At 46.4% G+C, this 239,988-nt stretch overlaps 23 protein-coding genes and 3 long non-coding RNA genes across 52 annotated transcripts; 17 read left to right on the forward strand and 9 right to left on the reverse strand.

Annotated features, from left to right (window-relative positions):
* Nucleotides 1-9,948: 9,948 nt before the first annotated feature.
* Nucleotides 9,949-95,935, reverse strand: LOC144092989 (RNA binding protein fox-1 homolog 3-like). Of its 7 annotated transcripts, none has more exons than XM_077626203.1 (18): nucleotides 95,785-95,935; nucleotides 88,770-88,837; nucleotides 79,549-79,676; nucleotides 77,452-77,505; nucleotides 72,215-72,295; nucleotides 62,925-62,975; nucleotides 48,231-48,349; nucleotides 24,196-24,465; nucleotides 22,319-22,462; nucleotides 19,002-19,055; nucleotides 18,301-18,393; nucleotides 17,339-17,399; nucleotides 16,700-16,753; nucleotides 15,522-15,654; nucleotides 15,052-15,091; nucleotides 14,870-14,934; nucleotides 13,013-13,100; nucleotides 9,949-10,762 (listed from the first exon to the last, which is right to left on the reverse strand). In XM_077626203.1, exons 6-18 carry the CDS (start codon nucleotides 62,944-62,946, stop codon nucleotides 10,760-10,762), a joined length of 1,146 nt encoding a protein of 381 aa, XP_077482329.1. In that variant the 5' UTR covers nucleotides 62,947-62,975; nucleotides 72,215-72,295; nucleotides 77,452-77,505; nucleotides 79,549-79,676; nucleotides 88,770-88,837; nucleotides 95,785-95,935; the 3' UTR covers nucleotides 9,949-10,759. The 7 variants fall into 7 exon arrangements, with proteins under 7 accessions (XP_077482329.1, XP_077482331.1, XP_077482328.1 ...); XM_077626205.1 differs by lacking the exon at nucleotides 95,785-95,935 and adding an exon at nucleotides 88,977-89,298; XM_077626202.1 differs by lacking the exon at nucleotides 88,770-88,837.
* Nucleotides 87,598-102,587, forward strand: LOC144093154 (ectonucleotide pyrophosphatase/phosphodiesterase family member 7-like). Its single transcript, XM_077626471.1, has 10 exons — nucleotides 87,598-87,672; nucleotides 93,266-93,477; nucleotides 93,945-94,073; nucleotides 95,482-95,584; nucleotides 100,494-100,806; nucleotides 100,899-101,044; nucleotides 101,135-101,767; nucleotides 101,854-102,091; nucleotides 102,290-102,439; nucleotides 102,502-102,587. The coding sequence occupies exons 1-10, from the start codon at nucleotides 87,598-87,600 to the stop codon at nucleotides 102,585-102,587; spliced, it is 2,085 nt and encodes a 694-aa protein (XP_077482597.1).
* Nucleotides 102,588-103,371: 784 nt separating this feature from the next.
* LOC144093155 (ectonucleotide pyrophosphatase/phosphodiesterase family member 7-like) lies at nucleotides 103,372-105,641 on the forward strand. The gene is made up of 5 exons (XM_077626473.1): nucleotides 103,372-103,672; nucleotides 103,868-104,013; nucleotides 104,092-104,724; nucleotides 105,095-105,332; nucleotides 105,497-105,641. The coding sequence occupies exons 1-5, from the start codon at nucleotides 103,372-103,374 to the stop codon at nucleotides 105,613-105,615; spliced, it is 1,437 nt and encodes a 478-aa protein (XP_077482599.1). The 3' UTR covers nucleotides 105,616-105,641.
* A 447-nt stretch (nucleotides 105,642-106,088) lies between these two features.
* Nucleotides 106,089-109,640, forward strand: LOC144092996 (uncharacterized). Of its 2 annotated transcripts, none has more exons than XR_013306184.1 (4): nucleotides 106,089-106,443; nucleotides 108,005-108,126; nucleotides 108,209-108,815; nucleotides 109,009-109,640. It is a non-coding gene; the product is annotated as an uncharacterized LOC144092996 (long non-coding RNA). The 2 variants fall into 2 exon arrangements; XR_013306183.1 differs by lacking the exon at nucleotides 106,089-106,443 and adding an exon at nucleotides 106,475-107,515.
* A 157-nt stretch (nucleotides 109,641-109,797) lies between these two features.
* sap30bp (SAP30 binding protein) lies at nucleotides 109,798-118,179 on the forward strand. 2 transcript variants are annotated; one of them, XM_077626211.1, is made up of 11 exons: nucleotides 109,798-109,976; nucleotides 110,554-110,675; nucleotides 110,792-110,842; nucleotides 112,354-112,393; nucleotides 114,885-114,973; nucleotides 116,422-116,513; nucleotides 116,596-116,708; nucleotides 116,785-116,843; nucleotides 117,468-117,564; nucleotides 117,639-117,784; nucleotides 117,869-118,179. In XM_077626211.1, exons 1-11 carry the CDS (start codon nucleotides 109,826-109,828, stop codon nucleotides 117,884-117,886), a joined length of 978 nt encoding a protein of 325 aa, XP_077482337.1. In that variant the 5' UTR covers nucleotides 109,798-109,825; the 3' UTR covers nucleotides 117,887-118,179. The 2 variants fall into 2 exon arrangements, with proteins under 2 accessions (XP_077482337.1, XP_077482336.1); XM_077626210.1 differs by having other exon boundaries at nucleotides 109,799-109,976; nucleotides 117,639-118,179.
* An 85-nt stretch (nucleotides 118,180-118,264) lies between these two features.
* On the forward strand, nucleotides 118,265-135,018 carry itgb4 (integrin, beta 4). 5 transcript variants are annotated; one of them, XM_077626172.1, is made up of 44 exons: nucleotides 118,265-119,002; nucleotides 120,903-120,981; nucleotides 121,641-121,758; nucleotides 123,091-123,176; nucleotides 123,371-123,453; nucleotides 123,575-123,676; nucleotides 123,758-123,962; nucleotides 124,035-124,131; nucleotides 124,204-124,375; nucleotides 124,621-124,884; nucleotides 124,974-125,063; nucleotides 125,235-125,357; nucleotides 125,499-125,666; nucleotides 125,737-125,813; nucleotides 125,920-126,128; nucleotides 126,217-126,320; nucleotides 126,451-126,546; nucleotides 126,734-126,869; nucleotides 126,952-127,077; nucleotides 127,167-127,285; nucleotides 127,444-127,477; nucleotides 127,552-127,746; nucleotides 127,883-127,986; nucleotides 128,076-128,134; nucleotides 128,277-128,300; nucleotides 128,374-128,522; nucleotides 128,658-128,837; nucleotides 128,923-129,071; nucleotides 129,185-129,392; nucleotides 129,479-129,793; nucleotides 129,890-130,065; nucleotides 130,205-130,385; nucleotides 130,481-130,618; nucleotides 130,881-131,063; nucleotides 131,141-131,269; nucleotides 131,394-131,552; nucleotides 131,614-131,766; nucleotides 132,027-132,161; nucleotides 132,543-132,701; nucleotides 132,782-132,970; nucleotides 133,048-133,203; nucleotides 133,288-133,452; nucleotides 133,580-133,699; nucleotides 133,871-135,018. In XM_077626172.1, the coding sequence occupies exons 4-44, from the start codon at nucleotides 123,104-123,106 to the stop codon at nucleotides 134,002-134,004; spliced, it is 5,838 nt and encodes a 1,945-aa protein (XP_077482298.1). In that variant the 5' UTR covers nucleotides 118,265-119,002; nucleotides 120,903-120,981; nucleotides 121,641-121,758; nucleotides 123,091-123,103; the 3' UTR covers nucleotides 134,005-135,018. The 5 variants fall into 5 exon arrangements, with proteins under 5 accessions (XP_077482298.1, XP_077482302.1, XP_077482299.1 ...); XM_077626176.1 differs by lacking the exon at nucleotides 132,027-132,161 and having other exon boundaries at nucleotides 118,325-119,002; XM_077626173.1 differs by lacking the exon at nucleotides 121,641-121,758 and having other exon boundaries at nucleotides 118,325-119,002.
* Nucleotides 134,899-138,446, reverse strand: LOC144092985 (butyrophilin subfamily 3 member A1). The gene is made up of 10 exons (XM_077626198.1): nucleotides 138,258-138,446; nucleotides 137,651-137,776; nucleotides 137,482-137,580; nucleotides 137,283-137,390; nucleotides 137,052-137,204; nucleotides 136,792-136,932; nucleotides 136,512-136,563; nucleotides 136,407-136,433; nucleotides 136,218-136,244; nucleotides 134,899-136,062 (listed from the first exon to the last, which is right to left on the reverse strand). The coding sequence occupies exons 2-10, from the start codon at nucleotides 137,711-137,713 to the stop codon at nucleotides 135,494-135,496; spliced, it is 1,239 nt and encodes a 412-aa protein (XP_077482324.1). The 5' UTR covers nucleotides 137,714-137,776; nucleotides 138,258-138,446; the 3' UTR covers nucleotides 134,899-135,493.
* On the forward strand, nucleotides 137,607-141,646 carry LOC144092984 (uncharacterized). 3 transcript variants are annotated; one of them, XM_077626197.1, is made up of 18 exons: nucleotides 137,607-137,799; nucleotides 138,016-138,088; nucleotides 138,903-139,006; nucleotides 139,136-139,240; nucleotides 139,370-139,445; nucleotides 139,508-139,664; nucleotides 139,722-139,767; nucleotides 139,840-139,898; nucleotides 139,999-140,034; nucleotides 140,129-140,181; nucleotides 140,262-140,394; nucleotides 140,533-140,741; nucleotides 140,806-140,851; nucleotides 140,921-140,986; nucleotides 141,052-141,111; nucleotides 141,262-141,347; nucleotides 141,418-141,506; nucleotides 141,580-141,646. In XM_077626197.1, the coding sequence occupies exons 3-18, from the start codon at nucleotides 138,970-138,972 to the stop codon at nucleotides 141,612-141,614; spliced, it is 1,293 nt and encodes a 430-aa protein (XP_077482323.1). In that variant the 5' UTR covers nucleotides 137,607-137,799; nucleotides 138,016-138,088; nucleotides 138,903-138,969; the 3' UTR covers nucleotides 141,615-141,646. The 3 variants fall into 3 exon arrangements, with proteins under 3 accessions (XP_077482323.1, XP_077482322.1, XP_077482321.1); XM_077626196.1 differs by lacking the exons at nucleotides 137,607-137,799; nucleotides 138,016-138,088 and adding an exon at nucleotides 138,209-138,774; XM_077626195.1 differs by lacking the exons at nucleotides 137,607-137,799; nucleotides 138,016-138,088 and adding an exon at nucleotides 138,210-138,774 and having other exon boundaries at nucleotides 138,865-139,006.
* A 35-nt stretch (nucleotides 141,647-141,681) lies between these two features.
* On the reverse strand, nucleotides 141,682-143,590 carry LOC144092995 (histone H3.3A). Of its 2 annotated transcripts, none has more exons than XM_077626216.1 (4): nucleotides 143,428-143,590; nucleotides 142,621-142,758; nucleotides 142,298-142,451; nucleotides 141,682-142,213 (listed from the first exon to the last, which is right to left on the reverse strand). In XM_077626216.1, the coding sequence occupies exons 2-4, from the start codon at nucleotides 142,746-142,748 to the stop codon at nucleotides 142,085-142,087; spliced, it is 411 nt and encodes a 136-aa protein (XP_077482342.1). In that variant the 5' UTR covers nucleotides 142,749-142,758; nucleotides 143,428-143,590; the 3' UTR covers nucleotides 141,682-142,084. The 2 variants fall into 2 exon arrangements, with proteins under 2 accessions (XP_077482342.1, XP_077482343.1); XM_077626217.1 differs by lacking the exon at nucleotides 143,428-143,590 and adding an exon at nucleotides 143,225-143,367.
* A 22-nt stretch (nucleotides 143,591-143,612) lies between these two features.
* unk (unk zinc finger) lies at nucleotides 143,613-149,689 on the forward strand. 2 transcript variants are annotated; one of them, XM_077626181.1, is made up of 15 exons: nucleotides 143,613-143,750; nucleotides 144,748-144,957; nucleotides 145,226-145,402; nucleotides 145,479-145,609; nucleotides 145,836-145,971; nucleotides 146,052-146,169; nucleotides 146,256-146,340; nucleotides 146,777-146,991; nucleotides 147,074-147,145; nucleotides 147,255-147,438; nucleotides 147,519-147,608; nucleotides 147,690-147,875; nucleotides 147,942-148,123; nucleotides 148,389-148,649; nucleotides 148,723-149,689. In XM_077626181.1, exons 1-15 carry the CDS (start codon nucleotides 143,683-143,685, stop codon nucleotides 148,912-148,914), a joined length of 2,307 nt encoding a protein of 768 aa, XP_077482307.1. In that variant the 5' UTR covers nucleotides 143,613-143,682; the 3' UTR covers nucleotides 148,915-149,689. The 2 variants fall into 2 exon arrangements, with proteins under 2 accessions (XP_077482307.1, XP_077482306.1); XM_077626180.1 differs by lacking the exon at nucleotides 143,613-143,750 and adding an exon at nucleotides 143,800-144,224.
* Nucleotides 149,565-157,841, reverse strand: unc13d (unc-13 homolog D (C. elegans)). 2 transcript variants are annotated; one of them, XM_077626179.1, is made up of 34 exons: nucleotides 157,263-157,841; nucleotides 156,248-156,274; nucleotides 156,037-156,093; nucleotides 155,897-155,953; nucleotides 155,702-155,809; nucleotides 155,582-155,641; nucleotides 155,429-155,495; nucleotides 155,132-155,312; nucleotides 155,012-155,056; nucleotides 154,856-154,924; nucleotides 154,633-154,702; nucleotides 154,461-154,565; nucleotides 154,299-154,391; nucleotides 154,127-154,227; nucleotides 153,927-154,044; nucleotides 153,662-153,783; nucleotides 153,506-153,596; nucleotides 153,378-153,434; nucleotides 153,046-153,143; nucleotides 152,934-152,985; nucleotides 152,738-152,868; nucleotides 152,328-152,445; nucleotides 152,104-152,256; nucleotides 151,891-151,986; nucleotides 151,603-151,809; nucleotides 151,287-151,361; nucleotides 151,140-151,219; nucleotides 150,924-151,038; nucleotides 150,787-150,858; nucleotides 150,633-150,716; nucleotides 150,442-150,562; nucleotides 150,242-150,365; nucleotides 149,946-150,169; nucleotides 149,565-149,808 (listed from the first exon to the last, which is right to left on the reverse strand). In XM_077626179.1, the coding sequence occupies exons 1-34, from the start codon at nucleotides 157,320-157,322 to the stop codon at nucleotides 149,693-149,695; spliced, it is 3,354 nt and encodes a 1,117-aa protein (XP_077482305.1). In that variant the 5' UTR covers nucleotides 157,323-157,841; the 3' UTR covers nucleotides 149,565-149,692. The 2 variants fall into 2 exon arrangements, with proteins under 2 accessions (XP_077482305.1, XP_077482303.1); XM_077626177.1 differs by having other exon boundaries at nucleotides 154,299-154,565.
* Nucleotides 152,511-156,089, forward strand: LOC144092998 (uncharacterized). The gene is made up of 3 exons (XR_013306186.1): nucleotides 152,511-152,784; nucleotides 152,865-153,309; nucleotides 153,582-156,089. It is a non-coding gene; the product is annotated as an uncharacterized LOC144092998 (long non-coding RNA).
* Nucleotides 157,842-158,160: 319 nt separating the features above from the next.
* wbp2 (WW domain binding protein 2) lies at nucleotides 158,161-160,798 on the forward strand. The gene is made up of 8 exons (XM_077626212.1): nucleotides 158,161-158,405; nucleotides 158,927-159,038; nucleotides 159,129-159,264; nucleotides 159,353-159,445; nucleotides 159,548-159,697; nucleotides 159,791-159,898; nucleotides 159,965-160,032; nucleotides 160,161-160,798. The coding sequence occupies exons 1-8, from the start codon at nucleotides 158,347-158,349 to the stop codon at nucleotides 160,206-160,208; spliced, it is 774 nt and encodes a 257-aa protein (XP_077482338.1). The 5' UTR covers nucleotides 158,161-158,346; the 3' UTR covers nucleotides 160,209-160,798.
* A 587-nt stretch (nucleotides 160,799-161,385) lies between these two features.
* Nucleotides 161,386-169,870, forward strand: LOC144092997 (uncharacterized). The gene is made up of 6 exons (XR_013306185.1): nucleotides 161,386-161,519; nucleotides 161,633-161,798; nucleotides 161,878-162,394; nucleotides 162,497-162,870; nucleotides 169,278-169,404; nucleotides 169,479-169,870. It is a non-coding gene; the product is annotated as an uncharacterized LOC144092997 (long non-coding RNA).
* trim65 (tripartite motif containing 65) lies at nucleotides 161,392-187,706 on the reverse strand. Of its 4 annotated transcripts, none has more exons than XM_077626188.1 (8): nucleotides 187,479-187,706; nucleotides 186,441-186,862; nucleotides 186,061-186,156; nucleotides 162,606-162,836; nucleotides 162,286-162,454; nucleotides 162,122-162,211; nucleotides 161,793-162,010; nucleotides 161,392-161,713 (listed from the first exon to the last, which is right to left on the reverse strand). In XM_077626188.1, exons 1-8 carry the CDS (start codon nucleotides 187,498-187,500, stop codon nucleotides 161,405-161,407), a joined length of 1,557 nt encoding a protein of 518 aa, XP_077482314.1. In that variant the 5' UTR covers nucleotides 187,501-187,706; the 3' UTR covers nucleotides 161,392-161,404. The 4 variants fall into 4 exon arrangements, with proteins under 4 accessions (XP_077482314.1, XP_077482316.1, XP_077482318.1 ...); XM_077626190.1 differs by lacking the exon at nucleotides 187,479-187,706 and adding an exon at nucleotides 187,258-187,359; XM_077626192.1 differs by lacking the exon at nucleotides 187,479-187,706 and adding an exon at nucleotides 187,254-187,319.
* Nucleotides 187,688-190,382, forward strand: mrpl38 (mitochondrial ribosomal protein L38). The gene is made up of 9 exons (XM_077626201.1): nucleotides 187,688-187,826; nucleotides 188,506-188,694; nucleotides 188,794-188,925; nucleotides 189,033-189,235; nucleotides 189,319-189,391; nucleotides 189,463-189,508; nucleotides 189,708-189,866; nucleotides 189,935-190,071; nucleotides 190,201-190,382. Exons 1-9 carry the CDS (start codon nucleotides 187,751-187,753, stop codon nucleotides 190,335-190,337), a joined length of 1,152 nt encoding a protein of 383 aa, XP_077482327.1. The 5' UTR covers nucleotides 187,688-187,750; the 3' UTR covers nucleotides 190,338-190,382.
* Nucleotides 190,383-191,102: 720 nt separating this feature from the next.
* On the forward strand, nucleotides 191,103-192,931 carry LOC144093232 (uncharacterized). 3 transcript variants are annotated; one of them, XM_077626578.1, is made up of 5 exons: nucleotides 191,103-191,270; nucleotides 191,337-191,423; nucleotides 191,585-191,727; nucleotides 191,776-191,894; nucleotides 191,985-192,931. In XM_077626578.1, the coding sequence occupies exons 1-5, from the start codon at nucleotides 191,138-191,140 to the stop codon at nucleotides 192,862-192,864; spliced, it is 1,362 nt and encodes a 453-aa protein (XP_077482704.1). In that variant the 5' UTR covers nucleotides 191,103-191,137; the 3' UTR covers nucleotides 192,865-192,931. The 3 variants fall into 3 exon arrangements, with proteins under 3 accessions (XP_077482704.1, XP_077482702.1, XP_077482703.1); XM_077626576.1 differs by having other exon boundaries at nucleotides 191,585-191,894; XM_077626577.1 differs by having other exon boundaries at nucleotides 191,588-191,894.
* Nucleotides 192,932-193,901: 970 nt separating this feature from the next.
* LOC144092894 (uncharacterized) lies at nucleotides 193,902-195,009 on the forward strand. The gene is made up of 4 exons (XM_077626050.1): nucleotides 193,902-194,005; nucleotides 194,110-194,169; nucleotides 194,246-194,320; nucleotides 194,594-195,009. Exons 1-4 carry the CDS (start codon nucleotides 193,957-193,959, stop codon nucleotides 194,947-194,949), a joined length of 540 nt encoding a protein of 179 aa, XP_077482176.1. The 5' UTR covers nucleotides 193,902-193,956; the 3' UTR covers nucleotides 194,950-195,009.
* An 851-nt stretch (nucleotides 195,010-195,860) lies between these two features.
* On the forward strand, nucleotides 195,861-197,924 carry LOC144093323 (uncharacterized). The gene is made up of 3 exons (XM_077626724.1): nucleotides 195,861-195,954; nucleotides 196,079-196,147; nucleotides 196,258-197,924. The coding sequence occupies exons 1-3, from the start codon at nucleotides 195,906-195,908 to the stop codon at nucleotides 197,868-197,870; spliced, it is 1,731 nt and encodes a 576-aa protein (XP_077482850.1). The 5' UTR covers nucleotides 195,861-195,905; the 3' UTR covers nucleotides 197,871-197,924.
* Nucleotides 197,925-198,852: 928 nt separating this feature from the next.
* LOC144092700 (uncharacterized) lies at nucleotides 198,853-200,996 on the forward strand. 2 transcript variants are annotated; one of them, XM_077625740.1, is made up of 5 exons: nucleotides 198,853-198,970; nucleotides 199,047-199,094; nucleotides 199,161-199,244; nucleotides 199,378-200,315; nucleotides 200,580-200,996. In XM_077625740.1, exons 1-5 carry the CDS (start codon nucleotides 198,901-198,903, stop codon nucleotides 200,943-200,945), a joined length of 1,506 nt encoding a protein of 501 aa, XP_077481866.1. In that variant the 5' UTR covers nucleotides 198,853-198,900; the 3' UTR covers nucleotides 200,946-200,996. The 2 variants fall into 2 exon arrangements, with proteins under 2 accessions (XP_077481866.1, XP_077481864.1); XM_077625738.1 differs by having other exon boundaries at nucleotides 199,378-200,996.
* A 469-nt stretch (nucleotides 200,997-201,465) lies between these two features.
* On the reverse strand, nucleotides 201,466-205,110 carry fdxr (ferredoxin reductase). Its single transcript, XM_077625741.1, has 12 exons — nucleotides 204,718-205,110; nucleotides 204,549-204,628; nucleotides 204,207-204,302; nucleotides 204,006-204,128; nucleotides 203,806-203,919; nucleotides 203,626-203,727; nucleotides 203,229-203,336; nucleotides 202,911-202,995; nucleotides 202,583-202,782; nucleotides 202,334-202,505; nucleotides 201,772-201,945; nucleotides 201,466-201,696 (listed from the first exon to the last, which is right to left on the reverse strand). Exons 1-12 carry the CDS (start codon nucleotides 204,788-204,790, stop codon nucleotides 201,557-201,559), a joined length of 1,467 nt encoding a protein of 488 aa, XP_077481867.1. The 5' UTR covers nucleotides 204,791-205,110; the 3' UTR covers nucleotides 201,466-201,556.
* A 294-nt stretch (nucleotides 205,111-205,404) lies between these two features.
* narf (nuclear prelamin A recognition factor) lies at nucleotides 205,405-210,705 on the reverse strand. The gene is made up of 12 exons (XM_077625742.1): nucleotides 210,452-210,705; nucleotides 209,866-209,938; nucleotides 209,729-209,797; nucleotides 209,529-209,651; nucleotides 209,317-209,449; nucleotides 208,920-209,054; nucleotides 208,068-208,186; nucleotides 207,570-207,699; nucleotides 207,235-207,307; nucleotides 207,024-207,161; nucleotides 206,328-206,485; nucleotides 205,405-206,246 (listed from the first exon to the last, which is right to left on the reverse strand). The coding sequence occupies exons 2-12, from the start codon at nucleotides 209,920-209,922 to the stop codon at nucleotides 205,999-206,001; spliced, it is 1,383 nt and encodes a 460-aa protein (XP_077481868.1). The 5' UTR covers nucleotides 209,923-209,938; nucleotides 210,452-210,705; the 3' UTR covers nucleotides 205,405-205,998.
* Nucleotides 210,706-210,993: 288 nt separating this feature from the next.
* Nucleotides 210,994-213,249, forward strand: cybc1 (cytochrome b-245 chaperone 1). Its single transcript, XM_077626420.1, has 6 exons — nucleotides 210,994-211,150; nucleotides 211,605-211,692; nucleotides 211,777-211,818; nucleotides 211,911-212,081; nucleotides 212,175-212,319; nucleotides 212,495-213,249. The coding sequence occupies exons 2-6, from the start codon at nucleotides 211,605-211,607 to the stop codon at nucleotides 212,655-212,657; spliced, it is 609 nt and encodes a 202-aa protein (XP_077482546.1). The 5' UTR covers nucleotides 210,994-211,150; the 3' UTR covers nucleotides 212,658-213,249.
* Nucleotides 213,250-216,885, reverse strand: hexd (hexosaminidase d). 2 transcript variants are annotated; one of them, XM_077626419.1, is made up of 11 exons: nucleotides 216,659-216,885; nucleotides 216,475-216,590; nucleotides 216,084-216,171; nucleotides 215,391-215,555; nucleotides 215,145-215,328; nucleotides 214,955-215,026; nucleotides 214,617-214,815; nucleotides 214,388-214,549; nucleotides 213,696-213,803; nucleotides 213,548-213,624; nucleotides 213,250-213,470 (listed from the first exon to the last, which is right to left on the reverse strand). In XM_077626419.1, exons 1-11 carry the CDS (start codon nucleotides 216,743-216,745, stop codon nucleotides 213,421-213,423), a joined length of 1,308 nt encoding a protein of 435 aa, XP_077482545.1. In that variant the 5' UTR covers nucleotides 216,746-216,885; the 3' UTR covers nucleotides 213,250-213,420. The 2 variants fall into 2 exon arrangements, with proteins under 2 accessions (XP_077482545.1, XP_077482544.1); XM_077626418.1 differs by having other exon boundaries at nucleotides 213,535-213,624.
* Nucleotides 216,886-217,009: 124 nt separating this feature from the next.
* Nucleotides 217,010-225,675, forward strand: ogfod3 (2-oxoglutarate and iron dependent oxygenase domain containing 3). The gene is made up of 9 exons (XM_077625070.1): nucleotides 217,010-217,176; nucleotides 218,061-218,284; nucleotides 220,980-221,055; nucleotides 221,189-221,231; nucleotides 221,428-221,492; nucleotides 221,631-221,687; nucleotides 221,837-221,990; nucleotides 222,472-222,595; nucleotides 224,652-225,675. The coding sequence occupies exons 1-9, from the start codon at nucleotides 217,109-217,111 to the stop codon at nucleotides 224,786-224,788; spliced, it is 948 nt and encodes a 315-aa protein (XP_077481196.1). The 5' UTR covers nucleotides 217,010-217,108; the 3' UTR covers nucleotides 224,789-225,675.
* A 4,308-nt stretch (nucleotides 225,676-229,983) lies between these two features.
* Nucleotides 229,984-239,724, reverse strand: LOC144092771 (urotensin-2 receptor-like). 3 transcript variants are annotated; one of them, XM_077625849.1, is made up of 5 exons: nucleotides 239,427-239,724; nucleotides 239,228-239,333; nucleotides 237,758-238,495; nucleotides 236,188-236,569; nucleotides 229,984-230,771 (listed from the first exon to the last, which is right to left on the reverse strand). In XM_077625849.1, the coding sequence occupies exons 3-4, from the start codon at nucleotides 238,478-238,480 to the stop codon at nucleotides 236,192-236,194; spliced, it is 1,101 nt and encodes a 366-aa protein (XP_077481975.1). In that variant the 5' UTR covers nucleotides 238,481-238,495; nucleotides 239,228-239,333; nucleotides 239,427-239,724; the 3' UTR covers nucleotides 229,984-230,771; nucleotides 236,188-236,191. The 3 variants fall into 3 exon arrangements, with proteins under 3 accessions (XP_077481975.1, XP_077481976.1, XP_077481974.1); XM_077625850.1 differs by having other exon boundaries at nucleotides 236,188-236,371; nucleotides 236,494-236,569; nucleotides 239,228-239,724; XM_077625848.1 differs by having other exon boundaries at nucleotides 239,228-239,724.
* Between the last annotated feature and the right edge of the window lie 264 nt (nucleotides 239,725-239,988).

Below are 239,988 nucleotides of genomic sequence, written 5' to 3' on the forward strand. Positions count from 1 at the left end.
GGTCCTAGGTATGGGTATGAGATTTAGTTTTCCCATTGCCGTTTGCCACTCACGAGTACATCATGAATAAACAATGACCATTAAACTTGGGTATTGTATATGTATAGCTACATAAAAATAAGATCCTATACTCCAGTGAAAAGGCCACATGATATACTTTTATTATTTCAAAATGAAACGTACCTTCCGATGACAAAATGAATATAACATTTAATGGTAGCACAAACAACTTTAATGAAAAGACTCCGTACTCCATTTATCTGGAATAATAATGCAACAAATGCAAAAAAAAAGTCGACTAACAACACTATAAAAACAGTGTATTACTTTGCACTTGTTTTACGACAAAGTCTTCTCAGTTGTGGAAAGATCATCAACAGTAAATTCAACCAGGCCGTTGAAGTGCTTCTTTTTCAGACCGAAGCAAGCGTCGTAGTATTTGTATTTCAGATATTTGTGCGTATAATATGCAGTGTACATGTCTTCGGGAAGTGATGAAACGTTTCGGCCACAAGATGGCAGACTCGAGTGCTAAAAAAAATCCAAATAAAGGGAGGGCAAAGGGTCGCCGAGTTGGCCCCCAAGAGAATGCCAATGCGTTTACTGGCATTCGTCATCATTTTAAAACGTAACGTACAAGATCAGAGAGAAAGAGAATTGTCACTCCGATGCAAAAGCTGGACGAAATCACATGTTAGGCTTCATTTTCGGACAGCTCAATAAAAAAATAAAAAAAAGATGTTACGTCACAATGAGCTTCCTGTAACTTCGCCGGGCCGTGGCGATCACAAAGTGGGAGCATTCGCATCGGGGTGGTGTCTTTTGCCATTCATTTTTCAGACAACGGCATTTGTCATCCGTCTCTGGCGCAAATGAGCTGCCAGCCTGCCACTCCATTCCCGAGTGGCTCGCCAGTTTCCTCGGGAAAGGCGGCTATAAAGGCACGGGATACACGCGCGCACGTCTATATGGGAGGGCCACGAGCGATATCAATTTTTAATTGAGCCGGCGCGTGGAACCAACGGGCCGCTACAGACGTGGCGCCGTCGTCAATTTATTAGCACGCGTATGCCGATGGGAGGGCCGCCCGCGCTCAATGATCAGCCTATACGGGACGACGGCGGTGGTGCAAGTGCAAAGAGACATTAATATTTCATAGCACATTGTGTACCTTGGTATATGGAAACATAAATAGCCTGGCTTCATGATGCTTTATTAGGTATTAAAGATTGAACACACTTCCCCGCTTTTCGACAAGGCCGCAAACGCAAGCAAGTTCCATCATCTCGGCAAGGGCGACCGGCGCTCTTTAGCCGGTGGCCATCTTGGGTAGGGCGACCGGTGACTAGATGTCCAAACGCAACTCCTGTGAAATTGTTTTAGAGTCTAAAGCAGGGCTGGGCAAACTATTCCACTGCGGGCCGTTCGCAGTGGCTGCCGGGGTGCAGGTTTTCATTCCAAGCTCCAAAGAGGAAAGCTTTCCACAATACTAGTGTCCCACAAGTGCAATCAGTGGATTGGCATCAGGTGCTTCTCTTGCCCAACCCCCGCTCCTTCAAGTTTGTCAGTTTGTTGAAGACTTTTTTTTTGACCTATTCCAAACATGGGCCATCAAGGCGCAAACTTCTGACCATTGATGAGAGCGCGAGCGCCTCGAACAAATTGAAGCCTTGGACATATGAAGAAAAACATAGCATGCTATAAGACTGGGCATTTATTTAACAGGGCTGGGCAAACTGAAATAAGGGCCAAAGTGAGTGCTTTGGTTTGAACCTGGACAGAGCAAAGCTTTCCACAATACTAGTGTCCTGCAAGTGCAATCAGTGGATTGGCATCAGGTGCTTGTTGCAGCCCAACCCCCGTCGTTTCAAGTTTGTCAGTCAGCTCGCTCGCTGCTGGATGACTTTAGCAAAAAGCTGCCCCCACCCACCCACAGCGACTCAACCCCCGTTAATTCAATTTTGTCAGCTATGTATGTGCCTGGTATAAACTGTCAAAAGCCAGTTCAAGACAATTTTTTTTAACCTATTTCAAACATGGGCCATCAAAGCGCAAACTTTTGACCATGGATGAGTGAGTGAGCTCCTTGAACAAAAAGAAGCATTGGACATATGAAGAAAAACATAGCATGCCATAAGACTGGGCATTTATTTAACAGGGCTGGGCAAACTGAAATAAGGGCCAAAGTGAGTGCTTTGGTTTGAACCTGGACAGAGCAAAGCTTTCCACAATACTAGTGTCCTGCAAGTGCAATCAGTGGATTGGCGTCAGGTGCTCCTTTTTTCAGCCCAACCCCCGCTGGTTCAAAGTTTGTCAGCTTGGTCGCTGGTAGATGGCTTGAGCAAAAGCAAAAGCAAAAGCTGCTGGAGCACCCCCCCCTCCCACAGCGGCCCAACTCCCGTCCATTCAACTTTTTCACCTATGTATGTGCCTGTGTCACCTTTGCAAAGCCACTCCTGCATGGTATAAACTGTCAAGAGCCAATTCAAGATTTTGGGGGGGGGGAGGGGGGGACCTATTTCAAACGTGGGCCATCAAAGTGCAAACTTTTGACCATTGATAAGTGAGTGAGCTCCTCGAACAAAATGAAGCATTGGACATATGAAGGAAGACGTGGCGTCCCATGTGGCGGCCCTCGACGACCGCTTTGCCTACCCCTACTCTAAAGTCTGTCCAATCCACCTACAAAAGGGACTAAAGATGGAAACGAGCTCTCGGCTACAATCTTACATAGTATTTACATCTACCGTATATGCTCATTAATATGTCCTGTCCCTTTAAATTCAATTCATTTCACTGTCCGTGTCCGGGCAGCAGAACAGGATGGGACAGATTAAAAGAAAGGAAATAAAAAATCCAAAACATGGGCTTTTTCCCCAGGCCAAAAAGTCCCAATGCTACTTGGCACAAAATTGGCGTCCGCGTGTACGCGTGGACGCGTGTCCGTCAGTGTGACAATGGCATTTGAGCCATTCTTTGACAGGAGGTAGCCCAAAAAAGATAAAAGCCAAAACAAAGCAAAGCTGAAAATATGAAAAAATCATGCTCTTTTTCCCGGTGCCCGAGTCCTATGAAACATTAATGGCTTCTGTCAATCGGTCCCCCCGTCTCGTCTCATCTGTGACTGCATCCGGTGGGGGGGCACTGGATGTCCAGAGGGAAAAGTCATCATGAGCAGAAAAATGCAGGAATGATTAAAAGTGGCTCCTCCGCCGGACGCCGCCACGTTAAGGTTGGAGCGAGAGATTGGGGAGAGTTAGCTAAAGAAGGAGGAGGGCCAACGACGACCAAGCTGCCTTGGTAGAAAGTTGACGCGAGACGGACAGCCTCCGTCTCCGTCTCCGTCTCCGTCGCTAGTTAATATTCTAGCGGTCGGCTGGGCCCGTCCACCTCATTTCTCTGGGCAAATATTTACACTGGGAGGCCCTGTATCTATGTTTTCTTTTATGCTGACGCGCAGCATACATACACGGGCGCCATCCGCTTATCTCCACCAAAGACGGCCAGTGAAAAGGCCATGTCCGCACTGGCGCCGCAAATGAGGCTTTTCCGCGTCCTGGATTTTGCCCAAGCTGAATCAGAACGTTTTTTTTTTTCTTACAGAAAATATACACCTTTTAACTTGTAATTCAGTCGTCACTTGACTTGAACGACGTCGCTAGCAAGTACCGCGTGGAATCCGGAGGCAGAAAATGCGACGGCGAATCACAGAGCGCCCAACTCATGAGACCCGAAGCAAAAGAATATTAAGCTTGTGCGAGTAGACTTGATCCTGCTGGCAACTCCTGGGTGGGTGGCAGGCACGTTATCTGGGGGTTACGTTGATGTATTAAGCGACACCGTGGTCCTCATTTACTTTCTCTTTTTAGAATTGGGTTGGGACGCTGGCATTTGTCACCATCCAAATGTCCTATAGGAGGAGGGGAAAATAGAAAAGAGAAAAATAGAACAAATGGCGCGCAGGAAAATGCCCCAAAATACTCATTCGTTAGCTTGACGACTTTTTTCAGGTGGGCTTCAATTGGATCCTCTTGGACTGGCTCCGCCTCCTGGACACGGATCGTCGTCAATGACGATCCTTCCTGTTTGAGTTGTCCTTGTTAATTGTGGCTCACTTTCTTTTGTCATTCTAGGGCCATCACACATCGCTTGCTCTGGATTCCGCCTCATTTCCCGGACTTTTTGGGCTTTGGATCGGCTCCCGCTTCAAAAGGAGTGGACGTCTACCGCCGTCGATGGCAGCCCGCCATGGCAACGGCTATATCTTAAAGTGAGTATCTGGTCATTTCCAATGAAAATGCCGAAACAGCAATAATACTATGAGTTGACTTTGCCGTCATTGTAAAGCACCGCAAATTGCCATTTGCATTGGCGAAGCCACGTCTAAAGCCAACACTTGGCTTGTAGCTTCAGATAATTGCCTTTGTGTGTTTGGATGTATACTTGAACCACGCTGGGGCTGGGGAGGGGCTTAGGGTTTTCATATCGGAGGCACCCGCGGCTCAATTGGCGAGTGTGTGAACCAAGGAAAGTCTTTGTGAGAAGTTAATCGCTTCTGGTGGGCTGGGATAGCTCCGTGCCCTTGACACGTGTTTGACAAGAGCTCAACGTGTAAATCCATTAATTACCGCCACGGCTTCCGCTGTTAAAAGCAGCGCCGGGAACAGACGGCTCGCTCGGTCCGGGCCGAGGGGGCCCAGCCCGGCTCAGGTTAGGAGGGAGCGAGAGAGACGCTGACGTTTGGCAAAAAGCCACGTGGAAGGAACCACGTCGCCCAAATGCGCCATTCCCATGAATTATACATTGAATCAAATTGGACGATCAAATGAGCCTTTGCGCTCGCCGTCGTCGTTCGGGTACTCGTGAAGCCGTTTTCCGCGGGGGTCCAAAAAGACAACCGTTAGACGGTGTGTTGAGACAACAAAGGAGGCTTTTATTTTAAGCGGAAACCACACGCGGACGTCAGGCTTGCCTTCCCGTCCTCCCGTTTTCATTAAAAACAATGGCTTTTCTGCCCGCTGTGGCCTTTTGTAATTAAAGGTGCCGCGCGCGCGCCTTTCTTTGTCTGGGAGACGCGCCTCAAAGCCGACCGACCGAGTAAGAGAGCCGCCGCCGCCGCCGCCGCCGCCGCCGCGTACGTTTTCATTAGCCGTCTTGTCCGGGCCGAAAACTCCAATTTAATGAGAAAATAATTAGCTGCGCCGCGCTGAGGGAAATTGGCCAAAAATGGGCAAAAACAACGGCTAGCGCTCACTTCATTGGGGCGGCTCTTTGTCCACGGACTTTTGTTTCCTTGAGCCAAGGATTTTTTGGGCCAGGCCCATCAAACGCTCTTTTAGCCAAACGTCGATCTATTTGCCATCGCCAACGTGACGGGGACACCGCCCCAAGCCGTCCGGCCACCCACGGCCCGACGGACCAGGTCGCCGCGGTTTGGCCGAGGTGGGCCAGGCCGGGGCCGAGGCGTTAATACTACTCAGTGGTGCGGTAAATTAATTTTGGATTGCTTCTGTGGCTTTGAAGAAAATTGTTGTGTTGGGAAAGAGATTAAGGTTTTTAATTACCCAGGGTAATTCATTCCAGCAAATAAATCCCAGCTGAAGCGCTGCGACTTTTGTCAGGCACCTCGCTCGCTCGCTCGCTCGCTCTGGCGTGTGCTTGTGATTAAAAGATGTTCCACGCGCGCATTGACAGTGCGCCATCACTCACGCCATGGCGCCCTTCCTTCTCCCATTCCCTGGGGAAAAACACGTGTAAACGGCGGATTTAAGGCCATTTTCAAATGTCATTCATCAGCATGAAGCATTTGACAATTTGCTCATCCAAAGAAGGATTCCTCGCAAATGACGGAATCCATTGGTGGATAGTGACCCAACTACCATCTACTGCTAAAAATATCTGCCGTCAACAATGCTATGTTGAGCAAACAAAGTCACTAGCGGGGTGGGGGCGAAAAAGTGGAGGCCAGATTTAGACCCCCCCCCCCTTTTTTTCTTTCTTTCTTTCTTTGCCTAGCCCCCGTTATCGCCGCGAGGCAGCCCGATTCCTGCAAGTGTAAATATCCGGCAGCGGGACATCCCATATATTGAGGCGAATTGGTTCGGGCCGTAGCGTGACCTCCCTTGTCTTGTAAATTGACTGCCGCAACAGCGGCTAACGGTCGGAGCGCAGACGGGCGCCAATTTACAACTTGAGCGTGCAGCTTCTTTTTTTTGTTTGTTTGTTTTTTGTCCAAAACTCCTCCTTCCCGATCATTTGATCTCCCGAACTTTTGGATGAGAAAACCATGCCAACCAGATAAGATTTTTCTCCTTAGAACTATGCGCCACATTGGAATCATTTGTACGTGGCCTCCCGTATCAACGATTGGCCGATTTTGTTCGGCGCCCTAACCCTTTCTTTCACCGGTGAAAGATTGAGCATTGTATTGCTTTGAGCGTTTGTCATCTTTGAAATGTAGTAAGGCTCACTTCCTTCCTTTTTAGTCTCCCTCATTCATCGTAAATAAGTCATGTTCTTTCCAGTCCCGTCGCCTTCTCCAGCGTGTCGCAATTATTTGGATTTTTAAAAGAAATGTAGCCAAGAAGGCCGAGTCGTTAGCTAGCACGTTGGCCTCACAGTTGTGGCTTTGATCCCGGGGCGCTCCTTACGGCGTGGAGTTTGCGTCTTCTCCCCGCGCTTGCCTAGCCTAGTAGCACTTTTGCCGCCGTACCTCCGATGGCGCGGCGTCCTTTGCCCGCCAACTGAAATGACCATGGCCACCAAGCCATGTGGCGTCCCACTTGGTGGCCAACCCCATCTGAGATTGCTTTGGGACTGCTGTTTTCCATCCAAATCTTTTATTCCCTCTTTCCCGTATAAAGAATATCCATGTACATTTTTCCCGCCGGGAGACCTTTGGACGCTGGTCTTTTGCCATTGCGGAGTTGCGTAAATAGACATACTTGGCCTTCATTACGCTCCAAGAAAAAGTAGGCCATTTGAAGGAAGTCACACAAGTTTGCACGATACACAGAAAAGCAAAGTTCTCTTCTGCACATGAGAATAAAAAAAGCACATTGAAGCTTCAAATTGTACATAAAAAAACAAAAAAAAACAAGACCCCAAAACAGATGGGACACGTACAATGGCGCCGAATGATTTTTTTCTTCTTCTTTTTCTTTCTACCATTCAAACCTTTGTGCTTTGGGGATCTGCATAGGAACGGATGGACAGAGGGCGGACGGACGCTCGGCCGGGAGGGGTGCCGGAGCCGAAGCCGAAGCCGGAGAGACCACGCTACGGATACGCTACGAGTCGAAGCCGGCTCTAAACTGTGAGTTTTCGGACATTTTCTTCTTAGCCCATTCGCTTTGGCCGTAACCAAAAGTGGATCGGAGTTCGGATAGACCGGCCGAAGTCAGCGAGCCGCAAAGAAGCGTACGCATACCGTGGTCTCTCGCAGATGCCGAGGTCCGTCGGATTACCGGGGGGGAGGTAGGCGTGGTTTTGGCATATGGATTGCGGTCGCCGGCATATGAGATAGCTGCGTTATGCGTCTGAGTTATACAGTAATCCCTTGAATATCGCGGTTTCACTACATTGTGGATTTTTTTTCTGGGGGAATTTTTTTTTTGTAAATTCATAAAGATGTGAAAATCCACGCTGAAACTCACAAGCGGAAGCCACTCCCCTGTCCTCCGCTCGCTACTAGAACTCAGCACTGTAGTAAAAAAATAAATCTTTTTTTTGTTTAAATAGGGGTGATCCTACTTGGTTTATCACGGCCATGTCTGGTCTACATGAATACCCGCGATAATGGAGGGATTACCGTACGCAACATAAGCGACATAGAGGGAGAGGGGGGGGTTTACGCCGTCCCCCAAAATCTGCTAGGAAGCTCAAGGATGTGGCGGAGATCTTCCAACTATGGAAATGAATCAAAAGTTGCAACGGCTGGAGATCCGCGTAAACAAGATCAAAGTCTTTAACCCATATCAAAGAAGAGAAAAATCCAGATTAGAACAAGGCAGAGATCAGAGTCAACTTGGATCACTGATTGACATCGTTAGTTGCTTTCAGAGTTTCTATTTCGGTCAAGTCTCCAGTCTTGTTTTTTTTCTTCCTGTTTTTTTCCAGTTCAAATGCTCCGCTCGGATGACGACGACGACGATCGCTCGGAGATCCGTCCGTCCGTCCCAAGTACCATCGCCAACACATTTGGCGGCACTCTGCGACAAAGTCCTCCCACGCCACGTGCACCAACCACCAAGGTAAAAAAGTCCTTTCCTCCTGGAAATGGAACACGTGACGGCTTGGGCGTCAGGGGGGATGGGCTTGGGGGCAAGAACACAAGCGGGACGCTCCGTGTCCTCCGAGTCTCCAAAAACCAAAGGCTGCTACGTTTGTCGACGCGCAGTGCTATCGAAGAAACTTATTGGTCCGTGCGTCCGTGCGTCCGTGCGTCCGTCCGTCAACTAGCTGCGTTGGCAGTGAGGAAGCGGAGACGTAGTCAGCAATGAAAAAGGCCTTTTCCATCTGGTATTCCCACTGCTCTCCCTTCCCATCAAATTTGAGACGTTGGTCCCAGCAAAATTTGAACGGACAAAACATTGGCCCTTTCCGTAGCTCCTCCCATTTTGTTGTCGCCCCCCCCAGGCGGGCCCCCCGTCATACTTGTCGGTCCGGGTCGATAAAAGTCAAGCATGTTATCAGAAACATTTTGCTCATTTTTACATTTATATCATTTACAGACCACTGTATCTTGAAATATATATATATATATGTATATAGTGTGTGTATATATAAAAGAAGAACATCTAGCTAAAAATTTCCCAAGAGATTTTAAATTACATTCAATAGCTGAACACAAAACAAAACCAAAAAATCCCCCAAACAAATGAACTTAAAGAGAATAAAAGATGAGACCAATAGAAAGCTCATCAAACATTGACGGCGCCGGCGTGGAAGTTGAAAAGCAAAGGCCAACCAACGTATTCACAAATAGATATATATGTATATATATATACATATATATATCCGCAGTATTCATCTAGAAATCTTTTGTCTTCTTAGCAGTAATACAATAAATAGAAGATTAGTAAACGGCTACAGTTGAGTGACTCTGGGACAGCATGTGATTAGTACAACCTTGAAATGGACGACGGACGAGGAAGGATGGCAGATGCCAAATACAAATCCAGTCTCCTCCTCTTTCCAGGTGGCGCTATTGAGATCGGAGAGAAGAGGAGCTCCCTCTTGGCGGACGTACGTCAGAAGGTTTGGCCTATTTGGCAGCGGCCCAAATTGAAACGGGATTCGAATCTCAGTTGGGAACCATTTTTCCCTTCAAAACAAACAAGCGTGTGTCGTCAAGACTTTCCAATAATCACTCAGTGAAGTGTGGCCACTGCAGGGCTGTCAAAGCGGTCCTCAAAGGGCCGCAGTGGGTGCAGGTTTTCATTCCAACTCAACAAGAGGATACCTTTTGCAAGTGTAATCAGTTCATTCAAGTCAGGTGCTACTTCTTTTAGAAGTCACCTGATTGGTTAAAATGTCGGTACTGGATCGGTTGGAACAAAGAGCAGGACCCACTGCGGCCCAAAGGCCCAATCGCTTTGACACGTGGTGTAGAGGTTCGCTCACCTGACTGCTGTGTGGCCAGGTGAGGTTCCAATCAGACCGGTGTATCAACTATTTTGCCCTTAAAAAGACTAAGTCTTTCCTTAAATAAAAGCATCAAATGACCCTTTATAGGCGGGCCACCTCATGGTGTAGAGCCCACATGTGTCAAAGCAATTCCGGCGAGGGCCGCAGTGAGTCCTGATCTTTGTTCCAACCGATCCAGTGCCGACATTTTAACCAATCTTCTAATGTCTTCTAAAAGAAGTAGCACCTGACTTGAATGAACTGATTACACTTGCAAAAGGTACCCTCTTGTTGAGTTGGAATGAAAACCTGCACCCACTGTGGCCATTTGAGGACCGCTTTGACAGCCCTGGTGTAGAGGGTCAGTCACCTGCCTGCCACATCGCAGGCGAGGGTGCCCGTCCCGGTGGCGCACATGGTGTCGCCAGTCAACGACTGTATAAAAAAATGACTAAGTCTTTATTTGAATGAAAAAAAGGTTCATCCATATACTGCTATATGGCAGTCAGGTGAACAAACCTCTACGCCATGAAGTGGCCACACTTTGCTTTGTCCTTATTGGAAAGTCTTGACTACACAAGGTTGTTTCTATTGAAGGGAAAAAGGATTCCCAACTGGGATTTGAACCCCAACTGCCCACATGGCAGTCAGGTGAGTGAACCTCTACACCATGAAGTGGCCACACTTTACTTTGTCATTATTGGAAAGTGTTGAACACACATATATAGAAATAATTAAGGAAACTGTTTCCCAACCAGGATTCAAACCCCACCTGCTCACATGGCAGTCAGGTGAACAAACCTCTACACCATGAAGTGGCCACACCTTATCTTGTCATTTTTGGAAAGCCTTGAGTCCGTCCACACGGTTGCTTCTATTGAAGGGAAAATGACACCACGCCAGGAGTGGAACCGCACTTGCCCGCAACAATTAAGGAGGAAGTAGGCTGACGGCTTTCCGTCTGTCCGTCAATCTGTCGGTCCGTGCGTGCGTCCGTCTTTTTCCTCCAGGTGCTTTTCCTTTCCATTCTCCCGTAAGAGAAGCTTTTTGCTTTTTTACGACACCCCTCCGCTTCCATATTTTGCTCCTGGCTTTTGGAGGTCCACGTGTTTGCATCACCGTACACTTTTATTTACTAAAAAGAAAAAGAAAAAGAGAGAGCACAAATAAGAGTAAATGCACACATGCGCCCAAATGTCATTTCTGTGCTATCAAAAGACAATTCAGACAATATTCGGGGAACAATGAGCGAGGCTTCCAAACGCGTCGCTCGCCGGTCTCCGGCAGAAGTTCCCACTTTAGCTTTAGTCCAGATTTGGGTGAGGGCGGGCGGGCGGATGGACGAGGCGACTCGGCTACGTTCACGAGCTCTTGGGGGAAAACGGGCAAACAATGGCCCCCAACGGCAGCTAGCGGGTTAGCCGACTCGTCAACAAATGGACTTTTTCTTCCTCCGCCGCCGCGTTGCAGTATTGAGGCACTCCACGCCACGCTACGCCACGCCTTTCTATGGACAGATTGTTCGCTCTACTCTCTTTTATTTGTCTCTTTAACGGCCAGGTAGAATATGGTGGCTCCATTTCCCGCGGCGAACGTGCCGTATTTTAGAAAAAAGAGAGAGACGGAGGGGACTTCCGATGGGGAGAAGACGAGCGGGCCAGTCGGCTGGCCGGACGGCTCTATCTTCAAATGAGATCAGTGCCTATTGACTGGAGTCGGTAATCTGCCCGGGTTACTGCTGCCCTTTGCGACCCCCCCAGCCCACCCCGTCTTTACGATCCCATCAGACGCAGATGCTATTTACTGGTGAGGCGGGCGGGCGGGCGGGCGCCTCTTTTCTTCTTCTATACGAGCGAGGAAGACGCGCTGGTGGATTTGGTGCAACAGCGTGCCAACGAGGGGGGGGGGGGGGGGGTCCCGTCGCCTGCCATTTTTCCGTCGTCACAGTGCGCCAGTTTCGATAAAAGGCCCGTTTTCCGTGGGAAGCCCCTCCGTTTCAATGCATGATTCCGAGAAGGTAAAACAAAACAAATGTTTCTTCCATCGAGCGAGCGGAATTATTTTTCCCCCCGAGATCTGCCGCTGCTTTTTTTACGGGTTCGCTTTTGCCGGGAAGGAACGAGAGCCCCTCCCCCCCACTGGCCCTACCTCTTTTCTAGTAGGGAGCGAAGCGACTGCACCCTCCTCTGTAAAGGCTAGCCTGCAACATCAAAGATGAAAAAAAAGGAAGAAAAAAACAAACAAAAGAAAAAAAAGCTCCAATCAGTTAACCGTGCTGAATTCTGGCTGGTATTTTTGATGATGTGATGGTCGAAGTGAACAACAGACTTTTGGTTCCAACTCAAAGTGTTGAACCCGTTGCTACGTAAAATGTCGTGACGGCTTTGCCGGGGACAGATACGATGCTGCGCCTCATTGACTAAAAGCTGGCCAAGAACATCTGCTTAAACGTCAGCTCGGAAAAGTTTCCAAAAATGTAAAAGATACGTTTAGAAGAGGAGCGCGTTCCTTCGCCTGGCGTGGGAGGATGGGAGGATGGGAGGATGGGAGGATGGGAGGATGGGCCAAACGGGAGGAGCCGTTTGATGAAGAAAAAAAAAAAAAAGTTTCAAGTAATAGGGAGGAAAACACAGGCAGGCAGGCCGCTGTTTTAATTAAGTAAATGAAGAGGAAATAATGGTTGTAATTAATGAAGGCTTTTAGCTAGCAGCTGCACTATAGGGGAGGGAACTGGAGGAGATGGATATACATAGGGGGCTTCGCCATTGCCATGGCCACACGCGTGCGTGCCAGCACAGCAACATTAACCCACAGGGGATTTTTTTTTTGGGAGGAAGAAGCCAAAATGCCGCATGGAGAAAAAAAAAGAAATAATAAAAAAAAAACAGCGCACACCGCAGCTAATACGGACCATTCTCTGAACCAAGGAAGGTAAGCTAGGCTTTTGGAAATGACGTCATCCGCGGCCCCCAAATTGACCCAAGCCGTCTTTCGACATTGTGCAAAAAGGAAAAATAAGAAAGATATTTTCATCTTTGATGTGGGCTAAAAACAAACTGACCGAGCGACTCCCCTGACCCCCCAAAACGAATTGCCGGTCTTTGGGGCCAAGATGGCGTCCGCTTGCTTGGGCAGATTCCCTTCCTTCAATATACATTACGTATACGCTATCTCCGTATTGAAATGGGTTCCCACGTTTCATGGACATGACAATTGATCACCCGAGGCCCTCCGGATCATTTTGTGCAGTACGCCAGTGTTTCCCAAGCACGCGGGAAATGTGGACATGCAGCCCTACCTAGCCATGTCCAGGGAAACACTGGCGTACTCCATCACGTCACGGAGCGTGGCTGGCATTTGTTAAAAGGAGCGACAAGTGACTCACCATGGTGCCCACCGTGTACGCGGCGGGCGCGGGAGCCACGGCGTGGTGGTGGTGGTACGGGTCGGCCGTGGCGTAGACTCGGCCGTAACTGCGGAGGAAAAGAAAAGCAAAAAGAAAAAAGGGGGTTCTTGAATTGGCTGGTCACTCTCACACAAGGGAAAAGAATTCAAGAATGCCTTAAAAGCTACGGATCGAGGATGCTTTTGCAAAGAGAAGAGGAGCAGGAATGGGAGCTTCTTTTACTAGACGGCAAGAGTGAGCCACTACTATTCTCCGTGCGTCTCCCGAGATTTATTTCCAGTCTATCGGCCAATTCGGATGGGAACTCATCATCCCCTAACCCAGAGCCCATCTCCTTTCTCGTGGCGATGATATTGGGAGTCCTCTTTGTCCCTCTTGTTTTTGCTCTGCTATATTTCTTTCAAAAGGAAGAGCAAACGACGGCTGGCGCGCTTAACCTTGGCTTTCTTGAACCGCCTTCAAACCAAAAGAGAATGTGTATATGGCAGCAGCATTTTGTAAATAATGCCTCTTGTAATCAATAAGAAATTGAAATGGCGAAGCACAAAAAGAGCGTTGGCACGCGCTGGAGCATTTTGACGGCTCTCCGTCCAAGTCATAAGCGGGGCCCCGTCCAATCAATGTTTCATTTTCCCCATCCGATAAAATCGCGCGACCGTCGCCAAAATATGCCCACGTTGAGCAAAAAAAATGGGCCCGTAATTCCAGCATCAGCACTAATCCAACGATGATATTATTCAGCCGTTTCCTCGACTGTCCAAAGTTAAAAAGCCTCGGGGCCGCCATGTCGGTGGGGGCGATATCGCCTTCAAAGCCAGCGCGTTGACGTCAAAATGAAGTCCTAACTGAACGTGCATTCACTCTCCATAAACTTGATTTCTTTTCTCTTTTTTATAGTATTGACATAGGCGAGAAAGGTAGTAAGTATGTTGAGGTTTGTTGTAGCACGAGCCCAAGACCAGCGGGCTGCCTTATCTGCTCTATTTAAGTCCTTCCTCTCTTACCGGACGGACAATAAATTCAAGCGGCTCCTCCCGCGCTCTGACCCGTCTCCTCGGGGCTCGGGCTTCCCTCTAAATCACCAGTGCGTGGAACTCAAATACGAGAGCCGAGGAGAGAAAGAGGCCGTGCTCAAGCATCACGGAGAATAAACAATCCGCCAATGACAAAGAGGAAAGAAATACGCGCTGGAAATGAACGTACGCAGAGCGTCTTCGTCCTCCTCCTCCTCCTCCTCCTCCTTTCCCTTTCCCTTTCTCCATAACTCTTGGCTAGAGCGCCACGCTCTCCTCACCTCTATTGCACCTGACATTATCGGAGGGCCACAGATTGCCAGCGTGAACATTTCTTATCTGACCCGACGCGCGTTATCTGCGGAGGAGGGCCGGCGGAGCGGGCGCGGCAAAAAACAAGCGTCTCGGCGCCGAAACCGACGGCTTCTGGGAGGCTAGTTTATTAGGGTGAGCGTGGTTCACGGCCGTGGTGCATTTTATATGACTATCTTATCTTTTATTCCTATGTTTTATATCCCGTTTAAAACCTGCGGCGTGACTCTGGCCGATAACGACCGGGGGGAAGGCTTCTTTATGTCCCACCCACGTTTCGGCCAAACATACGGACCCGGCCGGCGGTGTGGCCAATCAAAAAGCCGGGGATTCATCACGGGAGGGAACGGCGCAAATAATGAAATGAGTTGTTCTTCCTCCGGCCTCTCCCACCGCGAGTCGACGTCCGAACCGTTTGAATGTTTGCTGCCAGCCCTCCCTCCCGCTTTACCTTGACAAGAGCACGCCGGGGGAAAAAAAAAAAAAAAAAACAAAGGCTAGCATACGGTACCTGTCACTATATGCGGCTGCAGCGGTGGCAGCTGGTTGGGCGTATCTGTAAGCCGCGTAGCCGCCCTGGAAAAAAAAAAAAAAAACAAGAGAGAGCAGGCGTTCAAGCGTGACACATTCAGGAACAATTCAAACAAATAGACACCATGAGAATATTGTTTCAAACAAAAGGCGTGCACTCACGTATATTTCCGCTCCGTAGAATCCATCCTGGTAGACCACACTGTTAACAAAAACAACACCGTCAAGATTTGGTCTGAAATTCGAAATGCAGACATTTTGGTTGGAAATTCGCCGCTTGTCAAGTATCGGAAAGACCGGAATCCGTATCGTGAGAGTGCTGCAAAAAAAAAAAAAAAAATGGACGGGCCTTCCCCCCCGAATCCGACATGTGCATTTGAGTCCAAAATGAGATGAAGCCAAGACCCCCGTCCCCACAAAGTGTGGGCCGTTCCTTCGCAGCTGAATAAAGAGTGACACGCAAGAAAAAGGAGAAAAAAGTAAATCCGGCCATTCTGGAATCAAAGAGCAATTTTCCGCTCTATTAGAAGGCGCCCCCCACAACTTTTTTGGGGAATCCGCCCGTGTTGTCCCCCGCGGCGGCGGCACTTTCAGCGAGTGTGTTTTTTGGGGGCTGATAAATGTCCACTCACGCTCCGTAGGCCGGGATGGGCGGCGGGGCTGGCGCGGCGCGGAAGGCGTTGTAGACGGCCCGGCCTCTCCCTCTCAAATGGGCGCCCCGGTAAGCCACCGCTGCTCCCGCCGTGGGGTACGGGAAGCCCGCCACTGAAAGAAAAGCGCCCGGCGACACCTTAATGAGAGCAACAGAAGCGGCACCGTTCTCGTGGCTCCACTCCGCACGGGACTTTTAGGACTTGGCATTTTCAGAAGGGGCATTCGCGGCGTTAACCCCCGAGCAACCACGAGAGGGCCATCTCGACAGGGTCACAATGACCAAATGGTGGCGCTCTCGCCGAGATACCGACAAGCGGAATCGGTGGTTTGCGGATTCATTTTCCACGACGCGCCGCTTTTGGGGACAAAGCGGCTAATAAATGAGCTCAATATTTCTCCCGGCCGGTACGGGCGAGGCGGACGGAGGGACGGACGGCTCCCTTCCGCGGGTCATCCGTCATCCTCCCGAAGGATATTTGCGCACAATAAACCCGTAGCCCGGCCTAGCGATGGAGATGGAGTGCGCCGTCGGGCGGCCGGGATTTATGGAGGCCCGTTCGGCTGATGGGAAGAAGCGTCTGATAAACGCCAGCTGATTCATCGTCCTCGCGCCCCAAACTGGATGCGATGCGCTGGCCGTCATTCCGCGCGACTACTATTTAAGACTTGTGTCGGGGTAATCCGGACATGTGGCTCTTGGCCTCCATGAGCCGGGCTGCGGCTTTGAAAGCAACGTCAAAGCCAGTAGCTTCTCAAAGGGGGCTTTTCCGTCGACGGAAATGGAACCACCACCAACACGTGACTAGCGCTACATCTGACACCTGATTTGACGGTGTTTGTCAGGGCAAATTAGACCGTTTACAGAAGGCCGGCCTTTGGAGATGGAGGAGGGAGGTGGACGCATTCCGCCAAACCCGAAATGTGTACCTATCCTCTTTCAATTGCCCCTTATTGGCCGTTGTAAATAGAAAGACTACTGGAATGGGCTAGACTGGTCTGGCTGGACTTGGCTGATAAAGTCCGGCCGCTCTTTCAAAGCGCTCTTAGACAAATAATTCTCTGTGGAATGTGGAAATCACTCATCTGCGTTACATTCTTTGTCCGGCCCGGCTACGCACGTGCCTAGGACTGCAATAAAAGCTTTTTTATTTCTTACCTGCGTAAAATTCCGGACCGTAGACGGCCCCCACCACCGGATTCAGCTTCCAGCCTGGAAAGACACAGAAAGCATGACGCACTCTGATTCCAATTGCAGTTGTGGAGGTTATTTGCGTTTGGAGTAGCCACACAAGAGGACAAATACTAAAGAGGCATTTCAAGTCAAGAAGAAAACAAACAGCAACTTTTGGCCAGACTCTCCTCACAATTGGACTGGTCTGAATGTCAGAACAAAGTAGCCTGCCTTTTTTTCTTCTCCTTCTTTTTAAACAAAGCGATTCATTTATTCTTCCATCTGGCTTATCTTGTCGCTCGCTCGCTCGCTCGCGCTTGCCATTCACTTCTGCTTGCACTTTGCTATTTGGCTGATATTTTCAACGGCATTCACCATGGCAAATATGGATTTAGCATCCTCTACGACAAATATGCATTTCATTCGACAGAGTAAAAGGATGGTGCGCGTTCAGCTTGGCTCTCCTTTTCATTTTAAAAGTCAATTTGGAAGACGTGGACTTTCGCTTTGTGGAAAAACCAAAAGGCCGTTCGCTTTACGTTTGCAATGACGTCAGCTCGTAATAACCGGAAAAGACGACGACAAGACGTGAGCAACCATGTGCAAACTTTGGTTGAAACTTACCGTTGGCGTAGGGGTTGGCCACTTTTTTGTTGGTCATCACTCTGGCGGTGGCATTATTGACCTGTCGGCGGGCGGGGAGGAAGGAGGCAGAAGGCAGAGCTTAGCGTTAGGCCGCGTCAGACGCCCCAAAAAGCATCATCCGCCACGCTCCATGCTGTCAGGCTACATGCAGTCAAGTCGGCGCTTCCGTTTGGCCTACGTTGCTACGTCCAAAATATAGTCATGGGAATAATGAGGAGGCAAAGCTGTATCTGACAAACATTTTTTCCCCTAGCGTACTCCGCATTCAAAAGCATCTTTGCCCATTAGCCACGGCTTTCATATCCTACTAAACCAGAGTCCACCAGGGCTAACTTCCTCCCTCCCTCCCTCCCATTGAAGGTAGAAGGCAGAAAAGTGCTTCCTGGACTCAAGAGATGGTATCATTTCAAGTGGCTTTTCTTTGTTCGGGCCTTCAAACTGAGCCAACGGACGATAGTTATCCCTCTCGTGCGCATGCACAAACAAACACGCATGCCGCCCTCCGTCACGAGCAAAGTGCTGTCGGTGGTTTGCGTGGAGACACGGAAAAACACTTGGACGTCGGCCGACGGCTCCTTCTTTCTCTCTCCCTCTCTCCTCCCCCCCTTTACTCTCTCTCTCTCTCTCTCTCTCTCTCTCTCCCTCTCCCTCTGTCTTTTGTCACAAACACTTACAGATCAGATCAGATCAGGCTTCGGCATGCAGCGTTCAAGGTGCAGCAGGCAGGTGGACGACACGAGATGAATGGAAGAGAGGGAAGATATTGCAGGAAACTTCAGGCAGAAGGAAAAAGGAAAGACAAGAGTCAGGGGAGGGGGTGTCGGGGGGGCTTTTGGGGGGGATGGCCAGGAAGGGTTAGGGAGGGTTGGGGGGGGGGGGGGGGGGGGGCTAGGGGGGGGGGGAATTAGAAGGCAAAAATAGAGAGGAAAAGAGACAGGCACCTCTATTTTGCGTCCCTCTACGATTGTACCATTTAGTTTCTCCCGTGCGCGATCGGCATCTGCGCTGCTTTCAAAGGTTACAAAGCCAAAGCCCTGCGCTCGCCGGGGAGTCGGGGGTTCCCCAAATAAACACAGGTCAAGGGTGCCGGGTCAGGGGTGGGGGGGAAAAAAAAGACAAGAAGAAAAAAAGACAAGCACAGATGAGAAGCTCGGATCGGAGGCTTCCAAAAGGAGCTTACCGAGTGGCCAAAGACGGACGGACGGACGGACGGACGGGAGACGCGCACCCTAACCCACTCCACTCCTCGATAAGAACCCCAAGATTGTGTGCGTTTCCCCTTCTGGGAGACCTCGCACTTCCCGCCGCAGACACGTACCACGAGGTAACTCAATGTAGCATCCATGGTGCGTCGTCATCCATGAGCTAAATGAAGCCACTAAGCGTGTCCCCGATCCGATTCATTTTAGCAGGATGGACATTTGTTTTCATTTTCAAATTTGAAGGGTCACCACGCCACCAAATATTCCACCAGTACGCGCAAGAATATGGTCAAGAGAAACAAATATTGCAACCCAGCGGCGGCTAAAAAGGGATCGTCAGGTTTAGGCGGGCCGGGGGGCAACGGGAACCGCAATTTGGAATCACTGTCAGATGGAAGGAAAGATAGAAGACAGAGTATGGGGAGGGGAGAGTGTCTTACCTTGGAGCCGCGCTCGTTGAAGATGATCTCCACGTCTAAAATCTTGCCGAATTGCTGGGAGAGCAAAAGAGAGAGAGAGAGAGAGAGAGAAAGGGGATGGTTCCGTTAGAACTCGGGTCAATTGTACATACCTCCCGCCTCAAAGGGATCGGACGCCGTCGCCATAGCGGTGACTTTACGTGACTGGGAGTGATTGGGGATTTTCTCAAAATGGGTGTAAAGTAGCATCGGGAGGCCAGAAATAGAAAGGGCAGATTTTTTTTTTCTTTTTTCCCTCCCCCAGACATAGACAAATGCAGACGCCCCCAATTTCCGGGAGCGGCACTTGGACATCCCCGTCGATTTCCTGCTGATCTTTTAATATTCGCGCGCGTGTGGTCTTCTTTTTACGGCCGCCATCATAAGCCAATGGCAATAAATCGCGGCAGAATAAAGCGGCCGATGCCGAATATAATGATGGACGAGGGGATAATGCGTCATCTTGTACTTGGAGTTGCATTGGACGACCAACGGCGCATGTTTGATGGGAAAGGGGGACGCTCCACTCCAGCTAATCTAATCCTCTTTAGTTTGTCAGCGCCACAATTGGAATGGATAGACGTCACCCGCATTTGGAAGTGCGACGCGGCATCGCTGAGCCGAGCTCCTCCGTCAATGTCGTCGTTGCTTAGACGCGTGTGTGCGTGCGTGCGTGCGTGCCAGGTGGACTTAATGAAGCCCCGCTACGCAATTAGGAGGCATTTATCTGCATCTTAAAGCGGACTCTTAATACATTGCATTTTGAAAATCAGACACTCTCTTAACTTGAGGAATCGCTTGTCTATCTAGGCCACGACGGCAATGACTTTACATTCAACGGAGCTACTCACTCAGTCTTAGAATGCCCCCCACAAAAAAGGTATGGTAGTATGGGGTCGGAATGGGTATATTCATTTGCTTTAGATGGAGAGAATGCAATTGAGGGAGGCGCTTTGAAGACCACGCACGGCAAAGAAATCCCCCACGGAGGACGCCGGCTTTCCCGTCTTTCCCGGCCCGCCCAAAGCTCCCGAGCAGGTGATTAGGCGGGTGTAGCCGTCATTAAAAGGCCATTAGCGCGGCGACGGCACCCTCTCCGACACCACAGCACACGTACGCAGCCAGTAGGCAGGCAGGCAAGGAGGCAAACCGTGACGGCCACGTTGAGTATCTAATGACTCATTTAGGATCTCTACCTCTGGGAGACTGAGAGCTAGGACCCTCTTGCGGTTGGCTCACTAAGTGCCTGTTTATTAATTAAACACAGCCCATACTCCAGGGACACTTGTCGGGTTTCAGCCCGCGTAAGGTTTAAAAAAAGGGGGGGGAAGAAAAAGGCAAGAGCCAAACCGACTTTTCAGCCCGTTATTTGTGTAGCCAGCCCATCGAAGAACTTGAATCGTTGAAATATAAAACTGGATCTGAATCACCTCATTTGAAATGTTGGTATTTTTAATTGGAATGGCCGCATGGCAAAGGGAATAGGAATGGTTGAAATTGCACGAGCGCTGGGGCGCTGGGGCCCCGGGATTGGCCCACGATTGAACTTGTTGATATCGCTTACGTTAATGTTCTCATCACGATGGGCGATTACCGCGCGGGCCGAGATGACTCACAATTCCATTTGCCGTAATGCCCAGTTATTGTCCTTTTTTTCTCTTCGCGTCGCGCCGCCGGTCGTCGTGGAAGGGAAGCGGAATAGATTGGCGCCCGCCGTTGGCGCGTCCCAATTGAAGCCAAAGAAGCCGTTTTGTGTGGTCGTGAGCCATAAAGTTAGACGGACATATTTTGCAGTCATTGCTTATGTCTTCACCTCCAGAAAAAGAAGCCATTCGGCAGCAGCAACGCGCCGGCTGGCGACTTACTCACTCGCTCACTCCGTTCGGCTTAGCTTTTACTTCCCTCGCCAAAGTGGCGCGCTTTGGTCAGGACGGACGCGTTGCCTCAAAACGCTCTCATCGGTTCTACAATTTTAAGGACGATGCATACGATGGAACGCTTGGGACGGACGGACGGACGGACGGACGGACGGAGGCGGCTTTGGAGAAGGGCCCGCTCAGAGTTTTGCCTTTCACTTGAGCGTTCGTCAATGCCGTCCGCGAACAAACGCCGGCAGGTCCTAAGCGCAAAAGTCGTGCCCGGGAAAGAACCAAGCGCTTCCTGGCACACATTCCGGCGACGGCGAGAGTTGCAGAGCGTTGAGCGGGGCCTGGGGAGAGCGCCTGTCACTTTGCGTTCCCCTTTACCGTTCTGCTCTTCCTTTCCCCCAGTACCAGATGGTTGCCTGGTTCACCGCGCTACGGCGTTGGGTGCCTGGGAGAATCCACTGAGTGACTGGAGACTTCTGGGAGAAGTCCCGGCAGAGCTCGGGAGTACGCAGATGCACGCGCAAACACATGCACACAGACGTACGTTCTCTAACTCAACAAATGCTCGCTCGCTCGCTCGCTCACTCACTCACTCTGGAGCCCCCGAAGCCGGCCGGTGCTGTCAGTCCGCATACACCTAATGAGGATAAAGTCCCTTTTAACCTGGGCCAGGAATCCTATTAGGGGCGTCTCTAGCGACAAGCCCTTCCGTCGTCCCGACGTCAAGCGAGCGCTCGGTGCCGGCGGAAGACACGGGAGGCCAGCTCCATCTAGCTCCATCCCTCAACTGCATTTGTCTAACGGGAAGGCGAGCGTGGCGGTAGCAGACGCGTGCGTGGCTGCGACCTGGCTACGTATTAAATATTCATAATTTGTTCGCCACAATAAGACGCGTCTTTGACCTGTCGGCCGTCCCGCGCCCGTGTGGCTTCACGCACGGCACGACGTCCAGGAAAACAGGCTTTCTACTTTGGTGGCGCGCGACGTGACGCGACGCGTTCACGATGCAACGGAGCTTTTGTTGTCGTGGGAAAGATTCTTGTCATCTGATGAGCCGCCGGTGCCGTGGCTCCTTTCTGCAAAATGTGGCTTTGGGCTGGCTCGCTCTGACTTTCACTTAAGGACAGACATGCAATAATAAAAAATGAATAAACCTCGTCTAATTTGGGTGAAGGGGCAAAGCAAGGTGAGGGTGTGAATGATTTAGTTTGAGGGCGAGAAGCTCACGAACAAGTCAGAGGGAGGGACACAACTCACTTTGGGCCTTTTTTCTTTCACTTTTTAAATGCCTTTTGATGGGCAAAAAAATGAGCGGGCGGTGGCCAGGAGGAGGCAAAGCTTGGCGTATTTTGGCACCCGGTCGAGACGGCCAGCGAACCGGAACGGAAGCCGGCAAAGATAGCAAAGCCGTGGATTTTGCGTCCGACTTACCCCAAACATTTGCCGCAGGTCGGGGTCCCGAAAACGAAAGGGTATGTTGGAGACGTGTAGTCTTTTGGGCTGCTGCTTCTCTGACGGGTCGCAGGGCTGCAGGTGGAGGTGCGGCGAAGCCTCCGACTGCGGAATGTCATCTACCTGCCGGGGGGGGAAAAAGAAAGCACACCAAAGGCCAGAGGTCAGCGCCCGTCGCCAATAGCAAAAGTCCCGTCGGCCCAGCCAAACATCGCGACTATTCTGCTGGCGATTTGCGAAAAATTGTCCCATTTTTGTTTTCTTCCTTTAAAAAGTAGGCCCGCCCCCCAAAAAGGGAATGCATATGTAAAGTGTAGTGATTCGTCACAGTGTCTGTCGCTTACGAGTGAAATTTTGAATGCTTATGCTTATGTGTCAACCTTCCTTCCGACTTTGAACGGATCGCACGATGATCACTTTTCCACGTCCTCCCTCTCCCTCTCCTTGGCCCCTTTCAAAAGTTGGCCTCGGAGAAAACCGAGAAATCCAAGACGGGAGGAAAAAAGAAGATTGAGAGAATCGGGGCAAAAGCTCCAGACGGGAAGATGATGTCAGCTTTTCCGGCCTCCGATCGATGGCGGACGGACGGACGGACGGACGGAGGGAAGGAGGGAGGGAGGGAGAAGTGCTGAAGGTGGCAGCAATTGGAGCAAAAAGTCCAGAGTTGGAGCCAAAGAATGACCACGCCACCATTGCTTCGGGAAGACCCGCAATGCCAACAAACGGGTGACTGGCCGCGGTAAACGCCAGTCAAAATGAAATAGAGCGAAATGATGAAGAGCGAGTTTGAGAGAGAGAGAGAGAGCGAGCAAAAATCCAAAATGCACACAAGCTTTTGCTTTTGCAAGAGAAAACAAACATCCCTACGTTCCATCTGCCGGCCATCTGAAGTCGCCGGGGTGGCAGTCGGCGTTGCCAGATCGGGAGGCTTCCGGCACACTTGGCCCGTATTCTCTGGGCGGAAGAGAAACGGGGCGCCGAGGGGTCAAACGGAAGCCACTTTGGCCCCACGTGGCGCCAGCCGCCATTTCTCTCGACTTTAGTCAAAGGCAACTAAACTGCTCGTTGAGACTCCTCTGTTGTTGAGATTTGGGTCCACCCAGGGGACGGCCTACTTTGGACTACTTTGGAACTTCAAGTTGTTCCTCAGCTGGCTCCCCGCGGGATTCTCAGCGCGCCAGCCAGACTCTCCGCGGCAATGATCTTAAAAAGCGTGCCACTTCAAAGGTGACCAAAATCTTTTGATTGTCCAAATTGCATTGAAGGCAAGCCAGCGACGGTCGTCTACCTCCACGGAGCGCCCAGGACAACTCAGTTGGCCGCGCGAGCCTCTTCCCGACAGAGCATCTTTACGAAAAACAAAGCCTGCGGGTCAAGCGCTCAAGAAGACGGGCGAAGGGGGGTCGACTCGGCGCCGCGAATGCCATCGAATAGCGCCGAGGGCGGGCCGCGTCTCCGCCGGCGAGCCGAGCCCTTTCCGGAAGACGGACGGAGATGAAAGCCACGGGGGCGCTCGGGATCTGCCCCGAGCAACGCCGCAGTCCTGTAAACAAGCGCGGCCCCAAAAGACGCTAGCGAGCGAGCCAGCGCGGATACGTACAGAGCAGCCCGCTGTTACATCGGAAGTGTATAGAAAGAAAGTCTGTCAAACGGAATGGATGTTTTGGCTCAAGAAAAGGTTTCTCGCCTTGTTGCCCGCACTTTTCCCAACTTGCGCAAGTGGGCTGGACATTTTTAGCATTGGCGCGTGGCCCTTTAGCCATCTAGCTCTCCCTCATTCTTGCAAATTCATTCCCTTGATTTAAGGGCGGCCTTGGAGCCAAACGGGACCCCTTTCTTTTTGGTCATCTACTCACCGTGACAGCGTGGCCGGTGAGCGCCGTCAGCGCCGCGAGCGCCGGCACGTTGCTTTCGTTGACGGGCGGCTCGCCCTGCGCGTACAGCGTCAGGGCGTGCTCGCCCACCGTGTTGGTAAAGTCCGCGGGCGGGTGGGCGTGGGCCGCCGCGTACTCGCCGGCCATCCCGTCGTGCGTGGCGGGAGGAGGCGGAGGAAGAGGAGGAGGGTACTGGGCCGCCGGGAACGCTTGAGCCATGGCGTCGGGGGGAGCCGGGGCTTCTTGATTACCCTGGGGTACAAAAAACAAGACAATGACATCAGACGGATCTCATGTTAGACATTTTGCTTCCGCCCGACCGCGTTTTGCGGATTGGCGCCGACAAATTCCAGCCTAATTTGAGCACGCGACGCGGACCATCGGCGACGCTCGATGCCATCCATCTCCATGCGCCACGACGGCCAACTTCAATAGCGCCATCGATTGCGGAAACCTTTGAAAACGGCGAAGGTCAAAAAAGGCCCGCTTCTTTCCTTTGTCAAAAAGTGGCCCAGATTGATTATTCCATTTTTTCAAGCCATATTCCATTAAGGTTGCAAGCAGTGCGGAAGAATGGCGGCATGCTCGCGTGTCAGATGGATTCATCATCATTGGCCGCGGGACATTATTAGCCGGCGGGCACGTCAATTAGAAGGAGCGCTCCGACGGACGGGGGTGAAAGAGCACCGTGGACGGATTAAGTGCTTACGTGAGCTGAGAAAATGGAGATTAAGGAGATAGACTTCACTTTCCGCCTTATCCTCACATGGTAACATTGCTATTTCCGCACACTCGGACCCGTGGCCATGGTTTCCAAATGAAATGGCAAAAAGGCGGGCCCATTTTCAGCCGCAAAAAGGGCAAAATCTGGTCTTGCAAATTTCTTTTTGGTCATTTTTCCCCCAAAGCGCCACATCAGTCTGAGCAATTACAGACAATCCATTTCTTTCTCCATTGATGATTATCCTAAATAACTCCAAGGTCGCAAAATATCGTCCCCGTCTGTCCGTTTGACATCACTCGATATTGAAAACTTGCAGTCGTGCTGATGGGAGTTCATTTTATCGTTGATTTCAAGGGCATTAAAATAAACGTGTCTAGCTAAAGTGCTGTCATTTACAGAGAGAGGCGTGCCATTAGCTGAAACTGAAAATACCAGTCAAAGCAAGCCCATAAGCACTTTTAATGTGAAGTGATTTAAAGGCGTAAAACAGAAGCCGTTTGACGTGACCGAATAAAAAGTGAGCGGAGAATGCAAATAGCCAACGGCGAGCTGCTCAAAGAAGCCACCGTGATGGATGTTATTGTTCCAGGAGGCCCACCGGCAACACGTCCAAGCGCTTTTGCTCAGCTGGCGTTTTGGGGCTGAAAAGACGCAGTGCGAGGGAGTGAAGGAGAGAGGGAGGGAGAGAGAGAGAGAGAGAGGGAGTGAGAGTGAGAAAGGGAGGAAAGGGGGAGCACTTCCATCAAATTGATTGATACGCCGACACATTGAGACGTTCCCAGATCCTTGTCAACAAATTGTGCTGGTAAATGATTTCTCCTATCAGCTTCATCATGCCATCCAAGCCTACGGACCCCCCCAAAAAGCCCCCCCTCACCCCAATCTATCTCTTCACATCATCCAGCCAGCCCCACATGGATTGGATTCCCGCACCCTCCCTCCCCCCTGGGCTCACTAGAGCGCAACGCACAACGTCTGCTAGGACTCCAGCGCACACATTACCGGAGACCTCGCGTGTCGTGTCACATGTGTCTCTCTCTCTCTCTAGCCGACAAGAAAGCGGCATTTCGCCGGAGCCGGTGTCAATTGGAGCGAGCGGCGAGGAAAAGAAAAAAAAACAACTGGAATCCGTTTGACTTTCAAACGGCGCTTTTCAATTGACCGAGACGGAAACGGTGTGCGCCACACCCGCATTTTTCCCATTATAAATGGCAACTCGGTCGCGGCAACCCCAAAAAGATGGCAAAAGACACCCACGGAGGTGATCAAACATTAGAAATGGCCCGAAAAAGCCAACATTTTGGGGAAAATCTCCCTCCAAATGACTGGAAAACCCCAACATTTGCATTTTTCTTTATTTTTTTGCCCACGTCAAGCGCAAGAACCCGGAGACGCGGAATGGTTTGGACAATTTTCAGCTCTACTCAGTCTCTCCCATCCATTTTCCATCCCACTTATCCCGGGAGACCGGAGTCTATTAGCGCCGATTTAGGGCCACGTGTTGCAGGTGGGGCAAATAGAGACGGACAACCGGGCTCTCTGATGAATACGACTGCTGAAAAGTTCTTTTGGCAAAGGAGTAGTCTCTCTCTCGTATCGTCCTATTCTTTGCTTTCCTGCATCATCGGAAAAAAAATATCCCCAAAACCAAGCAAAGTCAGGCGAGCAAAAGATGCAAAGCTCTGGTTGGCAAGACAACCTGCAATAAAAAACGGAGACACGGCAAGATTTTTGCGGACGGACCAGACAAAGATTAACCTTTAGCGATGTGACGGAAAGGCTAATCTGTGAAACATAGCGGAGGGAGACGAGTATTTGCACGGATTCTTTCACACTAGTGCGCTCGTTCGTCTTCATTGACGTCGTCCCCCCAACCCACCGTGGCGCTAGCACAAAAACTCATTGCAAAATAAAATGTACTTTTACATTTCATTTTGAGATTTGTTCTTTAAGGGCTGTACATAAAGCCAGAAGAGTTGAAACGCTTGGTTTTACTGCCGTCTTTAAAAAGAAAAAAAACGGAATGACGGGAATGCACAATATTTGCTTGACATGAGTTTGGGCGCAAGCAGACTCTATACTCCACGTACACTCAAGCAGACTGCGGAATTTTGCCGTATGCGGCTCCAGAAACTTGCCGCTTTAGGGGTTGATTAATATTGATATGCACTGCAGAGGGCCCGGAAAGAGGACCAAAAAAACACCCCACTCAGAGGTTGGGGTGCGTGCGGTGAAGGTAAGGAGGACGGAAGAGCCAAACGCTGTTGACAAAATGTCATGGTGGCTTCCGCGTTCCAGCTCAAATGAATGGAACGGACGTCTAGTGGCGTCCGCCCCGTGACTTGAAATACGAGCACGCGCAAAACGGTCGGGCCGCGACGTAACAAAACATTTTTCCCCTCCCCCTTCTGCACGGTAATCATAAGCGTAGCACGCGAATGAGCGACTCGGGTACGAGTCGCGTCTGCCGCGCAAAGGTGACGGAGAGGCAACGGAATCTAATTTAACGGTCCGCCGAACAGAGATTGGACGACACTCGGCGGCCGAGCGGGGACGGACGGGCGAACCTCGCTTGGGAACAAGACAAGCGGAGAAGGCGGGCAAGCCATCGGCCGCCGAGAAATCCCGTTCAAAGAGGAGGACAGCCACGGCGGCCGGTGCCTGCAGCCCCTCTTGACCTACGCCGCTAAAATGACCTCATTGGTACGTACTGGACATCAATGGCGGTCCATGAGTTGAGGGTTGCGTGTGTGGTCGGGCCACCACAGAATGACTCCCCGTTGGAAAATGGAGAGTCCTTCTGTGGTACTGTGGTGCGACGGGAGATTTGAAGAAAGATGGAGGGAGAGAGGGCGGAGCCAGGGACTTGTGGGTTAGCTTCCTTACAAGCAATCTCCACTTTTACGACAAAGAGAGAGCCGCAGAGGGGATCGGCGTCAGAGATAAGAGCCCAGAGAGATCGGCGCTTTCCCTCGGGGGACCGGCCCAGATGCGGATCTATCGGCGGCCATCCCCTCATCTCATCCGTCTCGTCTGTCAAGGAGCGGCCGGTGGCGGGCGGGCGGGCGGGCGGGCGGGTTACTGCCACCGAGCACACACCAGAAGCCACAGTTACAGAAAAGGGAACAGAGCACAAAAGGAGTACATTTTGATGGGCTTTAGAGAAGAAAAAAAAACAGTGTAGCGTATGTTCCTTTGTTGCGGTGACATTGATGCATTTGGATTCCTACACGGATGATTCATTTGAAGCAAAAAGAGGAATGCGGTGGTGTCAAATCTAACGCTAACCGGCCCGACGCACTTATGAATCATGCAACCTTGTTATCGCTCGCCTCTCCCTCCTTTTACAATAAAACAGTCCTATGGCATCAAACATTCAACAGGGCGTTGCTGAATCTCTCTCTCTCTCTCTCTCTTTCTCTCTCTTTCTCTTTTTCTCCGTTGAAGAGCACGCTTCTGCTAAGTGGGAAGAGTTACAGGCCATGTCACCATTTTGCTTGTCGGCGTAATTAGCCCCAAAACTAGAATGGGAAAGTCGCCACCGACGACGTACTACGACTCCAATCATTCGGGGACGAAACTCTCTACAAAAGTCGCCGCTTGGGCAAAACAGCGGGGAGTATTTGCAAGGAGAGGGAAAGAAAAAAAAAATGAAGATGAGATGCAATATCACAGAAAGATGGAAAAGAGATGTTTGTTTTGAAATAAAGGCAAGCCGTTTATTCCATGTGTTGTAACGTACCCAAGGGATGATCCACCCACCCCCCCTTCGACGTTCCAAGCCTCTCCTTGTCCGCGTCTCAAAAGACGGACGGACGGTCACGCAAGCCAAGCGTCCACAGATGCCCGTCGCACGCCGGGGGCGGGCGAGAGATCCAACGCGAGCGAGCGGGCAGGCTTCCCCAGCTGGGCGCCCGGAATCCGCCGTCGGCCGTTCACGACGGGATTAGCGTGCAAAAAAGTAGCTCGTGTGAACCGGCCGGCGATTGGTCCAAATAGCCACACTGCTAACCGCGCCTCGACCTTTGGATCTCCAACAAAAAGTATTGCGCGACGGATGCTAGTCCCTCCATCCCTCTCTCTCTCCACGTAATATTTATGTCGTCTTGCTCTTCTGCTGTCTGACAAGCGCCCCGACAAATGGCGTAGCGAGCGCCCCAAAGCGCCCCGGGGTGCCCTTACGCAAATCGTGCACTTGCTCAGCCGACACGCACGAGGACGGGAACTCCTTCCTCTTGGCGAGAGACGTGGCGTCGTGCGCTTTGAATAATGGAAATGTCGGAGCCGGCGGGTGTCAAATACGGCTTGTTTTCCTGTTCCGAAAAGGCCCGTTTCAGGGTTAAGTCGCTGGGAAGGTGGCATGGATTATGGGATGACGGTCCCCATGTTAGAAAAGAAAGGAAACAAGGCATTTGTTAAGAAGTGGCGAACGAGCCCGCAAAGTAAAGTTGACTGAAAATTTACTGGGGAGAAAAAAAGGAAAGGTGTGGTATTGCTGGAACAGCAGCATCTGTCTTTACAAGCTTGCGAGCAGCAGGAACAGATTGCTGTAGGTTGGCCCCCGTCGACCCCGCTCCCCAATAAATGGGCTCAAATGGCATTTCCTTCCGCCGTGGCCAAACAAGTCTATTCCTTTCAAAGTACATTTCCATTTGTAAAATGGAGCGTTTCCACTTAGAAAGTTGGCGTTTTTTCTTCTTCTGTTGACGCCCGCCCTCTTTTTAGGGCAGGCGCAAGGGCCGCCCCTTTTCCCGCCCGCCCTCTATACCATCTCGGGGTCCGCCATAATCCGTCATTCTCCAAAGATGGCGGCGACAGGCTGGGCTCCCGGCGTGGCCCGTGGGATAAGGTCAGTCGCTAGCGGGAACCACGCCGAGGGGAAAAGTGCAACAAAAAAGCCTACTTTCTTTCCTCTTTGGTCACTCTCTCTGACCTTTAAAGAATATTAACATGCCACACTATGAATTGTGCGCTGGTGACGGCCGGCGCAATAAGGTGCGGCGTGCGTCATGGCACAATTGTTTTTCTTTTTTACAAGGAACATGTGGCTTAGCAAGATGGCAGAGTGGCTTTCTAGCGCATTTGACTTTGGGTCAAGCTCAGCTTGGTCTTTGGCGGTTTAAAGAAAGTCAGCGTGGACGCCATAGCGTTCATGAAGGATCCGGCCGGGCTTTTTGAATTCCCGAGGATTGCATTCATCATACGCTGGATGTTGCCGTTGTTGGGCGACCCCCCCCATCCTCACTCCCCCCGATGACAGGAACATGACGATCATGAATAAGAGATGAAATAAAAGCAGCGGGCTGTGAAAGCAACGACATGACACCTGCAGCAAATGACAGAGCATTTTTATTAAAAGCAGATTAAACACTCCCGCTTCCCAGACAAAGCAGAAACGCAAGAGTTGAGGGAACGCACACACGGATCACTAAAAAGCGGCTTTTTTCACCAAAGGCAAAAAAAAAGCCCCATTCACTCCCAATGGCAATTTCCAAATGGATCTCGTCCTACACTTTGTATCAAATTCAATCCACTGACATCATCAAATTCAAAAAGCCAAGGCGCATCAAAGTGGTACACCTGTTTTAGGCTGGGGCCAAAAATGGACCCATTCTGTCCCCAAGACACCATGAATAAAACCCACGCGAGGGAAACACAAAGCCAAAATTAGCGCTATTCGCAAGAACAAGCATGCCAAACCGTAAGCTGCTCTCTTCTGAACGGGACGACAAGAAAACAAAAGCGGTGAAAGGGATCAAGCCCTTCCCATTCCGCAGCCCGAGCTTTCCCATCATCCAACGCCGTCGCCAATTGGCTCCACACACTTGCACGTGGAAAATGGAATGCGTGTGTAATTCAGATGAATGCGACGGTCGTACGTTTTCTCATTTTTTTTTAAATTAAATGTTAACACCATATGAATGGGATGGCGACAAAGAGAATGTTAATCACGGGTCCCCGACCGGAGCGCAAAGGCCGTAGTTTTCAAGGGAGCCGCCTTGGTGCTCTCGCTCTTGTTCTCGCTCTCGCTTGCAAATAAATCAGGGAAAAGTCCAAGCAAGTTGGAGCAGTCCTTGTAGACGCCACAATATATATGTCTTCTATTTGACTTTTGTGTTTTCCACTATGATTTTTACTGTAGGCCGTATCCGTTAAAAAGATTGAAAATCCCGTACAAAATACGGGCAAAGCGTGCCGCTTGACAGCTAAGTCAATTTGCCCAGCCGGCGGAGGTCTGTGTGTGTGCGTATGTGCGTGTGTGTGTGTGTGTGTGTGTGTGTGTGTGTATTCGCCCTCCTCTACTACAACTTCCTTCCCCATGAATCTTAATGAGCTTCACTGGGCCTTATCATGTGAACGTGTGTGTGTGTGTGTGTGTGTGTGTGAGATAGAAGTTGTAGTTCCTCCGTTCCTGAGCACAGATGTGACACTTCATCAACATGTATGAGTGCAAATGAGGCAGCCAGTGTGTGGAGGATGAGGGACAGGCAGGGACGGGGCATCATCAATTATTCAGCGCTGAACATTTTTCACTTATTGCTTAACAAAATTCCCCACATCCACACTACCTCGTGTCCAATTCATCCTCTAGCTCCTTCTCACCAGTTATTCCCACGTACGCGGGTACTTTTGCTCTAGCGTGGCGGCCACGCCGTCGAAAAAGCACTAAAATGGCGTCACGGCATATGTCCACTTTGAGATCTGCCGGCCTCCTCGAGATAGCCACCGCCCCCCTCCGCCCCCAACGGATCGGAAGAGGGAGGAGATTTTCCGACGGAGCGGACGCCACTCGCTACGCATTCATTGGGTCGGCCGCGGTCGGTTGCCCCCGTCGCTCCGCCCGAGAAAAAAAAGAAGAAAAAAAAATGAAAAGAGCCCGCAAAGTCCTCCATGTGGAAAATGGACTTTATTTCTAGGGTGGGCCGAATGAAAAGACTGGAGGCCCGACCGACGCCACCGAGCCATGTTGTGTGGCGGAGAAGGCCGAGGGTTGGAGGGAGACAATGAATGGCCAGAGAACGTAGCCACGGGCTAAACTAATACGGCTGCATTCGCAAAGCTGGAAGACCACAACATGCCTGACCTGACGCACACAGACGTGGTCAAACACAAGTACAGATAGTCATTCATTCGGCTTATCCTCACAAGGGTCGCGCTGGAGCCCATCCCAGCCAAGTACGTGCATTAGGCGGGGGACCGCCCTCAATCTGTGGCCAGCCAATCAGGAGACAATCATAGCTAGGGTTAGGAAATTTAGAGTGCTCAAGCATCTAGCCGACCCAAGTGATGAGATTCTCTCTCACCCACACAAAAACACTGTACGCTCCTCCATGTGTAAATCAGTCGATCACAACAATATCGATGAGGGGGAGGGGGGGAAAAAGCTGCAAAACAAACCGTACAACATCTCTCATTTCAACACAGATGGCTCTCTCTTTTTTTGCTCTCCTACCGATGATCAATTTCACCTCCCTTTCGTGAGAAAGATAAATAAATAATCACAGGTGGGTGTAAAAGTCCACGGAATGCATTAAAATGCCAAGGTTATCACCAGGAGGAAAGCGTGCCAGCCAGCCAGTGTGTTTCCATCATAAATGTTTGATGGCAAAAGTAGGGGAGTCAATGTACTGTATATACGTACTAGATTGTATTTTTCTCTGCTTACTGCTTACTGCTTGGCAGCCCCTCGCTCAAATGGAATTGGAGGTGGATGGCCAACGGGACTCCACTTCAAATGGATGGCTTTTGGAAGGGTTACAAACACCAGGCAAAAGCATCCCCGTCCCTCCAGACACGACAAGCGGCGCTTTCGCCTCCGCGTATTGCCATCAAACGGGAAATGGACGCCATGACGGATAAGGTCCGTTCTTTGAACGCGGCCCGCGAGGAGACGGGAGCCCAGTCAGTTTCAAGCGGGCGTCACGCTCGGGCGGGGGGGGGGCGGAGTGTTGTGTGCGCGCCAGTGGGGAAAAGGCCAAGGCCGAGTCGGAGGAATTAATTGAGCTAGTTTGTTTCACAGCGTGCAGTCTATTAAATGCCATGTCACCGCTGGGCCCCGGGGAACGCTCAAAGGCAGGAAGCTTGCACACAGACGCCGACGCCGGCCTGCTCCTTGCGCTCCCATAATGTCCAGTCCAAAAAAGACGCTCGCCGGGAGACTCCGCCACAGGCGCATTTTACATTCGGCCCATAAACAAAAGGCTTTGGCTTGATACGCCACTAAAAGCACGTCACCGGGGCGACTAGGAAATAACGTGGCCATCCATGACGATGGCAGGCCGACGATGCCCGTTAAAAAGAAAGAAAAAGAATGAACTGTTTGCTTTGTTTGTCTCGAGGCGCTCGATCTTTTTTCTTCCGCGACTTCATTGAGTCACCCTGGCCAAAGGGCGCTATCCCAATCACCATCACAATCACCATCCACAACATAACGGTAAGCCAATTCTAAGACTGCATTTTATTTTGAAAAGGCATTCGGTGGTAAAGATGCTGTAGGCAACGAGTTGGCAAAGACACGCGCCTACGCCGCACTAAAGTCGGCCTCGAGCACAAACGCGCATTCATTCCACAGCGTCAATGAGTGCGAAAACGAAACGGAGAGGGAAAATATGGCCGGTCACCGCTATATAATTAAGTAAGAGAGTCCAATTGAATGGGCCCTAACGGTGCCCCACACTCCATTCTTACCGCTGATATCAAGTCGAGGCAGCCCCGAGAGAATAAGGAATATGCTGCCTTTTGTTTATTCCACGCGCGACGCATAAAGCCACGGCAGTCGGCAGACAGTTTTAGCGTCTCCTCGTACAAGATGTTGCCTTTAAAAAGTGGGAGTCAAATTCTATTCATGGAAGTGATCATTCACGGACAACCCACCGGAATCCGAGCACTACGGACTGCGTCCCATCCAGTCCCGCCCCGTCCAATCCCGTCCGTCCTCGGCGGAACTCCAACTTGACAAGTGAGGGAAAGAAATGGGCTCCAAAGTCAAAGCGGCGTACGATGTTGTGGCGGCGGCGGTTGAAAAATATCTGATGGAGGGATGGCAAAGCGCCCCCCCCCCCTGTGGAGGAAATGAAGGCCCCTGAGCCGTGAAGCAGATACACAAAGAGAAACAAAGTTGAAAGTCAACATTTCAAGGCTGCCGCTATTAAACATTCATCATTGATGACTCTTGCTTAAGATCTTGTAAATGTTCAAGCGAGCAAATGGGTACACAGCGGAGCGCATCCCATCATCCGACATGTTCTCGGCGCACGCTTCAAACAAGAACGCTTCTTCCCTCATCAAAAGTTCTTTCACCCGTCCATAAAGCACTCCACGCAAGAAGACGGCGGTCGCGTCGGGAAGTACGGGGCAAAAAAAAAGAGGTGCCAATGCGGCGCAGTATGAACTCTTTGACATCCAATGACCGAAGCGGCGTTGACCTGGCCAAGATGGCCGCCTGCAAGAAGGAGGGCTTACCGAGACCGTGCCAGACGCCCGATGGCTCTCCAAAGAAGTCAAGTTCAAGACGACGGTAGCGCGTTATTTCCTACTCGTGGCCAATGTCTATCTGCTCCAAAATCCTGTCACACAAGTGCATTCATTCACATCAAGTCACGCGTGTGTCATACATGTGTTTACACTAGGTTGACACGACTAATCTGGTTTGAGAGCCGACCGACTTTCATACCTCGAGACGAATGCGCCGAGAGAGCGAGAGCGAGAGAGAGCGCGAAAGCAAGCGAGGCGAGGCGAGGCAACGTTCATACCACGTTGCACAGCAAGAGAAGGAGATCAATGGAGAGATACGCCCCAGTTGAAAGAGCATGTCTTACTATGCTGTAATTCACATGTATAATTCATCGGGCGCAACATGGAAAAAGAAGAAGCGGCGGTCGGAGCGCACGCGCTTGCTTCAGACCAAACGGAACGGCTTCTCCTCGTGCTCGTGCTCGTCGGTAGATGGGCCGAGGTAAAAAGAGGTGACAAAATCGGAGGGGGTGGGGGGGCTGCCAACAGGGATTCCACGTCTTCAAAGAGCGTCTGAACCCAAAGACGAGAGCAAAAGGGGGCAGAGAGAAAAAATCCAAATGAGTCGGTGGCTTCTCTCTTCCATACGTTTGGTCAAAGACACAATAGAAATATGATTGGGAGGCCTCGCTCGGGTCAACGGACGCACGGCTCTTCTGCCCAAATGACCAGAAGCTTTTTCCGCGTGGGAGTCCGGCGCGTGCCGAGGAGGAGTGTTTCTCATTTATAATAGATACGTACATAGCCGCTAGCATCATCCATGCTAGGAAGTGAGGTCAGAGATGAGAACTCGGAAGACTTGAGCATCACTTTTTTTTAAATGAAATGCACTTATTTGCAATCTCCCCGCCAAGTTTCTTTCATTTTGCAATTATAATCAACCTTTGTCGTGGTCTACTTTTGGCTTTTAGTGCGCTCTTTCTTTCCAAGCCGCCGCAGGTAGTCTGACATTTTATAGCACTGTTAAAGTCATAAAGAGAGGGATTGCTTTACAAAGCACATCAATCCCTATGCTGAGCTTTATGTGTCATTTCAAAAAGAAAAAAAGAAAAAGATGCAGGATCTCATGGCCAAATATTTCAACACGCTTGTTTGGCAACGATTGTCAACTGGCGATGTTAGTCCAATTTCATGTCCAACCGGCTCCGTCCCGGCATTGTCATGGAGCCGGCCGGCCGTCCATAAGCCGTCCGTAGGCCGTCATCCAAGTGTGAGTTTTAGCAATGTGGCATTTGACAAAGCTCTCCCCCGAAGCGTCCGCTTTTGCGCCTCTTGGAAATATGATTTGCTAGAACGCCTCGCCATCAATCTCTGCAGAGCGAGAACGGGGGATCGTGGGTAGCCCTTAGGACGTCCGCCGTTCACGTCCGTCCACCTACCCACATGAGCGCTAGTCAAGCGGTACCAGGTCCGCGCATCATTTCCAACGGGTGCCCCCGCCCCCCCCCTCCCAGCTCACCACAGAACAGGCATGCTTCCTCGATAGGCTACCTATGTTTGTAAAAGGTGGACAATCTATGCAAATGAGGGTTAATGGTGAAGCATTTGGACGACAAAAGCCTTTAAAAATGGCCAGTCAATTAGTATATTAGTCTTCCGCCGGGCGCGCCTTCCATTCCCTCCTCGTTGATGGCGGCAATTAGTGATCATTAGGAGAGGAGGTGGCAAAGGGACAAGCTCTAATAGGTTCCAACACGTGTATACACGAAGCGGTCATGCATCTAAAGGTGCGGGTGCGAGAGCTCAAATATCCCTGGGCACGCCACATTCAACTCATTGGGGAGAAGAAAAAAAAGAAAAAAAAGGAAGTACCAGGAAGGAACAAGACTAATTAAAGCTGGGCCGAGGGCGCCGATTGAAATGAACTTTTTCAAGGGACGTGACGTTGCTGCATTCATTTATTTTTTAACGTTCGGGTCAAGATGGTATGCGGTGTGGTGTGGACAGCCACAGAAATGATGGGGAGCTCATTTCAAATGCATTTGATTGCGATCACAGTCAGTGTCAGTGGCTGAGTTATTTGGACAAACGTTGCTATGGGATTTCTCTCCACACAATCCATCCATCCAACCCACAAATCGTTGACACTATATACTCGTCAAGCAGAAGAAGGAAAAAAAGCACAGTTCCTCCTAGACAACTGTAACCGTAATGAAATGACAGAATGATTTCCAGGTGGCAAACTCTGACCTTCTGACCATTTCAACTACTGTACGCTGTCATCCCAATGCTGCGCTAACCAGATAGCCTGTCTGGATAACCTTTAAGCTAGCCGCCTGTTGGGAAACCTTTAGCCGACCGATACAGTCAGTGGCGGAAAAGCTGCGGTGTCTCAAAGCGTCCCCTGGCTTGGCTCAAACACAATGTCGCACAATCGGATATTCACATTCTGAAATGTTCAACACCTCTGCTAGCACAACAAACATCTCACAAAGTACTATTCATGGAAAAACCAAACCATCCATCCTCACCGGTGTTATCTAAAACATAAAATATGCAACGGTCATCGGTTTCCCAGGAAAACCTTTGCCATGGAACGGCTCGTGCCAGGTCAACCGACGCTTTCCAACTCGACTTGGGAGTGGAAACACATTTCCCGGGTGGGCAGATGAATAGAACAGATGGTTAAAGACGCTGACAGGACGGCCAATGCGGGCGGGGGTTGAGGCCGGATGCTCTTTTCCACCTTTTGGACACCCGGACACGCGCACACCTGACGGAACGGCCCAAAATACCGAAGTAAGGTTGGCCGATTTACGACAGAGACGCAAATACCCCTCACTCGGCAGAGAGAAACAAAAAAGGGCTTGAGAAATAAGGTGCAGCTGTTGTGCCAGCGGCGGCTCGCCCCACCTAAGATGGCGGCCACTGAGAAAAATGGAGCATTCGTTGCCAAGACGAGGACGGACGTCCAAACCGTACAGAAAAAATAGCAACGTGATATCTACGCGAAAGCGCAAATGGGTACGTACGCATTTAGGCAAATGAAATAAAAGCCTGCTATTAAAGCATATTGCTAGTTAAGGACGACAATACGGCCCCATTACAATATTGCCACATCAATGGATCCCAGCGTGTTGGATAATTAAATTAGCTGATGCATATGCTGCAGTAGACCGTTGAGTAAATACAGGAAATGTTCATTAGTGTCAAGCGTTTCCACTATTTAGCCAGATTTCCAACAGAGCCAAAAAGAATGGGTTTTTTTTGGATGGAGTTAACGATTAAAAGGAAAGCAATAAATGGAACAGAAAACACTACACTGGTTATTGGTATGGGTCAATATTTTTAAACAATTTAAAAAGCAAATCGCTGTTGTTTATGAACGCCTCCCATACGATCCAGCCGTCCGAACGCGTGTAATTCCGCACCCTTGGTTTAACGACTTATTGGCCAGCCGCGCAATTATTTCCCAAGTAAAGTGACGGCGTGTCGACGTGGCGTCCGAGCCGTTCCACCTCCCCGCAATAATTAAGAAGCAAAAATAAAAAGCCCGGCGGCCGACCACATCAATTTGGAGCCAGCCGTCGAAGCCACGCCGTTTTTTTCTCGGAAAATGAGATTACAATTACGGCGGGAGACCGGAATCGGCCAAACGACCGCGCCGAAGCCCGCGGGGGCGCCGGAGCAAAGGCTCCCGTACCCCGTGAGTTCTGGCCACCGGAAAGGAAGGAAGGAAGGAAGCGCCGAGGATTCCTTCATCTTCTTCCTCCTTCTCCTCCCCGGGGGAGAGCAGGCGAGCTTGCACAAGCACATTTAACACATCGTATTGACTTACGAGGACTTTTTTTTTTCTTCCCCCCTCAAGCCGTCGCCCGGGGAAAATGCAGAGAGCCAGTCAGCCAGCCAGCCAGCCAGCCAGCGATACAAAGAGAAGGCTGGCTCCGAGAAGAGAGAGAATGGAAATTCGATACGTGGACGGACGGATGGGGAGGAGGTGAATGTTTTCCAGTGCACGGATGTTAAGCAGCGATCTAAGTTGTCTGCAAAAGGACGCACCGAGCGTGGGATCCGGCTAAAAAGGAGGGAAGCCGGGCGAGGGGCGCCGACGACGGCCGGCCCAGCCGAAGCGCGACTCTCGGCCCATAAAAATTGTACAGAAAGCGTAAAGGTAGCCAGCCAAAAAAGTGCCGCAGTGCCGTCTGTCCGGCGCTAACGCACAATTGCAATCTTCTCACGCGTTCCCACTTTTACAGAACAAGTCAGACTCCAGAGGCATGTTGGATGAATTGGCGTGGGGACCCGGATAAGATGCTACTTTTCCCCTCCGCTTTGCGGCTTAAAGGCTAGCCACGGCTGCGTCTTCCACTCGCTTATTGACCATATTTGTTTTTGGATCGGACATCAACCGGCGTAGAAATAGCATTCGCCTTTAAGAGGTGACTTTAGTGTGGTACTTTGACGAGGGGAATTCGGTTCACCGTGGCTCACCAAGTCCAAAAAGATGCGCCAGTTTGGGAGGCTCCAACCGGGCGTGCACGCTTCCCAGCTGCCGCGTGTTCCCCGAGCGATGACGCTCGCACGTCACCCAGTTAGTGGCGAGCCGGGCGTCCCGTAAAGGTGATGTGTGGGGCCTATTTGGAGGCTGGACGTGGTAGCTTAGCTCGATGCGGCCCCCTCATATTTTGATATGGCATCTCTCTCTCTCTAGGCTTATCATATTTTATATGCCCGCCATAACAAACTGTCTTGGGGGTGCGCACGTGGCGGGCGTAAAAGGCGAACAAACGCACGGGCTGGCAATTGACGGACGTGGAGTCAATTGAATACTTTTACAGTAGAGGCAAAGCGGGCGATAACTGAGGAAATGAGGCACGGTTAATGGAAACATGGCCGTTAGAGTGGGGAGGGGGGGGAGCCTAGCGGAGGGGCGGGGCCACTTCAACCAGCACGCCAGTAGTCATTTGCTTCTATTGTCTCATTCAGCCCGCAGCCGACATCTGTCACTGTCCCGCTGCCTGCACGTGCGCCCACGGCGCAGGCCACACACACGCACGCACGCACGCACGCGCACACACACACACACGCACGCACGCGCACACACACACACACGCACACACGCACACACACACACACACACACACACACACACACACACGAACAGAAGTCAAGTTGAGAGAAACCCAAAGGCAGGCAGGCCATGGAGAATCTTTCTTTCCAAACATTCCCACTGAAGACCTTTGACCTTTGAGGGACCTGACCATTTAGAGTCATGCAGAAAAAAAGCAGATATTTTGCATCACTCTTATATGAAATCCCGCAATGTAAATAACTACATCCAAAATTGAACAACGTAAATATACACTGAAACACGGCACTACTCGTTCATGGCGTTTCGCTCACGGAAGGGTCATCCCATTCATTTCAAGCGGCCGCCTACGGCGCCGGACGGCCAATTCTCGAGGACCAGGTGGGGCGGATGCGAGAAGCTTCATCCGCACCTCCCGATCAAAATGATTGGACGTCTAGGCGCCGCCCGGGGCGGCCAATAATTCACATCCTAATTGGCACACGGAATTTAAAAAGTGTTGAATCAATCGCGCACACACACGGATTAACATCCATACGTTCATTTGAAGATGAGGAGGAAAAAGGCCATCGGCTGGAGTTGAAACAAAAGTGAAAGTTGCCACGAGGAGTCGGAGGAAAGCCGCGCTGGCCATGGTACAAGTGGTACAAGGACGGGCGGACGGGCGGACGGCCGGACGGGCTCCTTACCTGGGGCAGATAGAGCAAAGCGGGTGGGCATTGCAGAGATGGGGCTAGCATCCCGCTCCCGGACAGCAGCAGGCAGCCAGAGTTTGCCACGGAGCACAGCATGTGAAGACGGGACGCCTTACTCATAGAGACGGATGGACGGATGGATGGAGGGAGGGACAGATGCTCTTTTTTGCTTCTTTTTTTTTGCCTCTCTGGTCCTTTCTATGCCTTATCCTAAATACCACCACCCGCCCTCCCTCCCTCCTGCCCGCCTTGGCCACGCGCCGGCAGACGCTCACGACTCGGGCGGACGCAGATGCGCCGATGAAGCCGCCGCCTAAAAGTCTTTTCTCGTTTTTTTTTTTTTTTTGCTGCGGAGTCAAAGTGCGGGCAAGGCGCAGTGAAGTGACCGACCGGGCTTCCGCTTGGCTTCTCCTCTTCTCTGTTTACTTTGAGAAAGAAGCCGGCCGGGGTGTGCAAATTGCGAAGGGAAGGAGAGGGAGGGCGAGGGAGGGAGAGGGAGGGAGAGGCGGGGCCAAGAAGGCTTGGGAGGTCCTTAAGGGAAGGAGATTGGAGAAGAGATGGAGGCTTAGGCTTGAGATGGAATTTCTCCCCGGTTCCAATTTTGGGGGTTACCTTCTCGTACGGCCCAACGACCCAAACTTTGAAGGCGGAGCACGCTTTCCAGTAGGAGCGCTCGGGTCAGGTCAGGTGATCGCAAGTCAAGCAGTCGATTTAGCCTAGCAATATGTATCTAGTACACAATCCACCCGTTTTCAACGCGGTTGCGAGTATGGCTATGGACGAGGCAGTCCAAGAAGGTAAGATGAGGCTCATCCGAACGGGAACTAGCATGCCGTGGGTCGCCATCAAAAAGTCCAATCATTTTCAGTATTGGGGATCAATGGCAGTCGCTAATAAGTCCAACCAAATAATGGCTTTGGCGTACGTAGATTTTTTTTCCTATGAGAGAGAGAGAATGTCTCAAATCTCAACACGGTAAGCTATCGGTGGCACACTGGTCACAACGATGGGCCACCAAGTCCACTCCATTCTACTATTTGATGACACTGTAGAAGGAGTAGAGCGTCTCCAATTTAGCCGAGCACGCTGTCTTCCCCCCCAAAAAGAGATCTAAAGAATGTTCAATAGTGTTGATCCATTTAGTTCCACAGGGATTAGCGCTCCACGCTACAAGAACCTCCGCCTCCGCCTCCGCCACCGGCCGGTCGGCCGCTTACGGGCTTTGTTGAATAGAAAAAGATGGCTGCGCCTGTTTCTTTTTTGCCGGAAACAGGTCTGAGCCTCTCTCCAAATAAAGGCATTTCTCAAGCAATTAAGAGACGCGCGCAAATCCGCGCGCTAATGCAACGGCTTAATTGAATTTATAGCTCAGCTGCATAGAGGATATTTTCCTTTAAGCGAAGCATTTCCCCAGAAAGAAAAGAGATAATGGCTGAATAATGAGATATAGTGTAATGGGATGTGCCCCTTAACACACACATGCACGTGCACATGCACACACAGACACACACGTACACACACGCACAAATACACATGCACACACACACACGTCTTCTCGGAAAATTCTGTCCACCGGTGGGACTCGGCGAAAGCAAGCAATAGTTTATCTCTAATTTGATGTTACGCGTGTTGATCGGTGCGCTAGGAAATGATTATGTTTCGCGCGGCATCTGTCTTTTACGCAGCGCCTCCGTTGAAGAGGGGGAGAGAGAGGGGGAAAGAGGGGGAGGCATGAAGGGAGGAGGACACGGGGGATCCCGTGATGGAAGGAAAAATAAGAGCAATGCAGATAAACGGATTTTCCAGCGTTCAAGCCACGGAAAACCAAAAACATTAGACAATACGTATACCACGTGCTATTCAAAAAATAAAAGCGCCAGTGGTCGGTCCCGTTGCGGTTCAAAAATCGGAACCTTAAAAATAAAGCAAAGGTTTAATACGCCTTAATAATTCATGCGGCGCGGCCTACTTTTGGGATTTGCTGAAAAGGCGCCTTTTCCCCTTTAGTGGTCCCGTCGCTTCAAATGCAAAGGCCTCCCCCCTCCCCCTTTTAATCGGGGGCAGGCTCGGCTTTCCGAGAGGACAAAAGTACTGACCGATTGTCCGATAGCGAGGCTACAACGTACTACGACGTGCTTGGGAAAACGCTGCGAGAACAGTGCATCCGTCGTAAACAAACAACGCGCTTTTCTCAGCTCATCTCTAAACTTGGCGTGCTTCTCGACAACTTTTGCCCATCGGCGGGCTTGTCGGGAGACCGGAGGCCGAGCGCTAAGTAATAATTGATGACGGACGGAATGGAGAAGAATCTCCGCCCGTCAACAAAAAAAGGGCTGAAAACAAAGCCAAGAATCCAGAATGCACCTGTTGTTTCAACGCTGGAAATGACCGAGTCAAAGCAAGAAGCAAAAAAGCAAGAAGACGTTACTGTCTAATGCGCTCTCTTCAATACAGTACAGTCATCGACTACTGACGTTCACAATGCAAACACACTAAAAGCCACACACACACACACAGAGTGGCTCTTTGGATTGGATGCCACGGGAAGGGTATGGGACGACAGGTGACCAGGGACCGACAGCTTTGGGCTTAAGCCCAGCGTGGTCCAGAAGAGCAAATGAGCGCGCACATTGCTTCCGTGTCGCTTCACCAAATTGAGTTTGAGCCCCAACGGCATCGGCGCGCACACACACACACATGCGCTACACTCGGGTTATTAGGGAATAATTGTAAATCTGATCGCAAGGCAATTAGCGGAGGGATTGCTAGCGGTGCAACACAGCCGACCGAGGTGGCTGTGTGTGTATGTGTGTGTGTGTATGTGTGTGTGTGTGTGTGTGTGTGTATGTGTGTGTGTGTATGTGTGTGTGTGTATGTGTGTGTGTCTCCAGTGTTGAATAGAATGGGTAGAGAGAGAGAGGGTGACTAAAAGTGACTAGTTATCTCGGTGACAAGTCTTGCTAACCGTGCCACAACGGCGCAAGCGTGCAAGAGTCAGTCATAGAGTAAGTATCTCCCGGAGAATCCAAGTGCCCCGCCGACGCCACGCATTTGCATTTCTATGGATGGCCCGTTGACGATTTACAGCGGCGGCGGCGGCGGCGGCGGCGGCCCCGAGCATCTCGGGAAATGAGACGGACGGAAACTACGTTTCCCAGAGGCTCGGCCTTGTTTTCATGGAGTCCATATATTTCCAAAGAGGAGGAAAAAGAGACAGCTCGCAGAGAGCCGGCTTTGAACCTCCCATCTGATTGGACCGGATAAAAGTGCGAGTGGGATATCATGTGAAATGAGAGGCCTGGGGGGGAGATGGTCCAGAGGATGGCGCAGAAGCAAGCCATCTTTTTTCTCTCATGACCTCCTCCTCCTCCATTGCCGCTTTCCTCTCAGTATAGAAGACGAGAGAGTCAGCCATTGGGGGAACGAAGCCATCGGAGCGAGGAAATTACGCAAGAGATGGATTGACCAAAGTGGGGAAATCCACAATGCAGATTTCCCTCCCTTTCTTGCCATGGCTCCTCCCATTTTCCTTCAGCACTTTCCAGAAAGGCGGGCCGACCGTTTTAGACGGACGGCTAAACGTGCCATTTCCAGCTCGCACTTTTCCGTGGGCCATTTGCGGCTTTCGTTTGAGAGGACGGGCTCTCTCTGGCTGGCGCGGGTTCGCCGCCGGGCCTCCCGCTTTGGACGGATCGCCCGTCCGTCTCCGTAAAGTCGTTGGCCGGAGGGAAGCAGGCATTGGATGGTTGGTGGCGGAGGAGAGGCGGCTGGCACTTGAATCCTCTAATTCTTCTTTTACTGCAGTCTGGGGGGGACGCTAAGTTTGCGCCGGCACCTCCGGCGGTTAAAGAGCGACGCGGGTCAGAGACGTGGCGCCGAGAGCATGTCGGCCGGCCGACCTTTCCCCGCCGGCCCCCGGCTAAACGCCTCTAATGATGGTCTGGGGTGATAATACTGGCTGTTTTTTTCTCTCGCTCAGCATTTGTGCTCTCAGACTAGGATGTTAAAAGCCGGCCGGGGTGGGTGGTAATGTCCCTCCCTCCTCCGCCTCCCTCCAAGCGTCCATCCCTCCCTCCCGACCCTCCCTCCCACCCACCTAGCGATATCCCTTTGTACTGGCGGGAGAAATCCTTGAAATCCCCTCTCCTGTTCGCCATTTAATCCCCTTATCGCGTGAAGATTACGGCGCGCGGTGAATAGAGGAACGTGGCGCGCCGGCTGGAAAGTGGCTCCGGCTACCATACAGCCAGACTAAAGATGGGCGGATGGACGGAGATCCACAACACTTGTATTGCACTCCAATTGCAGTCAAGTAGGATGAAATATTGGCCGTATTTTCTGGCCGCACGCTTTGAACTGCCATTGTAGTTCTGTAAATGAGCAACAGTTGGCCTGTCCAAAGAGATTGGACGCCTGAGTATTCGCAGTCAGTCCTTGGAGTCACTTATGGGAGCGTGGGATCATGCGAACGGCGATGGGTTCAAGAGTGGTGCAAGGAGAAGAGTTGAAAGGAGCTCATCTCTATTCAAGAGCAGGCACTGGTTTGGCTGCGTGGGGGGGGGGGGGCATGCCAGGCCTCCTTGGCCTCCGCCGTTCCTTCGCCACTCCTCTCGTCTATTCCATGCAGTCCCCTGCTCAGCACACTCAATTATTGATCAGCCCGAGGGGAGGGAAAGGGAGAAGAAGCATCTGCAGTTTTCTTCTGGGCGCATCCTGGCCGCTCTTTTATTTGGCCTCTCTTAAGCGCCGTCCGTTCCTGCGCGTCCAAGCTGAATTATTAACGCTAATGACCCCGCGGGTACAAGCCGGGCCAAAGAAAACATCACCTTTCCGCGTTCTTTTTTTTTCCCGTGGAGATCCCCGAGACGACAATCTTCTGGTCTTTTTTTGGCTGGTTTTCCGGCCGGCTCTTGATGTAGCCGCTCATTAGTTTGCGCTTTTCCCTTTCTTGTGGACCCTGTTAACTTCTTTCCACGAGGAGGTCAATGTTCCTTTCGGAAGCCTCCGAAAGGGCGAAGGCGAGCACTTTCACTCCGTGGCTGTCGTCGGAGACGGGCGAGCGAGCGAGCGAGGCACCCCGGCGAACTCGACTCCGACGGGCAACTTGGCCAGAGCAAGAGCCAGGTTTATGGCGGCCGCCATTGATTGACGCTAGACGTCTAACGCATTTCAATTGAATGAACTTTCTTTCCTGCCACATGTATATATAGATATATTTATTTGATTTCTTTGTTCATTTTTTGTTTTGTTTCCCGCCTTCTGATGCCGTGGCGCTTAATGATGGGGAGTCCGTTGCCGATGGCTGTCTGCACACAGATACGTATGAAGCACGAGAGTCTCTTTGATACCAAGGCGGCGAGCAAGTGCACTTGACATTAGCCATTCCTCTTCATCAGTGTTCCTTATTGACTCTCTCTCTCTCTCTCTCTCTCCCTAACTTTCCTTCACACTCAGACACCAGCTCCAAATAAAGCCAGCCATGTTGTACGGGATCCAGTCCGATAATGCAAATGCAGTGAGCGAGTTGGCCTTTGCCACCAAGATAATGTCATCGAAGAGTACTGAGAGATAAGGCGCCGTCATAAACACTTTGTAGATTTAGCGGTCGGTCGGTCGGTCGCATTTCCTGCCGATATTCGAGTAAAGAAGGCCGCAGATGTGTACACAAGCGCAAGAAAAGAAGACTTCTCGCCGACAAGCGGCACTTTCCGGATGGATTGGCCCGTCTGAATAAATGCTAAATAGCGTATGGCGTTGGGCGTGACATTGGACGCTTTTTGCGGCCTAATACTTTGAAAGCGCCGAGAGCTAGGCAGACTGGCAATCCAAAGCTAGCATTAAATCAATGAGCCTAAGACTCTCAAGGTTTGCTGCTGCAGTCAAATGACTGGAAATGCAAACAGTCCACTTGCGACGCTCTCAACAGCCTTGGAAAAGAAAAAAGATGAAAAAACACAAAGTCTTTCACACGAGAGGTTCCCACGTTCTTTTTTTGCGCCATTCAATAAACCCTCCGTTACACAGCTGCAGCCAAATCCTGGGACTATCGTGTCGACGCTGGGATTCCACCACACACACACACACACGACACATGCCAGTACACGACGATAAACTAAAAATGTCCGTCGGACTAACACATGCCGCCAGCCAGGCCAAAAACAAAACGTCGTCAATGTCCACACAACGGGCCAGAGGCTCACGACTGGACGTAGTGCGTTTCCAAAAAGATCGGCCGTGATTGGAGACCAGCGCCCAGAAATACATCATCATCTTGGGCGAGAGAGCGAAAGAGCGAAGGATTGCCGCCGGCCCTGCGGGGCTTTTTCCTCTCAAAGCCGCTCTATCCTTTCTTGGCTTAGTCGTTCCTTCCGCCTGGGTTTAGCCCACATCCCCCCCCCCCCCCGGGATGTCATTTTTGGCAGCACCGTCCGTCTGTTTACAAGCGGGTTAATTGCCCCCGTGTTTGTGCTCGTGTCGCCGAGTTAGAAAGCCCCTTTTATGCGTCCCCTGAAGAGGGTCGGTCGGTGAGTGTCCCGTCGCCGCTGACTGTGTTCGCGCAAGAAAATAAAAGCTAAAAACCTCATCTTCTTGGCTAGGCCAAAGGGAACCAAGGAGACTGGAGGAAAACAAAACAACAGAGAAAGAGAGAGAGAGAAAAAAAAAAGTGCTCAAGGCAAAAGTATCCCCGCAACTTTGCCCCCTCTTGTCCTGTCCTTTTTTGATTTCCTCTTCGCGAGCTGGACGCCACTTGTAGGAAATCCGCGCAGTAACTACGGGACCTCCCTCTTCTAAAATCAATTGCGCTGAAGTCGATACAAAGCCGGATTCCCGGTGGCTACGTGAACTACTTGAGTGGCAAAAATCTGCCGTTTACAAACAGAAGAAATTCTAGCCAATGCTAAAATGAGAGCCAGACGGGCGTGTCAACTTCATTTTCTGCATGACGAGCTTAGCAATACTGATGTAAAGCATTTCAATAGGCCATTCGAATGGCGCCCTTAAAAAAGGTCCCGACATCAGCAACGGGCGTCCAGACAACGACTCGGTCCAAAGGCTGACTCGCTAAGCGCACGAGTCTGAAAATGCTCATCTCGGTTTTGCCGGGGTACAAACGACTGCGGGTTATTTTGCGGACGCTTTCATCGATAGCCATTTTCAAATGGGAGATCCGGCGGCAAGAATAAAATGGTGTCTTGCCCCAGGCACATTCCAGCAATCGGAGTTTAGTTCCAACGGGGCATCTTTTCTTGAAGTGCCAAGAGACAAATTGGCAAAAGCTTTCCTACGTCCACGTACACCAGACAAAAGCTGACCTCTATTTGAGTTCATTGCACCACATTTAAAAACAAACAAACAAAGACAACTAACTCAACTGAGAGTGCTCCACGCCACGCGGTATTACGAGCGCGTCAATAAAATGGGGACGGACGAGCGGCGATGATTTGGCAGGCAAGACGGCGTCCACGGCGAGCGTCTAAAATGTTCTCCCGGTGGCATTTCCAAAGTCCTTCTTTGCGAGCGCCGACTGGTCATAAATTCCCAAAGAGAAAGGTATACAGTATAATGCTCTAAAAGTGCTTTCCAATAAAGCTCAGTCAGAGGAAATAACAAGAGACATCTTAATGTCACACCAACAAGCCCACGTATATCCCGCCCGGCTGCCCGGCCGGCCGCCCGGCGGCGTACAACATCGATATCAATCAACGCTAACATTAATCAGCGGTTCAATAAAAGGCAGCCTGCAATCAGCCAGCGACATGGAAGAGATTACAGTCTCATTCTAACTTCATTGAAATACCGTTATTATGGCGTTGCAGCATATTCAAAAGGACAACATCCGTTATTCGGAGATTTGGGGGGTGGAGCCATCCTTAACATCATTTGGGTTGTCGGGAACGCGGCGCAATCAACGCATACCACAATGCACGGCTCTTCAAAAGTTGACGCTTGAGAAGCCAAATGACTCTTTTTGTTCACTCCATTGTTTTTGTTTTGAGCTTACGATGATCACTTTTGAAGTGCGGTGAGTGACAAAAAAAAGGTAAGGGCCACTTACCAGTCTGGTGACGAGGGGAAGGCCAAAATGCCAGCAGGGTTGGTTGAAGAGTCCACCGTGTAGCACGCTCCCAAAGAGAGAGAGGCCGCTTCCTGCTTTGCACACACCTAGCTTACTTTCTGCAAACAAAAACAAAGAGAAATGCTCAAAACCTGGGAAATGAATGCCCCCACAAAAGCAACATCGTTGTTTGTTTACTTTCCAATTTGAAACCGGCACGTTCCGGTTGACCTCATGATAAAATAAGATGCAAATGAGCGCATTTCGTGGGAGAAACAAATCACCATCTTGCGTATTTTGGGAAAAAAGCTGGCCATTCCGGCCGGCGGGGCCGTGGGTATTAAATAATGCAATAACGCGGGTCCCCTGCAGAGAAAAACAAGTGGGGGGATATTTAAAAGCAATCAAAGAAAAAGCAAATATTGATTCCTGCATTCACACCAAAGCAAACAAACGGCCACAAGGGGAAGAAGACGCTTCGGGGAAGCGTACAATTGTCCATTGGCTAAATCTACTTTGTCTCTTCTTCTGCTGAATACACATTGTTTCCGCGCTCTGTCTTTACCCACAATTGCCTTCTACCATTTGACACGCTCACATCTTAAAAGCGCGGCTCCTCCTCTATCTTTGCTTAGCGCGCCAGTACGTAAAGCACGGCCTTTTAAAAGTGCACCGTTACGATAGAGAGTCTTTCGCTGAAACCAACGTACAACGCGGATATAAAATGAAAGACTAAAAAGCGCCACATAGTGCGCCGTCGAGGCTCAGAGTGGGAAAAAAAAACACCCATGTAAAGTTTGGGCCCAAGCAAACCGAGAGAAAAGCTTGAATACGGTAGCTAAAGTGGCCTTTTTTGGGGACGGCACATTTGTTGATTTAAACAACTTGCCAACGTGCAAGTAAATCAATGTCTAACACCCCTGCGTATTAGCTCCAAATCATAAAAGGGCCTTGACAAGTGATGCAGATCAAGTCAGATGATTCAATTAGACAATCCCTGCGGAACGAGCGTGCCCGCGCAGGACGTGGTGAAACGGCGGCCTAATAAAACAGCTCTTAATTGGCAAACGCACACGTACACGTACACGCACACACCGGCAGAACTCAATGTTAATTTCATTCACGCTGCACTAAGAGTAAAAAGTTCCAAAAATTGTGAAGGAGAAGCCTCCTCTCCCCTCCTCTCCTCTCCTCTCCATAGTCCACAGAAGGCTCAAGGGGAATATCATAGTCATGAATGATTTGAGGAGCGCCAAGGTCAGAGGTCATCCTGCATCATCCACCCACCCATTGAAAGTTTTGCCATAGTAAGAAGCACAACTACACAAAGGCACCGAGAATACGCGGCTCGGCGTACCGGCGGGCATTTTAACCGAGGCGGCGGCCGCTCGGGGGAAGATTTCCGGCGGGTGGCGGAGGTGCCGCTAGCATAGCTAGCATTCAGGTTGCCTGTACGCACGCACGCACGCACGCACGCATGCAGATTGCTTACAAAGCCAGCTCACTGCAGAACAATGAGAGGAGCATAAATGGGTTTAATTACACATGCGCTTTGGGGAGAAAATTCCCCCAAATTATTGGGAAGGCGCAAATCCGGGCCAAATCCGACGGTAACGACTCAACCAGCGAAAAGGAAGCGGCCGGCGACCAGGGAATGCGCCATATGTTTCCGTCCGCGATGCTTAAACTTGCATGCGCTGTTTACACCTGGTGTCTGGACCATTGTGTCAATATTACAAGGCGTGCGGAAAAGGACGGCGCCTCCGTCATGAAAAACACCTTTTAGTATCTTCATTGCGCACAAACTGCTCATTGAGACATCCCTAGCCATAAAGCTTTGTGAAAATAAAATATTCATCCAGATGGCGGACATTGTGACCTGATTTACGTTGAACATTTGCGTTAATAATGCTGATTTTAGTGCTCTGTCGGCAGGGGCGCTCATTGGGAATCTAGAAAATTGACGGTGGGGTTTTATTTGTATTAATGCAGTTGACAAAGAAATGAAGGCAAGGCACTTAGAAAAGAGGATGGACGAAGCGACGGACGGGAAAGAAAGAGGGAGGCTCGTACTATTCTCTCTCTGAGCCGCATCCACAATTGACATCCGTTAGGATGATAATTAACTTGACTCAAAGAACGTTTATATCTCTTGTTAAGTATTCATGAGCTGCGCGCTTTTTAGTGCCTTTTTCCATTAGAGATGTCAGCTAATGAGTGTGAAAACACATCAGCTCCATTTGGCGCCCTCTGTTTACACGTCGCTCCGCTGACACGCCACCATGAAACGGATCCGTCGGACGCGACCCTCCTTTAACCTCATTTTAAGCCATTTAGCTCCGTCGGAAAAGTTTGCCGCGGTCCCTCTTTGTTGGGGGCGGGGGTCAAAGGTCAAAAAAGTCAGCAAATGAGAAGAAATAAAACACCGGTTCAATCGGCGTCCGCCTTGGCGTGGCGCTCCGGAAAGGATACACCCTACGTAGAGGTTTAGGAATCCGGAAAGGGACACGGGCAGACGTACGGCGCCGCGTCGTACGGGAGGTCGGGGGAGCCGTAGCCGGAGCGCTCGGCCATACCTATACATGCTGCACGTGTAGTCAAGTCTAATGCTCACTCCGGGGAAATCATTAAATCCATAACGCCGGGATGTGCGCCCGTCGCCGGAGACGCCGAGCGCGCCGCGTGCCGATTCAATGTGCTTTTGGGGCCCAGGGGCCCCGGGCTAGTCATTTCATGCATGAAATGTCGGTCTCGTTGGTCTTAAAGGGAGAGAAAGTCAACCTGGGAAGGTTGCCCCCACACCGGGAGGGAGATCCGGCGGAGGAGAGACACCCGTGGCCAATGGCCTAAGAGGAGGTGGCAAGTCTCCCGTGGCGGAGCCCAATTGGGGCAATCCCATGGTGGAGGGAGAGAGATCTTTGAAAAAGTCTCCATGTGTCCCGCAAGCCACGGCTTGGACGCTAAGCAAAGGATACGGCAGCATCGAGCAAGTATACATTTGTTTTCTTTTCATTTGCGGCGGCACAATAACAACCAAGGAGGCGGAATTTTCTGAACGGCGGCCAGCGCCTAATTAGAGCTAATTACCAGCCGGCGTGCCGCCGTGCGTGATATGATGCCTCGTGTCTGCGAGCCCTTTCTAGTCATTACACATAGATCATGTCATCCGGCGAACGCTTGCGGCGTCAACGATACCCCGGCGTCTCTTTTTCCGTGGGAATGGGCCGCGTCCACCTGCTCCGGGAGCTCTCGGCCAATCCGCGGCGGACGCAAAGGGAAAATCCCCGAGACAATGGGCTGATTTTTCCAAATGGTCCACGGGCCCCTCCGCCCTGGCCCGGCACAGACTCGCCCCCCATGGAAATGCTTCATTTCCATGATTAAAAAGAAGAAATGACTGTGGCTTTTTCCTAAAAGCTATTCTCCCCACCAGCCATCCTGAAAAATACACACGTGGGGGGAAAAAACCGACTTTCTTATTGGCGAAAATCCCCGGACCGCATTAACGCGTGGGGAGGCAGAGGTGATTAAAGGTCAGCCGGCCCCGGCTCTCCACCGGCGGGCGCCGGGCAAAACAAAGGAGTCCGAGCGGCGATGCGGACAGCAAATCGATAGGAGACTTACTGCCTCATAACGGGTCTGGTTAGGAACTGGGTCTCCATCTCCTAGCACGTGCCATCGCCGCTCTCCCGTCACGGGGAGAAATGGAGCCGAGCGGGAAGAAAGACAGACTCTCCTCATTTTTTTGGGAGCGGACCTGGCCTTTAGGTTACGAGCCCACGGTCCAGCGCTACGCTTACTTCGGGGACCAGTGAATGTCAACAAATAAGCATTTTTGAACGGCAAAGACGAACCACGCTTCTCAAGCACCGCACTCGGTTTACGACAACAAATAAACGGCTCGGTGTCTGAGCCGGAGTTCTCGGGCTCCAAATGGCACAGAGGCCAGTATACCGGCGCTAAAAACCACGCCATCTTTCTGAAGAAATTCAGACCGTGCGGCGGCGGCGCCGCCTCATCGATGACGTTCGTCGACCCACGCCAATTTGCTCTCTCGCCGTTATTTGGGGGACGGAAAAAGTGGATTGGCTGAGAGATGAAAACTCAACTGGTGGTAGACAAAATACAGGCTCCTCTTCTACTAACGACGACATTGAGATTCAACGATCGACAGCGATTTCTTCTGGCTTTTTTGTGTGTAAAATTCAGGCTGTCTGGATTTGAGCACCGTGTGCAGACGGAGAGGAGCGCTGGAGGCATTTGTCACAGCGGGGGATTCTACATAATTGATTTCAAAGTATTCAATATGTCCAGCTCAGGTGATTTTCTCTCTCTCTCTCTCTCTCTCTCTCTCTCTCTCTCTCTCTCTCTCTTTCTCTCTCCCTTTTTTAATTTATTTCTTCCTCCTTTAAACAGCCGGCATGTTTATGTATACTCACAACACACACAGGCTTTTTTTTCTTCTCTTCACAGACCACAATAATTACAATGCCTACTTATGCCATAATAAATGGCTAAGTCACACAGCCTTTGTTTACTCATTTGTGACTGTCAAGCAGCTGTTGTCTTCTACCAGTGCCCCCCCACCCTGTCCTACACCCCCCTTCCCGTGTCCCCCTCCACCTACAGCAGCCATCTTGGATGGCGATAGGACGACGAGCAAGAAAGAACAGCTGTTACAGTTTATAAGGGGGCCTTTTTTTCCTTTTTTTGTGGTCACCACCAGACATTTAGCACTGACAAATTCACTGCATTGTGCCACACATTGCGCTCCGTCCGGATGAATGTTGGACCATTTGTGCCCCCCACTATGAAGTCATTCATCAAGGGGGGGTCAATTTAACTTTGCGCGGATGCTTTTATCACAGCGGCCAGGCCAGACCAGGCCAGGCAATGCAAGGGGGAACAAAGTCAGACGAGATGGGACACCCCCCCCCCCCCCCGCAGCCGTTTCTTGAAGGCCTTCATAATTACACATGCGGACACAATGTCTTCTCAATCAAGGAACATTCGTATCGGTTAGCTTGACAAAGCGGTAGAAACAGCGGGAGAAAGAGAGAGCGAGAGCGCAGAAAGGCACGGGCGGCCCGTTAATTGATGAAGTCAATTACACCCTTTAACGCCTTTCCTCGTTGGCGCCCGGCGGGACGCGGATCCGGGAGCCCAGCGGCCCGGCGGCCCAGCGGCCCAGCGGGCCGACGGGAAGCTCCCGGCTGTGGAAGTAATGGGAAAACCGCAGTTGTCTGTCTGATGGGGGCATTTTTCCCCCCAGTGTAGTAGTCCGACCCAGACAGAGAAGATAAATGGCTCCTTCCCAAGCAAATGTCCAAGCCAGAGAGTCCGTCCGCTTCCGTGGTAAAAATAAACAATTGGAATCCCGATCATTGATTGGACCGAGAGCAATCTCCGCCAAATGGGTACGGAGCGACGAGCCGTATTCCCTCGCCGCTGCTCTCACGGGAAGCCCGTTAAATCTGTCCTCTGCGACATTGCCCCGTCCCCGTAGACCACCGATGGAAAATAGTATGTAGATGCGCTACTAGAAGCGGCTACATTGCTTGAAAAGTGGCCGCGGTGGATTCGGTCAACGCAGCTGCCGATTGTCAATAGATGACGGAGGAATGACGTGTAGCCAATCCGTGCTCCACGGTACGATACATAACGTAGTCCAGCTCGGTTGACGCTGGCCATTTTAAGACGGTAAGCTGTCCATTCAATTTATTGGGCGGCGTTGCCCGGGGACAAAGAATGAGGGCTCATTTTGGAGCCGAGGAGCTATTTTCTCCTCGCCGGCGCCGTGGCTATTGTCCGCATTAAAAGTCCCGTCATAAATCATGCGAAATAACGAATGGACTCGTGGCGCGCAGATAGCGCCGCTCGGCCCCATTCCTCCCATAAGGAAAGGAAAGGTCAAATGATTAGCCTGGCTACGCCTGCGCACCTTTAATGACGGTGGCAAACCTTTGTGTTGGGCGCGTGCCTCCTCAGCACATGTAGCGCTTGTTAAATACGGGAGCCACCAAGGAGAGATAAATGAAGTCGGGCTTTCTCCCGTCGCTTCTCCGGCCTTCGCGTCTCCGAGTGGCGATGACGGCGCCAAAGGTCACGTGGAGTGGTGAGCTAAGACCCTGGCCTTCTTTCTCCACCATTCTGCCACCCGCTAGGCTAGGCTAGGCTAGGCTAGGCTAGGCTAGGCTCAAGTCAAGGCTGTACCCCCTGGACCTTTCCCGTTTATTTGGACTTCTGGCGCTGGCGTCTCGATTCTTTTCCACCTGGCTTAAACCTCTTCACCTTCAACCTTTTCCGTATCCGGCGCCACCGGGACTATCTCCTCCATCAAGCAATCCATATACGCGAATCCCTCACAGCAATCCTAATTTGCGCTCACGCTAAAAGTGCTTTCCGCTCAGCCCGCTGCCAGAAAAGTCGAGGCGAGGATGAAACAGGGAAAGAGGTATTTTGCCAGGCCGAGACGGACGCCGTCCTTTCCAACAACAACAACAACAACAACGACAACGTGACTCATAATAGCAGTTGCTTGCCGCTAAAAGCTGGAGTGTCATTAAATCAATAATTCATTTACTTTAATGAGATAAGTACTTGCAAAACTAATTGCGCACTGGCCCGTTTGGCCTCGGCCGCTGGCGCTCTTAATAGAAAATATCTCATTGCTATTGTAGCTGCAGGACAAAGAAAGACGGGCGACAGATAAATAGACATGTCGGATTGAGGGAGGAGCAAAGAGCAAATAAAGAAGGATCGAGGAGGGGAATTTGCTAATAGCGCCGAGGTTTAAAAAAAACATAACTATGGGTCTCCCGACTTATTTTTATTCATTGCCAGTTTCAGCGAGCTTTACTTATCATAGCAGAGTTAACTTAGCAGCCATGAATTTGTTGATAAGATGACTGGCCTGGCCTTGCCTTGCCTTGCCTCTCTCCATTTGTGCACAGGCAGAAGAGAGAAAAATCAATGGTTGGCGTCTGGACCAATGTGGCGGGCCCCAGATTGATCCAGACTCTAAATTGGGTCAACAGGATTGTCCATTTAAAGGCCAAGACCCCTTAATCATGGTTTTAGTCCAAATAAACTCTTGGGCACGTGCGACGGGACTTTTACGAGCGAGCGAGCGAGCGAGTTCCTTGATATCCGTCTCGCGATTCAGCAAAAAAAGAAATCGGGCAAGGCAAACAAATACCACGCCGAGTGAGAATCGCATTAGCCGGGTGGGCGACATCTTCACGTTCATCTCATCATTCAAAAACAAACAAACAAACAAACAACTTGGCTGGCATGGATCAAAACAAACCCCGTTAAATGGATTGGATGTCTAACGCTGTCGATGGCAGCCGGTGAGGTCAGAAAAAGCAACTCTCTTTGTCCTCCTCTGAACAAGACGTGCAAAAAATTGCATTAAAAGCAAAGTATATTTTGTTGTTAATTGCGGGAATATGAGTCCAGTATCAGAATCTGTATAAAGAGACCAAAAAAAAGGTAGCTACTGTCGCAAGACTATAATCAAGAGACGCTAATTCCCATTGACAAGTGGAGAAATTGGAGAATATTGGGAGCACGGCCAGTTGATGGTACGTGTGCGCCTTTTTAGACTTTTTTGTAAAGCGGCTGGTGGCCGGCCTTTGGCCCCTCAATACGTTGGAGGCCATTGACTCTGGAAATATGGAATAGCCAGAGAGGCCATTAAAAGGCCTGTTTATTTAGCATCTAAAATGGCTATTTCTCCTGGGAGCGGCGAAAAAAAGCAGCCAATTCAGCACCTTTCCTCGAAGGGCGACGTGTGTGTGTGTGTGTGTGTGTGTGTGTGTGCGTGTTTACAGGCTGAGCAAATAGCAGAAACGTAGCTTTAAACAGACCACCGTGTGTGCCACTGATTTCAATTTTCTGGAAATGTGCTTTCAACTCGTGTTCCGGCCATCTCGGGTAGGGTCGGCGCCACTTGGAAACTACGTACGCAGATTGGTCAGCTAGCGTCGGCGCGACACGACGACACCATTTTATTCGGGGGGGAAATGCCCTTTTTAAGATGACAAAACGGTGAGGAGGATGAGGCGTATTTGTCGGCGTGCCGTGACCAAGCTTGAAGGAAAGCGCCTTGACTTTGAACTTTTGGCTGTGAAGACGTAAACTAATAAACTAGCAACTTTGCCTCATAAATCAAAAAGCGCTTTGACACGAATCACATTGATATTCCATAATTCAAGCTAAAATGAGGGTGCCGGTGAACGCGCCGCGGCATATTGTGAATTGGGATGTGTAGGTTTGTGGTGTGATGTTTTAATAAGTCTGCTGCATACACATACATACGCGCGCACACACACACACACACACACAGGGCGCATTTAAGCCGGGAGCACGAGGGCTTCGTCGGAATACAAGGAGGCGAATGCCCGAGGAGAAATACTAAAATAAGCTCCACATGAAGATATCACATTCTAATTTATTTATTTCTATATATTTACTAGTGACGCAACTAATACTTTTTTTATTCTGGCCCCCCATTCTTTTTAGAGTACGCTCACTAGCACGCTCCCCCTTCAAATGGATTGGACATCGACTAGCAATAAACCAATGGGTGGGAGGTCAAATGTTATTTGGCGGCCGTGGACCGCTCGACGAGTGGAACGAGGGCAAATATCACATTGTTGTCCCAAGAATCGTCGCGAAATGGGTGATTTAAAGCCTCCGTTCCGTCAGAGAAAATGCTGCTCGTTCCCGGCTAATGGCGCGTGACGGCGGGCGCGCCCAAGCGGGACGAGAGATGCTGGCAACGAGCAGACGGAGGTGGTTCCACGCAAATGGAGTCCAAACATAAACGGACGGCGTGGAGCCCGGTGGGGAAAGAAACGGCAAAGACGACGGCAAAGGTGACAAAAGTCGTGGAAGGGAAGCGAGCCGCGAGGGCGCTGGGATTTCTTCAAATAAGCGGCTCTTTCAAATGGACTCCATTCTAATTGGGCCTTGCTTTACTGAGCCAGGTGAACGCTCACCCACCATTGTGACCCGCCCAACACTCCGGTCGGTCCCCACTGGGACTTGAATGTGAATGTAATTAACCAAGATCAATATTAACAGCGTCTCTATCTTTCTCTCTCTCTCTCTCTCTCTCTCTCTCTCTCTCTCTCTCTCTCTCTCTCTCTCTCTCTCTCTCTCTCTCTTTCCTTCTACGGCTGCATTTGAACAGCGAGAAGAAATTATTTCTCCACTTCGGCGACGATGGTTTGAAAAAGCCAGAGCGAGACGGGCCGAGACTTTTACAAAAAAGGAGAAAAATAGCCCGTGAACCAACGGAAGCAAAGAAAAATGACTTGAAATGGCGGCGTGTACAAAGGAGGTTCCAAGATTTGGGAAGCGCCAAGAACAAGAATTCCCTCTGAAAATGGAGCCTTCTGTGCAAACAGAGGCTTCCATTGGATGTAAATAGAATAGCGCCACCGTGTAGGACGTGAAGGCAGCTTTCATCTGTTGGATTCATCACAGTTGCTGCTGGAAAGTAAAACGAGGTCAAAATTAAAAATGAAGTGAGCCTAGTGACACGCCGTTGAGAAGAAGACAGATGAAAGGAAGACACCGAACCGAGGCAGAGCGCTGGGCCTCCAGAGGGCAGTGGAGGAGGCGAGGAGGTGGCCGGGCAAACGGGCTGTACCAGGCATGGGATGGATGTTACGCCGCCCCCAGAGCCACGGCTCTCCTCATTAGCCACAATGGAGCTACGGGAGAGTGATCAAAGGCCGGACGCGGACAGAGCGCCACGCAGCTGTCACGCTGTCACCGCTGTCAGAAGCGCCAGCAGCCAGAGACGTGCCACTCGGAATCCAACTTGGAGTCGGAGTTGGAGTCGGAGTCGAGGACCAGCACGCGGCCAGAAAGGAAAGACGGAGGGAGGGTTTGCCGTATAAAATGCAAGACGTGAAAACGGCAGGCAGGCCATTAAAAAAAAAAAAGCAAAGCGAGGGCAGACGTTCTTTTCAAGTGGGACGAAGCACCTCGCGCGAGGGAAGGACCATCGGGCGCATCCATCATGCGGATGCGCTCCAGCATTTCCTTCTCCTCTCTCTGTCTCCCCTCTGACTCCCTCCCTCCCTCCCTTTCATTCTCTCTTTCTCTCTCTCTCTCCCTTCTCTTCATTCACCAGCGCTAATCACTCCGTCCAGACCGCAGAGGTGAACGAGGCGCCTCGCGTGCGCCTCGTGCAACTCATTTGTCATTCTCAGCGCACTCCTCTTCTACGTTGGGTCGCACGCTTCCGGCGCCGGCCTCCACGCCAAAATTTCAGGAGCTCCCTCCCCACGCCGTCCCAATCAAAGCGTGGCGGCGCCCGTCTTAACGTGCCCGATCGTCAAGAGAAAAAGGCAACCCGAGTCCGGAAGGGAGGGATGGCGAGCGGTGTGGCGCCGCGTCGCCGCGGTCCCGCCGCACCCTCGCGGCGTTAATGACGACGCCCTCCGCCACTTTGAGATCAATGGCCATAAATCAAAGTTAGAATAATCATGCCATCAAAGGCTTGTTCAGTCATTGGCCTCTGCCGTCCTATCACACGGCTTCGTCGTGTTTTTTTGTTCACCCCATCGCGACTTGAATTGGTTTCGCAATTGCTTATTTCTCTCCGTCCGGAGGAATAAGACCACGACGGGGTCAGGGCCTCGTCTTCCAGCGCCATTTCTAATACGAAACGGCTCGTGCCGGTGTCAAGATATCTGGGAATGGATCTGGCGTCTTTCCCCGTCCCTCGGATATCGACCGGGATTTGGGTTTGGCACCGGTCTAAATGAAAAATAGTCAGCGATAGGCCGACTGGTGGCTTTGGCCCCGGCGGCGGCGCTCAAACACCCTGGACTGTATCGAACGGCCGATAGACTTTCCAGCAAAAGCCTTTGCGGAACCGCGACGGCGACGAAACGCGGAGCTGCTGATATTCAATATGACCTTTTGGGAAAGCCTCGATCGCAATAAATACTCATTTCCTGTTGATCTAATTAGCGCCTCCAGGAATTTGTCTTCATCCATTATGGAGTAAAAACGGGGGAAAGCACACGGCCCGACGTTGTCGTGGATTTATTACGGTGGATGGGGGGGGCGAAAGGGTGCTGACTATTATTTATGAAGCCGTTCTTTAATTGCGCCCAAACGACCCGCCGACGTGCGCGGGGCTAAAAAGTAGCGGCGGAGCGTAGCGCGTGCTCAACACGCACGTAAGCCGAGGACGGAGGAGGCCCGTGCCGTTCATTTGTTGTCAAAGCTTGTTAAAAAGTGCCCGACCGAGCCGTCCGCCATTGATATTCTTTTACATTCAAGCCAGTGTGCGGATACTAAAAGTCAAACAAATGACTTTGAATGGGACGCCGCACTCGGAAAAGTACGGGCTCGTAAAAGAGCGCACTCTGCGTCTGGCTACGGCGCCCCGCGTGACAAACGTCTTTGCCACATCGAGCCGACAGCGTCTTTTGTTCTCGTTTTTCCGAGTGAAGGAGGAAGGAGGCGAAAAGTTCTGCCGTTATCCTGAGATTCAATTGGACAACGAGGTGAGCTTTTAGCCGGGGGAGGAACACTAAGCATCATTCTTTTTGTCTTCCCCATGTCATGTTGCAATACGTTAGCATTTTAGCCCATGGAAACCTACTCACTATTTGTAAGGGACGAAATTTCATTGCATGGCGGTTTCAGAGTGGATGTGAACCTTGAAGCCCAACTGTACACCCACACAAACACACACACGAACACACACACACTCACACACTGGGATGTGCATGAATGAAGGCTAGTGACTTTACTGCGGCGTCTTGCTGAGGCTGCTTGACAGTCTCTTCTTGGCCGTTTAATGGCCGCCTCATAAATAGCAAGGTGTCAAAACACCTGTACAAGCGCTGACTGCCTAATCATCAACTGTGCCAAAGGGCGCCTTTGCAACCGCTGCTGTTATAACACACGCACACACACGCACACACACACACACACGCAGCCACGTGCCACCGGACGCTGGCGGAAATGTTGGACGGCCGGCGTCGGGCGCCCGGGTCGGAGAACTCCGCCCCACGCTTCCCCAAAAGGTATTCTTCGCCGCATAGTCCCACGTTTGCTTGGCTCGCTCGCTCTGCTCTTTTTATGTCTCTCTCTCTCTCTCTTTCTCTCTCACTTTTTATACTCCCATTCATCATGTTGACAGCACCACAGCTACTTTTGTGAAATGGAGAAAAATGTTTAAGTCAGCTTTTCTCTCTGTCTCGCTCTCTCTCTCTCTCTTTCTCTCTCTTTCTCTCTTTCCTCCCCCTTGGCCCCATCTACTCTAGATACATATACATATGCATATGCATGTGCGTGTGCAGCCAGCAACAAGACTAATTCCTTCTCAATAAAAACAAAAAAAGGACTTTCCACACGACGCCGTCGTGGGATTCTGCTGCAGTTGGGGCCGTGGCAATCGCCAACGAAAGCAGCTGCCGTTTTGGCGCTATCGTTCGTGGCATCCCGATCCGTCCAATTCGCGTCCCGGTGTCCATAAGGCCCAACGTGACGTCTACCGTCCTTTCTGGTCAAAAGCCAAGCTCACCCGAGCGCGCTCTAATGGAAAAGAAAGGACCAAAGGACAACCGGGCAAATTGAAATGGATATCGGAAGGGCACTCTCCCTCCGTCGGGCCGGGCGCCGTCCACGGCGGCTGACAACGGGGCCGTCTCCCTAACATTTGCGTGGCGGGGGGGCCCCCGGACGCGGCGGTAATTGGACGTTAGTGGCGAAGAAGGGGCTAAAAGCACGGTGGCCACATCCTTCTTTTAGTGGCGTCTCGTGGAAACGAGCGCTCGCTCTTCTCCCGTCGTCTTTGCGCCCGCCGCCGCCGCCGCCTTAATGGTAATGGCCTTTGCGCGAGCGTGGAGAGCGGCCCCCGCGCCCCGGGCGTCACTTTAACCGACATAAAGGCAAGCGGAGGCATTTACGCTGCGTGCTGCGTCCTCCCAATAAAAGGCAATAAAAGCCAGATTGAGCTGAGCGCAGCCACCGTCTTGTCTTCCACTCAACTTCCAGCCAGCTATTTTGCCAACGGGACTTTATCGTACGCCAACCAACGGGGAGACCATCCGAGATGGGCGCCTTCTTTCGTCCGTTCAATCCCGGCGATTGGATTTGAATTGGATCGGGGCGAATGGATGTCCGGCGATCAACTTTTTTTTCCTCGTATGTTGAAGCCCATCAAATGCATGGCTTCCCCCGAACGCGCTCTTCCTGAAATCTTTGAAGAAATCTAACTGGCCTCAAATAGTCAGCCATTTGATCCATTTAAAGGGATTTGAGTTCACGCCGAAAAGGTTTCATCAACATAATGTGCGGAAAATTACATTTTCACCGGAAAGCCGGCTAATTGAGAGTTTTGCTGCAGGGGGGAGAGAGAGAGAGAGAGAGAGAGAGAGCGAGAGAGAGAGAGGATGGCGTGGCGTAGATAGAGAGCTCTGTTGTCCAATAACGCTATTCTCATGGGGGGGTGGAAAAAAATGGGGGGGGATTCTGAATAATTGCCACCATTTTTTCCCCTTACCTTAATCAATAGCATGGATTTGGGCCACCGGAATGATATCAAGATGGCAAAGTTAAAAGAAAAAACACATTCAGGCTCATGCAATATGCATTTGAAGCTTTTCTCCTCTTTAGTGTCCCAAAATAAAGGCGGAAGAAATGGAAATGTATACAAATGATTTACAAGCCTCAACTGGCCCCTTGGACCGCCAAAATTTCATGTTGTCTAAAATCTAGAGCAGTGTTTTGGAGGGGGGAAACTTTTCTGCTTTTCCCAGAGTAAATAACGTCGCGGTAATCCATCACGCCGCCTTTTGGGGCCAAACCCCGAGGGTCGGAGGGCCAATAACGCCAGGCGCGGCGACGAGAGCCGTGAAAGGCATTTTGACGCCAAGCGGTTCTGGCGCCGTGCGTATCGCCACCACAAATCCCCTCGCGGAGGTTCAAAGGAGGCGGCATTCTCCAAGCAAGATCCTTCCTTGGAGAAGCGCGCTCGCTATTTTTCAATTAGTTCCGTGTCAGCGTGATTGGGCGCCGGAGCCTGGATGGGCCCGGAGGCCTCTCCGTCGACGCCGACGGAGGCGGGGCAAAGCTTACGCTCGTGGAGGAAGGGGGGCTTTTCTCCAGTTTCCCGTCACTCCATTCTCTGGCGATACATCTTTGACGATAAACACATGCGTTTGGCGTGGAATTCGCCGAGACGGGATACTACGGATAACTATTGCGACGACAAACATTGAGGGGAAAGAGGGGGCGGTCAACAGAGAGGTGACTGATAGATGGATAACGAGCGAGCACGAGAAAGAGAGAGAGGGAGAACCTGGCAGTGGTAGCGGAATTAAAGAGGGTTTTTTGTGGCGATTAATATCCATTCATTGGCTGGACTGCTGACACAGTCAGAGCGCAGCGCTGCATTCGCTCGCCGGCTCACGATTTATAGCCACTGCGAGTGGGCATGCCCAGCGCCAAAGCACTGCGCTCAGCACATTTTCACTCTGCGCAGACACACACACACACACACACACACACACACACACACACGTACGCACGCACGTACGCACACACACTCATGGAAAGACAGCTGGCCGCTCTCCGTTCGGACGCACGTATCGATAAACGGGATGAAATTTGGCTTATGGTGTAAACAGAGGCATAATAAAGACGCAGACCCACCTGGCCAGCCGGGGGTCTCCATGTACGGAATGCGACTCCCAGTCAGAGGTTCTGTGGGGTAAAAAGGAGAGCCACAATTATTATTTGCAGACAAAAATGTGGATCATTTCAGCCACGTTTGAGCCGAGCCACTTTAATGTGGCCGATCAAACGACGACACGGGGCTAGCGCGTCCCGTCACACGAAGACGAGGGGACCCAATTTGGAAAGACGGAATTTTTGGCGAGAGTCGTCGATCAAAGTGCACACGCGGACACGGAAAGGCCAAGGGGGAACACCCGCTGTCCGAAATGTGAGGCGTCGCATCGCGCTAACCGGCTCATCGCCCGCAAAAAAAGAACAGCCAGCGGAACGTGAAAAAAAAAGCATTGATTCGTAATGACAACAAAAGTGATAAGCGGGTCGCCTCGTAAGAAGGAGGAGACCGCGCCACCGTACCGTCGAGCCACGCTAGACTAGCGACTTGGGAGCCGTCGGCCAAGTGTTTGCTTAAGGGGCAGGAAGGGTGCTTATAGTGAGTGCAAGTGGGGCGCGTCTTTTCCATGAGTGATTAGGAGGATAAAGAGCAAAAGTCGCTGGAGGGTGGCCGCTTGACGACGGAGCAAATGCAAATGTGCAGATGTACAAAGCCTGTTTTTTTTGTGGTGGCCTTTTAATGCTTCCCCAACAGCGCTCATCTCGGAGATTCCATCTCATTTAATGGGAAACTCCTCGGCCACTCCAAGTAATGGCCTCTTTTATTTTCAGACGTCTGGCGCTGATGAGACTCCAGCTTCAAGCCGTCTTTTGTTTCCTTGACCGAGCCACATATTGAGTCGCCGCCACTTTTTTTTTAGCGGCAGTGCTTAGCGTTTGCTGCCGTGGTGTAAATACTCTAGTACGCCTCCATGTCATTTTGCCCCCGCCTCTACTCTTTGTCCAGCATCTAGCTTGAGTGGCGTTGGCTCTCTCACTTCATCTTGCGATGGCGATACGGTAGCGCCGCCTCAAAAGCCCGCAATACTGGCTCAGCAATTCACGTCACAGGGTGTCCATTCATCAAATGGCCCGAGTCTGCTCCAACTTGGCTTGGAAAAGAGCCTAAAACAACGGTGGCCCAAAAGCAAACACGTTGAAATTCCAAATATTTCCGCTACTATACGTTTGATTGAGTAAATTGCCACGGAAGCTAAATGTGCATCATTGACGATGCGCCACTACGGCGCTTTTAAGCCATTGCGTGGCACGGTGATTTCCCCAAACGTGACTTTTGCTCACCATAATGAGGCGTACACAAAGCTGAGTGTGTGCAGCCTCCTTTATGATGCCAGGGCCACATAAAAGCTTGATGGTGGCCATATCCTCCAGTATGCTTGCTTGTGCGTTATGGCCACTGATCTTTATGTCTCTCTGCGCAGGAGGAAGAAGAAGAAGAAGAAGAAGAAGAAGAAGAAGAGCGTGGCCTCAGCAAAATGTTGGCTACATCGGCATTTGTGCTCGCCGTTGTGTGACTTGCGCCACTCAGCGTGTGTGCGTGCGTGTGCGTGCGTGCGTGAACTCCTTTATACCGCCGCCACTTTATCTGCATACGTTCTCCCGGGGGATGCATACAATAGGAACACTTAAATGAGGCATGCATAAATGGATGAAGCGCCTCCTGCATCTTACGCCGGGCCTCGTGTGGGTTTTTCCTGGTGGCGCGCGCTTTTATTCTCCCTCCTCACGGGCCCGGCGGTGGCGCTCCGGTAATTGAAAGTGAAACGGAGAGGCGGGCGAGCGACACGGATGCCAACCGAGGTGGAGAGGGACGAGGGCGGGTGAGGGCGGATGAGGGCGGGCCGGGGTGGGTGAGGGCGGATTGAGGCTGCCCCGCACAGCCCACAATTAACCTCCCAAATAATTAAGATGCTCCGCAAACGCAGGCAGGCAGAGGGAGAGCCGGAAGCAAAGAATTGCACGGCCAGCCGCTGGCAAAGACTCCTCCGCTTGATCAGGGGCTCCGATAGCGTTCCGTGGCTGCTCCTACTCCACCTCTGTCTTTTCTTTCTGTAAACATCCTCACGCCTCAAGGTACGTACGGCGCTAAGCCGCCGTCTCGGCTAGGCTGAACTCCATTTCACGGGTTAGCGCTACGGTGAACAATAACGCCGTCAAAGCTCCCGGCTGGCTTCAAAAAAAGCCAGCGCCGGCCGGGCGGGCGCTCTCCGTTGCGGCTCTTTGTCCGTTTTGAGCTCGGCCGATGAGAACGAAAGGGCGCGTCTTCAAATTTGCAATCGCCTTGGGGGAGAAAGGGCCAAAGACGCGCAAAGAACGGAAACTCGGTACGAAGGCGAGCGTGACGTTTATAGTGCGGCTTCGTAATTCCTTGTCTGTGGCTAATTAGCACGTGTTGTTCTATACACGGCGCCGTTACCGGCGACCGCTTTAGCATACAAATGGGCAGAGCCATTCTGTGAAGCCGGAGGATTGCAACGATGAGACGGGACGTGTCGTTTCTGCCCTAGCCGTCGTTTCCCGTTGTTGTGGTTTTTGGTGGGCGACCTTCGTTGGTTTGGCGGTTGAACGCAAGGTTCGTCAATCCCGAAATAGCGCTCTTTAATCACTCCAAAACGGGACTTTGAAACGTACCGCGATCGTTCCATTTTAGCCGCACCGGCCAACCGTGGCTGAATTTGGGCTTAGATATGCACGCCGCAGAATGATACTTTTGAAAAAATGCAAAGTAAACATTGTATGGAACTTAGTTGAGTGTCAAAACTGCTGATCTGAGAATAAACTAAGCTAGCATTATCAGCCCGTGTCAGTGGTGGAGGGGAACAATGCAAGACTAATGGGCGCCGGCCGGGCCGCCGGAATTAATGCTTGTGCGAGGGAAGGCGCGCGCGCGCACACGAGCACGCGAATACGCGAGCACGCCGATGCCAGTCCGTCCTTTGTTTGGATTCAAACTTGTGGCCGGGACGCTCCGCCTACCGTCCCAGCCACGCCGGACACCTCAATCAACTCCTAATTGCATTTGTCGTAACTTTCGGCAACACGTGCAACGACAGAGTCATTTCGGGCTATTTTTTATACGATAAACGATGGTCTTGGAGGACGAGGTGTCCAAAATCCAAAGAGCGTAGAAGTGCGTTTTGTGCCAATAAGAGAAATAGAGCCAGCGTGTAAGAAACAACACGTGAGATGCCGAGTGCTCGCCTGTGTGCTTTTGGTACACCATTGGGCTGCTTAGACTGTGTGAGTGCGGGTGCGCAAGCCTGTGCGGGTGTGTGCGCGTGTGTGGGTGCGTGTGGGTGTGTGTCAGGGAGGTGGGCCCTTTCACATTAAACGCTGGATTGTGCTGACAATGGCAAAAAGGGAGCAAATGGCCCCACACACAACACGAGGCGTCCATTTTCACAGCGCTGCACTCATCCTGCTGCCTTTGCTTTATTGATTCTTAAATGACACCGGAGTCGCTGTCACGGATCTGCTGTGGCCGCTCTGCCGCTTTGCCCGCCAGCCCGCCCGCCATCATTAAAGCCAAACAACACACCAACGCCATCTCATTCTTCTTTTCCCTCTCTCGAACTAAGGGAGAAGCTCCATGGGCTTCTGAAAAGCACCCCAAAAAACACCTGCCTAAGCCTTCAAGTCACATTGTATTCACCAGCAGTGTACTTCGGCAAAGTAATATCCTAAATTCCCCAAAAAGAAAGGCTGGTGAATAATTCAAATCCCCGCTCATACAATTATCATAAAGCAGTTTTGTTGCCTCGCCGCCCCAAAAGCAAAGCGTGTTTACGGTTTGTTTTGAGGGTGAAAGGGAGCAATTAGACGGCGCCGAATATAAGCGCTTCTCTTTTGAAGGCTGTCTCCGGGGTCAATTTCTGGCACTGCGGCGCCACTTTGACTCATTTTTCTCGCAGCGCAAGTGCAACCGCCATTGCCATTGCCATTGCCATTGCCACCGCCAGCCCACCCTGCCTCTACAATTTGCCACGCGACAGCCAAAAGGGTGGGCCTTCTTTGCGAGCAAGAACATGGAGCACTTTTGCCCGTTCTGTGCCAATGCGGAAGATTATACAATCATTATGAAAGATTTATGGACTTTCATTTAAATGTAGTATAGACTGCGCAAGCATCCGCCCCGCCCCGCCCCCCTTCATGCTATTCCTGTACAAAATGGAGGTCTAAAGGACTTTTGTGACCCAGAACCGACCGGTAGGGTGTGGGAATGGCCATTCCATACATGGGTAGCACGGGCAGTTCGTTCATTGGGATGCCTACGGACGGAACACACGCGCCAAGTACACTTTGCTCCTGCTAAATAAAACATAAAGGCCGTGTTTCCCAAGAGAATGGTGAATGAGTCTTTCTGCAAAGGACAGCAAACTTTTCGAGCTTCTCCCGAGGAAGGAGATGATCAGTGGCGTGCGCATCTTCGCGTCTTCGCGTCTTGGCTTTTCGCTCTCCGCCGCCCGTGGCCGCTTGGGGCTTTCGCAATGCACTTTGATCCCCTTTTTGATCCGTCTGATTGCTCGGGCAATAAATGGAGAAACGTCAACGTGGAGCCCAGAAAATAACTCCAGCCTATGTCGGCGATCCCATCACGGGATGAAAAAATACAAAAAAATCGGGAGGGATCACGTCCCAAATGCATTTCTATTGTATGTACGTAGATCACTAAAACACACAGCCTGTTTTGTCGTTGTATCGCGGAATATTGAAGATAACATATTTCCTGTATGAAGAGCCAAATTGTCAGGTAAACAGCTGGCTCATCATCCATCCAATTTGAACCTCGCCTGAGACATTTTTAGATTGGGTAAAAGGAATGAGGCTAGCACGCCGCAAAGTGGATGCATACATGCATACGTACGTACGTACACGTTTCATTATTTTAGACGGGGAGTGTCTACCAGGAAAATACATACGTCAGAAGAAAAAGTGAGCAAGTGGCGAGCAAAAGAGAGAAAGAGAGGGCCGGGCTTCTTAAACTAATGAGATATTGATTTGGGAGATACACACCTCCTCGGGGCTTCCGCCTGACACGCAGATGAATGGGCGGCCATACATTACCCAGAAAGCAAGAGAGAGAGAAAGAAAGATAGAACGTTCACCCGTGGAGGATCTGTCTGTCTTAAACAACCACCATGGACAAAACCCCAGAAAAAAATAGCTTCAAGAGCAATGTAGTGGAGATTGCCAGAAGCGGAGAAAACCACAAGTAGCCACCTCCTGGCTTGAAAGGGCAGAGAGCGCTTTGCAGATAGATGGATGGATGGATGGATGATGGATGGATGCCATGCCATGCCATGCCATGCCATGCCATGCCATGCCATGCCATGCCGACACACAATCCAAAAGTTGCCAGATCTGAGGGTCAATGGATAGCCGCTGATCAAGAAAGGATTGACATGAGCACTTGGTTCTTGTTCTTCCTCCCTCCTTCCCTTCCTCCATTCAACACCCTAAACGTCAAAAAGAAGCTATTGATTTTTACAGGCCTTGAATCTGTCTCTCCTTTTTAGGTGGATGGAGTGGAGTATCTGGACTTGGCCACTTGTCGCCACTCCACATCTTAATAGCTCGGCGATCGAGCGCACGCTGATTGTTTTAGGGCCATCGATCCACCCGGCCGTCCGACGATGGGCCCCGCGGGATGGCGGGCCGTGAGAGTCCACGGGCGACGGGCTCGCGGAGAGATAAGCGTCCTCTCCAGAGAGCACGCCACGCGGGCCATCAAAACTTGAATTGAATGCCTTCATTGACATGATACAAGTACAAGCTAAGCGGACCATGAGTCAAATACTAAATAGCGGGATGAGGAGGGTCACGCTGGTAAGAAAGGTTAGCCGTTGACCAACGCCACGGGCAGACATGAAAGCCAGGGTTCTCAGAGAACTGCCCCAAACCGGGAGAAAAACAAACAAAAGTGAAGCCAAAAAGCCAAGGGGATCATTTTTACAAATGGTCTTTTTGTAAAACATACAATGGAGTGGGTTATCATTCAGATGGGTTCTTCGTTGATATCTCTGAAGAAATTCCAATGTCATTTGGAAATGGCCACTTCATGCCCGGTGTACAAAATCATTGGAGTGAAATATATAAATACTTTTTGAGGAAGCGGGGTAAAAAATGTGGGCAATTTCACCTGCCTGCCGAGTACCTGCGCCCCCAAAAAACAATAGCGTTGTCTGGCCCAGCGCCGTTATGAAATATAACCTGGTTCACGTAGCCGGCTTGTGATAAATGGCTTAGCGGGCAGCTTTTCACCAAAGGAAAGAAAGCCCAGCCCGCGTTGGACTGGCACAAAAAAAAGAAAAGAAAAAGGAGGTGGCTCGTGCTCATCGTCTAGTCGGCCAGTTGAAGTTAGCAGGGGGTCCGAGTTTTCCCAGGCGCCTTTGCTCCTGGATTTCAATGTTATTCTTGGCCAATTGGGTAGGGGCGGAACCTTCTCCTCTCCCCGTTTCCACGAGCGACGGCGATGGCGCTCCCCTCGTCTCTTTTTCCATTTGGTGGCGTCTGCTCCCCAAATCTCATTTGATTGTAAATCGTCCAGTGGCGCCTAATCAAATGAACCAAGTCCTCCTTTGATTGGAAATGATCTCTCCTCCGAGCTCCGGCTAGCTTTATTTCATAGCCTCCGTTGGCCGCCAGCCACCGGGCAAATGATGATGATGATGATGATGATGATGATAGCATGTGCGCACATTGAAGAATCGTATGCGCGCTTATAACGGAGAGGGGCGACCGAGCGGAAAAGGGAAGGACGGCCAGTGCTAAATTGCACCTTTACGCTTAACAGATTGGACGTTGACCGCCATGTTTTTGCCTCCTGCGTTGGACAGGTTGTTCATTATTGCCCATTTTTTGGGGGCCTCGCACGCCAATCAATGGCTGCAAATTGGCAATTTTGGAGACTACCAAAAAGTGCTATCGGCAAAACACTTCTTGCAGTCTCTTGTTCAGGGCGCTGTAAAATGGGCACGTGATGTCTCCTGTGAGAATTTTTTTTCTCAAATCTTCAAATGATGATTAAAAAGCAGCACCCCGGATGGAGCATCCTTATTCAAAAAACAAGGGCCGCCAGCGGACGCCGTTGATGAGATTCATGACTTTTATTACGGCCCCTGACAATAACTGTCAGAGAGCATTTCATATTTAAAGTAATGCGTATAATTACAGCTTTACGAGCCGCCTCTGAATACATTTAGACAGTAATTTTATTTCTCAACGTGATGCTTTGCCACACATTATCAATAGTTAATGCGCAGAAAAGGATAGGAGAAAGAGCCAGCACCACCAGCGAGCCACCGGCTTCCTTGCTAGCTTGCTTGCTTGCTTTATTCCGCCCATTTTCTGCACAATGACTTGAGGACGAGCGCCGCCACATGAACGGCCACAAATGTTATTTCTGCATTTAATCTTACTAAAAACACAGAATTTAACATTGGAACAAATATTGCCCCAAGTGGGCACTTGCTGTCCAATCGGTGATGATGATGTACTCATCGGTCCATCTGCTAAAGAACAAAGTTCACCAGCCAAGTCTCCAAATATCCTATTTTTTTCCCCCCATTTCGTGCCTTTTTCTCTAGGGTGGAAACACAAAACAACAACAACAACAACAAACGCAAAGCTAATCTTTAAGTTTCTCTCGTTCTCCGAATGATTAAATATTGAAGTGATTGCCTCCCACGTTTTCCCAGCGCCGAAGGAACATTTTTCTTCGGCGGAAGCCCTGGCGAAAGGCCGTTATAGACGGGAAACAACATTATTTCTTGACGCTGGGCATAGTAAGCGGCACCTTGGAGGAAGCCACTCCGGTAAAGTTGAAAAAGAAGCTCCGCCATGGCTTCGTAAGAACTAGGAAGCTCACTTTTAATTTTAATCTGAAAGCGGACCTCCCTCGTAGAGAAAAGTTGGGACGCCGCTGAGATAAAGGCAACGCAAATGGCGTTTGTGTGAGGGGAAACTTCCCTTTCACGTGAATCGCTAACAGGACGGCCTCAAATGCAACCACCGTGAGCCCACACGGCGCGCGCGCACACGCAAGAGCGGAGCCTTTGATACGGCGACAACGGCGACCTTTGAGTTCAATGGCTTCCGGCGTAAGCGCGACATCTGCTGACGCGCGTGCACCGTTCCAGCGTGGGGTTAAAGCGTTGCCCATGATTAAAGCGGCCGGGCCGGACCGGGAGCGCATGTTTGAAATGAAAACGGGATCCGTAGAGAGAGGAAACAAATAATCCGCGCCCGCTATGCAAAGACAAATTGATATTGAAGCACCGCTATTCCCAACAAAAAACACGCCAGTCTAAACAAAATAGAATCCGGCGTCGACTCCCAAAAAACTGTCGGGGCCGCGAGCGTGTGGTCCCAGAAAAATCCCCAGATTTCTCTTGGGCGGGGAGAAGAATGGAGCGAGTTTCTCCGTGGCGCAGCCTTAAATGAACGGCGTGATGTATTTATGAGCACCCTGCGTGACATTAACATTGTGGAAGGGAAAATGATGATGGCGCTTTGGGCTTTGGGCTAAAGGCCCTGTAAATCTGGCGGCTTACATTTAGCGCGCTTTATTATGCCGGTTGTCAAGCCGGCCTACAATGTCAGTCATCACCTGACGTTCAACATTCTTTGTCTCCCCCTCTCAAGTTCAAATGAATGCGTGTTCGTGTTGCGCTCATTTTCCCAGCATTCTATGGCGCGTCTCGGGAACACGGGCGTGCGTGATTGACGGATGCTTCAAAAGCTAGCTAGCCACAACTCGATCGGCCAGAAAAATAAAAATTCCCACCGGCAAGATTCGGCCAACTAAAACAGCAGAATGGAGAATTCCCTGTGAAATCAAAAATCATTTTGCTTTGTTTGCAGCACAATTCAGGAAATTCTATTTGGACATGAATTGTTGCCCGCAGAGATAACACACGTGTGTGCTAACAGCGCAATTACACCGCATGACATAATGAGAGGTGCAAGGAAATCCAATGGCTAATAAGCAAAAGAGGGCCAATCTGCACTTCCCGGGGAGCTAATCAAGGCTTTAATTAAGTGTCAAACGGAAGCCAGGTCTTGGAGGCAAACTATATGGCGTTTCTTCATTTGTATTTGGCGCCGCGCACGCACTCTCGTCATCGCAGAAATGAAAAGTTTGAGTCGGTATCAAGTGGAGGAGCATTACAAACCATTTTAGACCATTTTAGACAATTACAACTACGGACAACTACGCGAATGTGTAGCGTTTGATCCAAAAACTGACTGTTCTACAAAGCATGATGAACTACTTCCAAAATATGCAGTGTGTGTGTGCAAGTGGCAGTACTCACCATCCCCAAACGTTGATCCAATTGAAATAGGTCAACTTTCCAAAATAGCCGCTGGCTCTCCTGTTTAATGTCACCGACAGTCTGTTGAAGGAGCAGAAAAAAGATGCAATATTGAAATGTGTTGTGACATCCAACCCTTTCAAAAGACAACACTAGAGGCTGCTCAAAGTATAAATTGTTCCACATAAACACCAAAATCTCCTAATAGAAACAATAGCACTGCTGTATCTGTTCATATTTGGATGATTTGGTTAGATTAGCATTCATTAAGGTTTTACCAATTTAAAAAAAAAAAGCTGTAGCTTTTGTGCAGAACAGAAGACTACTGTACTCAATGTAGACACTGCCCTCTGTTGGCTGCGTTGGAGGCAGTCAAAAGCGAGAAAACAAGAAAAGAAAAAAAGAAAAAGATGTCAAGAAAAACAATAACTGCAGAATAAGATTAGAAGACAGTCATCCTGACAAATATGGCACGCTCTTTAAAAGAAGCAAACGCTTCGACACCCTGTGCGGACAGCAATATTATCAACGACGAAGCATACGGCTGCTGCCATTAATAATGACCATATTCTGTACGTTGATTAAGTGCTTTTCGGGCTTGCTTCACAGTGAGTTTTTTCAACAGGACAGAAGCCAGCCGAAATGTCAGCTCAGATAGGCTCCGACACCCTGTGGATGCGTTGGGTTGTAACAGACTTAATATTAACATCCACACACCCTCTCAGTTTACAAGATTTTTGTTGTGTGAAATGTTCCTGAAATTCAACTCACTTGCAGTAAGCATTCCCGACCACTAGGTGGCAGGGTCTCTACAGAAATGGCATCGGGGGGATCAGACAGAGGTTCAATAACAAGTAACAAGTTCTAAGTCTAGGACAAAAGGCACGTCATTTCACGTATATTCATTTTTTTCATTCAAAAAAAGATAAAGTTAAACTTTAAATATTAATATCTTTGCAAACGACATAGCATTGGGGCAGTCTTCAGTCAATCCCCTTAAAATACAATGGTGAGGATTGGTTCATCACTACCTCGCTTTCCAAACTCTTCAAAACATCTGCCGTTTTCTCGGTGCAGCAAATGAGGCGACATTCAAAGCGTGCACCAATCACATGAATCCAGGCCCTGCTTTGTTATTATTTTAGCTCCGATGCGCCCAATTGAGGGAGTGGAGGGATCACGGCCGTCCGTCTGAAACTGGCGTCAGTTTAAGAGGCAAACAAACGAGTGGGGAGATTTCCCCCGGGTGGTGCCCGGCCGGGTCGGACGGAAAGAAGAAAAGTTGAGTGGCGGCGAGTAGCGACCGCAGCTAAAGAAGCAGCCCTGATCACGCTTTCTCTTCACGTCCGAGAGATAAAGACGCTGCTTGCTCATCACTAAATCACTTGATATTGTTTTGCTGGGAGAATAGGAAGAAGGAGGCGCCGATCCCGCTTAGCATGGAAGCCTTGGCTCTTTCTTCTCCTAATTTCTTTGGGGAAGGAGTTGCGCCCGTCGTTTCTCCATCCCTCTCGTGTGAGACCTCTCTGATGTTTGAGAAGCAAGAAGACACTTGGCTCCCCCCTGGGCTGCGTTTTGACAGGCCGTTGGTTGGTTTCCTCTGGTGTCCGTGTTTGAACTTTGTCACAAGAGATGGCCGATTAGCGGCGCACGCGAAGGCCGGCAGCTCCGCAAGAAAAAGAGGAGGAGGAGCCTTTGTGGTTGTATCGCTGCTACACTAATCATCCAAATCGATCGAAATCGCCCCTCGGATTATGTTTGATATTTTGGGGGAATCGGGCTACCTTTTGGAGCAGCGCCCAAATGGAATGGCGTGTTTGTAAATAAGATGGGAAATGTCAAAGTCCTCCAGTTTGCCCTTCCATTGGAAATTGCAATATGCGCTTTATGGCAGAAGGGGGGAAGAATATTGCCTCCAGCGCAGAAGAGAAAAAAAGAACAATGTTTATACGTACACGGGCAAACACACCTTGAGACAAAGAGGCCGTGCGCTGATGTCTATTTGGGAAATATCTTGTTGTTTTTTCGGGCTTTAAATCCATCCCCTGGGCGAGGAGATAGTCCAGGTAAAGCCACTGTGGACAAGCAAATAAGAGCTGAATTGCTAAACGGTGCCGGCCGTTGCTGCATTGGTGAAGTGAGCGGGCGGGCTGGCGAGCAAGCAAGCGAGCGAGCGGGAGGCTTTCCAAGTTCGCCGCCGCATAAAGCCAAAGTCATTTAAAATCCCTGACGCCGGCCGTCTCTCCATGAATGTCAATCGAAAGCAGAATGGCGCTTTTTATTCAGGAAGACGCCACCCGCTGCTCGTGACCAGTAAACGGTCCTCGCGATCTGCCGTTCCTCCTTTGACGTGGCCCACGGACGGCTCCCCTCCCACTCTTTCCTGACACCTGAGTAGAGGATTTTTCAAAGGCGCTTCTTCCTTTCAAGCGTTAATCCCCATGTCTGATAGCAGGTTGTGGAGGGGGGAAAAAAAGAAATCCAAATCAAAGCACGCAGAACATCCACGTCTTCATCTGCAGCCTACGCTATTCGGGCGGGCCAAAGCTCCAGTTAACAAGCATTCACCGCCCGATTTGGACTTTTCAGACAGGCGAGCTATTGGAAGGCGTACAAAATGCTAAAAAAAATGGAAAAGTCAGAGTTTAGGAATGACCCATAAACTCGGAGTCGGGTAAAACGCCTGCCCGGTTCAGTAGACTGTGACACTCTACAGTAATGAATTTAAAAATAAAAAAACATTCTTTTAAAAATAATGAAGAGTGGAAAATAGTAGTGAATTTGCGATAATCGAGGGATTACTGTAGTATCGATAAAGTGATGAATGGCGAGATTTCCCAAGAGCTTTTCTCCATATCCTCCTGCCAACAATTGATCTCTTGTTTTCAAAGGTTCACTTTTGAATCCAGGAATCCATTGGCCGCTCCCAAATGTTTCCACAAGACCAACATTTCCATAAAAGTCGCATTTCGGCATCCCAGAAATGTGCTTTTCTTTCCCATAGCGCTACTCCTCTTTAAGAACACGAGTAAGAAAACGATCCTCGCGGTCCGCGAGTCATCGCTGAAAACGTGCACGCGTGGTGGCACTTTTGATTCAATTGAAAGGCGTGTTTGGAGGAGTTGTTGTGTCCAGAAGCCACAGCTATTAATGAGCAAGCACAATCGAATGTGGAGAAGAAAATGAATTCTCCTTGGATTTTCCTCCCTTTTCTGGCACGCACCACTTCCGTCCGCCACCTATAGAAGAAAGAGCACGTGCTTAGATGGTGGTGGTGGTGAGTGAAAGAAAGCCACCTCCTCCCTCCTTCTTCCTGCCGGTAGCTCTCATCCATCTGGGGCTTTTTCAGCCACTGGGAATGAATGTAAACATTGCGATAAGCCAATCGGGTCCAGTCCTTCCCATCCCACTCTCCATCACTCTGCGGCCGTCTCCTTCTTCTCTTTCTCCTTGCTGGCGTCGTGGCGGGCCCCGTAATGAAATACATAAATGCAACGTGTATTTCTTTCCGGAGAGGGCGCGTTCCTCCCCTCCGCCGCTCTCCCTTTGATGTCACCGTGCGTCTGGCTCCAAAACAAAATGCAGAAGAGCCGATGAATAATGGAGCCGAGTGTCGAGCGAAGAGCCAGCCAGTCAGCCAGTCAGCCAGGCGGCCGCCTTCTGATCTCGGCGGACCCCGAGCAGGGCTTGATGAGCTCGCGACACGGCGCAAACGTTGGCCGTTTGTTCCAAGGAAGGCCGCGCTCCTCTCGGATCCTTCCGATGGCGGGTTTCTACGGCCGCCGTCTCCTCCTCCGTCTCAGCTTGGTGCCCAAAATCACATTGTTTTCCGGGAGAAGAAATGTCAAGTGAAGTGCCAACGGGAGCAGGTTTAATGACAAATGAGAGACGCCAAAGTTCTGTTCAAAACAGCCTAAAAGATCTAAAAGATCATCGACTGCCGTTCGTCGCCGGCCCATCGCAAAGTCTCCACTGCAACGAAGGAGCGGTAGCAATTGGCCGTATTTTGCCTTCATTTCCACGCATGAAAGGAGCACAATTCCACCAACATCTTTTTCAAGATCCACTCTCGGCGGGAGGTCGTGGATCACATAACTTAAAGCATGGCGCCGTATCGGCGGATCGACGTACCATTTCTCTCCCAAATATTTTCGTGTGCTTGAGATTTAATGCAGTCCGTCCGCTCTGTGCCAGAAGTGGAAATTCAATGTACCTCCTTGAATTTGTTCCATTCCCTCGGCCGTCTTTTCTCTTGGACGTGTCGCTGGTCCGCTTGGCCTGACGTGGCCGCTACATTTCTTTATGCTAATGAAGCCGAGCCGGCCGGCGGCGCCCGTGTTGACGCTGCGGGACACATTTGAAAAGACTTCAATCTCGCAGAGCAAGTGAGGACATGGCGCACCGCCCTGTTCCAACCAATCATGGGAAAAACACTTGAGATATGAAGCGTCTGAAACGTTCCGTCTCCCCTCCCGATGGCCATCGGGGGCCTTGGCGGTACCTTTGCGCCGTTTTTTGGGGCCTCCCATTTCCATCTGGGCCACAACTGCAAGGATAAAACATTTGGAGGGGAAATCTAGAAATGTAAAGTCAATTTGGGCATGGGCTTAAGAAGCAAGCCCACTATTCTTGGATGGTGAGCTTTCCGCTGGCGATTCTCAGCCGAGTGGAAGATTGCAGATGAAATCTTCTCCAAGAACTCTAAAAATGAGCCTAGTATTTAAAGAGAGCTTAAAATAAGAGTTGCGTGTTGGCTGGCCTTTTACTTGCAATTACATCAGGCCTTGCTTTAGAAGGGCGCACTCCTAGAAACATTGCGCCCAAGCGTTGACTCTTGCCTGGATGTTTTATCACTTTTGTGGCTGATGGATTGGCTCCGTTTCACAGGTTATCTGCGTGTTAAGTCCATCTTTTCCATTTCACACGTATTTGGCGAAGGGCCATTAGAAACACGTCTTTCGTCATTTTGATGTCCATTTTTGGGGGAATCTTCATCAACAGAGAGCAAGCACTTTGTATCGAAAACAGGCGCATGCTTCAATTCCCTCCCCAACCGCATAAACTGGGACTATAAAAGAACGGAAAGAGCCACTGAAAACAAAATTTAAGGAGACTTTTAGCTAGGCCGATTTGGACGGGCCCGGGCAGTTATTTGAATGTTATTATCCAATGACTCCAAGTAAATGTTATATCAGCATCAGTTACAAAAGAAGCTGAAGAAAATGGAGAGTACTTACGGGAGGAGGTCAGTGAGCAGGATACGTCTTAATTGGTCCTCATTTCATCAAAACCTACGAAAGAAAAAAAACATGATCTTTACTCTTAATATGCTTGTACATTCTGGCTTAGATTCTTATATTTTGGCTGAGCGCATATTTTTCTAAAATACTAGAAATATACATATTTATACAGTGAATAAGAGGAAATTCTTTGACAATGCTAGACTGATTTCAACTTTGACTTGAATTCTTCTATAACGATATATCAATACAGGGTGACCCAAAATGTTTCCCTGCGATGCCATTTGCGATCACGTAGGCGGGGAAGCGTCACTCACGGTGGCGAGAGCGCTCCGACTTTTCTTAGCGAGAAGCCAGAAGAAATGTACTTTGAAGGGGATCCTTCAAATGGAACGGAGTTGGCCCCTCCCTGGATGTGGCAATGCAATTTTCTCTAATCTGCGGGATTGGCATTGAGCGCGGGTAAATAAGGATGGATTGTTTGTCTGTTAGCCCACCGTGGTGTGAAGCCAGCAGCTAAATGGAAAGTGACAGATAGCGCCGCCCTCTCAAATCAGCTTTTCTTCTCGACCTCCCTCTCTGCAATTGTACTTTTTTTTTGGGTCGGTCCAGATGGCACAAAGCCCAAAGCAGCAGCACTCTTAATGAGTCACAAGGCAGCCAGCCACCTCCACCTCCACCTCCACCTCCTCACCCGCGCATGGCTTTAGACGGAGGATATCTTTGGCTTTCTCTCCCCCAAGTGTGGCGCGAGCCCTTCTTTTGTTTCCCCGCAAAAAGGAATGGATTGACTTATCTCCCGAGACGCAAGCGGGTGGGGGTTGCCGGCGAGCGGCTCCCGCTCTCGCTCTCGGGGAAACTTCGGCGACGGCGTCTGCACTTGTTTTTATCGGCCGTTCAAGACGGCGAGTCCGCATTTCGGGCTCTGCGGCTATCCATATTTATGTACGGACACACGCGCACACTTGCACTGGCGCTCTGCGAGTTGCAGCTCTTGAATCCCACTCGTCTCCGAGGAAGCTCTCGCCACATTATAGCACCGGTGCGATAAACCAATAACTGTCAAGAAAGACACCAATTACAGCGATTTGAAAAAAAAAAAAAAAGTAAATCAATGGGGGAGGGAAAAAAATCCATCCCCATCTGGAAGTCTACGCACGATGCCTTCATCTGTTTCTGTTTGTTGCCGTCTGACAAATCCGTGACGGCCAAAATATCCTAGCCTACTTCAATGTTAAGATATTATTTGTGCGTTATTTGAAATCTGATGGCAAAAACTTTGGGCTGATGGAAGCTTTTGCTGGCGACCTTCAAAAGTCAAAAAGTGACTTCTTTTTAAAAAGGACAGCAAATCGGGCAAAACGGAAAGCATTGCGATATCACCCTACCCAGTTGGAGGCCAGTTTAGCCCAGATTAGTATCGAGGCGGGCACAGGGAAGCTACGAGGTGAGGAGGAGAAGAACAATCCATTGGGCTGGAATGTTGTGGCACGGTGGTACGTGTACACAATGGCTTATTCCGCAGGTGTCGTTTGCCCTCATTCACGTTTGAAAGAATAGACGCGCGCACTCATCCGTCTCGGCGTGAGCGGCTTCCATTTTGTTGGCCGGGCAGCCAGTCACTTTATTTGGCGGCAGGTAATCACAGAACGACAAGGTGTGGTCCGCGCTGATTTACGGCGCCGCCGTGCCCGGGACTTCAAAACGGGAGAGCGATAAACAAGACGGAGGGAGCGAGGAGAGCAGAGGAGGAGAACAGATATGCTAGGTTTCTTGGAAGCAGATAGGGGAGGACAGCCGTGTACTATTTGCTGGGCATACATTTAACAAGACACAAAGACCTTTTCTCTTCTCGTGTGAGACGGCCGCTTCAACCGACTCCGTTGGGAAATTTTGCAATCGGGCTTTTGGTCAATAAATTAGGATTTTTTTTCACTCTTAAAGAGACGTTGCTATATTACGATATAAATCTATGTACGATCATAGAAAAATATTCAAAAGCTTTTTTTAAAAATAATAACTGTTTTTTCTTAACCCCTATTTGACCATAAACAGTCACTTGCTCTCTAAAGGGTCAAAGGTCTCAAGTGTTACCTTTGGAATAGTTGTCCAAGGTAGCCGTGCTGTCCCTTGAAAGGTCGTGAAGTGGAAGGACTGGCTGGGATTCTCCTCTCCCAGTCAAAAAGGACGGGACACGCCGTCAATGTTAGCCAGTAAGTGCCCTGTAAAGGTGAGCGGAAACAAAATCTTAATTTGTGCAATGAAGCAAACGAGTCACTGCGCATTATTTCGAATGAGGACATTGCATTATGATTGCAAATAAACCCGGCCGGATTGCATACGACGCGGAGTGACAAATCCGAGCATCTCCCTCACTTGGACCAAGTGTAGGGTTTGATGCGCAAACAATACAATCCCTCCCACTGATGTTTTCTCTGTAGCATACTTTTGGCGGCCTCCCCCACGTCCTTCTGCCTCTGCATTCTTACCACCGTCCATCTTGGCGCCCCCTTTTTTGGCGCCCCCTTTTTTGGCGCCCCCTTTTTTGGCACTCGTGCTCATATCTAAGAAAACCAGGGGAAAATGGCTCCAGGTTCGGAGGGGGAAAATCACAGCTGGGCCTGACATCATAACGACGGACGGGAGAGTGCGGGGAAAAAGTGAGATGGGCAGATGTCAATCACAGAAAGAAGACGGTAGTACAAAAAAAAATACCGCACGGAGAATAGTAAATGAGCTAAAGGAGACGTCTCCTGTCACGACGGAACCCAATCCGATTTTGAAGGCCGGCCGGCGCGCGTCAGACGGAAAAGTCAGCTCTTAAATCGGTCCCCGGCGATCGCCCCGACTGGCCATAAATCAGAGCGTTGAGCCCTTTTTCAAACTAATTAGAGGCGGATTATGTTCTGTCGTAAAACATAAGCGCGGCCCCCATTAATTAGGGTCCGATGGCGCTCTGCGGAACCCCACGAGGCTTCGCGACGGAAAGAGGAGCGGAAAACACCACCGTGCTCCGAGATGATGCCACACCGGCCTCGTCATCTTCATCTTCAACCGTGTCGTTGCTCCAGGGAATGAAAAATTGGAGGTGTGAGGCGCGGCGGGTGGATTTGGAGGGGGGTGATGCCTCGGAGACCGGGGTTGAGAGCTTTAGCTTGCCTGACACACCTCACACCCCAGGCGTGATCTTTCCCCGTCGGCGAGAGAGAGAGAGAGAGAGAGAGAGAGAGAGAGAGAGAGAGAGAGCGAGAGCCGTCTTTCGGCCCCGCATTCGTCCGTCTGATGCAAGACCGGCGCGTCCGCTCTTTCGTGGCTCGAGGCCGACGGCCCATCGAAGGCGACTCGCCGCCACTCCGGCGACATCAAGAATGCGGCCTGCCTTTCCTGAGAAGAACCAGAAGTGGATTAGTGTTCAAAGAGGCGGAAGGCGCTTCTCGAGCGAAAGGTAGGAGACGAGGTGGACCGGCGAACGTCACGTGGCGTGGCGTCTTGGCCGGCGGCAAATCCTTGGCCACGTTGCGTGATGCTATCTGAAATGACAGTCAAGCTGATACACTGTCATGGCCTAAGAGCTCCCGTGACATCCGCTATCCGAAGCCTCCACGCATGATTTATGTCAGCAGACCTTAAGTTCACTTAGGAAGAGAAAGAAAAGAGCCCGGGAATAAATGCCAAAAGGCAACGACGTTGTCAGAACAACACGGCTCCCCCCGACGGCCTCGTCAAGTGCCAATTGGGATCGACGTCGTCTCCGGGGGAAGACGGCCGCCGATCGGCTCCAGACGGTTTACGGCTGGCGAGCTTTATAGTTGTTGGCAGGTGACATTCGTAAGCGGCGAGCCGGGATCGGAAGACCGATATTGGATGAATGACGATTAGTAGATGGATCGGAGCGCCATCCACCGGCCGAGTGCCGTTGGAACAATCGGGTAGCCGAGAAAATGGTCTTGGTGCCTACGGGAAGTCCAGAAAGAGACAGAGTGCTCGCGTGTCGAATGGGGAGAAATGGCGGGCGAAGCTTCCTCTTTAATGCCCCGTTTGGACGTTGTCACTTTTGCTAGCTCTCGCCTGCCCTGGCCTGGCTTGGCCTCGCCCCCTGGGCTCACATGCTCATTAATTAACGGTAATGAATGGATTTATCCGCTCTGGGTTAATAAGGGACTGCCAGCCGGGTGGCCAATCGACGCAGCCTCTTATCAAATTGTGGGAAAATGTCAAGCCGGCGCAAGCCAAATTAGCTCCAACAAACACGGCACTCCGTTCCCTGGCAGCGTGCCGTATCATCTACGAGCGACGACAGACCGGGCGGGTGTCAAACCCCACGGCTTGGCGTCCACTTTTTGGACTTAAACCAAGAGACGGGGAACCCATGCGTGTCCCCGTGCTCCGCGGAGACGCTCGCTGAGCCCTCCGTGCCGGGCCCGCCCTCTCAAAGTCAATCAGCCCTGTGACTGAAAGCCAGCGAAGGGGAAGGCAAGTGTGGAGGAGGGTGGATTAGAGACCAGCGGAATTGGACAAAAGTAGCGGGGAGAAATTTCAGTGGCTTCTCAAATCCAAAAAGCCAAGGTTACACGTTACAACGTTACAAGGTTGCCAGGTTGGAAATTGACCATTGATTATATTAGGCAGCTCATTCTCCTTATACTCGTGTTTTATCTTCCCGGAGGAAGTCGTAAGAGGAGATAGAGAAAAGGAAGGAATTTGACAATTGGGGGTAGGGAACCTTGGAAAAAAAAGCACCATTTTCAACTTTTCGCCAAAAATACTCTCCCACATCTCTCCTCTATTTTGAAGAGGGGAGCTTAGTATCCCAACACGGCGTGGCTTCTATCCCGCCCGCCCGCTGCGCTGGAAAGTGCGTCTTCCCATCTAATGCCACCAAATGTCGTTAGGTGTGTGTGAAATGAGCCTTTGGGTTTCTAGAGGCCATTTATGGATGTGCCCGGCGAAGAGGCTGGCCCAGCTTCATCCAATATCCCCCGTCTTTTTCCGACACGGTCATTCCAAATTGGGAGGTCAAGCGGACGGGCGTGACGGAGCTTTGCCTTTTCAAAGCCCCGAGACTAACGCGGCCGTCGGTGGGGCCGCCAATTCCCCCGCGGTTGGGTTTTTTCCAAGTGAAACGGGGTGGGGTGAAGAAATGAGAAAATAGGACGGGGGAGCCACGTCGCCATGTAAAATTGTCCCGGAAGGGGTATCTGTCATCGTTAGGCAAACCAATGACCGAGCCTTGCTTAATCAAATCAATAGAAAATCTCTTCAGCAGATAAATTCACGGAACAAACGCCCGCTTTCCATCGCGGGAGATTCCGACGAGGCAAAATGCCGCTACGCGGTGGGTTCCAATACAATAGCTCGGAGTCTATCCTTTCAGTTTGCCGCGGTGAGGACTTTCCTCGCATGCTCACACAAAAGAGCACCTGGTCAGGCGTTGGTATAAATCAGCAAAAAGCCCGCTTTCGGAATCTTCCCCCGGAGGACAAAAGTACCTCCATTTATCGCCAAACGCTAATCACAAAGCCAATTGAATGTGAGATTTCAAGGTCTTCAAAAGCCTGTGGTGAAAGCAAGGGATTATTTTGCCACGGTGTACAATATCCTCTCAACACGTTCACGGCCAGGTTCAGGCGGGGGCTAACGGGGGAATTAGTTGGTAGCATAATTCCAAAAAGGGAAAGTCCAAAATATACAAAGACGACTTTCTACGCAAACTCCTAGCAACTACCGTAGGGCTAGCTGAAAGCGGCTTGGTTTGCTTGTGTGAATTCATGCTGATGAAAGCAGGCCTCGGTAGTAATTGCGGGGGTTTGGCGGGGCAATCGCTTCCGAGTCACCGAGTGCCACGTCTTCACACGCGCTTTATCTTCCCGTACACAAACGCGCGTGCACGGGGGGATGGGAGCGTAGTCCTTTGCGGCTTTTGCTCAAGACCCGGTGAACGGGCTGAAGGAAATAACAAATGTTGTTTCCTCAGAGGAACAAAGGACTAAACAGCCGCCGCACACTCCTACGTGGTCCACGTGTTCAAAGCAGATATGTACGCACGATGACAAATCCATTTCAAACGAATGGAGATCGAGGAAGCCAATGCATAGATCATCGCAGGCCACAAAGTGACACACACTTGCAGTACTCATTGTATTATTATTATTATTTACATACGGAGGGAGGTCTAGTGACTCCGCGAGGCCGGAGCCCATTGACAAGGCCACGGAGACGACCAAATCGGACCGCATGTCTCCCGCTTCCAGGCACACTTTGTCCATCCCGATGCTCGCCCGGCCGGACCCGACCTGTCAAGCGTGGCTTGTTAGAATATATTTCAGCAGGAGAAACATCTTGTCCTCGCTGTCACGTTTGTCAGGGGGCCAGATTTCAGCGCACAGATGGACAGGCGAATATATCTGCTTGAGTAAAACTAGCGCAGGGGTTTCCTTAGCGAAGAGGAATAAAAATGTTAAAACGTCACTACCGTGGCCCGTCAAGAGGGTCGTTAAATGGGCCGGGTGAGATAAATATTGTTTTCCCTTTTTCAACTGTTTTCACAACACATGTAAACACAACATTCATTCGCAGTTAAACATGGCTGCCACATTGATTGGCGCTTTGCCACTACACGCTAATTCAGAATGCAAATCATAATCCACATTCCCTTATCAATGTGGTCAAGCACCACGGCACAGCCACGAAAAACCAAATGCTATCCACTCGACGTCCTTAACACAAGGCACAATTAGCAACGGCATAGTGATGCAATTCGCACCTTCCTTTGAGCTATTCCAAGCATTCAATATTTGACAAAGAACCGTAGCCAAGAGTGACATTTCAGCCATCTTCTTAGCAGTCATATAGCTAGCTAGCTGTACAGTCGGTTGAGTTTGATGTCTTTTCATTGTAAATCCGCTCTGCGAAAAATGACTCAGCACCAATTTAAGGGACAAAGTGACTCATTTACCTCACAAGGCTTTTTTCCGGCAGAATTAGCAACACGCGTATGCACGCTTGAAATCATATTTGGCTATTTTGGACCGGCGCCTTTGATGTGAGCTTCCAGTCCCCGCACGCCGCCTCGTCCGCCCGCAGCTCGCCGCCTTCAAAAGCTGGGCTGACCTGGTTTCCGAGACGTCCCGCTGAGCCTCACGCGGCGCAGACGCTCGGACGGCGGGCGGGCGGGCGGGCGCCCATTGGCCCGTTTGCCACGAGCCGCGTATTTTGTTCCGGTCGCCTCGCCTCCGCTCTCGGAGCGTCCGCTAGGAAGCCGGCAACAATACGGCTTCCGGTCTCATCTCCGGGCGAGCGTTGTCAATGAGAGCCCTCTAGGCTTTCGGAAAGGAATTTCCTTGCAAAATGATGCTTTGCTAAAAACAACTCAAGAGAAATACAACAACTGACACTAAGATGGCATCCATCACTGGCTGTGCAGCCACAGCTAATAAATAGACACAAATTCAATCAATGACACCACGTGTTCAGGGGTGAAAGATAAAGAATGAAAAGATCGTGGACGCTTTTAAAAAAGGTATTTCCAATTTTCTACCAAAACAAAAAGGCCTTGAGCCATATGCGTTATAGTCAGTATTTAGTGGCGTCACATTGGTATGGACCGGGCATTAAAATGACATCAATGGTGTCGGGAAATACGGTATCGACGTAATACTACCTAACTAAAAGGATCCCTGGTCCCTGATCCACTGTCAAGCTGAGGGAAGAAAAATCCCACATAGGCTTATTTTTGACTTTTATACGTTCAGATGTAAAAACTGCCGGTCTGCTGGGTCTTTCATTGCTAAGCACTATTTCCGCCAATTGTCTTTTTTTTTTTCTTCTGTCTTTTGCCCCATTGTATCTATCACCTTGGACAGCGAGAACGGCCGGATTCATTACCGTCTGCAGAGTCCCGGCCGGGGAGGGAAGGCGCCCGCTCCCGTCACAATTACAATGCTCGGCGAGAGCTCCGGCTCTTTTCTTGCCTTTGCCCGCCCACCCGACTCCTTCCAACTCCCCTCTCATTATGGCAAAAGCCCATCTTCTCTTTGAAGACGGCCGCCGGTGACGAAGGTGCGACGCCGGCCTTCAGCTGCCAGTTTGACTCTGACAGCCCCTGATTGTCAATCAGCGCGGGGACGCCCGGGGCTCGGCCAACCTCGGCGCTGGCCGCTTCGGAGGACTGAAAGCGCTAAAAGTCAGGCAAATGGGAATGGAAGTCCATTACCCGCGGGCCGTGTTGTCCGTCCGGCAGGGTGAGCGCCGTTCAACATGGCCGCCTCGCGAATAAAATTGGAGACGAATGGGATGTTTAGCGATGAGGGTGTCGGCGTCTACCGGGTAAGATGCATTTGACCTAGGGCCACGCCATAGGATGGAGTTGAAGTTTGAATAGTAGGGGATTTAAAGAGGGCTTCCTATCGCTGATCTGGAGCCAAACCCAGAGTTAAAGAGCAATCCACTCACATCTCTATCCTGTCTGAGGACGGAGGGACTGTATCGATTGGCCATTTGGAACCAGAAGCTCCAAAAGAGAATGGCATAATTACAAGAAGATAAGACAATCTAGCGCAATTAAGCACCCCTTCCTCGGCGGGGGACAATCTCTCTCATTCTGAGCAAGAAAGAAATGACCGCAGAGGAAATATAGGAACAATTCAATGATGGATTTAATTCTATGTCCTGCCATAGTACAATGCTACGATCGTACAAAATTATTTGCAAAAGATATGGGTTTTTTTCTACACCTGTAGCATGGAAAAGAACTTGAATATTGATGTGGGGACATTTTGTAAGGTCAGAGGATCATTTTCAAAGGTTCCCCCGAGGAGACGCTTTTCATTAGGATAAATAAATCTTGTCCATGGGTTTTGTGTCTGGCCTACACGGAGATGGACAAGAATTTCCTTTAAATGTCATTTCCCCTTTAATACGGCGGGAATCATTTTACACAGCAAAGAGCAAATGAAATTCAGAGCTCACCATTCGGAAAAGTTTTTTTGTGAGCAAGAGCAGGGATGGAGTGTGAGAACAATAACACTTCCAATGATGTTGACCTTGAAGACCGCTCGCTCTAGCCAAGATGGCTGCTAGAAATCCATGCCGCCATTTAAAAAAGACCAGCGCCTTGGCGCAATCGTATGGCGTCCAATCGTCCTTCTGCCGCAATTGCAAAGGAGCTCATTGCTAACAGACTCCAATCCATTTGAAGTGGGAGGAGCCGCCTAGCAGCGTCGATGGCTGCTAATTAGTTCAAAAATAAAAATGAGTGTTTCTCTGTCCCATATGTCCAATCAATGTTCCTTCATTCCCTGCCACCCTCCCACTTCAAACAAGTTGGACGTCTCGCGCTTTCAATGGCTGCCAGTGTCTTAGCAAGCCATGATAGAATGAGTTTCACATTGGATTATGTAGAAATTTGGAATTAAAATGAGCACAGTATCTATGGGCCAAAATAGCAGGCCGTCAAAATAGGTCTGGAGAGCCAAAAAAATAGTATTGTGGCACAAGCTATCAACAAACAGACTGTGTCATGTGCTACTTGACGATTAAAATGCAGGACAATTTGGGAATAGCCCGAATTTTTGATGGAACCTCAAAAAAGAGCTTTGGAAAGGGAGCTAAAAGGGATACAAAGAGTAGTTGAAACGGAAGCCAAATTCAAGTCGGCTGCATTTTTTTTTCATCCCTGTAGCTAATTACCTACAGAGAGTCCGTATGCTTATTACATCTTCCATTTAAAAAGTTTATTGGAACCCTCGGGAGGCAGCTAAAAATAACACTGCTTCTTTGCATTTTGGATGGGACAATGTGGTAAATAATCCAGTGTGTACAGCGATGAAAAATGACAAAGCAGCGATCTGCAGGAAAATGGGAAATGCAAGCGCCTTTCAACCAGAGGTTGAAAACCCCAAAAGTGGAATAGTAGTAGTATTCCTGATTGCCCACTGTCGAAAGGGAACATTTCCATTCACTTTAGATTTCAGAAGTGTGAAGGATGGGATTGGGGGGCTTAACACGTTTCCTTCGATTTCGTAACACCAAGGTGACAAAAGAACATGAACGCAAAAATGCGGGCAATGCGGTCAAAAAGGACACCTACTGGCTGCTCTATCATCTCGCCATCTATGGCTTCGCGACAAGATGTGACGGAGGGAGATGGCAAGTGAGAGTAGAGGAGTGCACGATGAACTGGAGGAGGATGAGGAGGAGGAGGAAGAGGAGGAGGGAAGAGTAGCTGTCAAATGCTCATGCATGGCTGCACTTTAAGTCACATTGACGCGAGGCCAAGCTGAGCTCTTCCCAGACACTAACCTCGCCACACACTTGGGACAGACAGACTGTGGCTGCAGACACTTTCAGTTTTTTTATCCTTATTTATCTCCAATGACAAGTGACAGAAGGAGTGGCCAACTACAACTTGCCAAATGAGACACAGAGTGATCCCTGACCTTAGCGACACCCACGGGGTGCCCCAACACGTGTACACACGAGAGAAAAGCAATAGACGACATTCCTAGCGTAAGAGGAGAGGAGACAAGGGACAAAGAAGGGATTTCAGGGCGGATTGGGGAAAAAGATGATCAAGGACCGCTGCTTTCCTTTTAGCGAACGGCACAGAGTAATGGAGAAGGGTCCCGTGGAGAGATTGATGACCGAGAGGTCACCAGAGATCACCACTCATTTTGCCCACCCAGTGAGAGGTGTCCCGCGGGGGGGCTGACCGATTCTACCTGTACAAGCAACACACACGCTCTTGCCCACGCACCGAAATTGAGAGGGTAGAATTAAGTTTTCGGCTGAGCGGGCTAATGGATTTTACAGCGCGAGCCGCTCGCTCTCTCTCCTTTTTCTTTTGCTAAAAGAAATTCAGGAACACAATAGGTGATGGGAAACTTTCTTTTTTTTCTCACACAAAAAAATGAAAGTGGCCCCTCAAATAGAAAATAAACGTGCAGCGTTTGTTCCAATCAAATTCTACAATGACATTCTTATTTTACCTGTAAACATTCACACGTATACAGAAACACTTGAGCAGAAAAATACAGATACATTGTCCAAAAAACAAACGACATTAAAGTAGCATTTGTCTCGTGAGGATGAAATATCAGACTATGGCGATTGGCTGGCCAACAATTCAGGGTGTCCCCCGCCTGGTATCCATAGCTGGCTGGGCTCCAGCACCCCCGCGACCCATGTGAATGAATTAGTTAATGAATAAATGAATGAATGAAGGTATGAACTATATGCCCCGTAAGTGCAGACGGTAACACGCTCAATTGCAGCGACAACATTTTTACATTCGAACGGAATTAGCATATTTGACTCACCAAGTTGTCTAAAAAAAGCTTCCACTTGTTTCGGGCTCAAGGAACTCCGCTTCCATCTCTTCTTTAAACTACGTCAACATACAGAATGAAAATTCTTTGAATAATGCAATTCAACAAGTTGTTTTTAGCGGCCGTGCTAATGCTAACGGCCGTACTTTGCAGCTAATGCAAACGATGGCGCCGAGTAGCCGGACAGGTCAAACTTACTAAAGACGAGTAAAGCACGAACTTGGGCCGGCAGTCTGCAACGCGGCCCACATACGCCAACGTCTTACGAAGGGGAAACGAACCATTTTGAGGAATATTGAGCGTTAACTGTTCAATAAATGCGCTGGACGCAGTAGCTTCCAACGTCGTCAATTGAAGATGAAGATGACGAGGACGATAAAAGTGAAGATGAGGATGAGGATGAGGATGAGGATGGGTTGCTCTCATCCTAAATCAATTGACCTGATGCTATATTTTAGGGTTGACATTCATTCCGTCCATAACTTAAATGAAATGATCTCTGAATATAACCATAATTTATTGCAAATGCAATTGTCTCGCTACTGCAACCAAGAAATTGACCAATCGTAAGCCTTAGCAACTGTTATAAACTGGCAACTTCCGTCCGTCAAAGATGTTCAAAATAGTGACGCCGTGTGCCCGTGGCGTGTAAAAGTAGTGGTCTTATTTTGCATTCTGCGAGTGCCTGAAGTGGCTTAAACTGGGATTTCCTGTCATCAAACACAACATTTGCATGACTAAACCTGACACAATATGTTTCCGGGGAAAGTAAAAACGGCAATAGGTCTTTTGAAAGTGCAAACGCCATCCATTCTTTTTCTCCTGTGGACCGTCCAAAATGGATAGGTTTCATTTTTGGGTGGACACGCCTGAACGTGGCAAGTGGCTGGCGTGCTGTGTCGACGCTCCACTGGATACTTTTTAAGGAGGGCTTTCATTTCACACTACATTAAATCTTTGACTAAACAGACATTTTGGCAAATAGTTTGCTGAATGCCTCTCAACCTCCTTTATTTACCGTGAAACAAAGATAACAAAACACATCAAAGGAAACCATTTCCCCGTGTTTACGCCATTTTTCCCCCTCCGTGGCCAACGTGGATGTTTTATTTTCATTTCAAACATTATTGGTTACGTTTCTGCCGCGGCAGCGTATTTCTTCACTCAACAAAGGCATGTCGTCCTTCGTTCCTGACGAGAAAGGCATTGCTTTTAACTCCTTTTTATCGAGATTGTCATAAGATGGTGCCTCATCAAAATCCAACGGATGGGCACCGTGACAGACAGAATATATGGCACAGATGGTTGATCGTGGCTCATTAGGCGAAACGTCTGCTAAGGAAGGAGGGCCGTGAACACGTCGGTTCCGTCACGCCACCGAAACGACGACATCGGTACCGTATGCGTCCCAGAATGCCGTCCAGAACCTTGACTTAACCTGTGGTTGAATCGTTGGCTCTCGGCTCCTATCGATCCGAAGCGCCTTCATCTTTTCCACCTCTAGATCTTATTGGCAAGCCCCTCGGGATTTGACGCTCTTGGGCCAAGCCTCACGTGGTCAATAAATCATCGTCACCATTTGTAAATCTTTTGTCTGCAAGTTTGCCTTTCCGTTCCACGCGCTCAGCACAATAGACGGAAAGACGGTGGCGGTCACCGTCGGGTGGACATCTGCTCCGTCACGTCAACTTTGCGTCATTAGATTTAATGCTGACTCGGTCGCCAACGTGTCACTTGATGACAATAATTTACGCTGGGGGAAAAGCTCTGACCTGACGAAGGAAATAGCATTGGAAGACCGGGGAGGGGAGGCGGTGGCAAAAGTTTGGACGCGATCCGTTTTGTCGACCCGATCTTTTGCGCTCTCTGAAAAGGAACAATTTCCAACACGTTTCTACACGTCGGCATCCTTCGTATTTGACTTTTGCTTTTTAGCATCTGCGCCCCGAGCTGAAAACAAAGAAAGGATGGGCTCTCCTCCCGCGATTTCTGCTTCTGCTCTTTCCCGTCGTCCTTCCTCGGCCACGTCGATGAATTAAACATAAGAACGGCGGTCGCCGCTATTACCGCTCGTGCCGACGGGACGGCGGTCGCTCGTTCTGTCTTTCTGACTTTGGGTATATGCGGGGAGAATTTATGCAAGAGGAAGGGGAGACGATGGAGAGGAGATTAGAAGCAAAAGAGGGAGAAATGAAAGCTCTCGGACTTGTTTTTGCTGTCCTCTGTGTGCCCCCCAAAGTGCTCCCATCCCATCCCGTCCCGTCCCGTCCCGTCCCGTCCCAGCAACTCTGTTTTGCATCACCTTTTTCTCCTCCTCCTCCTCTCCGCTTCTCCAATAGCCAGCGGATTGCTTTTGCGAGGCGCGTTTCCGCCGTTGTGACGCCTTTGTGACGTACGTCCTTTGTTTGTCCGGATTTTGGTTCTCTTGTCGCCTCTCCAAGTGGCTCTCTGCTTTTTAAGTACAAAGTGGTGATTTGGGTGGGCAGACGCCGGCCGCCAAGAGGAAATAGTCAAGCGCTCAATCTTTTGCTTTCCCCAGATGCCTCCTCCTTCCATATTTTGCACACGAAAAAAAAACAAATCCTGTTGACATTCTACCGTGTTTGCCCAGTTTAATTCATTAGCAGAAATGCAAATTTCCCACCTCAGGCATTGTTTTACACGTGATCCCTCTTGAAATGTATTGAACGCTGAATAGCAAGTATGTTCCAAAGTAAAAATGGAGTGACACACTCATAGCACTCATCTGAAACACTGAACTCATTGACCTCAGATTTCATTTCAATTGGAGTTAAACCCGATCATGCACAAATGATTGTTTTTTTTAGGAAGTGGGCGTGCGGTTCGATCGTAAGCAGAGGCCATGGCAAATTGGCGTCTGTCTTTTCCCAAATGTTTGTCTTTATCTCCTCTCTTTGGCCCCGGGTCTACAGAATGCAGATTTAAAAGAAATGAAAAACTAGCCTCCACCTTTTAGCAGTGGCCCGCAGGCAAGTGCTGAGATAATTGAAGTGATTAGCTTAGCTGGCATTGAGCTCAAGGGTGCTCAGTCTTCTGCCCGCCTTAACCTTGCCACAAACAACATACATATGCACTCGCTTATTTTGCCATCTTCAAGATATATTTAGGCAGCGTGGCCATGAATAAAGAATGTTATGTGCGCTAAATGGAAGAAGCTTTTTCTTCTGTCTTTCCGTACACCCTTTGTCAACGTAACCTAGCTATCTGTCCAGCATTAGACGTCGATTGAAGACAGAGTTAGCATTTATTTAATATTGAATGACTAAGCAAATGTGATTTTTTGGGGGGGTTGATATTCTTATCCGGTATTATTCGGGTCTGGTTTCCCAGGAACTTCACTCATTTGGAGCAATAAGCGTAACCTTCATTGACGGCAGATTTATTGGGAGACACGAGCTGCGTTTGTTTTGGCATTTGCATTATTTAGTGCTAAATGCGCTCATTAAAAGTGAAGTCGGTGTCACGAGAGAGAGAGAGCGCTTCCCCCGTTCCTGCCTGCACTGGGAGACGCTAAACTAGTTCAAAACGACAACGCCGGCCAGTCGGCCGGCGCAAACGGGATTTTCTCTTTCCCTCCTTTTCACTGGAAAGGCATTATATTTTGAAAAGATGCCAATCGGTGTGTCAAAAAGAGACCCACCATCGCGCAGCTTTTAACGCAGCTTTCACAGAGCAAAGCAGGACACGTTTGACTCCATGAAAAAAGTACAGCGCGTCTTCTGGAGACAGAATTGCACGCCATTTTTGTGGGCTCATTATTTTTCAAAGTGTGTAGCGAGGCGTGACCACAAATGGCTTTTTTTCTGTTGGACAAACTGGCTCGAAAATCACACTTTAGCTTTCTTACTCCTCATTCTAGACGGACCGCAACACGCTATATTTTCAGCTCTTTTCTGGTGATGTCTGAGAGTACATCTGAACAATTTTCTAACAACAGCATGGTCAATTATTGTGTAAATATTATGGAGATATTCTGGTAGTAGTGGGCTAATCTAGGATTCTCCAAACGAAGGAGATGAAAATCCCGAGATGAATCGAGGACATTTCGGCAGCCGGGCTCAGTTCGTCCTCTGGCCAAGATGCCCACCGAGTAGCCGCCCGAGCCATTTAAAGTGGGAGGGACGGCAGCGACCGCACAGAGCTCGTGGCACCTAATGACAGTTGATGGTAATTGCGGGTGTTTTAATGCCCCCCATTCCAATCTGCCACAGCACCGGCGCTACCTTTTAATATCCCGGTTGGCACCACGTAAAATTAAAGCTGAACTCGGGTCGGGTCAGCCCGTTGAGATGAGCTCCGCCAACGAGCCGATCAATTGGAGGACGGGAGGGGGACCCGGTGGAATCAATGCGGCGGAATTTAGGAAATCTTCAAGGAACTTGAAGAGCCCTCAAACAACAACAAAAAGTGTTGTAGTTAGTCTGTGCGATCATACGTTTAAGCCGTCAAGATATGTGGTGCGGCAGAGTGCTGAAACCGCCAGTCTCGTTATTCGTTGCGGACAAATGTCGGACTCAAGCGTCCATCCTTCGCGCCATCGGGGTGGCCTGTGGGATCTGGCTTATGCCGGAAACCGCCTAGCTCCTGCTACGCTTCATATTCTTAGTGTTTCACCCACGAGTCATCGGCCCAATTGGCGGACGGTTCTTGGGCTGGGGGTGAGGCCCTTTGAGCTCAGGTCAAACGGCCAATGGCGGCCAGGTGGAGGGGAGGCGGGGGGGCGGGGAGCTCGTGAAGGTCAAGGGCTCCCAGATGGCTCCTTGGCCATTATGCGCACACTTGCATATTTCAGGCGTATTCGCAGGGCAGCACAACGCTCTTTTCGCCTTTTTCCGTTCTGCCCAAGTCATCTAAGAGGATTTAAAGATTGGCCCCTGGCTGCCTTTCATCTGAATACGTGGAGAAATGATTGACGCCAGTCCCCGATATTAAGCTGGAAATGGTCATGTGGCCAGACATTGTTAGTGAGAAGGTAAAGAGGGAAAAGCACTTTTGAAATGATTGCTGATGGGAGAAAAAAAGGAAGAGGAAAATATTCCTGCCGCTGGAATTTCACCCACGTCGTAAGAGATCGATGAGGAGAATTAACAGGGGTGCCGTGGCGGATCTCCCGCGCTTCGCTGGCTAATGGCGCGTTAAACAAAGCCGCGAAAGCACCGGAGAAAAGGGGGAGACGGGACGATGCTTCCACATGTATGTTCCGCACCTGGTGCGGAGAGAGTTCCTCTTGAACGGCAACACGGATGACGGCGAGCTGCCGCAAGTCAGCCGCCGGTAAACGCTCTGTGGCCCCACGACTAGGAGATCAAGCGCTGAACCAATGAATGAATGATTTCCACCTGGTGGCTTTCCCGTGGAGAAGCACAATGGCCAAGTGCCCAGTTGAATTTGCCTACTTTTGGGTCAAAAATACCAAACCTGAGTGAATGCCATGCCAACAGTACTCCAATGTATAAGTGACACAATGAGATAAAAATCCACGCCACAGACGGTCTTGAGCCCGGACCCAACGCGAGCGTCTCGGCAAAAGCTTCAACTTGTTGCTATTACACGTTAATGGGGGATGTCAGAGCTCATTCTTTAATCCCCGACTAAATGGAAGGTTTTACATAACTAGCTTAGCAACGTGGCTTTGACCTTGAAGTGAAGCTAGCCATTTCGAAAAGCATCAACCTAGGTGACAAAATCATAGGTGTTTCTTTTTTTTGTTGCCGCCACTCTGACTGCAGGCTAACAGAATTTGTATTGCCACTTTATAAAGAGTTGTTAATAGCAACCTTGACCCACACACAACTCAGAGCGGAACACCTTCACACAGGCAACCATTTTTCAAAAGCATTTTTTATACCGTTGACCAATGTTCCCTCTAATTTTTTGTTTGTCTGGGCAAAAAGATAACCTCTCTGAGCACACTGAGTACTGGTGTGAGCAACATCATCATTGCTCGCTATCGGCACACACCAGTATCACACCTGCCATATGTCTACTACACATAAATGATTTAGTCATAATAAAATGTAATGATTAATATCTATGAATGGGCGGCCCGGCGGATGAGTGGTTCGCGCGTCGGCCTCACAGATACAAAAATAATAATAATTAGAAGAAAAATAATGGGATTATATTTTGTGCGCTCCATATGATTTGCTGTGCGCAGAGAAGACGAGAGTAGTGCGCAATTGCGCACGCGCGCAGCTTAGAGGGAACATTGCCGTTGACTCAAAAGCGTTGAGTCGCTTTTTTACTCCAAACGGGTTTTGGCCGTCACCTCTGAAATGAAAGGCGCCAGTCAAGCCGTGTCCAAAGTGTTTCCGAATGAATGAAGAGAATGCATGAACAGCAAACTTTGGCTCCATCTATGACAATCCAACTTAGGCGGCCTGTCACTTGTGCGATGAAGAGCAGATGATGTGAGGAAAGACAAGGCTGCAATCATGCCGTTGCCAGGGCCATTCGCCGTCGACTAATGTCTTGGCTATTTCTCCAACATTTTCCCAAAGCTCCTTTTCCCTTCTCAGGAGGTTCCTATACGTATTTCCCATTTCTGGGTTCCCCCTAAACCCGTAACCCGTGCCTGCTGGGATTCCCTTCGCCTTTTCCACTGGCTAATACCACTTCAGTTTTTTTTTCCGCTCTCCCTGCCTGAGGGACTCGCATTCATTGCCGCTATCTTCTTCCGCAGCAGGCTCGTCCAATGCCCCGTCATCCAGCGAGGCCAATCGCGCCAAAACCGTGGCTCGGGGTTTGGCCAGACCGGCGGACGCTATTCGGGTTTGCGCATGCGGGTCGTGCAAAAATCAGCGACGGGAGAAGAAGGACAAAGTTGAGCGGTGCACACTTTTGGGGACTTTTGGCCGCTAAAGGCGCTTGAAGAGAATCCTGGCCGCGTATAAGCCGCGGCGGAGGACTCCAAATAAAGCACAACGGAGGGACAAAGTGGCGGTTGGCAAAGGAGCAAAGGCGGAAAGAATAATGGAGTACTCACGACGTCGATTCCCAAGCTTTTCTTTCTCCCGGTCCCGCCTGGACGGAATTCCCTGGCGTGGGACTCTGCCTTTCTCTCCCCCCTTTTTTTTCCCGGGAGTTGGCGACAATCGCCACGGCAAATGCGCACTGAGCGAGGTAACGGCGCTCTGAGCAACACTGGGATGGAGATGGAGAGAGCGAGGCAGAGAGAGGCAGAGAGAGGGAGGCAAGGAGGGAGGCGGAGGGAGGGAGGCAGGGAAATACAGTCGAGGAGGAGGTCGTGAGGAGAAGGATGCCGAGCAAATGCGTGGGGGTGCATGCCTTTCAGTCTGGCTTGGCCGAGAAAACCACGGCAGGGATGCGCCTATTCGCCAAGATGGATTCTACGCGATGATCCCGGGGTCACGCCAAGGGAAGAGAGAGTCACCCCAATTAGAGCACCAAATAGTAAATAGGGACGCTTCCTGCAGCCCTTTCCAAACGTCATCTCCGTGACGTTATTTTAGCGGGCAATGCGAGTCTGTGTTACTAGGACTAAATGGTACTAGCGTACAATCCGGGGAAGGGGCAGAGGGCAGGGCTATAAATAAGGCATGTGTGTCTAATCAATATGGATACCACATTAAGAGGAGGAAATGTCAACGGGTGGGTGGCAAAGGGCCGCGTCCTGACCTCCTGCTTTTTTATTTGTCAGCAATAGGTGGCCCACGTGGCCCTTTGCCCATTAAAAAAACGGCCTCTGGTGCCCAAACAAGTTGGGAAAGTCGGATGTCAATACCTAATTGTCAAGAAAATGGACTGAGATCGGCAGTTGGACGGCTACAAAAAGTGGGATGAAAACAAAGAGAACAAATACAACATACTCATCAAATATTCTGGATCTTGCGAGCGCCCCCAAAATGATTGTCGATCTGTCGGTGGCTTTGAGATTGTTTGCAAAAATATATGTAGTATTTTTCCAAATGCTGGCTGACTTCACCTTGCGTTTGCATCAACTGACACGCCGTCAATAGCCCTCGGGTGAAAGTGTGCGCTTTATCAAATAAATCAAATGTTCTTCTGTGCTCTCGGGGGAAATGTCTTGTTTAAAAATGGGAGAAGTGCCAGCAGATAAATTAAAGTGTGTGTGTGCGTGTGTGTGTGTGTGTGTGTGTGTGTGTTTGTGTGTGTGTGTTCATAATAAGAGCGCCGGCTTGTTTGCCGGTTAATATTCTCTCAGTGAATATCCTGTGCTGGACTTTGAAATGGACAATAACTTGCACTCTTTCATTTCAAGCCAAACGGAACCTTGACCAAATACAGGAAATCGATATCCTAGCAGGCCAGGTGCTTCCAAAAAAAAGAAGAAATAGGTTGGATCAAATCTGGGTTGCGAATAGAGGAACACGCTCGCCAACGTCATTCCGTCTTGCTCAACGCTTCCGTTTATTGTTAGTTAGAAGGTCTTTTTGTAGTGCTTCCAATCATTTTCCCTTCCGTGACTTGTTGAGGACTACTACTACTTCTTCTACTACTTCTACTACCCAATTTCACATGGCGACCGACAAAAAAAAAATCTGAATGCGAGGACCATTTTAGTCAGCCACCATTTTTAGGGAAGAAGAGAGCCGTACTCCAAGAGAGGAATCACTTCACAAACCCGTATCGATCCGCAATCCTACACAGTGTTTGGAGAGAAAAGATAGAGTAGTGCGGTAATGAGTCTTTGAAAGGATGCTGAAGACAGAAACCAAGTGAGAACAAGAAAGAGAAAGAGAAAGAGAAAGAGAGAGACCTCGTCTTGCTGTGTGAGAAAATGAACACATTTCACTTGAACTACTAAGTGAATTCCTGCGAAATAAATGGATTGGACCTACTCATATTTGCTTTAAGAGGGAACGAATGGAGGGAACACCAACACCAATAAGACTATAAAACCAAGAAGAAGAACTTTTACGACGCTTTGTCTTCCGTCACCTATTCCACGCGCTCCTAATCTCGGTCTCGGCGGCTTAATCTCTCCTCGGGATCAACAGTGATTACAAGGCCAGTGGTGGGTGCAAAGAGGCGCGGCGAGATGGCTGGCCCACCGCCGGATCGATTTCTCTTTTAACCAACTTCATTTAATGTGGGCTATTTAAACTGCCAGGGCCCGCCCGGAGAAATTAGATTGTGTTTGCTGCCTATGGATTTTTGGCCTGGCTGGCGCTAGGAGAAAGAGCAAAATGGAGTGAGCCGTGCGTGCCTGCGTGGCGGGGGGTGCTCGGGTGGGTTACACCGGTGGGGGGGATTCTAGCGTACGCTTTTGGAAGTACTAGGGCAGGGGTAGGGAACCTATGGCTCGGGAGCCACATGTGGCTCTTTTAATGGATGCATCTGGCTCTTTGCTAACCTGTGAGCTAAAATATGGAAATCGCTGGTGACAGAACTGAGATATTACATCTAGAACTGCTTTAATCTTCTTCCTTTTTTGCAGTAGACTCTTCTGGAATGCATCCTCTCATTGATTAGGAACAGCATAAGAATCTTTTAAAAAATATTCTTTTTTTTTCCACTTTAAAAGTGCTGAAATTACACACAAAAAATCCAAAAGGCACTCGTTTACATGTATGTATTTGACTTTTAAATTGATAGTATGGCTCACAAGGAATAACATTGGAAAATATGAATTGTTTGTGGCTCTCTTTGTCAAAAAGGTTCCCCACCCCTGTACTAGGGGGTCTTAGGCGTACGTTTGAAAGTACTACACCCTCCGTTTGGCCCGGAAAAATGGCCCGCTGGAGCTGCCTATGCCTGCGTATTCCAGGAAGACTATTTATGATCCCCACGCCGCCGCGACCGGTCGAGACGTCCGATCCGTTGGGGTCCGCGAGATCCGGCTCGTACGACGTGCCGAGTCTGAGACGAGAGCGCAAAAAAAATCCTCCCGCCGATTGCGATTCCAGCCACAACAGGCCGCCTGACGTGGATTGATGGCAATCTATTGGCAAGCTTGATCAGGAGGGCTTTGCGGGGATCTCCCCGAGCACGGTTACCCACAAGGCTGTGGGAAAATACCATATGCGTGTTGGCACTTGACAGAGACGATGAGACCTGGTTACAAAGCTTGATACGTAAGGGAGAGCCATAAATATGCCTTCTCTGATTTCCCCCAAAATGCATCAGTGGACAAAAATTGCCACGTGCCTTTTGAGGCCAATAGGTGACCATTTTAAGAGTGGAAAGCAAAGCGCTAAAGATTCGAGGTCCGTATTGAGCCTTTTCAAAGGCGGTCTCATCTAGAAAAAGGATCACATTTTATCTACACGATAAAAGGGAAAAGAAATGTCGAAATGGAATGGCCGGCCGTGTGCACACGCTAGGGTTCTGCTGTTGGATGTAGATGAGTTTTCTTAGTACTGGGGAGGAAGAGGGGGGGTTTCGGTTCCGCGCTTGGCTGAGCCGCCTGCAGACCGTTGTGTGGAAAAGAACAACTTTTTAAATTACCCATACATCACTGTCAGGGCAACGGCGGCACAGATGAGGGTGACAGCCAGCCAGCCAGCGAGCGGCGTGATCACAAGCCGGCTCGCTTAACGAACTCCGTCGGACGCTCGGCAGGCTGACGCAAATCTAAACAATTAAAATTTGAAGACTCTTTTGAAGCTGACACGCAACGGCGGAACCCGCCGTCAAACTGAGGTTTTTTTTTCCCGTCGCTGTCGTCTCTTCGCGCTCCCCGGAAAGATCCTCCCCCCCCCCCCACCCGGTAATTAAACCGCAAGCATCCGGGTTTCTCTAGGCCTCGACGCTAGCACGTTATTTCTTCCCATGCCGTCATTTTTGTGCACCGATGCCGTACATGTCGAATACTCATGTGACCCTCTTTTGAAATAACGAAAAATGTACGTCCTTCTGAAGATCTCGTTTCCAACCCCATCACCCTACACAAGATGGCGGCTAACTAGACATGATGCCGTTGTATGAATACTGTACCTAGGTGTCCATAGTCAGAAAATGAGTAAAATACATTAGTACTGCAGTACTACCAAATATATTATACCTAAGAGCAACCGTTCATTCCAATAAAACTGCATTTTTCTGGACTGTTTTTTTGTTTTGTTTTGCTTTCTTATTTTGCCTTAAATCCCCAAACCGACAGCCATTGTTGCATTAATAATGATCTCCGAACAAATAACAAAATCCATTTTCATTCTTGGGTTCAAACGTGAACTGCCATTCGATCAAGTTGGAGCGAAGAAATGCTGCGACCTGCTGGTAACTGATGGTACTGTCGTTCTGATGGACTTTCTTTGAGTTTGCCTTCTGAGTTCATCCTTCCTGTTTATTGATCTGTTTTATGGTTCACCGTCATGGCGCTCTGTCGAGATTTCCCCTTGTTGCAATCCCTTTTGTTTGCCTTTGTATGACTGGGCAATGTATTTATGCCAAATATCATATTTAGCTGCAGAACTTTGGATCATCTCAGCACAGTTGTCGTCCAATGAGTACTTATTTGATAGCGTTTGACTCAATGCATGCATCACCATTCTGCAAACTATTGAAGAATGACCCAGGCTTTAAAAGACAGATTTGCATTGGAATAATTCTCTTTACGAGCTGATAAGATAAGATGAGATAAGGAGCGTTTTCCAGGGGTCGTAAACGCGGGTTAAGGTCGTCATCTTTCTCGTCCCATTTTTTTGGGAGCCGAACGGTGTGTAAAGCGGCCGTATAAAAGGTGTCTTGCCTGCGTGTATCTTGTCCAAGAGCGGACTTTGGGAGTTCTGCGATCTGTCGGATGAGATGGAAATGGCGGCGCGATGGCTCTGCGTGCTGCTCTGGGCGCTGTGCGTGGGCCCGCGCCCTTGCGCCGCCGCCCCGTTTGCGGCCGGGCCGCATCCCGAGCGCGTGCCGCGGAACAAACTGCTGCTGATCTCTTTCGATGGTTTCCGCTGGGATTACGACCAAGACGTGGATACCCCCCATCTGGATGAGATGGCCAAGGATGGCGTCAAAGCGCGGTATGTCACGCCGCCCTTTCTCACCATCACCAGCCCGACGCACTTCACCTTGCTGACCGGTGGGTATCCAACACCTTTGTCTGCCCCGAACTTGCAATTATTTTCTGCCCCTTCATTACCTAGTGCGAAAAATCTGCCTTTTTCTCCACAGGACGTTACATAGAAAACCACGGAGTGATCCACAACATGTGGTTCAACACCAGCACTCAGGAGAAGAAGCAGTACTACATGACGCAGTTTGTGGATTCCTACTGGGACAATGGCAGCTTACCCATTTGGATAACGGCACAGAGACAGGTACGATACTAGAATGTCGTAGCATGACACACAAAAGTGTTGCCAAATGGAATCATTTGGAGACTAGAGCTGGCCCTCGTCTTGACCCAGGGCCGAAAAGCGGGCTCGCTCCATTTTCCCGGCACGGCCGCCACCTACCGAGGAGAAACGGTGGGGCTCAAGCAGGTGGAACCTCGTTTCTACGACTATTCCAACGAGACGGAATGGAGGCAAAACATCGACAAGGTGATCGGCCAGTGGTTCCGCCGACGGGACTTGGACTTTGTCTCCCTGTACTTTGGGGAACCGGACAAGGTCGGGCACAAGTACGGTCCGGATTCCCCGGAGCGGAGGGAGATGGTGCGGCAGGTGGATCGGACGGTGGGCTACATCCGGGACCAGATCCGCCACCACGGGCTGGCCCGGCGACTCAACGTCATCGTCACCGCCGACCACGGCATGACCACCGTCTTCCGGGGCCCGCCGGTCAAGGAGATCGTACTGTCCCAGATCCCGGGCTTCAGTTTCAGGGACGTGCGCTTCCACCTGGTGGACTACGGCCCCACGGGGATGCTGCTTCCCAAAGAGGGCAAGCTGGAGAAGGTGTACCGGGCTCTGAAGGGAGCCCACCCTCGCCTTCACGTGTATAAGAAAGAAGAGATGCCGGCGAGACTGCATTACGGCAAGCACCCTCGACTTCTTCCCATCGTCCTCTTTGCCGACGCGGGTTACGTTATCAACGGGGTGAGACCGTCCTTCTTTTGGGCGCCAATTGGCGTAACGTAACATTTTTTTCATGCGCTCTTGGCTTTACTCTACCGCAAATGTAGCTGTTCCCGGTGCAGTTTAACAAGGGGGAGCACGGCTTCGACAATCAGGTGATGGACATGAAGCCCTTCTTCAGGGCGGTGGGGCCCGACTTCCAACAAAACCTGCTGGTGGGCCCCTTTGAGACCGTCCACGTGTACCCGCTGATGTGCCACCTGCTGGGGATCCGCCCCGAGGTCAACGACGGGCACCTGGACGCCACCGAGCACATGCTGAAGAAGGCAGTGGGAGAAAATGAAAGTAAGAATAGGAATCGGATTGCTGGTATTGACACGATTGCGGCGGTTGCCGTGTTGTGGGGCCCACTCGCTTCAAGGGGCCTGCGTCTTGAGATAAGACTCTATCTACTCTTTGTGTGCGCCCGCCCGCCCGCCCACGCTAATCTGAAGCGTTGGGCTCATTCTCCGGCTCCTCCAACTTGCTTTCGTCTGCCCGCAGGTCAAACGGCGAACACTGGGTCATCAATTGTGGTGGGCTTATCAGCGGTGACTGGATTTCTGCTCGTGGTGTTTATCGCGGCGACTTCCCACACTTTGTACAAGAGAAAGTCGGCGAAAAAGAGGTGCACGCCGTCCCTCACGGATATGCGTATCTGAGGAGGAAATATACTTTCAACTTGTCTCTCTATAACCCAATTTGACTTCTTTCAGTTCCCCTGCTGGTGAAGAGGAAGACAGCAGGCAAACCAGTTTCTGAGGACTTTTCCTTGATTGTCCCGCCCCTGTTATTCCGCTGAATTACATCACAACCAATTCCACGTGTTCACTTTCAAATGTATTGATGAAAGGGACAATGTGTCTCAAGAAGTCTTAAATGAGTCAGTCATGGTTTGTGTTAGCCAATTGGTTTTGCTGACATTGCGATTGCTAGCAAATGTTTTTTTTTATTTTGATTGAGTGACTATAATGACTTGTTGGCAAGGTACCGCAGCACTTATCTTGTGGCGTCTCACCCCGATAAGCCTTATCAAATGCATAAAAAGAGTCCTCCTTTGCCTTCATTGAGATGACAAAGTTCAATGTGTACTGAAATCACGTGTGATTTATGATGTTTTTTTTTGTTTTTGTTTTTTAACCAAAATGGCTGGCCATCCTTCCCAACTCAGCTGACCTCCAGCATCTCAGGAGATGGCAGAGCATCCAATACGTACGCCATCTCCAGGTTGACCCGGACATGAACGTCAGTCCATCTTTTGTCTGTCAAGTTTATGAAAAAAAAATCAATACAAATTCCAGCACCCATGGAATTGTAACTTGATGCCAGTTTGTAAAAATATGTTTTAAGGCAAGCTAATCAGGGTTATTGGCAAAATAAATCAAACATGGATCGATTAAAAAATGAGGTTGTGAACTATTTCAATGGAAATCTGGAGTCCAAGTTTAAAACAGGACGCCCACGTGACAGGTTAAGGGTCTTTCGGTATCTCCGATTATCAGTCGGTAAGCTAGTAAAGTCATATAAAGCGCTTGGGTCCTTGCGCCGCTGGCCAATTTTGCCAGCGGAGGATTTGTGGCGTTAAAATGCGCCACGTTGTCGTCCAATTGTGGGCCTGTCTGCTCTACCACCTCCTGGCGTACGCCCCCGCCGCCCCCGCCGTTCCCGCTCCCGCACGGGAACGACTTCCCGCTGGGCGCTCGGACCGGAAGGGCCCCCCCGGGCACAAGCTGCTGCTCATCTCCTTCGACGGCTTCCGCTGGGATTACGACCGGGACGTCCCGACCCCCAACCTGGACCGAATGGCCAAGGACGGCGTGAAGGCGCTTTACGTCACGCCGCCTTTCCTCACCATCACCAGCCCGGCTCACTTTTCGCTTCTCACGGGTAATGTTGAAAATCAAGTACACTGGACGTGAAACTCCTTGCTTTCATCCGTTTGAAACCTTTATAAAGTATTTGACTCTCTGAGAGTCTGCTTTGGGAAATGAGTCGTATCTCCAAAAATGTTTCTTGAGGACGGCTTTGGTCGTCCCGCCTTCCTCACTCATTTTGGAATATTTTCTTTCTTTCCCCTCCCAGGAAACTACGTGGAGAATCACGGCGTGATCCACAACATTTGGTTTAACACCACCACACAGGAGAAAAAGCAGTACCACGCGGCTCAATTTGTGGATTCCTACTGGGACAATGGCAGTTTACCCATCTGGATAACGGCCCAGAGACAGGTTTATTCCCATGTATTTCTTAATTTTTTTCCCCGTCAGCACGTTCCTTCGCCCCCAACGCTTCCCTTTTGTTTGAAGGGTCTCAAAGCGGGCTCTCTGCATTTCCCCGGCACGGCGGCCACCTACGAAGGCCAGACGGTCCAAGTCCGGCAGGTGGAGCCGCCCCTCTACAACCACGGAAACGAGACAGAATGGAGGCTGAACGTGGACAAGGTGATCGCTAACTGGTTCCGGCAGCGGGACCTGGACTTTGTCTCCTTGTATTTTGGGGAACCGGATTTGGTGGGACACAAATTCGGACCGGACTCTCCGGAAGTGCGGCGGATGGTCGGGCAAGTGGACCGTACGGTGGGCTACGTCCGGGACAAGATCCGGGAGAGCGGTCTGGCCGAGCGACTCAACGTCATCGTGACCTCCGACCACGGGATGGCTCCCGTATTGGCCGACGCGCAGATCCAGAGGATCGTCTTGTCCGGGATCCCGGGCTTCAGCTTCAAGGATATCCAGTTCCAACTTCTGGATTACGGCCCCGCCGGAATGCTGCTCCCCAAAGAAGGGAAATTGGAGGCGGTCTACGCGGCCCTGAAGGGAGGCCACCCTCACCTCCACGTGTATAAAAAGGAGGAGGTGCCATCCCGACTGCGTTACGGCTCACATCCACGACTCCTTCCTCTCATCCTCATGTCCGATCCCGGATACGTGATAAGCGGGGTAAGACCATCGTTCTATTTTCCCATTTGGCCGTTCGGAGCCGAATAGGCAAGTCATCGGAACTTAATGACATTTAGCACTTACGCACCAGACGTACGTAAGCGCTATTACTACCGTAATGGAGCACTTTATTGAACCAAACGCTATTACTAAACGTGAAAAGATCGTTTAGCGTTATATCATTGGAGCGTCTAACGCATCGAGAAATGAGGCTAACGTCCCCGACGGCGGACATTAGCCATCAAAACGCGGAAGAAGAAACTAAGGAGGTAAAGATTTTCCGCAGGCCGTGTCATTCTCAGGCGACAGATTGGATGGCGTCTTAGCGTCACAAGTCAGTGATCACGTTTGTCGTTGTGCTTTCCTCTAGTTTTTACCCCTGCAATTTAACAAAGGAGATCACGGCTTTGATAACCAAGCCACGGACATGAAAGCCTTCTTCAGAGCCGTGGGGCCCGATTTTCAGAAAAACCTGCTGAGCGATCCCTTCGACCTGGTGGACGTGTACCCGCTGATGTGCCATTTACTGGGGATTCAACCGGAACGCCACGACGGACACTTGGCCAGAACCAAACACATGTTGATCCACCAGGAGAACCACGACGATGGTACGCCGCCCTGCATTTCAGATTGCCACTTGAAACTTAGTCCTTCGTTCTCCTTTCACATTCAGTGCTAGAAATACTATTTTACGGCCCACTTCCCCGTGGACTCTAAATGTGTTGGTGCCGGTGTACTCGCTCACCCGTGTTCTGCTTTCTTGTGCTTTTAGCCGCCGAGAGCCACATTTCGCTGAAGGGGCCGCTAGGCTTGGCATCTATGATGGGACTCCTCGTCCTCATATTTATCGTCACCGTTTCTCACAATGTTTGCAAAAGGATAAAAGCTTGAACGCTCACCATCCAATAACCGTGGACTCAACTATATGGCGATATGGCAATTATCCAGGGATGGGTCAGGAAATCAATCTACCCTACAGCGAAATTTTTCACGCTTCTGTTGTGGCTCCAAATGACTTCCCCACTAGTACATGTCCAATCCATACGAACTGGGAGGGTGACAGCGAATGAAGCTTGGTTGACGGACGGCCGCTCAATGGCCGCTCTTGCGGTCGCTGCCAACCCTCCCGCTAGTTGTTCAAAATGAAAATAAAGTGTGTTCTTTCCCTGGCCAAGACGCACCGTGGCATCTACGACTTTATCGCTATTCGACGTAGACATTTGTCCATTTGCTGTCAGCCCCGAGCTCCTTTGAGAAGGACCACGGTCTCCGCAGTGACGGAAGAAGAAAATGAAAGGCCTCGACGCAGCTGGTCGCTCTCTGGCAAGCCAAAGAGGAGGGGTGCGCAAAAATGTGAATGAGCGCTCAGATGTACACACCAGACGAGAAAGAGCGAGGGGGGAGCGAGACAGCAGTGAAAGAGTCATTTGGGCAAGAGGTGTGGGAGGAAAAAAGGGGGAAGCTTGCCAGAAACAACAAAAATTCTCACAACGTGGTACGAGTTGACCCAATGCAATCCGACGGAGAAACCTTGTTGTCCTTCAAAAAGAACCTCTAACGGACGTCTTGCAGGAACAGTCTGGAGCCTGGTTTGAGCAGGCTTGTTTGATAAGCGGCCCGGCCGTCGAAAAAGCCGCAGAAGTCTGCAAAAGATGGAGGCTTGCATATAGTAGTAGTATTTGCAAAATTAAGAAGGACTGAAAGCAGTATATTTTCAAGGTAAGCGCCTGCGACTTAACAACATGGATACGTCACATGTTCAAATCCATTAGTTCATTACAGTGCAAAGTGGCTTTGTTTACATGTCAAGATGTGTTTAAGAGTCTGTCTTATTCACACAGCCTAAAAAGCCTGTCTATGGGAGCGCAAAGGTTAAGCATTCGCCTCAGTAAATTTAGCAGGTTTCACATTTCCACAAGTGGCTGAAAAGATGTCCAAAACTCCAAACACTCAACACACCTATTGTCATATAATATATGCCACCCAAAATACATTATATTTGCACATTAATGCTGTAGTATTGGTATCATAAAACTATATAGTTTGGTTGAAAGTTGCACATTTATAACAGGACGTTAAGACAAACACTTTACAAATTTAAAATGGTAGCATTTTTTTTAACATTTAACCGTAATTAAACACGATGAAGATATCTTTTAAACTTAATTTTGTTTGATTGTAGACGTAATTTTATGAAAACAAAGTTGGAATTTTACCAGGGTACGTGGAGGAGGCATGAGAAAGAAGCCACGCAATCGGTTTCCGGCACAGTTATATCGTTAAATTATTCTTTAATACGTATATCCCTATATTTGTGGAGATAAGCGGTTCATAAAATGAATGAATATCCTGATTGCAAAAATAAATGACTTTCAGTTTGTAAAACAAAATAACATCGACACAAAACAGTTACGACTTTGTCTCCATTTTTTAGGGGCGGGGTCACGTTTGATTGACAAATTGCGTGGCGAATAGAATTTGAGATTTTGATACACACTGCGTTGCATTGGTTGTTCGGACGTGCGGTGTCATTGGCGCAAAAACAAACGTTCGTTCGATGCTGATGTGATGATTAAAAATGTCATAAAGTGCGCCTGTTTTGGGGCACATCCTTAACTAGGCTACCAGAAGTACGAACACGTTATACGTCTTTATTGCAAGTGCAGAGGCATGTGGTGCCAAGGTTAAAATGAGCCAGAGGCTGGCTACTATCTCACCATGAGATTTATACTAAACTTTTCTTTCAAATGTTAAAGAGTCAAAAGGGGACAGCCCATGAAGGGCCAATATTGTGAGTATGTTTAATGCTGTCGTTTGAGCATTTTTAGTCTTCTGAAATTCTACTCGAACACTGAGTAAAATATTGTAGTACTCATAGAACTAGGAGGCACGCATACGTACACTAAGACTGCAAAAACGTTTGAGTTGGGAGCAAAAAAAATCATGTTTGTTGTGAAGAGGGGTGTGACACACCGATATAATGCTTCACTGTGTCTGTAAAGTATTGCACTTCATCACCCTATTGATATATTGTCACATCCCCAGCTTCCATATCCAATGCGTACAAAGCTGAAGTTCTTTCCAGGCTTGAAGGATAATTGCTGGGGTGCAGGATAAAATGACAGTGTAGAGGGTAGTTAAGGGTGGGGTGGGCAGGACCAAAATAAGTTTCTACACCCAGAGCCGGTCACTCTATCGCCGTCTCGACCATTTTAGCCAGTAAAGTGAGTACTCTCCCAAGTCCCGAGGTCCTTTAGAACATCTCCTTTGTGGATCCAAGGGTCAGCATGGAAAATGTGCTGGAGGAATATGGTTTTACAAAGATCTTGAGCAAGCTGCAAGGGCTACCAAATGCTGATCCGTGGGAACTGGGGGCCTTCTTTGTGATCATCCTCTTTGCCAGTAAGTCCACTTTAAGAAAATGTGTCTGCTTCTTTTATGCCTGCATGCCCCCTAAAACCTGTCCCGTCTCCTTTTTTTGCAGTCACAATCCTCGGTTTGGCTCTTCTTTCTTGCCTCCAGTGCTGCTTCTGTACGGAGGCAAAATATAACACTTCCAGGGTGCAACCACTGCAGTCCATCTGAAGATGGAGAGGATTAAAGACCTCACAAGCAAAAGAGCATTTCATGCAATTATGGAAAAGAAAAATGTTTCTTTGCATCGGATCCAACCACTATTTCCCTTTGCTTTGTGCAAAAAAAAACAACAACAGCAAATTTATTGTAAAGATTCAATAGTCATTGCCAACATATTAATAGTAAAACACTGCCGCCCTGTCATAGGCAGAGTTTACGACCCCCCTTCTCTTTTGACTCGGCCGTTCAATATTTTGAGTAAACATTAACCTCTGTTGCTTTTACGTCACCACTTTAACACACGAGCATATGGTGAAGTGCAGAAGTCTAGCTAGGTCTTTGTTCACGCGTTGATCCGGAACATTTCGTTGATATTCAAATCGTTTTAAAGGCTGCCGCTGCGGGATAAAGAGGGTCCCTCTCTAAACTCCCCTATTGAGAGAAGCTATGGTGACGCTTTGTTCAAACTCATTGAACTGCGAGAGAACTATTTAGTTCGACATGGCCGTGGAGAGGTGAGTTTTGGACCCGGGACGTTGTTGGCGATAACACTTTCAGGCATCAGAAAATATTGCTGGCTTTTGAATTTGGATTTGCTTTCGATAAAATGCTCTTATTTAGTGGTGGGAGTTGAGGTTTCTCTTCTAGAGCAAGCTAGTATTCTAGCAAAGGATTCTTTCTCAATGAAAGCGTTCTCACTTTGCGCAGCGCTCCGGGACAACAGCGACCCACCGACTGGATAGAATGGTTCTTATTCCGTTTGCATCAAGAGCCGTGGGCGCTTGGCACATTCGTGGTCCTGGTGCTGTTTGTGCTGGGAGTACTATCTCTGGCCGTCTTTGCCCTGCTATACGGATGCTGCTGCAGCGGAACCCCGGGAAAGCAGATGCTTCAAAAGAAGAAGCTGCAGTCCCACCAACAAAGAATGCTGAAACATGGAGTTATTTAGACATATTTACGACAGACTTTATACATGTGAAGGACTGGTAGGAAAAAAATCAACGTATCTTTGTTTAATTGTAAATCTGTATACTAGTTTTGCACCAATACAAGTTCCCAGGAGCAGTTGAAAAGCTTTTTTGATAACTTCAGTACAAGCAGCCTGCAATGTAAATGGATGCTAAATTGGCAGTTGATATATTTAATTGAACACACTTTTATTCCCTTTAATTCTGTTCCAATATTAGAAAGTAGTAGACAACTAATGAATGAAAATCACTATGAAAATTGTTCAGATTAAGATTTTCCATGTGTGTATGTTGCTGGAAATTGTGTGTATAGGGTTTCCTCCGGGATTTGTTTTTCAGCAGCAGCATTTAAATAAACACATTTGAAATGTATTTCTTTTATATGTCAATTTATTAAATCATTTTGAACATATAAATACCGATTTTATTTCATCCTAAACGCAGTGCTACAATATAGCGGCTATATTATAGCCTATCTGAGATATTTCAGAATGAATGGCGTTGAGTGACAGTGGAAAACTACATTTCCTGGCGTCCCTTAGTGCTGACGTCATTGGATGGCGATGACGTGTTTGACCTGCGCCCGATCGCGAGGCGCCATTCACCAAGCAATGGCCAGTGGGAGAAAAAGTGCTCTTCTCTCCTCTTTGGCGGACTATGGAGACGACTCCGAGGCTGACGACTCTGAACCCGAACCAGAAGAGACAGGTAGAGACAAATTGGCCTACTTACGACAAAAAGCTACGACGTTGTGTCCTACAAAGTTGGTGCGGTCGTTTAATTAGCCACCTAGCTAGCTAGCCACCAACTTCAAGATGTTTGGCGGTAAAGTCTGTCTTTGAAGTTTCCGACTCACCAGGCTACGCATTTTCATTCGAAATATATTTTTATTAGTTGGACATGGACTGAATATCTCCCTCATAGTTAATATTAAAAGCGAACGACCACTCGGGCTCGTCGTTGACTACGTCGTTCCCTTTTGACTGATAAGTAAAATTATAGACTAAGGAAAAATGACATTACTACATCGCTGTAATATAAAATAATTAGTGAGTGATTCCGAAGTCGTGCTATTTTAAAAACACCCCGTGTGGCAAACGCAGCTAATTCAGTCAAAACAAAACGTTTGTTTCGTGTTTTGAAATTCAGACACCTCTGCAAGTCTGAACTGGGGGGGTTAGGATTATTTTTCTTACTGCTTATATTTATATTGAACAGTTCTGCTTCGTGTCTAACGTGTCTTGTTTTTTGTTGTCGTTTGAATTCTCCTCGGCCTGGCTGTCAGAAGAGGAGCAGGGCGGAACAACCAGCAAGATTGTGTTCGGCTACGCTGACGAGGAACTCAATCGGACAGAGGACGTTGTTGACAAGGAGTCTGAAAACGAAGACAGTAGAGAGAGTAACTCGGTCAGTCATTGAAAGCGGCTCAAGTCTTCATGGAAGACCTGCGTACTGTCTTGTTGCTTGTACAAACACTGTTGTCGGGGTTATTTAGTGAACCCCCTTCATTTTTGTTTTCATAGGAAGTGACGAATGACGAAACTGACGAGGGAAGGGACGCAGATGATGTTGAGGTATTTGAGCAACCGCCTGCTCTGGCAGGACTCATTTAAACCCCCCAAAATACCGTCTAAGCCAGGGGTCGGGAACCTTTTTGACGAAAAGAGCCATAAACAACTGGCATTTTCAAACATTATTCCTTGAGAGCCATATTCAGAATTTCAAAGTAAAAATACATGAAAATGTGTGCATTTAGAAATCAATGAGTATCAATGAGAGTATGCATGCAGAAGAATCTAATGAAGAAAAAATATCATTAAAAAGGCACCAGCGGTTCCCATATTTTACCACACAGGTTAGCATAGAGCCATATACACCCATCAAAAGAGCCACATACGGCTCCCGAGCCACAGGTTCCCTACCCCTGGTCTAAGCAATCGAACGTGGTGAATGTACTTCCCCACGAGATGGTGCTGTGGGGCTTGATTTCCGCATGACCGTTTCTCGTAAATAAGATGACAAATCCAAGCTGGCATTTATCTCTCTCTCTCTCTCTACCTATCGCCACGTGTCCGCCAGATTATGAGCTTGTTTGATAGGGGTGACTTTGATCGGAATGAGCTTGATCGTTTTTAAAGCCCATTGTAAGGCAGTGATTTGTGCGGAAAGACTGCGTGGCGTTCTGTGCCTCATGTCTTTAAATTAGAACTGAGCCCTTTTAAGATCAAGACGGTCAATTGGGAAAAACCTTTGACATCTCGTCTTGTTTTTCAGCCGTGATATATTTTATTGAGCAAGAATGGTGGACATGCAAACTGACTATCTTGTGGCAAATAGCTAACAAGTCCTAAGTTGGGGGGGGTTACGGGGTCCAAGCATTTATCATACTTCAGTAGGCTGATTGGACACTAAATTGCCTCTTGGGATGAGTATGAGCGTGAATGGTAGTTTGTCCCCTTTGTGCCCTGCGATTGGTTGGCCACCCATTCAGCTGGGATAGGCTCCAGCACCCCCGCAACCCTTGTGAGGATAAAGTGGTTCAGAAAATGAGATGAGTTAGCATATTTTCCGGGTATTCGAAGACCCTAAAGGAGTGAGATGAGTCTCGAAATTCAGGTTTGTTTGTGTAAAACTACGCAGATTCTTCATGGACAAACTTTAGATGGCACACGTTTTTTTATTGCCCTCTGGCAGGTTTGCTGCGCCTACATGTTTCTAAGCGCCACTCTCCTGTCAAGCCACGTGACCTGGCTTCAGACAGGACAATGCTTTGATGTGCCCGCACCGTTGCCAAGCGATAACGTGACGCCCGTGAATAACACCACTGTTCCTCCGTGCCCAAGGCGTTATGCAGTCAGAGCTGGCAGTGTATACCTTAGGGGGTGGGACTGAGTTTTTTGGGGGAGTCTGACTTCTCTTCCTCAACAAATAACATAAACAAAAACTTCTCACTTAACCGTATCTAAAATGAAACAATGTCAAATCATGGTTTTCAAAGGTGCTGTTGCATTATTATGGCACTGGAGAGTCTCCAGTGCAGAGGCCAATGCATGAAATGAAATATGTTCCTTTTCTTTTCATGTAGGTATCAGAAGTGGAAACAAAGGACCCCAACGAACTTGTCGGTAAGTACAATTTCACACGAAAGCATTTAGTCTCAGCTCATTGGATGACAAAACATCACCTCTGAGCAGAATGTCCTGCCGAAAGGAAGATCTGACGTGAAATATGTTGGTGGCAAAATGTAATGATTGACAGCAAAAAAAATACCAAACAAGCTTTTATTGATGCCCCTAAAATGAATATCGCCCTCGGTGACATTCCCGTGCAGTAGATTTTCTGAAACACTAACTGGAGTCTTAAAAGGCTCTTTGTTCGCCATTTGCAGGTCTAATTTGGCAACACTTAATCGTAATCGCTGACCCACGCAGGTGTGTGTGTGTGAGATCAGGCAGGAAGTGAGTGATACAAGGAGTGGCCAGCACACAGCGTTCCCACTCGGCTCTTTGTTGATTCTGGCCTGCAGCTTGCAGCCTTCATTAAGAGCGCCTATCATTCAACTGGGCTCCGGGCTTAAAAGCTGACCAATCTAATCAGGAAAAAAATCATTGCCAAGCACCTCAATGTTTGTGTGCGCCGTCCACTTTCCTGACTTTTCAGCCTTGATTGATCAACGATAGGGAATGCGCTTCTTTTTGTTGTTGTTGTTGATTCCGTTGCCACTCCCCACCGGACGCTTGGCATTCCAGCGTCGTCGCTCGGCCGCTGCGTGTCGTCTGACAGTAAATGTCTTCAGCCCGTCAACGGGCTGAAGACAGCTCTTTGTCTCCTGAGTGAAGGGGCACGCATTGAGAGACCCGTTTTGACTTCCAGCAGAACAGATGCCACTTGTCAGCCAGACAATGATCTGCTTTCTACGCGCTTGTTAATGCCACCCTCGTCCGTCATCGGGCCCCGGCGTTTATTTTATCAGCTCATCCGACGGAATGACACATTTATCAAAACGTCCCCGCTCGACTTCCCCGACAAAGGCTGTTGCCGCTACAATGTTATATTGTCCGTGACGGTGCGCGCTGGATTGTTTACATCCTCCGCTTGGACTTTCCCTCCCCGGCCCGTCGGCGGCGACAGTTTTTTTCTCCCAAGGACTGTCGTTAAACCGTACAAGGTTCAGCGTAGCGCGGTGCAATACATACGCATGCTCACGTGGATTAGCGCTCGTTACACATAAGATAGAGTAAGCAAAGACCCGCCACACCTTTTTGGTCGAGCGCTAACCGCCACCAATACAGGGATTGTGCAACGATGGGGGAAAGTGTTGCTCCGCCTCCGGCACGCGGGGAGAGGAGACCTCGGTGGCGAGTCTGTACCGATGCGCGGTAGACCGAGCTAAAGGACGCGGGGGTTAGAAAGCATTCATGGCTATGCCACGACTTCCCTCCTGTGTGCAGAAGCGCAAAGTTAATGTTTGGCTCACTCGGGACTATTGCCGTTGTCCACAAAATGAATAATGTCAGACATTTTGTCTCACTACATCAAGCACAAAGATTGTGCTTTGCTTTATATTGTAATTCTCTAAAATGCACTTTTTTCCTCTTGATTACAAGATCGCTTTTGTTAAACAAAATGAATTTTAGACCTTTTTTTTTTTTACCTGATTCTTGTGGAGCGAGCGGAAGGTCAAGATTTCAAAACGAGCAACATATGTGTTTATTTTGCCAAGATGAACGTTGGCCATTCCAAAATATTATTCTAAAAGAAGTGTTGTGCTTGCTGCGCTAAAAGTCACCTACCTGGATAAATCTTCATCAAACATCCAGTCAAGTATGAACTTGTCTCAGATGCAGGGAATACCTCCCTCCCCTTTTGCACCCGTACAGAAAACAGCGTTTTGCAAGTCCCATTCTGAGCGTGACAGGCAGCTGAATGAGCGTATAAGTCAAGTGTCTCGTTGTAAAATGGTATTACTCCATGGAATGTCTGGCCTGCTGTCAAAAAGACTGCAAAAAGTCAACAGGCAATGGCTCTAAAGGGAATGATGGAGGTAAAAGGGGGGCCCTCCTTTGACTTGACAATCTACTCCGTGATTTGGACAAGCCCTTTTCACATTAAAACTGACTATTTTTCTCCACCTTAGGCCAGGCTATTCCAGCGAGCTTTAAAAAAGGGACCTTTCCACAAATTGGCTATATTAGAAGTGCAATCAGTAATCAGTGAATTGCAATCAGGTGCTGCTCGTTTCATCCCATCCCCCGTTGTTTCAAGTGTCTGTGGAACCAAAAGTTGCAGCCACAGCGGCCCTTGAGGATCGCTTTGCCCCACCCCCGTTCTAGACTGAACATTTTGAGCCCTCGTCTGGACCAAAAAAAACGACAACACTTGTTTTGTCATTGATATAATCACAGTTACTTGCACGAGCATTGCACTTTAATCTCACTTTTTGAGTTTGATTTAATAAATAAAGCACAGCACATATTAATGAACATATTTATATTCATGTTAACAAACATACATGTTTGTAAATATGTAAGATTGTATCCCAGGGCTAATTTTCATCTTCTATTGGCATCATGGACAATAGAAAGAGCTCATATTGTTTTCCTTTCTTCCCCACAGCTCTGTTTTCAGAGAAGGTGAGAAACATGTCACCGGATGACATCAGAATTCCACCCGAGCCCGCGGGACGCTGCTCCAGCCAATTACAGGTATCCACTCCTCTCAACTTAAGTCATGTGTCAATAATCTGATAGTGCAGGATTTTTACTAGCAGACTATCTTCAATCGGAGAGTTGAGTGCATCTGATATTCTGATTCCGAGATTTGTTTTTTTCTTCTTCTTTTTCCTGCGCACCTCAAACGCCGCAGGACGTAAAATTGTCCTGCTCAAAGCGTATTATTTGGCTCTGTCTGCTTTAGAAACAGTCGGTACTTGCCCCTTATGCAAGGTAGCTTGGAGTTTAAAAAAAATAAAAATCCTAAGCAATGATGTAAATGGTACAGCCGAGACGTTAGCCAATTAATATAAAAGGCAACAACCTTCATCAGCACTGGTTAAATGATACTTTTTCCTATCGGTCTTTCTAACCCTCAAGGGCAAGAATGCCAATTTTAGCGCTTGGACAGAAACAGAATTCCAAATTGGCGCGCTCCATGAACGGCCAGAAAAAAAACAGACATTCGAGAATATTTGGAAGGGTTATTCCTGATTTATAGCATTGTAACCCTCCCCCTGCTACTCCTAAATGGAGAAGGTACTAATAGACCAGTTTCCAGTCCATCTCAAGTGGCCATGTAAGCATTTGAATGATTGAATACTTCTGTCACTCACCTTGTCAGAAAACTTTATTAGTGCAATATTGGTTTGCTTTCAAATAGCCACTGGACTAATCATCATCATCATCAGTATGTTTGCACGGTCAGCTTCCAAGTCAGGGGAAAAACGTTGCATTTGGATTGTCTTAAATCCCAGTTTGTACAATGTCTAGACCCGAGTCAAATTTGTTCAGGAAGGTGTCTTGACAGGTTGGGACACAAGTCAGATTTAGTAAGACAGCTTAGTTAACTTTTTATCCCTGCGAGGCTCCCACTCCCATAACTACTGAACTAATGATTCACTTTCCCCATTTTTGTCCTGCTCTCCGTGGCCCGCGGGCAAGAAATGCTTTGACGTTACCAACATTTGTTCTATTCTTTGGACGTTTCACAATCGCACTTCCTTTCGATCCCGTCCCTTGAATTTAGCTGGCAAGAAATTTGGTTGCTGGCTAGCTGGAGTTCAACTGGGCGGTGTGTGTGCCTTGAACCAGATAAGGGAAGGGGCTCAGCAGACGCTTGAGAAATGCCTATTTGTAGCAACTGTGGAACTCCATCCAAGTCAGTTATTGAATTTCCTGCTTCCCTTATCTCTGACCAGTATTTCCTGGCTGCTTGACAGATCATTCCATCAATATTGCTAGCTAGAGTTCAATTGATGTCTTTTTCCCCCTCCTTGACAGAGAAAGCCAAAGACCTAAAACCAATGGGACACTTTTCAGATGAATAGTGTGGCTCTCTGTAAAAAGATGCTCTCTCAATTTAAATGTTTAATGTTTTGAACTCGTTCTTGACTCGTGTTTGTCTCTCTCTCTCTCTCTCCATCTTGTTGTGATAACAGGAGAAGATCCAGAAATTGTACGAAAGGAAGCTCCATGGAGATTTTGACACCAACAGCCACATTCAGAAGAAAAAGGAATTCCGAAACCCAAGGTGTGCACCTGGAAAAAAATTAAAAAAGAAATGGGGCAGTCAGTCAAAGTGTCATATAGGACAAATCTTTTTCTTCTTCTAGTATCTACGAGAAGCTCATTCAGTTCTGCAGTATAGACGAACTGGGCACAAACTATCCAAAAGATATGTTTGATCCTCACGGCTGGTCAGAGGACTCTTACTACGAAGCCCTCGGTACGTTTGTCTCTTTTTTACGGCCTCTTTTTTTTGGTGGTCATTTCATCTCAATGCACACCACTCATTCTTTCAGCAAAAGCGCAGAAAGTAGAGATGGACAAGCTGGAAAAAGCCAAAAAGGAGCGCACCAAGGTGAGCTCATTTAACTCCTAGCCAGGACACGATGGCTTGGAAGCCAAGTATTTTTACCTAGGCAGATCACCTTTGCCTTTATCTGTAAGAACTAATGAGTCTATTTCCTAAAGTATGCACGGCTCTCATTGACACATGCTGCTGTCACCAGCACCAACAACAAGATCATTCCAGCAGCTGCGTATTAGTCAGAAGGAGAACTAGAAAGAACATGTAGGCAAGAGCTGCTCGTTTCTTCTGTCTGTGAAATGTACTCTCGACGGTATGCAGGGTAAAATTAGAGTGGGTGAAGAGAAGAAGAAAAAAATGTTGGAATGTGTCATTTTATTAAATACTGCTTGTCCCTTCAAGCTAAATTTCCATAAATTCTACGTCCGTGTTGTCTCCTTGAGCAGCACTTTTCAGGAAAAGCCAAAACGGAGTCTTCAAAGTGGCAGCAGAGCCTGTTTTATATTGGTGGATAGTTGGGGGGGGGAAATAAATCAATAGCGCGCCCACACTTGCACGGACGCATATCTATTTATTTGTGGGAAGAAAAAAAATCAGGGATTAGAGACTCCAAAAGTAGTTACCGAACAGTCGGTAGCATTGCTTTCTCCTCACAACGGGTGTTCTTTTGTCCAGATTGAGTTTGTCACGGGTACGAAGAAGGGTTCCAACCCGTCCAACTCTTCGTCGTCTTCGACCACCAACAGCAGCGGCACCACCGCCACCGCCACAGGTAGACGCCGACCTTTTTGGCGTGGGACAAAACCAAAAGTGAACCAGCCTTTGATCCCAGCCCCCCCTTTGCAGATTGCCAAAAGAGGAAGAGCAAGTGGGACTCTGCCATCCCGGTGACCCTGGCCCAGCCCACGCTCATCACCACCACGGCCACCTTGCCGGCGGTGGTGTCCGTCACCACCACGGCCAGCGGCACCAAGACCACCGTCATCTCTGCGGTGGGCACCATCGTGAAGAAAGCCAAACAGTAGAGCCGTCAAGTGTAAAACTAACTGACTATCTTGAAATGCCCCGACGCACAGACCGTTCAGAAGGCTTGAGCGTCCCTCTTTTCCCTTCCGGAATTGTAATCTGCGGTTTGGCACCAGAACCCGGCGCAACTCTTGGTTCTTCTTCTGCTGCGACTTATTTGCTCTCGACAGGTTTGGGAACTGTGAAATGAACAAAATGTCAAATACTGTAAATGAGAAATTAGACATCAAGTGCTGGCATAGCAAACTGCTTCCTGTAGCTAAAGACATTTGAAGGTAAGAATTTTACCTTTATTACCTTTGTAAATACCGTCTTGCTGATGTGGTGAATAAATAAATCACATGTTGTCTTTTCAGCAAAATTCCTTTTAGCAATCATTCAACCACTGCATTCCTTTCCCGGGGCAAACGGTAACAAAAAATGTTGATAAAATGAAAGTATATTTCTTGTGTGGGCCAACTTGATCTTAGGCCACTGTGCATTTAAAGGTGCGCCACTTGTTATTTCCTGTAATATTCTTTATGGATGTTTGCGGTCAAATAAATTGCGTCGCCGATTAGATTTGGGTGTCACGCTTTTGATCACTGATTAGCTCGACGTTTGGTCACGGGGACAAACAATGGCTGCCACGTGGACGCAAGTCGATGTAATCCAACACTTGGCATTAATTCTGCTCCTTTTTTTCCTCCCACCTTTTTTGCCAATTGTTGCAGCCGCGTGACATTTGCAATGCAGCGCCCAAATGCATATATTAAATAATTTAAAAAAATAAACTAACCATTATTAGGCACCCGGTTTTAAATGAGTTTAAAATTCAGTCATGCCATTGTGTGTATTTTTGGAATGCCATTATTATTGTTCAGTGTTTTTGACATTTATCGTGCAAATTTTCGCCCGCAGCCGTTTTAATTAATTAAATTATTTTGGGGGGCGTCAGAGTCGGGGTGGTGCATTCAACACCGAATGAATTCGCTGTTCCAAAAGGGCAGCGTGTTTTTTTTTCTCATGTAAATTAGTGCAGTGGGCTCAGAGCGAGAGTGAGAGTGAGAGTGGGGAGAGAACGGCCGCATGCCAAACTAGAAACAAACTCTTTTTAGCTCTGTACTTTTCCTATAGTTTGTTTGAAGGACGCAAGCCTGGAGACTTGGATGCCTCCGCTTCACCTGGACAACAACATCTTCACTGTAAGTAACACACGACATGTTTGCATTCATAATTTGGAATTGATTAGCCTCTTTGAAAATGTTGAGGTGTTCAATTGTGACTTTGCAACAATGCATAAGGATGTTCAGTCCCATTTCCATTTGAATGAATGGGTCCTACATATAAATTTAAAATCTTGGGAAAAAATTGTTGATACTATAGTTGCCTTTTAGGTCCTGGTCATGTTGTGTAGTGCGCACCAAGTGTTCAATAAATCTGCCAAGAAAATGAATTTTTCAGACGACTACTTCCAAATAGGGTTCTAAATGAGTTCATTTACGGAATTCCTTCCCTTCAAAGGTGGGCTATCATTCTTATTGATAGTAAAATTCCAAACAATGCACATCACAGGCTCCCTGGGAACTCTTGTAAATGAGGAATATAAACATGTCGTCGTCTTAGATTCCTTCAAGAGGAAGCCAATTTGATGTCATTAGTCTTTTGGCTTTCTTTGACCGTGAAAAAGCGCCGTTGGGACCAAAGTGTCACTTGCAAAGCAAAAATAAAAGAAAGGAAAGGGAGGAGGAAGATGAGTATGTGGCTCCAGAATGTTCCTCCCCCGCCCCCCGAGGAAGAACCACGCTTTTGTAGTCAACCCGATCTGGTTGCTAGGGGCAGGACTTTTTGTATGCCACTGTTCATTCCCAATGGCCATTGTGCTATGTACAGTGGAAAAAGAAAAGGCTCGTCTCGCCTCGGCCGTGTTTAATCGGCCTTGCAAACTTTTTCTTTCGTACTACATTTGAGCTGGAAGTCATTGCTAGCGAGGCTTAGTCAGACACTGCTACAATGTGGTGGCAGGGGAAGAACAAGTGTTTTTTTCCCCCAAAGAGGAAATAAATGAGACTTCTGGTGGTGTGCTTTAGTAAACGCCCGTGCAATATGTGTACGAACAAGCAAGCATCCAGAAGTGACACAACATGCACTTAGTCATCCCCATTGGAGCAATCTGTCCTCTTCGTCAGATTGACTGAAAATAAGTGAGCTATCTGAAGAGTGAGTGGCCGGCCACGTGAATCATTCCCTGTCCGTCTCCTTCCGGCAATAAACCTTGTGAAAGCACCTCCATTCATCGCATCAAATTAGCGGTTTAACAAATGAGGCAATGAGCTCTGAGTTGTTTATATCAGCTTTAAATTGAGCCATTAAATATGTTGGTTTTGCAATACGCCACTCACAGCATTCTTCCTAAAACCTTCAAACAGCTCAGAGGAATGGCGTCAACATCTTGAGTCGTTTCGTCATTGCCATTTTACATATTTGCTTATTGGAGGTGGTATATAATTCATCTTTATGAGCTGGCCGGGAGTTTCACAATAATGATAGAATGTATGACTCATTTCACCTTTTATAAAATGCTCTCTTAAGAATTTTGTACAACCTATAGGAAATATCACTGGTCGGGAAGGTAGAAAACAAAAACATCTCGTTGGCGTGACACCAAACCTAAAGTCTTTCTGGTTCTAGGAAACTCTGGCATGACCAAGCCTTGATAGCAAATATATACCTTCATATTGGATTATTTAGTCTTTGATTTTACATACACGTGGGTAGCGGGACAGCATTATTAAAAAAGAAAAATGCACACTTTTTTCCCAGAAACATTGTATTGGCAAAGCCGGGATTTAAAATTGCTTTTGGAAAGCAAAAAAATGGCATTGCCACAACACTACTTTTTTCCTTTGATTGATATTTGGCCCGAGATCAGAAGTTAGATGACAAAAATTCAACTTTCATGTTTCTCCTTGTAGAGAATTTTTTTAGGGTCGCTGCGATTCATAATTTAGCAAAGTTACTTTTTCCCCGAGATAAAAAAATGACATTTAGAAGTTATGGCCAAGGGCCCCAAGTCTCAAAAGTTGTCTTTTTTCTCATTTGCAGCATTTGCGTTGAGGGAAAACTCCATCCTGGTTGGCGTAGTCTTATCGGACCTTTGGGCCCTTGACACGGCGTGTAGTAGGTAAGCGCCTTTGTAAACGGAGCACTTGAGGATTGAGTGTCACGTTCCCTGGGCGGCCCACGTGCCGGCCGGGCCACTGGCGGCAGAGTGGAGTTACGAGGCCGTTGTGTTCATATCAAATATTTGTGGCGAGTGGAAATGGGGGCAAGGAGGAGGCAACATTCCCACAATGGCCCCAAGGCAGAGTTCAGCTCCGTGAGCCACTCCCGAGAGCTTGGGAGGAGGCCATTAAAGGAGGGGCCGAGCCTAGCCTAGCCCCCGCGCTCAAGCCCGCACAGGTAACGTCTGTCGGAGTGGAATGTGGGAGAGGTGGGGGGATTTGAGCTTTTAACAGGGTGTGGAAGGTGGGAGTTGACTTGGATGTCCTTTCTCCTCACCTGGAATGGGAGTGTGCGCATGTGTGTGTGTGTGTGTGTGCGGGCTCTGAACTTGAAGGAGGGAACAAGTCACATTGGCTCACTTACTCAAGATCGCTTTACCTACCACACACTGGCCTGTCTTGCGTTTCTGGGCAATTCCGTCAATATTTGAACACAAAGAACTGGGCAGGAAGAAAAGACGCAAAACTCTGAAGCAAAGAACTCTTTGCTCTATGCTGGCAAGGTTTTTTTTTGTTTTTGTTGTTGTTAGGATTTGAAGATTTCTCTGGTCTCCGATAGGTGGATGAACAATTCTCCAAGTCTGGGCTCGTGAATGCCAAATAGGATCCGCCTGGGGGGTTTTCTGCTTAATTATTGTTGGACTGTTGAACTCGGACTGCTGTGAGGTCAGAAGCAGGTTTGTTGATGTCTTTATGTTCTCTTTATGGTCATTAATTAACCCAGGTTTTTAAATTGCCAGCGATGCTCTTCATTCTCCTCGTGCATACTTTGGGCTGACCAAAGTTCTTAATGAGCTGATACGATCTTGAAGTATCGACTATATTTTTTAAACTCAATTTTATATCCAAAAAGTCCGCCATCATTATGGTAAGCAGCTTTAAATTACATAGTATTTAAATCACTGCAATTAAATGCAGGAAGACAAAAAAACCCTACTTAAATAAACTAAATTGTATTAAAAATATATACTTCACTGGAGTCTAAAATATATAATTTATACCACTGCAAAGTTCATCTTTTAACTTTGTGACCCATCCCCCCCCCACCTAAATTAATCCCCATTTTGATTGAGATGAAAACATTAAAATGCAATTGGCCTCTGAATAAATAAAAGAAAAATGAAATTAAAAAACAGCATCGATAGTAAGATTCTAAGTCAAGCCAGGATGGCATGAAAAATGCTTTTAGTGCATGCAGTGTCAGATTGCTTTGGGTTTTTTCCAGGTGCGACGCAGTACTAGCTCCAGGCTAATCTTTTCTTTTCACCCGATTGAGTTACTTTCATGTCCAAGTTCCAACCAAACGTAGCTGTGATGTTTCACGGTGGCGTCGCTCGTCGCCTCATTTTTGTCTGCGGCGATCATGCTCACATATTTCTTCATCTATTTACCCAAACGCCTCTAATCATGACCTCTGCGCGCTAATATAGCTCGGTTTACCGCAAGAATAACACATTGGTTATAAAAAAATGCTTTGCCCGCACATATTTCTGTGATTGATAGTTATGTTTTGTAGGAAAGTCCTATCGTGGTCAATGATTTACGGGACACACACACAAGGTAGTACACACCTGTGGTCAGCTCACACTCACAGGGAAGTGTTAGGGTGTCTTTCCCATGTGTTTACAGGCGGCTTTTTTGGGTCTGTTTCTCACTCGCTGGAGAAATTCTTCTTTGAAACGCTGAATCATCTCTGAACAAATTGCCCTTCTTGTAATCGGCCATTTATTTGACTTTTCAAGTCACTTGTCATTAGCGGCGTGAAGTGTAGAAGGTAAATATTTCAGTACCGATGCTAGTACGAAGCGCAAAACTTTGTATAATAGAAAACTAAGTGTTTGTGCCAAAACATGCTTATCTTTAAAACCGTATGTTAATGTGTATTTTAGATTTTTCTAAGTGCAGGTGTTTCAAGTCCTCTCTTCCTCAGTTTTCTTTCTAAGAACAACAGTGTTTTTTTTGGGCAGCATTATTTTAGCATTGCTTTTTTGTGTGTGTTTGCGTTTCAGGGGCAGGAAGGCGATGGAGAGATGGACATTACATCTCTCAGTTGGGCTTTTGCTCCTTCTCACCACTTTCTCCTCCTACACTGAAGGTACTGCATTTGTGGTGTCTGATCACCTTCTGAATTCTTTGCAGGTCTTAATTGCCAAATTCCCTGGGCCCAGATTTTGTTTTGAGAAGGCACCAGGATGACTTTCGTTCTCGGTTTCTCTTTTGGAATAGATGCGTCCTCTTTGTGCTCTGTGGCTGTCTAACGGTCCGCCCATTTTCCTTTTCTCTCCACAGCCAACTATTGCTTTGACAGCAGATCCAAGACCTGCTCGGAATGCCTGCAGGCCGGAACGGGCTGCGCTTACTGTCCCGAAGAGGTTAGAGCAACTCTTAATGTTTTCAGTGCGGTGGCAATATGCAAAAAAAAGAAAGCCACGACGGTCGTATTTTCTTACATTCTGAGTGAAAACATGGTCAAATGACTGTCCACTTGTTCAGACCTTCAATGGACCTCGCTGCGACCTGCACGCAAACATCCTGGCTCAGGGCTGCAGCGCCGGCGCCATAATCGTAGCCCAAAGCGCCATGAAGATCGAAAGAGTACGTTCTTTCGGATCGTATTTTTTCTCTCTTCTCCGAAAGGCCGTTTAGCTCACAACGCTCTTCCCGCTCGCTCTGCAGAACCAACAGATTGACATCCGAAGGGCCCAGTCGCAGGTGTCCCCGCAGCAGATGAGCATGTCTTTTCTGCCAGGGGAGGAGAAGATGGTGGACGTGGAAGTTTTCGCACCCACCAAAGGCCCCTTGGATCTCTACATCCTCATGGACTTCTCCAACTCCATGGAAGACGATTTGGACAACTTGAAGAGGATGGGCCAGGAGCTGGGTGAGCGTCTCTCTCGCCAGCGTTGGTCGGGATGGCATGTGTCCGCCGTGCCATAACGTTGTCATCTAACAGCGTCGCTGGTGAAGAAGCTGTCGGACGACTACACCATCGGTTTCGGGAAGTTTGTGGACAAAGTGATCGAGCCCCAAACCGACATGAGGCCCGAGAAGTAAGATGCAATTGACGTTTTCCAAAACCTGAGCGTGTTCTGACGGTGCCGCGGTACGTCCCTTCCTTCCAGACTTGCCAAACCGTGGCCCAATAGCGACCCGCCGTTCTCTTTCGAAAACGTCATCAAGCTGACCAACGACTTGAACTTCTTTACGGACGAGCTACAGAAGGAAAGAATCTCCGGCAACTTGGACGCCCCCGAGGGAGGCTTCGACGCCATCCTCCAGGCTGCAGTCTGCGGGGTAAACGCGCCTCCACATTGACACTCCGCCAAAGCTACCACTTTGTTCTACGGTGGACTGATTGATTTCTTTTTTTGTAACCTCATTTAACAACATGAGCTTTTATGGCCGCGTGAAAATGATTTGAAAGTCACGATTTTAACGCAAGCAAACCAAAGTTTTAGCTATCTGCGTACGGCAGTGAAAAGCATGGGCAATTTCCATCTGAGCCCGTTTTTTTTTGCATTCAACCGTTCTATCGCCAGGATAAGATCGGCTGGCGCGAACAAAGCACCCACCTGCTGGTTTTCTCAACCGAGTCGGCCTTCCACTACGAGGCCGACGGCGCCAACGTGCTGTCGGGCATCCTCCCCCGCAACGACGAGAAGTGCCACCTGGACGCCGAAGGGCGATACGAAAAGCACACCTCCCAGGATTACCCCTCCATCCCCACTCTGGTCCGCCTGCTGGGCAAACACAACATCATTCCCGTCTTTGCCGTCACCAACCACTCGTACACGTACTACAAGGTGGGCGCTCGGTTCACGCGACGGCGCTTTACGCCGCGCCTTTGACGACGAGCGGCATTAACCGGACGGCCCGGTTGTCGACCTTGCAGAAACTCCAAACGTATTTCCCCATCGGCGAGGTGGGCCTGCTGCAAGAGGACTCCTCCAACATCCTGCAAGTCATGGAGAATGCCTTTAAGGTAAAAAGTTACAACTGGAGCCCATCAATAACATTTTATGGATTTATTGTCCTACACCTAGTCGTAATGGAGGCACATATTTTCTTGATTCTCCTCCAGACGACTCAAGTTAACATTAATTATAGGGACTCGTGCGATTTTTTTTAAACTGCCCCTCTCCCCTTACTTCAGAGTATCCGTTCAAAGATGAGCATTCGGGCAGAAGACCGACCCAAAGCTTTCGAGGCTCAGTTCCTGTCCACCGCCGGAAAGGTCGCAGAATACGGAGCCTTTGATTTCAAGCCGGGCGCCATCGTAAGCCACCAAACTCCCTAAAACCCGCACGTTGGTTTGAAATTTTGAAGTGGCGAGCTCCATAGGGCCGATACTTGAGTTGAGCGGCTCGCGGGTCAAAGTCACGCTAACCCTTGGAAATGTTTTTGCCCGCTTGTTCAGGGAAAATTCAAGTTGCGTCTCAAAGCCCAGAGGACCATCGACGAGTCGCCGGTCTGCAAGATGGACGTGGACGAAAAAGAGGGAAGGATAAGAATTAAACCGACCACCTTTGGCTCGGCCGTCAACGTTGACGCCAGAGTGCTGTGTCCCACTTGCGACTGCGAGAAGGTACCGTAGAGGCCGGTTGGCCTCCTCGGCCAAGACTCGCTCCTTTTATTCTACCGTCTTTGTCCTCCAGACGGGCGTCCGGAACGCGCCCAGATGCCATGGAAACGGAGACCTGGTGTGTGGGAAATGTCAGTGCCACGATGGCTGGTGAGAAGAAAAAAAAATGCAAATGTGCCCTTTTTTTGTGGGTTTTGAAAGCCGACTTACAGCTCATGTCACTTTGTCTTTATCTTTGTTTTTTCTTCTTCTTCAGGTTGAGCACATTCTGTAACTGTTCGGCCAGCGCTTCGGCCCTGGACACCGGCCTGTGTATCGGTCCGGGATCGACGGAACCTTGTTCGGGTCGCGGGGATTGCCTGGAATGCGGAACTTGCGTCTGTTACAAACCTGACCAGTTTGAAGGACCCTACTGCCAGTACGATCGAACCCAGTGTCAGCGATTCGGCGGCTTCCTTTGCAATGGTATCGCCCACATCTCCCGTTCGAGACCGTACGCTCGCTAAGCCGTCGGTCGCTATTAATTCTCCTTTTTTGTTTTAAACCAAATTAGATCGCGGCTCCTGCGTCATGGGTCGCTGCGTGTGTTCTGAGGGCTGGGAGGGAAATGCCTGTCAGTGTCCCAAGAGCAACCAAACCTGTCTGGACAGCAACGGGGTCGGTACAAGTAGTATTTTCACATCTACCGTTACGGTGCTTTGCCTGATCGTCATCGCCTTATCGGCAGTTACCCACGTGTTGGCATCCCTATTTTTCTCCCCTGTCTTACCCTTTTTCTCCATTTTAGGGTGTGTGCAATGGACGTGGAAAATGCCTTTGTGGCCTTTGCCAGTGTTCAGAATCTGGTTTTGAAATGTCATCCACCTGTGAGCCAAATTTCCAGGTATCTAGCTAGCATGTATCAATTTGAAGAAGAAAAAAAAACAATTCATGTGTTTTTGCAGAGTGATTTGAAAGATTACAATTTATAAAATGCACATTCGGTTGTTATGGGAAAAAAATCATTAAAGATTGTGTGCAGGTATATAAAGAAAGTTTTTAAATCCTTAACCTTGTCCATTTTTGGCCAGGCCACCACGCTGGGGGTGTGCGAGGCTACGCGGAGCTGCGCTCAGTGTCAGGCTTGGAAGACCGGAGAGAAGAAGAACAAGGAGGAGTGTGCCAAGTGTTCCTTCAGAGTCACCATGGTGGATGAATTAAAAGAAGGTGGCGGAAACCATTCTGGTCTTAACTTTAGGGTTGTACCAGCATCGACATGGCCAATACAAGGATGTGCTTGTGTTTTCAGCCGACAAGGTGCTTCACAAATGCACTTTCCGAGATGAAGAAGACGACTGCACGTACCACTACACGGTGGAAAACTCCAAACTTTCCGCCTCTAAAGATTTGGAGGTCCAGGTTCTCAAGAAGAAAGGTATCATGCTTTCTTTCAACCAAAAAAAAACAAATGTTACATCAGCTCAACAGAAAGGTTTTTATCTTTCTTTTTCTTTTTCTTTTCAGATTGTCCAGCTGCCAGCCTTCTGTGGCTGCTCCCTCTCCTCTTGTTCCTCTTGTTACTGCTGGCACTTTTGCTGCTCTGCTGCTGGAAATACTGTGCCTGCTGCAAAACCTGCTGCCAGGTAGGAAAGTCATTGAGCCCAGTCACTCAAATCCATCAATAAGAGATGAAGTCCTGGGGAGTCTGCATTGAAATTCTTTACGTTTACTCGGTGATGAAGACAGCCTTGGTCAAATGAGCACGAAACTAAACGTCTTTTGATTGTGTCCCTTTCTCAAGAGCTGCCTGGCCCTGCTACCTTGCTGCAGGAAAGGTATGAGCGCCAATCCTTTTCATTTGTAACTTAGGCCTAACGCCGATGAATTGGCCCGTTGGCTTTCTCTTTAGGCCGCACGGTCGGATTCAAGGAGGACGAGTATCTTCTCCGCCACTCGCTGCTCACGTCGGACCATCTGGACACGCCCATGGTGAGGGCGGGCCCTCTCAAAGGGACCGACGTGGTCCGCTGGAAGGTGACGGATAACGTGCACCGAAGTCCCAACCACCCCCAGGCATTGATCAAGCCCAACCCTAAAGAAACCAGTGAGTACATGGCGTCTTTGAAGACGGCGTAACGTAAAGCGTCCAAGCGTCTGTCTCATTTTTGAAATCTCATTATACTTGTATAGATTTGAATGACAATAATAGCATTCAATTCATTTGTGCCTTCCTTTTGTAGTTGAGTATCCCATTTCGCTGCGGGTCAACAGGACCTTTTCCGAGAACTTGTCTCGCCCGGACTCCAGAGATGCAGAACAGCTTCGTAAAGAAGTAGCAGATAATGTAAAATGACCTATTTTCTTTCTTTTTTTATTCGTGCGGACGGATGTATGTGATACTCACTGAGGTCTGTATTTGCTTTTTTCCTTTAGCTTAACGAGGTCTACAAACAAATTCCCGGGGCCCAGAAAATCCAGAAAACCTCCTTTAGGTAAGCTTTGAAATTCAATGAGTATCATGGGTAGACACATTTAAAAAAAAAAACAGTATTGGCATCAGTCAGGTGTCGAGGGGCCCAATATGGTGTCAGTCCAATGCTAGTTTTAATCAGCTACCTGTGCTTTTTGTTGCAGAACACAGAGAAATGCAGGGAAAAGGTAACATCCAACATTATATCCAAGTTTAAAAGGACGCAAACTTGAAATTCCGGACTCTATTTTTGCCCTTCAGGCAGGACTACACCATCTCGGACACTATCCTGTCCGCGTCCCGCAGCAGCTACCCGGAAATTGTCAAGATGACTGAGAGAAATGTCCAATCGGGACGCTTCCACGAGCTGAAAGTGTTGCCCGGCTACTACACTGTTGCAACAGACAGGGGTGCGACGGATGTTTTCTTTCTCCAGCTACCCTATTTCTTCAAATAAATATTAGCCCCAACATGTTGTCGCTTTGTCGTAGAGGACCCGTATTTGTTTTTCCCCACAAATCGAACTGGCTTGTTTTCCTCCTCAGAGGCTACGGGCGCTATCGAATTCCAAGAGGGCGTGGAGTCGCTGGACGTTCACGTGCCCCTCTTCACCAAAGATGAAGACGACGACAAGAAGCAGCTCCTGGTGGAGGCCACCGACGTGCCGCTGGGCATTGCCCAAATTGGAAAACGTTTGGTGAACATCACCATCATCAAAGAACATGGTCAGGGAAAAAAAAAAGAAGGAAGGAAAGCATTCCCTTTCATTTGCCCGTGGCACTAAGCACGCCTTGTACCTCTTCTCCCCAGCCGCCAGCATCTTCTCCTTCCTCCAGCCGGCCTACACCTACAGTAGACACGACGGCGTGGCCAATATTCCCATCGGCCGAGAGATCGTGGAGGACGGACGCACGCAAGTCTCCTACCGTACGCGAGATCTGACGGCCAAGGATAAAAAGGTGACCACTGCCTTCCACTTGCAGTCATTTTTCGTATGAAACGTCAAAGACATGCATTCAATTTTCCTCTCCGCAACTCCATCGACCAAATGTATGTTATCTGTATATTTTAGGACTACGTGACTGTGGATGGAGACCTGACTTACGGTCCCGGCGAGACTCAGAAGACCGTTCCGGTTCGTCTGCTGGAACTCGGCGAGAAGGACGCCCTCTTGGGCGACAGACAAGTCAAGCAGTTCGTCATGGACCTCAGTAACCCGCGACAGGGCGCCAAGCTCGGGCGCTACCCTAGGACGACCGTCACGATCGCCGATCCGCCAGGTACCGAGGGTCCAGAACGGAGGGCTTCTTTAGACCGCACCAGGCCGCACGACTGACTCTCCGCCGCTTTTTTCCCTGTTAACCAGAGCCCAGCGCTATTATGTTCAAGAGAGGCACCCAAAGCTTCACCACTGCTGATCCAACTTACAGCATCCCCGTGGTGCGCACTCGCAACCAGGACGGCCCGGCCACCGTGAAATGGCGCACAATGAACGACCATTTGGACCTTTTCGGCACTTTGAAATTTAACCCCGGAGAGACGGAGAAGACTATCGTGATTGACCCCAGAAGTCACCCCGTTTTGGCTGAGCCTGACAGCTTCCACTTGGAGCTCCTGGAGCCAAGTAGCAATGCCACCGTGGGAGAAAGGAAAACCACCGTCGTCAATGTCGTGGAAGGAGGTCGGTCGTGGTCCGCTCCGTATCGTAGGTAGAATTTCCCTGCGCGTGGCGTGGACATGTGGTTTACGCGACTTTGTTTTTCACTACTTTGTGTAGGCCCAAGGTCTCCCACGTTAGCCCCCCCGATGCAGCAGAAAGGCTACGTGTCTCCCAAAAATACCATGCACGGTGGTCGCCTTCTGGCACCGGGAAACCTCAAGGCCAAGGCAACCGGATCCAGGAGCATCCGCCTCAACTGGGACCCACCGGCCGGAAACCCCGTGGGGTATAAGGTACAGCAAATCTCCATACGGCGATGTATCGCCACTGTCTCATTGTAGAAGATCGTAGATTGAACTCCATGCGGTGAGATAGTAGTCATCTCGAGCCTTGTTTTGTAAATCGTTGGATATCCGGGGTCTTGAATTTTAGGTCAAGTACTGGATCTACGGCGACCCAGAGAAAGATGCTCAGGTCTTGGACGTTAAAACTCCTCACACCGATCTGACCAATCTGTACCCCTACTGCGACTACGAGATGCGAGTGTCGGCCTACAACGCGTCGGGAAACGGCAACGAGACCGACGTCGTCGCTTGTCAGACTCTGGAGGACGGTAACCACCCATTTGTTTGGTCTTCGGCGATACCGGATGGCCACGGTCGTCGTGAGCGCGGTAATAATAATATGCCACGGATCCGTTTTGCGCAGTGCCCGGTGAACCGGGTCGACTCGCCTTCAACGTCATCAGCCCCACGGTCACTCAGATCAGTTGGGCCGAGCCGGCGGAGACCAACGGTAACATCACGGCTTACGAGGTCATCTACACCCCCATCGACGACGATATGAGTAAGAGAACCGCCAAAGAGCACGACGTTAGCACGCGGTAATCCCAAACGGTGGCGCTAGCTCATATCTAGGAGGTTTGTAACGGTCATATGTGATTAGGTATTCGAGTGAGACATAGTTTTGTAGCAAATTTGTTCGGTAGACCCCAAAATGACGAACCATACCGAATTGTTGTTTGATACCGTTTGGGTTCACCGAGTGAGATTTTTGTTTGGGTGCGGACGACGGTATTATCTTGTGTATGTGCTCTTTTCCTATACAGAGCAAATGGGGGCAGCAAAGAAGGTGAAGATCGACAACCCGAAGAAACGAATGCTCTTGATTGAGAATCTGGTGAATGCCCAGACCTATCAGTACAAGGTCCGCGCCAAGAATAGCGTGGGCTGGGGCCCCTACCGGGACGCCACCATCAACTTGGCGTCGCAGCCGACCAGACCTCTGTCCAGTGAGTGGCCGAGTCGCCATCCTCTCCCGGGGCATTTCCCGCCGGCTAAACGCGGGCTCCCTCTCTCCGTCTTCCAGTTCCCATCATTCCGGACGTCCCGATCGTGGACGCCGAAGCGGGAGACGAGTATGACAGTTACCTGATGTACAGCAACGAGGTGCTGAAGTCTCCCGCGAGCTCCAAGACGCCCAGCGTGTCTGGCGATGGTGCGTGTCTTTTTTAAAATGGCTGCTGTATTTGTATTATTCCCCTGGCATAATTGCAGAGGAGGAGAATCCTAAGTGGTGACATTCTCCTGACGACCTTGGCTCCCGTCTCCCTGTTTGACAGATTACATGACGAACGGAAAGTGGGACCAGAACTTCCTTTTCCCGGGCGGTTCCGCCACACGCAACTTGTCCTCCTCCTCCTCGCCGATGTCCTCTTTTAACTCCAACTACAGAGGCGGCTCCTTTAACACGGAAAACACCACCACCCACTACATTTCAGGTCGGAACGAGGGTGCCCACGCTTCAGTAGAGTGGTACGGTAACTCCTCTCTCCCTAACAGGAAGCCCTCTCAGAACCGATATGATGGGCGGAGTCGGCGGAATGCACACGTCGGACGTGGTGATGAGGAAGCGCTCGGAGAGAAGTTACGGGGAAGAAAACATACGGGACTCCATCGTCATGGGAGACCTATCCCACAAGTTTGCGGAAATAGGTAACGGTAGGAGTGGCGGAATATCCGGATGGATCCGTACGCTAGAGGTTGAATGCATTTAAGCGCATGGGCCAGCGTCTTGGAATTGGATGCACGTGAACATGCTTGTGGTGGTGGTGGTAGTGGTGGTGGCTGCGGTGCGGATCAGGCTGAGAAAGTGGATCCGTGGGAGCTACGCTGACTATGGCTCTCTGTCTCTCTGTCTCTGTTTCCGTTTGGGCTGTCGTCGTCCTCCTCTTTTCCCCGCACCGCGCCCTCAGGTGTGTACGGCTTGCCGGGGTGGCAGAGTCACTCTCACGGCCAGTTGGGCTACAATCCGTCCGGGGGTCCCAGGGCTAGGACGCAGTCTTCCGAGGTCAATGAAGCCCTGTATGACCTGGAAAGGGTGCTTCAGGGTAAGTGTGCTGCACGCCTAGCGTGAGGGCTGCTTTTTATTCTTTAGCCTCCTTTTGGAGGACAACGCATAACGTGGTGGGATGCCATAGAGTGCAGTGGTCAGCTGCTGAGAAAATGCATTATTCTGCCAATATCGACCCAAAGCAAGCATCCAAGTGCATTTTCCCCCAGAAATGCCATCTTCTAGCTTGCATGAAACGGGGACGTTTTTACATTGCCTCCAATGTAAGATAGGGTCTCCAAGCCAGCCTCCGGTGGCAAACTCCGGTACTGCATGGTTGGATCTCATTGTGTTTTGCCCGAGCCCGCTTAGTGTAGTACGTACCTACTTGCACGCTTGCAAAAGCCACCCTCACCCACCTCACAATGTTTCCTTTCAGAGGCGAGACTTAGCCCCGGGGTCCCCGGGATCCCCGACACCCCCAGCCGCCTGGTGTTTTCGGCTCTAGGTCCCACCGCCTTGAAAGTCAGTTGGCAGGAGCCCCGTTGCGAGAGGGACATCTTGGGTTACTCGGTGGCGTACCAGCCGCTCAACGGAGGTGAGAGAGGTCATCGAACGGGCGGCTCTGCCACGCCTCGGTTCGCCCGTTGACTGTGTGGCGTGGCTTTTTTGGGCTAGGCGAAACCAAGCGCGTCAACGTGACCAACCCGGCGGACAACTCGGTGATCATCCGGGACCTTCTGCCCAACCACTCCTACCTGTTTAAGGTGAAGGCCCAGAGCCAAGAGGGCTGGGGTCCCGAGAGAGAGGGCGTCATCACCATCGAGTCGGCCGTGGATCCGCGGAGCCCACTGAGTCCCATGCCAGGTTCCTCCCCCGCCGCGCCTCGTGACGGCCCGTCCGGCGGGAACGCTCTCGTGATCGCCCCCCTCGTTTGACGGCAGGCTCCCCGTTCACCCTGAGCACCCCCAGCGCGCCGGGTCCCCTGGTCTTCACGGCGCTCAGCCCCGATTCGCTGCAGCTCAGCTGGGAAAAACCTAGGAAGCCCAACGGAGACATTCTAGGCTACGTGGTCACCTGCGAGCAGCTGCACGGAGGAGGTGATCCGGAGACCCTTCTTTTTAGATCAGATGAAACTTTTGCCTTGATTTTCCTAACTTCTCTCGCTCGCCGTTTTTGTCCAGCGGACACGCGTACCTTCCAAGTCGGCGGCGATGGCGCCGAGACCCGTCTGACCGTCCCCAACTTGACGGAGAACATCCCGTACAAGTTCAAAGTCCAGGCTCAGACCACTCTGGGTTTCGGCCCCGAGAGGGAGGGGATCATCACCATCGAGTCTCAGGACGGAGGTACGGGAAAGAAAATACTCTAAATGAAAGTTGGTCGTCGGAAAACATTGCCTTGAAATATCTTCTTCCATCATCATCGGATGTTGCAGCGCACTCATCTTTTTTTTAATCCTCATTTTATCGGCAGGGGCTTTGTCTCAATTTCAAAATCAATCCATGACAAGGAGGGAAGTTTTCAACATGCCGAGTGACATGGGCACCATGAGCAGCATCTCGCGCACCATGATCAACGACCCCTTCTTCTCAGGTACGGATGGCCGCCGGCGCTGGCTGGATTTTTGGATCTGAACCCACTCAATTCTAGCGCTGGATTAGAAAATCTTGAGCAATATTTCCTTCTTTGGGAAATCGCGGTAACACGACGGCCGCTCAATATATGCCTGCGAGCTATTCCAACCTTTTTGTTTTTCTCCAACAGACGGCATGACGACGACGACCACGCAGCACATGGAAAGCAGCGGCATGATGACCCGCCAAGTCACCAAGGAAGTGGTGCAGAGGAGCGTCATGGGCGGTACCGCCGTCAGCCAAAAAATGTTTTACGACTCCTAAAGTCAGACGCGCTACGCCTGCTAGTGGCCCAAATATTTCACATTCTCTTTTAAAAAGAGTCCGAGAGCTCATGTACAGTATGTGTCGACAAAAACGCCAGAGACGGCGCTACCAAAACAAAAGGAAAAAAAACGAGACATCATAGTGGTCCAACAAAGGGGAGAAAGGCGTTTTGTCGCGTCTGTTACAAACTTTGATCACTCGTTCCTTCTCCCCCGCTTTCAATTCATTCGCGACACAACACATAACACACACACACGCGTACGTGCACACAAACAGGCAGATAATCTGGCTGCACTTAATCCTCAACGACACGACACCCTTGCCGCATTGATTAGCCTGTATCATATTTCAGGACAATGTCACATGCACATTTACTGGTGGTGTTGCACCGATACTGAGACAAAAAATCCCAAAATGGTAGGCGTGACAGACATCCAATCGTGCGTCCAGTCATTCTTCCGCGCTGTATGTAATCGGACAATGCCGGTGTCGGGAAAGTTATCAGGGCGGAGCCTAAAAATGGTATCGGTGCAACACCACGCTTACAAAACCACATTCGTTTTACTGAATGATTTGCCTCAAGTGCTTTAATTTTGAATGTCAAAAGGCAAATTAGGTTTATGGAATTGAGTCGTACAAACGTGCCAAATACTATAGTCGCTTCTTTAAGCAATTCTGTGCAACAACTGCTGTATTTGCTCCTAAGTGTTTGATTTTATTTTTTTATGATATATATACGTAGTACTTAATACTGATGTGTTTTTGTTGGAATGCATTAACTGGGATTCCATAGAAGACAAATTGTATATTTGCTTCAGTGCACAAATATAGTCAATTTGTATCGCATGGTCATAATATATTTCTGCTTTTGCAACAACAAAATTTCATACGTTGGGTTTGACATGAATGGGATTTTTTTTTTAATCGCATCAAAACATACAAAAATGCGCTTGCCATTGTATTTTCTGTTTGTCCCATCTATTGCACTTAATAAACGTAGATCATAATTTATTGCCTTAGCTGTATTTATTGAAGAAGGCAAAAGGCATTCAGGAAAAAAAATACTGCACGTGCAAGCGAAGCGAAATTGAAATATCGCCAGCTTTAGAATGAAGCACAATGACACTTTTGTATTTTGCCTTTTGTCAGCATGTTTCTAAGTAGCAAAGAAAAAAACAGACTATTCAAACATTACCGTTAAACAATCTAAGCCCTTTTTTTTTCCATTGCTACATTGCGCTCTGAAGGATCAAAACATTAGTGAGCCTTTTCCTTCTTGCTATTCACCCGCCTCATCCTCCATTATGAGGTGGAAAATAAATTTTAAAAAAGTCCTTATGGCACAATTTGGAACTATTTCCAAGTCAATGGAGGCGTTTCATTTCAAGCGGTCTGTTTGTCGCCCTCTTGTGGCATCTTTCAGCCGTGAGATAAAAAAAAAAAACGTAATGCCGTCCGTCCCTTTCTCCCAGCGTCTATCGTTAGGTTAATTCCAAAGGCACGGGCCGGGACAGAGGCAGCGTTGTTTGAGTCCCGCCGGCCGGATGGCCAGACCCCGGAGCAGCTCCACCGTCCCAAAGACGGGGACCAGCTCCTCGGTGAAGCGCTCGTTGAAGGTGTAGACGTGGGAGCGCTTGTCCACGTCGTAGAAGGACAACTGGCCCCGCTCGTAGTCCAGGTACACGCCCACTTTGGCCGGCGCCAGGCTCGGGGGCAGCGAGGTGGCCGGCACGCTCAGGGCTTTCAGATCTCCGCCCCGCTCCAGGCGCAGGGTCAGGTAGCCCGCGCCGGAGTCCAGGGGGCGGAAACCGCGGCGGGGCGCCGAGGCCTTGGCCACGCCCAGCCGCCAGTCCCGACGGCCCACCTCCACCTCCCAGTAGTGGCGTCCCGAGGCGAAGCCCGGGCGACCGGCGGCGCACCACCAGCCGTCGAAACGGCCCTCACCGCGCGGGACGTCCGGGGGCGGGGGCGGGGCCGGGGCGCAGCGCATGCTCCTTCCGTCGCCGGAGATTAAGAGTTGGGGGTTGGCCGAGTCCGGGTCCAGCGTCACGTCCTCTGCGGTGTCCCAAAAAGAAATTCTCAATCAATTGGACATTGGGTTTTAGATTTTTCTTTCTTTCCCTTAATTAGTTGTATCTCAGCATATCGTAACTTGATGTGGAATTACGTTGTAATCGTTATGGCGTATAATATGAGAGAATGCAACATACCGGATGCCTCACAGATCCAGTTCCACACTGAAGAGAAAAAAAAAGACAAACACCATTATGACTCAATTCAATCATTGTCTCCAATGTCTTGTTCTTTGTTACGGCCGAATATACTTGAATGAGTGCCAAATGATCAAATGGGAGCACAATTAGCAGTGGCTTTCACACTCGTCTACAGCTTCCACTTACCACCGTGCGGGATGTAGTGGACGGCGTCTGAAAAGAGGGGACATGGTTTCAGTTTTTCAGTTTTTCAGTTGGGCTCCTGCAATGGGTCGGTGGAAGATATCTCACCTATGTTCTGGTTCCTCTGTTTTCTGACCAGCCATTCCTTGGTCACGTCCTCCTAAAGGAAGGACAGAGCAAAGTGGGTGAAAATATCATATGAAGCCATTGTCATTGGATTCAATTCAAAATGGCCACCCGCTGTATCCTTTTGGGACATTCGTTCCTTGGTAAGACTGACACAATGTTTTTATCGTTTCAGTTTTCAAGGACATGATTTGACGTCTTTTTGGAACCCGGCTGGCGCGTTGTCACGTCCTTTGGCTTTTAAGAAGAGCCGCAAACAGACCTTGACGGGCCCGTCGGCGTCCAGCGCCACCAGCAGGAGCAGCTCCAAAGCCAGGAGCAAGTTGGGCAAGTGGCCTCTCTTCCACTGGAACTCCAGATCATCCAGCATCATGAGCACCGGTTCGCCGGGCCAAACGCCGGCCTTCCCAGAGAAAGAGAGAGAGAGAGAGGGGAAAAGGAGAGCCACGTTCACTCACTGGAGGCTCTGGGGTTGATCCTAATCATCTGGATGGGATCAACGTGGGGAACGTGGCACCTCACCTGAGTCCTGTTTCTCATTTCCCGCGTCCAGTCCATGATGATCCTCTTGTGGGGTCCCATTTCACACTCCCCCCCGGCTTCCAGGATGCAGAGGAGCTGACCTTTCCAGTCCAGCTTCTCCGACTTCTCCAGCTGGGACGGGCTCGTTTTTGCCTACGGGAAGAAGCCTTGGTCAGAGCGCGGCTGGCTTGAAAATGACGGAGTCCCGCCCGCAATATTTGCCCGGCGTACCTGCACTTTGTTCTCCAGCACGGCGGCCCACTCCACAATGAAGTCCCGACACAAGGCGGGCGGCCAGACGTCCTGGCCGGCCCAAATGTGCTGCAGGACGTTGGACCTCTAAAAGAAAGGAAAGGCAACGAACGGCACGGAACGTTAAAAGGAAGGTGATTTCCAAATATAGTCAAAGTGCAAAGTCGCCTGCCGCCACCTGGCAAATTTTGCTGACTTCTCGGGCCAGCTCCATAATAAATAACTGACTCTCCAACAGCGGCTCTTTTTTTTCCAGCTTCACTCTCTTGCGGGATTCCTGGCGAAAGAAGCGGACCGACGTGGATGAATGGGGCTCTCCAATGGCGGGCGCTTGGTCGAGTACTTACCTTCAGACGGTTCTTGAGTCTTTTGGCTGGTTCAATTAAGAACTGAAGGCATTCCTTCATCATTCTGGCGGTGGAAGGAAAGCCCGATTCCAATACTAGATGAAGTGGATAAAAGAGGACTCACACCTGCACAAGCCAAAGGATAAAAAGTACATTTAAAAAGTACATTTAAAATTACATTAAAAATGTAAATGGAGGTGAAAATAATCATGAATTGGACAAACAACATTTTTAATCCTAAATTAATAGAAGAAAATTTCGAAAATCTACTCACAGACCCCTAAAATTCTAGAAAATCTTTTCAATAAGTAACTGGTCAAAGTAATATCATTTGATAGTTATGTTCACATTTGAATCTTTTGCAGGTGCCCGCGAGAGAGCTGGGAACATGCGAGATTAGAGGAAATCCAGGATTATCGCTCGTGTGCCGTTGCCCAGGTAACTAACTAACTAACTACTAGTGACTTTCTTATTTCGACGCAAAAAAACCCAAACATGTTTAATTCAATTGCCAGCTAACGCCCATCGACGCGGACAGCCGCTGTAAAAAGATTCCAAAAGAATCATTTGCGAGTGCGGTAGTAGGAAGTTTGCAATTTGGACGTACCTTGAAGAGGAAAAAGTGTCCGTTCCCTCGGAACAATGTTGCCCTCGCGTTTGCTCCTAATTTGTCCAAGTTTAGCGCATCCCGAGGAGACTCGATGAGCACTGGCTACTGCGACAAAAGCCACTCACTGAGCCAGAGGGCGAGCACTTTGGCTTTATCCTCCCTGCTTGACGTTGGCGCATAATGACCGCTTGAGGGCGCTGCCCCTGTCATAGTCAACTCTCATTTTGTTTTCAACAAGCCGAGGTCAAAAGTGACTTACCTGTCATCTTTTCTCATTTTTCTTTATCTTATGTTTTACAACCCTTTGAACCGCTGATAGTCAAACTGGTTCGGGCGTCTAGCTGTGTCAATGGCATGCAAGTCATCAGGCATTTTCGCTTGTCCTATTTCTGATTTGGACTCATTTTGCATGTATGAGTTTATCGACTCTCATTGAAGACGATTGGCGTCTAATTTCTTTGACGGGAGATCAACGGTCGACGCTGGATTTTCAATTTTCAAGCAGGTTTTGAACGTACGTACGATCGGAAGAGGTCTTTGAACGCACCGCGCTCGTTCATAGACCAACACTGAACTGAGCGACTGCCACCGCATTTCTTTTCAGTGACGAAAACTCGTCAAGGCAACTTTGAATTTTCACAGACTATGTCAAAGGTTTCCGGAGCCGGCCCAAATGAAGAGTGAGTTCTGAATGTTTTGGTGACAACTGATGGCACCCAGAGATCCACTTGTCAGCGCCCTTAAAGGTAACGACGTCGGGGAGGGATTTCGTTCAAGCGTGACCCCCTTTCCCATGTCCCCTTTTTCCTGACCCCTTTCGCATTTCCCCTTTTCCTGACCTCTTTCTTCCCCCTTGCCTTCCCCGTTCCTCGCAGCCTGCTTGTTGAACCTGCAGCCGTTCGAGGCGGTGACGGACAGCAACCCTCACCTGTCCAACTGCTGTCAGCTTCTCGAGTTGATCTTCAGGAAAGGACTTCAACGTGAGTGCTGCTCTTACTTCTATTTTGCAATTGCCCACAGAAGTCCATGCAAATCACAGAGGAGGCATACATTTAACAGAAGTTCCCCCCATCTTCCAATGTCACTCTTTATTGATGCTTTGTTTCCAGAACCCGTCCTCAGCCTGGTTCGGCGAGACTACTGGCAATGTTTTGAACAGCTCCTCCGCCAAGATACGTGCGGCAGGTACGCTCGTGAACCGGCGGAACGTGGACCCCCGACTAATGCCGACCCGCCTTTGCGGGCAGGTGGCACGGCTTGGCGCGCGCCGTGGAAGAGGTCAAAGCTTGCAAAAAGACGCTCTCGGCCCAAGGCCGAGGCCGGCAGCTGATCCGGTTGGCTCTGGGCCGCGGGGCCTTGCCGGGCTTCGTCGCTCACCTCCTGCACACGCCTTCCGTCTTGGAGGTCAGAAAAGCAAGCTCCCGTCAATGTTAAATTATGAACGATTGTGTCCCCTTTCAGTGGTACAGCCCAGCCGTCTCCATCTTCAGAAACCAAGAGTTTTTAGGTGAATATTTCAAGGAAGGCAGGCCCGAGCCCCAAATCCAATCTTAATTGCGGGGTGCGTCTGCTTCTTCAGAACCGTTCATGTCTCTGCTGCTGGTTCTCTCTCACGTGGAGTTCAAACTTGACTTGCAGGTCAGAGCTGTTTTCAAAATGTCGCCGCTTGTCGTTTGACAGTCAATTTACGGGGCCGCCGAGGGAATCGGCTCGCTCACAAAACTATGTCTTTTCGTAGAATTGCAGTTTTTTGGACGAGAGCTGGCTTTTACCGGTAAAAAAAAACGCAGTCGCCGGGACCACATCGTCCGTTCCGATTCCGTTCATCGGCGACCGGTCTGACGAAACGATTGCCGTTTTTGGGCCAGGTGTGCGAGACCTACCAAGTGGTGCCTTGCCGACAGACGGGGATGGTGTTGAGGTTTGTGCTTTTGTTTTGTCCGGGCTTGCCTTTGAACGACGGCTTTGGAAGAGCTCTCCCCCTGCCTGGGTTTTTCCCAGCTACCTGGGCGGCCGCGTTTTCCTGCGGGACACCGTAGCCGGCGGCCAGGCGGACGCCGACGGCTTCGTCCGCCACGGCGACGTCATCGACGAGATCAACGGCATCTGCCTGAGGAATCCCAAGAACGGCCAGGTAGGGAAAAGCCATGCCGTGGATGTCTGCACTTTATGGTGAAGCTTTACAAAGTGTCATTTTACTACGTGTATAATGACAATAAAGGCATTCCATTGTGATTCACTAAAGGTTAGCAACGGTCCATGTGTTTCACAGGCAGATTTTATTCTGTCACGGCTGAAAGGCTGCCCGCTGTCCATCCGCGTGGTGCGTTGGAGGGCCCCGGATGGGACCGTCTATGCTCCTCTGGTCAAAAGTTTGCGGGCGCTCAAGACGGAGAACCCCGGCCTGGACCTGGGCCCCGCCCCTTCCCGCCGGCTGCCCTCCACAACGCCCCCTCCGACACAGCTTCTCAAAGAGGGAAGGCAAGTCAATGCGTGGGCAAACACACCAATCAAACGTGTCCATCATTGCATCTCCCATTGACAGGATTGTATACATTGTCCAGTTCATGGGGGCAAAAAACATCAGTGTGGTAAGTCCTCCTTTGTTTCATGCTCAACCGTCGCAGAGGTTGGACCGATTGGAATTCTTCTATTTTTAGCTGGGGACAAAGGAGTTGTTGCAGTCTGCTATTTCACACGTGTTGCAGGAAAACCAGCCGAGCAAGGTTAGCACTGTAAGAGAGCACTTGTCCCTATTGATTGAAACCACAAAGCGCCCTTTATTCCACAGGAAGTGCTTTTAGACCTACAGGAAACACACTTAACGTGCACAGAAAGCAATAGCAAAGCGGTGAGTGTCCACATTTTGCAGTTATTCCTATTATTGGACTCCTGTGCAGTATTCTCAGATATGTTCCCAACAAAATGTGGCTCCAATTAAACCATTTTTTCTCAATACGCCAGTGGATACCAGAATGTAAAAGCTTTGTTTTTTTTGTAGTTGCTATGCGAACATCACTATCCAGATGTATCCTGCGTGGGGCGATACGCTCAACCAGATGGCACCATGTTGGGATTTTGCGTCATGTAAGTACGACACCGATTGTACATTTAACTGGTCACAGTTAATTAAATTCGAGCACGGTGTCCTTCTCAGAAACCGATCACCCGAAACAAAAAGCTTCAGTTGCGTGGTGCTCAAAGCCGCCAATTCCGAGGAGTGCGAAGCTATCGTTTGGCATGTGGGTAAGTTTATTCTCAACATCTGCCTGGAGCCATAGTTAAAAATAAAATAAAAAACTAAACTTTTGTCTTGCAGCCACTGGTTTCAAGCACACAGAGTGGTTTGTATAAAATTGTTGTCAATAAAAATAAGTCAAATTTGAGTGCATGGTCCATCAAAATAAACCAGACGAGAACATCTACTCATAAAGAACTTTAATAGAAAGACGTAACAATTTTCAATTATTAAAATGTAGCTGCCGGGGTTTTGTTCAATGATGGGAAACATCAAGCAGTCCATAAAAAGGTCTGCTCCTTGCGCCAAGTGTTGCGAGACAGATCGATCGATAGGGGAAGCCGCATTTCTTTTTTTGCAGAAATATTAACAAGAATGGATTATCCACAAAAACTCGGATGTAGCCACAATCCATACAACGGGCAAATATTCCGACAACTAGCGACTCGCTCGTGGAATGGTCGATGTCTAAAGTACGATACAAAAGTCGTAAACGCATGGTACCCGAAAAATAGAAAAAAAAAAAAAACAAGAGTCCACAAAAAATGGTAAAGTGTGATAAATAGGATGATTTGTTTGAAGGTACTTAGGCCCTTTCTCCCCTTATCCTGCGGGCCAGCTGGATGTCTTTGGGCATGATGGTGACACGTTTGGCGTGGATGGCGCACAGGTTGGTGTCCTCAAACAAACCCACCAGGTAAGCTTCGCTGGCTTCCTGCAAGGAAGAAAAGCCACCACGATGAGTGGCGTACAATGGCGGGCGCAACCCGCAAGATTGCCAAAGTGATTTGGTAATGACCTGAAGAGCGCCGATGGCCGCGCTTTGGAAGCGGAGGTCGGTCTTAAAGTCCTGAGCGATCTCTCTCACCAGGCGCTGGAAGGGCAGTTTGCGAATCAGCAACTCGGTCGACTTCTGGTAACGCCGGATCTCCCTCAGAGCCACGGTGCCCGGCCTGTGGAAACGCCATTGCTGAGGTGATAATTTTACATATACATTGATAAGTCTCTTGGAGATCGCATTATGTTGTTTTGGTACGGCGTTGGCCAACACAGTTATCGGTAACACTCCCAACAAGTTACCAATCTGTGCCACAACACGACTTCCAAGTCACATTTCCCCACCTGTAGCGATGGGGCTTCTTCACTCCCCCTGTAGAGGGCGCACTTTTTCTAGCCGCCTTGGTCGCGAGTTGTTTCCTTGGAGCTTTGCCTCCGGTGGATTTACGAGCGGTTTGCTTTGTACGGGCCATTTCGTATTACCTAGAAAGAAAACAAAGCCGCATGACTTGAGAGGAAGCCACGCTCTGAGCCCTTAGAAACGAGGTAAACCGCTAAGCTAGCACGTTAGCCCGTAATAAGCGCCCCGCCCCTCCCCCTCGCGACTAACAACAAGGAGGCGTCTGCTTCGGCATCGACACACTTAACAGACCGCAACCAAAATAAACTTAACGCGAACACATGTTCCAAACGCGACTTAAGTGATTCCATATTGGACTCGATTCATCACGGGGTCGATCATTGGGGCCCCCGGGCGCGGTTTTGTTTTCTCTGGCGCCAAAGAGGCCGCCAACGGCTACAGTTCGTCGTTTTCGCCATTTTTGTGTCGTTCTAATAACCCCCACTCGATATTGCGAATCATCTTAAACGGATTTGCCTTACCGGGAATGACACTCACACGCGTCCGTTTCATAAACGGAAAACACATTTGTGACAACATACATCTTACCCGCGGTGCAAGAACACGATCGAACCGTTTTTTTAGTTAGGAAAAAACATTTAAATAAACGTTCCCATTGTCCTTGTTGGGGTTAGCTCATGCCTACGTAGAGTAAGTGGTTTAAACAACACGGCCACGCGAATAGCCGATACATGACAGTCACAAATAGAGTCAGATTCGTACAATAAATGAAGAAAGCCAGTCTTATTTACCTTTGTGACGCTGCTTTAGTTAAAAGCGGGCGAGCCGTGTTATTATTACGTCGCTATCACCGCGGAACACGATCAATGCTGGATGGGCGTTCCGGGCCAAGTATTAATAGTGCACTGTGACGTCACGTCGCCGAAACACTTTGCGCTCATTGGTGTATTGGACATCATGGCTACACAAAAAAAGCCAACGAGATGCATGAAACGCAATCGATACAGAGCGCTTACCAACATTGGATATCAGATATGGAACACTAGATGCAAAAAGTCGTTAGGCGGCCATCATGTAGCAGTGGACTTCTCGGGCGTCCTCTACTGCACTGGATGTAGGCAAGCGCTTTTCTTCTCTAAAATAGGCATGGGAAATGTAAAATCCTGCATTCAAGATCATCAACAGTACATAAAAAGAGATTCGTCTCATCTGATTTAATTTAATTATCACTTCAGAATTTAAAAAAAGTAATTTTAAAAGCATGTATTATTGGAAAATGAATGTACTTTTCTAAATTCCGATACATATTGAACGCAGCATTTGTACCACTTCCTCTAGTCTCGCGCAAACTCACAGCGATGTGGTATGCGGATTTCTTTGCTAACTTGATGAGCTAGCCCCTTTTGCTAAAAATAAGGTTGTCGCTGGGGCTTTTTACGTGGAGTAAAATGTCTACAGTGCACCCGCCGCCACCGTTAGCTTCAGCGGGTGCGACTACCGCGGCCCAGTCGTCGTCTTCGTCCACGGGGGGCTCGACATCCCCCGCAACCGTGTTGAACGTTCAGCCCGAAAAACCTCAACACTACACGTACGTAAGGATAGCATGTTAGCCCAAGGGGCTAACTAAATGTACACAAACTCACGTGCCTTTGCCGTTGCATAGCAAACAGTAGGTTCGAAAGATACATCCCCAATGCGGTACTCGTTTGACTCTAAACTAGGCGTCCGTGTCATTGCTAAATAACGAGTAAGTAATTTACTTGTTTCATTTGTGGGTAAATAATAATACTTGGAATTGAATGCCACTTGGAACTAGAGTTAAGGATGACGTCGAGAATATAATTTATTTGAAAACCAGTGTAAAAAATGGCCAATTATATATATTAGGGGTATCGAATTCCGATACAAGGCTCACGGTTATGATTATGTCATGATAGCTGAGCAACAATTGTCAATACACGGGTCAGGAAATCAATCAAATACTGCGACGCTATATCCTGGTCACCACCGTCACGGGAGCACATTTGTAATCTGCTGGGATACAAAGTATCGTAATATGTCACCGATAAGAATGTACATATTTGAACAGTTAATCCTTGTGTTTTTTTTAGATATCTAAAAGAGTTCAGGACAGAGCAGTGTCCCCTGTTTGTACAGCATAAATGTACGCAACACCGACCTTTCTCCTGTTTCCACTGGCACTTCTTGAATCAACGACGCCGCAGGCCCGTGCGCAAACGGGACGGGACTTTCAACTACAGTCCAGATGTTTACTGTACAAAATACGACGAGGGAACGGGAACTTGTCTGGACGGAGATGAGTGAGTCAACCACCCATTTTCCAGACTAGAAAAATAAAAGATTTGTCGCCGCTTCACTCGCTGTAAAATAGTAAAGCATGCACAATCTTCTTGGACTAAATTCAACTCAATTTCCATCCGAATGGAATATTGACGACCCTGGTCGAGCTCTCCGAATGGCCCGTCACCACCACGATCTCGCACATTTATTCCTCGCTCTTTTGGTCATGGTCACACTTGAAAGTTTGCGTCTGTCCGCATTTCCGACGGTAGTCCTTTTGCCTCGCAGGTGTGCTTTTCTCCATCGGACAGCCGGAGACACGGAACGGAGGTACCACCTCCGCTATTACAAGACGGGCTCGTGCATTCATGAAACCGACACCAAAGGTTACTGCAGCAAAAACGGCGGCCATTGCGCCTTCGCGCACGGCTCGCATGACTTGCGCACCCCCGTGTACGACGTGAGGTGCGGGAAATGATCTCCCGAGCCAGACCATCTGGCGTTTGTGAGACGTCGGGGTTCACGTGTTTTCTTTTGGCAGGGAATCGCAGGTCATGGAGTGTCAAGGTGGCCCGGCGCCCTCGGAAGGCGCCGCGGGTGACGGCCAGTCGGCTCAAGCGGCCAGCATGGCCCTCATAGAGAAGATCCTGAGCGAGGAACCACGCTGGCAAGGTACGTCGGACCTCCGTGTTGCCGCCGGTCTGACAGTTTTCAGTCCCTCACCTCTAAATGGAATATTATAGTAGAAGACAAAAAAATAGGACTAATGTCCCAACCTGGCCACAAAGAAAGCCCTTTCTTGGGACCATTCCAATAATAAATAAAAAAGGAGAATCCAGAAAATGTTTTAAAAATAAAAGATAAATAAATGGTGTACTTGTGTGTTTGGCCTTCTCAGATAACAACTACGTGTTGTCCCACTACAAGACGGAGCTCTGCAAGAAGCCTCCCCGCTTGTGTCGCCAAGGTTACGCCTGTCCGTACTACCACAACAGCAAAGACCGGCGCCGCGGCCCGCATAAGCACAAATACAGGTGCGCCCGCCGGCGGGAAAGGTGAGCTTTTGCTCGGGAAAAGTCCGACTGACGCTGGACTCCGCCTTCGCCGACGACAGAGCTTTGCCTTGCCCGGCCGTCAAACTGAGCGAGGAGTGGGGCGATCCCAGCAAGTGCGAGTGCGCCGAGGCGTGCCAGTATTGCCACACTAGAACGGAGCAACAGTTTCACCCGGAGGTGCGAATGGGCCGGCTCGCGTAGCGGGACCAGCAAAGAGAGAGAGAGAGAGAGAGAGAGAGATTTGTTTTTGTTTTGTTTTCCAGATCTACAAGTCCACCAAGTGTAACGACATGCAGCAGTGCGGCAGCTGTCCCAGGGGACCCTTTTGCGCTTTTGCCCACGTTGAAAGTAAGTCTGCGGAAGGATGGTTCCTCCGGGGCGGGGGTAGGCAACCTATGGCTCGGAGCCACGTGTGGCTCTTTTGACGGGTGCATACTGTGGCTTTCCGCTAATATACCAGCTAAAAAGTGGAACCCGCCGGCGAGAGAGCCGAGTCCCAAACGCACCAATAGGAGCGTCGCGTCGGTACGGTGGCGCCACCACTACCTCTAGCACCACCGCTAATTGTATATATTTTTTCCGCATGTATTCTCTTGTTGTTTAGCAACAGCGTACGTATGTTGTCAAAATAATTCAGAGACTTTTTTTAACCTTTGTGTTGCTTGTTTTTTGACTTTTAAATTCTGAGCATGGCTCACAAGGAATAACGCTTGAAAATGGGAATGGTTTCTGACTTTGGCATCCAATTGCTCATATGTTGTTGTTGTTGTTGTTTTTCTCCCAGGAGCCTTTGCCTCGGACGAGTCGTTCTCCTGCCCTCGATCCCCGCCTCTCCGCCCTCCCGACCCCGCCTCCGCAGAGGAGCCGGCGGAGGAGAGGAGCGGACGGCGCAGGGGCCCCGCTCAACTGGCCGAGCCCCTCTCGCTCCCCGAGCCCGTGTATCCTTGGGCGGGAGAGGGAGGACACGGTAGAGCGCCTGGTTTTGAGAGGGAGGATCAGGTGAGATGAGACGAAATTGGGGTGTAACGGCGTGATGTCATTTTTATTTTTCATTTGAGTTTTTTTTTTTGTGTGTCATAAGGCTAATAAACAAAGAAGTTTTTCCCTCGAGCAGCGGAGCAGAGAAGTGAACTCGGCACCAAGCAGTAAACAGGTTAAAAACGTTAAAAACGGTCTTGATAATACAGCACACACACACACGTACTTATTGTTTTGTTTTTTTTAAACGTGTTTTTGGACTGCCCAAATAATCCGCCCTTCAGGATCTGTTGGCGTTTATGCCCGTGGGCAGCCCTCTGAGTTTGTCCTCCAGCATCCCGTCCAGTCTGGCCGCCACTCCGCCCAGCCCCGCCCCACCGGGACCGGCGGGGACCGCCGTGGCGTCGGGCATGAACGCCAACGCCTTGCCCTTCTACCCCACCAGCGAGACGGTGGAGTCTGTTGTGGGTGGGTCCCGCTGCAAATTCGATCAGGATTCAAGGTGGAAACTCACGGTGCAACTCACCGTGCCTCCCTCTCCATTGCAGAATCGGCCTTGGATGATCTTGACCTCAATGATTTTGCTGCTTCCACGTCGGAGAGCGCTTCCAGTCTGCCGCGGGTGGCGCTGGGGCTAGGTCATTTTCCACTTTCTTTGTCACCGACCCCCTGATGTGAGCGCCGCGTGACATTTGTGTCTCTCCACTTCACGTCACCAGGCGAAAGCCGGCTTCGGAGCTCCGCTCCGGTCAACATCCCCGGATCCTTCAGCACGTCCGCCCCCTTCGGCTCCCCGTCGCCATCCCCTCCGATCGGGGCGCGCAGCTCCTCCTTCTTCTCGGCGCATCTGTCCCAATCTGGCCAACAAGAAAGCCCTTTCTTGGGGGCCTCCCACGGCTCCTTAGGTGAGCGGAACTTCTCCGACGGCGAGGCGCCGCGTGGACGACTGAATTTTCACTTTTGCTCCGTAGGTCTGAACGGCATGAGCGGTAATATCTGGGAGCACTTCCCTTCGGGCCAGGGATCCCCCGGCACCCCCCCGGCCCTGATGCCGTCCAACCCCTGCGCGGAGACCTCCAGGCTGAAACAAGAGCTGGAGGAGGCTCACAGGGCGCTCAAGCAGTGGGGACACAGTTGGAGACACACGGCTCAGGTAGGCGGGCGGAAGCTGGCTTTGTTAGCGTCGAGTCGCGGGGTGCGAGTGGCGTCGTCTGTATCGCCGACTGCTGCGAAATTAACAAACGAGCGAGACTCAGCTTGGAGTTGAAGCGGGAGGGTGCTTCTAACGAATGTCTAAAAATCGGCAAATACGGGTGCGGCGCTAATTGACGCATGGTGGTATTGATTCGGGCGAATGCAAATTCCCCACGACCACTAATTGCCATACTGAATGTGCCTTTTTTTGGCCCGCACCGCAGTCGTGGGCCGCGGTGAAAGCCGACGCGGAAGAGGCGCGCGCTCAGGCCGGGCGGGCGGCGGCGGAGGCCGAGAGAAGCCGGCAGGCCGACGAGCTGGCGCAGAGGCAATCGGCCCTCCTGGAGGAGGCGCTGGAGACCCTGCGGAGCGGCGACAACCCCCATCGCTCGCTGCGCCAACTCCAGATGCTGCACCGGCTTCCCTTGGAATCCGTCCTCAGCCTGCAAGCGCAGCTTTGTAGCTGCCTGCAAACGGTGGATGAGGTGAGCAGCGCTTCCGATTGCCCCCGCGCTCCCGTACTTGTTTTTCCTGACCACGCCGGTTCTTTGCCTCAAGGCCGTGTACGCCAAGCAGCAGCAGCAGCAGCAGCAGCAGCAGCGGTGCGTTTCATGCGGCGGAGAGCCGGGCTCCGTCTCCTCGCCCTGCGGTCACGGACTTCGTTGCCGGAGCTGCTCGGCCTCCGCCGACTGCCCTCTGTGTTCCGAGACCGCCTCGGACCAGCGGCAACGGCGGAGGCAGCCCTCCTGATGCATCCGGCCGTAGATCACCATTCCAAGGTTTTTAACAAAACATTTTGAAAAACTTTTTACCGCAACGCGAACGCCGATGATTCCCGAAAGGCAACCTAACCTGCCACAAATAGCAAAAAAAAATTCCAGGAGCAATCATGTCCGCCCAAAGTGTAAAAGGTGCCTGAATGAGGCTCCTCCACTGTCTTTCTGTCAAATGTTATTTTGGAATGACGGGCAAAACGTAGATGCACCCTCCCACCTTTCCATTCCCGTGAGTATGCTGAATTTTTGTATTCAAAGAAATGTAGGTGTACATATTTTGTATCACGGTATGGGTGCTACACTACTTTTTATATGATAACCAAATGGCGGGGGGTCGTGAATCTTAACAGAGCATCGTTTGTCTTATCCATTTCAATTGTACAGTACTAAATAGCTACGGCCAACGCAGGTTGGAACTCCAGAGAATTTGTCATTTTCATACTTATGTACTAATAGGTACAAAACATCTCAATTGGAGTAACTAGGAAATATTGAAACACTCAGGTTTCTCTTAAGAGGAATGCACAATCATGTTAAATGTAGTACGTACTGTCTTTAAAATGACATCCATTTCATTTGAAATGCATTTTGCTCCATCCATCGCTGCCATTTTGTCACCCAAGGCTGTGTATATTGACATCGTATTTTATTGCACTGATCATCAGACACGAGTATCAGGAAGTGGACTGTAATCCTGCATCCAGTTCATTAAAGCCAATTGTCTATTTTTGGATGGAAAAGAAGCAAGTTATTTATGGTTGTTGACTCCTCTCCTTGGACTGTTTCTGTCTTTGTCTTCTTTTCTTCACAAAGGCTTGTATTTCCCGCTCGCCCTTCCTGGACTCCAGCAAGTCCAGGATGCCGCTTTCTGCCAAAAGAAATCAGACGCGTGGATACCGATCCTTGTTAAGTACTACTATGCCGTTTTTCAATCGCCGCTACACGACTACCATTTGGACTTTCTCCAGAATGGAACATATCGCTTCTAGTCAAACGGGCTCCTACCGGGTGGTTTGGGGTGCATGAGCGCTAAGCGCATTTGGGCCACGGGGGCCTCGGGACGAGAGCCCGCTCCGTCCGGTCCTCCCGCTCCGCCCGCGACGCCGGGTACGTCTTTGAGGGACAGGAAGGCTTCGCCTTCGAAGTCGTCCGTGGTCAGGGTGTCGTGGTCCAGGACCGTCACCACCAGGCAAGCTCCCGGGACCCGGCACTGATCCGGTCCCACCAGGCTGTGGGAGACGGGCGCGGGAAGGGAGTCAAGGGTCGGAGCGAGCCCAGACGCCTCGCAACGTTCTACTCACAACTCAAAGGCCTCGTCGAAGAGCGGGTTCAGGTCGCGGCTTTTGGTCTGAGTGCAACGCGCTTCTGCCAGAGGGAACGTGTGGTAGGGCTCCAGACGCAACTCCACGTAGGGATCGCTTAAACCTGCAAAATTCCACGGCGAGGAACTCCAGTGGGCTTTTCAGACGGTTGTGGCCACGGCGACGTTTTGCCCGTTCACCGTTGGAGTCCATGGGCAGGAGGTTGACCGCGTTCAAGACTTCCACTCGAAGCCGCTGCTCCCATCTCTTGTAGGACGCCAGAAGGGTGACGGCGCCGTATTTCTCGCCCGCCATCGCTCTCTGCCGCGCGAGGAGAGACGGAAACGTCGGGACGAGCGGCGCGTCCGACGGAAACGTGCCGCAACCTCACCTGCTCCCATATTTTCCCTTCCAGGAACTTCTCCACCAGCTGCTGGTCGCTCCGTGAGTGATAAGCGAGGTAGGCCTTGAGGCTCTGCTATCCATCAAAAGGTTCACCGTCGAGTCCAAATGGCGTCTCCCCAGTCCCAGTCAAATCTCCTCACCTTGTAGTCGTCGGAGTGGAGCGTGTCCAACGGGAGGCCGTTTCCCTCGCCGTGGAAGCACTGTTCCAAGCACTGAAATCGCCAGGAGGTAAGTTAGGCCTTTTTTTGGATTGATTTATTTGGGGTCCTTGCCTGACCTGCAGTGTGTACAGCAGCCGTTGACAGAAGACCACCAGCCCGTCCGGCTGCGAATGCTCAGCGGCCGTCCGGTGGATGATCTTCACCGAGTTGTTCCATAAGGGCTTGAGCAGACTTTGCGGGGGAGACAGCCAGACAAAGGTGAGTCGTGCTGGCGGATTTGCGCGGGACGGAGTCGAGCGCCGGAAGGGCCGAGCGCCTTCTCCATCACCTACCTGTTGAAATTCTCTTGCACCAAGTTTTCGTTCATGTAGTGCAGCTCTTTTTCCATGTAGCGCATGAGCGGGCTCACGGCCTAAAGTAGAGGGGCGGGGTCATGAGTGCATTCTGCCATCTAGTTGAAGTAGTAGTAGTAATAGTACGTCTTCAGCGCTTTTGGAGGGAATCCTCTTCCGGCATGACATGGCTCTGACGTGAGTCTCGATGTCTGTATTCAACTGAAAATGCAGTCAGAGTAGGATCAATAGTCATTTTTGCCATTGGATTTTTTTCGTTTTTATACAGTTGAGAATTGTTTTTGAATTGATTGAATCATTGTTTAGCTGATGGACTTATCCATCCAGATCTACATACTATATACCTAATACCCACAACCAGAAGATATTTGAGGGGGAAAAAATCTAGGTCAATGCCAAATATTGACCAAGTATTAGTAACCGAGGCTTCCTGACCACCCACTTTTTTGCTCAGCGTGTCCAAAGCGGAGCGGATCTCCCGGCCCAGAAGGTCCTGAGCTCGTTCCACCTGTGAGGGCAGGGTGTTACGGAACTGACTTTCCCCGATGACGTGCTGGGTGCGCTCCCGGAGCCCCGCCCAGTTCAGCTTGGTGGGGAGCCGCGCCAGGACGGAACGCAGGTATTCCAAGTCGTTCACCACCACGCACAACTAGGGAAGGGCAAGGACAAAAATGACAAACGGGACATGGCGGCGGGCGGGACTTTCTCGTAAACGAAGACGTCCCCAAACCATGTTGATGGCGCTTCCGTGGTCCGAGTTCTCGGAGAGCATCCTGACTCTATCCTTCAGGCGGTGACAGTACGTCACCACAATTTTACACACATCCTGAACCCAAAGAGAGAAAAGACAAACGGGTCCACGTTAGAGCAGCGTGGCCAATCTGAAGACGTGCACAGAACAGCGTGAACTTTTTCCCCGTCTCTCCCGGAAGGCCGAGGACACCTGAGTGATTTTGACCATGAGCATGAAGGCCTCCTCGGGGTCGGGCCAGGACATCTGCTCCCACTGGTCGCACAGCGGCTGGACGCAAAGCACCAGGTCCACCGCCGAGGAGCTGTGTTTGACGGGCGTGGCGCCCGAGTCCAGGGGCTGCAGCTGCAAGTGGCGTGGAGTCCCCGTGAAGTTCCGAGCGTGCTCGGAAGCGTACGGAGACGGACGGGCGCTACCTGATCCACCTTCACGGCTCTCTCCACTCTGTCGATGGTGGTGTTGAACATCTGCTTGAGCCAGTAAGGCTGAGCCTCTCGGAAGCTCACGTGGAAGTTTGTCAGCTGCAGGAAGCCCCTGAAACGGACGGGAGCTGTCATCGATTGGAGGTTAAAAAACACCAAAACATACGAGGTACCCGGGCAGTACGGGAGCCCAAAATTGGGATTTGTGCAACACCGGTTGCTATCAGAAAATAGGCATTTGTAAGCCTACTCCCTTTCAAGTCACTTCCTTTTGAATCACAGCTAATTGTGTCATTCCTTACAGGAAGGACATTTCACCAGGGGAATCATTTCAACAGTCTGTACTATGTTGGTCCTAAAATGCACGGCCCACCCAAAGAGAAGCCATCGGTCCGACGTCTTACCTTTTCTGCAAGAAGGCCTTTTCATTGTGGATGGCTCGCAGGCTCAGGTAAACGGGGAACAAGGCGTTGGCCAGATCCTGATCCACGTGAGCCTCCATCTGAGATAAGGTGTCTCGCACTTCCTTAGCCAGCTGCGGTGGGAGAGCCGTGAGCGAGGTGACCTCCGACCCGGGTCGAATCGGTCCCGCCGACTCACCAGAGAGTCCAACGTCTCGTAGACTTGGGTGAAGGCGTCCACTTTTGCCGCGCTGAATGCCCACCGCCCATGTTAAAAGGCGCACGGTGCACGTGGAATCCTTGGGACTGACCTGACAAAAGTTCGGTTCCAGACGTCCTTGTTGACTTTGATGTCGTCTTGGACTTGCTGGATCAACCTGGACAGGGCGTCGATGATCTCCGAGTGCTCCTGTGGTAACGGACAGGCTCAAGAGACTGAAAAGCGAGAACGCTTCTCATAAGAAAAACCACAATGCTTCATTCTCAAAACGCCAGCGGTACGACAGTTTGACGGAGGGACGAGGAGGTGCTCCCAAAATGGCCCAAAAAGGAATTGCAAGTGACAAAAGGGAGAGGTAAGTCTTCCGCCAAATGGCCTTTTATCGTAGAGTTGCCAATTGAAATGCAAGAAAACCGTGTTCACCTTGGTCATTGGCTGGTGCAGACCTTTCGTGTTGGTAAACCAGTCGCGCGTGCCGGTCTGTTAGAACAGGACAAAATCACGCCATGCCAAAATGCCACGCCACAGACGCGCTTGTCGCGTCGACACACCTGGATGGCGTCGGCCACCTCGTCGTGCAGGTCCAAATCGGCCGGGTTCATTTTCTGAAACGCTTGTGTCTTGCAGATCTGGACCAGGATTCTGGAAGGGGACCATCAATGGGACCTACCTTCTGCTTTTTTTTCATATTTCACACTTGGACGGACCTGAGCAACGTGTGTAATTTCGGAGGGCCGCCGCTCGTCGGGCGGAAGACGTCTCGGTATTTGGACACCAGGTGTAGTCCGTAGTGCAGAAAGCCATGAAGAGAGTCGCCAAGTTCTTGTTTCTGTGAACACGTAGGCACGCAAATCTCCGAATACCAGGCCACGACGGTACGGACAAGAGGCGGGAACCTCCGGATGGGTACTCAAAATGAGCAGGAAGTGACCCGCTGACGACACGAAGAAAAAGTAACTCTTGTGGACTTGCCTGCTGACGTGGCAGCTCTTGTTGATGCCAGTGGTACTCCACGCAAGTTAACTGTTGTAAGAGCAAAGAAGGATCCACCCCGATGCTTTGGTAAAGTTTACTGTAAGCCACCCACTTCCTGTAAGAAGCACACGGCGTTTGAATGGCGTGGAATCTCCTGGGCGCCGCCGCACTTGACGGCCGGTCGTCACGTTGCTTACGCCAGGTCTTGCAGGAAAGGTGAGAGGTCATTCTGAGTGGCGTAATGCTCCAGAAGCAGCTGAGCCTGGCCACACAATTCGCCTTTCCAAGGAGCGCCGCCCTGAGAGAAAGACCACGCCACGTGAGGACGACGTCATATTTGCGCCGGCGATGGTCAAGAGAGGCCTTCACCTTTTGCCGGGAAATGTAAGACAGGACAAACTGTTGCAGGATCCCGCAGTAGTTGACGTAAGGGTCCCGACCCGGACTCAAGGCGTCGTCTCTCTGCCGAACGACGGCGGCCCACGTCATCTCGTGAAATCGGCCTTGGAGGGTGGGATGCATTCTTACTACCTCTCTGTGGACGAACTTGAGGTTGAGGTGACACTGGCCGCGGTCCGGGTACGTCTCCGTCCTTGGCTCCAAAGTGTACCAGTTGTCCTCGGTGCAGTGAAGATCCTGAAAATCAAGCCGGCAAAAGGTATGTTTCCACTGAAAAAGAAGACTGGAAGGAGATCGTACCTACCTGGAGTTTTAGGACTACTTTTCCCAAAAAGTCATCCGTCCCCTTCTCCTTCTTCACCTCCTTTATAATTCTGCAAAAGCGCAACTAGAGAGTTGTCTCATTTTCCAAGTAGTTGTAGTGGTTCCAGTACCAAAACAATTGCTGCCTTCTCTTATGCGAGAGTCATTGGATGCCCTTGCTAAAATTGCTATTATCTTTGGAAGAGAGAGCAGCAAGCTGCTACCTGCTTAAACTGGAAAGGCTGGTGAACTCCTCCAGTTTCTGAGTCAGAGGCACCTCCTCATCTTTATCCCTGCCCCAAAAAAGCACCAGAAACCAGGATGTTTTTTTTCCAAAGGGGACAAATGAAGCAGGCATTTTCTTTGTTTATTTTCCCTACCACATCTCCAAGTGGAAGCTGGCACCCTCCATGGCTTCAAACTCTCTGGAACACAAACAAGCATTTATTTAGGCCAGTGCAAGCTGCTCATTGACTTCCAGCCATGCCTTTTGGCCTCACAGTGTAAATGTTTGGTTCCAAATGGGGTTGAGGGTCTGCTTCTTGATGTCCGTCTGACAGATCTTATCGTAAGAGACGGCGTCCTTCAGCGCATATTTGGAGGCTTCGGCTTGAGATTTGCGAGTGCGCCCCTCTTCTTCATCATCCAAAATTGTCAGCAAGCAATAGGGGTCACTGAAACCTGGCCAAAGAGTTGAGGACAAGTTTGGACTTGGACTCAATGGGCAGGCTTTTGCCTTTCCAGGCCGACCGAGCGAGAAGTTTCAAGTCAAAGCGTGAGACTTGATGACAACTCACCACTAACATCTTCTCCCAAGATGCCTTTGGCTTCCTTGACCGTGGCCATCAAGCAGTAGATGGGCGGCTGGAAGATTTCGCCCATTTTAGAAGCGTCGACGATGACATTTAAATGTGGCCCATACGACGACGGGACGCCGCGGGATTTCTCACCTGGGATTTTGCGACCTTCTCGGCCAGAGCCTCGTGCTCGCGTTCGCTCATGGTCAGAGCCTGCGAGAGAAGTCGGAGCGTTGAAACAAGAGTTTACGTGGTCGAAGCGTAGGCGAGCACCTCTTTGATGTACTCTTGAAGTTGGCTATCTGTGAAAAGCTCCGTGGACGACCACTTGCCCATCTTGTGCGCGATGGTGTACAACAACTCCTTGTACAGGGGCGTCAGCTGAAAAATCACAAGTCATCGGAAACCATTCCAGCCCCGAGCGACGCAGGATGGACGGCCAAAAGTACCGGAGTAGCCGAGCTTTACCTCCAGATCTTTGCGTCGTTGAGCTTTCTCGGCGGGGTTTTCCTCATCTTGGAAATCCTAGAAGGGAAACAAACGCAGCGCTGCTGCTGCTGCTCTGGACGCACGTGGAAAATGATGCAAGTTACGCGCTCCACGCTCACCCTCCTGTGTCGGTTCTTCCTCGTCTGGCCCAGTTTACGGACTTGTACCGGGGAAAACTACAGAGGAAAAGAATACAGTTTACGGACTTGTACCGGGGAAAACTACAGAGGAAAAGAATACAGTTTACGGACTTGTACCGGGGAAAACTACAGAGGAAAAGAACAAAATGTCTGAGTGGGTGAAGAGGAAAATTCAAGTTTTAAAACTCACCTGCTTGGCTATTGGTGAGTCTGTGTTCTGAAAAAAAAGAGAAGAAATGAAATGCAGTACCTACGTGTTTAAATTTGAACCTGAAAAAGCATCGCTTGATTTTTGCTATTATTTTTTGGGCCCCTAAACTTCCTCTAATTGTAGATGATGACGCTAGAACTGATATACACAGAATAACAAATAGATAAATCATGTGTCATGATGTAAGTAGCAAATCCAAATTCTGGACAAGTTGTGTGGGGATGCTTTGGGTCAGCCCTTATTAATTTTGGGTCACATGCTTGTTCATTTTAGGGTACGTACGGGTCACTTCCTATTGATTTAGGGGAATTCCACATTCACTTCATTTTTCTTGCTTAGAGGAAATCTAGACAACTCAAGTTCCATCCTTCATCATGTGACCCGAGCTAATGTCCAAAAATATGCAGTGGGGATTCATAGTTTCTTCCCATCGCTGTAAATAGCAATTTGTCACTCCGCTGTAAGCCACGACATTCATTTGAATTTTTGAAACGTTTCAACAACTCTATATTAAATAGGTATTCATCGCACAGGCTAGACTGGATGACAACATGGGAAATTTGTCCAATTTTGTAAATGTCGTTAAAGAATAGGCTAGTTCACACATAACTTATCATGTACATCTTGAGAAGGAGGAAGTGTTCTTCAAGTTGACGACGCCTGCCCCTCTATCTTGCTTTCATTATTAATGCGTATATCAGGAGTACAGTAAAAAAAATATAGTCATATCTTTCCATTGACTATAAGAATTCCAATCAAATGTAATTTGTCATCCATAACATTGAGGATGCTACTCTACGTCTAAAACATTGTTGTAATCAATACCAATTTGTATCATTTTCAACAAAATGAAGTGAAAAGAAAACCAGTGGAAACCAGATCTGGACAAAGCAAAAAAAGGCTGTTGAGAGAATGAAAGGTGAGCATCTACTACATGCCAAGATTTGTTGAATAAAAAAGCGCTTTGTAATGTGACGCTATGTTCGTTCCTTACCTGTTCAGGTGTTTGGAGTCGATGGCCCGCTGAACTGGGGGTCTCCTTTGGACTGGACATGCTGTCTGACGATCAGCTCCCACGACCCAGCCGCGATGCTCGGCCAAGGTTTTCAAGCAAAGTGACACACAGGAAGTTGCTATTTCCTGCAAAAATGAGGTAGCGTGGATGACTCTGAATATTTCTGCTCATTCAAGAGCACCTAGTACGTGACATTTGAACTGCACCGGGGTCTTTACTCAAACCCCAGTCCTGTTTTCTGGTGCAAATATAAACCTGGGGCACCAACAACTAGACTTAAGGCTCGGTTTTCTCAAATGGCATTTTCCCCTTTCAAGTAAATTCAAGTTCAAACTGATGGTTGTCACTATTAGTGTTGCACCGACACCAGTATTGGTACGAATATGGCAGTGAAAGGACGGTCTTTAGTCATTTTAAATTGTATACATTTAGTTGTATGAACTCATTAAAGATAATTCATTTTATTACTTTAGTTGTATGAACTCATAACTCATTAAACATAATTAATCATATTTACTATACACTTCATGCATGAATTTCTCATAACTCATTAAACATAATAATCAGATTTACTATACACTTCATGCATGAATTTCTCATAACTCATTAAACATAATTAATCATATTTACTATACACTTCATGCATGAATTTATCATAACTCATTAAACATAATTAATCATATTTACTATACACTTCATGCATGAATTCAATGATTTTTTTAAAATTAAAAGAATGCTTAAGTTCTAAATATAATGGTATAATTTGTTACTTAATGCTATAAAACATGGCTTCCTTCTTGTAAATTGGCGGAGTTTGACCATAATTATTTTTCGACGAATGAAATGATTAAGCAGACTTTTCAAAAGAATACGGTCGGATGTGACGTCATCATGACGCGCCACGCGGGCGTTTCTCCCAATTGCTACGCAGGTGCAGCGGACGCAAGCATCCTTGCATTCGGGCTTTTTCTTCAACTTTGAGGACGATAGATTGGTACAGAGGAAGGCCCACGCTAGTCGTCGTCGGTCGCTTGCTTGTCGGGGACTGCGGAGGCCCATCAACATGACTCTCAACCAGAACCATTCAGAGTCCGGCGGAGTCATCGTCACCCACGGGGAAAGGTAGCAAATAACGCTAAAAGACGCTCACTTTTTGTTTATTTGACATTACACGACAACCACGAGAGTGGCACTTTAGTTTCTTTTTTGGCATGTCGAATTTTCTCCCGAGGAACTAGTGTGACGCATTTCATTGTCGGCTAGCTTACTTTCCTATGACCTCACGGGTTACGTCAACATTATTGACGTTTGCTTTTACGTTCCATTCCGAAATGTAGCGGCGATTAGAAAACGACAGGCCAAACCAACGTAGTGCTTATGGAATGGGTTGGGATGTAACCGCTCAAAAACCCAAACAAATTCAACGCGGATTCTTCTGGAAGCCGCCGCAAACTGTCCTTAACGTCTGATCCTGGATCGGATCTGTACAATCTGCCTGTAGCTAGCATTTAAGCCTAGGTAATCCTTTTCCAACACTCAAAAGTTAGTGACGGACAAGCACATTTTTAAAAAAAAACTCAGTCGTCATGCAATGTCTATCGTTTCAACTCAGTGTCTAAGTGATTTTTCTCCTGCCACCCTAGTGTTTTGATGAGCCATGACAACGTGGAATTGCTCTTTGTGGACACCGTCGGTCTTCTGCCCGAGGCCTTCCGAAAGAGCAAAAAGGGCAGCGTCTACCTGACCCCGTACAGGGTGAGATGAACTGCTATGGTGGAAGCCTTCACTCCACTCGCAGACGTCCAATTCTTCCTCTATTCTCTTCTCTTTTCTTTTCCTTTGCAGGTGATCTTTGTAGCGAAAAGTGGAGATGGGCTCAGGTCCTTTATGTTCCCTTTCTACCTGATGAAGGGCTGTGAGATCAAGCAACCCGTCCTGGGGGCAAACTACATCAAGGGGACCATCAACGCCGAGCCCGGAGGTCCGTTGGAATTCAATTCAATGCTTTTATCCTCATCGTACAAGTATCATTATTAATGGCGTCCGTTCGTCGGGGTGTTTCCGCTCAGGTGGCTGGGAGGGCAGCACGGGCTTCAAGCTCATCTTCGCTGCGGGCGGCGCCATCGAGTTCGGACAACACATGCTACACGTGGCCACGCAGGGTGAGAGTGTGGGAGCGTTCCCGAAAGGGTTGAGCGCCGTACCGTTTGGCCAAGTCCACCCGCGCGGGCCACCGTGCTGACGAAAGACGCGTTTTGCGGCAGTTTCCAGAGGTCAGCCCGTCTCCCCTGGCTCGAGCGGATGCCCTTTCCTGGCCAACGGGGGGGCCTATGCTTTCCCCCCTCCCCCCTCCAACGGCGCCTATCCCGCCATGCCGCCGCCGGGCTACGCCTACCCCAACCCGCCTCCTCCAGGTAGCTTCTAAGAAGAAGAAAATACCAAACGTGAGCGGCTTTCTTCTAACGGGCTCCTGTTTTATTGGATTTTTTTCCCTTCTTACCACGCAGGGGGCTTTTATCCTCCCTCGTTTGATAACGCCGTGGCATACATGGCTCCACCTCCGTATTCATCCACCCCGTGTCAGCGGCCCCCCGAAGCGCCGTCTTCGGCTGCCGGTGAGTACGTCCGCCGAGCGGCGTGTGGGACGATTTCACCTACGTTTGACTTGTTTTGTTTTTTAGCCCAAGCTAAAGCCGCTGAAGCCGCAGCCAGCTCTACTCTAGCCCCTACGCATGTGTACTTACCAGAGGTAAGTGTCTTTCTTGGGACACGGTGCTTAGTCCACCCCCCCAAAAATGTGACCCAAAAGTCATCGACCTGGTTTTGCCGTCAAACATTGTGTAGCGTCTTTAGAGTTGCCGCGTTTGTTTGTCGCAGGACAAGCCCCCGCCCTACTCTCCTCCGGAAGACAAGAAGAACCAATAGGCCCACTTGACTTGACTTCTCTCCTTTCCTGACATTGAGCACCTTGAAATTGAATTCCTCCTTGGACGGGGCTTTAAGTACCGTAAAATGTTCTACCCAATATCCGTATTCAAACCGGAGTTTATCGCTCGTCGACGTGCGGTCCCTTTGGACTGGGATCATTGGACGCGGAGTTCCGTCGATGGCGGCCGGCGGGCGGTAAGTGCAAAAATATCCCCTATTAACATCACACATGGCCCGTCACAACCAACGTCTGGCAACCTACGGTCGTGCAAAAACGACTCAAAAAATGAGTAGCGGGTGATACTTTTACCATCAAATATTGTATCCCAAAACAGCACTTCAATGGTTTTAACCGCTCGATGCTAAATTGAACGTACTGTATATAGATTGAAAAGCATCGGGAAATACGCAAGTAGATAAAAGTGCCATTAATATATTTCAAAACTCCAATGCTTTGTGTATTTGTTAAACTTCAATTCTGTCTGTGAGGCTATTATCATTTCAAAAATGTTGCAAGATTCCATCTAAGCTTTACTATTTGAGTTTTCTAATGTACTGTACAGTATGCTTAACAATCCGCTGTGACTGAGCACAATTACTTTAGACCATTTACTTGTACATATTTCTGCATAGATGACTTTTTTTTTGAACCCTTTCCAAAGGCGCTACAGCAGTTGACTTTGTAGTCTCCGTTTGGGCAATGGCGTGCGCTTCCCGCTTGACTATTGCAATCTCTGCATTGTGTACAAAATGTGGCCAGCGAGCGTAAAGCTTTATAAACGGCTAAATGCAACTAAAAGAGCTTTAATAAATGGATCTTGTTGAATGTGTAACTGTGTTTATTTCATGTTACACCTCAAACACTTTTGGGCGCAATGTCCCTTTTTAAATAAAACCAAGTCCTTTCCACATAGGTCAAATGTCACGTATACAAAGACAATGATTTTGTTATTTACAGCTGTGAAATTTTAGGTTGGTGGCCATTGCCACATGGGACGCATAAACATTAATTTGTTTTTTCCTTCTGTAAAACAAAGACTTCTGTGGTTTCCTCCCCAAACTGTAAACAGTTAAGCATTTGTGGCTAACTAGCAGAACAGGTTCCGACTGGGATGCCGGCTTTATTCCGGTCACGGCTTGGCCGTCGGGTCCAATCGACGAGCATCTCGGTCGGTCGGTCGGTCGGCCGGCGCTCACGAGGAGCAGAGCGTGACGCTGACCCCCTCCCCCAGCCAGCAAGCGGGGAAGAGCTCCTGCGTGAAGGCCGAGTGGAAGGCGTGCAGGGGCACGTGACCGTCTCCGTAAAAGGTGAGCGTGCCCGCCTCGTAGTCCAGCAGCAGGCCCACGCGGCCGCGCCGCCAAGAGCCGGCCGGGGTCTCTTTGCGGCCGTTGTGCCAGGCGCCGGGCTGCTTCTCGTCCAGCTGCAGGCTCCACGACACTTCGTTCATGCCCAGCATGCACCGCCGCCCCTTCTCTTTCCTGGGGATGCTGGCGTAGGTCACCTGCAAAGCGGAGCGCACCGATGAAGGAGTCGGCAGACGGAGGCGCGGCGTTCCCACGCCGAGACGCGGCGGCACGTACCCCCAGGTAGGCCCAGGGTTTGGACACTTCCAGCTCCCAGTAGTGCTGGCCTCGTTTGAAGCCCTGGCTGCACAACACCTGCCAGGTGTGATCGAAGCGGGACGGGTGATCCGCCGGCGGGCGCCGCCCCGAAGTCAGGTGCTCCGCCCTCTGGTTCTCCCGGGACAGAACCAGATTGCCGTTGGCAGTGTCGGGGTCGAAGGTCAGACGGCATCTGTCTGGGAAGGCCGAAGGGGAGCATTTTTGACACGACGCTACGTTACTACTTCCCCCGCCTAGGCCAATTTTGGACTTTACTAGGTGTATTTTTTTTTTTGTCAGGAACTTACAAGCACGGATGCCCTCCTCGCCATCGGGGTGACACGGAGCGGCCGGGCTGGGGACCACGGCCAGAACGGGCCTCCTCTCCTGGGGTGAACCTGGCGACGAGAGGCGTGAGGAGACGGAGGCGGAAGAGAAGAAGAAGAAGAAGAAGAGGGTCGTCGGCGCCGACCTTCCAAGTCCTGACCCACGACGGCGCAGACGGCTTTGTCCAGGTCCTCCGTCACCAGCTTGGAGATGCGGCTCAGGACCTCCGCGACGACGTTGAGGCGATCCTGCGGGTGCGGCGAGATATCGCAGGGAATTTTCTTGAGGCGTGGTACTTCTACCAGTGCCGATTCCTTGGGGGACAAAAATAGTGCTTTTCTATGTGATGTTTGCAGGACAAATGCAACTGCTGATCAATAAGGAAATCCAGCGTCAAAAGAATCCAGCGTCCTCGTTTTGAATGGAGCTTGACTAAAGATCGACCTTTCCGGGCCCTTTCCAAACCTTGATGAGCTCGGCGTCGGAAAGGCCGTGCAGGGCGGCGATCCGAGCCTGGCTGGCTTTCAGCTTGCGCGCGTTCTCCTCCAGCTCGGCCAGGCGGACGGCGGCCTCGGACAGGGCGGCTTCTCTGTGCGCCTCGGCCGCGCTCTCGGCGGACGCTCGTCGCTCGCCCAACGTTTCCATCAAGCCGGAGAACTTGGCCGAAAGCCGAGCGGAGGTCTGCTGCGTCGTCTCCTGCAAAGTCATCATTCATTAACGACATAGTATGGTAAGGCTTTTTTTCTTAACAAAACGACATGGTATGGTAAGGCTTTTTTTTTTCTTTTTTTTTTTAAACGACATAGTATAGTAAGGCTTTTTTTCTTTAAAAAAACGACATAGTATAGTAAGGCTTTTTTCTTTAAAAAACGACATAGTATAGTAAGGCTTTTTTTCCCTAAAAAACAACATAGTATAGTAAGGCTTCTTCTCTTAAAAAACGACATAGTATAGTAATACTTTTTTTGTAAAAAACGGCCTAGTATAGTAAGGCTTTTTTTCGTACAAAACGACATAGTATTGTAATACTTTTTTCCCCGTAAAAAACGACCTAGTATAGTAATAGTTTTCCTCGTAAAAAACGACATAGTATAGTAAGGCTTTTTTCTTTAAAAAACGACATAGTATAGTAAGGCTTTTTTTTCTTAAAAAATGACATAGTATAGTACGGCTTTTTTCGTAAAAAAACGACATAGTATAGTAAGGCTTTTTTCTTAAAAAAAAAAACGACATAGTATAGTAATACTTTTTTTGTAAAAAACGGCCTAGTATAGTAAGGCTTTTTCCTCGTAAAAAAACGACATAGTATAGTAATACTTTTTTTGTAAAAAACGGCCTAGTATAGTAAGGCTTTTTTTTTCGTAAAAAACGACATAGTATTGTAATACTTTTTTTCCCCGTAAAAAACGACCTAGTATAGTAATAGTTTTCCTCGTAAAAAACGACATAGTATAGTAAGGCTTTTTTCTTTAAAAAACGACATAGTATAGTAAGGCTTTTTTTTCTTAAAAAATGACATAGTATAGTACGGCTTTTTTCGTAAAAAAACGACATAGTATAGTAAGGCTTTTTTCTTAAAAAAAAAAAACCGACATAGTATAGTAATACTTTTTTTTGTAAAAAACGGCCTAGTATAGTAAGGCTTTTTTTCGTAAAAAACAACATAGTATAGTAAGGCTTTTTCCTCGTAAAAAAACGACATAGTATAGTAATACTTTTTTTGTAAAAAACGGCCTAGTATAGTAAGGCTTTTTTTCGTAAAAAACGACAGTATAGTAAGGCTTTTTTTTTCGTAAAAAACGACCTAGTATTGTAATACTTTTTTTTCCCGTAAAAAACGACCTAGTATAGTAATACTTTTCCTCGTAAAAAACGACATAGTATAGTAAGGCTTTTTTCTTTAAAAAACGACATAGTATAGTAAGGCTTTTTTTCCCTAAAAAACAACATAGTATAGTAAGGCTTCTTCTCTTAAAAAACGACATAGTATAGTAATACTTTTTTTGTAAAAAACGGCCTAGTATAGTAAGGCTTTTTTTCGTACAAAACGACATAGTATTGTAATACTTTTTTCCCCGTAAAAAACGACCTAGTATAGTAATAGTTTTCCTCGTAAAAAACGACATAGTATAGTAAGGCTTTTTTCTTTAAAAAACGACATAGTATAGTAAGGCTTTTTTTTCTTAAAAAATGACATAGTATAGTACGGCTTTTTTCGTAAAAAAACGACATAGTATAGTAAGGCTTTTTTCTTAAAAAAAAAAACGACATAGTATAGTAATACTTTTTTTGTAAAAAACGGCCTAGTATAGTAAGGCTTTTTCCTCGTAAAAAAACGACATAGTATAGTAATACTTTTTTTGTAAAAAACGGCCTAGTATAGTAAGGCTTTTTTTTTCGTAAAAAACGACATAGTATTGTAATACTTTTTTTCCCCGTAAAAAACGACCTAGTATAGTAATAGTTTTCCTCGTAAAAAACGACATAGTATAGTAAGGCTTTTTTCTTTAAAAAACGACATAGTATAGTAAGGCTTTTTTTTCTTAAAAAATGACATAGTATAGTACGGCTTTTTTCGTAAAAAAACGACATAGTATAGTAAGGCTTTTTTCTTAAAAAAAAAAAACCGACATAGTATAGTAATACTTTTTTTTGTAAAAAACGGCCTAGTATAGTAAGGCTTTTTTTCGTAAAAAACAACATAGTATAGTAAGGCTTTTTCCTCGTAAAAAAACGACATAGTATAGTAATACTTTTTTTGTAAAAAACGGCCTAGTATAGTAAGGCTTTTTTTCGTAAAAAACGACAGTATAGTAAGGCTTTTTTTTTCGTAAAAAACGACCTAGTATTGTAATACTTTTTTTTCCCGTAAAAAACGACCTAGTATAGTAATACTTTTCCTCGTAAAAAACGACATAGTATAGTAAGGCTTTTTTCTTTAAAAAACGACATAGTATAGTAAGGCTTTTTTTCTTAAAAAATGACATAGTATAGTACGGCTTTTTTCGTAAAAAAACGACATAGTATAGTAAGGCTTTTTTCTTAAAAAAAAAACGACATAGTATAGTAATACTTTTCTTGTAAAAAACGGCCTAGTATAGTAAGGCTTTTTTTCGTAAAAAACAACATAGTATAGTAAGGCTTTTTCCTCGTAAAAAAACGACATAGTATAGTAATACTTTTTTTGTAAAAAACGGCCTAGTATAGTAAGGCTTTTTTTTCGTAAAAAACGACATAGTATAGTAAGGCTTTTTTTTCGTAAAAAACGACATAGTATTGTAATACTTTTTTTTCCCGTAAAAAACGACCTAGTATAGTAATACTTTTCCTCGTAAAAAACGACATAGTATAGTAAGGCTTTTTTCTTTAAAAAACGACATAGTATAGTAAGGCTTTTTTTCTTAAAAAATGACATAGTATAGTACGGCTTTTTTCGTAAAAAAACGACATAGTATAGTAAGGCTTTTTTCTTTAAAAAAAAAACAACATAGTATAGTAATACTTTTTTTGTAAAAAACGGCCTAGTATAGTAAGGCTTTTTCCTCGTAAAAAAACGACATAGTATAGTAATACTTTTTTTGTAAAAAACGGCCTAGTATAGTAAGGCTTTTTTTTTCGTAAAAAACGACATAGTATTGTAATACTTTTTTTCCCCGTAAAAAACGACCTAGTATAGTAATAGTTTTCCTCGTAAAAAACGACATAGTATAGTAAGGCTTTTTTCTTTAAAAAACGACATAGTATAGTAAGGCTTTTTTTTCTTAAAAAATGACATAGTATAGTACGGCTTTTTTCGTAAAAAAACGACATAGTATAGTAAGGCTTTTTTCTTAAAAAAAAAAAACGACATAGTATAGTAATACTTTTTTTTGTAAAAAACGGCCTAGTATAGTAAGGCTTTTTTTCGTAAAAAACAACATAGTATAGTAAGGCTTTTTCCTCGTAAAAAAACGACATAGTATAGTAATACTTTTTTGTAAAAAACGGCCTAGTATAGTAAGGCTTTTTTTCGTAAAAAACGACAGTATAGTAAGGCTTTTTTTTCGTAAAAAACGACCTAGTATTGTAATACTTTTTTTTCCCGTAAAAAACGACCTAGTATAGTAATACTTTTCCTCGTAAAAAACGACATAGTATAGTAAGGCTTTTTTCTTTAAAAAACGACATAGTATAGTAAGGCTTTTTTTCTTAAAAAATGACATAGTATAGTACGGCTTTTTTCGTAAAAAAACGACATAGTATAGTAAGGCTTTTTTCTTTAAAAAAAAAACAACATAGTACAGTAATACTTTTTTTGTAAAAAACGGCCTAGTATAGTAAGGCTTTTTCCTCGTAAAAAAACGACATAGTATAGTAATACTTTTTTTGTAAAAAACGGCCTAGTATAGTAAGGCTTTTTTTTTCGTAAAAAACGACATAGTATTGTAATACTTTTTTTCCCCGTAAAAAACGACCTAGTATAGTAATAGTTTTCCTCGTAAAAAACGACATAGTATAGTAAGGCTTTTTTCTTTAAAAAACGACATAGTATAGTAAGGCTTTTTTTCTTAAAAAATGACATAGTATAGTACGGCTTTTTTCGTAAAAAAACGACATAGTATAGTAAGGCTTTTTTCTTAAAAAAAAAAAAACGACATAGTATAGTAATACTTTTTTTTGTAAAAAACGGCCTAGTATAGTAAGGCTTTTTTTCGTAAAAAACAACATAGTATAGTAAGGCTTTTTCCTCGTAAAAAAACGACATAGTATAGTAATACTTTTTTGTAAAAAACGGCCTAGTATAGTAAGGCTTTTTTTCGTAAAAAACGACAGTATAGTAAGGCTTTTTTTTCGTAAAAAACGACCTAGTATTGTAATACTTTTTTTTCCCGTAAAAAACGACCTAGTATAGTAATACTTTTCCTCGTAAAAAACGACATAGTATAGTAAGGCTTTTTTCTTTAAAAAACGACATAGTATAGTAAGGCTTTTTTTCTTAAAAAATGACATAGTATAGTACGGCTTTTTTCGTAAAAAAACGACATAGTATAGTAAGGCTTTTTTCTTAAAAAAAAAAACGACATAGTATAGTAATACTTTTCTTGTAAAAAACGGCCTAGTATAGTAAGGCTTTTTTTCGTAAAAAACAACATAGTATAGTAAGGCTTTTTCCTCGTAAAAAAACGACATAGTATAGTAATACTTTTTTTGTAAAAAACGGCCTAGTATAGTAAGGCTTTTTTTCGTAAAAAACGACATAGTATAGTAAGGCTTTTTCCTCGTAAAAAAACGACATAGTATTGTAATACTTTTTTTTCCCGTAAAAAACGACCTAGTATAGTAATACTTTTCCTCGTAAAAAACGACATAGTATAGTAAGGCTTTTTTCTTTAAAAAACGACATAGTATAGTAAGGCTTTTTTTCTTAAAAAATGACATAGTATAGTACGGCTTTTTTCGTAAAAAAACGACATAGTATAGTAAGGCTTTTTTCTTTAAAAAAAAAACAACATAGTATAGTAATACTTTTCTTGTAAAAAACGGCCTAGTATAGTAAGGCTTTTTTTCGTAAAAAACGACATAGTATTGTAATACTTTTTTTTCCCGTAAAAAACGACCTAGTATAGTAATACTTTTCCTCGTAAAAAACGACATAGTATAGTAAGGCTTTTTTCTTTAAAAAACGACATAGTATAGTAAGGCTTTTTTTCTTAAAAAATGACATAGTATAGTACGGCTTTTTTCGTAAAAAAACGACATAGTATAGTAAGGCTTTTTTCTTAAAAAAAAAAACGACATAGTATAGTAATACTTTTCTTGTAAAAAATGGCCTAGTATAGTAAGGCTTTTTTTCGAAAAAAACGACATAGTATAGTAATACTTTTTTTTGTAAAAAACGGCCTAGTATAGTAAGGCTTTTTTTTCGTAAAAAACGACATAGTATTGTAATACTTTTTTTCCCCGTAAAAAACGACATAGTATAGTAAGGTTTTTTTTCTTTAAAAAACGACATAGTATAGTAAGGCTTTTTTTTCTTAAAAAATGACATAGTATAGTACGGCTTTTTTCGTAAAAAAACGACATAGTATAGTAAGGCTTTTTTCTTAAAAAAAAAAATGACATAGTATAGTAATACTTTTTTTGTAAAAAACGGCCTAGTATAGTACGGCTTTTTTTCGTAAAAAACAACATAGTATAGTAAGGCTTTTTCCTCGTAAAAAACGACATAGTATAGTAATACTTTTTTTGTAAAAAACGGCCTAGTATAGTAAGGCTTTTTTTTCGTAAAAAACGACATAGTATAGTAAGGCTTTTTTTCGTAAAAAACGACATAGTATTGTAATACTTTTTTTTCCCGTAAAAAACGACCTAGTATAGTAATAGTTTTCCTCGTAAAAAACGACATGGTATAGTAAGGCTTTTTTCTTTAAAAAACGGCCTAGTATAGTAAGGCTTTTTTTCGTAAAAAACGACATAGTATTGTAATACTTTTTTTTCCCGTAAAAAAAGACCTAGTATAGTAATAGTTTTCCTCGTAAAAAACGACATAGTATAGTAAGGCTTTTTCCTCGTAAAAAACAACATAGTATAGTAAGGCTTTTTTTTCTTAAAAAACGACATAGTATAGTCAGGCTTTTTTTTTCTTAAAAAATGACAGTATAAAAAACGACATAATATAGTAAGGCATTTTTTTCTTTAAAAAACGACATAGTATAGTAAGGCTTTTTTTTCTTTAAAAAATGACAGTTTTGTAAGGCTTTTTTTCTTAAAAAACGACCATATATAGTAAGGCATATTTTCTTTAAAAATGACCATGTTTAGTAAGGGTAAGGCATATTTTCTTTAAAAATGACCATGTATAGTAAGGGTAAGGCATATTTTCTTTAAAAATGACCATGTATAGTAAGGCTTTTATTTATTAAAAAAATGACCATGTATAGTAAGACTATTTTCTTTAAAAATACAAAAAACGCATTGTGAGGCATTTGAGAAATAATAGTCCTAGTTGACTTTATTTTATACATAATGAATGAATCTTGGCTTCTGGCTCATCCTCAAAAGGCTCATGTACGTCCAAGATATTTGTTGAATGTAAGTTACAGCATGGAGGAAATGTTCCCCACAAGTTACCTAACGCCTTGCCTTGTTTGTTGACAGACTCGTACCGGCGCACCCCGGATTGCGCCCCAGTGAGTGGAGGCTGACACGTTCATGCTTTTGGACGGCTCCCGCAGATGCAGGCGGACGACGACGACGCCGCCGGAGGGCAAATCCTCACTGATCTGTAAGTCCGCTTGTCGTCGTCGTCGACATTATCACTTTGGTCACGTGACCTTTATCATTCACGGCGGCGTCCAGTCGGGAAGAGCTCGCTGACTGGCCGCAGGAGCAGTTGGGACAGATGCACGTCGACACCGCCTTCGTCATGCCAGGTTGAAGACCGTGTCGCGACCGTCAAGATATTAGCGCCGTAGGACAAAAATGTTGTCATCTTGGGCAGTGTTGAGAAATATTTTTTTAGGCCAATTATTTTAACTAATTTTGATGTAATGTGGAAATGTAAAATTTATTTTGCAAAGTTTTTTTAGTCTTGTCGCAGAGAGTACGTCCGCGGGATGCGAACCAGGAATCACTCCATGGTAGGTATATACTCTACTGTGTGTGCTAAAGGGCCCTCCCAAGTAATTTATCTAAGTGTGCAAGCCACCTCCCTCACTCAGCATGGTCGTAATTTGGCTAAGTGTTTTGATTTTTTAGGCTAAGTATTTTAACAAATTTGGATGTAATGATTAAATGTAAAATTTATTTTTTAGTTTTTTTTAGTAAAAGGTAATTTATCTTATGTCGCAGGTGCCTCTCCCGCCGAAGGCGGGAGAGGCACCAAGAGTACGTCTGCGGGACGCGAACCAGCTTCCACTCGGTGGTAGGCGCATACTCTACTGTGTGCGCCAAGGGGCCCACCCACACACCCACTAAACTTCGACCGGCCAAGTATTTTCGGTAAGAGGGAACTCGACTCATTTGACTAAGTGTGCAAGACACCTCCCTCACTCAGTATGGTTGTAATTTGGCTAAGTGTTTTGATTTTTTAGGCTAAGTATTTTAACAAATTTGGATGTAATGATTAAATGTAAAATTTATTTTTTAGTTTTTTTTTGTAAAAGGTAATTTATCTTATGTCGCAGGTGCCTCTCCCGCCGAAGGCGGGAGAGGCACCAAGAGTACGTCTGCGGGACGCGAACCAGCTTCCACTCGGTGGTAGGCGCATACTCTACTGTGTGCGCCAAGGGGCCCACCCACACACCCACTAAACTTCGACCGGCCAAGTATTTTCGGTAAGAGGGAACTCGACTCATTTAACTAAGTGTATAAGCCACCTCCCTAAAAAGAATGATCCTGCCCATTTGGTTTTTATTTGACCTGAACTTGGACTGCCTAAGTATTTTCGGTAAGAGGGCGCTCAAGTAATTTATCTAAGTGTGCAAGCCACCTCCCTACTCACCATGGTCCTGTCCAATAAAACTTTTTGGGTGGCTTATTTGAAATCCTAGCTGATAGCCAGTGTCTTTGATGTAATGACCTAAATGTAAATTTGATGTTTAAAGTTTTTTTTTAGTAAAAGGTATTAAGTCTTTTGTCGCAGCCTTACTATACTATGTTGTTTTTTTATAAATAAAGCCTTGTTATACATTGTGTCATTTTTTACGAAAAAAAGACTTGTTATACATTGTCATTTTGTTACGAAAAAAACCCTTGCTATATTATGTCATTTTTAAAGAAATAAGCCTTACTATACTATGTCGTTTTTTAGGAAAAAAAGCCTTACTATACTATGTCGTTTTTTTTAGGGAAAAAAGCCTTACTATACTCTGTCGTTTTTTAAGAAAAAAAAGCCTTACTATACTATGTCGTTTTTTAGGAAAAAAAGCCTTACTATACCATGTCGTTTTTTTAAGAAAAAAAGCCTTACTATACTATGTCCTTTTTTAAGAAAAAAAGCCTTACTATACTATGTCGTTTTTTAAGAGAAGAAGCCTTACTATACTATGTCGTTTTTTAGGGAAAAAAGCCTTACTATACTATGTCGATTTTTTAGGGAAAAAAGCCTTACTATACTATGTCCTTTTTTAAGAAAAAAAAGCATTACTATACTATGTCGTTTTTTTAGGGAAAAAAGCCTTACTATACTCTGTCGTTTTTTTAAGATAAAAAGCCTTACTATACTATGTCCGTTTTTAAGAAAAAAAGCCTTACTATACTATGTAGTTTTTTAAGAAAAAAAGCCTTATTATACTATGTCGTTTTTTTAGGGAAAAAAAGACTTACTATACTATGTCGTTTTTTTAGGGAAAAAAAGCCTTACTATACTATGTCGTTTTTTTTTGGGAAAAAAAGCCTTACTATACTATGTCGTTTTTTTAGGGAAAAAAGCCTTACTATACTCTGTCGTTTTTTTAAGAAAAAAAGCCTTACTATACTATGTCGTGATTTAAGAAAAAAAGCCTTACTATACTATGTCGTTTTTTAGGAAAAAAAGCCTTACTATACCATGTCGTTTTTTAAAGAAAAAAAGCCTTACTATACTATGTCCTTTTTTAAGAAAAAAAGCCTTACTATACTATGTCGTTTTTTTAGGAAAAAAAAGCCTTACTATACTGTCGTTTTTTTTAGGGAAAAAAGCCTTACTATACTCTGTCGTTTTTTAAGAAAAAAAGCCTTACTATACTATGTCGTTTTTTAGGAAAAAAAGCCTTACTATACTATGTCGTTTTTTTGGGGGAAAAAAGCCTTACTATACTATGTCGTTTTTTAAGAAAAAAAGCCTTACTATACTATGTCGTTTTTTCAGAAAAAAAGCCTTACTATACTATGTCATTTTTTAGGAAAAAAAGCCTTACTATACTATGTCGTTTTTTTAGGGAAAAAAAGCCTTACTATACTATGTCGTTTTTTAAGAAAAAAAGCCTTACTATACTATGTCGTTTTTTTAGGGAAAAAAAGCCTTGCTATACTATGTCGTTTTTTAGGGGAAAAAAGCCTTACTATACTATGTCGTTTTTTTAGGGAAAAAAAGCCTTACTATACTATGTCGTTTTTTAAGAAAAAAAGCCTTACTATACTATGTCGTTTTTTTAGGGAAAAAAAGCCTTACTATACTATGTCGTTTTTTTTAGGGAAAAAAGCCTTACTATACTATGTCGTTTTTTAAGAAAAAAAGCCTTACTACACTATGTCGTTTTTTAGGGAAAAAAAGCCTTACTATACTATGTCGTTTTTTAGGGAAAAAAAGCCTTACTATACCATGTCGTTTTTTAGGAAAAAAAGCCTTACTATACTATGTTGTTTTTTTAGGGGAAAAAAGCCTTACTATACTATGTCTTTTTTTAGGGGAAAAAAGCCTTACTATACTATGTCGTTTTTTTAGGGGAAAAAAGCCTTACTATACTATGTTGTTTTTTAAGAAAAAAAGCCTTACTATACTATGTCGTTTTTTTAGGGGAAAAAAGCCTTACTATACTATGTCGTTTTTTTAGGGAAAAAAAGCCTTACTATACTATGTCGTTTTTTTAGGGAAAAAAAGCCTTACTATACTATGTCGTTTTTTTTAGGGAAAAAAGCCTTACTATACTATGTCGTTTTTTAGGGAAAAAAGCCTTACTATACTATGTCGTTTTTTAAGAAAAAAAGCCTTACTACACTATGTCGTTTTTTAGGGAAAAAAAGCCTTACTATACTATGTCGTTTTTTAAGAAAAAAAGCCTTACTATACCATGTCGTTTTTTAGGAAAAAAAGCCTTACTATACTATGTTGTTTTTTTAGGGGAAAAAAGCCTTACTATACTATGTCGTTTTTTTAGGGGAAAAAAGCCTTACTATACTATGTCGTTTTTTTAGGGGAAAAAAGCCTTACTATACTATGTCGTTTTTTCAGAAAAAAAGCCTTACTATACTATGTCGTTTTTTTAGGGGAAAAAAGCCTTACTATACTATGTAGTTTTTTTAGGGAAAAAAGCCTTACTATACTCTGTCGTTTTTTTAAGAAAAAAAGCCTTACTATACTATGTCCTTTTTAAAGAAAAAAAGCCTTACTATACTATGTCATTTTTAAGAAAAAAAGCCTTACTATACTATGTCCTTTTTAAAGAAAAAAAGCCTTACTATACTATGTCCTTTTTTAAGAAAAAAGCCTTACTATACTGTGTCGTTTTTTAAGAAAAAAAGCCTTACTATACTATGTCGTTTTTTAGGAAAAAAGCCTTACTATACTATGTCGTTTTTTTGGGGGAAAAAAAAGCCTTACTATACTATGTCGTTTTTTAAGAAAAAAAGCCTTACTATACTATGTCGTATTTTAGGGAAAAAAAGCCCCACTATACTATGTTGTTTTTTAAGAAAAAAAGCCTTACTATACTATGTCGTTTTTTTAAGAAAAAAAAGCCTTACTATACTATGTCGTTTTTTTAGGGAAAAAAAAGCCTTACTATACTATGTCTTTTTTTAGGGAAAAAAAGCCTTACTACACTGTCGTTTTTTTAGGGAAAAAAGCCTTACTATATATGTCGTTTTTTAAGAAAAAAAGCCTTACTATACTTTGTCGTTTTCTTAGGGGAAAAAAACCATACTATACTATGTCGTTTTTTTAGGGAAAAAAAAGCCTTACTATACTATGTCGTTTTTTTAGGGAAAAAAGCCTTACTATACTATGTCGTTTTTTTAGGGAAAAAAAGCCTTACTATACTCTGTAGTTTTTTAAGAGAAAAAGCCTTACTATACTATGTCCTTTTTTAAGAAAAAAAGCCTTACTATACTATGTCCTTTTTAAGAAAAAAAGCCTTACTATACTATGTCGTTTTTTAAGAAAAAAAGCCTTACTATACTATGTCGTTTTTTAGGAAAAAAAGCCTTACTATACTATGTCGTTTTTTTAGGGAAAAAAAGCCTTACTATACTATGTCGTTTTTTAAGAAAAAAAGCCTTACTATACTATGTCGTTTTTTTAGGGAAAAAGCCTTACTATACTATGTCGTTTTTTCAGAAAAAAAGCCTTACTATACTATGTCGTTTTTTAGGAAAAAAAGCCTTACTATACTATGTCGTTTTTTAAGAAAAAAAGCCTTACTATACTATGTCGTTTTTTTAGGGAAAAAAGCCTTACTATACTCTGTCGTTTTTTTAAGAAAAAAAGCCTTACTATACTATGTCCTTTTTTAAGAAAAAAAGCCTTACTATACTATGTCGTTTTTTAAGAGAAGAAGCCTTACTATACTATGTCGTTTTTTAGGAAAAAAAAGCCTTACTATACTATGTCGTTTTTTTTAGGGAAAAAAGCCTTACTATACTCTGTCGTTTTTTAAGAAAAAAAGCCTTACTATACTATGTCGTTTTTTAGGAAAAAAAGCCTTACTATACTATGTCGTTTTTTTCGGGAAAAAAAGCCTTACTATACTATGTCGTTTTTTAGGAAAAAAAAGCCTTACTATACTATGTCGTTTTTTTAGGGAAAAAAAGCCTTACTATACTATGTCGTTTTTTAAGAAAAAAAGCCTTACTATACTATGTCGTTTTTTTAGGAAAAAAGCCTTACTATACTGTCGTTTTTTAGGAAAAAAAGCCTTACTATACTATGTCGTTTTTTTAGGAAGAAAAGCCTTACTATACTATGTCGTTTTTTTTTTTAGGGAAAAAAAGCCTTACTATACTATGTCGTTTTTTTAGGGGAAAAAAAGCCTTACTATACTATGTCGTTTTTTTTAGGGAAAAAAGCCTTACTATACTCTGTCGTTTTTTTAAGAAAAAAAGCCTTACTATACTATGTCGTTTTTTAAGAAAAAAAGCCTTACTATACTATGTCGTTTTTTAGGGGAAAAAAACCTTACTATACTTTGTCGTGTTTTTAGGGAAAAAAAGCCTTACTATACTATGTCGTTTTTTTAGGGAAAAAAAAGCCTTACTATACTATGTCCTTTTTTAAGAAAAAAAGCCTTACTATACTATGTCCTTTTTAAGAAAAAAAGCCTTACTATACTATGTCGTTTTTTTAAGAAAAAAAGCCTTACTATACTATGTCGTTTTTTTAGGAAAAAAAGCCTTACTATACTATGTCGTTTTTTTAGGGAAAAAAAGCCTTACTATACTATGTCGTTTTTAAGAAAAAAAGCCTTACTATACTATGTCGTTTTTTTAGGGAAAAAGCCTTACTATACTATGTCGTTTTTTAAGAAAAAAAGCCTTACTATACTATGTCGTTTTTTAGGAAAAAAAGCCTTACTATACTATGTCGTTTTTTAAGAAAAAAAGCCTTACTATACTATGTCGTTTTTTTAGGGAAAAAAGCCTTACTATACTCTGTCGTTTTTTTAAGAAAAAAAGCCTTACTATACTATGTCCTTTTTTAAGAAAAAAAGCCTTACTATACTATGTCGTTTTTTAAGAGAAGAAGCCTTACTATACTATGTCGTTTTTTAGGAAAAAAAAGCCTTACTATACTATGTCGTTTTTTTTAGGGAAAAAAGCCTTACTATACTCTGTCGTTTTTTAAGAAAAAAAGCCTTACTATACTATGTCGTTTTTTAGGAAAAAAAGCCTTACTATACTATGTCGTTTTTTTCGGGAAAAAAAGCCTTACTATACTATGTCGTTTTTTTGGGAAAAAAAGCCTTACTATACTATGTCGTTTTTTTAGGGAAAAAAAGCCTTACTATACTATGTCGTTTTTTAAGAAAAAAAGCCTTACTATACTATGTCGTTTTTTTAGGAAAAAAGCCTTACTATACTGTCGTTTTTTAGGAAAAAAAGCCTTACTATACTATGTCGTTTTTTTAGGAAGAAAAGCCTTACTATACTATGTCGTTTTTTTTTTAGGGAAAAAAAGCCTTACTATACTATGTCGTTTTTTTAGGGGAAAAAAAGCCTTACTATACTATGTCGTTTTTTTAGGGAAAAAAGCCTTACTATACTCTGTCGTTTTTTTAAGAAAAAAAGCCTTACTATACTATGTCGTTTTTTAAGAAAAAAAGCCTTACTATACTATGTCGTTTTTAAAGAAAAAAAGCCTTACTATACTATGTCGTTTTTTAAGAAAAAAAGCCTTACTATACTATGTCGTTTTTTTAGGGAAAAAGCCTTACTATACTATGTCGTTTTTTAGGAAAAAAAGCCTTACTATACTATGTCGTTTTTAGGGAAAAAAAGCCTTACTATACTATGTCGTTTTTTAAGAAAAAAAGCCTCACTATACTGTCGTTTTTTTAGGGAAAAAGCCTTACTATACTATGTCGTTTTTTAGGAAAAAAAGCCTTACTATACTATGTCGTTTTTAGGGAAAAAAAGCCTTACTATACTATGTCGTTTTTTTAGGGAAAAAAGCCTTACTATACTATGTCGTTTTTTAAGAAAAAAAGCCTTACTATACTATGTCGTTTTTTAAGAAAAAAAGCCTTACTATACTATGTCGTTTTTTAGGAAAAAAAGCCTTACTATACTATGTCGTTTTTTGGGGGAAAAAAAGCCTTACTATACTATGTCGGTTTTTAAGAAAAAAAGCCTTACTATACTATGTCGTTTTTTAAGAAAAAAAGCCTTACTATACTGTCATTTTTTAGGAAAAAAAGCCTTACTATACTATGTCGTTTTTTTAGGGAAAAAAAGCCTTACTATACTATGTCGTTTTTTAAGAAAAAAAGCCTTACTATACTATGTCGTTTTTTTAGGGAAAAAAAGCCTTACTATACTATGTCGTTTTTTTAGGGAAAAAAGCCTTACTATACTATGTCGTTTTTTAGGGAAAAAAGCCTTACTATACTATGTCGTTTTTTAGGGGAAAAAAAGCCTTACTATACTATGTTGTTTTTTTAGGGGAAAAAAGCCTTACTATACTATGTCGTTTTTTAAGAAGAAAAGCCTTACTATACTATGTTGTTTTTTAAGAAAAAAAGCCTTACTATACTATGTCGTTTTTTAGGGAAAATAAGCCTTACTATACTATGTCGTTTTTTTTTTAGGAAAAAAAGCCTTACTATACCATGTCGTTTTTTAGGAAAAAAAGCCTTACTATACTATGTCGTTTTTTTAGGGGAAAAAAGCCTTACTATACTATGTCGTTTTTTTAGGGAAAAAAAGCCTTACTATACTATGTCGTTTTTTAAGAAAAAAAGCCTTACTATACTATGTCGTTTTTTTAGGGAAAAAAAGCCTTACTATACTATGTCGTTTTTTTAGGGAAAAAAGCCTTACTATACTATGTCGTTTTTTAGGGAAAAAAGCCTTACTATACTATGTTGTTTTTTTAGGGAAAAAAAGCCTTACTATACTATGTCGTTTTTTAAGAAGAAAAGCCTAACTATACTATGTCGTTTTTTAAGAAAAAAAGCCTTACTATACTATGTCGTTTTTTAGGGAAAAAAAGCCTTACTATACTATGTCGTTTTTTTTTAGGAAAAAAAGCCTTACTATACCATGTCGTTTTTTAGGAAAAAAAGCCTTACTATACTATGTTGTTTTTTTAGGGGAAAAAAGCCTTACTATACTATGTCGTTTTTTTAGGGGAAAAAAGCCTTACTATACTATGTCGTTTTTTTAGGGGAAAAAAGCCTTACTATACTATGTCGTTTTTTTTAGGGAAAAAAAGCCTTACTATACTATGTCGTTTTTTAAGAAAAAAAGCCTTACTATACTATGTCGTTTTTTTAGGGGAAAAAAGCCTTACTATACTATGTCGTTTTTTTAGGGGAAAAAAGCCTTACTATACTATGTCGTTTTTTAAGAAAAAAAGCCTTACTATACTATGTCGTTTTTTTAGGGAAAAAAGCCTTACTATACTATGTCGTTTTTTTAGGGAAAAAAAGCCTTACTATACTATGTCGTTTTTTAAGAAAAAAAGCCTTACTATACTATGTCGTTTTTTAGGGAAAAAGCCTTACTATACTATGTAGTTTTTTTAGGAAAAAAAGCCTTACTATACTATGTCGTTTTTTTTAGGGAAAAAAAGCCTTACTATACTATGTAGTTTTTTTAGGGGAAAAAAAGCCTTACTATACTATGTCGTTTTTTTAGGGACAAAAGCCTTACTATACTCTGTCGTTTTTTTAAGAAAAAAAGCCTTACTATACTATGTCCTTTTTTAAGAAAAAAAGCCTTACTATACTATGTCCTTTTTAAAGAAACAAAGCCTTACTATACTATGTCCTTTTTTAAGAAAAAAGCCTTACTATACTGTGTCGTTTTTTAAGAAAAAAAGCCTTACTATACTATGTCGTTTTTTAGGAAAAAAAGCCTTACTATACTATGTCGTTTTTTTAGGGAAAAAAAGCCTTACTATACTATGTCGTTTTTTAAGAAAAAAAGCCTTACTATACTATGTCGTATTTTAGGGAAAAAAAGCCCCACTATACTATGTTGTTTTTTAAGAAAAAAAGCCTTACTATACTATGTCGTTTTTTTAGGAAAAAAAAGCCTTACTATACTATGTCGTTTTTTAGGGAAAAAAAGCCTTACTATACTTTGTCGTTTTTTTAGGGAAAAAAAAGCCTTACTATACTATGTCGTTTTTTTAGGGAAAAAAAGCCTTACTATACTTTGTCGGTTTTTTAGGGGAAAAAAGCCTTACTATACTATGTCGTTTTTTAGGGAAAAAAAAGCCTTACTACACTGTCGTTTTTTTAGGGAAAAAAGCCTTACTATACTATGTCGTTTTTTAAGAAAAAAAGCCTTACTATACTTTGTTGTTTTTTTAGGGAAAAAAAACTTTACTATACTTTGTCGTTTTTTTAGGGGAAAAAAAAGCCTTACTATACTATGTCGTTTTTTTAGGGAAAAAAAGCCTTACTATACTTTGTCGTTTTTTTAGGGGAAAAAAGCCTTACTATACTATGTCGTTTTCTAGGGAAAAAAGGCCCTACTATACTATGTTTTTTTTAAGAAAAAAAGCCTTACTATACTCTGTCGTTTTTTTAAGAAAAAAAGCCTTACTATACTATGTCGTTTTTTTAAGAAAAAAAGCCTTACTATACTATGTCGTTTTTTAGGGGAAAAAAACCTTACTATACTTTGTCGTGTTTTTAGGGAAAAAAAGCCTTACTATACTATGTCGTTTTTTTAGGGAAAAAAAAGCCTTACTATACTATGTCGTTTTTTTAGGGAAAAAAGCCTTACTATACAATGTCGTTTTTTTAGGGAAAAAAAGCCTTACTATACTCTGTAGTTTTTTAAGAAAAAAAGCCTTACTATACTATGTCCTTTTTTAAGAAAAAAAGCCTTACTATACTATGTCCTTTTTAAGAAAAAAAGCCTTACTATACTATGTCGTTTTTTAAGAAAAAAAGCCTTACTATACTATGTCGTTTTTTAAGAAAAAAAGCCTTACTATACTATGTCGTATTTTAGGGAAAAAAAGCCCCACTATACTATGTTGTTTTTTAAGAAAAAAAGCCTTACTATACTATGTCGTTTTTTTAGGAAAAAAAAGCCTTACTATACTATGTCGTTTTTTAGGGAAAAAAAGCCTTACTATACTATGTCGTTTTTTTAGGGAAAAAAAGCCTTACTATACTTTGTCGTTTTTTTAGGGGAAAAAAGCCTTACTATACTATGTCGTTTTTTAGGGAAAAAAAAGCCTTACTACACTGTCGTTTTTTTAGGGAAAAAAGCCTTACTATACTATGTCGTTTAAGAAAAAAAGCCTTACTATACTTTGTTGTTTTTTTAGGGAAAAAAAAGCCTTACTATACTATGTCGTTTTTTTAGGGAAAAAAAGCCTTACTATACTTTGTCGTTTTTTTAGGGGAAAAAAGCCTTACTATACAATGTCGTTTTTTTAGGGAAAAAAAGCCTTACTATACTCTGTAGTTTTTTAAGAAAAAAAGCCTTACTATACTATGTCCTTTTTTAAGAAAAAAAGCCTTACTATACTATGTCCTTTTTAAGAAAAAAAGCCTTACTATACTATGTCGTTTTTTAAGAAAAAAAGCCTTACTATACTATGTCGTTTTTTAGGAAAAAAAGCCTTACTGTACTATGTCGTTTTTTTAGGGAAAAAAAGCCTTACTATACTATGTCGTTTGTTAAGAAAAAAAGCCTTACTATACTATGTCGTTTTTTTAGGGAAAAAGCCTTACTATACTATGTCGTTTTTTAGGAAAAAAAGCCTTACTATACTATGTCGTTTTTAGGGAAAAAAAGCCTTACTATACTATGTCGTTTTTTTGGGGAAAAAAAGCCTTACTATACTATGTCGTTTTTTAAGAAAAAAAGCCTTACTATACTATGTCGTTTTTTAGGGAAAAAGCCTTACTATACTATGTCGTTTTTTAGGAAAAAAAGCCTTACTATACTATGTCGTTTTTTTTAGGGAAAAAAGCCTTACTATACTCTGTCGTTTTTTTAAGAAAAAAAGCCTTACTATACTATGTCGTTTTTTAAGAAAAAAAGCCTTACTATACTATGTCGTTTTTTAGGAAAAAAAGCCTTACTATACTATGTCGTTTTTTTAGGGGAAAAAAGCCTTACTATACTATGTCGTTTTCTAAGAAAAAAAGGCTTACTATACTATGTCGTTTTTTTAGGGAAAAAAAGCCTTACTATACTTTGTCGTTTTTTTAGGGGAAAAAAGCCTTACTATACTATGTCGTTTTTTAGGGAAAAAAAAGCCTTACTACACTGTCGTTTTTTTAGGGAAAAAAGCCTTACTATACTATGTCGTTTAAGAAAAAAAGCCTTACTATACTTTGTTGTTTTTTTAGGGAAAAAAAAGCCTTACTATACTATGTCGTTTTTTTAGGGAAAAAAAGCCTTACTATACTTTGTCGTTTTTTTAGGGGAAAAAAGCCTTACTATACAATGTCGTTTTTTTAGGGAAAAAAAGCCTTACTATACTCTGTAGTTTTTTAAGAAAAAAAGCCTTACTATACTATGTCCTTTTTTAAGAAAAAAAGCCTTACTATACTATGTCCTTTTTAAGAAAAAAAGCCTTACTATACTATGTCGTTTTTTAAGAAAAAAAGCCTTACTATACTATGTCGTTTTTTAGGAAAAAAAGCCTTACTGTACTATGTCGTTTTTTTAGGGAAAAAAAGCCTTACTATACTATGTCGTTTGTTAAGAAAAAAAGCCTTACTATACTATGTCGTTTTTTTAGGGAAAAAGCCTTACTATACTATGTCGTTTTTTAGGAAAAAAAGCCTTACTATACTATGTCGTTTTTAGGGAAAAAAAGCCTTACTATACTATGTCGTTTTTTTGGGGAAAAAAAGCCTTACTATACTATGTCGTTTTTTAAGAAAAAAAGCCTTACTATACTATGTCGTTTTTTAGGGAAAAAGCCTTACTATACTATGTCGTTTTTTAGGAAAAAAAGCCTTACTATACTATGTCGTTTTTTTTAGGGAAAAAAGCCTTACTATACTCTGTCGTTTTTTTAAGAAAAAAAGCCTTACTATACTATGTCGTTTTTTAAGAAAAAAAGCCTTACTATACTATGTCGTTTTTTAGGAAAAAAAGCCTTACTATACTATGTCGTTTTTTTAGGGGAAAAAAGCCTTACTATACTATGTCGTTTTCTAAGAAAAAAAGGCTTACTATACTATGTCGTTTTTTTAGGGAAAAAAGCCTTACTATACTCTGTCGTTTTTTTAAGAAAAAAAGCCTTACTATACTATGTCCTTTTTTAAGAAAAAAAGCCTTACTATACTATGTCGTTTTTTAAGAGAAGAAGCCTTACTATACTATGTCGTTTTTTAGGAAAAAAAGCCTTACTATACTATGTCGTTTTTTTAGGGAAAAAAGCCTTACTATACTCTGTCGTTTTTTTTAAGAAAAAAAGCCTTACTATACCATGTCCTTTTTTAAGAAAAAAAGCCTTACTATACTATGTCCTTTTTTAAGAAAAAAAGCCTTACTATACTATGTCGTTTTTTAGGAAAAAAAGCCTTACTATACTATGTCGTTTTTTTTAGGGAAAAAAGCCTTACTATACTCTGTCGTTTTTTAGGAAAAAAAGCCTTACTATACTATGTCGTTTTTTTAGGGAAAAAAAGCCTTACTATACTATGTCGTTTTTTAAGAAAAAAAGCCTTACTATACTATGTCGTTTTTTTAGGGAAAAAGCCTTACTACACTGTCGTTTTTTAGGAAAAAAAGCCTTACTATACTATGTCGTTTTTTTAGGAAGAAAAGCCTTACTATACTATGTCGTTTTTTTTAGGGAAAAAAAGCCTTACTATACTATGTCGTTTTTTTAGGGGAAAAAAAGCCTTACTATACTATGTCGTTTTTTTAGGGAAAAAAGCCTTACTATACTCTGTCGTTTTTTTAAGAAAAAAAGCCTTACTATACTATGTCCTTTTTTAAGAAAAAAAGCCTTACTATACTATGTCGTTTTTTAAGAAAAAAAGCCTTACTATACTATGTCGTTTTTTAGGAAAAAAAGCCTTACTATACTATGTCATTTTTTTAGGGAAAAAAAGCCTTACTATACTATGTCGTTTTTTAAGAAAAAAAGCCTTACTATACTCTGTCGTTTTTTTAAGAAAAAAAGCCTTACTATACTATGTCGTTTTTTAAGAAAAAAAGCCTTACTATACTATGTCGTTTTTTAAGAAAAAAAGCCTTACTATACTATGTCGTTTTTTTAGGGAAAAAGCCTTACTATACTATGTCGTTTTTTAGGAAAAAAAGCCTTACTATACTATGTCGTTTTTAGGGAAAAAAAGCCTTACTATACTATGTCGTTTTTTAAGAAAAAAAGCCTCACTATACTATGTCGTTTTTTTAGGGAAAAAGCCTTACTATACTATGTCGTTTTTTAGGAAAAAAAGCCTTACTATACTATGTCGTTTTTAGGGAAAAAAAGCCTTACTATACTATGTCGTTTTTAGGGAAAAAAAGCCTTACTATACTATGTCGTTTTTTTAGGGAAAAAAAGCCTTACTATACTATGTCGTTTTTTAAGAAAAAAAGCCTTACTATACTATGTCGTTTTTTAGGAAAAAAAGCCTTACTATACTATGTCGTTTTTTTAGGGAAAAAAGCCTTACTATACTCTGTCGTTTTTTAAGAAAAAAAGCCTTACTATACTATGTCGTTTTTTAGGAAAAAAAGCCTTACTATACCATGTCGTTTTTTAAGGGAAAAAAAGCCTTACTATACTATGTCATTTTTTAAGAAAAAAAGCCTTACTATACTCTGTCGTTTTTTTAAGAAAAAAAGCCTTACTATACTATGTCGTTTTTTTAGGGAAAAAAAGCCTTACTATACTATGTCGTTTTTTAAGAAAAAAAGCCTTACTATACTATGTCCTTTTTTAAGAAAAAAAGCCTTACTATACTATGTCCTTTTTTAAGAAAAAAAGCCTTACTATACTATGTCCTTTTTTAAGAAAAAAAGCCTTACTATACTATGTCCTTTTTTAAGAAAAAAAGCCTTACAATACTATGTCGTTTTTTTAGGGAAAAAAGCCTTACTATACTCTGTCGTTTTTTTAAGAAAAAAAGCCTTACTATACTATGTCCTTTTTTAAGAAAAAAAGCCTTACTATACTATGTCGTTTTTTAAGAAAAAAAGCCTTACTATACTATGTCGTTTTTTAGGAAAAAAAGCCTTACTATACTATGTCGTTTTTTAAGAATAAAAGCCTTACTATACTATGTCGTTTTTTTAGGGAAAAAAAGCCTTACTATACTGTCGTTTTTTTAGGGAAAAAAGCCTTACTATACTCTGTCGTTTTTTTAAGAAAAAAAGCCTTACTATACTATGTCCTTTTTTAAGAAAAAAAGCCTTACTATACTATGTCGTTTTTTAAGAGAAGAAGCCTTACTATACTATGTCGTTTTTTAGGAAAAAAAGCCTTACTATACTATGTCGTTTTTTTAAGAAAAAAAGCCTTACTATACTATGTCGTTTTTTAAGAAAAAAAGCCTTACTATACTATGTCGTTTTTTAAGAAAAAAAGCCTTACTATACTATGTCGTTTTTTTTAGGGAAAAAGCCTTACTATACTATGTCGTTTTTTAGGAAAAAAAGCCTTACTATACTATGTCGTTTTTAGGGAAAAAAAGCCTTACTATACTATGTCGTTTTTTAAGAAAAAAAGCCTCACTATACTATGTCGTTTTTTTAGGGAAAAAGCCTTACTATACTATGTCGTTTTTTTAGGAAAAAAAGCCTTACTATACTATGTCGTTTTTAGGGAAAAAAAGCCTTACTATACTATGTCGTTTTTAGGGAAAAAAAGCCTTACTATACTATGTCGTTTTTTTAGGGAAAAAAAGCCTTACTATACTATGTCGTTTTTTAAGAAAAAAAGCCTTACTATACTATGTCGTTTTTTAGGAAAAAAAGCCTTACTATACTATGTCGTTTTTTTAGGGAAAAAAGCCTTACTATACTCTGTCGTTTTTTAAGAAAAAAAGCCTTACTATACTATGTCGTTTTTTAGGAAAAAAAGCCTTACTATACCATGTCGTTTTTTAAGGGAAAAAAAGCCTTACTATACTATGTCATTTTTTAAGAAAAAAAGCCTTACTATACTCTGTCGTTTTTTTAAGAAAAAAAGCCTTACTATACTATGTCGTTTTTTTAGGGAAAAAAAGCCTTACTATACTATGTCGTTTTTTAAGAAAAAAAGCCTTACTATACTATGTCCTTTTTTAAGAAAAAAAGCCTTACTATACTATGTCCTTTTTTAAGAAAAAAAGCCTTACTATACTATGTCCTTTTTTAAGAAAAAAAGCCTTACTATACTATGTCGTTTTTTTTAGGGAAAAAAGCCTTACTATACTCTGTCGTTTTTTAAGAAAAAAAGCCTTACTATACTATGTCCTTTTTTAAGAAAAAAAGCCTTACTATACTATGTCCTTTTTTAAGAAAAAAAGCCTTACTATACTATGTCCTTTTTTAAGAAAAAAAGCCTTACTATACTATGTCCTTTTTTAAGAAAAAAAGCCTTACAATACTATGTCGTTTTTTTAGGGAAAAAAGCCTTACTATACTCTGTCGTTTTTTTAAGAAAAAAAGCCTTACTATACTATGTCCTTTTTTAAGAAAAAAAGCCTTACTATACTATGTCGTTTTTTAAGAAAAAAAGCCTTACTATACTATGTCGTTTTTTAGGAAAAAAAGCCTTACTATACTATGTCGTTTTTTAAGAATAAAAGCCTTACTATACTATGTCGTTTTTTTAGGGAAAAAAAGCCTTACTATACTATGTCGTTTTTTTAGGGAAAAAAGCCTTACTATACTCTGTCGTTTTTTTAAGAAAAAAAGCCTTACTATACTATGTCCTTTTTTAAGAAAAAAAGCCTTACTATACTATGTCGTTTTTTAAGAGAAGAAGCCTTACTATACTATGTCGTTTTTTAGGAAAAAAAGCCTTACTATACTATGTCGTTTTTTTAAGAAAAAAAGCCTTACTATACTATGTCGTTTTTTAAGAAAAAAAGCCTTACTATACTATGTCGTTTTTAAAGAAAAAAGCCTTACTATACTATGTCGTTTAAGAAAAAAAAGCCTTACTATACTATGTCGTTTTTTTTTTTAGGGAAAAAGCCTTACTATACTATGTAATTTTTATTTAAAAAAGCCTGACTATACTATGCCGTTTTTAAAGAAAAAAAGGCCTTACTAAACTATGTCGTTTTTTAAAGAAAAAAGCCTTACTATACTATGTCGTTTTTTATTTAAAAAGCCTAACTATACTGTAATTTTTTTTACGAAAAAAGCCTTACTATACTATGTCGTTTTTTATTTAAAAAGCCTAACTATACTATGTCATTTTTTTTTTACGAAAAAAGCCTTACTATACTATGTCGTTTTTTTTTCTTAAAAAACGACATAGTATAGTAAGGCTTTTTTTTATATTTTTAAATGCCCAGTTCTGTTCTGTTTAATTTCTGTTCAAAAATACAACATGCGACTCCTCATGCCAACCAATAAAATAAAATCTAATTACCTTAGCTTGGTCGATATTTTCTCTCAGCTTGTTTATACTTTGCCTGGTTTCTTCAATCAGCTTTGTAATGTCCTCAGTTTTCTTGTCCAGTGATAACTAGACAAAAATTCAAAAAAAGCAAAAGACAAGATGAAGTTATTCATTTCTCAATATCGGTGTTGAAACGGGACCATTTTTTTTAAATCTAACAGCATTAATTAACTGATGTATCAATAATGAATCCGTCGCCATATTGTGAAATATAACCGCTATCGTGAAGCCACGTATCGCAAATCATCATACCAGGAGGTACCCACACAAAAAGAGTACATTAAAGAGCTTGTTCTTGGAATTTGAGTGTCTATTTTGATTTTTTGAGCAACAAATGGCGAGGTTGATACCTTTTGTTTTTTCTTTTCTGCCTCCAGCAAGTCCGTTTCGTGGTTCTTGCAGTCCAGGATGACACATTCACAACACACGGACATTTTGTCCCTCTTGCAATAATAAACCAGAGGTTTGTGGTGGCGATCACAAATCTCGGGTCCCCCTTCCTCGCCGCCCCAGTCTTTGCACGACGCCCCGGTCTTGTTGTCAGCCGCTTCCGTCAGGTGCGACAGGGACACATTACGGTTGAGGACGGGTCTGCTGGCAAACTTCTTGTTGCAGAAGGGACAGTAAGGGCCAATATCCGACTTGCATTTCATGTCCCAATGGGCAGTGATGCACTTCTGACAGAATGAGTGGCCGCACGGGATGGTCACAGGAATAAGAAAGCGCTCCAGGCATATTGGACACATCAGGTTGGCGTTCTGAGAATCCATATCTGGAAAAATACACAAACCAACAAACCCACGTGTGAGACAACAATGATTAGCAACAAGCTTGGTCAGGAATGATGGGGCCATTGAGCTGATTTAACCAGTGCTCCATGTGTTACTAAATGAACATGCCCATCAAATAAGGGTAAAAAAATACTGGATGCTACTTTGCAAACTGCTCATCGAATGAGTTACGTGATGCATCGACAACAAAGCAGGGGACAGTTGACTCACCCCGCATTAACGTCGCCAAGTGGAAAGAGAGGCTAAACGCTAACGCTAGTTTTGTCTCAGGGTGATTCAAAATCACGCGAATAGAGTGAAAGACAGTGACACAAAGCGGATATTATCATTTAGCCTCTAATGTTTTAACATGAAGAAATAATAAATGATTACCAACATTAACGGCGTCTCAAGACTGAAGATGAGAGCGTCAGCTAACCACACGCTAGTGACGACGAGATGATACCTTCAAGAGCTTTAAAAAAAATCCAAACTCGTAATGACTATGGAGCTTTACATTGAGCTACACGTACAAACGACATGTTCCGAATTTGAAGTTTGTATAAAATGTTACAATTATTATGACTATTTTTGCAACACCGTGCATACAGTACACACCATTTTCAGTTTTCCTTTTCATCTTCCATACAGCGCATTCTCGTAAGAGTTGCTGGAGCTAAACCCAGCTGACTTCAGGCAAAAGGCAGAGTAGTACAAGCGTAGAGAGACAAACGACCAAACACAATCATACCGCCAGTTGCGGGTTATCGAGCCCACGTCTGCCTGCATCCAAGGCAGGCAAGTGAACCTAGTCTAGACCTCTACACACCATTACGAGTAAACTGAAATTTTAGCTTCCTCAGCCACCGTACGCTTATGCTACATTCAAAATGGCGCTGCGCTCGCAATTCGATCGTGTGTCGAGGAAATTACTTGATTTTAATGCGAGGACATTTGTTACAACAGGTATAATGAATGACATTTAGTCAGACTTTGCTTATTTTGTTTTTTTTGTGCTTGTGCTTTTTTACGTGTGCAGGATGACTTGTAAATATACGGAAAAAGTCCGTGGCCCATTGACAATGTCAAATGTATTGTCGTCATGTAAATCAACGTCAAAACAAAATGAGCTTTGTTACCTACTCTATTCTGAGAGGAATCTAATGAATTTGTCATGAAGCTTAATTGATGTGTTAAAACCAGCAGCTCAAGGAGCAATTTTATCTCAGTTTATCCTTTATAAATATTCATAATCATTTCTCCCCTTTAATATCCACTGATAAAACTATTACCAGGGGAAAAACAAGCTCAAGCTAGTAAAATGGGCAAAATAAACACGTTTTATTGTCTAGCACTTCTGCAGACAGGCTGTGAAAAACGTGCATGTTCTTCTGAAACAAAGTTGCAGTCATTAAATAGAAAGGCACTCTATTTTGGTCTCATTATCTTCTAAACATACAAATAAGTCATAGACATCCAATTCCTCTAAACTTAAGAGTACTGACTATGAACGTTCACGTTCGAGTGCCGCTGGCCAAAGAGTTAACAGAGACTATTCTAACGGATTTTTTTTGTCAGCATCTTTTTCGCCACATATTGTCAGAGCCCAAGCACTAACCTGTTTTTGTCGGTGTCCATGTCGCAGCATTTCTCTGCCGACGGAAGGCTCCGTTGGGGCCCATGCCAAATGAAGACATCGACGTCCGGAACATTGACATGGTGGAAAAATATCGCACCTACAACCGTTACTTCAAACATGCCCAAGCGGCCACGAAAAAGCCGGTGTGGTGGAACACCTTTCGAGGATATATGGAAAAAGAAGATCCAGAACATGGTGAGAAACAATAACACACGGCGGTAGACGTGTCATCACCAACTCACAAACCGTACTTTTGGGGTGGATGTGACGGACGGACGGTGTGTCTTTCGGCAGGCGTCCAGCACGTGAACATTGGATTGCCCCGCCATCGACTGTCCAGAAGCCAACAACTGAGGGAGAGGAACCAGGTGTTGAAAAAGAATAAGGAAGATGTCGAGCTGGAGAGAAGTTGTCGTTTGCGCACATGTAGGTTGTTCCATGGTGATCACGGCTAAAAAAGATGGCGGGAGAAATTGATAGCAAAGCCTTTGTGGCCCTAAAAGTAGAAATGTGTTTTTTTTTTTCTTCCCTAGTCAAGATCAACTTGGATCAAGTGCAGGAAACGTGGGAGAAGAGCGCTGGTCCTTTTCACATCAGAAGACTGGCGGAGCACTACGGGGTCTACAGAGATCTTTTCCCCATGGCATTCTTCCTGCCTCACGTCCCTTTGCGGATCTGCTATGGCCAGGAAAGCGGCGCTCACGTGCATTATGGCAATCCGCTGACACCGACAGAAGTAAAAGGCGTAGAACAATATTGTTGTTGTCTATAATAAGCGCTTCCTATTGCCATTTCTTTCCTCTTTTCTTCTCCCCCCAGGCAGCGTCGGCTCCCGTCGTCAGCTTTAACGCCGATGAGGGCTCGCTTTGGACCCTCCTGCTCACTTCCCCAGGTCTGGCTATACTCTTTGATCATTTTGTTCGAGTTTTAACCTTTATAATAAAGGATTTGTGATCTTTTCAGATGAACATCTTCTGGATAATGAAGCCGAATACTTGCACTGGCTTGTGTAAGTCATCCCACTGGCATCGTTTCACCTCCACTTGGGTTTACTTGAAGTACTTTTGTGTGTAATAAGAATATCTGCCTGGTAAAAGAAGCTCATCATGACATTATTGGGAAATTATGAAGACAAAGTTTAAACCCTACGGTGCATTCTGTCTACAACAAACTGGGATAACAAAACACTTTTCATTGTATTTCCACAGTGGGAACATACCAGCCGGAGCGGTGCAGTCCGGGGAAGAACTTTGTCACTATCTGCCTCCTTTTCCGGCCAGAGGAACGGGCTTCCACCGCTACATTTTCATCCTTTTCCAGCAGGACGGCCCTATCGACTTCCAGGAAGAGAGCAGGCCATCGCCGTGGTAAGGAACATGCAAGTTGTGTATTTGAAGGATGCGCTAAGCAACAATGCCCTCCTCATTTTTTCTAGTCACTCGCTGGCACGTCGTACTTTCAAAACGGTGGATTTCTACCGAAAGCACCAGGATAGCGTGACACCTGCAGGTCTGGCCTTTTTCCAGTGCCAGTGGGATCCCACAGTAACAAGCACCTTTCACAACATTCTCGGTGAGTACGAGGGGCGAGACAATCAATGGATACGCTCAAATGTATCTGGCCATAGAATCCAGTTGACGGATTTTCTGATCCGTGTAGCCAAATTTGACCATGAGTTTGCTTTTGTTCTTTTCCACGCAGACATGGCGGAGCCCGTGTTTGAATTCATCCGTCCCCCAGTATACCACCCGCCGCAGGTGAAATTCCCCCATAAACAACCCCTACGCTACCTGGACCGCTACAGAGACGGAAAAGAGCAAACCTACGGCATCTACTGATGAGCATTCATTTCAAATGATTACTGAATAAACATGAACAATGAACATTGTGTGCTTCTACATCCCTCCCAACTGTCTTGGCTTCATGTGCTAAGTAACCCATCAGGTTTTAGTCCCACCCACTGAGTTTGACAGATAAAATGAAATTCATGAAGGGCAACAGCCATGTGTCCGTGAAATAACTATACATTATTTTTACATGAAATGAGCTGGTATTTGAATGGTATTTACCTAATTCCCATTCTAAATCATGACACAATGATTTTCCTGCCTCCAATTTTGACACCCTGCTGTGTCGTATCAGTTTTTTGGGGGGAAAATGTTATTTTATTCTAATACCAAATTGCTAATTGATATAAATCACGGCTTGGTCAGACACCACCTAACTCGTGAACCGCCATTACGGCACCGGACGTCCAATGCCCTTAAAGCTAGAGGGTTGAATTTGTTCGCTTGCTGTCAGCCTTCCCGCTCCAAATGAATTGGACATCTACTAATTATGAACATATTAATTTACAGCAGAAGGGTGAGAGATCTTCTAACCTCTTGGGAAGGGGAATGAATAATGCATTGGACATCCACTTAAGACGAACCAATTGCTAAGCGGGTGATTACATTTTTTTTTCTAACTCATTTGCCTGAAGACATTCAATCCATTTTGATGGGGAGGGACTAAATGGATTGTTGCCGCGGTGAGACCGCTTCTCATTGGAGCCAATTATGAGCAGCTGTTTTCTCTTTCCGCCTGCTTGCTATAAAAGACGAAGTGTTCCATACCGTTGACATCGTTCACTGAAGCCATGGCCGCTGTTTGCTTCTTGGTTGCTCTGGTGCATTCTGTCCTGATGGCAAAATTGGGCCTCCTTTTTCCCCATCTAGCTGGGGCAATGCAAGATGAATTCAATGCCACGCTTAATAAAGGAGCTTTTTCAGGTAAGTGGTTGCGTGAGTGGTATTTTATCATTTTTGCTTATTAAGACTTTTGAAATGTACCTTTAGATTTACTGGCTGCCGATGAGTCCCTGAATCGGGCTTTTGAGCTTCTCCGGACTTTGGATTCTGTGCTCAAACATCAAATGAGAGAAGGTGAGTGTTATTTTGAGACCAGTGTTTTCCCAAATGGTAGAAAGCACGACACATTTTCCTTAAATATACTTGTACGTTGAATTACAATGATGGAAGATTTATGCATTCCATTGGCTATGATACACTGTAATTTACAATGGCTATTTTTTTTAAAAACAAAGTAGTGGTAATGGATGATGGGGACAATATTCACCATAATGACTCCAGTCACTACCAGCGAAGCTTCAACATGAGCGTCATGAGCCTCCAGAATGACGAGCACCAGCAGAGTTACAACATGACCAGCAGTGGCCAACAGAATGACGAGCAGAAACAGAGCTACAACATGAGCGCCATGGCCCAACAGTATGATGAGCACCAACAGAGCTACAATGTGAGCCAACAGAACGACGAACAACATAGCTACAACATGAGTGCCATGGCCAAACAGTATGACGAGCACCAAAAAAGCTACAACATGAGTGCCATGGGCCAACAGAATGACAAACAACAGAGCTACAACATGAGTGCCATGGGCCAACAGAATGACAAACAACAGAGCTACAACATGAGCGCCATGGCCCAACAGAATGACAAACAACAGAGCTACAACATGAGCGCCATGGCCCAACAGTATGATGAGAACCAACAGAGCTACAATGTGAGCCAACAGAACGACAAACAGAGCTACAACATGAGCGCCATGGCCAAACAGTATGACGAGCACCAAAAAAGCTACAACATGAGTGCCATGGGCCAACAGAATGACAAACAACAGAGCTACAACACGAGTGCCATGGCCCTACAGTATGATGAGCACCAACAGAGCTACAACGGGAGCCAACAGAATGACAAACAACAGCGCTACAACATGAGCGCCATGGCCAAACAGTATGACGAGCACCAAAAAAGCTACAACATGAGTGCCATGGGCCAACAGAATGACAAACGACAGAGCTACAACACGAGTGCCATGGCCCTACAGTATGATGAGCACCAACAGAGCTACAACGGGAGCCAACAGAATGACAAACAGCGCTACAACATGAGCGCCATGGCCAAACAGTATGACGAGCACCAAAAAAGCTACAACATGAGTGCCATGGGCCAACAGAATGACAAACAACAGAGCTACAACACGAGTGCCATGGCCCTACAGTATGATGAGCACCAACAGAGCTACAACGGGAGCCAACAGAATGACAAACAACAGCGCTACAACATGAGCGCCATGGCCAAACAGTATGATGAGCACCAAAAAAGCTACAACATGAGTGCCATGGGCCAACAGAGCTACAACGTGAGTGGCATGGCCCAACAGTATGATGAGCAGCAGCAGCAAAGCTACAATATGAGCAGCATGGGCCACCAAAGTGATCATTTCAACCTGCGCCGTGATGTGAGCTACGAAAGTGCCAAAATGGATGAATTGTCTACTGCTTCTATGACTGTGAATGTTTAACAAACCAATATTGAGCTGTAGTGTCCTAAAAATGTGCACCTGTCTAAAATAAAAACCTTAAACTTGACATTTTCTTGTGACCAATTATATTTAACTATCTGGGAGAACTGTACCTGCATAGTTGTCACTTTTTTTTTTTTTTGGTTGCCTGCATGGATTGCAGTTTAGCATTCAGCCTACAGTATAAGCCAACTTTGGCCCTTTTACATCAAATTCTTGCACTGAAATATTTCAGATCTTTGTTTCTTATGGAGATAACAGTGTTGCATTAATATTAATTCGGTACAAAAATGACAGCATTGGAATAAATGGAAACAAACTTCAGTTGTAGATATGTATGTACTCTGAAATCTAGTTTACAACTAATCACCCAAGTGGAGTACAAGGAAATAAAATTCTGTTGTATATGGTACGTAATAAGAAATCTAATTTACACCTACTGATTACTCTACCTAAGATGACTGTTGTGGGGAAATTAGATCTTTATGACTACATATTGTGCCTCTGCAAAACACTAACAATATGCAATATATGTACTATACAACACCCAGGTGCAGCTATTTCAAATCATATTGAGGTTGACATGATCTATTGCAATTCAGTAACTTGGATTTTTCTCATTTTCAATGGCTTTTTCAACATGGTTTTACATTTCCTTGTTCAAAAATATATTGCTACAACTTGAGAAGGCTTCAACTAGGGGTGGGTATACCTCCAATTAGGAGGGTTTATAGGATGCAGCGCTACAATTAATGAACAGTTATGCCTACATGAGCCAGCCAATCTATGATATACTACCATAGGATGAATAAACAGAAAATCAAGGAGTTTTCATTGGGAAGATGTGTCAAAATGAATCAATTCACAAGGAAGTGATCTAAAATGCCCCCAAATTATTTAGCGAGTGACCCAAAACAACAAGTGAGCCAAGGCATCCCTTGGTATTTTCTGCTAAAAATTGCCCCTCCTAGTTTTTAATAATGAATGTAGCCCTAGTTTTGTTAATGACATTATTAGCACCTGCTGTTCTCATCTGTCATCTGATATAAAGGTCACAGGGTCACCAATGTTCCTCACACTTTTCCAAAAGCAATGGCTGCTGTTTGGTTCCTGCTGAGTCTGCTGAATGCATTCTTGCTTGGTAATAGTTTAGTCTTATTTATTATTATTTTTAAACAAGGGTTTTGTTTAAAACTTTGTGTATTATGGGCCAATGCTGAAATGATTTTTTTTGTCTGTCTTCAGGTTGTTTTGCGGCTGGTGCTACTTTGACCCAAAGTCAATCTAATGCCCTACTTAAAGGAGGTACTTGAATTTAGGGTGCTAATTTAAATCCTGAAATGTATGGGGAAGAGGTTGAAACTTGTTTTCTTTGCCACAGATTGGTCCTCTGTTTCGCCTGAGTTTCTGGAACTTCTCAAGAATTTGGGAGCTTTAAAAGAGAATTATGCCATGGGTGAGGAATTGGGACAGAAAAAAAATGGCCAAACAAATGCCTATGTTTATATAGGCCATTTCAATTTACTCGCATGACTTTGGGCTAACGTCTGAACTTATTTTAAATGTGACAATTGTGTTGCATGGATTGAGTAGGCTAAAGATGTCAGAAATACAATAGCACTGTGACAGTAGAGCGTTTTTTTGTGCATAGTGATCTGAAATGGAAATTGGATAGTCTGTAGCATAATTAACAAAAATTCTCAAGTGAATTTTTCCCTCTGTGCTAAAGGACTGCCCAAGAAAGACAAGAGTGACACGGGCCTTCAGAATGACGACCCGAAACTCAAACGTGACGACTACAATGTGAGCAAAGTTGACCAGAACGATGGGGTCCACCAGAGTATGAAGAATCTGACCATGAGCCAGGTACATGAACGTGCTGAGACGGTGAACGTGAGCCGGGCCCACCACAATGCAGTGACTCTTCAACCAACAAGCCATCCGAACATCATGACCCAAGTGCACCAAAGTGATGAAAAGTCTGACCCGAGCCAGGTTGGCCAAAGTGGCGGCCAGAAGTTTGACATGAGCTACCAGGAGGAAAAAATGGAGGACCAAGACTCTGTGTTTAATGTCAATGTTTGAAGTGGGCTGTCCTATTGATGGTTGACTAATTCAAAAGGCATTAAAAGTTTTGTCAGACTACTTTATTCTATTTTTTTTTTACCTAGATGTTGAAATTAAATGACTACTGTTGCAATATGTTTACCACCAAAACAGGCAAACACTCACCTACCGTATTATCTGCACACTAAGGTGCACTTAAAATCCTTCAATTTTTTTCCAAAAGCTGACCGCCTAATAATGCAGTGTGCCTTATATATGGATTTTTTTCGGAATATGTCATTGAGGGTGTGCCTATAGGACAAAAAATATGGTAATTACTGAACACTGTCGTTTTATATTGGTCTGAAAAATGTGTGGATTCAGAACTTATTTCCAGTACAATAGTGGGACAACTTCATAGTTTAAGAATATGACAATGAACCTGCTCATAAACTTAAGCCTGCTGTAGGTGTCATGAAAAAGTCAAACGGGATCCCATCACCGGCACCCTCACCGTGTCTATGGATTAGATGCCAAGTGCCACAAATGGCAGCAGATAATTTAACGAGGAAAATGCCAAATTATCTTTCGTTACATTGAAGAACAGTGCAAAATAGTTTCTGATGGTCGTGCATGAACAAATGAGCACGGGGACTTTTGCAGTCAAATATTGTATCTGATACTTTTTGTCCCGGTTGAGATTTTTTTCGATAGTAGGCTAACATGAAGCCCCAACACCCGATGAACTACTATAGCATGCTCGATCTATTGGCCGTCGAACCGTCAACTTTTCATAGCACGGGATTACTGACACATCAGGTAGTCGATAGCCTGAACAGTTGTACGTCATCAGAGGGTGGGGTTTAATGCCACGGCAACAGTGTTGAGCGTACCTAATGCCCAATAAAGACCAATCAGCAGCAGGTGTTGACACTTCACCTGCAATAAAAGCTCACCTGCTTGCTTGGTGGCTTTTCACAACTGTCCCTGAAATCATGGCTGCGGTGGTCTGGCTTCTGCTTGTTCTTGTCTTGATCGAAAGAGGTGATGGATCATGTTAATTCATTTGTTTATTTACATTTGTATTTTTGTTAGTGTTACCTTGATGCTGCAGCACAATTTTGTGTAGAATAAATGCTTTTTCTTCTTCTATTGTTGCTGTTTGCAGGCTTTTGTATTCCAGCTGGTATGACACAAGATGAATCCAGAGCTGGAACTAATAAAAGTGATGTTACAGGTGAGGATACTATTGATAATTGATTTCAGTTTTTTTTTTCTGTCCAATTATGACTAATATTTTTAAGTGTTTTTGAAATTTATTAGCTCTAACATTTTTTTTTGTTTCAGATCAACTAGCAACCCATATAGGAAATGGTCACCAGCACAAGCAGAACTACAACACAAGTATGGGCCATCAGAACCCAGTTAGCCTGATCCAGGTTCTCCAAACTGCTGAGAATCCTAGCAAGAGTTTTGAGAAGGTTAATGTGAGCCAAAGTCAAGGAACTGAGACCGTTACCCTGAGCCCGAGCCAACAGAGTACCCAGAATGTAAACCTGAGCCGCCAGAATGTTGAGCTGAGCCATCAGAATAGTTTACACCAGTTTCCCCAGAATTCTACCTTGAGCTATCAGAACATTGTCAACCAGAGTGCTGAAAACATTAACCCAAGCCATCAGCGCACCGTTAAGCCAAGCCATCAGGCCACTGGGCGTGTTTACCTGAGCAATCAGAAAACCGAGAACCAAAGTAGCGAGAATGTTCATGTGACCCGTCCGAACTCTGTTAGCCAGAATGTTCACCTGAGCCATCAGAGTACAAAGACCGTTAACCTGACCACAGAGAGTGGGGTTCCTGTGGGTGTGGAGAACATCAACATGAGCCTTCAGAATACACTCGACCAGGTCAACAAGATTGCCGAGAGCGTTACTGAGATTGTAAACCTGACGCAACAGAACACAGCCAACCAGTGGCGACTGAGTGCACAGAATGGTAGCCTGAGCTATCAGAACAATTTTCTCCAGAGTGTTGAGAACATTGACACAAACCTTCAAAACACAGTGAGCCAGGTTAATGAAAGTGCTCAGAATCTTAATTGGATGCATCAGAATCATAACCTGAGCTATCAGAACAATGTTCCCCAAAGTGCTGAAGAAATTAACATGCGTCCTCAGAACAATGTGAGCCAGGTTCCCCAGAATGTTAACCTGGCTCATCACAATGCTGTTCCAAGTCCACGGAATGGTAACTTGAGCCAGCACAACAATGAGAGCAAGGAACCCGAAAGGCCTCTGAATGTTAATCTGAGCCATCAAAACAATGTGAGCTATGTTCCCCAGAATGTTAATCTGACTCATCAGAATACTGTTCAGAGTGCATGGAATGGTCACCTGAGCCAGCAGAAAAACGAGAGTGAGGTACCCGAGAGTCCTCTGAATGTTAATTTGAGCCAGGTTCCCCAAAATGTAAATCTGACTCATCACATCGGGAGCCAAGTACCTGAGAGTCCTCTGAATGTTAATCTGACTCATCAGAACGCTGCTCAGAGTGCATGGAATGCTAACCTGAGCCATCAAAACATTGTGAACCATAGTCTCCAGAGTGTTGAGAATGGGATCACAAAGAGTGAGATCTCTGAGAGCGCCCAGAATGTTAATCCGACCCAGGTTCCAAAGAGTGCCCAGAACAGTACATTGAGCCATAAGAACATTGTTCACCAGAGCCAGCAGAAGACCGCAGGGACCGCCAGGCCGAGCCAGCAAGAGACCGGAGGGACCGTCGGGCCGACCCAGCAGAAGACGGCGGGGACCGTCGAGCCGACCCAGCAGAAGACCACAGAGACAGTCCATCTGAACCCATGGAAGATCGTCAAGATGTACCTGAGAGGGAACATAAGCAAAAGCTACCATGATGACAATGATTCAGATGTGGCAGGCATTCCCTTCACTGTGACTATTTGAAGTGTCTTGGTTGTAATTGCATGACAAGAAATCATTAAAGTTTCATGCACAGTACTTGTCTGACATTTGACTTTCATATTTGTGTTCAAAAGAGATGCATGCTTTTACTTGTCTAAAAATAAACTGACCTGATGCAGAATAAGGTGTGAGCCACATCAAATATCTGGACTTATAATGCTCAACATTACTGCTATTAATCATTTAGGAATAAGTAACGCAAAGGCTGTTGATGGTAGCAAATGGCTAAATTAAAAAGCTATCATGTGCTAACATTGTGCATTATGTACTCTTCAGCACTTTAGTTTATATAGCCCTCCTTTCAAATGGATTGGACATCTACTGCTATCAATGGCAGCCCAAAAGGAAAAACAATCTTTTTCTCTGGCTAAGCTACACCATGTGACCAATGAGTCAATCACTTGTATATGCCCAATGCAATAAGAAGTGGGAGAGTGGCAGCCAACAAACATGTCCTTCTGACTTGGCTATGATAACAAATTTCAATTCATGTGTATACATTCATTTAGTATACTCACTTATCCAGATTCTAGTAGTTTAACTATTTGGTCAATGCTGCTACAAATTGAGATGCAAATATAAAATATGCTAAAATATTCTAGTCTGTGAGTAAGACAAAGGGTTCTAACAAAGGTCATGGCAGTGCAAAAAATAAACTGATTCATCTATGTAGAATGTTAGTAGGGGCGATGTGCCCATCAAATTCAATGATTCCACCACATGAGTGGATGTCTATCAATATCTTGGCAAGGGTATCAAGTGCTAACTATTTTTTTAACAGCAGAACGCATAGCTAGCTGGTGGCCATCTTAGGTAAGATGACCTAAGCTTGGAAACGACATCTGCAAGTTTTTTCTGTACTGTCCGATGATGTTGCACAACACTAAATAGAACATTATTCTGTGTGTTGCAGTGGTAAAATGGCAGGACCAGCCCTCATTGGCTCCAATTAAGAGCAGCTGTGGTCAGTTGCTATTTGCTATAAAGTCTCAACTGCTTCACAAGTTTCTTCATGTCTACAGAAGCAATGGCTGCCCTTTGGCTTGTGTTGCTGCTGGTGCATGCCGTCTTGGTGGACAGAGGTAATACCGTCTCCTTTGGAACTCTTTGACTTTACATAACCAATTCAATGTGTTTATGTGGGGTTTTGTTTTCCAGCCGGTGCTGCGTCTACGGGAGCTGAATCCAATGTTGACCGTGAAAAAGGTAAAATTGTTATGAGTGAATTCCATTTCTCATTGGGGTGTTGATTTTTTGTTTTGTTTGTTGCAGATCCGTCTATGCAAGATTCACTCAAGAAGGCATTTGAACTTCTTCACTCTTTGGATGTTATGTTGAAGCAACAGGTTGAAGGAAGTAAGGTTATTTGGAAACCCTTGATTGATCTTAAGTACTATTGTAGTATATTCCATTGTGTGTTGCTGGCATAAATGTGCATAGAAACTGAAATTTAGTGCCTAATGGACTCATGACTTTTTTTATTTTCAAGGCCAACATGCAACCCAAAAAGTACAAGACTTTAGCCTGAAGAAGCAGAGTGATTCTTTTCAAATGAATTTCAATGTGAGCAGCAAGGGCCAACACCTTGATCTTCCAGGCCACAACGTGAGCAGCAAGGGCCAGCACAATGATCAGCAGCAGAGCTACAATATGAGCAGCACAGGCCAGTTCAATGACATTCCAGGACACAACGTGAGCAGCAAGGGCCAGCACAATGAGCAGCAAAGCTACAACATGAGAAGCAAGGGCCAGCACAACGATGACCTTCCGGGCCACAATGCGAGCAGCAAGGGCCAGCACAATGACCAACAGCAAAGCTACAATGTGAGCAGCAAGGGCCAGCACAATGATGAGCAGCAAAGCTACAACGTGAGCAGCAAGGGCATGCACAATGATCAACAGCAAAGCTACAACATGAGCAGCAAGGGCCTGCACAATGATGTGCAGCAAAGCTACAACGCAAGCAGCAAGGGCCAGCATAATGATGACCTTCCGGGCCACAACGCGAGCAGCAAGAGCCAGTACAATGACCTTCCAGGCTACAATGTGAGCAGCAAGGGCCAGCACAATGATCAACAGCAAAGCTACAACATGAGCAGCAAGGGCCTGCACAATGATGACCTTCCAAGCTACAACGCAAGCAGCAAGGGCCAGCACAACAATGACCTTCCGGGCCACAATGTGAGCAGCAAGGGCCAGCACAATGACCTTCCAGGCTACAATGTGAGCAGCAAGGGCCAGCACAATGACCTTCCAGGCTACAATGTGAGCTGCAAGGGCCAGCACAATGACCAACAGCAAAGCTACAATGTGAGCAGCAAGGGCCTGCACAATGATGAGCAGCAAAGCTACAACGCAAGCAGCAAGGGCCAGCATAATGATGACCTTCCGGGCCACAACGCGAGCAGCAAGGGCCAGTACAATGACCTTCCAGGCTACAATGTGAGCAGCAAGGGCCAGCACAATGATCAACAGCAAAGCTACAACATGAGCAGCAAGGGCCTGCACAATGATGACCTTCCAAGCTACAACGCAAGCAGCAAGGGCCAGCACAACGATGACCTTCCGGGCCACAACGCGAGCAGCAAGGGCCAGTACAATGACCTTCCAGGCTACAATGTGAGCAGCAAGGGCCAGCACAATGATGACCTTGCAGGCCACAACACAAGCAGCAAGGGCCAGCACAATGACCAAAAGCAAAGCTACAATGCAAGTAGCAAGAGCCAGCACAATGACCTTCCAGGCTACAACGCAAGCAGCAAGGGCCAGCTCAATGACATTCCAGGACACAATGTGAGCAGCAAGGGCCAGCACAATAATGAGCAGCAAAGCAACAACATGAGCAGCAAGGGCCAGCACAATGACCAACCACACCACAATGTGAGCAGCAAGGCTCAGGAGAATGATGTGCAACAAAGCTACAATTTGAGCAAGGTACCTCAGATCAATGACAACAAGCAAAGCTACAACATGGCCATCAAGGGGTTCCAGGACAATGTCCAGCAAAACTACAACATGGATGATGACTTCACTGATGTGCTGTCTGTCAATGTTTAAAATGGAATGAAAGATGCAACTTGTCTTGAATTAAAAAAATCCCTAACCTGACACTTTTGTTTATATATATATATATTTTTTTAAATTAATTATTTTATTCTAGTATACATCAGCCATTGTAACAACAGTCAAGTTTTCTTACTTGCGTTCAGTCCATGTCCAATCCATTGGACAATAGTCAAGATTGCTCCAATATTTGCATTGTGGTGAAAGGAACTTAAAATTGAAATTTCCTTTTGACATCAGTGTGTCCAAACCATTAAACAGGCATGTGCTAGAAGCGACAGATGGCGAGGAAAAAATACAAACAGATGTCGATACACTCACAAATACTTTATTCCTTTGGAGCGAACAAATCGTTTACAGACTTGATACGCAAACATTACCAAGGAATAACAGGGTATAAATAAAAAAATCACTAAAAATTTCCATTTACTACTACATGATCGTCTGTGTAATCTGGTATACCGTGTAATCTGACACTTTCTTATCCAAGTGAAAGAGGACCAGTCTCAAACCGTTTGACCGTAAGTGCACATTTATTGTGAAATTGACCACAATCCTGCCCAGTTTTCACTTTCCGTCATTCCCTTGAAAACCATCCGTGACATTCAGGCCCGTTCCGTCCGTGCCACTTGAAGCATTGCTTCGACAGTCAGCAGCTTTTCTCTGGGTTTTCCCATCGCCTCCCCCTTCCTCGTCTCCAATTCATCAATCTTTTCCCAATCTGAGAAAGTCACCTGTTTTACTCCTGGGGTAGGATAAAAACACACACTGTTGGATCGCCCACACATAAGCGCGACTTAGTGAGCAGAAATGTACCTACCTCTTTTTGCGAGCAGAGTCGTGATACTTTCTGCCCCAGGTTTAGCGGCAGACGTGTCCAAATTTCCCGAATTCATGTCTTCTATCAAGGATTTTGCAGTGTCAAAACTATTATTCAAAGTGGTGGCGATCACGCCCGTTGGGCCCGTCTTTAGCCAGCCACTACAGTATAGACCTGAAAGGAAAAGTTTCAAGGAATATTTACCTGCGTATTATACGAAGCTCACATATTTTCGCATGCGAGTCCGAATAAAAAAAGTTTAATTTTTCTCCCAAATTTGAACTCCTCATACTGATTCCGACAACCAGTTGTGTACCCATTAAAAAAGAAATTAAATACATTACCGCATGCTCACTTCAAAGTAAAGAACCCTATTTTTCAGACAATAAACCGAACTAGGTTATAAGTTGCACCAGCCAAAGATGCAGAAAGGGGGAAATTTTTTTTAGGGAAGAAGTGGGATCCCCTTTAAATGGATTGGACATCTAAAAATGAAGGGATTGCGAACACCACTATCATTTACTGCGGGATCGGTGCCAAGTATGTTTTTTTTAACTTGTACCTGGAGCTTGGTGAACCCGGCCCATTTGGTTGGGAACTATGGCTTTGTCGGGGTCAAAGGGCACGGCCGGGTCAATGGGGAGGCTCTTGTAGCCAATACTGCTGACGACAAGGCCACAGGTCACATCCTCTAGCTCGCCAGTGAGCACCGCGCGAGCAGCCTCACCTGAACCCTGGTGTGATGAGGACATACATATTTAAAAATAGATACAACATGTTAAAATCCACCAATCGAGGCGGTAAAATTCACCTCTAGTCGGTTGACCGCCAGCCGGACGGCTTCCACCCGGGAGCCGTCGGAATTGGGCCGAATCTGGACCGGACTACGGAAGAATCGAAATCCCCAACTGCGTGAGCTTTGCTTTCTTCTTTCTCTTTCCTCGTCGGCAGAAAGCTCGGTGGCGCTTTTGAGCATCAACTCTGTCAGACGTTTTCTTGGTCTTGGCAAATCTGAAAAAGCAAGACATTGGCGTTACAGACGGCAAATGACTGATGTGATCTATGGGAGATCAAATTCTCCACTAATTGCCTTTTCTACTTAAGGAAATATATGGCAGGTCATTTAAAGCATTTCTCACCTGAAAGGGCCTCCGAGACACCCACAAAATCAGCTTGCAGCATCTCCGGTCTGGTGGCTGGTAGCTTCACCATTTCCCGAAGTTCCTTCATTCATCATCAGATAAACAACCGACAACATGTAGAAGCCACAACACAGTACTAATGACAACAAGTCAATAAGAAAACAAGACAAAGACGACAGACTACTGGCATGACAAAGACCAATGCTCCAGATGTGGGGCATTGGTCTTTGTCTTATTTTGAAAAGAAGAAATGTTATGTCAACGTTTCTTCTTTTTCCAATGGTTTTGAATTGTATTATTGGTGAATTGACAGACCTTGATTGTGCAAGCCACTTGCATGGGTCCTCTCCTGCCAACAATGAGCACTCTGCGGACCTTGCTCTCCATCAAAGCTTCCAGGGCAGGCTGAGCGATGTCGGTCTTCTGCAAGAAACCACAATTCACGTTACCTTTGTCACAACTGGATCTTTCAGTCTTAAATTTTGATTTTTTTGGTATCTGACAACACCACACAGGTGGTTTGCGGAATCAGTGTCAGGGGTCAAAACGGTATAAGTGCACCAACAGTAAAAATTCCTTCATCTAAAAAAAGGGGTCCAAATCTTCAGCGTATCATTCAGATGCTCACCATAGGGTACTAGAATCTGTTTAAGGGACCAAAAGTGTGATTTGAAATCTACACATCTCATTAACTCCGATACTCTCGTCATACCTTTAACATGTCGATGGGGGACAGTAATATTCTGGCTACATCTAAAGCCACGTTGCCCTGTCCCAGAATGACCGCTGTTTCGGGACTGAGGTCGGGGCTCAGCTAAACAACAGAAGGAAAAAAAATATAGTTTACCCACTGATATCTCGGGATAAAAACGAGCTTCGTGAAGCAACCTACATCCCGACAGCTTGGCAAGCCATTGTACCAGCCCACAAAGTCTTTGGCAGAATACACTCCCGGTAAATCTTCTCCAGGTATCCCCATCCTCCTGTTTCCCTCCGCCCCGTAACTCTGTTGCCAAGTACACCATAGACAAACAAAAATGATTGAGAAACAGATCCCACTTGCAAAGCTCGTTTTGAGCGTAAGCCTTTTACCAGTATTACTGCATGGTACGCTTGCCGCAGTTCTTCAACGCTCACGTCCTTCCCAATGTTTACATTTCCATAGAAATGGCAACGAGCATGTTTGGCGGTCTGCGTGAACGAGTTAATGACGTTCTAAGAGAAGGGAGGGTGGGAGAATGATGGATTTTAGTATACAGATGTGGAAACATAAGATTTCCTTCAAGGGTTTACCTTCACTTCAGGGTGGTCGGGGGCAACTCCAAACCTAACAAGGCCAAAAGGGACGGGCAGTCGCTCGTAAATGTCCACTTCGACATCTTGACGGGCCTGGGAGAATATAAAGGCCATTCCATACACAAGTCAGAAATGAGTCAGTGCTAAAACATAGTCACTCACTACTGTTGCAGCACTGACTCATTTTGGACTTGTGAATTAGTTGGTACCATTTTACATATAAGGTTGAGGCTAACAATTATCTGACGATATAAGGTGCATCCGAGAGCACCTTGGCACAGAAACTGAATGTATATTATATATTTTTTCCACTTAAAGAAGTACGTGCGTGATATTTACTTTGAGCAAATGTTGTGCTGTGTAGAAGCCTGCCGGTCCACTACCCACGACACACACTTTTGTGCTGCTTGAAGACAATGCTGTAGCAAAACATGGTTTAAAAGATGAACGTTTGTCAAAGCGCTAATATCACTTAGCATGGCATCAAATTAGGATGAAAGGGACTTACCTGGCTGACTTCTCCATTTACTCCTCCATGCTAACAAAGTGCCACCGGTCAACAGCCTTTTAAAGGCACGCATTTTGTACTTTGTGGCTCGAGATAAACGTTGAGTTTGAATTCAATCGGTGTTTTTGTTTTGATGGCGGTACCTCAAAGCGGAAGGCAGCCTTCCTCGACAAGAGCAAAAGCCAAGGTAATGAAAACAAAATGTTCTCTTCTCGGTCAGTTTCCGCCACGGCATTTGGTTACTGGTGTCGACATGACACAGTAACACGAAAATTCGCGGAACACTCATTAACTTATTCAAGTTGTGAAAACGACACAAATTTATCTCTTCGTTTCGGCGCTGCGTAGCGCCAAAATATTCCCGCTAAACAAAAAATGAGCACAAATGGTTCCTCCTGGAACCTACCATTACTGTCACCCCCCAAATGTGAAGGGGAGTTCACAATTTTATTCTTTCTATTTCTTCAAATTCACCTAAATTTACAAATCAAATATGCCTTGAAAACGATGGAAATTATGTTAAAAATATGACTCCTCAACATTAAAATTGAATAAAATATTTTTGGGAGTATACAGGGTTTCTTTTTCCCATGTACCCAACCTTCATTTTTCAGTCATTTTCAATTCGAAAAAGATAATTTTGTAGTGATACAACCAATGTCTTCCAGCGGTGGTAAAGAACTCGCCTTGGCCTTTTGTGAAGGGGCTTTTTTGGCCTTGAAAATGTTTATTTTAATAGACTCACAGGATGCTACCATTGTGGAGCATGTTACAAAATAAAAGCCTAACACATTTGGCAAGGTTAGGAGTAAATTGAGGTTGTACTGCTTTGGAATAAAACAAGTATACATTGTAGTCCCAAAGGATTAAAATATAGACATTTTGCCCAAGTAACACATACACACGTAGATTAAAAAAAAAAAAACTAAAATACTTGTCCTGGTACTGATGGAATGGGTTGATCAGAAAGTTGCATAGTTTTGTGGAAACACTGCTGCTAAACGTTTGATAAAAGCATAACTATCATTTTTATTTAAAAAAAAAAAACTCGCTTCGGTATCCACGTGACCATTTTTGCTTGGCAACTACTGACATATTACATTTTCTAACTCACGTTCCAAAAACGTGCGAACGTGGGTCGTTTTGGGAGAACCGCGCCCAACTGAGTCCAGCTCTTGACTTGATCAAAAGGCAATTATTAGATGGTGGCTTAGGTATCCCCCAAAATACCCAGCAAAATCCCAAATAAAACCAAACACTGCGCTTTATGTCCCATCATTCTCACCACTGCATGTGCGGGGGCCGCGAGGGGCTTCGATGGCGACTCCTGTACTGGGTGTGCAGTCGTTGGCGGGTCTGCGGGGAATCTTGCCCCTCCAGCCAGTCTTGATAGAGCGTCTGCAGAGCGGGGTTGAATTCTGGGAGACCGACGGGCAAGCTTTTGTAGACTCCCTCCATCTGCCGGACCAGGATTTTATCCACGCCGCCCGCCGTCTCGTTCTCGGCTTGACCCCTGCCGCTTAAGCACCCTGGAAGAACCGTGCATGTCAATGAATGAGCGATGGCGCACATTTTCCGCGAGCCAAAATGTCGTTCTACGACGGCGTTACCTCCCGGACAGGAGAGTACTTCCACCAGCTGGTAAGGCACTCGTCCCTTCCTCATACGATGCACCAAAGTCTGGATGTTGGGAAAACCGTAAACGGCAGCAAAGTGAAGCAGCGTCTCGCCGTCCCGCTCCAGCGTCACCTCTTGAAAATCCCGGTTCCTGCGGGGCGACCGTGTGCGGTCGATTGGTCGCCGGTCTTTTGGTCGCCCGGACCGCGACAACGGGCGACCAAAAGACCGACGACCAAAAGACCGGCGACAAAACAAGGTAAAACAAGATGGTCTACGCATGAATAAAAGCCAACAATGGCCATGAGCAGTTTCACTGAGCCGAAGTGTCAGTGTAGAAGAGTTTGTATGTACATGCGCTGTCCCTTTAAGAAGCGACCTCCGTCAGGGTCTTAACAAGTTCTCCAACAAAAAACAATCAAAGTCCGGGAAATTTGGAGCTTTTCTTTAGCCTAATCATGACTAGGGCATTAAGTATGACTAAATAGTCATTCGCACTTTGTATTTAGGGAATTTGAGCAACCATTTAAATGGTAATTATCAATAACCTTCCGGGCGCCCAAAAGACCGGCGACCAAAAGATCGGCGACCAAAAGACCGGCGACCAATCGACCGTGTCCCCAGGCCGACAACTCCCCGTAGACGTCTCGAAACGTAACGACGGAGCCGACCTCCGCTCCTCAACTCACCTGAGCGTCTGGTACGTGATCTCGTGAACTTCCACGCCAAATAGTTCCTTGGCCGCGTGCTTGAAGACGTGTTCCAGAAACCCCTCGGAACCGCGACCTTCGTGCCGGACCGGCGTGGAGTCGCCGGATTCCCCGAGCCTGTCATAGTCAAAGACGTTTCTCAATTTTTACAAATAGAACAACATGATAAAAATAGCGAGCAATTACTCACACATGATCCAATGGAAGTGAGTCTAGGTCCTCTACGGAGACCTTCTTCTGCTGCATCAGGTAGTAAATTTCTCCTGGAAAACGACACAATACACAATTGTGGCTTGTGACTATGTTTTTCTTGTTTGCTTCAACCTTATGACTGTTGACATCAATTTGTTTTTTCCAGCAATAACTTTTTAGCGGTCATTTGAGACAAAAATAACGACCGCCCGGTTTACAACCCAAAGCATTGGTCAACATAACCCCCGAAAAAAAAACAATTGCGTCATGGCGACGGGTACATTTTATTTGGCCCATCCTGGCCGCATAAAAGATAAGAAGTTATGTATGAACCTGAGGTGAGGACACAGTCCACATCTCTGCTCTCCAGCAGACTGTTGTAAAACTCTTCTCGGACGGCCTCCAGTTTTTTGTCAAAGCAGGGAGCCACCACGATATGGTAAACTTTGTCAGCGTTGAGCTTCTGTGGGCGGAAAAAGGAAAACATTTGAAAATCATTTCTCCTCTCCAACTTTGCCGTAAATTATTGCTAGTCTTGGTTTATGGAGCAGTTCATCACCAGGTTGGTGATAACTTCTGGCTCTAAAAGCGCCGAGTCCTTCCGCTCCAGATATACTGCGTGTAGACAATTTTTCATCATATTGTCGTAAACTACGGAACCCTCCGTGTCCCTCACGATAAGACATTTGCTGCCAACCCCTCATAATGTTGCTGTTTACGATATATATCGATTCTCGGTGGCGGCATTTTGATGCGCGTATGGTGATATATATTGTCACGTTCCTAATGATAGCATAATTTTCTTCCACTTCACTTCACTCACTCACTCACCTGCTGTTTGGAGAAGTAGTCTTTAACCAGACATCCCATAATCTGCTGCGGGGACCTCGCCGTGCAGATGTGAGGCGTGACCAAACTCCCGAGGACGCGCTCCGAGTAGCGAATCCAACCTGTTCATATGTACAGTTATCCCATTTTTTTTCTCTCAACATACTCTATAGCACATGTGTCAAAGTGGCGACCCGGGGGCCAAATCTGGCCCGCCACATCATTTTGTGTGGCCCGGGAAAGTCAATCATGAGTGCCGACTTTCTGTTTTAGAGTATACATGTATATTAAATTTCCTGATTTTCCTCCTTTTAAATCAATAATTGTCATTTTTAATCCATTTTTCTGTGTTTTTAGTTCAAAAATCATTTTGTAAAATCTAAAAACATTAAAAAAAAGCTAAAATAAACATTGTTTTAGATCTATAAAAAAGTGAATATTGAGGGCTTTTAATCCATTTATAAAAATAAAAAAAAATCTAAATATTATATCTAAAATAGTCCGGCCCATGTGAAATCAAGTTGACGTTAAAGCGGCCCGCGAACCAACCCGAGTCTGACACCCTTTCATAGGGTTTGATTTTGTTTTAATGTGTTTTACAGATTTCAGTACAGAGCGTTGACGGAATGTTCCGAAGCTCTCTCACCGTCCCTGTCGCTGAAGAAGGGAGTGGTGGAAGAAAAACCTTCTATCTATCAACACCAGCACTCCACTCTTATCTCGCTATCGCTAGCTAGCCACCAAGTCACCCACTTACGTCTAACGCTAACATTAACAATGACTAGGGTCGTGTCTGACCAAGCCACGGTAACAATTAGAACTGTCCAAGCACGAGACTAAGATGATTGAACTGACCTGGGCAGGAGGAGGTGAACATGGGCAGGGCGCTGGAGTCGTGGTGCCTCCTGCGATACCTGCCGATAAATTCCTTTTGACTCTCGATGATGCTAAAGCCCGCCGCCAGAGTGGTATCGAACACAAATTCGACCCCTGCATGGAAATAAGATTCCAAATTCAGATACAAAAGAAAAAATAATAATCTACTCTCAATTGACAAGGAGCATACATTTATTTAACTTTGGACTGAATTTAGCGCCATTTACTGATTGCCAGTGAAGTCGCTAGATGTCCAATCCATTTAGCCTAAAAATCTACTTTGCTAATATTTTTTTTTCTTTTTGGTGCAACAACTAGTTTCAAACAAACACATCACAGTTATTTCTTTTCAATGTCTAGTTGAGAGTTAACTCACCCAGGCTCTTGAGAAAAGCACAAAGTTTAGCGCCGGCCTCAACGACATCCACGCCAAGTTTGACCGCAAAGAACGGAAGCGATTGCGGACACACGGACGCCACCAGAACCTTGTGTTTGGCCACGTCGCATTTCTGGTGAGCGCAAAGAAATTACTCGAGTAAAACAACGGGGCGAGCTTACACGGGGCCGCCCTGTCGAATGGTTCTGTACATTGTTGAGGGCTAACACCCGCTCCATCTCCTCCAAGTTTTGCTGAGAGATCTTCAGGCTCTCTCCCTCCGACATACAGCCATCACAAGATAGGCAGGCACTCAGCAATAATGGACGTGGGACCTCCTGAAGGAACAAAAAGTCCAAAGCATTGCCATCAAACCACCGCCATTTTCCACGCAGAAGCAGGCTTATTTGACCTGTCCATTGACTGGCTCTCCGTCTTGAGGTGAGCTGACCCCATGGTTGTCGCTCTGCTTCTTGTTGCACTGTTTGTCCAGCGGTTGGGATTCAGAATTAGTTCACGTCAGATCATTTACACGAAAAGAAGAATCACCTGCTTGCTGCAGTTCTCGCACTTGTCCTTGCGCTTCTCAACGCTGACCTCCGACATTTCGTTCAACGCTGATCTGCAAGTACATACACAGGAAATGCTTTGAAAATATCTATAGTATATAGTATTTCTCGTCAAAGTGGTTTGTTACAAAACACAATGGCACTGTCAGTTCTGGTTATTATTTCTAATCATTTGACTGGAAATATTGCCAAATCGCTTGATATTCCAAGACGAATTTCCACTATGTAGTACATATATGTAGTAGATGTCTTTAACTCAGACTGGGGGACAACGTCTTAGCACCTAAAACTGCTTACCACACCTCCTCCAATGTACCTTGACATGGTTAAACGACTATACTTTACATATTCTATATATGAAGTAGTATACTGTTATATACCGCATAATATTCAGAGAAACGGGAAACGAGAACTAAGACAGTATTCATACCTACTATTTTCATTACAAGGTCATTTCAGAAAACAAAAGTGACATTTGGGAAACTTACCCTGGTGATCTGTATGAAAACACCTGTAAAATTAAAATGCATGCAGACTATTAAAAAAGCAGCAACATTGGAACTCACCACTGCAGGAGGAGCATCGAAGGTCGCCCCTACAATAACTCCAAAAGCGGGACGACAAATAATCAGCCTGTAGGCAATCGGAAACGGTCTTGTCCTCTCGTAAGATTTCCTGGTGTTATTTCATATCAAGCAAGTGTCGTTTTGACAGCGATCGGTGTTTACAAGCGACTCAGTCCATTGTAGACGGTCAAGCCGCAAGAAGAAAGCGCCCGTGCGCATGTACGGCATGCAGAGACCGACCCGGAAGTGTCAACACTAAATAAAATAAAAGTTGAGATGAGTAGTAGTAGTATTGTTTCAAATAAACACAACAAATGAATACTGCTCTTTCATCTATGTTAATTAAGGATGCAGAAAACGATTTTATTTTGATAAAACACATCCAGGCCAAAAAGCAATGGTGCAAAATATTGTTAAAATTGGTCCATTTCCCCGTAGTAAATGTTTTTCTAATAATGTCGCATTTACATGGTAATGTTTTGGATACATATTTTCACTTGGACCATTAACGTGTGCCTGTTTGGAGTTTTTATTTTGAAATCTGGCGGAAGCTCATCGATCCCATCGAAAGACACACATTCAGGAAGAAAGACAGTGTATACGTCGTAGATCTTCATTTTATATTCTTCAATTGTAATTTCCTTTACATCTTCCTTTACAAAAATCTTCCTAGAAAGCCAAACTATCGATTCATTCAAGGTAAGTTATCTGTTATTATTTGAACTAACCCAGAATCACAATGGGGATTATTTGTTGTGCTTCCTCTTAAACTCAAAATTCAATTTTCAAATTCATACCACTTTATGAAAACAAATATTACCACATTCATACGAGATAACTGCATACGCATCTGCCTGTAAAGTAATTACGCTCACGTCTTGATCACGCACCAGTTAGTAACTCATGGACTAACATTGACCTCGGTGGACGTCCAATCCATTCGCCCGCCCTCCTACTTCTCCTGGTTTGGACGTCTAAGGCCGCCTTTGGCTGAGCATAAATTAACATGGACTTTTATAGGGGGGATTGCATCTACACATTACTGGTGGGAGCGTATCGATAATTTAAGGGGATACAAATGATGACAGTATACTACTTTATGACTTTATATTGTTCAACAGTGCCTTAGTTTGAAAATCCAATGCTGTTTTAGATGGGATACATGTTAGTGGAGGAACACAGCCCGACAATGCTGCACCTGAAGAGAAACCCGGGCATACGTTCGTGGTCTCTTTGTATAGGTAAATATTTGCCTTATTTGAATTGTTACGTGAAACAATGGCATCCCTGCCAAATATCATTCAACCTATCTCCTTTTTCTTCAGGTATGGTGTCCATCGGGTTGGCGGCTGCTTACTACAGCTCCGGTACAAAAATCCTCACTTTGTATTTCTTTAATATTTAAAAAAATCCAAGCAGGTGCTCCATTTTGAGTGTACGTTGGTATTTTGTTTTGCAGATAGCATCTTCTGGAAGCTCTTCTACGTGACTGGCTGTCTATTTGTGGCCATTCAGAACATGGAAGAATGGGAAGAGGCGTTGTTTGACAAAAGCAACAATGTCATTCAACTCACCAACATTAGTTTGTACTCGCTAGTTTTAACCTTGTGGAGAAAGGGCCACGAGAACGGTAAGTCCTCGAGGTGGGATCCTCTGGGATACCATTTGCGGTTGGAAACTGTTCAAAGTCAACATCTTGTCTTTCTCTTTGTTCCCTCTCAAGTGGTGTTGGACTTGAGACATCTGCACGACATCTGCGTCCAAGAAGAAAAAGTCCGATATTTGGGCAAAGGCTATCTCCTCATGTTGCGTTTGGCCACGGGTTTTTCCTACCCTTTGACTCAGAGTGCCACCATCGGGGGGCGAAGGTATATAGAAGATATACATCAATCAATTCTCACACATAACATATTCGGAAATATTTTTCCATGTTCTATATTTACTTTTTATGTGGATTTTATATATACACATTATTCCTCCAGCAAATAGTGATGTCATCATGCAAGAATAATTCAAAGTATACTCACGGGAAATTTCTTTCAGTGACGTTGAGGCCATTGCTGAATTGCTGAAGCGCTTTTTGGGGATGGAGGAGCTCCAGCAAAAGCAACGGGAAGAGTTGGAGTTGGCAGAGGAGGCGGAGGAGGAGGAGGAGGAAGCGGAATTTTCGGAAAACAGCAGCGACTCGGAGGAAGAAAAGGAATAAGATCCACATCTCCTTTCAATTCGACTCCACTTCATTGGCTGTGATGACATTGTTGATTCCGTTTCATGCTTTCTGACAAACCTGAAATAGACTGCATGTTTTTTTTAAAAAAGGGAAATATTGTTACGATGGAGCTTATTACCCGTTGACCGTGCCTTCTTACTGTATGCCTCAGTTTTGCTAGTCTTTTGTGAACCAAAGATGTATCTTTCCCCACTGTGTATGCTGAATCAGGTTGTAGTCAAGTCCAAAGGAGCAAAGCAGTTACATAAATAAAACTAGTCTTGCACTGATACCATTTGCAAAGCTCTATTTTATATACGTACTTTCCCCCCTTTTAATTTCTGCATACTCGAATGTAATTCTTTAACTCGACTGCAGAAGGATGATCAGGTAGCAGACGGCCATCTTGGATAGGACCCCGATGTCATAATTTTAGTGCGCTATTGGTATCGGTGCAATACTACTTAAGACCACTTGAAATGTAGTACTTTTTTGTCTCTCTCTTTACTGTTTAATCTGATTTTCTTTTCTAATTGTGTTTTGACATTTTCTGAAATCCTCTTTTGTATTAAAAAAAATTCCCAAAGGCGCTTGTATTGTTTTTATTCAAATACAACTGGCAAAGCAATTTAGCGCTAGGATGGAACTAATTCCACGGAGCACTCTGTGATTTGATCCAGAATCCTCTGAAGGGGGACCATCACCGGGGTGACGTGTTCCTCTATCCACTCTTGAACGGTGGAATCTGGATAGAGAATCCTCATCTCCTCTCTGACAACATCCACCATCTCTTGCAACTGAGCCAAATACCTGAGGAGACAAGATGATCATTTAGTCATCGTAAAATGAGCTGGCCAGAGAATTGTGCGCTCACGTCGATGCTTGACTTTGAATCTGTGCGGCGATGAGAGGGTTGACCATTCTTCTGGATCTGTGGTGGGGACTGAACCATCCTCGTACGTACCTAAGGTTACAAACAAACTTTAATTTCATGCCACGCGTGAGGAGGCCGGGAATGAACCTTTTCAAGCTCACATATGTTTTTCAAAGGACTCAACGTCCTCGACGCAAAGAAGCGACTCCACTTCCACGATGGACTCTGCCAGTCTTCTCCCAGGGAACAGGCGGACGTCTCCAATGGCGCTAAATCAAATGCAAGACAACCAATTAGACGGAAATGCAGATGTAGGCCCTCTTAAGAACAGAATGTCGCAATTCTTGTGATTTACGCTAGCCCCAAGAATGGAGATTTTGTTTTTAAAAGATGTCCCATTTCCCCCCAGAATTACGCGGTACACGGTCGATTGGTCGCCGGCGTTTTGGTCGCCAGTCTTTTGGTCGCCCGGAAGGGAAGTGATCATTACCATTTAAATGGTTGCTCAAATTCCTTAAATACAAACTGCGAATGACTATTTAGTCATACTTTATGCCCTAGTAATTATTAGGCTAAAGAAAAGCTCAAAATTTCCCGTACTTTTCTTGTGTTTTGTTGGAGAACTTGTTAAGACCCTGACTGAACTGACATCGCTTCTTAAAGGGACAACGCATGTACATACAAACTCTTCTACACTCACACGTCGGCTCAGTGAAACCGTATTATTTTACCTTGTTTTGTCGCCGGTCTTTTGGTCGCCCGTTGCCAACAGACCGACAACCAAAAGATGGCGACCAAAAGACCGGCGACCAAACGACCGCACACGGAATTGCGCCAATGTTTGGGGCCTCACCTTCCCATGGACGTGGCCTCCACAGAGGAGACTTGCAAAAGTGTGGTCACTTGTTTTTGAGCCTCGGGACTAAATTGGCCAAGGAGGAGTGTCTGGAGACAAGCCGCTAGTGACGGAAGAGCCACGGGCAAGAGCTCACACAGCACTGAGAGGTGGTCATACCTGATATGGGGGGGACAAATAGTTTTTATTTTCTGACCCCAATAAATATGAATATCATTTTTTTTACCTTTGCCAGCCCGTGAGAGCAATCCCCACAAAGTTTAAACCAGCAGGCGCAGATCGGGCTACTTTTAACCATTGCAAATGGTTGTCTACGTGCCTCTGCGTACTGGGGACGTTTGTGTCCACCCTGGTGGAGCCTTTAAAGGAGCTGGCCGCCCACAGGTCTTGCATTCCGGCAGCGCGGTACTTGTCCAGCAGGGACACTGGTCAAGAGAATTGCAAATCCCAGGTTAAATTGCTGACAACGCAAAGCGATGAAATTGGTATTGTGGCTAACCGTCCTCGCCGTCACAGAATTGTTGCCATCGTTGAGTTACAAGATAACAAATTTAAGATTCGTACCGGTTTTCTCCACGTCCAGATCAGGAGAGTAATCCCACAACATGGGTTGGACGAGTCCTACGATGCCACTCGCTATTATGGGCAGCAAAACATATCCGTATATTAGTCTTAAACATAAAACAGGATATATACATACATAGTATTTATATGGTGACGTATATTAGGGGCGCAGCGGCCTATCCGAGCTCACCTTTCAGCGTGTCCAGACTCATCCCTCTCATCATATCATCCCACATGACAACGGTGATGTGAGGCCACGCCTCCTTGATGAACTTGACCACAGATGCAACATGGGTGAGGAAAAGTTGTTCCACGGAGCGTCCCGGTGAAGCCAACCACTCTTTTGACAGTTCACCCTCACCCAACATGTACACCTTAAGACAAACGGTCAGCTATGAGACCATTGGCCAGATTGGAAAAGGAGCACATCCGTTACCTCATCCGCACCTATGTGCAGTGTCTTTAAACCCGGGTGGAGCTCCACCACCTGCCTCAGCATCGCCGTCACGAGTTTTAGTCCTTCTTCCTTGCAGGGATTGAGGGTGCCTACGCAGTTTGACACTTCTCGAAGACTCCACATGGATCTGTGTTTCAGCACAAACTACAAGGGAACGCATTGGGACGCCAAACCAAACCACGGGCGGAGCGTGCGGTACACGGTCGATTGGTCGCCGGTCTTTTGGTCGCCCGGAAGGTAAGTGATAATTACCATTTAAATCGTTGCTCAAATTCCCTAAATACAAACTGCGAATGACTATTTAGTCATACTTAATGCCATAATAATTATTCGGCTAAAGAAAAGCTCCAAATTTCCCGGACTTTTATTGTTTTTTGTTGAACTTGCTAAGACGCTGACGGACGTCGCTTCTTAAAGGGACAACACATGTACATACAAACTCTTCTACACTCACACGTTGACTCAGTGAAACTGCTCATGGCCATTGTTGGCTTTTATTCATGCGTAGAACGTGTTGTTTTACCTTGTTTTGTCGCCGATCTTTTGGTCGCCGGTCTTTTGGTCGCCCGTTGTTGCGGTCGGGGCGACCAAAAGACCGGCGACCAAAAGACCGGCGACCAATCGACCGCACACGGAGCGTGCCGCCATAAGATAACGGATCTCACACTGTACCTCCATGTGGCCAAAGGTCTGCACGAGTGGAATCACCTCCATGCCTTTCGATTTGGCAACTTTTTGCATTGATAATATCTCATCTGGGCTGAAAGCACAAGGTTGCAAAATACAGTCGTCGGATTAAAATTGAATAAAGTTGCAGCAATACCATTTTCGGGCTCCCGAGTCCGACCCTTTCTGTACTTCTAACGACTTCTTACAGCATTAGAGGAGGGTAATGATTAGTCGTAAACCAGTACACAATGCGCAGAAGCAACCGGCGGGTACTTTCTTAGCACCGATACAAATCATTCCGAAACTCAGTGCCGTATCGGTGCCGATCGATGCAACACTAATTAGAAGGAAGGAAAATATACAGCAAGCCAATAAATAACTTGTAAGCATGAACCTATATGGAGGTTGTGCCGTGGCCCTCAGATGCTGCAGGTCTCCTTCATATGGAAACATGTCCTCATATTCCAGCAGTAATCCATCAACGCCCAGCCGAGAGAAGCATTCCATCAACTGGGTGACAAGAAAACGTTTAAAATATAAATCTGCACATAGTTATTTATTGATATGAGAGAAGATACCTGGTAAAGGTAATCCACTTTGGGAGGGGCTCCTTTCAGATCCAGGTGAACAATTTTCTTGCCTTTTGGCCACGGTGGATTATCCATGCTGAATTGTGCAGCAAGGTTGACGTCGATCAAATAAATCCAATTTCCAGCCCACTTAACCGAGCCGAGTATAAATGCAGCATGTCAAGGAAACCCGCTATGTAGTAGTGCCTATCTCCTAATAAATAAATAACAGGGCATTTCCGCATGAACTCGGTGACGTCCCTCTCCATTGGAGCATCAATCGTCCAATGAAAAAGTCGCTTTCCTTTCGGCGCAGCCAATCAAAACGTCCAACACGCGCTAACCCGGAAATGAAAAAGAATTCGGGTCCCAACGGCGCGTGTAGTGTTATGATCAGCGGAGAAGGCAAACCTGTGCGTGATTGCGATTTCCAAAAGTACACTGCAGGTTGACATTTTAATGGCGCCGGTACGACAAAGAAATGCCAAAGGTCCGAATTCTACTGAGATTGGCAAGAAAATCAAAAGGTGAGAAAATGTAGCCCGTTTTGGCTTGTAGAAATAATTGGTTGGGACTTCTTTCCAAAAGGACAGGCAGCATGACGTAGTGAACAAGTAATGACGTTGTATTTCCCGTTCCAACTTTTCTTGGCATACAAAAGTGAGTTACGGAAATTAGATGCATTAAAACGCATTTTAGCGCTGAATGCTGAGTTTTATAAACGGTGTAACATAGGTTTCCAGTGCGTTATTACCCATTCCCGGTGTCTCATTTGAGGGAACAGAGAACGAGGACATTAATGTAGTGTTTCACCCAACCTCAAGGATTGTAGGTAGTAATGTTTTTCTTTTCAATTGGAAGAGCAAGTGCAACATTTTTTGTAAATAAATACAGCAAGACTAAATTATTGCAACATTTTTGTAAATAAATACAGCAACACTAAATTATTGCAACATTTTTGTAAATAAATACAGCAACACTAAATTATTGCAAGGTTTTTCTTAACAAATAAATGTCTTTCTTAACAAATTCAATGCAACTGGCAAAGCTAGACCCCCAATTCATTTAAACTGGGACGACTGGCTTGGAATGCTCATGTTTGGGTGTCATTGACGGCTCTAGATGTCCAATTCATTTTGACTGGGAGGGGGCGAATCAACAAATGCTACCCGGATTTTAATGCGCTGTTTAAATCATTAATTGCACTTATTTATTTGTGAGTTAATTTCAAGTTAACTTGGACAGCCTTAACAAGAACACTACTTTAGTACTACAATATTGTATCGTGGACACTAAATTTGGAAGAAAAAAATGGGCATTTCCAATGATTTCAACATAGATCTTGTTTGTCAACGTGTGTAAGTCGCTTCCGTTTTTTTCTGTGGTTTGAAATGTCATTTCGTCCTTTCAGGGGTCATGCACTGCGCCAAGGCACGACTTGGTTGAGCACCACGGTGCTAGCCGCATTGTTGCTGACCACCCTTTGTCTGTGCGGGGCCGCCACTTGGTTCTACGTCACTTTGGACAGCGACGTGACGGAGACATTGGTCAGCCAACGTGAGCACGTGTCCCCCGAAGCCAGAGTCTACATCGTCCCCTGCTCGGAAGACTACGAGAACTACAAACGCTACCCAGGTGAGAGCCTTGATGGATCACAAGTCAAATTCTTTTGGAGGAAAGTTCTAATAAGAAACCCAGATTGGTTCGTATTTGCCGAAATATCCCATGTTGAAGCCGTTTCCAAAAGGACGGGCATTTCCACATGCAAGTGGGACATCAGCATGCTACATGCTGGAATTAGTGACTGTAAAACGCACGTAGAAGGACACAAACATAAATATATTTTTATTTTTATGATGCAGTATTTATTCAATAGTTTGCAAAAACAATATTTCAATGAATGTAAAAACATGATAACAGTTTGATATAAATTTTCCCACGTAATAAAAAAAATTATATTGATTTTGCAAGAATCGCGTTCATTCCTGATGAAAACATAGAACTCCGGAAATGGGACCAGGGTTTTTACTCCTGAAATTTGGTCGGTGGAGGTTGCCAGCTCTGCATATTGCAAAGACAGCAGTTGGTTGACGAGGCGATTGCGAACACCTGGGTGTGTCACACAAGGAAAGGACACCCAGCTATCAAACCCCCCAAAAACATAATAATCACAAGACATCCCTAAGATTTGTTCCCAAAAGAGAACAAAAAAACCCCTCTAAAAACTCCATTTCCAGAGTATCATCTATAAAATGTCATGTTGCATTTCCTCGCAAAAAACCTGGTTAAACATTTATTAATTAAACAATATTTTAACAAGTAAACAATATTTTAACAATTAAACATTTTTTTAATTAATGTAAAAATATGATAACAGTTTGATATAAATTGTCCTACGTCATTTTTTTTTACATTTTATATCGATTTTGCGCACATTGCATTCACTCCTGATGAAAACATAGAACTCCGGAAATGGGACAAGGGTATTTACTTTTAAAATTGGGTCGGCGGAGGTTGGCAGCTCTGCATATTGCAAAGACGGGGGTTGGTTAACGAGACGATTGCGAACACCTGGGTGTGTCACACAAGGAACGGACAACCAGAAAGAACACGGCAAGTGAAATTCATATACTTTTCAGTCACGTGGACAGGACAAACAAGGAAAAAACACCCAGCTATTAACCCCCCCAAACACATAACAATCACGAGACGTCCTTAAGATTTGTTGCCACACACAAAAACCTCTAAAAACTCCATAACAGTTTGATATAAATTGTCCTATGCCTTTTTTTTTTACATTTTATATTGATTTTGCGCAAATCGCATTCACTCCTGATGAAAACATAGAACTTCGGAAATGGGACCAGGGTTTTTACTCCCGAAGTTGGGTCGGCGGAGGTTGGCAGCTCTGCATATTGCAAAGACGGGGGTTGGTTAACGAGACGATTGCGAACACCTGGGTGTGTCACACAAGGAACGGACAACCAGAAAGAACACGGCAAGTGAAATTCATATACTTTTCAGTCACATATACAGGACTCACAAGGAAAAAAAAAATCCAGCTATCAAACCCCCCAAAAAACATAACAATCACGAGGCGTCCCTAGGATTTGTTGTCACAAAAAATAATAAAAATAAAAAATAAATAAAACTCAAAAAAATCCATGTCCAGAGTATCATCTATAAAATCTCTTGTTGCATTTCCTCGCAAAAAAAAACCTGGTTTGAAATAAAACTAAATCTTTTTTAAAGGCTTGTGATAACAAATCAATAGTAAATCTAGTGGGCTGTTTCCCACAGTGTACACTAGAGAGCAGCAGATTTGTTGAGGCCAAAAAAACAAAAGGTCGACTTGGCCCACAGAAGTGACGACGCCCAATCGAGGTGTGATGGAAGAGTGACTAAAATAAGCCGGCGAATGTCCTTCCCCCCCCGTCTGATATTACAGCTGTTCCACCTTGCCGCCCACAACGCACTTATCTTGAGAGGTTCTCTCACCTCGATACCACCCCGACCCAAATACACTTTGAAGGATCGTCACAAAAACCTCCCGTCGTCAGCACTGGTATAATAACTCCGCAAATCTCAACTTTTCTCATCCAAATTTCATTCCGAGACGAGTAAAACGTGTCATCTGAATAAATGAATGATCCTCTTGGTGCAATGTGCTGATATGAAGTTAAAGGAATCGTCAAAATAGAAGAGGTTCTTCTGACACCTCTATTATAACAGACGTCCATTTGGATTCGGCACGAGTTCAAGATCATAAAAAAAAAATACTTTGTGAAAATAGATGCTCGTTTCTTTCCCTCAGAAAACAGATCATGTTAATAATGACCCGTATTACATGCTAAACGCTAAAAAGTGAATTTTGAATGGCATAATGTAAAAGCAAAGCCTTATAAGGAGCTCAATTGTCATCACAACATTAGCGCCAAGCGGTACGGTTCAGTACGACGCACTCGGATGCCCTGATTTTTAACAACTTGGCGCCGGTGTGTCGGTGCGTCGCAGATGGCCGAGAGATGTCTGCGAGTGGTGTGATATCTGAAGAAGAAGAAGAACACTGCAGCGACAAGAAAATCTCTGTTGGAAGCCACTCCGTTATTCATCTCCTTTGAACGGGGCTTTATTTCTATAAGACGCCACGCGGGGTGTCCTCGGTTCACGGTTCTAAATTCGGTCTCATCATGTTGTTTTCAGAGGATTGGAAAATGTTCTTACTTCTTTTCCATTTGTTTACCATCCCTGTCACTAAAGCAAAGCCAAGAGCAGGTCGATGAACCCCAATGAGTACACTAAGCTAACTCCTTTTTCTTTCCCTTACCAGGATGCACCCCTCAGAAGTGCGGGCGCGCCGTCACAGATGGCGTGGTGACCAGAGAAGAAGCCCACTTCCTCAGAAGGTGAATACTCGGAACCGTCTGCCAAATTTACGCTCGTCTTGTTTCCCCTCCTGCTTTATCGCTGCCCTTTACGGTCACCGTGTCGATGAAAGAAGTAAATCACGTTAATAAATACTGATTTTTTTTAAAACAGGCTGGCTGAAAGGGGGCTTCAGTTGGCCGGATCAGAAGGAGGAGTGAGTATATTGTTAAATCAAACAAATTGGATGTGTCTGGCATCTCCTAAACATTGGCAAAACCCGCTGGAAAGCAAAGAAATGAGCCTCGTCTGTTCCGCCTTTTTGGCTTCTGTCGGAAAAGACGCAAATCAAAGGCAGAGGACGAGAAATGGAATTTTTCTATAATAATTGTTGTCTGTTTTCATCTTAAAAGGCCTCCATCTTGGACCTGCACTCAGGAGCCTTGTCCATGGGGTCTCAATTTGTCAACATTTACAGGTGGGCTTTTATTTAACTGAAGGTTGAAATGTCTTTCTAAATAGTGTTGGAGGTCATAAAGCGATTCAACTGGTTATGCTTTGTAATATGCGAGTATATTTGATTTGATATCTGACTGGATTTGAAAATTGTTTGCAGATATTTTGGCGAGCATCTCCAGGAAGTGTTCACAGAAGATGATTTCCAGCTTTACAGGTAAACAAGAATCCAAAATGATTTTTGTCCTTTGTCGTGTACCTTTTACACATTTAGTAGTTCCAGATGGATGAGAATTGGGGATTTGTTTACGGCACCTCGGCTGTACCTGCCGCCTTAACCAACGCGGCGCTTTTTTACACCTTCAGAAATGTACGCCAACGGATCCAGACAATTATTGCGGAGACGTTTGGTTTAGACCAAAGCACCATGTACCTCACCAAGCCCACCTTCTTCTCCAGGATCAATTCAACACTAGCTAAGACCCAGCATGACGAATACTGGCACCCTCACATTGATAAGGTATTTACTAGGGGCGCTGCAATATATCAATACGGGAATATTTCGCCATATTTTCTATTCCAAGCCAGCCAAGAATCAATACTACAGTAATCCCTCCAATATCGCGGTTAATGTAGACCAGAAATGGCCGCGATAATCGAAAAATTGTAGTGTCACCTCTATTATGACTTTTATTCATGAGTTTCAGCGTGGATTTTGACATTTTTATGAACTTAAAAAATTTTTAATAATGAATAGCGGGGAAAAAACGCAAAGTAGTGAATTTGTGAAAAGTGAAGACGCGCTAATCGTGGGATTACTGTATATCCTTTTAAAAAGATATCTGTTTTTATTAAGGAACCAACAGGTTTCAACCGAAATGTTTCACTAGCATAGCGTCTATGTCAACTCTTTGGCCGCCGCTGACGGCGCCAATATTTCAAAAGAATACATGTTAGCGCATTTCCAGTCATATTACAAATGTTATGGTGTTGTTTTTCAGGTCACCTATGGCTCATTTGACTATACGTCTCTTCTGTACCTTTCTGACTATGGTTCAGACTTTACTGGGGGACGATTTATCTTCATGGACCAAAATGGGAATAAGACAGTGGAGCCAAAGGCAGGTAAATAACAGTTTGTCACGGGACATGCTTCAAACAAAGTAACACATCAGTCAGTTCGTGTTCTAATTCCCACTCGTATAAAAGTACATTTAAAAAAAAAATCACTTCAAACCTTTTCACTTTGTCTTCTTAAACCAGAACTGACATATTGCATCTGGGTGTTATTTCCAGATGCTCTCCAGCACCCTCCTCTGTAAAAATAAATAAATAAATAAAGATATTGGTCGATGACTTACTATATCACCATCATGTCAAAGTTCAACGGCAAAGTACAGTTGAAGTAGTTGAAAGTACTTGAATTCCTCAGACCCGTGGCGCTCCATGAGTTTGGCAATAAATTCGATTTCTCGCATCACAAAGTCTTACGCGCTTGCCCGAATCGCTCCGGCCACCCGTATATTTTCTCGGGGGCGGGGATCCGCCCGGAGGGTTGCGGCGGAAAACTAATTGGGCCGAAAGGCACCGGCGCCGGCACCGGCGCCGGCGTCGCTCGCCATTGGAGTCACGACGGAAGCCACCTCGTCTGATTGAAAGTCATCTTTGCGAACCATTACGCTTCTTATGGCCCTGAACTAATAATACCCTTACAAAAATATTGTGGCACGCCGAAGAAGCAAAGTCGTTAGAGCCCAGTTAAGGTAGGAAAACCTCTTGTGACGCGAGCGCCACTCGTTTTTACGACGGTCGGGGTTGGTCTTGATGGCGTCGTCGGAGCGTTCCGCCGCTAACGAGGCCGCGTAAAAATGATGTCATCGCTTTCGCAAGGGCGCAACACTACAAATTTGGCAAAGTAAAAGTTAACATGGCAAACCCATACCAGATTAAATTGACGCCAATATGGGCCACGGAGCAAAACGAGTTTGTCAGACGCCGTTTAGATGAAGCGAGCGCTAACACTTCATTTCCGAAATCCATATCTTTTGCGCGAAGCGTGTTATGTAGCGTCATTTCTATAATAAGATTTTTTCCCAGGCTCTCACAAATGCCTTGAATAGCGTTATTGCTAGCTATTGTCATCGCTAATCTGCTCAGCTCAATGTGCTGTTTCTGCCACTTTTTTTCCCTTTTTTTTCTTTTCTTCAGATCTAGCAGTTGTACTGGGAATACGCATAGTGCATTGTTGAAATAATGGGCATATCTAAAGCTTTGGAGCTAATTGAGCCCCCGCCGAGGCTTTCGTTCCACGACCGAAAAGAAGCAAGCTGCCATTTGTCGCATTTGTAAATCGGATCTGGATACGCACTTGGCGTAAAAGGGGGTGGATTTGGAAGACGGTTCACGTGACACAACTTTATCAACTTCTGAGAGATTAGACTAAGAATACTACAAAGAAAATGAAATCATTTAACTTGTAGTTTTTTTTGGACTATGTTGATATAGAACCGTTTGACCTTCAATTGTAGCAATTAGTGTTGAGCGCACGTCTTTGGAAATTTGGGAATTGTATTCCCACATTTTTTAAACGTAACTACCGCGCCAATCCTAGTTGGAATGGGCGCCTATTGTTGTCCAAGGGTGTTTTCAACCTGAAATTTGCCTCTTTTTATCACCACAACACATTCATACCTGGTCTAGCAGTGAGTCACCTGGTCTACGTCGCCATAACACATACTGACCGTCAATGTTCCCTCTAATTTTTTGTTTGTCTGGGCAGAAAGACAACCTCGTGTGAGCAACATCATCATTGCTCGCTATGTGCACACACCAGTATCACACCTGCCATAAGCAGGTGTATGTCTACTACACATAAATGATTTAGTAATTATAAAATGTAATGATTTATATCTATGAATGGGCGGCCCGGCGGATGAGTGGTTTGCGCGTCGGCCTCACAGCTAAAAAAAATTGGGATTTTATTTTGTGCGCTCCATATGATTTGCTGTGCGCAGAGAAGATGACAGTAGTGCGCAATTGCGCACATGCACAGCTTAGAGGGAACATTGCTGACCGTGTGACCTTACAATTTTGATTTGCCAGTGAAAGAGTTAAGGGAATGCTAACTTTTGATCTTGTCGGTCTAATTTTTTTTTTTAAAATTCCCCTCCCACCCATTCAGGTCGAGTATCTTTCTTTTCCTCCGGCTCCGAGAACCTCCACCGCGTGGAGAAAGTGACGTGGGGGGCCCGATACGCCATCACGGTGTCCTTCACGTGCGACCCCGCCCAAGCCATCGCCGACCCCGCCCTGCCCTGAGGCGGCCGGGGGCGACGGAGCGGAGTTCTCCGGGGCCCTGACCCCTCCCCCGCGGAAGACGAGCGGCCGGAAAAAAGATGGACGAAGACAAAAGGGAAGAGCGGGAAATCAAGATTACCGGTAATTTGTCTCCACCTTTTTGTTCCAAATGCACGGGTGAACGATAACGGTCTTTTATTTTTGACTGAAAAATATCCAATGCGATCGAGCGTGTCATGTCCGGAGGCTGTTAAGGTAGCACGTCAGTCAATCTTTGATTATTCACGGTGCACTTGGTCTGCGAGGGGGTGCCAAAGGGTTCCATTTTAATATTTCATAAAGCGTTGCCATAAACCACATGAGAATACATCAATCAAAACATCTTTGCCAGGACTGCCTCAGCTTACTAATGGCTCTTTAGTCGGTTTTAAATCAATCTGGCATAATCTATCTAAAGTTCAAGCGAAATATCAGCAATATATTTTCTGCTTTTACACCTGCTAGTGGCAGATAAAAAAATCAAAGTGGAATTCCAATACTTGGTATATGAAGAGGGCTTCTATCGTCTTTCATAATCAACATTTTTTTCTTCTACAAAAAAGCCCATTGGCCTCAAATATGAGCTAACAATATTAGTTTTAGATATCAGCACTCAGCCAGTTTTATTAACGTGGTCTTTGGCCTTTGAAAATCTCACATCGGTTGACCCAGATCTGGTATTGTCGGTCGGTCCATATTGTTGAAGAAAAACTTGTTTGTTTTTCTGGAATTTTTCTTTTTTAACCCATGTGTTCTTTTTTTATGGGCAATTTTGGCTTTGCGTCTATTACTAGAAGTATTTGGGGTGTTTTGGGAAGACATTTCATGTTTTTTTTTTATATGAATAAATCTTTTCTTTTGAGACGTTCCTCCTGTTCAATTGCATTGGCAACGAGGCTCCTTTTTTCCGTTTGTGTTGGCGTTTGGCTTTCCATTTTTACACAGCTGGTCCACTTAGGATATACAGTAATCCCTCGATTATTGCCAATTCATGACTTTGCCATTTTTTACGCTATTAATTAAAAAGAAATTTTTTAAAGGTTCGTAAAAATATGAAAATCCATGCTAAAACTCGTAAGCAGAAGCCACTTTTGTTACTAGGAATTGGCACTGAAGAAAAAAAAAGTATAATAGGGGTGACCCTACTTGGCGATTTTTCAATTAGTGCGGCCATGTTTGGTCTACATTAACCGCGATATTCGAGGGATTACTGTATCTAGGCAAAACTGCAGTATGAACTCTTCTTTTGGAGTAGTAAGTTTCACTTTGGGATGTTCTAAATCTTCTTTATGATCCGTAACGTTACACGAATACGCACGTGGCGCTAGAAGGACAAAGAGATGTATTTTAAGATATTTCGTTTGGATGTTGGCGCAAGATTAGTGCAAAGAATGCAAATCCAGAAGCCTTCGTCTGTCTTATATCGGCCGGTAATTTTGACGCTGAAAAGAACAGATGGCTCTTTGAGGCCATACATTAATAAGGCTTATTAAAGTGAACGCGCATCCGTCATTAAAGCCAAGACTCTTCCATAAAACATGAGACAATTGAGCATGAATTCTTTCAAAAAAGAACATCTTGCTCCTGGAGGATGTGTTCGCTGCCTAAATCTTTGTAAGTACATTTGTGGACACCCCATAATAGCCCGGATAGGAAATGGAAAAGCATTTTGGAGCGACAGCATCGCTTTAAATATTGCCATTGGAGCGTTTATTAGTGACGAGATACCAAACCGAGTTGGCTCTCACAATAGCGTCTGTGTTCTCGGCCAATACTGTTTTTGTTGTTGTTTTCAATGTACGTAGGTGGTCAAATTCGATTGTATCATGTCGTAGTGGGTCGCCGCTCAACCCTGACCCGGTTGCGTGGGCATCTCACCTGTTCAAAAAGCCCGGCCGGCGGTCCGCTTTCGTCTCCGAGTTGAACTCCAACTGGAGTCCGGGAAAATGATCCGGGCTGGAACCACGACGTAGAAGTTCCTGCGTGGAGAAAACTCTTTTCAGTTTTTATTCTCGCCCTTTTGTTCCCCTCTTACGTGGAGTTGACCTTTAAGTGCGCGCCCGTTACACCTTGTAGCATGCAGAAATGTCACGGAGGAGATTGGGGGGGATGGTCCTCGTCAGCGCGCATCAATTTGGAAAGAAAAGCTCCTCACAATTATCTTATGTTTCCCTTTGATCGGGATTGGGGCCCCAACACAGAGTTCCTCTATTTATTTCTAGTATTAAAAAAATCCGGAATTCAAGGTGCACAAATCTTGCACACAGGCAAAAACAAACCAGTTGACCAAAACATCCCAATTTGTTTCCGCGCTAAAATGCCCAGTAGATCGACTTTAGTCGTTTATTCGCTACACGTCAAAAATCCACGGCGTTCCGCTTCTCGTCACCGCGGTCGCGTATCAGTTTGAATTCCTATTTGATGAATTTCTTGTCAAAAAAGAGCGAGCTCGGGTTGTGATGTCGACGGAATAATGATTGTGCCCCCCTCTACGGTCGTAGCTTTTTTAATGATCCTGTCACCGGTGAAGGACATTTTGAACTTGACACAGCCTCGGGCTTTTTTTTTTTTACCTGCGTGAAAGCTTTAGACTTGACAAAGAAAGAATGATGCAAACTTTCATGTGGCAAAGTCCTCTCACGTCGAAAGCATCAAACATAGTCCGTTGCGTCCTTTGAAAAGGCCAATTTTGTCATCTTTTTGACCCCTCCGAGTCCATAGCCAAAGTATTGGTTCAAAAATGGAAGTGATTCTCGCTCATTAACATTTAGAGTGGCCATAATTGCTGACTGGAATGAATTGAAATAGCTGCATGTATTTTTTATTTTTTTCCCCCCGCTTTTACGAGACAGCCTCCGCGCACCTGCCGCCGGTGTTGCTACGTTGACTAACGCGAGGCCATAAAAAAGAAATGAATCTCCGTCCCAAATGAATCATCGTCTATTCTTCCGTTGCTTCCACTTTTTGCCCCGTGCTAAAATAAATGGATTTTCAACGCATAGACGTTTTTCTGCCTACTTACTAATCGGCTTCGTTGGGAGGGGGGCGGTGCTTAAAAGAAAAGTTGCAAATTGAGGATGTTGATAAACGAAAGGTTCAAAAAAAAGAATGTATTGCACGTCATGGATACAATTCTCGTCTTTGACCCGCCAGGGACAGCACGTCGTATCGACTGGGCTTCTGGGCTTCGTTTACTCTCCTCCTCCTCCTCCTCCTCCTCCCTCCTTGACTGCAGATGAGTCTTTTGCAAACAAGATGTCAACAATTACTCACATAGCCCTTCACCTAATTACCGTTAGCTGGATGGAAGCTATAAGGGAAATTAGTAAGCCGTCCTCTAGAATTCACGCATCTGATTTAGACTTTTTGAAGTAGTTCCAGGGTACACGCGTACCATGCTTGGTCGCATCACAAAATTTTGATCGCATGACGGGCGAATTATTCGATCGAAATTTCCGCCGTAAGACGAGAATTTTGTATGACGAGCGGTCGTATGAATAACGAGGTACCACTGTAGTTCCAGGGTACATGCCTACGATGCTAACATTTTCCCCCCCAAGCCATCTTGTCTGTAAAAATAAGTGGCTCACCTTCTAGTTGTGGGGAGAATCCTCTTTTTTTCCCCGTTGTCCACTTTTCCAGGGCAAAGAAACGTTTATTAGCCCCTTCCAGATCGAGCGCCATTGCCAAATGACTCAAAAAGGGCGCCAAAATGAATGGAAAATGTCTGAAAAAAAGAGCCAAAGCTGGAGAAATTGCCTGTAAAAAAGCACGTTCAAAAGATGAGTATTTATGCCAGGGAAATTTAAGCAAGCAGCCGATGCATTCATTGGCTGAAAATCTTCGAAAAAGCACACGATGCATGTCGCTGGTTGACATGGCGCTCTTTTTAAACGATTTCACCCGATTTTTTTTTTTTTATTCGGCTCTTACCTGGAACGCTGATATCGTGCTCTCTCTTGGCGCGTTGAATCCATCCGTGTCGTGAAAATGTGCAAGCGCTCAGCTCGTTAGCTTTGCAATCGTGGAGAGGAATTGTGCATTTGAGGGGCGCCGTGTAAACGCGGCCTTTCCCGATCAAAAGCGCCGCTGCCTTCGCCACTCACTTTTAATGAGTTGCCCGTTTTTTTTTTGGACATTGCCGTCAATACCGCTAGTTTTCAGACACGGCATGTCGTTTGGCGTAAGGCCGACTTCAAAGAAGTGATTCGTTTGCAAAATTCAAGGCCTTTTCTATAAATAAGAAAGAAGCCAATGGGTTCCACCTGTTCTTCATTATTTGTTGGCATCTTTCTTAGGCCCCCCAAAAAAGAAAAAAATCCCGCATATACAAGGCCAATCCTTCCCAGAAGAACAATTTAAACACCTGATGTGAAATTTATAGAGCTGTAACACTAAATAAAAAATCCCCAAAATCAAAGAGGGCCGCTTTAGGAATGTTTCTTTCAGGTCCAGCGTGCCGTCATTTACTTTACGATTGCAGTGAGGCCACAAAATGGCGGTCCGCACGGCACGGCTCAGGAAAATCAATCTAACTCTTTCTAACAACTATCTATTGACGACAAAACTGGCACGCTGGGGCGATTAAAATTGTCCCTGGCTACGAACGAAGGGTTATTTGTCTCGTTGTGGCCTGAAAGTGCGCCGGTGGTGGTCTGGGATGGGCTCCAGCACCCCCGCGAGCCTCGTGAGGATAAGCACAACGTGATGAAACAAATATATATATATATATATAAAGACGCAGATCGGTTCAATGCCAGGCAAAGACAGCCAATCATTTCCCGCTAATTGCTTTAGCGGCAAGTCACGATGCAATTATTTGGTGTCAAAGGGGAAAAAAAGTAATTTTGCCGCGAGTGCCTCCGTCTCACGGCGCCATCACCTCACCGACGACGTCTAGTCGTTCGTTGTTCCGCCACGCGGAAGTCGTGCAAATTTCAATGGACTTTGCTCGCTGGTCAATCCTCCCGAAATGGAGCTGAAGAGCAAAAGTTAGCGTCTTCCGCGGCTAAAGCTAACGCGTTAGCCACCCTACTACGATATCTCATTATCCGATGGGTGTCGACATGGAAATATAGAAGCCCGTTGACATTAAAATAAGCAAAAACACAGCAGAAATGTAGATTGACCACCATTTTATTGAAGGCTTTGTGATCCTTTTTTTCTTTAGCCAACAAAATACAATTTGCTTACAGATAAACAACAACGCAACTTCACAAATAGTCGACATTAACACTAAATACCATATATAAACCTACCACATCACAACGTCAATTTATGGTGCTTGTGCTCGCTCAAATATTACATTGCGTATGACTTGTTTTTTTTAAACGTTTTTGAAAACTAGCTAACGTGATGCTGTTTTACTGTATTTTGCGCACCTTTGTTTGTTTCTTTGGTACAGAACACTCTTAAAGCGACACAAAAAGAAACTCCGTATAGACATCTATTTTTTCTTTTTTACAACAAAGAGATTTTGAGAAAACCATTTGCACTTTGCAGGATGAGAAGTGAATATTTTCAGACTCCCATTATTCTTTTGCTCCAAAACACAATTCTAACGCGTCGTCATGCAGATTTATTTATTCATGAGTGGTAGATTTTATTATTATTATTTTTTTTCCCCCAATGTTTTTCCCTCCTTTGCTTTGAATGCACACACTAAACGGAAGCCAAGCACGCAGAATCACACGTTGTCTAACATACGGTAGACTTAGTACTCACTTACTTACTTACTTACTTACTACTTAGCAGTGCAGAGTCCATTCCCGTGTTTTTGTGGAGGGCAAATACTAATGAGCACCCGAATCAATATGCGTCTTGAGAATGCGCTTGATTTCCAAACGGCTATGATGACATGGGTTGGGGGCGCTCGCCACTTATTTGATCCATTTGGTAGAGACGGCCACTTCGTCCAAGGGCTAATTTCACCTTCTTTGGTCCTGGCTTTCTTCATTCGCCGTACCTGTCGCGGGAGGACAAAATTGCGAGGCGTCAGTTCGTTTTTAAAACTGTTTTGTTAAAGCTGAGCGAGAAACCATGAGCTATTCTAACATAACATATGAGTCATTGGAAGAGAGAGAGAGAAAAAAACATGTTTTAGTGTTGTGCCAATCTATGGATATGGCGACATATCGAGTTGAATTGAATGCCTTTAAGGTCATAATGACATTTAAAGCTTCACCATGAAGTGTAGAGTGGTACCTCTACTTAGGAAATGAATCGGTTCCAAGACTTTTTTGTAACTTGAAAATTTCGTAAGTAGAGCTGGATTGGATTGGATTGGATAACTTTATTCATCCCGTATACGGGAAATGTCATTGTGACAGTAGCAAGAAAAGGCATCGTTATAAGTTAGACCGTACAGTCAAAGGCCGCAGAACAACAAAGCAAAAGCAAAAGGCGCAAAGTACAAAGCAAATCAAAGTCAATGGGATCATTAAGAATCACCAAATCAAATCATTAAGACAGAAAAGCAGCAAAAACACAAAACGAGCTACGAGTTTCGCTAGCAAAAACGGATAGACTCAAAAAGACGTCAAGTTGGACAAAAAGTGGAACTGGTGTACTTTATATGTAAATTCTCTCATTGGTTCCATGGTGGTCCTCACACAACGACCAAGTAAACCCTTTCAAATGTGTCAGTCAAAGTGTCCCAATTTGGTATGAAACATGAGGAAAGACAAAAATAAGAGAAATATCTTTGGGCCTCATGCAGCTTTTTGTTTGTTCTGCTTTCCAAAAGGGTTAAGGAGCTTGCCTGTAGCGCTTGTCCTCTTTGTCCCCCGCTGAGCTTAAATAGCAAGAGGCAGAAAATAGAAAGTAGCAAGCAGCTCCACTGTCTGTCCTCTTGTCCGTGGGGCACCTGTTAACTTTACGTAGACGGCGCCGCATTTGGAGGCGGCCCTCCTTCATTACCGCATTCACCTTTCCTTCATTTAAAAAAAAAAAACTCTTCCACTGACAACAAACGCCCTAGTTTCCACTCAGACAGGAAGCCAAACTGGTCACGTCGCGATGAACGCTCCAGGTTAGGCCAAGTGGGGTACTTGACTTTGACCCTTGTTTGGGTAAGCTCCTCCCCCGTGGAGGTTTTCTCGCCAAAATGCAGGATGACGATGAGGTTTTGGGGAAGGAAGTGGACATACTAGTACGCGAGGGATGGTATCTGGGCCTAAATTGAAAATACAGACACTCCCCTACTTACGAACATTCAAGTTACGAACAACGGTACATACGAACATGTCTGCAAATTGCGTTTATGTCGAAAAATGTTGGTACGTTCCCTGCAAAAGAGTCAATTACAACGACGAGAGTCTCATACGTAGGTTATAAATAACAAGTTTCTAATATGCCGATCCTTGCCAAACTCTAGGAACAATAACAGGAGAAATAGATTCCCGCCAGGATTTTTTTTTTCCCTCCCTGAGAAAATGGGATGCCCGGGAACAAACAGGAGCTCGTTCTGGGAAGCGAAAAATACCGTCTCGTCATAAATATGGCCAAATACTGATAAGCGCGGCATCTGCCGGACTCTCTCGGAGGGATTTTTACGGTGGTACCGCCAAAGGTTTAAAAGGGGATCACGTCTGAAATAGAATATCCAAAAGCAGCCCTTGACCTTTGCACAACCTTCTTTGAACATGCCGTCTTGGCGCTGCCTGCCCATAAATCTCACGTGCCCGCCGCGTCAAAGCTTTGCTTTCCACTCGGGCTACTCGCTTCTTTCGTCTATAGCCGCGGCGTTTGTGATTTGTCGGCCCGTCCAAATCCGCCTCCCGTCTTTGGACTCTTGGGCCGCAAATGCGTTTGGGAATCTGCGTCCTAGCGGCGGCGGCGCGCTATCGATTTTCTAATGGCCCGAGCAAACCAGCGCAAATCTCCAAAAAGAGACGTCAATATTTAAACAAGTCCAGCGATTCAACCTTTACCGCTTTGGTGAAATCAATCGGACAGTTTGGTATCCCAGCTGACGTCAATCAAAAAGGCCCAATTAAAAGACCGGGCCGGTTTACGCAAGCCGTGGATTTGACATAGCTCTAGTATAAAAATGATAGTCCTTATTAGGAGGATAGGATAAATAAATAAACAAAAGTTGACGTTAGGGAGGCAGTGGGAGTTTCGACAATTCCATTTGGGATTGGACTTGCCCCTGAAGAGATGTCAGAGTAGAAGCTAATTAATAACGTGGCCGCAGTGGTCGCACACTTTGTGAGAACCAGAGAAAAAATAACAATGTTTTAAAACAAATATTTTAGTGGCTGTTGCTCACAAAATCCAATGGCAAAACTCCCCTCAGGCTAATTTGAGTTCTAGAAACAACTGTTTACTGTAAAACAGTCGAATCCACTTTGTTTTTTTAAATCAATGGCCATGCCCCACTGCTCAATGCACCATTTTTTAATGTACACTAGTCACTACATTTTAAAAAAAGGACCTATTTACCATAGCATATGTTTCAATGTACTTATTCCGACGGCGCCTCTCAATGTGATTTGCGATTGCTGCTTCAGGATAACGATGCTAGTCTTTCACCGATACCATTTTTTTTGGGCTCCCTACACATGTTTATGATGAATATCCGTATTTACGGTAATCCCTACAGCGATAGCCGCAAAAGCTTCTATTCATTTAACCCCAATGAGGACAAGCTATAATGAAAACAAATGGTTGTATATTTGTATTTACGCCAGGAGAAAAAAAGTGGATGCACCGGGGAGCGCATTGTCGTATGTGAGACAATCTTTTTATTGATTACCAGGTAGATGACTGTGATTTATTGTGGCGGATTAGGCCGGCGACTAAGCGTCTCTCGGACAGACACCAAAACAAATGTGAATCCCTGGCGTCTTATCGTGATGGATGATACTCCAGCGAGCGCCACCGTTACAAGCGCACCCCCCGAGATAATGACGTGGGCGAAAAAAATGGGACCGTCGCGACGCTAAACGAAGACTAGAAAAATAACGAGAAGTGGCTTCATTGAAATTCAGGCGAATTTCCCCATTCAAGCCTTCCTTTTGTTCTGTCCTGCCAAGGTTGCGGTAAGCGAAGAGAGGATGCCTACAAAAGCTGGCGGTCCCGCCCGGCAAAAGTCATATTATTCGTTTGGCTAATACGGACGGACGGACGGACGCCATCCATCCGTCCGTGTTAGCCACAAGATCAGAAAAGCGTGCCTCGGCAGTTGCGGACCGGGCGTAAAATCCGTCAGCGCCGCGTTGCCAATCTTCACGGCTCATCTCACATGTGATGAAGCCAAGGATTGACTTCAAGGATTCTCAAAACGGATCCCTCCGCACGTACGTACCTTTTGTGACAATTGCCCTGACCGACAAAGCGTTTCTATTATCTCGGAAAAATAACATCGATCGCAGAGAATTGTAGAAATCGAACGCCAGCTGACAATGTTTTCTTTTCTTTTTTCCAAATGTAGCCAGATAGTAACCTTTTAGCGGAAAAGAATAAAAATCCAGCCGACCACTGTGTACCAATACATGAAATACGGTACTATAAAAACAAAAAAGTACAGTGTTTGCCCGAAAGCATTTTTCTTTGCAAAATGTCACATCCTCACATTGTTAGTTTCTTCCTCTATCCCGGAATGTGATATCGTAGTATATCCGACAACTACCGTAGGGCTATCCATCACGATATAACGCAACAGGTTTTCACGTTTAACAGCTTACACGGAGGACTTTATTCACCCCCAAAGGCGACGTGATTAAATATGGATGGGGTGGCTATTGTTGCTGAGAGCGCATTTTCAAAGCGCCCTAAAGCAATGCTTCATCAATTATAATAGCCACTTCTTGTTAACATCCTTGGCCTTTAAATGTTAATCTTGGTCGCTCGTGAGGGACTTTTCCTCCTTTGTACAACGTCGGGAAGGAGTCAACTCCAGTTAGCACACAGGGGCTTTTTACACTTTGGCTGGAGTGAATATTAAAGCCTTTTGGAAATAAAAAAAAGTGGCTCCATTGGCCCGATTCCTTCCATTTCCTGTTTTCACTGGCCCTTTCCTGTCTTTTGTTACTGCAATCAGCATGCCTTATGAGTTAGGAGCGCTTGGCAACCAACGCACGGCCAGAAATCTGTCACCCGCCCGATTTATGGACAATATTTAGCCTGTGATTTTTTTTTCGTTTTTATCCAGGAACTTTTTATGGTCCATTTGAGAATACAGCAGTTAAAGCGCTGTACTCTTGAGACTCCTTTGCAATGAAATTCATCAAAGGAAATAAATAACAAGCGAAAAGGCTACAGTAATAAAACAGTTCTTAATCATTTTACAAAAAGTGCCCAGGACTTGGCGACCGGTTTGGACTCTCGTTCCCGCAATACCCATCCTAGCGTCTGTACAGATACGTCGTCGGTCGAGTAATAAAATAAAAAAGCATTTTACAATAGGTGACCAGGAATTGACAAGCGGTTTTGACCCGCGTTGGCCCAATGCCAATATTAGCACCTGCACAGCTACTAAAGATATCGGGTACACGGTCGATTGGTCGCCAATCTTTTGGTCGCCTGGAAGGTAAGTGATAATTACCCTTTAAATGGTTGCTCAAATTCCCTAAATACAAACTGCGAATGACTATTTAGTCATACTTAATGCCCTAGTCATGATTAGGCTAAAGAAAAGCTCCAAATTTCCCGTACTTTTATTGTTTTTTGTTGGAGAACTTGTTAAGACCCTGACTGAACTGACGTCGCTTCTTTAGGGACAACGCATGTACATACAAATTCTTGTACACTCACACGTCGACTCAGTGAAACTACTCAGGGCCATTGTTGGCTTTGATTGATGCGTACACCGTCTTGTTTTACCTTGTTTTGTCGCCGGTCTTTTGGTCGCCCGTTGTCGCAGTCGGGGCGACCAAAAGGCAGGCAGACCAAAAGACCGGCGACCAATCGACCACACACGAGATATCATGCCAACGTACTTTTCGAGACCTGGCCAAGATGGCCGCCAGCAAAGAAAATAAAAACTAGCGCTTGAATTAACTACAACAAGAACTCAGCTGCCAGGTAAACATGTTCAAATCAATGCAAAGGAACATTAGCCACAGGGGCCCTTTTTCCTCATAAAATATTGACCCCAATGTCAATCAAGTGTACAGAAGAGGCCATTGAAAAGTTTTTAGCGCATAGTGAATCGTTCAAATAGATTATACGCGCTGTTCGGAACATGCTAGGAATGACAAGATTGCACAAGAGTGTCAAGATGCCACTTTGTTTTGGTCAAAATGTGGGGCATTTCTACTCGTAAGTTTGGTGATGCGCTTGATAGCAAGTCACCAAGCATTTTAGTCCTAAAGAAGCGCCATTTTGGCTCGCGCCGAAACACCCGCAAAAGCCCGAGTTAAGACGGGTGGGCCTACCTCCTCACAGTTGGCCGGGGTGGGCACGCAGGGAAGCCGTGCGCGTGAGCACGAAGCTCTCCGTACACTGCTGGCTGCTGGCGGACGGCGACCTGCGCGGCGAGCGCTGCAGACGTCCCCGGCGCTCGAAAAAGCTTCCGGCCGACCAGGAGCGCTTGTGTTTCCTCACGTAGTCCTTGTAGTTCTTGGTGAGCAGGGTGTAAAGGAAGGGGTTTATGCAGCTGTTGGAGTACGTCAGACAGGTGGTCAGGTAATTGATGTTGCGCTTGGCCGTGGAGGACAGGGGCAGGGACGGCTGGTACTGACCCAGGAGTTGCCAGATCCAAAAGGGCAAGAAACATGCCCAAAACAGGAGCACGATGGTGAAAATCAGGTAGAGAACCTGAACACAAAACACACAACAAATGCTTCAATGTGCTGGACTTCCTCGCAGAGTACTAGCTAGAATAATCGAGTGACCACCGACAGTTGTGTTATGTTTTTTTTTTTTTAGTCTATAGGTATGGCAAAGAGTTAATAGATGCCCCATTTTACCACTCTTACTTTGCTCTTTCTGATCAGATCGGATATTTTCTACTTCGTCGCGTATTCTACTGCCGGTGCGAAGGATCATCCGAAAAAATACGGCGGTTGTCCCCCGACCCGGAGACGGACGGCGGCTAGGATTCCTCGCTCCGGCGATCTCGTCTAAGTGTCCTTGAGCGAGATAGCCGGCTCCCCGTTTCTCGCCGCCGCGTGAAAGACGATATATAGTGTCGAAGCGCTTGGAGTGGTGTGAAGGGGGCCCTCGAAAGTCCATTTAGCACACACCTCCCTAGACGCGGGGTTTATAAAATCCTCCATCGCACCCACCGTGATTACATACCGGCCGATAAGACCGACGTGTAATTGGTAGCTTAGCAAACGTTCTGATTTCCTGTGGCGTTGCCATGATACTATTGCCTTTTTTGTCCTTGATCTCACCTCCGAGCCTCTCGATTGGGTGCAACTGATAAGCATTTAAACCGAAATAACAGCTCGGCCTTCTCGAGTAAAGCCCGAGCCTGGATTTTCTCGAAGCTTTGCTAACAGGTCTGTGCAGCCACCGCAGTTCACGATAAGCCGTTCAAAACTAAACTAAAAGCGTCTCTTTTGGGCCTCCCGTCAACGCGTTTAGCACGGGCAGATGTGGGAGGGGGTGGCGGCTCACCCACGATGGGATGCTTCTAGTTTTGAAATCAAATCGGAAGCAAACAAAAACAATCGTTCTAATTCCGGACGGTGAAGCCGCCGGCCTCGAATGCGTTTCCCGCTACGTGCCTGCTCGTTCGCTCTTATCGCGCGTGGCCTTGATACCAGAGCATCGACAGCCATGTCTGTCGCCGACGTGTTGGTGAGAAAGCGCAAGGCCCCCTCGATGAATCGATCGAGTCCTATTTGGTCTCGGCTGACGAAGAGAAAAACAGTCAACGGCCGAGTGCTCAAAGTTCAAGCCGGGCCTTCCACGCCCGGCCGGAGACGATAAAACGGCGTGACACCAAAACAACGCGACCCAATGACACGGAAACAAAAGGAAGACCGTTGAACTGACCTTCAGATTGGGAAGCTTATTGGTGGTCTTGAAGGTGACCGTCTGCGAAAGCCAGTAAGTCCGAGCCAACTGGACGTAGAGGTAACCGATGATCAGTCCCGGCGCCACGATGCTGGTGCAGAACAGGAAGGTGATGTAAACCTTGTAGGAGAGCGGCGACAGGGTGGGCAGACACATGGCCTTGCCGCCCACCGCCGTCAACCGGATGCTGACGATCATGGGCAGGGTCAGGATCAGGGAGGCGCCCCAGACCAGCACGGCGATGGCCTTGCGGTATTTCTTGGAGCGCTTGACCGTGTCCAGCGGCTTGAGCACGGCCAGGTAGCGCTCGGTGCTCATGACGGTCAGCGTGAAGATGCTGGCGTGCATGGTGAGAAAGTCCACGCTGATGAGGATGCGGCAGCCGGCGTCCCCAAAGTACCAGCGCTTCAGGAAGTGCGTGCAGACCACGAAGGGGATGCTGAGCAGGTACAGCAGGTCGGCCAGGGCCAGGTTGATGATGTAAATGTACATGGAGGCCGCGCTGCGCATGGAATGCCACATGACCACCAGCGTGTAGACATTGCCCGAGGCCCCGGCCAGGAACATGACGGACAGGATGGTGCCGATGGCCGCCGTGGCCGCCGGGTCCTCGTGGGAGCCCTGCGGGGGCTCGCCGCTGCCGTTGCTGCTACTGCCCGCCAGGACTTTCAGGGATTCCGTGGACGCCGCCGTCGTCGTCATCTCTGAAATAACTGACTGCGCCACGGAGAGGGGGGCGAAGGGGGGACAAAACAAGCACATGTTGGGTTTTTGGGGGGAGGACAGAGTTCAATGTGAACATCACAGTTTGTCAGATAACTATAGCCCAAAGGGTGGCCAAGTCCGGTCCTGGAGAGCCAGTCTGTTTGCCAGATCCCCCCCCCCCCCCCCCTCCCCCCTCGCCACCACACCTGAATCTAATGATCAGCTCATCAGCAAGCTGTCCACGAGCTCGATAACGATCCTCATGATTGGATTCAGGTGTGTTGACGGAGGGAGACATGGAAAACAGACGTCAGGATGACGGGGGCTCTCCGGGACCGGACTTGACCACTATAGCTTAAAAATTACAACAACAGGTTGAGAGAGAAAAACACCAGTCGCATTAGTTGCATTTAATTGCAGGCCCAGCCAAATGATCAAAAAGTCGGACTTGTCGTCTGGTACTTTGGAGGCTTTGAAATAGCTGCTGGCTTTGAGGACTTTTGTTTCTGAAAGTCAAAATGGCTGTCCTAATTAATACCTAATTTCCTGCCTGACAGCCTCGGAGAAAAATGGCATGCAAATGTATTCTTATCGTGGCCCATATCGCCCCGCCGAGATATTCCAGAATGACTTTTGGACAACTCATTTGGAACGGCTTGTCGGAGTGGCCCAACTTTCCCAGTTTGGCCTCCAGCCTGCCAGCCTGCCCTTGCCACTACCAGAAGGAAAATGGTCAATCGGTACCTGTGTCGCCTTCAGCACGTGGCGGCGATTCCATCGGCCATCCCTCCCGTTGCGTACTTGCTTCCAAATTCGCCACGTGAGTCCAAAATTTCACACTCCATAAAATCTGTGAGGCGAAACAGACGGCCGATTCAAAACTAAAAAGAAAAAGGCTTCATCCGATGGAAGTGATCCGCCGCCACCGTCAGCAAAATCCCACCTTTGGCCAGGAGTCTTTGAATGGGAAGCCCGAGGCGTCTACGATGGAAAGGTGGAGTTGGAACGGCCTCGTAAATTCTCTCCGATTGCGCCAAAGTTGAGATGGTAAAAGAAGAATGGAAAAACGGAGTCTCCAAAGGGAGGGAGGGAGGGAGGGAGATTAGATCTTCAACCCACTGAAGGTGACAGAGAAATGCGCATGGCCGCGGTTGGTCGGGCTGCCACGCGTCTCTCCCTCGGCGGCTGGGTGGGCGTACCAACCAAGGGAAAGAGAGAAAGCAAAAGAGAGAGAGAGAGAGAGAGAGAGAGAAAGAAGGGGAGGGAGGACATAACAAGTGGCTCTCTGACCAAGAAAAATAACATGAGAGGGAGGAAAGGATGGATGGAGGACATTGCAAAATACGCAAGAATGGACTTTCATCTCAGCCACACTACTAGACAAGTACTTGTTATTGGCATTTCAAGTCGTCTTACATTTTTACCTTTTCTATTTAAATGCATTTTAGTCATGCAGCGGTAGCATTTTTATTTTATTTTTTAGCTCCCTATACCAATTGAGCCGT

The sequence above is a fragment of the Stigmatopora argus genome, chromosome 18 (assembly GCF_051989625.1).
Source record: "Stigmatopora argus isolate UIUO_Sarg chromosome 18, RoL_Sarg_1.0, whole genome shotgun sequence".
Classification (NCBI taxonomy): domain Eukaryota; kingdom Metazoa; phylum Chordata; class Actinopteri; order Syngnathiformes; family Syngnathidae; genus Stigmatopora; species Stigmatopora argus.

Coding starts and splice junctions, on each gene's coding strand:
- itgb4 (XM_077626172.1), top strand. CDS start 123,104: ATGGAGAGATGGACATTACATCTCTCAGTTGGGCTTTTGCTCCTTCTC. Junction 124,885..124,973: donor ACTCGTACACGTACTACAAG/GTGGGCGCTCGG, acceptor TCGACCTTGCAG/AAACTCCAAACGTATTTCCC. Junction 125,667..125,736: donor CCACTTGCGACTGCGAGAAG/GTACCGTAGAGG, acceptor TTTGTCCTCCAG/ACGGGCGTCCGGAACGCGCC.
- fdxr (XM_077625741.1), bottom strand. CDS start 204,790: ATGCGTGCCTTTAAAAGGCTGTTGACCGGTGGCACTTTGTTAGCATGG. Junction 203,337..203,625: donor CCCCCATCGACATGTTAAAG/GTATGACGAGAG, acceptor GGTTTCTTGCAG/AAGACCGACATCGCTCAGCC. Junction 201,697..201,771: donor GACTCTGCTCGCAAAAAGAG/GTAGGTACATTT, acceptor ATCCTACCCCAG/GAGTAAAACAGGTGACTTTC.
- LOC144092700 (XM_077625738.1), top strand. CDS start 198,901: ATGTCTACAGAAGCAATGGCTGCCCTTTGGCTTGTGTTGCTGCTGGTG. Junction 198,971..199,046: donor TGCCGTCTTGGTGGACAGAG/GTAATACCGTCT, acceptor TTTGTTTTCCAG/CCGGTGCTGCGTCTACGGGA. Junction 199,095..199,160: donor CAATGTTGACCGTGAAAAAG/GTAAAATTGTTA, acceptor TGTTTGTTGCAG/ATCCGTCTATGCAAGATTCA.
- LOC144093154 (XM_077626471.1), top strand. CDS start 87,598: ATGGCAAGTGAGAGTAGAGGAGTGCACGATGAACTGGAGGAGGATGAG. Junction 87,673..93,265: donor AGGAAGAGGAGGAGGGAAGA/GTAGCTGTCAAA, acceptor GTGGTGCGGCAG/AGTGCTGAAACCGCCAGTCT. Junction 102,440..102,501: donor GCCGTCCCTCACGGATATGC/GTATCTGAGGAG, acceptor GACTTCTTTCAG/TTCCCCTGCTGGTGAAGAGG.
- unk (XM_077626180.1), top strand. CDS start 144,085: ATGTCTACAGTGCACCCGCCGCCACCGTTAGCTTCAGCGGGTGCGACT. Junction 144,225..144,747: donor GAAAAACCTCAACACTACAC/GTACGTAAGGAT, acceptor TGTTTTTTTTAG/ATATCTAAAAGAGTTCAGGA. Junction 147,146..147,254: donor CGGCACCAAGCAGTAAACAG/GTTAAAAACGTT, acceptor TCCGCCCTTCAG/GATCTGTTGGCGTTTATGCC.
- cybc1 (XM_077626420.1), top strand. CDS start 211,605: ATGGGATACATGTTAGTGGAGGAACACAGCCCGACAATGCTGCACCTG. Junction 211,819..211,910: donor GGCTGCTTACTACAGCTCCG/GTACAAAAATCC, acceptor TTTGTTTTGCAG/ATAGCATCTTCTGGAAGCTC. Junction 212,082..212,174: donor GAGAAAGGGCCACGAGAACG/GTAAGTCCTCGA, acceptor TTCCCTCTCAAG/TGGTGTTGGACTTGAGACAT.
- LOC144092771 (XM_077625849.1), bottom strand. CDS start 238,480: ATGACGACGACGGCGGCGTCCACGGAATCCCTGAAAGTCCTGGCGGGC. Junction 236,570..237,757: donor ATAAGCTTCCCAATCTGAAG/GTCAGTTCAACG, acceptor TTTTGTGTTCAG/GTTCTCTACCTGATTTTCAC.
- ogfod3 (XM_077625070.1), top strand. CDS start 217,109: ATGGCGCCGGTACGACAAAGAAATGCCAAAGGTCCGAATTCTACTGAG. Junction 218,285..220,979: donor GAACTACAAACGCTACCCAG/GTGAGAGCCTTG, acceptor TTCCCTTACCAG/GATGCACCCCTCAGAAGTGC. Junction 221,056..221,188: donor GAAGCCCACTTCCTCAGAAG/GTGAATACTCGG, acceptor TTTTTAAAACAG/GCTGGCTGAAAGGGGGCTTC.
- LOC144093323 (XM_077626724.1), top strand. CDS start 195,906: ATGGCTGCGGTGGTCTGGCTTCTGCTTGTTCTTGTCTTGATCGAAAGA. Junction 195,955..196,078: donor TCTTGTCTTGATCGAAAGAG/GTGATGGATCAT, acceptor TGCTGTTTGCAG/GCTTTTGTATTCCAGCTGGT. Junction 196,148..196,257: donor TAATAAAAGTGATGTTACAG/GTGAGGATACTA, acceptor TTTTTGTTTCAG/ATCAACTAGCAACCCATATA.
- trim65 (XM_077626188.1), bottom strand. CDS start 187,500: ATGAAAAGGAAAACTGAAAATG. Junction 162,837..186,060: donor AAAATATCGACCAAGCTAAG/GTAATTAGATTT, acceptor ATGACTTTGCAG/GAGACGACGCAGCAGACCTC. Junction 162,011..162,121: donor CGAGGAGGGCATCCGTGCTT/GTAAGTTCCTGA, acceptor CGGCCTTCCCAG/ACAGATGCCGTCTGACCTTC.
- LOC144092894 (XM_077626050.1), top strand. CDS start 193,957: ATGGCTGCTGTTTGGTTCCTGCTGAGTCTGCTGAATGCATTCTTGCTT. Junction 194,006..194,109: donor GCTGAATGCATTCTTGCTTG/GTAATAGTTTAG, acceptor GTCTGTCTTCAG/GTTGTTTTGCGGCTGGTGCT. Junction 194,170..194,245: donor TAATGCCCTACTTAAAGGAG/GTACTTGAATTT, acceptor TCTTTGCCACAG/ATTGGTCCTCTGTTTCGCCT.
- hexd (XM_077626418.1), bottom strand. CDS start 216,745: ATGGATAATCCACCGTGGCCAAAAGGCAAGAAAATTGTTCACCTGGAT. Junction 216,591..216,658: donor AAGTGGATTACCTTTACCAG/GTATCTTCTCTC, acceptor CTTGTCACCCAG/TTGATGGAATGCTTCTCTCG. Junction 216,172..216,474: donor ACGGCACAACCTCCATATAG/GTTCATGCTTAC, acceptor TTGTGCTTTCAG/CCCAGATGAGATATTATCAA.
- unc13d (XM_077626177.1), bottom strand. CDS start 157,322: ATGTCCAGTCCAAAGGAGACCCCCAGTTCAGCGGGCCATCGACTCCAA. Junction 156,094..156,247: donor ACTCACCAATAGCCAAGCAG/GTGAGTTTTAAA, acceptor TTTCCTCTGTAG/TTTTCCCCGGTACAAGTCCG. Junction 150,366..150,441: donor CCTGCCCATGGACTCCAACG/GTGAACGGGCAA, acceptor GGAATTTTGCAG/GTTTAAGCGATCCCTACGTG.
- wbp2 (XM_077626212.1), top strand. CDS start 158,347: ATGACTCTCAACCAGAACCATTCAGAGTCCGGCGGAGTCATCGTCACC. Junction 159,039..159,128: donor TCTACCTGACCCCGTACAGG/GTGAGATGAACT, acceptor TTTCCTTTGCAG/GTGATCTTTGTAGCGAAAAG. Junction 159,899..159,964: donor AGCGCCGTCTTCGGCTGCCG/GTGAGTACGTCC, acceptor TTTGTTTTTTAG/CCCAAGCTAAAGCCGCTGAA.
- LOC144092984 (XM_077626197.1), top strand. CDS start 138,970: ATGGCACCCAGAGATCCACTTGTCAGCGCCCTTAAAG. Junction 139,446..139,507: donor CGCCAAGATACGTGCGGCAG/GTACGCTCGTGA, acceptor CTTTGCGGGCAG/GTGGCACGGCTTGGCGCGCG. Junction 140,395..140,532: donor GGAATCCCAAGAACGGCCAG/GTAGGGAAAAGC, acceptor TGTGTTTCACAG/GCAGATTTTATTCTGTCACG.
- narf (XM_077625742.1), bottom strand. CDS start 209,922: ATGTCGGAGGTCAGCGTTGAGAAGCGCAAGGACAAGTGCGAGAACTGC. Junction 209,055..209,316: donor TGCTTTTCTCAAGAGCCTGG/GTGAGTTAACTC, acceptor ATTTCCATGCAG/GGGTCGAATTTGTGTTCGAT. Junction 207,162..207,234: donor TCACTTCCATTGGATCATGT/GTGAGTAATTGC, acceptor TGACTATGACAG/GCTCGGGGAATCCGGCGACT.
- mrpl38 (XM_077626201.1), top strand. CDS start 187,751: ATGGCGCTGCGCTCGCAATTCGATCGTGTGTCGAGGAAATTACTTGAT. Junction 189,236..189,318: donor ATCCGCTGACACCGACAGAA/GTAAAAGGCGTA, acceptor TTCTCCCCCCAG/GCAGCGTCGGCTCCCGTCGT. Junction 189,392..189,462: donor CCTCCTGCTCACTTCCCCAG/GTCTGGCTATAC, acceptor TGATCTTTTCAG/ATGAACATCTTCTGGATAAT.
- LOC144092985 (XM_077626198.1), bottom strand. CDS start 137,713: ATGATGAAGGAATGCCTTCAGTTCTTAATTGAACCAGCCAAAAGACTC. Junction 136,933..137,051: donor AAATGAGAAACAGGACTCAG/GTGAGGTGCCAC, acceptor TTCTCTGGGAAG/GCCGGCGTTTGGCCCGGCGA. Junction 136,063..136,217: donor CTGGATCTGTGAGGCATCCG/GTATGTTGCATT, acceptor GGGACACCGCAG/AGGACGTGACGCTGGACCCG.
- LOC144093155 (XM_077626473.1), top strand. CDS start 103,372: ATGCGCCACGTTGTCGTCCAATTGTGGGCCTGTCTGCTCTACCACCTC. Junction 104,014..104,091: donor GGATAACGGCCCAGAGACAG/GTTTATTCCCAT, acceptor TTTTGTTTGAAG/GGTCTCAAAGCGGGCTCTCT. Junction 104,725..105,094: donor CCGGATACGTGATAAGCGGG/GTAAGACCATCG, acceptor GCTTTCCTCTAG/TTTTTACCCCTGCAATTTAA.
- LOC144092989 (XM_077626202.1), bottom strand. CDS start 62,946: ATGGAGACCCCCGGCTGGCCAG. Junction 18,394..19,001: donor TCAACGAGCGCGGCTCCAAG/GTAAGACACTCT, acceptor CGGCGAGCGCAG/GGCTTTGGCTTTGTAACCTT. Junction 13,101..14,869: donor GCAGCCGCATATAGTGACAG/GTACCGTATGCT, acceptor TTTCCTCCGCAG/TTACGGCCGAGTCTACGCCA.
- sap30bp (XM_077626210.1), top strand. CDS start 109,826: ATGGCGATGACGTGTTTGACCTGCGCCCGATCGCGAGGCGCCATTCAC. Junction 114,974..116,421: donor GCTGCTCCAGCCAATTACAG/GTATCCACTCCT, acceptor TTGTGATAACAG/GAGAAGATCCAGAAATTGTA. Junction 117,565..117,638: donor CACCACCGCCACCGCCACAG/GTAGACGCCGAC, acceptor CCCCCTTTGCAG/ATTGCCAAAAGAGGAAGAGC.
- LOC144092995 (XM_077626216.1), bottom strand. CDS start 142,748: ATGGCCCGTACAAAGCAAACCGCTCGTAAATCCACCGGAGGCAAAGCT. Junction 142,452..142,620: donor AAGAAGCCCCATCGCTACAG/GTGGGGAAATGT, acceptor GCGTTTCCACAG/GCCGGGCACCGTGGCTCTGA. Junction 142,214..142,297: donor CGGCCATCGGCGCTCTTCAG/GTCATTACCAAA, acceptor TCTTCCTTGCAG/GAAGCCAGCGAAGCTTACCT.
- LOC144093232 (XM_077626576.1), top strand. CDS start 191,138: ATGGCCGCTGTTTGCTTCTTGGTTGCTCTGGTGCATTCTGTCCTGATG. Junction 191,271..191,336: donor TAATAAAGGAGCTTTTTCAG/GTAAGTGGTTGC, acceptor ATGTACCTTTAG/ATTTACTGGCTGCCGATGAG. Junction 191,895..191,984: donor TACAACATGAGTGCCATGGG/CCAACAGAATGA, acceptor GAGCGCCATGGC/CCAACAGAATGACAAACAAC.